This window comes from Somniosus microcephalus, chromosome 5 (assembly GCF_052327205.1).
Source record: "Somniosus microcephalus isolate GS21.2 chromosome 5, FLI_Smic_1.0, whole genome shotgun sequence".
Classification (NCBI taxonomy): Eukaryota; Metazoa; Chordata; class Chondrichthyes; order Squaliformes; family Somniosidae; genus Somniosus; species Somniosus microcephalus.
The window spans coordinates 149,207,702-149,496,059 of NC_140991.1; the positions used below are offsets into that span (position 1 = coordinate 149,207,702).

At 48.2% G+C, this 288,358-nt stretch overlaps 1 protein-coding gene across 1 annotated transcript; it reads right to left on the reverse strand.

Moving 5' to 3' along the window:
* Positions 1–3,932: 3,932 nt before the first annotated feature.
* On the reverse strand, positions 3,933–175,376 carry LOC147117396 (uncharacterized). The gene is made up of 2 exons (XM_085989362.1): positions 175,268–175,376; positions 3,933–4,864 (listed from the first exon to the last, which is right to left on the reverse strand). Exons 1-2 carry the CDS (start codon positions 175,374–175,376, stop codon positions 3,933–3,935), a joined length of 1,041 nt encoding a protein of 346 aa, XP_085845488.1.
* Between the last annotated feature and the right edge of the window lie 112,982 nt (positions 175,377–288,358).

Sequence of the window (288,358 nt, forward strand, 5' to 3'; positions counted from 1 at the left end):
ACCTGCTCAACCTCTCTTCATAAGTCAACCCCTTCATCTCAGGAATCAGCCTCGTGAACCTTCTCTGAACTGCCTCCAATGCAAGTACATCCCTCCTTAAATAAGGAGACCAAAACTGTACACAATACTCCAGGTGTGGTCTCACCAATGCCCTGTACAGTTGTAGCAGGACTTCCCTGCTTTTTTACTCCATACCCCTTGCAATAAAGGCCAACATTCTATTTGCCTTCCTGATTACTTGCTGTGCCTGCATGCTAACTTTTTGTGTTTCATGCACAAGGACACCCAGGTCCCTCTGTATTGCAGCATTTTATAATCTCTCTCCATTTAAATAATAATTTACTTTTTTATTTTTCTTACCAAAGTGGATAACCTCACACTTTCCCACATTATAGTCCATCTGCCAAATGTTTTCCCACTCACTTAGTCTATCTATAGCCCTTTGCAGACTCTTTTGGCTGGATTTTGATACTGGGGTTTGTAGGAGGTGGGACTCCCACTTTTGGGGTTGCAGTCCCGCCTCCATCGAGCTGTGGCCAACCCACGTGATTTTCACTTGATTGACCTTGTTGAGCCCGCCCAGCGGGCTCAGCAGGCCAATTAAGGGCCACCCGGCAACAAGCGATGTCACAGATTGACATTTCATCTGTCAAGAGCTTTTGACGGATGAAATATCAGCGTTTGACAGCTCTTTGAAGCTATCAAACACTGACAATCTGTACACTAAGTTAATTCCTTCCTCTCAGGCTGATTTAGAGATCTCTCCAGAACAGAAAGCTGAATGCTGCAACTTTTGACAGCTCACGGCCATTCTGCTTTCTGTGCCGGTGAGATGAGAGACTCCCGAGACCTGAAGGAAGGAAGGCTGTAAAGATAAGTAAAGGTAAGTAAAACTTATTTAAACACTTTACACACACCAAACACACTTACCTCTGCACTCATGCACCCATCACTCACTTGAACACTGACATCTCGAACCCGCCAAGACCTTCAGCCCAACGGTCCGCCTCGCTAACTTGGTGTGGTTTGGAGCCATCGGGAATCCCACACTTCAGGGATAAATATAGGGATTAGGCTAAAAACTGCCTGTTAACTACCTGTTAACAAGCAGTTAATTGGCACTAATCCCCTTCCCGCCTTGGGGAGGAGGCGGCTCCCAGCGCGGGTCGGGTATCCGCCTCCTTTGAAACTGGCATGGAGGTGGGTTGGGGTTGGGATGGGTTTGTGCCCCCCGATTTCATGATTTTAACCCCCCACATGCCTCCAATCCCGCCTCAACGGCCCAATGAAAATCGAGCCCTTTGTGTCCTCTTCACAACTTGCTTTCCTACCTATCTTTGTATCATCAGTAAATTTGTCTACATTACACTCGGTTCTTTTATCTAAGTCATTAATATAGATTGTAAATAGTTGAGGCCCTGTAGGATTCGCAAAATTGGATTTAATATTAATAAGGGTTAAATGGCAGAAGAGGCTGTGATTCTAAAGACTGTTTTAAAAGAAGCCCAGAAAAAGGGGCATACAAAATGGCCACCGTATCATGTGGCCAGCTTATTGGGACACTTTAAAATGGTTCCTGCGCAACCTCAGACAGCTATGTGGATTGAACCCTTAGTAAGTTCTGGAAGCCGTTTTCTGAGAGAACGAAACCAGACCCACAGGCATGCATATGGATTAGATGCAGATCCACTCAAGGTCGGCCTGGAGACAAAGGCCATCAAGATGCTGCCCCAGACAAAAGGGGACAATTTCATATTCATGAGAACAGCACCCAGGACTAGATAACGAGATCAGCAGGACATTCAAAACAATGAAAGCCATTTCCAACCAGAGATGGGCCTGTTACCAGCCGCTTAAAGTGATTTTAAATATAAAAACTGCCCTGCTGTGCTCAAAGCCCGCCAAAGTTAAAACAAAGACTAACCTGATTTTGGGCAGGAAGTGAGGCCTCGGGAAGAAAGGTATAACTGAAGAGACCTTTCAGCAGTTGAAGCACGGAGCGCAGCACCCCGGACACGCAGCTTGAGGAGGAAGAAACAGCTTGGAAGAAAACGCTGGAGGAAGCTTGAATCGGCAAGCTTGAACAGTCACAAGGAGAGTCGAGCTGAAAGACAGTTTACAGATGGCAGTCAGACAGTCGTTGCAGCCCCAGCAGCCTGTCCAGCTTTTGAGCTGCGCAAAGAGGAGCTGGCTTAGGGAAAGATCAGCGGACTCTGCTCCACCGTTGGAGAAATCAGAAGGACAATTCTGACTGTATAAAGAGTCATTTCGGAACCAGCGTCCCGCCCCTGGGAAGACCATCGGGAGATCATCGACCATCCCCGGGCCATAGCTGAAGGTAGAAGGGGCTACACCAGCCCAAGGCTCCTCTAACCAGGGTCGAGCCGACGATCCTCGACCCCGCTGACATCCAGGCCCGCCGGTGTCCAGCCGCCCCCAACCCCCACCTCAGGAGAGAGGTGTGGCGCAGCTCACAGGGACTCCATGATCCACGTGGAGACGAGATGCCTGAAAGGACCAAACACAGACTCGTTTTCAAAACCTTGCACTTCCTAGTGGGATTGGTGAGCATGTTTCTGGCCCTTCACAATCAGATCTAGATAGGTTTAATAAGGGGTTGGATTTAAGGGTACAATTAACATGAGTTGTTGTCCCTCGATGTTCCGTGTGTTTCCTTATTTCATGATGATCTTTGTAGAATATAAGATGCCTGTATTTGCCTTAGTTAGTATAATGTCGTATGATTTGTTTGTGTTTGTTTTTCCCTCCCATGTACCGTACTCTTATCTGTGTTGCATTTGATTTGATATATTTTTTCCATTTGCAATAAAATTTCATTTTGATTCATCAAACTTGGTCTACATGAGTTTTCTCTACATTGTAGTTCCTGCCCCTAAGTCCAGAGTATAGAATTTAAGGGGCGAGTGGGTCGAACCACTCATGGTTTACTGTGCAAGAGAGAGAGGCCTCTAGAGAGAGAAACCTCTGGGAAACCTCTCGAGGACGAAAACCCCTTACAGCCCCAGCACTGATCCCTGTGGCACCCCACTAGTTACCATTTTCCAACTGGAAAATGACCCATTTATCCCAACTGTCTGTTTTCCGTTAGTCAGCCAATCCTGTATCCATGCTAATATATTACCCCCAATCCCGTGAGCTCTTATCTTGTGAAGTAACCTTTTATGCGGCACCTTATCAAATGCCTTCTGGAAATCCAAATACACCACATCCACTGGTTCCCCTTTATCCACCCTGCTCGTTACATCCTCAAAGAACTCCAGCAAATTTGTCGAACATGATTTCCCTTTCATAAAACCATGCTGACTCTGCTTGACTGTATTATGATTTTCTAAATGACCTGCTACTGCTTCCTTAATAATGGACTCCAGCATTTTCCCAATAACTGATGTTAGGCTAACTGGTCTATAGTTTCCTGCTTTCTGTCTCCCTCCCTTCTTATATAGGGGTGTTACATTTGCGGTTTTCCAATCCGCTGGGACCTCTCCAGAATCAAGGGAATTTTGGTAGATTGCAACCAATGCATCCATTATCTCTGCAGTCACTTCTTTTAAGACCCTAGGATGCAGGCCATCAGGTCCAGGAGACTTGTCCACCTTTAGTTCCATTATTTTACCGAGTACTTTTTCTTCAATGATAGTGATTGTTTTAAGTTCCCCCCTCCCTATAGCCCCTTGATTGTGTATAATTGGGATGGTTTTAGTGTCTTCTACCATGAAGACTGATGCAAAATATTTATTCAAAGTCTCTGCCATTTCCCTTTTCCCCATTATTAATTCCTCAGGCTCATCCTCTAAGGGACCAACATTTACTTTAGCTACTCTCTTCCTTTTTATATACCTGTAGAATCTCTTACTTTGTTTTTAATTTGATACCATCCTTTACTTCCTTAGTTAGCCATGGATGGCTCTCCCTTATCTTAAATCTTTCCTTCTTACTGGAATATATTTTTGTTGAGAGTTATGAAATATTTCCTTAAATGTCTGCCATTGCTTATCAACCATCTTGCCCTTTAATCTATTTTCCCAGTCTACTTTAGCCAACTCTGCCTTCATACCTTTATAATGGCCTTTATTTAAGATCAGGACACTGGTTTGAGACTCAACTTTCTCACACTCCAACTGAATTTGAAATTCAACCATGCTATGATCACTCTTTCCTGGAGAATCCTTTACTATAAGATAATTTATTAACCCTGTCTCATTACACAGTGCCAGATCTAAGATTGCCTGCTCCCTGGTTGGTTCCACAATGTATTGTTCTAGGAAACCATCCCGGATACACTCTATGAACTCTTCCTCGAAGCTACCTTGGCCAATTTGATTTGTCCAATCAATATGAAGATTAAAATAACCCATGATTATTGCTGTAACTTTCTTACAAGCCTCCATTATTTCTTGATTTATACTCTGTCCAACAGTGTAGCTATTGTTAGGGGGCCTGTAGATTGCACCCACCAGTGACTTATTTCCATTATTATTTCTTATCTCCACCCAAACTGATTCTACATCTTGCTCTTCTGAGCCAATATCATTTCTCACCACTGCACTAATTTCATCCTTTATTAACAGAGCTACCCCACCTACTTTTCCTTTCTGTTTATCCTTCTGAAATGTCAAATACCCCTGAATATTCAGTTCCCAGCCTTGGTCACCTTGCAACCACGTCTCTGTAATGGCTATTAGATCATACCCATTTATATTTATTTGTGCCGTCAACTCATCTATTTTGTCGCAAATGCTGCATGCATTCAGATAAAGAGCTTTTAATTTTGTCTTTTTACTATTTTTCCGTGCTTTGACCCCACTTTCTGATGCACTTTTATTTTTATACGTTCTGTCCCTTCCTGTCACACACTAGTTACCATTACCCCCATTGCTACCCTGCTCTATCATCTTCTCCTTTCTCTTTGATGTTTTAAATTCCCACTCATCTGAACCTAGCCCCCCACTATTTCATTTAAAGCCCTCTCTACTGCCCTAGTTATTCAATTCGCCAGGACACTGGTCCCAGCCTGATTCAAGTGAAGCCCATCCTAACAGAACAGCTCCCTCTTATCCCAGTACTGGTGCCAGTGCCCCATGAATCAAAACCCATTTCTCCCACACCAGTCTTTGAGCCACATGATCATCTCTCTGATCTTATTTACCATATGCAAATTTGCTTATGGCTCAGGTAGTAATCCAGAAATTATTACCTTTGTAGAATTCGCAAAATTAATATTGTATTATAAGGGTCCTCTGGCAGAAGAGGCCGTGATTTTTTAAAAGACTGTTTTAAAAGAAGCCCAGAAAAGGGACACACAAAATGGCCGACAGACCCCGTGGCTGACTTATTGGGACACTTTAAAATGGTTCCTGCAGTCCCCAGATAGCCTTTGTGGATTCAACCCATAGTAAGTTCTGGAAGCCGTTTCTGAGAGAACGAAACCAGACACATACACATGCATAAAGATTGGATGCAGATCCAGTCAGATCGGCCTGTAGATAAAGGCCATCTAAATGTTTACCCAGACAAAGGGGAACAGTTCCATAGTCATAAAGAACGCATCAAGGACCCATTAAAGACATCAAGAAGACATTAAAACATTACCAGGTCATTCCAGACCAGAGATGGCCATCACCGGCCATCCTGAAAGCAGTTTAAATATAATGGCCCAGAACTTGGTGTTGGGGGCTTGCTGCGCGTGCAAGCCCCCGATGTGCACTTACCCAGCGCGCCGACATCTGAAACCTGGCCCGCAGTGGATTTCCTGTTAGTGGCCCGGCTCTGACGTCGGCGCGCTGTGCTAACCTGAGCCAACGGCGTAGTTAGTGTGATGTGCCAGCTGGGATCAGGTGAGCATTGCTCAGCCAATCAGGGGAGGGGAAACTTCATTCATAAGTTTGAGAGTAAGAACTGTCAAACTCATGAAAAGTACTGCACCCCAAAACACTACTTAAACGTTAAGTAAAATTTAAAAAAAACATCCCAATCATTAAATTAAGTATAAATAAGTTAAAAAAAATAATTTAAACAATAATTTTTTTTTTTGAAAAAAATAAATTTTTAATAAAAAGGGTCTAAAACTAAACTTACCTTATTGTAGATTCTTTAAAATAATAAACCTGTGGAATTTTTTTTTCTAAATTGCACTAAAACACCACTTACCTGTAAAAATAAATACTTACGTGTGCTTTTTACAAGCGTAAAGACCGGAGGCCTTTACACATGCGCAATTCCCCCAAAACAGAGGAAATCCAAGACGCACGCGCTGCCCCCTACAGTGCACGCGCTAGCCTCTTCACCTCTTGGGTTAGAGGAGAGGAAATGCCGGTTTTCAGCGCATGCGCTGTGCATGCTGAAAACCAGCATTTCCTCCGGCCAGACGTGTGAGTACCCCTTCCGTACTCACGCATTTGGGGAGGAATTACTGCCCCAATAACTACCCCGCTGTGCCATAAGCCCACCAAAAGTTAAACAAAGACTAACCTTGATTTGGCAGGAGATAGAGGCTTCTTCTGAGAAGTATAATTGGAGACAGCGGGGGTAGCGAGAAGAGAAGCTCCATCTTTGATATTGTGAAGAGAGAGGTTCCTTTACTTCATCATCTTCATGGGACCTTCGGTAATAGCCGTTACCTTCGATAGCAGCTGGAGTTCGGAGAAGAAGACGGTTCGAGTCGGTGTCCCGCCCCGGGGTAAAACATCGGGAGATCATCGACCAACCCCGGGCCGTTGACGAAACGGGAGGGTAGAAAAACTACCGAAGAAACCTTTATGAAAGCCGACTAGAGGCTTCCAACCATGGTCAAGCAGATGATCTCCGCCGACATCCAGGCCTGTCAGTGTCCAGCCTGTCCATGACCTTCACCTCGAGAGAAAGAGAGAGAGAGGTGTGGTGCAGCCCGCTGTGGCTCCACTGACCACGAGGAAACAGGACGCCTGAGGGGATCAAAACGCAGACCTGTTTCAAAACTCTATACTTTTCCACTGGATTGGTGAGCACGTTTCTGGCATTTCATAATCAGATCTAGATAGGTTTAAGGGGATGGGCATTTTGGGTATAATTAACATGAGTTGTTGTCCCTCGATGTTCCATGTATTTCCCCATTTCCTGATGACTTTTGTAAAGTATGATATGCCTGTATCTATTTTAGTCAGTAATGTACTGTTATGATTTGTTTTTCCCTCCCATGTACCCTCTCATTTGCTTGCATTTGATTTGTTTTTCCATATGCAATAAAATTCCATTTTGATTCATTAAACTTGGTCTATCAGAGTCTTCTCTGCATTGTAGTTCCTGCACCTAAGTCCAGTGTCTAGAATCTAAGGGGTGAGTGGGTCGAACCACTCAAGGTTTTACTGTGCAAAAGAGAGAGAGAGGCTTCTGGCAAGAGAAACCTCTGTGATCTCAGAGAGGAAAACCCCTTACAGAAAATGATGACCACGGCAGGACACTGGCAGCAGGATTGCAATGTATTAGACCCAGGTTTGAATGGTCGAAATGCAATGGATGAGAAATATTATATCCGAGTAGTAAGGCCCAATTAATTGATATAAGTGAGACTTCAGGAACTCAAAACTTTACTTTTAATTTACACAGAATAAGGAGAGAACAGAGCTCTTACAAGCTACAGGCATGCACTTGTAATTCTACTGCACGATGCATCCAAGATGGATGATCCTATGATGTCATTCTACCCATAATGCAACATTACCTTAAAACACTGGTAAATGACCCTTAGCATTTGTCTCCCTCTGGTGGATAACTTAAGCATTACATCCGAGATTACTATATCCCCCCCTCTTAAGTTACAACAATTCTTAACAACATTCTTAAAAAGTCCATAAGGAAACTCCTTTAACGATAGTCCATCCCGAACAATCTAGCAGGTCGTGATCAATCGCTGTGGTGGCTTGTGAGACCTTGCTGAACGTCTTACAGTCATGTCCCTGCTTGGTTGTGGTAGAGCCACCTGCTGCTCTTGAGCAGTACTCAGAGTATCTGACTCTGCTATAATGGTTTCCTCTTGATTAAGGGGTCTAGGTATAACTGTCTCTGTTCGTGGTGCTGGTACCACCAAGGCATTTGGATAACTGGGGACCAACTTGTCCTCCAACCTTTCCTCTGGAACCTCCAGTTCGATTTCCCTTTGTCTGGTCAGTATCTGATCCACATGTCTACATACTACCTGACCAATTCCCAACATCAAAACTCTGTCCTTTGAAGCTGCATGGATAGGTGTAACTGGTAGTGGAAGACGGCTCAAGGCATCTGCGTTCCCATGGTACTTGCCCACTTTGTAAACAATGACATACTCATATGCCCTCAACGTCACTGCCCATCTCTGGATTCGGGGTGACACCATCTGTGGTACTGCTTTCATCTCATTAAAAAGAGATAGAAGAGGTTTATGATCTGTGCATATGGTGAATTTCCTGCCATATATGTATTTGTGAAACCTCTGTAACCCAAACATCACTGCTAATCCCTCTTTATCCAACTGGGAATAGTTTTTTCCGCTGGGGTCAGGGTTCGAGACATAAACCCGATCGGTCTTTCAGTTCCATCTTCCATACAGTGTGAAAGAACTGCCCCCACCCCGTAAGGTGAAGCGTCACAAGAGAGAATGATGTCTTTCTCTGCATTGTAGTGAACCAGCACATCCGAGGACAGCATCAGTTTCTTGGACTGTTCAAATGAAACCCTCTGTTCCTCTTCCCACTGCCACTGTGTCTCCTTGTGCAGTAGTTTGTGAAGAGGTGCTAACACTGTTGACAAGTTTGGCAAAAACCTGTTATAATAGTTTAGCAGTCCCAGGTAAGCTTTTAACTCAGTCACATTGGTAGGATCTGGTGCCTCCTGCAGTGCTTTTACCTTCTCCTTGATTGGATGGAGCCCTGTGGCATCCACTCTGTGTCCCAGGAACATGGCCTCATTCCCCATGAAAGTACACTTACTCCTCTTGAGCCGTAACCCAGCCTTATCCAATCTTTGAAGTACCTCTCTCAGAGTGCTCAGATGCTCCTGGTCGGTTCTTCCCGTCACCAGAATGTCATCCAGATAGATGGAAACATGTGGAATCCTTTGCAGTACACCCTCGATTGTTCTCTGGAAGATAGCTGGACTAGATGAGACACCAAATGGCAAGCGGTTATAGGTAAACAAACCCTTGTGTGTATTTATGGTTTCATACTTCTTGGATTCCTCATCTAGTGTAATCTGCAAGTAAGCATGACTCATATCCAGCTTCGTGAATTTCTTCCCTCCAGCCAGGTTTGCAAAAAGATCCTCAGTTTTAGGAATAGGATACTGTTCTAGTTTAGACACCCTATTTACAGTCAATTTATAATCTCCACAGATTCTTACCGAATTGTCTGGTTTTAAAACAGATACAATTGGAGCTGCCTATTCTGAACATTTCATGGGTTCCAGAATGTTCTCCCGCAAAAGACGATCAAGCACAGCCTCTACCTTCGGTTTCATGGCATAAGGCACAGGTCGTTGTTTAAAAAATCTTGGCAGTGCCTCCTTGTCGACATAAATCTTAGCTGGGGGGCCATTAAATGTTCCAAGTTCTTCCTTGAACACGTTGTCATGTTCAATCAAAACTTCTTGCAAAGACAACTGTTTGCCTCTCTCCATTTGATTTATTGCTCCCCAATCCAATTTAAGTTCTTGTATCCAGCCCCGACCTAACAAATTTGGTCCAGAACCCGATACTACAACTACAGGTAGCTGTTCCACGGTGTCCCTGTGTTTCACAGTTACAATTGCTGTACCCAATATTGTCACTCGTTCACCGGTATAGGTTTTAAGCTTCATAGAGCAAGACTTTAACTCTGGAACTTTTGCATGGTTCCACAATTTTGAATATTCCTCCCTGTTCATTATGGTAACGCCACATCCAGTATCCACCTCAAAGTTGACCTTAGTGTCATTTACTATCAGTTGCAAAGTGATAGGATCCACTTTAGGAATATCCTCTACCATACTATGCATTATGAACATGTCGTCTTCTTTCTCAGCTTCTCCACTGATGTGATGTGCTCCCTGTTTTTTCACTTCTCTTACCAGGTTTTGCTTTTCTCCCCCATTAGGTTTGTATACCTCCAGGGTAGCTTTAGCTCTGCATGCACATTTTATATGTCCTTTTTTCCCACACTTGTGGCACTTTTCCTCCAGAAACCTGCATTCCCTTGCCAGGTGATCTCCATTGCATCTATAACATGCTTTTAAATGCGCACGTAGTGGTGTACGACTCATATTTAACTTATGCACCAGCGTCTGACCTGCAACTTGCTTCGTAGTAGACCAGTCTGAACCTTGTATTTCTTTCACATCACGGTTAGCTGTCTCTATGGCTTGAGCAAGTTCCAACGCTTTTTCATATGTAAGCCCAGTCTCGGACAATAATCTCCTCTGCATTCGAGCATGCATTATTCTGCAAACCAGCCTATCTCTCAGCATGTCTTTCAAGCTGTTCCCGTAATTGCAATCATGTGCCAGTTTTCTCAACACCGCTACATAATCCAACACAGATTCTCCCGGTATCCTGTTCCGTGAATTAAATTTGAAATGTTGTACAATCTCACTCGGTCTAGGATTGAAATGTTCCTTTAGCAAATCCACTAATTCAGTAGATGATTTATCTCCAGGCTTTGCAGGACTGCATAAGTTTCTCAATAAACTATATGTCAGACTTCCCACCGAAGTTAGCAAAATAGCTCTCCTTTTTCCAACATCGACAATATCATTTGCTACAAAGAAATGTTCCAATAACTCACAGTATTCGATCCAAGTTTGATTTTGAACATCAAAAGCAGAAATCTCTCCTACTCGAGTAGCCATGATTCAGATGCAGTGATCTTGTGTTTTCCCTTCTTCAAGTTGATATCTGTTAATCCTCGTCACCAAACGTTATATCCGAGTAGTAAGGTCCAATTAATTGATATAAGTGAGACTTCAGGAACTCAAAACTTTACTTTTAATTTACACAGAATAAGGAGAGAACAGAGCTCTTACAAGCTACATCGTGCAGTAGAATTGCATGCACTTGTAATTCTACTGCACGATGCATCCAAGATGGATGATCCTATGATGTCATTCTACCCACAATGCAACATTACCTTAAAACACTGGTAAATGAACCCTTAGCATTTGTCTCCCTCTGGTGGATAACTTAAGCATTACATCCGAGATTACTATAAGAGAATAGCGGATTATGTCTTTGGTAAGGTAAATCTCACTAAGCAGTGGATTTCCGATCTCTTACTGGATGGGCGTCCGGTAGACGCAGCCATCAGGTGGACAGAGAGCAAAGAGCATAAGAAGTCAGTGGAAAATTCAGTGTGGCTGATGTGCTACAAGAAACAGGTCCAGATTTTGGACCGGGTCGTTGCAGCACAGGCAGCCAAGATCACTGCCCAGGCAGCAGAGATAGAGGAAAAGGCCATGGGTGGGGAAAAACTCATCACAGCACTTCACGCACTGAATCAGGAATGCCAAGTTGTAGCCAGCCAACATCAGGCTAGAATAGAGTATCTGGAATGCCAGGTTACTGAGGCAAAGATCCATGAAGCGAGAATACGGGAGAAAAACGCCCGCCTCGCACAGCAGCTAAGAGCGCAGGAGGAGAGAGTGGTGGAAGTCAAGGCAGCTTACAAGCTATCCCTTGAACATGGGTTTGAGAGCGCAGACCATGGCCTCTGCCAAAAGACCACAGAGGACCTGAGAACGGCCCTGGTTAAGGCAAAAGGCATGGTATGCCTCGTAAGCCCAAAAGCAAGTCAGATTGACTTTTTGCAGGAATCCAAACACCCGATTCCTTGCGAAGTAATTGTAGCACCAGCCACTGAACCCTCAGCCCCACCAAGCTATAGTGAGGCTTGGCCCGAGAAAGGGGTGTTGGAAGAAAGGGTAGCCGAGATGGTACAGGAGGAGGAACAACCCCTGGTAGCACAGCTGGAGCTGGCACCAATGTTTCCGACTCGGCACCAGAGGTTCGGTCCCAACGCCGCAGACGGCACGAACAGGCCCCACGTGAACCAGATCGTGGTGCCCTATGCTGCCCCACAACTAAGATCCATGGTGAGCCACCTCCCAAGACTCACAGTAAAGGGAGATCCCTCAGTTCATTTCAGGGAGATAGAGGAGACAGCCGCCATCAATGATTGTGATGATCTTGAACAGGCAAAGATGCTGCTCTTCTCCCTGGATAGCACAATCCGTCAGTGCCTCTCAGACAAGAGTAAGAGGGGACGGAAAGGGTATACGGATCTCAGGGATGAGGTCTTGGAAGTTATGGGAGTGGACGACGGTAATCCGCTCCAATGGGTGGAAGGGACTGTGCAGCTAGCTGGAGAACCCCCGCGGGTTTTCACAGAAAGGCTGTGGCCAGTGTATCGACGCAGTTGTCCGGGCATGCCTGAACGGGTTGGAATGAGTGCCAAACAGCGGGTTCATTGGCTCTGTTGCTTGGTTGCTAACAGCTTGCCACAGATACAGACCTTAGCCAGGTCCTGGTTTGACCACCAAGGTCCCGGTGTCACGGAGGAAACGGTGCTCCGCCAGCTCACCGTGGCATACAAGAATTGTAGAGGTCAGGAGACACCTCCCTCTAAGGGAAAAGTGCATGAGGCAAAACCCGCAGCCCCAAGTAAGAAGGAGTGGCATCAGGAGGGGAACCGCCCTGCCCAAGCCAAGCTCAATTGCTACGGGTGTGGGAAGGATGGACATTGGCGCAAGGACTGTAAAAATCCGTGGAAGGATAATAAAGGGACATCTCCCGCAGCCCAAACGTAAGCCCAGACCGCTGCCCCAGCACCAGCCCAAACCCAAGCTGCAGCTCCTGTCCCAGCTAAGGGAGCCGGTGCAGCTCTGGATCCCGCTGCGATCGAATCAATTTTAGAGACAATGCGGTCCCTTATGATCGCGCAGGGGAAGATAGCTGTCACCACTGGTCTTGTCGTTCCCGAAACCCCGACCCCTGTGCCCAAATGACTAGAGCCGGCACAGCCCATTTACTTGTGTGCGCTGCAATATGATGTATGGAGGCGACCCCTCGTTGAGATGGAGGTGGAGGAGGTGAAAGGGATCTATTTGCTGGATACGGGGGCATCATGCACCGTGATCCACACAGATGACCCTGCCACCTCACCACTGTCCACCGGGGTTCCATATATTCTGTCGGGCTTCACAGGCAAGGAACAGGCTGGCGCATTTTCCATTCCCCTCTCCATTCATTTAGGACCACTCCGCACCAAGTGCAAGTGTATACTGATGAAGTGCGAGGTGGAGGGTGGAAAGAAGATCCTCGGGTCCGATTTCTTGGCAGAACACGGGATTCTCGTGGTCGTAAGAAATCATTGGCCCAGAACTTGGTGTCGGGGGCTTGCTACGCGTGCAAGCCCCCGATGTGCACTCACCCTGCGCGCCGACATCTGAAACTTGGCCCGCAGTGGATTTCCTTTCAGTGGCCAGGTTCTGATGTCGGCACGCTGAGCTAACCTGACCCAGCGGCGTAGTTAGTGCGATGTGCCGGCTGGGATCAGGTGAGCATTGTGCAGCCAATCAGGGGAGGGGAAACTTCATTCATAAGTTTGAGAGTAAGAACTGTCAAACTCATGAAAAGTACTGCACCCCAAAACACTACTTAAACCTTAAATAAAATTTTAAAAAACATCCCAATCATTAAATTAAGTATAAATAAGTTTAAAAAAATAATTTAAACAATAATTTTTTTTTTTGAAAAAATAAATTTTTAATAAAAAGTGTCTAAAACTAAACTTACCTTATTGTAGATTCTTTAAAATAATAAACCTGTGGAATTTTTTTTTCTAAATTGCACTAAAACACCACTTACCTGTAAAAATAAATACTTACGTGTGCTTTTTACAAGCGTAAAGACCGGAGGCCTTTACACATGCGCAAATCCCCCAAAACAGAGGAAATCCAAGACGCACGCGCTGCCCCCTACAGCGCACGTGCTAGCCTCTTCACCTCTTGGGTTAGAGGAGAGGAAATGCCGGTTTTCAGCGCATGCGCTGTGCATGCAGAAAACCGGCATTTCCTCCGGCCAGACGCGTGAGTACCCCTTCCGTACTCACGCGTTTGGGGAGGAATTACTGCCCCATTGTCTTTGGGGAGCGGGTAAGGGTAAACAGGGCGAAGTAGTCATCATCCCAGGTGTGGTATCTTGAGGTGGCCATAGATGGAGACAGACACCAGTTAACTCCGTAACATGGTTTACTCAACACTTGCACATAAAAGCTTCTGCCATGAGGCAGCCAAAACAAAGAGTACAACCAGTACAGATCAGACTTAACTCAGGAGAGCAATTGCCACAGCACCACCTGGTGGATCAGGTTACTCATAACCTCCCAGGTTACTACACTCCTCCCCCCTTAAGATTGCCATATGCAATTCTTAAACAATAACCCTTACTAGGTACTACGTTTTAATTAACCAGTATGCTCTAACCATGGTTAACCCCTGACTAATTTAACAGGTTTGTATAAGTCTTTCTGGTTGCTTGCGAATCCTTTGTGAACGTTTTAATTCCACTTGTGCTGGATTCTCAGATTCATTCGCACTTGAGATTGGAGCAGTCTCTGATGTTGGTTTTACTCTGTTCCGCTGTGGCCTGGCAGTACCAGTGTCCACTGGCACCTTATAAGCCGTGCTGGGTCCTGGAACAGCCTCCTCTACTGCCCTTTGTTCCATCTGAGGCAGTTCCCCCTGCTGCCAGCTGAAAAGCTGATCCACATGCTGACAAACCCCTCGACCATCCCCTAGTAACACGGAGTACGACACAGGTCCTGTAATGTCCTGGATTAGTCCTGGTATCCATTTAGGTCCATAACCGAAGTTCCGGGTGTACACAGAGTCCCCTATGGTGAAATGGCAAGCTTTAGTATGTTTGTCATGGTACGCTTTTTGGTTTGTTTGTTTTGTCTCAACCTTGCTTTTGAGATCTGGGTGTATCAGGTCTAACGTGTACCGCAACTTTCTCCCCATCATCAACTCAGCCAGAGAAAGCCCCGTGGTAGCTTGGGGTGTTATACGATAACTAAACAAGGCTCTATTGAGCTTGGTCTCCAGGGTGTCACCTGAACTCTTCCTCATGAGCTCCTTAAAAGTCTGCATGGCTCGCTCAGCTAACCCATTTGAGGCTGGGTGATATGGAGCCGAGGTGACATGTGTGATTCCATTCCTTACCATGAATTCTTTGCTCCCTTCACTAACAAAACACTGTGCATTGTCAGATACAATCATTTCTGGAATACCATGCGTGCTGAAGCTGTTCCTGAGACAATTCAGTGTGGCATCAGTCGTTGCAGAGCTCACTGGATAAACGTCGATCCACTTTGAGTGAGCGTCAACCAGCACCAAAAACATTTTGCCCATAAAAGGTCCCGCATAGTCTATGTGAATTCTCCTCCAGGGTTTGCTGGGCCACTCCCAGGGATGGAGTGGTGCCCCGGCAGGTGCTTTCCTCTGTTCCTGACATATAGTGCATGACTTTACCTTTGAATCAATTTCAGCATCCAAGTTAGGCCACCACAGGTAGCTCCTAGCCAGTCCTTTCATTCTAGTAATTCCTGTGTGCGATTGATGCAACTGTTCCATCAAAGTAGATCATCCCCGCTCTGGGACTATGATGCATGCTCCCCATAGCACACATCCATCTTGGACACTGAGCTCGTGCTGTCTCTGTCTGTACGGCGCGAACTCCGGTCCCTCACAGTGATCTGGCCAGCCTTTCAACACATACTCACGGACCCTTGACAGAACGGGGTCCTTGGCTGTCCAGCCCTGGATTTGCGCTGAAGTCATCAGGGAACTGATCTCCTGATCCAGCATCAGGACGTGCTCCTCAGGGGAAGTACTGTGAGGAGATTTTGAGAGGGGCAGGCGGCTGAGAGCATCCGCGTTCCCGTTTTCCTTGCCGGCTCTGTACGTGATCACATATTCATAGGCTCTTAGTATTACTGCCCATCTCATTATTCTCTGTGATGCCATTTGAGGCACCGCTTTCATCTCATTCAGTAAGCTAATAAGAGGCTTGTGGTCAGTACTGATTACAAACTTCCTCCCATATATGTACTTATGGAATTTCTTTACTCCAAATATAATGGCCAACCCCTCTTTATCAAGCTGTGAATAGTTCTTTTCCGCAGCTGTGAGCGTGCGTGAAACAAACCCGATGGGCCTTTCCGCTCCACCTGGCATGTGGTGGGCCAACACTGCCCCCACTCCATAGGGTGATACGTCGCAGGACATTATCAGCTCCTTCTTCTCGTCGTAATGCACCAACACTCTGCTGGACTGAAGTAGCTCCTTTGACTGCTGAAACGCTTTTGCTTGCTCTGGCCCCCAACGCCATGGCTCCTCCTTTCTCAGCAGTTTGTGCAGGGGTGCCAGCAGCATCGATTAATTTGGAAGAAACCAGTTATAATAATTCAGGAGCCCTAGATAGGCTTTCAGTTCAGTCACTGAGGTGGGTGCAGGTGCATCCTGCACTGCCCGCACTTTCCCTGGTAATGGATGGAGGCCTGTGGCATCCACCCGATGTCCCAGGAATGTAACTTCCTTCTCCATGAAACGACACTTACTCCGTTTCAGGCGTAGCCCCGCCTCTTCCAGCTGCTGTAGCACTTTGTCCAGTGTTTTTAAGTGATCCTGATCATCACTTCCTGTTAGGAGAATATCATCTAAGTACACGGCCACCTTTGGAATGCCCTGCAGAATGCCCTCCATAGTCCGTTGGAATATTGCTGGGCTAGAACTGACACCAAATGGTAACCTGGCATACGTGAACAGCCCCTTGTGCGTGTTCACCGTGACAAACTTTTTTGATTCTTCATCTAGCAATATCTGCTGATACGCATGACTCATGTCCAGTTTGCTGAATCTTTCTCCCCCAGCGAGCGATGTTAACATGTCCTCCATTCTCGGAATGGGGTACTGTTCCAATGATGATACTCTGTTCACTGTTAACTTATAGTCACCACACACCCTTACGTTACCGTCGGGCTTCAATACCGGGACTATTGGTGCCGCCCAGTCTGAAAATTTCACTGGTTCTATTACTTTGTCCCTTAGCAGGCGATCTAGTTCCGCCTCAACCTTGGTTTTCATTGCAAAAGGTACCGACCTTGGTTTAAAGAAACGGGGTGTGGCATCACTGGCTACATGAATCTTGGCTGTGGCTCCCCTTAAGGTGCACAGATCGTCCTTGAACACTAACTCATGCTTCATCAGCACTTCTTGCAGTGCCTCTGTACTGTCCTCCATTTTATTCATTGCCTGCCAGTACACACTCAACTCACTGATCCACCCTCGCCCTAAAAGGTTTGGCCCTTCTGTCCTGTCCACCTTCTGTCCTGTGTAGGTTTTGAGACTAATGGGGCATGTACCTAGCTCTGGTACTTTTGCTTCCCCCCATGGCTTGGCGCACTCAGTCTGCGACATTATGGTTACACTACATCCAGTGTCAATCTCAAACTTTACTTGACCTCCGTTCACTATCAAATACTGAGTGAGAGGGGGTACGTTGGGCCTTGAAGTGTCTATACTGTATACAGTGAAAACCTCGTCACTAGAATCTTCCTCCTCTTGTATGTAATTTGCCCGCTTTGTGTACTTCTCCCTCCCCCCTTTTGCATGCTTTGCCCCTTTAGCACTGCTTCTCTCACTCACTGCCCTTTGACAGACTTTCTTTAATTGCCCTATTTTTCCACAATTGTGGCACTTTGCCTTTGCAAACCTGCAGTCCTTTGCATAATGGCTCGTCCCGCCACATGGGTAGCAATCCCCAACCCCGACTGGTGGACTTTTCGTGCCAGCTTCCATCTTGAAAACAGCTCCTCCCACTGGTTTACTCCATTTCTCCTTGCTCATACTGTTTAAGTCCTTAATGTCCTTGTTAGCCGTCTCCATGGCTTGCGCTTTTTTAAGTGCCGTCTCAAACGTTAATCCTTCTTCTGACAGCAACCTTTGCTGTATACTGTCGTCGTTAACTCCGCATACTAGTCTGTCCCTTAACATGACTGTGAGCGCATTTCCAAAATTACAGTCCTGTGCGAGCTTCCGAAGCTCCTCCACATACTCAGTAACGCTTTCTTCCGGCCTCCTAATCCTCGAATTGAATTTCCATCTCTGTACTATTTCACTAGGTTTCGGATTGAAATGATTCTTTAGTAGACTCACCAACTCGTCAAAAGATTTTTCTCCTGGCCGCTCCGGGCTCAGCAGATTCTTCATCCATGTATAGGTTTGCGCTCCCACACAACTCAGTAAAATGGCCCTTTTCTTTTCAGCACTGTCCACCTCGTTTGCCATAAAGAAATGGCTCAGTTTTTCAATACACTCCTCCCAAGACTGCGACTTGCTGTCAAAAGGTGCCACGGAGCTTACCGTTCCTGCCATCCTTGGAGTCCGGTCACTTCAGCCAAAAAATCAAACTCCGTTTCGACTCCCGCGGCCTAGCCTCGTGCTTTTCCGACTAGTTTGCAACCAACCCGAGCACCTCTTCCGAATACTCCCTAACTCTTCCGTCCTTTATTCTCATCGCCATATGTGGTATCTTGAGGTGGCCATAGATGGAGACGGACACCGGTCAACTCCGTAACATGGTTTACTCAACACTTGCACATAAAAGCTTCTGCCATGAGGCAGCCAAAACAAAGAGTACAACCAGTACAGATCAGACTTAACTCAGGAGAGCAATTGCCACAGCACCACCTGGTGGATCAGGTTACTCATAACCTCCCAGGTTACTACACCAGGGAAAGGAGAAAGAGGGACCCTGTGCACCGGGAAGCCAAAAGAGGGCTACGACCTCGAGCTCATGGTCGCAGGTGTCCCACAAGATCTGCAGGCATTCGTGTCAGACCACCTGACTACGTTTGCCACTCACAAACACGATTGCGGGAGGGTCACCGTGTTTGAGGTCAGAGCAGACGGAGACCCCATGGCCCGACCCCAAAAACAGTACAACTTCCCCCGGGAAGTGGAGCCCGACATGGAGACGGCAATGTCTTCATTGGTGCAGCAGGGCGTGTTGAGACCGATAGTCACCCATGTAAACTCTCCTTTGTGGCCGGTGAGGAAGCCAGACGATTCCTGGAGAGCCACGGTGGACTACAGAGTCCTCAATAGCAACATCCCAGCCTGCGTGCCGACGGTAGCAGCAGTTGCCGACCTGATAGGGAGTATTCCAGCCTCCGCGACCATGTTCACGGTGCTGGATATTTCCAACGGGTTTTGGTCCATCCCTTTAAGGAGGGAGGATCAGTACAAGTTTGCCTTTACCTTTAAAGGGCAACAGTACACCTGGAACTGCTTGCCACAGGGTTTCCACAACAGCCCCAGCATTTTCCATCAATGCATGGCAGGGAGTTTAAAAGAGTTCAGCCAGCCCAATCAGCTAGTGCAGTATGTGGACGACCTGCTCCTGTTCACAGATTCCAGAGAGGAGCATGGCCCACTATTGGCCGAGTTATTGGAGCTGTTAGGCAGAAAGGGTTTCAAGGTGAACCCGAAGAAGGCACGGATCGGCCAGCAGGAAGTAAAATTCCTGGGTCTGACCATCCGCGCCGGTGAAAGAGCCATAGACAAGGCCAGACGGGAATCGGTACAAGATCTACCGATCCCCACCACCGTAACGGGTGTGAGGTCCTTTCTGGGACTGACCGGGTACTGCAGAGACATTATTGAGGACTATGCAGCCACAGCAGCCCCGCTGCTCCGAATCCTACACAAGGGAGTGGAGTGGTCCTGGGATGAGGGTTGTCAGGCGGCATTTGAAAAACTCAAGAGGGACTTGCAGACTGCGCCAGCTCTGGGGGCCATAGGTGGGGGGGAGGAGTTCTTCCTGGAGGTAGCGGCTAGCGGGGATAGCTTGAGCGCTGTATTGCTTCAAGAGCGACACGGCAAGCTAAGGCCAGTGGTTTACTCTTCCAGAGTGCTCACCAATGTGGAAAGGAGCTTTTCCAATTGCGAGCGGCATCTCTTGGCCACGCATTGAGCTGTGAATAGGTCTCTGATCTTCACAGGCACCTCTCCCATCACTCTCCTCACCCATCACACACCCACTCGGATGCTTCTGGATGGAAGGATTAAGGATGGGACATAAGCAGTGCCCGCATTGCATGCTGGACCCTCCTCCTTTCACAGATGGAGCTGAAGGTAAAGGGTCTCTGCGAGCCCAAGCTCGCGGCCAACATGGTATATCCCGGAACAGCCCATCGGTGTTCTGTAAAGGGGGTATGGGAAGTGAACGTAGGATTACGGGCCGGGATACATCCCACGGGCCGCGAGATCTACGTAGACGGTTCCAGCATGGCATCTGCTGGCGAACGACTCACAGGGTGTGGAGTTTATGACCCCGCGGCAGACATTACCCTGGCGATAAAGCTCCCCAGCACTATGAGCGCCCAGCAGGCTGAACTGTCCGCGGTAGTGTACGTCGTTACACACCCCGAAATCTTCCCCACCCCATACACGATTTGCTCGGACAGCATGTTCACATGCAACTCGTGTACGGAGTACCTAGCCATCTGGTCCCACCGCGGATATACCTCTGCGGACGGGCGACCCTTAACCGTAAAGCCATTGTTAGAAAAGATCCTGGCCGCAGTGGGGGAGGAAGGGGAAGTCTTTATCCACAAGGTGAAGGCCCATTCCTCCACGGAACCCTGCAACCAGGGCAACCAGCAAGTGGATGTACTAGCCAGAGAAAGTGCGCGCACCGGCACTTTCTGGGATCCCTATGGGTCCAAACCCATGGCAGTAATCCAGGGCAGGGATGGGACTCAGGGGGCCACAGGGGTAACACTGCCCCCAGACCTCAAGACCGTCCAAGCCCTAGATCCCGCCCTAAAACCAGTCCTCAATGCCATCACTGAGGACAAAGAAGTAGAGGGTCCGTACGGTACAGCAGCCCAATTGTAGAAGTGCCTTACTTCTTAGCTCTGGGTAATGACTCAATACACACTTGGATTCATCAGGCGGACAGGCCTTTTATTTCACTTCTTGCAAGGGGAATCAGCACCTCTACTCAAGGGGTGAGGCTACTATTCCAATGATACAGCGTAAGCGTTCCATATTTATACAGTGTAACAAAGAAGTTTGATTGACATTCCTTTGTTCCTCTATCAGGATACATTTTAGATTAATCATCAGGTAGAAATAACATATTGACAGAAGGATCCTGGACACATAAGTCAACCGTTAATCTATAACAGGGCATGAATCGTGTAACCGGAGATCCTCTTTAATCATATATTGGGAGGCTAGCTTTGCTTACGGTCACAAGTTATCAGGTCATTGGTACATCAAAGGAACTCATTATTTCACTTCTACATTCTCATTAGGTGGGCAGACATCTGTTCTTGGCTGTAGTTCGAGTACGTGCAATAGCTCTAGTTACACATCGACACTTGCCCAGTGTCAAGTCTGAAAACTTTTACCCAGCAAGCACTTGAAATTAACCCCTTATATCATGTAGATTTCCTCATTCCCCCCTTTTGTCCTTTCTAAGGACAATCTATTTCTCTAAGTTTAAGAAACTCTACATCAAAGGTCTCACCCTTAATATCCTCATATTCAGACATCATTGGTACTGGAGGAGTTGACGTTAATAAGGAAAGGACTTTTGTACACAATAATTTTAAACAACCAATCAATAAATTAATTAAAATTATTATCATCACAATTGCGATTAAGGCTTCCAAAATTTGCTTTCCTAGTGCTCCTCCCCATCCTGAAATCCAATCCCACATGGACCATGGTTCAGGTTGACGTAGTTTCTCTACAGCCTCCTTTATGTGGTTTACCAGGTTGGTGATATTTTCTGAGCTATCTGGGATATAGGTGCAACATTCGGTTTTTATGATTGCACATGTGCCCCCTTCTTTTGCCAACAAATAGTCCAGAGCCATGCGGTTTTGTAAAGCAACAGTGCGCATAGCCACCATTTCTGCGTTTACATCACTAAGAGCATCAGCAGTATCATTGGCTATTTGTTCCAACACTGCTGCCATGTTTATAGATTCTCTTGCTAGCTTCCCTGTTCCATACCAGGGAAATGCTATAGCAAAGAACCTTTCAGTTTCTGTAATGGCTCGTTTTACTCGTGTCCCAGGGTGGCTATCCAAAGATGAAATATGATGTATATAGGGCACTACATATCCCAAATAACATGACCCAGTCCAACTTTGTGGTAACCAAGGGTATGTTCTATGCCCACAGATGAAATGGGTGTTATTATAGGCTTCAAATTTGTTCCATATCTGGTGCAAATAACTCATGTATACAAAGGTATTAACATGATGATAGTTATGCTTATTTAACAGTCTTCCACCTCTCCCTCCTTGTTTCTTAGCGGTCCTATTAATTTTTCTTTTCTGAGTAATTGATGTTGAAACGAGGGGTTGAGTAAAAGGATTATCATAAAACATTGACTTAGCTATCAGGGCCAGTCCTCCTCTTGAATTACCATGGCAGATAACCCCTCCGTTCGCAGTTCTGTCACTTGGTAATACAGTATCAGGGCATGTGACCCATAGCTTATCAAGCTTCTGTCCACTATCTTCTACTATCTTATTCTGCCTAATCCTAAGACTCAGGGGTTGATACGGGGGTACCTGCATAGTGTGATCCTGAAGCTGAACCTTCATAGTCTCGTTATAGCATATAATATAAAAGAAATCACTGTTTAAAAGTACACATTCTTCTATGCATGGTTTGCCCTTCAGGGGATCTGGGTAAATCAATATGGCAGTTTCAATTATCGTTGACAAAGAGAACAGTCTTATTAAAGTCCAAATCCAGTTCATCTTGGCAGTGTATCGTCTTCAACTGATGCCTTCTTACAATGGGACGCATGTATCCATGTTGGTCGCTCCTTTACTTTTACAGCGGTGTTTGTGGTCAGGAGTACCTGGAAGGGTCTCTCAAATCTGGGTTGAAGGCTATTCTTTCGCTTGAAGATTTTTATGTAGACGTTTATCTCCTGGCTCGAAAGTATGGCACTTTCCTTCAGCGGGGTCGACCTGGGCTTCCTTCACCTGTTGATGGAAACTAGAAATGCATTTGGTTAGTGCAATGCAATAACTCAACATATCTTCCTCCATTTTATGAATGTCCATTTGTTTAGCTGTTAAAGGTGCCGAAAAGGGCAATCTTTGTGGTCTTCCCATGACGATCTCGTGAGGCGACAATCCTGTAGTTCTGTTGGTAGCAGACCGCATTGTCATTAAAGCTATGGGTAACAGATCAACCCATTTAAGTCCAGTTTCTTTACACAGTTTTGCAAGCTTGTTTTTCAGCATCCCATTATATCTTTCCACTAGTTCAGCCGACTGTGGATGATAACTGCGATGGAGGTGCTGGTTAATCTGTAAGGCTTTGCATAGTTCCTTAATCACTGTTCCCGTAAAATGGGACCCATTGTCACTTGACAGTTTTGCTGGTATCCCAAAGCGAGGTACAATGTCCTTCAATAAACATTTAGCAACAGTGGTAGCGTCATTCTTTCTACAAGGAAAAGCTTCAATCCATCTTGAAAACATATCAATAATAACTAATACATATTTAAAGCTCATACATACAGGTAGTTCAATAAAATCCATTTGCAAGTGTACAAAAGGGCCCATGGGGTTTGGGTGGGATGCGGGCTGTACCTTCTTTATTTTCCCTGCATTCATGGTCTGGCAGATAGTACAATTTTCACATATTTGTTTTGCCAACTTTGAGATTCCTGGTGCATACCAGGTCTTGAGGATATAGTCCGCCATCCCCCCTTTGCCCGCATGGGTGAATTTATGAACACATCGGGCAATTGGTGATAGTAATAATTTGGGTGCCACCATGCGGCCATCATGATGAACCCATAAGCCGTCAGTGTTTTTTAAAACAATGATTAACAACCCATTCCTTTACTTCATCAGAACTGGCCCTATCTTGATGGATCAGCACATCATCTAAGGACGGGGGCTGCGGTATCTCTGGCTTTTCCCTAACAGGGAAGGCTGAAACTTGTCGTTCAGTACTTGATATAGCTACTGACTTAGCAGCGCTATCTGCAGCAGCGTTTCCAAGCGCAACCTTGTCCGCTTGGCACTTAATAATTGCAATCTGTTTACGTCTCTGAATAGCTAGTAAAAGATTTTGCACTTCTTGTGCATTTTTAATCTGGGTTCCCGAGGAAGTCAGGTAACCGCGAATTTTCCAAATTTGTCATGCTCATGTCTGGTTATTTCTGAATAGTTCAATATCCATTGTCTACAATAGCCAGTCATTCCTAGAAAATGCTTCATTTCTCTTTTAGTTTTTGGCAACGATGTGTTGCAAACGACCTTTATTCTATCCGGCGTTAACTCCCTGTTTTAACAATGATTCCATCACTGGCTCAATTCCTTTTTCTGCTTTCTCTGACAATGGATACTGTGACCTTTTGGGTAATGGTGCAGCTGGATTAATTGTAACTTTATAGGGCTGTGCAGTCTAATAGTTAGGAGGTATTTTAAATTTAAAAACGGCTGATAATCTTGTCCTGTTTTGTCATAGCAGGCCATGCAGTGCAATTTTGAATGCCATTTCCCTAGTTTCAGGGATTCCTGGTATTGTTTTATGGAGCTTGTAACGAATCCCCACGCTCCTAACAGACTGACAAGTTTGGGACTCAAACTTGGGTCGGCAATTTCCCATGCGTAAAGAACGGGGTGTTTTATTTCTGTTACTGGGTACGCATATGCCTTATCTACTTGGATTTCTACCGTTACTCCTGATGGGGAGCAAATGATTGTAGCATTCATTTTGCACAGCAAGTCTCTTCCACATAAATTCATAGAGACATCTCCTGATAACAGAAAGGAGTGTTCTTCCTCAAATTCTTCTACTTTTACTGTGAGGGGAGTCGATTGATTCAAGCATTGTAGTATTCCAGCCAATCCAGCTATCGGGGTCTTTTTCCCATTAATAGGCATTCCTTCAGAATATCCTTTCCCTAACACCGAAAAGGTTGCTCCTGTATCTACTAAAATGACATAGGTCTCCCAGCTATTTGCATTTTAACTTCAGGTTCGCTGCGTGAATTTAAAGAAACAACCGGCATTTGGTGGTCTGTGGCGCCTGGGGCTGCTGGTGTCAGTCAGTAATTCTGATCTCTATTTCTCCTAAATCCCTGTCCGTTTGTAGGGTAACCTCCTGACTGGTCCGAAAAAGGGTTATGGACAGTGAAATTAGGACCCTTATTCTCTAACGGAGGTCCATTATTGGAGGTTTGGTTCTGACAATTTTTCGCAGGGCATTGGTTTGCCCAATGTCCGGGTTGTCCGCAATTGTAACAATTACCAGATCGTCCATACCCTCTTATTCTACCACGTCTTCCTCTATATTCCCCTCTATTCATCCTTCTATAGTTACCTTGTTATCCTACCATAATAGAGGAGAAATGTGTTTCTTCGGGGTAATTTTTTTTTTCTTCTGACTCAACAAACATAGAGGCAGTCTTTTTATCTGGCTGTTCTCTATTTCTCTCTTGTCCGTTAAACATTCCTCGAGGCAAGTAATTCTTTCTATGTTAAATGACTATCTGAGGGAAAGGGTCTAGTCTTATTTACAGTCCATTTGGACCAATTTGGTAGGTGATAATGGATGATTGACCAGTTCTTTAACATAAAGGCTGCTGGCGTGCCTTTCTCGGGTGGCTTACTGGTGCTAGCACCCAGTTTAGCAGCTTAAATGGTTCACTTAAAACAATCTAAACTCCCGTGACAATCCATGATCTGCGTTGTACGCCCCTACAGATCAGATTAATAAACTATACATACGTATAAAACTCGAGGGTTCTCAACCCTCGTGGAAGGTATTTCTAACTGGGGAAAATACTGAATCCACAATAGCTTAGTGGATCATGTAAAAGACATAACTATTTTCTCAATAATACATTCCGCCGCGGGACTCACTTCCCCGGCTTGGGTTTTTTCCAACCCCTTCTGCAGTTTTTTTTTCAGCTTAAATATTTTAGTTAAAACATACAACAATTCCGTAACACTTTATGATCTGCGTGGGATGCCTCTACAGATCAGACATGACTAAACATTAATACATATAACAATAAACAATAAACAATGCACTTGTTAAACAACAACCAAAGTGTTACTAAATCCCCAACCTATGCAGCCTTACTGGACAAAGCTGCAAAGTTGATTGATAATAACAAGTAGTTAAATACTCACTCTCATAAACATTAAACATTGACACTGTGTTTCAGACAACCGCCCACTCTTCTCTCTTTTTTTTTACCCTATTCCCTTTAGCCAAATCTTTAGCAAAAAGGGCCTTCAATTTGTCCCAGCTAACTTCAAGCTCTTCTCTCCTTCTACCCTACTCCCTTTAGCCAAATCTTTAGCAAAAAGGGCCTTCAATTTGTCCCAGCTAACTTCAAGCTCTTCTCTCCTTCTACCCTACTCCCTTTAGCCAAATCTTTAGCAAAAAGGGCCTTCAATTTGTCCCAGCTAACTTCAAGCTGGAACCTTGCTAGTTCAATTTCCAGTAAATCGCTAGCTCCTTAGTTAACCAAATTCCTGACTTAACCTTCTCTCTCAGCAAGCTGGAACCTTGCTAGTTCAATTTCCAATAAATCGCTAGCTCCTTAGTTAATCAAATTCCTGACTTAACCTTCTCTCTCTGGTATCTTTATACAGTCCTTTTCTGCACGATCCTGTTTGCGGGGCGTCAGCGCCTCATGGCTGGTCCTCTGTTCCGTTTCTGAAAGGGAAGCAGTCACAACGGCAGTTTAGCCTCCGAACCTTGTGAGTCAATTACCCGATGGCAGTACTGTCCAATGGAATAAACAGACTATGCGCAGCTATGCTTCTGGCAGGGAAAGTCCCAAAAATGTGGCAAAACACCACCTTCGGCCGATGGGATTTTCCCAACCGAGCAACGTACTCGGCGTCTGTTAACTCACCAATTGGTACAGCAAGCCATCTCGGTGGAACCTCCAAATTGTAGAAGTGCCTTACTTCTTAGCTCTGGGTAATGACTCAATACACACTTGGATTCGTCAGATGGACAGGCCTTTTATTTCACTTCTTGCAAGGGGAATCAGCACCTCTACTCAAGGGGTGAGGCTACTATTCCAATGATACAGCGTAAGCGTTCCATATTTATACAGTGTAACAAAGAAGTTTGATTGACATTCCTTTGTTCCTCTATCAGGATACATTTTAGATTAATCATCAGGTAGAAATAACATATTGACAGAAGGATCCTGGACACATAAGTCAACCGTTAATGTATAACAGGGCATGAATCGTGTAACCGGAGGTCCTCTTTAATCATATATTGGGAGGCTAGCTTTGCTTACGGTCACAAGTTATCAGGTCATTGGTACATCAAAGGAACTCATTATTTCACTTCTACATTCTCATTAGGTGGGCAGACATCTGTTCTTGGCTGTAGTTCGAGTACGTGCAATAGCTCTAGTTGCACATCGACACTTGCCCAGTGTCAAGTCTGAAAACTTTTACCCAGCAAGCACTTGAAATTAACCCCTTATATCATGTAGATTTCCTCACTCTCCATCAAGGAAGGCATGCTGTTCCAAGGGGAACAGTGGGTTGTGCCGCAGCAGCACCGGAGGGAATTCCTTCAACTGGCCCATGAGGGTCCAGGAGAAGGACACCCTGGGCCTGAGGTCACCTGGCAACGGTTAGAACAGGCGGGATGGTGGCCGGGGCTTCGGGATGATGTCCGCGAGTTCTGCGCTAATTGTCTCGTGTGCGCTGCAAACAACCCAGAGCCCCAGAAAAGGAAGGTGCCCATGGGGCACATCAGGAGAGTAGAGGGACCATGACAGTCAATACAGGTCGACTACATCGGGCCCCTGCCCACCGCCCAGGGAGGCTATAAGTATTGCCTTGCCCTGGTGGATGTGTTCACCAAGTGGGTAGAAGCCTTCCCATGTAGAACAGCCACGGCACTTAGCACCGCCAGGATCTTGGTCCGGGAGGTGTTCTCGCGGTGGGGACTACCACGATTCGTGGAGTCCGACTGAGGGAGTCATTTCACCGGCCAAGTGATGCAGAACACCCTCATGCTCTTAGGCATTGAGGGGAAGTGGCACGTGGCCCACAATCCTCAGTCATCCGGGATTGTGGAACGCATGAACCGTACCCTCAAAGAAAAACTGAGGAAAGAGACAATGGGCTCGCACCAGAAATGGGCGGAAGCCTTGCCTCTAGTCCTTATGGGGATCCGGGCTAGCCAGTCTAAAAGTACGGGATATTCCCCGCACAAATTAATGACTGGGAGAGTCACGCGAACCCCCACCTATGTACTAGCCCCGGTGCTCACTGAGGGTCAGCTCCGAGAGGTGAATCGGGACAAGTTTGCCCGGACCCTTTTGGAGCGCCTGAAACAGGTTTATGGGCAAACGGCTGGGAACATGGGAAAACAGCATCAGGGCAACCGACTGCTGCTCGAACCCCGTAAGACACAGGAGTGGGAAATTGGAGATCAGGTCATGGTGAGAAACTATGCCCAAGTGGGGAGTTTAGAACCACTGTACGTGGGGCCCTACAGCCTTGTAGACAAAGCCAGCCCCATGGTTTACGCAGTGAAGCTGCCCCAGCGCACTAAATGGTTTCACATCAATCAGTGCAAACTGTTTAAGCCGGGTGCAAAGGAGCTGACAACTGAGGCCAGGTCTGAAGGTGAAAATCCTCAGCCTGAGGCGTGCAATAAGTCACAGACCACACAGGCTGGAACCGCAGCCTGCCTGGAGGGAGAAACTGGCCCGCCCACCTGGGAGGTTTCCCCACTGGCCTGGGACTCGGACAAAGAGGAGCCCGAAGACCAAGGCCCTCCTCCTGATCTGAACGCCATCAGGGGGGAGCCTGAACAGCAAGGCCCCACCCTCGACACAATTCTGGAGGAGGTGGAGTCAGAGGACGGAGGTCACGCCCTCGACTCAAGCTTAGGGGAGGTAGAAATTGGGGGCGGGGATCCTCCACCTGTAGGGACAGGTGAGGAGGAGTCATCTAAAACAGACCCGAATCCCAAAGGGGCGGAGCCTGAGGGAAGGGAGCTGAAGCCGGCAGCCGTGGAGGTGCCACGGGCTGTGAGGGCTAAAGTCCCAACCGGAGGTCCACTCGCTAAGGGAGCCACGCCCAAAGTACCTCTTCGCAGGTCGGCTCGAATGCCTCAGCTGGTAAAACCTTGGCTCGATTCCCCCACCTTCAGTAAACGCAGACTTAGGAAATCCCTGGCACAACGCAGTCCCCAATTGACAGCAAAAGGCTGCGGGGAACCCAAGCCACAGGTCAGTGCAGTCCCGCCACAAGGAGCGGTAAGCTGCAGTCCAATCAGGGATTAGGTAAGCCGCCCGGGGACGGGCGGCGCTGTACATAAGTTAAGTTTAAGTTTAATTAAGTTTAAGGTGTGTAAATATTAAAGTGATTAGTGTTATAAGTAGTTTTGGGATCTGCCCAGTACGTGTGTTGTTTGAGATCAAGGTCGAAAGACCCGATCATGCCTTCACCTAGGCCAGAATCTCTCAGGAGCCTGGCTGTATCGTTTAATTTGTTACAGGGTCCAAAGAGATGACGAGAGGAATTCTTGTCGCGTTCGCGGTGTTCGGGTGTAGATGGGCCTATCGGGGCCGCACCAAGGACTCCACGATCTACGGGTGCTTGGGAAGCACAGCCCCCATCGCAACCGATGGGTCGGGCGCGTGGGGCGTTGAGGAGATAACCACCTATTTCCACGAAGGGAGGTGGCCAGGATGGCTGGGGTCAAACTCTACGGGATACTCCAGCCAGTCCGGGTTTGCGTACCAAGAGACTTCTTTGATGTGCCCCCGAGTGAGGGTCATCGCACCCAGAGTCAGCTTCACCGTCGGGAAGAAGATTTGCCTGGTTTGTAATGGACATGTTCCTTAGGACCGCTGGTGGTGGCTTTGGATGCTGAGTAAGACCATGAAGAACTCCACGGTCGAGTGGGAGAGACTGGGTAACAATGCCCATCGGAGAATTACGGGGACTCAAGGGGGGTTGAGTGTCTTTTGGGACAAATGGTGGGAACCAGATGAGGGGATCTATATCTGTATGTGGGGTTCAGAACACGCCTGCCCCACAGGCGTCTACATCTTTTTCCAAAGGCAGTGGCAAGATGCTGAGAAAGGGATGAGGTGGGACGTCAGCACAAGGGCGTGCGGAGTCCCATACTCTCAGATCCCAGTAAACGCCACTGAGCTCATCACCCGCCCCCCCAAGCCCCTGCCCACGATTCCGGTAGCCAAAGCCCGCAAGGAAGGGTGCCCCACCACTACCAAGGGACCCGGGAATGGATTGGTATTAGTACCCACAGGTCAGGTGCTGTACCAAGGGGTGCACTATGTGGTGGCCTCGGTGATTTTAAACCTCACCGAGGTGTAATTGCCAGAGTGTTGCCCCAAGGAAATGGAGCAATTGTACCAGGTCCTGTTAACAAACATGTTCAGGCAGTTTTACGAATTCGACTTTGCTGATGTAGACAGAGCCGAATTGTACACCACACCACATGAGGTCTTGGACAGGATAGGGAGGCAAAGAAGGGGTGCAGTAAATGATATTTTTACAGCTCTTAACACAGGGACTTCCGTCATCAACACTCTGGATGACGTGGAACTGCAGACACAGATTAATGGTTTAAAAACACAGTTACGAAAGATACTAACTGACGAGAATAAGGTAGTGGGTTCTGAGTTATATGAGGACCAGGCCATGACACTACACTTAAAAGAAATTCTTGCTGAGCTGGAGAAACACGCGAAAATGGTAAATGCTCTCATCAGGGAGGATCGGAATGCGTCCGATCAGGCGGCGCAGAACGAAGCTTGCGTGCTGTACGGGGCGTGGTTACTGGGCGAGAGCCGCAGTAATCTGGAGGATTTAAAACAAGGTTTAGTCCCCTCCTGGATCAGCAACAAGCACCTCGCAGCCCTCCACCCTTTTGAGAATGCATTAAGTCCGTGCCAGCTCAGACTAGCTTCAGAAGCCTACCCAGTCCCAGTGGACTGTGGGCGGTCTAATCATACCATTATGGGTATAGTGGTAAGAATGCTGGTGATGGGAAAGACAGCTAAACCCGCCCCGGTATACAGGGTGGAGAACATTGGAGTCATTCAGGGGGGTGCACACATTCACTATACAGTGGTCCCACCTTACGTCATTCATTGGGAGCATGCAATGACGGGTACCGACCTCTTGGGGTGCCAGAGCCGGGGAGTACAAATCATCCTGTGTCCCCAGCACTTGAATGCCTATTCAAAACCACAGTGCGGGTTCAGAACTGCTGGCGCGAAGCCTATAAATTGCACCATGGAGGCAATGGCACAAGGCCATGTGCCCCCACAGGTGGCATATATAGGAGGTGGGACATACTGTGTCACCACTGCAGTGCCCCACTACCAGCATGGACAGCACGGCTGGTGTCCAGTGAGTGACAGCAGTTTCTGCTTCAAGCCCAAGGCAGAAGTTCAAGTGGCCTAAGAGCGAATTGTCCCCATTCCTGAACCTTCCACTGTTCACATCACTGTTAAAGAGAATTTCACCGATCTGCAATGATTCGTTGCACATTTTGGATATATCATTCCCCCTCTCCCTGAACACCTCACCAAGATATTAAAAGCCGTTGTCGTTTCACAGAAATATTTTTACACACTGGAGCAGAAGATTTAGAGATAGGGGCAAACATATTGGATATAGTAACCCCACCGTGGTGGGATCTGTTCACTAATATAGAAGTCCCTTCTTGGATTAGGATAGCCACTCACATCCTTGTAGTGTGTCAGGTTTTTATTGTGGTTTATTTACTGTTTGTACACTGTAAAAAGGTCAGACTTTCGCAGAAGTATGAGAACAGAGGAGAATGGAGAGAGCATTATGTGCGGGTAGAAGAAGAGACACCCGTTTAGATTTTTGCTGCTATGTATAATGTTAAAGTTTCCCTCCCTCCTCTATGTTTATGTTTGTTCATGAGTATTCTTTGTGTGTACTTTAATTTTATTATTGAAGTTTATTAAGTGAGTTGGTATTAATAAAGATAATATGTATGGACCAGGTGGTGTAGGGGTATTAGGCCCCCCTCCATGCCTGGAAATGAGTGTGTCAGATTTTAAATCCAATGTATTGCCATCTATAGCTGCTCAATGTACACTGTAGGTTTTCTGAAATGGGAAATACATGTGGCATGGGGTCATAGATAGGTAATTACAGGGGATGGTTTAATTATGGAAAGTCAGAAAATTTTGCTCACCCAGAATTATGATACTTCAAGCAAGTTATAGTATCATCAGGGGGGACTGTAGAATTTGCAAAATTAATATGGCATTATAAGGGTCCTCTGGCAGCAGAGGCTGTGATTTTTAAAAAGACTGTTTTAAAACAAGCCCAGAAAAGGGACACACAAAATGGCCGCCAGACCCCGTGACTGACTTATTGGGACACCTTGAAATGGTTCCTGCAGTCCCCAGACAGCCTTTGTGGATTCAACCCAGAGTAAGTTCTGGAAGCCGTTTCTGAGAGAACGAAACAAGACACATACACATACATAAAGGTTGGATGCAGGTCCACTCAGATCGGACTGTAGATAAAGGCCATCTAAATGTTTACCCAGACAAAGGGGAACAGTTCCATATTCATAAAGAACGCATCAAGGACCCGTTAAAGACATCAAGAAGACATTAAAACGTTACCAGGTCATTCCAGACCAGAGATGGCCATCACCGGCCATCCCGAAAGCAGTTTAAATATAATAACTACCCCGCTGTGCCATAATCCCGCCAAAAGTTAAACAAAGACTAACCTTGATTTGGCAGGAGATAGAGGCTTCTTCTGAGAAGTATAATTGGAGACACCGGGGGTAGCGAGAAGAGAAGCTCCATCTTAGATATTGGGAAGAGAGAGGTTCCTTTTCTTCATCATCTTCGTGGGACCTTCGGTAATAGCCATTACCTTCGATAGCAGCTGGAGTTCGAAGAAGAAGACGGTTCGAGTCGGCGTCCCGCCCCGGGGTAAAACATCGGGAGATCATCGACCAACCCCGGGCCGTTGACGAAACGGGAGGGTAGAAAAACTACCAAAGAAACCTTTATGAAAGCCGGCTAGAGGCTTCCAACCATGGTCAAGCAGATGATCTCCGCCGACATCCAGGCCCGTCAGTATCCAGCCTGTCCGTGACCTTCACATTGAGAGAGAGAGAGAGAGGTGTGGCGCAGCCCGCTGTGGCTCCACTGACCACGAGGAAACAGGATGCCTGAGGGGATCAAAACGCAGACCTGTTTCAAAACTCTATACTTTTCCAACTGGATTGGTGAGCATATTTCTGGCCCTTCATAATCAGATCTAGATAGGTTTAAGGGGGTGGGCATTTTGGGTATAATTAACATGAGTTGTTGTCCCTTGATGTTCCGTGTGTTTCCCTATTTCCTGATGACTTTTGTAAAGTATAATATGCCTGTATCTATTTTAGTCAGTAATGTATTGTTATGATTTGTTTTTCCCTCCCATGTACCCTCTCATTTGCTTGCATTTGATTTGTTTTTCCATATGCAATAAAATTCCATTTTGATTCATTAAACTTGGTCTATCAGAGTCTTCCCTGCATTGTAGTTTCTGCACCTAAGTCCAGTGTCTAGAATCTAAGGGGCGAGTGGGTCGAACCACTCAAGGTTTTACTGTGCAAAAGAGAGAGAGAGGCCTTTGGCGAGAGAAACCTCTGCGATCTCGGCGAGGAAAACCCCTTACACCTTTGTGGCTCTGCTTTTTAATTTAGCCCCTAGCTGCTAATACTCCCTCAGCAGAACCTCTTTCTATGTTCTACCTATGTCATTGGTACCTACGTGGACCACAACAACTGGATCTTTCCCCTCCCACTCCAAGTTCCTCTCAAGCCCAGAGGAGATGTCCTTAAAACCCTGGCACCGGGCAGGCAACACAGCCTTCGGGACGCACGCTCTCGGCTGCAGAGAACAGTATCTATCCGCGAACTATACTGTCCCCTACCACTACTACATTTCTTTTTACTCCCCAACTTGAATGGCCCCCTGTACCAAGGTTCTGTGATCAGTTTGCTCATCCTCCCTGCAGCCCCTGCTCTCGTCCACACAGGGAGTAAGAACCTCGTACCTGTTGGACAAGTGCAAGGGCTGAGGCTCCTCCAGTGCTACCTTCTGGATCCCCATACCTGCCTCACTCGTAGTCCCACCTCCTGTCCCTGACAATGGACCAAATTTGAATTATTTAACCTAAGGGGCGTGACTGCCTCCTGGAACACAGTGTCCAGGTAACTCTCCCCCTCCCTGATGTATCGCAGTGTCCGAAGCTCGGACTCCAACCCATCAACTCTGAGCCAAAGTTCCTCAAGCCGCCAACACTTACTGCAGATGTGGTCACTGTGGATCACACTGGTGTCCACCAGCACCCACATGCAACAGCTGCAACACATCGCCTGCCCTGCCATCTCTATTATATTTTATTTAATTAATTAGGTTTTCAAGTTTTGAAATATCAATCATCTATATTTATATTTTAATCATGGCTCTGAATTTAAACCAATGCCCAAGTTTAGAAAAAAGAGAGAAATACTCACCAAAAAATCACTTACCTGCTTTCCTGTGACATCACACTTTGATTCCCCCCCCAACCTCAGGTCGGTACGCGCAGCTCCCGGCTAGCTCCTTTTATCCCTGCTGGTCTCGCTTCTCAGATCCCACTCTCACCGCTGGCCTCGGGCCTCGGGCACTGCTCCTTTTTATCCCCGCTGGTCTCGCTCCTCAAATTCTGCTCTCGCCACTGGTCTTGGGCCTCGGGCGCTGCTCCTTTTATCCCCGTTGGTCTCGCTCCTCAAATTCCGCTCTCGCCACTGGTCTTGGGCCTCGGGCGCTGCTCCTTTTATCCCCGCTGGTCTCGCTCCTCAAATCCCGCTCTCGCTGCTGGTCTCGGGCCTCGGGCGCTGCTCCTTTTATCCCCGTTGGTCTCGCTCCTCAAATCCTGCTCTCGCTGCTGGTCTCGGGCCTCGGGCGCTGCTCCTTTTATCCCCGTTGGTCTCGCTCCTCAAATCCCGCTCTCGCTGCTGGTCTTGAGCCTCGGGCGCTGCTCCTTTTATCCCCGTTGGTCTCGCGCCTCAAATCCCGCTCTCGCTGCTGGTCTCGGGCCTCGGGCGCTGCTCCTTTTATCCCCATTGGTCTCGCTCCTCAAATTCCGCTCTCGCCGCTGGTCTTGAGCCTCGGGCGCTGCTCCTTTTATCCCCACTGGTGTCGCTCCTCAAATTCCGCTCTCGCTGCTGGTCTTGGGCCTCGGGCGCTGCTCCTTTTATCCCCGCTGGTGTCGCTCCTCAAATCCCGCTCTCGCCGCTGGTCTCAGGCCTCGGGCGCTGCTCCTTTTATCCCCGCTGGTGTCGCTCCTCAAATCCCGCCCTTGCCGCTGGTCTCGGGCCTCAGGCGCTGCTCCTTTTATCCCCACTGGTCTCGCTCCTCAAATCCCGCTCTCGCCGCTGGTCTCGGGCCTCAGGCGCTGCTCCTTTTATCCCCACTGGTCTCGCTCCTCAAATCCCGCTCTCGCCACCGGTAATCTTCCAGCCCCACAAGTGTGCTCCCCATCCAGATCTGCAAGTGAATCAGTGAATAATTATGCAAGTGAACTGACCCACAGACTTTAAGTGCTATTAACGCATTACAAATCTAGCAAGAGTTGCACCAGTCCTTAACTATTTAGATTTAACTTACACTAGCAAATGCAAATTGATATGTTCTTCTAGTTTAAATAAATACTCAGGTAACAAGGTACATTTCAGTTGTCAATCAGAGAAAATGCAATAGATGCAGTGATGCACATGTTATAGTTGTATAATAATTTAAATCTACAGCAGCAAATGCCATGAACTTACTATTAATGGAATACGGGTCCATGAACCGATAGAGAAGAGACAATCTCAGGAGATATATTACAACAAACAGTAAGAATTAATATTGCATAGCGATCAGAAATTTATTTTTCTATTTCAAATTAAATCAAATTGAATTATAAAGTTGTAAGAATTTCAAATTCTAATTTTATAACACTTCATATTATTTTATCATTAGTATTGCCTGTCTTCATTTATAATTGAGAAACATTGAAAAGTACACGTTTGAGAAACAGAACTGACAGTGTGCAACACTCATTTAACTGTTTGGCATTTTGTTAAACACTGTCCCCCACCGCCCCCCTGCCCGTAATGTGTATAAAAGGAAAAATACACCATCTGATTTGTTTAAGAATTTGCCCAATATAAGACATTCTTTACAATCCTCAAATAATTTGTTAAATCAAAGTCTGAGGATTTAACAAAGAATGTAGTAGACACCTGACAATCAATCCTAATAAACTGCTCATGAAAATTAACTTATTCATCACATTTTTATAAAGGTGTTGACACTATTTTGCTTCTACATCAATCTGCCTAAATTACTGCTTTTAATGTTCAGGATATGTAATGCAATAATAGCACATTTCAATGCGTTATCAATTATTTTAAGGAAAATAATATTTAGCTAAAGAAAGTTAGCTTTTTTTTTACCAATGATATTGTTATATCAATTTTAATTGGTAAGCAAGAATCAAAGTAGTAGATGGAAAGTCATCACCTCATTCTACTTTTACTAACCTATTTACTTTCAATTGTTTCTGTGAAAAGAAATATGCAATTCGGTGGCCAATTTGAAAGAAACTGCAGGAACGCTGCTTAATTTACAGAATAGCCAATTAGCCAATGCAACTTTGGAGAGCGCATTTTCAGGAAGAAATGGAGGGTCAGTGCAGGCAACAGAAACCACAACTCACAGTTAGAAATCTGCAGGTCGTAATTGTTGGTGTGAAGACAAAGGGAACTGCTCCTTATGGTGCAGAGCGCAACCCCAACATAATTAAAGGGTCAACTTGGTGTGGGAGCCTATTGCTCTGAATGTGTGAAGAATGGAGCCTATGCTTACACAGAATCTGGAGGGGTATCTAGAAGGCGGTGTCTGACTTGAAAAGACCTAGGGATAGAAATTAGTCTGGAGCCATTTTTGCGACCAGCGGGTGCCAGAAGCAAGTGACACGATGATCGCTAAAAATTGATCCTCAGGCCTCATCAACATACTCGGTCTCCAGAGGCAGCTCGCCTGAGCGTAGGCTTAATTTAAGGCCGCCTGCCTCGCTGGCAGTGATCCACACACAGGTCCTGCGGTTGGGGGGGTGGCGGGGTGGAGCCAACCGTGGGGGTGGGTGGGCTGGAGCAGGTCACTTGCGGGAGGTGGGGGGTTGGTGGAGCAGGCCATGAAGGAGAGAGGGGGATGGAGCGGGCCATGGGTGGGGTTAGAGGGGAAGGTTGGAGCAGGCCACGGGAGAAGGGGAGTGGGGCATGGGGAGGAGGTGGGTGCCAGTTGCAACTCCTATGGAGTCAGGATGCAATCTTGCTCCTCCGGCTCCACATGGAATGTGTTTTGTAAATAAACAATTTTTCAAAACCTACCTTTGGTTGCTAGCCACTGACGATTATTGAACGAGGCAGAGCCCCGACGTCTGCCTCACTCAGAGACAAATTTATAAAAGGGGTCCTTAACAAACGTTACGCCTCTCATTTCCATATTCAAGGGGCCTCCATGCAGCGTGCCTAATAAAAGGGCCTCACGAATTTACCAGTGGGGCCAACGCCTGTGCAGGCCATCCCACTGCTATATTGGTGTGCCTGAAATCAGGCACAATGCATACAAATTCTATCCCCTAATCTGAGAAATGAGGATGATCATGAAAAAATGTAGCCTCCAATATTCAGAAACTGTCATATATCTAAATGGGAATTGATGCCAATCAAAGGAAATTACAGTTGCCAGATGAGCTTACTTGAGTACCATATTATAGTTAACCTGATTGATTCAGTAATCTGCTGAAATGGAAACACAAAGGGAAGCAATAAAGATGGTTGAGAACTAGTGCAAAAGGTCAAAAAAGGATATTCTAGTGAGATGCAATTGAGAAAGGTTGAAGTCTGATTGTAATTATTCACTCATAAGGCTGCCTGCAATGCATCCATCACTCTCAACAATTCATCAGAACATTCTATAGGCAAGCTAGTTACTATGATACAAAAGCAGAAAATGCTGGAAACACTCAGCAGGTCAGGCAGCATCTGTAGAGAGAGAAACAGAGTTAACGTTTCAGGTCGATGACCCTTTGTCAGAACAGGAAAAAGTTGGAGATGTAACAGGTTTTTAAGCAAGTGCAGGGGCAGGGAAAGGGGGGAGGGGAGGAAGGAACAGAAGGAGATGGTAATGGGACAAGTTAAGAAACAAAAGATGACTCTAGATGAAGTGTAAAAGGCAATGGCAGAATGATCGACAGCTGCCATGTAAGAGAGAGAGAGAAAAAAATGTAGGGGCCGAGGTTATGGTCTAAAATTGTTGAACTCGATGTGGAGTCCAGAAGGCTGTAAAGGGCCTAATCGAAAGATGAGGTGCTGTTCCTCAAGCTTACGTTGAGCTTCGTTGGAACAGTGTAAGAGGCCGAGGATGGAGAGGTCAGAGTGGGAGTGGAGCGGAGAATTAAAGTGACAGGCGACTGGAAGTTCGGGGTCACCCTTACGGACTGAATAGAGGTGTTCCGCAAAGCGGTCACCCAATCTTCATTTGGTCTCCCCAGTGTAGAGCAGAACGCATCGTGAGCAGAGAATACAGTATACTAAATTGCAAGAAGTACAAGTAAATCGCTGTTTCATCTGGAAGAAGTGTTTGGGGCCCTAGACAGTGGGAAGGGAGGAGGTAAAAGGGCTGGTGTTGCATCTCCTGCGCCTGCACGGGAAGGTGCCGGGCGAAGGGGAAGGAGTGTTGGGGTGATAGAGGAGTGGACCAGGGTGTCGCGGAGGGAATGGTCCCTTCGGAATGCTGAAAGGGGAGGTGAGGGGAAGATGTGTTTGGTGGTGGGATCACGCTGGTGGTGGCAGTGTAGGATTCGCAAAATTGGATTTCATATTAATAAGGGTTAAATGGCAGAAGAGGCCGTGATTTTAAAGACTGTTTTAAAAGAAGCCCAGAAAAAGGGGCATACAAAATGGCTGCCATATCATGTGATCAGCTCATTAGGACACTTTAAAATGGTTCCTGCGCAACCTCAGACAGCTATGTGGATTGAACCCACAGTAAGTTCTGGAAGCCGTTTCGGAGAGAACGAAACCAGACCCACAGGCATGCATATGGATTAGATGCAGATCCACTCAAGATCGGCTTGGAGACAGGGGCCATCTAAATGTTGACCCAGACAAAAGAGACAATGTCATATTCATGAGGACAACACCAAGGGCTCGGTAACAGGATCAGCACGAAATTAAAAACAATGAAAGCCATTTCCAACCAGAGATGGGCCTGTTACCAGCCGCTTAAAATGATTTTAAATATAATAACTGCCCCGCTGTGCTAAAAGCCCACCAAAGTTAAAACAAAGACTAACCTGATTTTGGGCGGGAAGTGAGGCCTCGGGAAGAAAGGTATATCTGGAGAGACTTTTCAGCAGTTAAAGACACGGCACAAGAAGCACGGGGAAGCAGTCGGGACAGGCAGGCCAGAGTGAGTTGGAATGCAGACAGTTGCAAGCCTGCAGCTTGAACACAGACACGCCGGGTTGGAGAGCTGGAAACATGCAGCTTGAATCCGGACACCCAGAAGAAGGAGCAGTCAATCGCAGGCGTTCCGCCCCGGGGAAGCATATTGGGAGATCATCGACCATCCCCGGGCCGTTGCCGGAACGAGAGGCCATAGACCCAGCTTGGGAGAAGAGAATAAAATAAAGGTCCCAAGCGAAGAAACCTTCCAGCCACCACGGCTCGGTAGAAGAGAGGAAAGGAACCTGAAGAAGCAACGGGAGCCAGCCCAAGGCTCCTCTAACCAGGGTCGAGCCGATGATCCTCAACCCCGCCAACATCCAGGCCTGCCGGTGTCCAGCCGCCCCGACCCCCACCTCAGGAGAGAGGTGTGGCGCAGCTCGCAGGGGCTCCATGATCCACGTGGAGACGAGACACCTGAAAGGGCCAAACACAGACTCGTTTTCAAAACCTTGCACTTCCTAGTGGGATTGGTGAGCATGTTTCTGGCCCTTCACAATCAGATCTAGATAGGTTTAATAAGGGGGTGGATTTAAGGGTACAATTAACATGAGTTGTTTTCCCTCGATGTTCCGTGTGTTTCCTTATTTCATGATGATCATTGTAGAATATAAGATGCCTGTATTTGCCTTAGTTAGTATAATGTCGTTATGATTTGGTTGTGTTTGTTTTTCCCTCCCATGTACCGTACTCTTATCTGTGTTGCATTTGATTTGACATATCTTTCCATTTGCAATAAAATTTCATTTTGATTCATCAAACTTGGTCTACATGAGTTTTTTCTACATTGTAGTTTCTGTGCCTAAGTCCAGAGTACAGAATCTAAGGGGCGAGTGGGTCAAACCACTCAAGGTTTACTGTGCAAGAGAGAGAGGCCTTTAGAGAGCGAAACCTCTGGGAAACCTCTCGAGGACGAAAACCCCTTACAGAAAATGGCGACCGCGGCAGGACTCTGGCGGCAGGATTGCAATGTAGTAGATCCAAGTTTGAATGGTCGAAATGCAATGGATGAGAGGATAGCGGATTATGCCTTTGGCAAGGTAAATCTCACTAAACAGTGTATTTCCAATCTCTTGCTGGATGTGCTTCCGGTGGACGCAGCCATCAGGTGGACAGAGAGCAAAGAGCATAAGAAGTCAGTGGAAAAGGCAGTGTCGCTGATGTGTTACAAGAAGCAGGTCCAGATCTTGGACTGGGTCATTGCAGCACAGGCAGCCAAAATCACAGCCCAGGCAGCAGAGATAGAGGAAAAGGCCATGGGTGGGGAAAAACTCATCACACCGCTTCACGCACTGAATCAGGAACGCCAAGTGGTAGCTAGCCAACATCAGGCTAGGATAGAGTACTTGGAGTGCCAGGTTACTGAGGCAAAGATTAATGAAACGAGGATACGGGAGAAAAACGCCCGCCTCGCACAACAGCTAAGAGCGCAGGAGGAGAGTGTAGTGGAGGTTAAGGCAATTTACAAGCTGGCCCTCGAGCACGGGTTTGAGAGCACAGACCACGGCCCCTGCCAAAAGACCATAGAGGACCTAAGGGCGGCCCTGGTTAAGGCAAGAGGCATGGTGTGTCTCGTCAGCCTGAAAGCCAGTCACATGGACTTTTTGAAGGAATCAGAACAGCCGATTCCAGCTGAGGTAATTGTGGTACCAGCCACCGAGCCCTCAGCACCGCCGAGCTATAGTGAGACTTGGTCGGAAAAGGAGGGGGTAGTGAAAGAGGAGGTAGCTGATGTGGAGTGTGTGGAAGAACCACTGGTAGCAAAGACGGGACCGGCACCGATGTGTCCCGCTCGACACCAGAGGTTCGGTCCCAATGCTGACGATGGCAGTGTCAGACCCCACCAGAACCAGCTCGTGGTGCCCTACGCTGGCCCACAATTAAGGTCCATGGTGATCCACCTCACACGACTCACAGTAAAGGGAGATCCCTCGATTCATTTCAGTGAGATAGGGGAAACAGCAGCCATTAACGACTGCGATGAACAGGAACAGGTCAAACTGTTGCTTTTCTCCCTGGATCCCACGATCCTTCAGTGCCTCTCAGAGGATGGCAAGAGGGGACGGAAAGGGTATACGGATCTCAGGGAGGAAGTTTTAGAGGTAATGGGAGTGGACGACGGTAGTCCGTTCAACCGTGTAGAAGGGACCGTGCAGCTATCTGGAGAACCCCCACGGGTTTTTGCAGAAAGGCTGTGGCCAGTGTATCGACGCAACTGCCCGGGTATGCCTGAACGGGCTGTAATGAGCGACGAACAGCGGGTTCATTGGCTCCGTTGCGTGGTTACCAACAGCTTGCCAGAAATACTGGCCCTAGCCAGATCATGGTTTGATCCCCAAGGTCCCGGTGTCACGGAAGAGACGGTACTCCGTCAGCTTAATGTGGCGTATAAGAACTGTAGAAGTCAGGAAACACCTCCCCAGAAAGGAAAGGTGCATGAGGCAAAACCTGCAGCCCCAAGCAAGCAGGAGTGGCGTCAGGAGGGGAATCGCCCTGTCCAGGCCAAGCTCAATTGCTACGGGTGTGGGAAGGGTGGACATTGGCGCAAGGACTGTAGAAATCCGTGGAAGGATAATAAAGGGAGATTTCCCGCAGCCCAAGCCCAAGACCAAGCCCAGACCGCTGCCCCAGCACCAGCCCAAACCCAAGTCGTAGCTCCTGCCCCAGCGCAAGGAGCTGGTGCAGTAGTGGATCCCGCTGCGATTGAATCGATTTTGCAGACGATGCGGTCTCTAATGATTTCGCAGGGGAAAGTAGCCGTTACCACCGGCCTTGTCGCTCCCGAAACTCCGATCGCTGTGCCCAAGTGATTAGAGTCGGCGCAGCCCGTCTACCTGTGTGCTCTGCGATATGATGTATGGAGACGACCCCTCGTGGAGATGGAGGTGGAGGAGGTGAAGGGAACCTATCTGTTGGATACTGGAGCATCGTGCACCGTGATCCACGCAGATAACCCCACCGCCTCGCCTCTGTCCACTGGGGTCCTATATCTTCTGTCGGGCTTCACAGGTGAAGAACAGGCTGGCGCACATTCCCTTCCCCTCTCCATTCGTTTAGGGCCACTCCGCACCACGTGGAAGTGTACCCTAATGAAGTGGGAGATGGGAGGTGGAATGGGAGTCCTGGGGTCTGATTTCTTGGTAGCCCACGGGATCCACGTGGACCTGAGAAATCATTGTCTCTGGGGAGAGGGTACGAGTGTGAAGGAGATAGAGAGTGTTAATGAAACCCGTACAAAGGCGCGGGTTGGCCGGCGAGAAGTAAAATTCTTGGGTCCAACCCTATGCGCTGGCGAGAGAACCGTAGACCAGGAGGATGAGCCGGAATCGGTGCAAAATCCGCCAGTCTACACCACTCGCACAGTGGAGGTGTCCCGACGCAACAAGTGGTTTAGTGTGAAGCGGTGTAAACTGTTCAAACCGGGTGCAAAAGCATCAGCAACCGAAGCCAGGTCTGAGGATAAAGATCCTCAGCCTGAGGCGCGCGATGAGTCAGAGACCACACCAGCTGGCGTTGTAGCCTGCTTGGAAGGAGAGGAGGTCCCACCCACCTGGGGGGAGCTTTCTCCGATGGCCTGGGACTCAGACGAGGAGGGACCTGAACAACAAGGTCCCGCCCTCGACGCGATTCTGGAAGAGGTGGAGTCGGAGAACGGAGGTCCCGCCCTCGACTCGAGCGTGGGGGAGGTAGAAATTGGGGGCAGAGATCCTCCACCTGTAGGGACAGGTGGGGAGGAGCTGTCTGCCACAGACCCAATTCCCGAAGTGGCGGAGCCTGAGGGGAGGGAGCCAAAGCCCACAGTCGTGGAAGAGCCATGGGCTGTGAGAGCTGAGGTCCCACCCGAAGGTCCATTCGCTAAGGGAGCCACGCCCAAAGTACCTTCTCGCAGGTCGACCCGAACGCCTCAGCCTGTAAAGTCTTGGCCTGAGTCACCCACTCCCAGTAGACGCTGACTTCAGAAGTCATTGAGAAAACACAGTCCCCGATTAACAGCAAAAGGCTGCGGGGAACCAGAGACACAGGTCACTGCAGCCCCGCCACAGGGAGCGGCGAGCTGCAGTCCGATCAGGGATTAGGCAAGCCGCCCGACGACGGGCGGCGCTGTACATAAGTTTAGTTTAAGTTTAAGTTTAGGGTGTGTATATATTAAAGATGATTAGAGTTTTAAGTAGTTTTAAATCTGCCCAGTGTGTGTGTTGTTTGGGATCGAGGTCGAAAGACCCGATCATGCCGTCACCTAAGCCAGAATCTCTCGGGAGCCTGGCTATATTTGTGTGGTTTGTTGCAGAAGCCAGTAAAGATGAGAGGGATCCTCATCGTGATCGCGATGGCTGGATGGAGCTGGGCCTATCGGGGCCGCACCAAGGACTCCACTGTCTATGGGTGCTCTGGAGATAGAGGCCCCATCGCGACTAATGGAACCAGCTCACGGGACGCTGAAGAGACTGCGGCCTACTTCCATGAAGGGAGATGGCCAGGCTGGCTGGGGTCGAACTCCTCTGAATACTCCAGCCAGACGGGGTTTGCATACAGAGAAACGTCTCTGATGTGCCCCAGGGAGCGGATCATTGCACCCAGGATCAGCGTCACCGTGGGCAAGAAGATTTGCCTTGTTTGCAATGGACATGTACCTTTGGACCGCTGGTGGTGGCTGCGCAAGTTGAGCAGCACCATGAAGAACTCAACTGTGGACTGGGAAAGATTGGGTAATAACACCCATCGGACAATAACGGGAAATCACAGGGGGTTGAGTGTCTGTTGGGACAAATGGTGGGAGCCAGATGAGGGGATCTACATCTGTATGTGGGGTTCAGAAAGCGCTTGCCCCACAGGCGTCTCCATCTTTTTCCAAAGACAGTAGCAGGATGCTGGGCAAGGAATGAGGTGGGACGTCAGCTCATGGGCGTGCGGAGTCCCATACTCACAGATCCCAGTGAATGCCACTGAGCTCATCACCTGACCCCGCAAACCCCTGCCCACAGTTCCGGTAGCAAAAGCCCTCAAGGAAGGGTGCCCCACCACGACAAAGGGACCCGGGAACGGATTGGTATTGGTACCCACAGAGCAGGTACTGGAGCAAGGGGTCCACTACGCGGTGGCTTCGGTGATTTTAAACCTCACCGAGGTAAGATTGCCAGCGTGGTGCCCCAAGGAAATGGAGCAATTATACCAGGTCCTGTTAACAAACATGTTTAAACAGTTTTACGAATTCGACTTTGCCGATGTCGACAGAGCAGAATTGTACACCACACCACATGAGGTCTTGGACAGAATAGGGAGACAAAGAAGGGGTGCAGTAAATGATATTTTCACAGCTTTTAATACAGGAACTTCCGTCATCAACACACTGGATGATGTGGAGCTGCAAACCCAGATTAATGGTTTGAAAACACAGCTAAGAAAGATACTTACTGATGAGAATAAGGTAGTGAGCTCTGAGTTACATGAGGACAAGGCCATGACACTACACTTAAAAGAGATAATAGCGGAGCTGGAGAAACACGCCAGAACGGTAAATGGTCTCATTAGGGAGGATCGGAATGTGTCCGATCAGGTTGCGCAGAACAAAGCTTGTGTGCTATACGGGGCGTGGTTACTGGACGAGGGCCGCAGTAATCTGGAAGATTTAAAGCAAGGCTTAGTCCCCTCCTGGATCAGCAACAAGCACCTCGCAGCCCTCCACCCTTTTGAGAATACATTGAGTCCGTGCCAGCTCAGACTAGCTTCAGAGGCCTTCCCAGTCCCAGTGGACTGTGGACGGTCTAATCACACCATTATGGGTATAGTGGTAAGAATGCCGGTGATGGGAATGACAGCAAAACCCGCCCCGGTATACAGGGTGGAGAACATTGGAGTCATTCAGGGGGGTGCGCACATTCGCTACACGCGGGTCCCACCTTACGTCATTCGATGGGAGCATGCAATGACGGGTACCGACCTCTCGGGGTGCCAGAGCCAGGGAGCACACATCATCCTGTGTCCCCAGCACTTGAATGCCCATTCAAAACCACAGTGCGGGTTCAGAACTGCTGGCGCGAAGCCGATAAAATGCACCATGGAGGCAATGGCACAAGGCCTTGTGCCCCCGCAGGTGGCATATATAGGAGGTGCGACATACTGTGTCACCACTGCAGTGCCCCACTACCAGCATTGACAACACGGTTGATGTCCGGTGAGTGACAGCAGCTTCTGTTTCAAGCCCAGGGCAGAAGTTCAAGTGGCCCAAGTGCAAATTGTCCCCATCCCTGAACCTTCCACTGTTCACCTCACTGTGAAAGAGAATTTCATGGATTTGCAGTGATTCATTGCACATTTTGGATATATCATTCCCCCTCTCCCTGAACACCTCACCAAGATATTAAAAGCCGTTGTTGTTTCACAGAAACACTTCTACACACTGGAGCAGAAGACTTTAGAGATAGGGGCGGACATATTGGATATAGTGACCCCACCGTGGTGGGACCTGTTCACTAATATAGAAGTCCCTTCCTGGATTAGGATAGCCTCCCACATTCTTGTAGTGTGCCAGGTTGTCATTGTAGTGTATTTGTTGTTTGTACACTGTAAAAAGGTCAAACATTCGCAAAAGTACGAGAATAGAGGGGAATGGAGGGAGCATTATGTACGGGTAGAAGAAGAGACACCCGTTTAGATTGATGATGCTTTGTATAAAGTTAAAGTTTTCCCTCCCTCCTCTGTATTATTTTTTGATGTGTATTCATGTGTTTTGGGATTTTCGTATGTATTTTATATTATTATTGGAGTTTAATTAGATGTGATGTCATTATTAGAAGGTAATGTGTATATACTAGGTGATGTAGGGGTATCAGGACCCCCTCCACACGTGGAAGTAACTTATAAGATTTTTATCTCCAAGGTATTGCCATCTATAGATGCTTAATGTACACTAGATTTTTCTGAAATGGGAAATGCATGTGTCATGGGGTCATAGATAGGTAAATACTGGGGATGGTTAGATTGTGGATGGACAGAAAATTTTGCTCACCCAGAATTATGATACTCCAAGCAAGTTACAGTATCATCAGGGTGGAGTGTAGGATTCGCAAAATTGGATTTCATATTAATAAGGGTTAAATGGCAGAAGAGGCCGTGATTTTAAAGACTGTTTTAAAAGAAGCCCAGAAAAAGGGGCATACAAAGTGGCTGCCATATCATGTGATCAGCTCATTGGGACACTTTAAAATGGTTCCTGCGCAACCTCAGACAGCTATGTGGATTGAACCCACAGTAAGTTCTGGAAGTCGTTTCGGAGGGAACGAAACCAGACCCACAGGCATGCATATGGATTAGATGCAGATCCACTCAAGGTCGGCTTGGAGACAGGAGCCATCTAAATGTTGACCCAGACGAAAGAGACAATGTCATATTCATGAGGACAACACCAAGGGCTCGGTAACAGGATCAGCATGAAATTAAAAACAATGAAAGCCATTTCCAACCAGAGATGGGCCTGTTACCAGCCGCTTAAAATGATTTAAAATATAATAACTGCCCCGCTGTGCTAAAAGCCCACCAAAGTTAAAACAAAGACTAACCTGATTTTGGGCGGGAAGTGAGGCCTCGGGAAGAAAGGTATATCTGGAGAGACTTTTCGGCAGTTAAAGACACGGCACAAGAAGCACTGGGAAGCAGTCGGGACAGGCAGGCCAGAGCGAGTTGGAATGCAGACAGTTGCAAGCCTGCAGCTTGAACACAGACACGCCGGGTTGGAGAGCTGGAAACACGCAGCTTGAATCCGGACACCCAGAAGAAGGAGCAGTCAATCGCAGGCGTTCCGCCCCGGGGAAGCATAGCGGGAGATCATCGACCCTCCCCGGGCCGTTGCCGGAATTGGAGCCAATGGACCCAGCTTGGGTGAAGAGAAAAAAATAAAGGTCCCAAGCGAAGAAACCTTCCAGACACCACGGCTCGGTAGAAGAGAGGAAAGGAACCTGAAGAAGCAATGGGAGCCAGCCCAAGGCTCCTCTAACCAGGGTCGAGCCGATGATCCTCGACCCCGCCGACATCCAGGCCTGCCGGTGTCCAGCCGCCCCCGACCCCCACCTCAGGAGAGAGGTGTGGCACAGCTCGCAGGGGCTCCACGATCCACGTGGAGACGAGACGCCTGAAAGGACCAAACACAGACTCGTTTTCAAAACCTTGCACTTCCTAGTGGGATTGGTGAGCATGTTTCTGGCCCTTCACAATCAGATCTAGATAGGTTTAATAAGGGGGTGGATTTAAGGGTACAATTAACATGAGTTGTTGTCCCTCGATGTTCCATGTCTTTCCTTATTTCATGATGATCTTTGTAGAATATAAGATGCCCGTATTTGCCTTAGTTAGTATAATGTCGTTATGATTTGTTTGTGTTTGTTTTTCCCTCCCATGTACCGTACTCTCATCTGTGTTGCATTTGATTTGACATATCTTTCCATTTGCAATAAAATTTCATTTTGATTCATCAAACTTGGTCTACATGAGTTTTCTCTACATTGTAGTTCCTGTGCCTAAGTCCAGAGTACAGAATCTAAGGGGCGAGTGGTTCGAACCACTCAAGGTTTACTGTGCAAGAGAGAGAGGCCTCCAGAGAGAGAAACCTCTGGGAAACCTCCCAAGGACTAAAACCCCTTACAGCAGAAATGGCGGAGGATGATCCGTTGAATGTGGAGGCTGGTGGGGTGAAAGGTGAGGGCAAGCAGAATCTAGAGTCATCTTTTGTTTCTGAACTTGTCCCATTACCATCTCCTTTTGCCTTGCACCATCATCCCTTTTGTCTCTTAATCTCTCCTGCCTTCCATCCTATCACAGACCTTCCCTTTTGTTCTTTCCTCCCCTCCCCATCTCCCTGCCCCTACACTTGCTTAAAAACCTGTTACATTTCCAGCTTTTCCCAGTTCTGACGAAGGGTCATTGACCTGAAACGTTAACTATGTTTCTCTCTCTACAGATGCTGCCTGACCTGCTGAGTAATTCCAGTATTTTCTGTTTTTACATCAGATTTCCAGCAACCGCAATATTTTGCTTTTGTAGTAGTTTACTATGATCTATACATAAGGCCATAAAACTATGCTGCACGCTATTATATACAGCATATAAAATATTCACTTATTTAACGTGTATTTGTCTTCTCCTTACAGAAAAACAATTAGCATACAACAGAAGGCACTGAGCAGGTCAAACATCTCCTGTCGCCCACTTCAAAGATGCAATAATGGAGGTCTTCAGTTAGGAGGCAGTACATAGTGTGGGTGATACACAAGATGGAGGAGAGGAGCACACTCCTGGATTGAACTACTGAAAACTCCACGGCCTAGAAATTCGGTGGGCTGTGCCACCAGTTAGCGCCTAAAGAGGGCACTCAGTGGCTTTAGCGCCACTGGCCACGCCTCCCGCAATATTTAGCTGGGGCGCTAATGGCAGCGTTAGCCTGTTGCGCTGCGCCACCACCGATGATGTAATCGGTGTGCGCAGTGCCCCGCTACCGCCCCGATCTCGATGTTCGGTAGCACCCGCCTCTGTAGCGCCTGGTTCACGGGGCCTACCTGTGGCGGCAGTGGTGCAAATTAAGGTGGAGGTGCGGGGCAGCCATTTTTTCGGCGGCCGCCTGCCAGCACCTCCGTCCCTGGCCTCCTGATCTCCCCCCGCGGCAGTGTCGGCTGTTTTCCGAGAGCCCGGCACTTCTCCTCGGTGCCGGGCTCTTTTGCCGGCACTCGCGATCTCCGATTGCGCTGGTGCAGGCCCCTCCCCCTTAAGAATAGGAGGAAGGCCTGCAGTACCGCAGCGCGCCGGGTCGCAACGTGTGGCACGTTGCGCTGCGATATTCAGTTTCAGCACCCTAAGAGGGACGCGGAGCGCCTCGAGCCTCACCCCGTGTCCCTCTTGGGGCATTCAAGCTGAATTTCCGGCGGTCGCAACTGCTCCGATCGCTGCGCTAATTCCGGCGCCCAGGCGAGCTTGGCGCCCCGTTTGCGGCTCCACCGAATTTCTCCCCCCACATTTATAATTAACGTTCGGGAGAGGTGTACAATGAATATGGAGTGCTGTGAAATGTGTCACCTATTCTCTGTGCCACTCAGCATTGAAAATTATACACAGGCAATTATCGTATGCCCTTTTCTCTTGTTACAGATATGCCAGAGCCAGAGGAGGAACAAGCCGGACCTGTTCAGCAAAGAGCCTTAGCAATGTACACATTACTAGAGGCAGGCACATGTCCACGACGTGCCACTGATTTTAAAAAAGAACAAGGTGTAACAACAGTGACTGCTCTTGAAGGCAATTCAACGATTCTAAAGTACGTTGGGACATTTAGGAGGGGTTGATGTGGCATGATAAAAAATTAAATTCCATCTTTCCTAATAAGCCCTTGAACAGCAAAAAATATTTAAAGTGGATTATGTATTAATGTATTTTTGCCAGGTGTTTTATCTTTAACACACAGAGGAATTTTGTCCATAACTTCTTTCACACAAACAGAAGTTTCACTGATTTTACATTCTGAACTAAAAATGTAAACTATTAGAGGCACCATGTTTACCATAACTCCTATTCAATAACAGCCATCTGTCACCTCAGGTTTTGTTGTCACCCACACAAGCCAACCATCTGTTCAGTCATTCTTAGATCTCAATACTCTCCTTGTTATAAAAAGTGTTTGAAAGTCCTGGAGAATTTCAGTAATCACCAACCTTACAGGAATCAGAATGCATTTTGCAGAAAAAAACAGATCAAAAGAAAATTTACAGCCAGAAATTCTCAGACATTCGAGAGAGACCACTTTTTTTTCCTGATCCAGATATTACCTTGGAGTGTGAACTGATGTATAAGGAGTACATTTTTGGCTGCACAGTCTGTAGGGATCCTTGCTCAGTAGGAACCTGGATTGAAAATTCATGTGCGCATCATGTGCCATGTGTGTCCGAATTTCCAATCAACACTTCTGGTGGAAGAAGCTCCCCCCTGAGTGCACAAACTCAGGAAATGACCCACCTGAGTTTATTTAGGGTGATTCTCTGATCCTGTAGGCCTCCCTGCAGGCTGCGTGGGTTGCAGAATCACCGCTGTGCTCCACCGTTGTGAAAGGTGCTATATAAGTGTTCGCTTGTTTTTTCTTTCTTTCTTTCCCACTGTTATTGAAGACTAAGTTTGCACTTGTATGATGGTAGAAGAGCAGAGTGAAGCCTCCGTAGAGCACCAACCACCACAGGTGTAAGATCTTTGGGCCGAAAGTTGCACTCGGAGGCGTACCTCTGGAGTACGCCTCTGACCCTCAAAAAATACAAAAGTACCTAATGGCTCCTGAGCTTCAGAGTCTTCGGGTCCTGGGCCTGCAGGTATACGCCTGCGTAAAGGCCCAATTACGCAGGTGGTTCAGAAGCGTCCCTGGGCCCATGTGGGCCAGGCCAACCAATTAGAAAGATGTATAAAAACGTTAAAAAGGATTTCTAAAAATGTTAAAAAGACAAATCTAAAGGCACTGTATCTGAATTCACGAAGCATTTGTAATAAGGTAGACGAATTAACAGCGCCAATTGATGTAAACGGATACAATATAATTGCGATTACGGAGACATGGATGCAGGATGACCAAGGCTGGGAGCTGAATATCCAAGGATATTCGCTATTTAGGAAGGACAGGCAAAAAGGAAAAGGAGGTGGGGTGGCCTTGTTAGTAAAGGATGAAATCAGAGCAATAGTAAAAAAGGAGGTTGAACAGTTTCCCGTTTGTTCTGTACATTAGCTCCACTCCATTGGGGAGCTTACTGAGGGTGAGATCGAGCATTGCAGCAAGGAAGATTAAGAAGAGCGTTGGTGCGATGACACAGCCTTGTTTGACCCCGGTTCGTACGTGAATTGGGTCTGTGGTGGAACCGATGGTCAGGATCACGGCTTGCATGTCGTCGTGAAGCAGGCGGAGGACGGTGCCAAACTTTTGAGGGCAGACGAATTTGAGGAGGACACTCCATAATCCCTCATGGTTGACAGTGTCGAAGGCCTTTGTGAGATCAAAGAAGGCCATGTACAGCGGTTGGTGCTGTTCCCTGCATTTCTCTTGCAATTGTCGTGCGGTGAAGATCATGTCCATGTGGGCGGAATCCGCATTGCGACTCTGGGAGGAGCTCTTCAGCCACTCTTCAGCCACTTCGTCACCTCCAGTCCAGATCCAAGGTCATCCCATCCTCTGTCGTCGAATTACAGTATGCAGACGACGCTTGCGTCTGCGCTCACTCGGAGATCGAACTCCAAACCATCGTCAACACCTTCACCGAAGCGTACGAGAGCATGGGCCTTATACTAAACATCTGTAAGACAAAGGTCCTCTACCAATCAGCCCCCACCACACAGTAATGCCCCCCGATTATCAAATTCCATGACAAGGCCTTGGACAACGTGTACCACTTTCCATACCTCGGGAGCCTATTGTCAACAAGGGCAGACGTCGACGACGAAGTCCAACACTGCCTTCAGTGTGCCAGTGCAACCTTCGGTCGCCTGAGGAAGAGAGTGTTTGAAGACCAGGACCTCAAACCCAGCACTAAGCTCATGGTCTACAGAGCAGCAGTGACACCCGCCCTGCTGTATGCCTCAGAGACATGGACCATGTACAGCAGACACCTCAAAGCACTGGAGAGGTACCACCAATGCTGCCTCTGCAAGATCCTGCAAATCCATTGGCAGGATAGGTGCACCAACGTCAGTGTTCTTGCTCAGGCCAACATCCCCAGCATCGAAGCTTTGACCACGCTCAATCAACTCCGATGGACGGGTCACATTGTCTGCATGACTGATACGAGACTCCCAAAACAAATGCTCTACTTGGAGCTCCGGCACGGCAAGAGAGCCCCAGGTGGGCAGAGGAAACGCTTCAAGGACACCTTCAAAGCCTCCTTGAAAAAGTGTAACATCCCCATCAACACCTGGGAATCCCTGGCCCAAGACCGCACAAAGTGGAGGGGAAGCATCCGAGAAGGCGCCGAACACCTCGAGTGTCTTCGCCGGGAGCAAGCGGAAGCCAAGCGCAGGCAGCGCAAGGAGCGCTCGTCAACCCAAGCACCCCACCCACCCGCCCCTTCAACCACCGTCTGCCCCACCTGTGACAGAGATTGTAGGTCCTGCATTGGACTCATCAGTCACCTGCGAACTCATTTTTATTGTGGAAGCAAGTCATCCTCGGTTCTGAGGGACTGCCTAAGAAGAAGAAGAAGAGAAAAATTGAGAAAGGATATTGGCTCAGAAAATCAAGATGTAGAATCAGTCTGGGTGGAGCTAAGAAGCACCAAGGGGCAGAAAACATTGGTGGAAGTTGTCTATAGGTCTCCAAACAGTAGTGGTAATGTAGGGGATGGCATCAAACAGGGAATTAGAGATGCATGTAACAGGGGTACTTTATGGGTGACATTAATCTACATATAGACTGGCCAAACCAAATTAGTAATAATATTGTGGAGGATGAATTCCTGGAGTATGTACGAGATGGTTTTTTAGACCAGTACGTTGAGGAGCCAACTAGGGAACAGGCTATCCTAGATTGGGTATTGTGCAATGAGAAGGGGTTAATTAATAATCGTGTTGTACGGTGTCCTTTAAGGAAGAGTGACCATAATATGATAGAATTCTTCATTAAAATGGAAAGTGACGAAGCCCAATCCGAAACTAGGGTCCTAAATCTAAACAAAGGAAACTACAAAGGTATGAGGAATGTGTTGGCTATGATAGATTGGGGAGCTTCATTAAAAGGCATGACAGTGGATAGGCAATGGCTAACATTTAAGGAATGAATGCATGAATTGCAACAGTTATACATTCCTTTCTGCCGCAAAAACACAAAAGGAAAAGCGACCCAACCAATGCTAACAAAAGAAATTAAGGATAGTATTAGATCCAAAGAGGAGTCATATAAAGTTGCCAGAAAAAGTAGCAAGCCTGAGGATTGGGAGCAGTTTAGAATTCAGCAAAAAAGGACCAAGAAATTAATTAAGAGGGGAAAAATAGAGCATGAGAGTAAACTTGCAAGGAACATAAAAGCGGATTGTAAAAGCTTCTACAAGTATGTAAAAAGAAAACGATTAGTGACAACAAATGTAGGTCCCTTACAGTCAGAAACGGGAGAATTTATAATGGGGAACAAGGAAATGGCAAGCAATTAAACAAATACTTTGGTTCTGTCTTCATGGAAGAGGACACAAATAACTTCACAGAAATGCTAGGGAACCAAGGCCTAGAAATTCGGTATAGCCGAGTTTGGGGCGCTAGTCCTGGCGATGTGCAAAGTTTAGCGCCAGGCGCAATTTAGCGTCACCTAGCGCGATATTGGGTTGCAGCGCCCCTAAAGGTGATTGTGGCGCTAAATCAGGTGCTGCACGCTACTCTTAAGCCGCTAACCCGGCGGCGCAACCCAATTTCGCGGTGGCGGGGCGCAGCGATGGTGCTGTCAATAATCACTTTCCCTGAGACACACTGGCGCCGGCCAGCTCTTAAAGGGGCAGGTCAATTGGCATCACCAGACACACTCACTGCCTTGTAGGCCTTCAAAGCGATGGGAGCCTACCTGTGGCGCACCAGCCTAGCAAGACATGGAAAGGGTGAGGCAGAGGGCGGAACGCCTCACTGATGGGGCATTGGATGGTTTGGTTGGCGCAGTGGAATCAAGGCCAAGGAAGATGGTCGGAATGTGATTTATGTTTTGGACAGTCTCCCGGGTGTGAGAGTCAGTTATGTGTCAGTGTATTACTTTTGCTTTCTGTTGCCATAGCTTTCTCATGTTTGAAGGAACCACATTTTGTGTAATGAAACACTTTCTTCATTTACAATGGCCATGCCTTCTATTTACATGCATCTTGCCCTTCACAGGCTTGGGGGTATCAGACCGGTTCCATTCCTGTTCTTGGAATGGCAGCAAGCATTCCGTGAGAGGGGCCTAGAAGCTACTTCTGATCAGCCTCTGATGCGCAGCCTGAGAAGAGCCGCTCGCGTAGAAGTTCAGGCCAGCAGGCATCTTCTCAACCACCGACAGAGATGTCCTGCACCTTATCTGAGGCTGCAGATCTGGCTGAAGCAGCTGGCACTGCTCAGTCACCACCTCCTTTCTAAATCGCAGCCTTCTGACACACTGCTCCTCCGGCATGTTCATGTAGGAAAACTGCTGTCGGAAAACCCTGCCAGCATAAGGTCTGCTGTGGCGACGTCTGTTGGCCCTCCTCCGTCTGGCCATGCCCGCCCCCCTCTCCCAGCATCTCAGTGCCCTTTCCAGATGATTCAGCAGCAGGATGTTCCCCTCCAATGCAGCCCCCATAATAAGTGCTCTGTTGTCAAGGCTCACCAACAGCAATGTGATGGTCAGAAGGCTGGAGATCGTCTGCCTGCGCTGGCTCAGTGGTCAAATGGCTCTCAGTGTGCAGCTCAGCAACTCTTTGTAGCTCTCGAGGAAGTTGTGCTCCAAAAATGGCTGCTGCTTTTAAACTACACCAGTCCCCTTTAAATAACGCTCCTCCAGCCCGAGAGCGATTTGGTAAGGTCCAGGTAAGCTGTCACTATTAGCGCCGGGGGGGGCGCCACTGAATTTCCGGTCCGGGGCGCCCAAAAGGCGTTGCACACTCAAATGACATCATAATCAGCATGCGCCCATGAGCGGGCGCTAAGATTTAGCACCGGCGCTAAATGCATGCTTAATATGAGGCGAGGCGCTAGGCGCCTTGCGCCCGCCCGGAAATTGGCTAGCGCCCCATTTCTCGGCCTCTTTAGGCATTAATCGGTGGCGCTAACAACCGAATTTCTCCCCCCAAGGGTCTAGTGAGAAGGAGGAATGAAAGGAAATTAGTATTAGTAAAAAAATAGTGCTGGAGAAATTAATGGGACTGAAAGCTGATAAATCCCCAGGGCCTGATAATCTGCATCCCAGAGTACTATGGAAATAGTGGATGCATTGGTTGTCATCTTCCAAAATTCTATAGATTATGGAACAGTTGCTGCAGGTTGGAGGGTGGCAAATGTAACCTCACTATTTAAAAAAGGAGGGAGAGAGAAAAAACAGGGAACTACAGAATGGTTAGCTTAACATCTGTAGTAGGGAAAATGCTAGAGTCTATTATAAAGGATGTGATAACAGGACACTTAGAAAATATCAACAGGATTAGACAAAGTCAACATGGATTTATGAAAAGGAAATTGTGTTTGACAAAACTACTGGAGTTTTTTGAGTATGTAACTGGTAGAATAGATAAGAGAGAATCAGTGGATGTGGTGTATTTGGATTTTCAGAAGGCTTTTGATAAAGTCCCACATAAGAGGTTAGTGTGCAAAATTAAAGCACATGGGATTGGGATTAATATACTGGCATGGATTGAAAATTGGTTCACAGACAGGAAATAGAGAGTAGAAATAAATGGGTCTTTTTCGGGGTGGCAGGTGGTGACTAGTGGGGTACCGTAGGAATCAGTGCTTGGGTCCCAACTTTTCACAAAATATATCAATGCTTTGGATGAGGGAACCAAACGTAATATTTCCAAGTTTGCTGATGACACAAAGCTAGGTGGGATTGTGAGTTGTGAGGAGGATGCAAAGAGTCTTCAAGGTGATTTAGACAAGTTGAGTGAGTGGGCAAAAACATGGCAGATGCAATATAACATGGATAAATGTGAAGTTATCCACTTCGGTAGGAAAAACAGAAAGGCAGAGTATTATTTAAATAGTGATACATTGGGAAATGTTGATGTACAAAGGGTCCTGGGTGTCCTTGTACACCAGTCACTGAAAGCAAACATGCAGGTGCAGTAAGCAGTTAGGAAGGCAAATGGTATGTTGGCCTTCATTGCAAGAGGATTCCAGTACAGAAGCAAGGATGTCTTACTACAGTTGTACAGGGCCTTGGTGAGACCACACCTGGAGTACTGTGTGCAGGTTTGGTCTCCTTACCTAAGAAAGGATATACTTGCCATAGAGGGAGTGCAACGAAGGTTCACCAGACTGATTCCTGGGATGGCAGGACCGTCGTATGAGGAGAGATTGGGTCGACTAGGCCTGTATTCACTAGAGTTTAGAAGAATGAGAGAGGATCCCATTGCACGGTGGCATAGTGGTTAGCACTGTTGCCTCACAGCGCCAGGGACCCGGGTTCAAATCCGGCCTCGGGTGACTGTCTGTGTGGAGTTTGCACATTCTCCCCGTGTTTGCGTGGGTTTCCTCCGGGTGCTCCGGTTTCCTCCCACAGTCCAAAGATGTGCGGGTTAGGTTGATTGGCCATGATAAAAATTGACCCTTAGTGTTAGGGGGGATTAAATATGTGGGGTTACGGGATAGGGCTTGGGTGGGATGGCTGTCGGTGTAGGGACCGGGTGCTAGGGTTTGGATGATCAGCCATGATCTCGTTGAATGGCGGAGCAGGGCCGAATGGCCTACTCCTGCTCCTATCTTCTATGTTTCTATGTTTCTATGAAACATATAAAATTTTGACAGGACTAGACAGACTGGATGCAGGGAAGATGTTTCCCCTGGCTGGGGGATCTTGAACGAGGGGTCACAGTCTCAGGATACAGGGTAGGACATTTAGGACTGAGATGAGGAGAAGTTTTTTCACTCAGAGGGTGGTGAACCTGTGGAATTCTCTACTATTATGTCCGTGTGTAATTGAGACACGGACTGCAGGAGTTGGTTATAACAGGTCTTTACTGAGTGGAGACAAATGGGAAACTAACTATGCAAAGTTACTCCACAGGCTTATATACAGGGGTGGTCACTACTGGTACTGCAGTATACAGGGGCTGCAGAATATAGTTCCTTCTTCAAAGTACATACACTACAATTCCTCCCCTTTTAGCTAAACAGTACATAACATTCGATTAATAATTAAATAACATATTTACAATTACAGTTGTCATATACATTAGCTGAAGTTAAGCAATTATAAGTTCAGTCTTTGAGGAGGCTTCCTGATTCTGTCTGGATAACGCCTCCTTGGGGTATCAGGTTCTTCTGGCAGAGTTGATTCGGAATCAACGTCGTTGTTGGGTTCGTCTGCTTCCAATATTCCCGATTCTGAGGTAGATGCAATTTGTACTTCGGTTTCATCACCAGGTGTATCAGATCGTGGTGTGGAATTGACGTTTTCCAGTGACTCTAGAATCTGGTCAGCATGGCGTCTTACAATGCTCTCTCCAACGTCCACGGTATACATTAGAGGTCCTTGCCGTGTGCAGATCGTTCCTGGCTGCCATTTCTCTGTGCGGTAGCCCCGGGCCAAAACTGGTTGACCTATCTTAAAACTCCTGGTAGGCCTTTCATTCATATTCTGAAACTGCCTGTTCTCCACATCTCTTCTGACGTTTGGCTTAACCAAATCCAAGCAGCATCATAGTCTTCGATTGAAGAATATCATGGCTGGAGTTTGGTTGGTAACCGCATGTGTCGCATTCCGGTAGGCAAACAAGAAGTTATCCACCTTGTGTTGTAGGGGTATGTCTTCATTACACATTGCCTTGATAGCCTTCTTGAATGTTTGAACAAACCTCTCATCCAATCCATTGGTGGCTGGATGATATGGGGCGGATGTGTAATGCTTAACACCATTGTTCTTTAAGAACCTCCGGAACTCTTCAGACACAAACTGTGGTCCGTTGTCAGAGCAAATCTGTTCAGGCAGCCCATTTCTGGTGAATATGGTTCGTAAGACTGTGATAGTTTTTTCTGTGGTGGTTGAGGACATTTTTATTACCTCTGGCCACGTTGAATGTGCATCCACTGCAATTAAAAACATCGAGTCCATAAATTGACCAGCAAAATCAATGTGCACCCTTTGCCATGGAGATGAGGGCCACTCCCATGGATGTAGAGGGGCTTGTGGTGGGGCGTTTTGGACCTTCTGGCATCCTGTACAGCTCTTGGTCATCTCTTTGATTTCTCTATCGATTCCCGGCCACCACACAAACGCCCTGGCTAAGTTCTTCATTTTTACCCCTCCGAGATGACCCTCATGAAGCTCATTGAGCACTCTATCCTTCAATTTGGGTGGAATTACTACTCTGGATCCACACATCAAGGTTCCTCTGCATACTGACAGCTGTTCTCTTCTCGGCGAGAATGCTGGCAACAGTGGTTCGCCATGTGCTGGCCATCCCTTCACCGTTAAATCATAGATCCAGGAGAGTGTCGGGTCATTTCGTGTTTCCTTTTCTATGTTTGCATTCGTCACAGGTAGACATTCGACTATGGTCGAGTGGAATATCTCCACTGGATCCACTGCAGGTGCTTCTTCCACTGTCGGCAATGGTAGGCGCGACAATCCATCAGCATTCCCATGCTGTTTAGTTCCTTTGTACTCGATGTCATATTGGTATGCCCCGAGGAAAAGGGACCACCTCTGTAGCCATTGTGCTGTCATTATCGGGACGCCCTTCTGAGGGTTGAAAATGGAGACAAGAGGTTGATGATCAGTTAGTAGAGTAAATTTCTGACCCGTGCAGGTAATAATTGAACTTCTTCACCCCCCACACCAGGCTGAGGGCCTCTCTGTCAATCTGGGCGTAGTTACGCTCGGCTGAAGTTAACGAGCGTGACACAAAAGCTATCGGCCTCTTTGAACCATCAAGGAATTTACGTGACAGTACCGCTCCAATGCCGTAGGGAGATGCATCACACGCCAATCTTATCGGTAGTGATGGGTTGCAGTGAGCCAATACTTCTCTTGAAGTGATTAGGTCTTTACTCTTCTGAAAGGCCCGCTTACATTCATCGATCCATTTCCATGCTACTCCAGTTTGTAGTAGGGCGTTCAGTGGGTGCAGAATTGTGGACAAATTCGGCAAAAACTTATGGTAGTAATTCACCAATCCGAGGAATGACCTCAGTTGCGACACATTTTCAGGCGCTGGAGCCTTAACTACCGCTTCAATTTTGTCAGGGGACTCATGTAACCCCTCTTCATCAATCACGTGGCCACAATACGATATCTGTTTCTTAAAAAACTCGCACTTGGGGCGATTGGCTCATAGCCCATGTTCTCTTAGTCTAGTGAGCACCTGCTCTAGGCTGGCAAGGTGTTCACTGTCATCTTCACCTGTCACTAGGATGTCGTCCAAGTAACACTGAGTCCCCGGAATCCCTTGCAGGACTTGTTCCATCGCTCTTTGCCATATCGCCGGAGCTGAAGCTATTCCGAATACCAGTTGATTATACTGGTAAAGACCTTTGTGAGTGTTTATCGTGAGATACTTCCTAGAGGATTCTTCAACCTCCATCTGCAAATATGCTTGTGCTAGGTCAATTTTTGTAAAACGCTTCCATCCAGATAGTGAGGCGAAAATATCTTCTATCCTCGGGAGAGGATATTGTACTGTGTGAAGGATTGGGTTCACCATCACCTTGAAGTCCCCACAGATGCGAACCTTCCTTGGCTCCTCAGACTTATTGTTTAACGTTTTCTTCATGACTGGAACGATGGGTGTCGCCCACTCGCTCCAGTCTACCTTAGATAACATGCCTGCATTCTCCAGATTCTCCAGCTCTGCCTCGATGGCTGGGCGAATTGCATACGGTACCGGTCTTGCTTTGAAAAACTTGGGAATTGCTTTCTCTTCTATTTTTATCGAGGCGGTTACACCTTTAAGAGTTCCCAGTTCTTGTTGAAATACCTCTTTGGCGTTAGCTAAGATTTTTGACAATCATCCAGGTGTGCCATCATCATCCTTTTTACCAGCCACCGTCAGTGCCTGAATGGAGTGCCAGTCTAAACTTATCTTTCTGATCCATTCACGTCCCAATAACGGTGGTCCACCATCTTGCAGTATGTACAGATACAATTTCTGTATTTCCTTGCCGTTGTATTCGACGGGCACCCTTATTTTCCCTGTGGGGTATACTTTTTGCCCCGTATACGTCTTCAAGACAATGGATGTGTCTTTCAAGGGTATGTGTGAGAATAGCCGCTCATAGTCTCGTCGATTCATGACGGTCAGGGCTGATCCTGTATCCAATTCCATTTTGACTTGGGACCCTGCTATCGTGAGGGTGACCCAAATGGTTCGGTGATCCTCTTTTGCGATTACGTTGTGAAGTTTGAGACAGCTTAGTCTCTTGTTCCCGGATTCACTATCGCTCATCTGGTCTTCGGAACTACTGTCCGTCATCTTTTGTACTTTCCTGTACTGTTCCTTAGTAGCCTTTTTGTTGTCGTTAGTCTTCTTCCCAGACCTGCAAACTCGTGCAATGTGTCCCATCTTTCCGCATTGCCTGCATATTTTGTCCTTGGACCAGCAGTCCTTCTGGTCATGGGTTGCTCTGCCGCAGCGATAACATTTTTCAAATCACCATGTCATTTCGTGGGTGCCGTATTCCTGTGGCTTTTGCTGTATTTCCACAGCTCCCCTTGCTGCTGCTTCGTACGATACTGCCACACTGAAAGCCTTATCTAGTGTCAGCTCTTTCTCTGAGCGTAACCTCTTCTGGGTTCCTTCACTCAGGAGTCCACAGACAAATTTGTCCCGTAGAGTATCTGTCAGTCCTGCTCCGAACTGGCAGTGCTTTGATAGCTTGCGTAGTTCCGTAAGGTAATCAGCATTGCTCTCATCTTTATGCTGATTTCTCCTGTGGAATATAAATCTTTCTGCTATCAGCAGCGGTGTAGGATTTAAGGTGATCCTGTAGGATATCAACAATTTCGTTAAAACTCTTCGCCATCGGTTTGGCTGGAGTAATCAGGTTCCGCAATAGGCCGTACGTTCTTGTGCCCATTCAGTTTAGTAGTACCGATGCCTTTTTCTCATCGGTTACATCGTTTGCCTCACAATATACCTCGACTCTTTCTACATACGTGGTCCAGCCTTCTATTGCATTATCGAAGGCAGTGATATTGCCAGTCTTCGGCATCTTGGAAATCCATGATGGTGCCTCCCGCGCTTTGTCTTCTTCCCCGATTTAACAAAATGGCGCCTCCCGCGCTTTCCGTCTTCTCCGCCGCTGCTAGCGCTGTTGCTGGCGTTTTATGCCTTGATGGCGACACCCTATGGTCTTCGCGCACTTCCCCCCGCGCTGCTGCTAACGCCGCTCTCCGCGGTTCCCGTGGCAAACTGCAGCTCCTCGCGGCTTTCTGCGCTTCTAATTTCTTTTATCTTCCCTGTCGTCGGAGCAACCCTACGGGACACTTTCCTCCCTCTTCTCGGGTCTGTACGCTGCCCGGCTTCGTAGCACCTGTGTGCTCCACCTTCTCTCTCTCTCTCCTCTTCCCGACAACGCTGCTCGGCCCCGTTGAAAAGCCACCCGATCAAGCTCTAGCCCGCCGCAGCCCAGGAAGGATCAGTGCACTACCTGCCACCAGCCCGATCAGCTGTAACACCATCGACAGGATAACCAAGCCCCGCTCTCGACAGCCTCTCCTGCAAATCTTCAACTCCGATGAATCAGAGGCGGTTGCCCACGGTCGACGCCCGTTTCTTCTGTTTGTTTTTTTTTCTTTCTTCCTTCTGGCCTCGACCTCTGGCAACTTCACTTCAGGGATGGATCCCCATGAGGTGGTGCAGACTGTAGGTAAGTTCGGATCTGCTCGTCGCCAGTATTATGTCCATGTGTAATTGAGACACGGACTGCAGGAGTTGGTTATAACAGGTCTTTACTGAGTGGAGACAAATGGGAACTAACTATGCAAAGTTACTACACAGGCTTGTATACAGGGGTGGTCACTACTGGTGCTGCAGTATACAGGGGCTGCAGAATATAGTTCCTTCTGCAAAGTACATACACTACATCTACCACAGAAGGTTGTGGAGGCCAATTGACTGAATATATTTAAGAAGGAGATAGATAGATTTCTAGACACAAAAGGCATCAAGGGGTATGGGGAGAGCGGGAATATGGTATTGAGATAGAGGATCAGCCATGATCATATTGAATGACGGAGCAGGCTCGAAGGGCCGAATGGCCTACTCCTGCTCCTTTTTTTCTATGTTTCTAAAGGGGGATTCCATTCTCCAAACAAATAAATAATTAACACAATTCTAATAAAAATAAATATTCCCATGTTCAAAATGAATTAAAAGTACCTTTGATTAAGCATTTCAAATAAAAATGTAATTTTTTGAAAAATAATAAAAACATTTTAATCCGACCCAAAATTTACGCAAACTAATTTTAAATGTTTTTGTATGTTTTAATAATTTAAAAAATGTATATTTATCATTAATTTTAACCCTTATGTTAGTATAGGCAGGCCCTATGCCTGCTTTTACCAGGCGTAAAGGTGGTGTGGGCATTTGCTGGGCAGTAGTTGCTCAAACAGCCCAACTCTGCACCAGTGGAAGTGCTTTTGGGGCGCATGCGGACAATCAAGGTGAACCTTGACAGATCCCAAGGTCTGGATTTTTGCGCATGTGCAGGTCATGCAGAAACCCAGAACTTGTGGGTGATTCTGAGGGCTTACGACGGCATACGCTGTCCATACACCGTTATCGGCCCCGCAACATCCACGCCATCAAGCCATTACTGGAAATTAAAGGCCACTAAGCCTGTGAAGCCCTTTTTTTTAATGATATTTGGAAACCTAAAGCTTACAGAGAATACCAATGGACTTTCACAAATGTTGAAGCCTCTTTGTTTTACCAATTGTATCTGTAAATGGGAAGTGGGAACGATTAAGGACATTTATAGCCGTGAATTTCCCGGGCTAATCGTCCCAACAGGAAATTCATCAGCAATTGCAAAACTGAAAAGGGTCAATTTTCACTTCTGGAGCAAGCAGACAGCGGGCGGTAGTGGATCAGTGCCTGTTCTACACCCTGAAAAATGATGCAGGCTGATGGTGAAAAAACACACAAAGCTGCCACTTTAGTTTATATATGGCATGCACAAGCCATTGAAAATCAGATTTAGTGGGGGAGATTTGCAACTTACCATCTGGCTGCAAAATTGATGTTATAGAAATGAAAATCGGGCGGTTTATATCCTGGGCAGCCGATTCACAAGGTCAGTTTTACGCATGGATGGCATGTTGCAAATCTAACCCAGTGTTTCTAATTTGTTTATTACTTCAGCAACTTCATTAAGAAAAGTTAATTAAACTGTTTGGTCTGGGGAAAGTAACTCTGCTAGTGGGGACACTGAATATTTTCTATACAACATTTAGTTGCACAGGGTGATCCATGTAGTGTTTAGTACAGACTGCCATAATGGGCTACTTCTGTTTGTTACCCAGTAAGACATTTAATTGCAACTGAACACCTTTCCATCATTCTGTTTTTTTTTTAAAGACATAATCCAATGTTCTCCCTGTTTTGGTCCACAGTTCAGATAAGGTTTTGTTTAACTGAAAAGCATTTAAAGACTCCTAAATGATTATGACTCTCAATAAAATAGTGAGAGTAGTCTAGTGCTGGAAATTGTCTAGAATTGTGAATATCAGATACATGCTGTATTTGGTGTTATATTTTGTAGTTGCTGTTATTTGAAAAAATTCTACTCTTGTCTGTATGCACTGTGTATGACTGCTCGGGTGAATTCTTTATTAACAGGAATCGCAAAGGTTTGAGGAATGTTTTGTCTTTCAACCTCGTCCTCTATTTTCTCAATTAGCAAGAAATGAATGCCAAAATGTAAATGTTTGTGTTATTTATACGAGAAAGCTTTTTTAAAAAAATAATAGTTTTCGAAGGTTCTCGGCAGTCACCTGATTATGCTTCTAGCGTGGAAAAAGTCAAAGGATTAAAGAAAGACTTTGTAATGTATTCATAATTTCATCGAGGCTGGAATGTTTGGGGCATGATTAGCTTGTAATCAGTAAAGAAGAAACTGATTATTATCTGTTTGGCACTCATCTGTCTTTAGGGAATCCATTCAGTGGCCTGATTAATCCAAGTCGTGAAATTGCTCGATGTTTTAACATTTCCATATAGAACCTTTTTATTACAACTCCTAAATTCTTTGCATAAAAATGTGATTTTTCCTTTCTAATAACATGTTTTGCATTTGTGTAACACCTCGGTTGATTAGTTTCTTGGCAAGGCTAGTTGATGTAAAGGTGACTTGAGAAAAATTAATATATATATACTGAATGTGGCAAAATAGCAAGATTTATTGAGCTTGTCTTAGTTTGGATCTAGGGAAAGGTTCTAAGTATGCAGATGTGACAAATATGAAGACCCAAATGAATATACAATTACTAAACAAATATCAAGCTACACCAGTATCTTGATGAGACTGTAGTTTATAAGTATATTAAATATCATAAAAATATTGAGGATAATGCTTCTAAAATGCTGCAAGTTATGAATTAAAGAGCATTTAGCTTGAAGTACAAGAACACAATTCACAGATTGCCAGCCTGCTGGGAACAATGGGGTAATATTTCCTCTGGGTATTCTCCTGATCGTCTACATTAACCTCGGCAGGCGATCCATGTAAAACGGGGTTTCAGTGAATCCATTACAGCAGATGTTTCCCAGGGAATTTCACCTCAATATATTGATGTACTTCCATAAACGTTGCTAGTGTGTTTCTATAATGAAACATTCCAGTGATATTTAGTTGAAGGAATGAAACACAACAACAATATATTTAAGTATACAACATAGCACTTTTCATCAGGGCCATAATTATAGGCTGAGGTGACTAAAAGACGTGGGGGTACATCTAGACTTTGTGCGATAGTGTACAACAGGTGAAAGTGAGTCAGCAGCTGGCTTTACAACTCTCATGATATTTATTTCCATTGACTTCTTTCTGCCAGGGAATTAAAATTCCCCGCTAAAGAGTCTCTGAGCGTGGTTGGTGGGGGGTGGGGGGTGGGGGAGCGGAATGGGGTGGATTTTTTACTTCAATCTGAAACGGACATGAAGTTGATGTTGGGCGGTCTGAAACATTTTTAGGTTCAAGCCTTATTTCAAGGAGTCAGTCTTGGCGCAGTGGGTGGCACTGAATCAGAAGGACATGGGTTCAAGGCCCACTCCAGAGACTTGAGCACATATTCTAGGCTGACTCCAATGCAGTACTGAGGGAGTGCTGCACTGACAGAGGTGCCATTTTTTGGATGCAACATTAAACCAAGGCTGCCCTCTCAGGTGGATGTAAAATATCCCAAGTCACTATTTCGAAGAGGAGTAGGGGAGTTCTCCCGGTGTCCTAGCCAGCATTTCTCCCTCAAGCAACATCACTAAAACAGATTATCTAGTCATTATCCCATTGCTATTTATCAGACATTGCTGTGTGCAAATTGGCTGCCTAGTTTCCTGCATTGCAACAGTGAATACACTTCAAAAGTACTTAATTGGCTGTAAAGCACTTTGGGATGTCCTGAGGTTGGGAAAGGCATTGTATACATGCAAGTCCTTCTTTCTTTTCTTTATTTGAAAGTAGCCAGCGAGTTGCAACTGCCAATTGGGAACTCTGTTGCAGCTAGCTAGATGGGGAGGGGAGCAATCAGCCAGCTCCCATGCTGAGCTGACTCATGGGTTAGGCCTGGGTGGGGAACCAATACCAGAGGGGGTTGACCATGGGCACTCCTGCTCCTTCAGGCCCCATAAAAATTCTCTCTCATCCTCTCAGCTTACCACACTAAATTTTACCTCAAGTCCATTGAAAGTTGTCCTCTTGTTTTTCGAAAGCTTTTGCATAGAAACTGCTAAAAGCTGAAGAAAAATATTCCATCAGTATGGCTGACTGAATGGTAGTGATGCTTCCTGAGAAGGTAGGTTCACTGCCCATGGTCAGACTGCGTAATCCAATTTCAGGTCACAAAGTTACAACTCTGGACAAAGCTATTAAGTTCAAGCCAAGCTTTTAGAAGAGACTGAAGCCTTTATGTAAAAACGGTAATGACATTAAAAGCCACAAAGGACAATTCAATGGGTAAATGTTCTGCTGAAATAAATGCTTTGTTTTTCATTTTTTTAATTTAAACCATATTTTGGATATTAGCAATTCTAGTTACTGAGAAAAAACAGCAATAAAAACAATTTCAGAAAGTATTTTGGGCAATTTCTGTGATTCCAGTGACAAAATTGTGAAATTACAGAGTGATATAATATTATTATAAAATAGTAGCCATTGTATACCACACAGCATGATTCATTTAACATTGAAAATATTTATCCCAGCACCTCCTAAAGAAGTAATAGGTACGGCAGGTACTTATAATGAGATGATATATTAAATCAGGAGATGTATATCTGTAATGAATGGATCTATATCTACAATGAATGAAGGAAGAATTTTTTTCTCATAATGGGTTGTTAGGGCATGCAATGCCTTACAGAAACAACGGTAGAAGCAGAATGCACAAGAGCTTTTAAAAGTGAAGTGGATAAATATTTGAAAAGAAAATGTTAAAAGGGTAGGGGAAAAGAACAGGGAAATGGGACAAAGTAGATTTCTCTTTCAGAGAACTGGCACAGGGACAATGGGCCGAATGAATTCCTTATGTATTACAGAGTTTCTATGATTCTCATGTCCTGAGGGAGGTGATCAATCACAGTAAAACACCAAAGAAGTTAAACTATGACATTTCCCTTCAAACTATGCCCAAGGGCAATCACAGAAACCCATAGCCACAATCCAACCTTGCATTCCACAGATGGTGCCTTCATGGTCCCAGTAGTGCAAGAGCCATTGTGCTCAGACTATTTGACCATCTGTCTCCATACTTATCCTTACACCATTTAATCCCATCCTTAAACAGCCATTTATTAAGCTCCTTTTTGTTGGAGTTAATTGACTTGTGCCATGTGGGAACTCCAGGATGCTTCCTGTGTCTTGGACAACCACATATGCAGGAAGTGTCGTCAGCTGGAGGAGCTCGAGCTCCGGGTTTCGGAGCTTGAGCAGCAGCTGGCGTCATTACGGTGCATCCGTGAGGTTGAGAGTTACATGGATAGCACGTTTCAGCAGGTGGTTACCCCACAGATAAAGAGTGTGCAGGCAGAAAGGGACCACCAGACACAAAAGGAGGACCAGGCAGGTAGTGCAGGAGTCCCCTGAGAGCATCTCACTCTCTAACTGATATTCAGTACTGAATACAGATGAGTGCAATGGTTCCTCTGGGGAGTATTGCCAGAGCCAAATCCACAGCACCAAGGTTGGCTCAGCTGTACAAGGTGGGAGGAGGAAGATCGGGAAAGCAATAGTGATAGGAGATTCGATAGTTAAGGGAACAGACAGGCATTTCTGCGGCCATAGACGTGACTCCATGGTATTTTGCCTCCCTGGTGCCAGAGTTAAGGATGTCACTGAGCGATTGCAGGAAATTCTGAGGGGGGAGGGTGAACAGCCAGAGGTCGTGATCCATATCGGAATCAACAAGATAGGTAAAAAGAGGGATGAAGTCCTGTAGGCAGATTTTAGGGAGCTAGGAAAGAGTTTAAAAAGCAGGACCTCAAAGGTAGTAATCTCCAGATTACTCCCAGTGCCATGAGCTAGTGAGTATAGAAATAGGAGGATAGAGCAAATGAATGCATGGCTGGGGAGATGATACAGGAGGGAGGGCTTCAGATTCCTGGGACATTGAGGTCAGTTCTGGGGGAGGTGGGACTTGTACAAGCAGACGGGTTGCGCCTCAACAGAGCCGGGACCAATATCCTTGCGGGGGGGGGGCGTGGCGTTTGGGAGAGACAGATAGCACTATAGTAAGAAATAATACAGTATTAGGCGGGGTCAGACTAAGAGTAATACAAGAAGGTCTAAGAGAGGTTTACAGTGCATGTGTGTAAACACATGAAGTGTGGTAAATAAGGTTGGTGAGCTGCAGGCGCAAATAGCCACATGGGAATATGATGTTGTGGCGATAACAGAGACCTGGCTCAAAAAAGGGCAGGATTGGGTACTAAATATTCTGGGATACAAGGTGTTCAGGAAAGATAGGGAAGGAAAGAAAGAAGGTGGGGTGACAGTATTGATTAAGTGGAATATTACAGTACTGGAGAGTGAGGATGTCCTGGAGGGGTCAAGGACAGAATCTATTTGGTTAGAGTTAAGAAACAATAGAGGTGCCATTACACTACTAGGTGTATTCTATAGGCCACCAACAAGTGGGAAGGATATAGAGAAGCAAATTTACAGGGAAATTACAGAGAGGTGCAAGAACTGTGGAGTAGTGATTATGGGGGACTTCAATTATCCTAATATAGTCTGGGATAGTAATAGTATAGACTGGGATAGTAATAGTATAAAGGGCAGAAAGGGGGAAGAATTTCTGAAGTGTGTTCAGGAGAACTTTCTTGATCAGTATGTTTCTGGCCCAATGAGGAAGGAGGCATTGCTGGATCTGGTTCTGTGGAATGAGATGGGTCAAGTGGAGCAAGTGTCAGTAGGGAAGTATTTAGGGAACAGTGATCACAGTATCAAAAGGTTTAGATTAGCTGTGGAAAAAGAAAAGGAGCAATCTAGAGTAAAAATACTCAACCGGGGCAAATTTCAGTAGGTTGAGAATGGATCTGGCCCGGGTAAATTGGAATCACAGATTGGCAGGCAAAACTGTAAGTGAACAATGAGCTGCCTTTAAAGAGGAGATGGTTCGGGTACAGTCGAGGTACATTACCACGAGGGGGAAAGGTAGAGCAACCAAAGCCAGAGCTCCCTGGATGACGAAAGAGATAGAGAGTAAGATGAAGCAGAAAAAGGGGGCGTTTGACAGATGCCAGGTTCAGAATACAAGTGAGAACCAGGCTGAATATAGAAAGTTCAGAGGGGAAGTGTAAAAGGAAATAAGAGGGGCAAAGAGAGAGTATGGGAATAGACTGGCAGCTAACATAAAAGGGAATCTAAAAGTCTTCTATAGACATATAAATAGTAAACGGATAGTAAGATGAGGGGTGGGGCCGATTAGGGACCAAAAAAGAGACCTACGCAAAGTGGTAGAGGGCATGGCTGAGGTACTAAATGAATACTTTACCAAGGAAGAAGATGTTACCAAAGCCATAGTGAAAGAGGAGGTACTTGAGGTACTGGATGGGATAATAATTGATAAAGAGGAGGTGCTAGCAAGGCTGGCTGTACTTAAAGTAGATAAATCACCAGGACCGGATGGGATGCATCCTAGGATGCTGAGGGAAGTAAGGGTGGAAACTGCGGAGGTACTGGCCATAATCTTTCAATCCTACTTAGATACGGGGGTGGTGTCAGAGGACTGGAGAATTGCAAATGTTACACCTTTGTTCAAAATGGGGTGTAAGGATAAACCCAACAACTACAGGCCAGTCAGTTTAACTTTGGCTGTGAGGAAGCTTTTAGAAATGATAATCCGGGCAAAATTAATAGCCACTTGGACAAGTGTGGATTAATTAAGGAAACCCAGCATGGATTTGTCAAATGCAAATCGTGTTTAACTAACTTGATTGAGTTCTTTGATGAGGTATCAGAGAGGGTTGATGAGGGCAATGCGGATGATGTGGTGTACATGAACTTCCAAAAGGCTTTTGATAAATTAGCTAAGTGACAGGAAACAGAGAGTAGTGGTGAACGGTTGCTTTTTGGACTGGAGGAAGGTATACAGTGGTGTTCCCCAGGGGTCAGTACTAGGACAACTGCTTTTCCTGATATATACTAATGACTTGGACTTGGGTGTACAGGGCACAATTTCAACATTTGCAGATGACACAAAACTTAGAAGTATAGTGAACTATGAGGAGGATAGTGATAGACTTCAAGATGACATAAACAGGCTGGTGGAATGGGCAGACATGTGGCAAATGAAATTTATTGCAGAAAAGTACAAAGTGATACATTTTGGTAGGAAGAACAAGGAGTGGCAATATAAACTAAAGGATACAATTCTAAAGTGGGTGCATGAACAGAGAGACCTGGGACTATGGGTTAGATTTTGTCAATGGAGGCGCATTGGGGACGGGACTGCTGGTTTTCGGGTTTCAGTCCCGCCCCCAGTGACGTCTGACCAACCCATGCTATTTTCCCTTGATTGACCTTGTTAAGCCCACTCTGTGGGCTTACCGGCCAATTAAGGGAAAGCCGGTGACAGATTACATCAGCTTATGACGCTTCATCTGTTGAAAAGTTTTTGACAGATGAATTGTCAGTGTTTGACAGCTTTGAGAAGCTGTCAAACACTGACAATCTCTGTTCTAAGGTGGGCCCTTGCCCAGAAGGCTCACCAAGGCCTCTCTCCTCAGCAGAAAGCAGATGGCTGCTGCATCTGAGAAAGCTGCAGCCATTCTGTCATCTCTGCCATTGAGATGAGGCACCTCCAGATCCTCAAAGGTTGAAGCCTGCAGGAAGAAGAAAAGGTAAGGAACCTTCTTCCAACACTTTACACTCACGCCTCATACTTACCTGTCCACAACTTGTACCCTTCACTCACCTCTACAGCTGACATTTTGAACCCTCTCACCCCCACAGACTCACTGCGCGCCTCACTGATTCTGGTGGGGTTTCCCAATATCGAGAAACCCACATCAGCAGGCATAAAATGGGGAAAAGCCTCTTAACTGCCTGTTAACTATCTGCTAACAGGCAGTTATTTGGCTATAATCCCCCTCCCACCTTGAGGAGACAGGTCCCTGCATGAGTCAGGGACCCGCCTCCTGGGAAGATGGTTCGGAGGAGGGTTGGGAGCGGTGTTGGGACCCGCTCCCAATTTTTCCCATTTTCCCACCAGTCCCACCTCCAAACCCGCCTCCTCAGGCCTGGTAAAATCCAGCCCTATATGTGCACAAATCATTGAAGGTGGCAGGGCAGTTTGAGAAAGCGGTTAAAAAGCATACAGTATCCTGGGCTTCATTAATAGAGGCATATTGTACAAAAGCAAGGAAGTTATGCTGCCAGGGATGGCCTCACCATGGCCACATTTACTTCACTTGATGCTGTACACCCTGGCTGCCACATGAGGTGCCAGGTTGGCACCACCCCACACCAACACATCAAGCATCCCTACAATGCCCAAGCCATTCCTTTCACACTCATCACCATTGTGGGGGGTACCATTTTGTTTCACCATTCACTGCAACTCACTAAGTCACTTCCAAAGGTGCACACAAATCTGTCCAAGAAAGCAAAGTGTTGAAAATAAAGATTTCAATGTTTGACAGCACATTAACAGAAACTTCACATGAACATTGGCTAAAACACACAAGTGCCTACCCTTGTGAGTTGTTAGTTGGTATGATTGCACTAGGATGAGGGTATGTGTGAGGGGTGGCTAGTGAGATGGGGAAGTGATAATGTAGATAGAGAGGGATGGGTGGAGTACAAGGTAAGTTGGTGTGAGTAAGGATGTGCAGGAGTAGGGTAGGGAAGGCAGAGTGATGGGGATGTGATGAGTGGCACAGCAGGATGAGGTTGAGTGTGGCTTGGCAGTAATGTTTCGTGATCTACTGAGATCATTGAAAGGTTTGTGCCACTGCAGCCTGGTCCTTCTGATGACACCCCTGCTTGTATCTGTTAAGTCTGTGAGTTGTTCAAGTAATTAATACTCAGACTTAATCAGTAACAATAAAACAGGTCTTTACTGGTTGGAGGTAGGGACTGCACTGAATACAAGATTACTGCACAGTGCTTATATACCGGTGTGTTCACCCCCGGTATTACGTCTACAGCAGCCTGAGAAAGTAGTACATCTCTTAAGGTGGAACAGGCTTAAGCTCTCTTAAGGTGGAACAGGTTACATACACAACACTCCTCCCTTCTTAGCTTTATAGTCATCCCCCCCATTTAACATAACGTAATAACATATATACATATATAACTTCATGTTTAACGTAACATATCACAGATTCAGTCTCTGCGGAAAACAGTTCACAGATTCAATCTCTGTGGTGTAGTCGGTTCACGTTACTCATTCAATAGTCCTTTCATGGATTTAACAGCTTGAACTTCCAAACTGATTTGGCTCCGTTCGGAGGGACCACGTGTGTGATCTGGTAGAGGTGATAATGGTTCAGATGGGTCATCTTCTGTTTTTACTTTTCCTTTTCTGCTTCTTGGAGGCTCTCTGGGCTCCATTGTCAGCTGCCACAGCTGCCAGCTGCATGCGCAGTTCCTCCTTCTCTTCCTCCTTTTTTCGTAGTAGAGCCACCTTCTCCCGATGTTCCGTAGACTTTCGGTGCTCCTCCATGATTTCTGTATGGTGGGAGTCGGAGTTACAAGTTGGGCAGGACAGGACATAGTAATATTCGGAGTCGTCCGACAGGTCAGCGAGAGGGTCGTCTATTTCCTCCATACCCAGCTTTTTCTGGGCTTTCAGCAAGTCGTTTACTAGTGACCTCATTTGTGATTTTAATACTTCAACTTCCTTTGGAGATTGATTGATCGGACTATTCAATCCCTCTACCGGAGCAGCTGTTTCAGCGGTCTGTTGTTCTACGTTGACGTGAGTCAGCGTACTTTTGGCATCCAAGGGCTGCTCTGTTGCAGTCATCTCAGTCTGTGTTGCCACCTCAGCTCTTCCAATAACCTTTGAGAGCTCCGAACCCCTTTCGTTTGAATATTGAAGTTCGTGTTCAAGTTTTTCCCATTTCAGAGTCCTGTCCTTCAGCATATGCAGGAGTTGGCTGACCGTTAACTCCTCTGACATCAGACGTTTTGTGTGCTCCTGCTCCATTTTCTCCATCAGCTGCTTCTGTTGTCTTTCCAGGTTCTCCAACTCTATATCAAAGAACTCTTTCGTTGCATTCAACTCTTGCTCAAAACGGCGAAGCATTTGTTCTAATTGCTGTTGTAGTTTGAAATGGAGTTGAGTTCGAGCCCGGTGTCCCTCAGAAATGGGCACATCAGTAGACTTGCCAGACTCAGAATCCACAGTTAAACTATGTTGTTGTTGCTCAGTGGAATTCTGTGCTGAAACTTTGTCTTTTGCACCTGAGTTGGGCTTACCATCATCCGTTCCAGAGTCTGGGCCGACTATCTTCACCGAGTTCTCACTCGTTATTGTTTGTAGGAAATGCCAGTCCATATTCATTTTCCTAATCCACTCCCGTCCTAGTAGTGGAGGACCTCCTTCAGATAGCACATATAAGTCCATTATTTGACTTCCTTCGCCCTTGTGGACCACTGCAACCTCTATTTTCCCGATGGGGTACACTCTTTGCCCCGTGTATGTTTTCAATATAATCCCCGTATCCTGTAGGGGAATATGTTGGAATAACTTTCCGTAATCTTTCTTATTTATGACCGTCAATGCCGATCCAGTGTCCAATTCCAGTTTTACTTGGACTCCTTCTATCTGAAGAGTGACCCAAATTGTCTGGAGGTCTGCACCCTTACCAGCGTTGAGTACTCTTAAGCTAGCCAGTTCATTACAGCTTAAGCTAGCCAGTTCATTACTGCTAGCGTCTGAATCGGACTCCTGTTCGGTCACCTTGTGTACCTTTGCGTATTTTCCTTGCGGTGACTTCTTGTTGCTGGTCTTCTTCCCTGACCTGCATACTCTAGCTATATGTCCAAGCCTACCACATGTTCTACATTCTTGGTTTTTAAACCACACTGGTTCTGATCATGCGTTGTCTTTCCACAACGATAACATTTGACAGAACTCCACTCCAATTTGTTTGCACTGAGCTCCGGTGACCATAGCTGCATTACTGCCGTGCCTCTCGCTGCGGCTTCATGTGCTGCTGCCATAGTGACCGCCTTCTCAAGCGTCAGCTCATTCTCCTCGAGCAGTCGCTTTTGTGTATCTTGTTTAAATAAACCACACACAAATTTGTCTCGTAGTGCATCTGTCAGTCCCGTTCCAAACTGACAATATTTCGCTAATTTACGCAATTCCAGCAAATATTCAGCATTGCTTTCATGCTGTAGCTGCCTTTTGTTGTAAAATTTAAATCGTTCCGCTAGCATCAGCGGCGTGGGGTTTAGATGATCTTTCAGGACAGTAACAATCTCATCGAACGTCTTATCCGCCGGTTCATCTGGCGATAACAGGTGTTTCAATTGCCCGTATGTCTTCGCACCCATTAAATTTAATAATGTTAGTGCTTTGTCAGCCTCACGAATTTTATTGGCCTTACAATAATTTTTAACTCGTTCAACATATATGGCCCAATCTTCGATGTCACTATCAAAGTTGCTAATATTCCCGTGTTTAGGCATTGTAGTACTTTATCAGATTTGCAATTTCTCAGATTTTTTTTTTTACTGCTATCCAAGATGGCGGCTTCCCGCTCTTGCCGTCGTCCTCCGCCCACAAAATGGCGGTTTTCCCGCGCTTGGCGGTCTTCACCCATCCCCCGACGCCGTCTCCCTTCAGCCCCGAGTGCGGCCCTTATCTCCGCCGTGATCGATGGCCCGCGCTTTTCACCGCGGCTCTCGCGCCTTCAGTGTCTGCCGACGCTGCGCCTTTCAGCCCGAGTGCGGCCCTTATCAGGGATTGCGATCGATGGCCCTTGTACCTCCAACTTCCCCCAGCCCTGTCTTTGCAGCCAACGCTGCTCGGCTTACCCACCACCGAGGTTGAAAAAGAAGCTGCAGGATGTCTTCTGTCCTCCAGTTTCCAGTCGCTGATGGAGGCTTCAGGGTCCTAATGCCTGTCGCTTCCAGTGGGGTGGTGAGATTTGAAACCTCTCTTCAACGTCCTGTCTGTGGACGAAGCCGCCGTGGAATAACTGCCGCAGGGTAAGAACCTGACTCGTCGCCAGTGTTAAGTCTGTGAGTTGTTCAAGTAATTAATACTCAGACTTAATCAGTAACAATAAAACAGGTCTTTACTGGTTGGAGGTAGGGACTACACTGAATACAAGATTACTGCACAGTGCTTATATACCGGTGTGTTCACCCCCGGTATTACGTCTACAGCAGCCTGAGAAAGTAGTACATCTCTTAAGGTGGAACAGGCTTAAGCTCTCTTAAGGTGGAACAGGTTACATACACAACAGTATCCTCCTGTGCAATGTGCAACCAAGCTGTGCTGGTCTTCTGGGGAGGTCTCTTCCGCCTATTGGAAGGGAAGAGAACCTCTCTGTGTGCTTACAGAGGGAATCATGGGAGAGCCTGGGTGGAGCCCTGCACCTTTGTGCAGTGGTTGTCAGTGTTTGCAGCACTTCAATGCTGTAGAACACTGACAGCACAAATGTCAAGATCAATTTGGACTTGGTCCCTTTAAGGAAACCAGCTGATGACGCATCATCAAATGACATCATCAGACCCGTGTAGTGATCAATAACATGTCATTCTGTGGTGGACACTAGGTGGAGCAGTAGAGCTGTATATAGCTGTATGTATAAGACTACACTACACAGCTATACATTATATTAAGACTACATTACCCATGAGGCTAGGCTACCCACAAGGTGGCAGTCAAGATGGAAGCCTCTACAAGATGCTGTACAAGTCCACATGTGCTCAATAAAAGTAGCTAGCAAAAGCTAGCTGTGTTCATAATAAGAATGTCTAGTTATTAATGAAAATAACATGGTACCAGGGTGGTGAAGATCTGCTGAAAATTGTGAAAAGCGACATGGAGAATTTGAAGCCACCAGAGCATTTGAATCTCACAGAAAAAATTGACTACAATTGGCAGACTTTTAAACAGCAATTCGAACTCAAAATTGCAGCCATCGGATTCGGTACGAAGCCAGATGCAAGGAAGATAGCGTTGCTGCTTACGGTTGCAGGCCCACAGGCGATAGAGGTATTTAATACATTTGTATTTAATCCAGAGGAGAACAGAGGAAAATTAGAAGATGTGCTAAAAAAATTTGATGCACATTGCTCTCCCAAAAAGAATGAGACCTATGAAAGATACATCTTCCGTTCTCGGACACTGCAACAAAATGAGACTTTTGATAGCTTTATAACTGATCTGAAACTGAAAGCACAGACATGTAATTTCTCTGAGCTCAAAGCATCCATGATTCGTGACCAGATTGTGTTTGGTATTCATGATAAAAAAGTCAGGGAACGTCTGTTGAGAGAAACCAAACTAAATTTGGAAAGTGCGGTGAAAATATGCCAAGCCAGCGAGCTAGCTCGAAGGCACGCGAAGGCTTTCAGTGAAATCAATAATGATGCGAATGTAATGAGTGATAATGCTGCTGTCGGTGCTGTGTCCTACAAGGGGAAGAAACGTGGGCAGAACAGAAATGAAAAGCAATCGGAGGATGAAATTTTTAATTGTAAACGCTGTGGTTACAAACACCAGTTAAGACAATGCCCAGCGTTTGGAAAAATGTGCACAAAGTGTAATGGAAAGAATCACTTTGCCAAACAATGCTTTTCAAAAGTAAAAACGACGAAAAGGCAACGAGTTAATGTGATTGAGGACACTGATTTAAGTGAGACATTTTTTGTAGGAATGGTGTCATGTGACGATATCAAAAAAGATACAGAAAATGTGCAGCCCTCAGAAATGGACAATGCTGAACATAAAGTTAATGCAGTAAAAGAGGACAAATGGATGATTCCACTGCAGGTAAATGGAGCATTAGTTACATTGAAACTGGACACTGGGGCAAAAGCAAACTTAATCAGTATGAGTGACATTAACAATATGAAAGAAAAGCCCAAAATACAGAAAAAGTCAGTACTACTGAAGGACTATAATGGACAGAAAATAGATAGCTTAGGTGTATGCAGACTCAAAGTGACAGTCAAAGACAAAGTGCATCATCTCATGTTTTCTGTTGTGGCTGAAAGACTTGATTCGATACTAGATGACAAAGCTTGTGAAGACTTAGAACTGGTCAAGAGAGTCTACCGTATAAACTGTGCCATAAGCAGACCAGATGACTCAGGTGATGAAGCAGAGAGCCCATCAAGGATGAAAAGGCCAAAGGGTATCCATGTCTTCAAAAAGCCTAGTTTCTCCAAGAAGAAAGAAAAAGACTTTAAGGTCAAAGAAAAGCACAAAGAGGAAAAACACAAGGAGAAAAAGTCCAAAGATATAACCGCAGCAGATGTTGTTTAGCAGTGGAAAGAGAAAAAGAAAAAGAAGAAGCCTGCACCAGAGCAGGAAGCAGTTCCGGTGGATACTCCTTCTTCCCTCAGGCCAATCTTTGGTGTTCCATTAGCCGAGGCTGCTGAGAGGACTATGCTGTATGATGGGATCCAGCTGCCAGCAGTTTTTCGAGAGTGCATTGACTACATTGAGAGTTATGGCATGAAGAGTGAAGGAAACACTGAAACCCTCTCCAAGCAAAGATCGCAAGGAGACCTCGATCTATACAAGAGCAGATTGATGACAATGCCGCAACTGCATCTTGTCATTCACCACCAGAACAATCTCATGAAGACACATCAGACTCACCCGTGTTGAGAAGATCCACACGTGAAGTAAAAGAGCCTGATAGACTTAATCTTTGAGTACAATGTAAAGCTTTGAAAATGTGTTGACTGTTTTGAAAATGTTTATGTTTATAGAGCACTAACAAAAGTGTTACTGATATTATCTTTATTGTTTTCTTGAAAGTTGATTGATATTGATTTTGTTAAACCTCAAAGAAAGGAGGATGTAGTGATCAATAACATGTCATTCTGTGGTGGACACTAGGTGGAGCAGTAGTGCTGTATATAGTTGTATGTATAAGACTACACTACCCAGCTATACATTATATTAAGACTATATTACCCATGAGGCTAGGCTGCCCACAAGGCGGCAGTCAAGATGGAAGCCTCTACAAGATGCTGTACAAGTCCACATGTGCTCAATAAAAGTAGCTAGCAAAAGCTAGCTGTGTTCATAATAAGAATGTCTAGTTATTAATGAACATAACAACCCGCTTCCTTTTAATTGGCCGGGAACTTCGCTAGCCGGGCTTAACAAGCCCAATCAATGGAAAATGACTTCAGCAGAGCTGGATGGAGCAGGCAGTGGGCTGGGACCGCGCTACCGACTCCGGCTGCCCCAGACCCGCCTCAGTAGGTGAAATCGCGCCATGGACTCCATATGAGGACTTACCAATAAGTTAAAATAACTTATACAAAAGCAAAATACTGCGGGTGCTGGAAATCTGAAATAAAAACAGAAAATGCTGGAAATACTCAGCAGGTCAGGCAACATCTGTGGAGAGAGAAACAGAGTTAACGGCCCAGAAATTCAGGTTGGGGGCTTCCAGCGGGTGGAAGCCCCTGACCTGCACTTACCTTGCGCGCCGGCCATTGAGCTGTGAGCCCCCATGCAATTCCGATCCTGGGCCTACTCCAACTGCCGGCATGCAGTGCTTGCGTATCCCAGGGGTGCAGTTAGTTCGATGCGTCCCCTGGGATCACGTGAGCCATGGGGAGCCAATCGGAGCAGGGCATGCTTCATTTATAAGTTTGACAGGAAGTGCTGTCAAACTTAGAAATACTATGAGCCCCAAAACATCACTAAATCTTCAAATAATTTTTTTTTTATATCACATTTTTTAAATAAACTATAAATTACATGAAATAACTATTTTAAACAATAATTTAAATTTTTCAAAAAAATAATTTTATTTTCTAATGGGGCTAAACTTACCTTGCTTTAAAGTATTTAAAAATAATAAACCTGTGGAAAAAATGTTTTAATTTTAATTAATTCACCACTTACCTTGTAAAAAGCAGGCCTTACGACTGCTTTTTGAATGTGTAACTTCTGGAGACTTACCCTCCCGGGAAAACCTGCAAAAAAAGTGCAAGTTTGATGCGCACGCGCAGCCTCTCCTGCGCACGTGTTCGAACTCTGAACCCCTTCTTTCAGGGGAACGGAAGTGCCGGTTTCCCGTGCATGCGCAGTGCATGCAGGAAACCGGCACTTCCATTGGGCCTACAGGTGAATACCCCGTGCGTACTCGCCTGTGGAGACCCGAAGTTCTGGGCCAAAGTTTCAGGTCTGACGAAGTGTCATCGACCTGAAATGTTAACTCTGTTTCTCTCTCTACAGATGCTGCCTGACCTTCTGAGTATTTCCAGCATTTTCTGTTTTTAGTTAAAATAACTTATTTGGCCTAAAATTAAATATTGTTGAGATCCATCCAAGCACTTGCCTTGTTGATAACAGTTTTACATTAATTGGATATTCTTGATAAAAGTAATAATAATCAAATCTGAATTTTTTTCACTAGTCATTTGGCTTTGGAGCTAAAGGTTGGAGTCATTAACAAATGCTATCACTAGAAGTACCCTCCCTCGCACTGTGTCTGATCAACATGGAAAGCACAGAACTCGTAACAGAACGTTGATGAGCTTCAGAGGCCACTGCCCTCTGAAAAAAAACTTAATTCATTCCGCCTAACCTCCTTCCAAGCTGGATTTCAATCTAGTTAGCCCATTTCCTATTGTACTTAAACCTTAACTGCCTTTAAAATCCTCCTGTGCCAGCTTTGTCAAATGTCTTCTGAAAATGAAGTAGATTACAATCCCCTGAATCAACCGATCTACTAATTTAGTTACCACTGTAATTTATTTTATTTTATTTTTTGAGGCATGACCCATTGCTTCTAAATTGATGCTGATGATGCCTTATGGCCTCTGTACTCTTAAAATGGGTATTAGCAGTTTCCTAACAAATGCTCTTGAACAATTTTCCCATTACCAATGTTCGGCTAACTGGTCTGTAATCGACCGTTTCATGTCTCACTCCTTTTATCAGTGCTGGAGTAATATTTCCTATCCTCATGCTTAGTTACAGCCCTTAAGACCTCCTAACAGTATAAATTAGGCATCTATTTTGTCACTTATTTTCTTGTCCGACATACAATTCTGGATGAGCAAAAATTTTCTCCAGTTAAATATTGGGAAGACCGAAGCCATTGTTTTCGGTCTCCGCCACAAACTCCGTTCCCTAGCCACTGACACCATCCCTCTCCCTAACGTCTGTTTGTGGCTGAACCACACTGTTCGCAACCTTGGTGTCATATTTGACCCTGAAATGAGCTTCCAAACACATATCCGCAGCATAACAAAGACCGCCTACTTCCACCTCCGTAACATCGCCCGTCTCCGCCCTTGCCTCAGCTCATCCGCTTCTGAAACGCTCATCCATGCCTTTGTTACCTCTAGACTTGACTATTCCAACGTACTCCTGGCTGGCCTCCCACATTCCACCCTACGTAAACTTGAGGTCATCCAAAACTCGGCTGCCCGTGTCCTAACTCTCACCAAGTCCTGTTTGCCCATCACCCCTGTGCTCACTGACCTACTTTGGCTCCCAGTTAAGCAGCACCTCGATTTCAAAATTCTCATCCTTGTTTTCAGATCCCTCCATGGCCTCACCCCTCCCTATCCCTGTAATGTCCTTCAGCCCCACAACCCCCTGAGATATCTATACTCCTCTAATTCTGCCCTCTTGATCATCCCTGATTATAATCGCTCAACCTTTGGTGCCTGTGCCTTCTGTTGCCTAGGCCCTAAGCTCTGGAATTCTCGCCTCGCTACCTCTCTTTCCTCCTTTAAGACGCTCCTTAAAACTTACCACTTTGACCAAGGTTTTGGTCATCTGCCCTAATTTATACTTATGTGGATCGGTGTCAAATTTTTTTGCCTTAGAATACTCCTGTGCAATGCATTGGGACGTTTTACTATGTTAAAGGTGCTATATAAATACACGTTGTTGTTGTTGTTAAAGATTCAAGAGCGTATCTCATAATGTGCAGGCAAATTTTTGAGTTGCTTGACAACACATACATTTCTGTAACACGTTTCTGAGGTAATTTGACTGGATTTGGTACTCGTCACACTGTCTTTGTTAGCAAAGACTGATATGAAGAATTAATGACACATCTGCCATTTCCTAATTACCCTTATTATTTCTATGTAACATTCCCTTTAAAGTACAAATCTGCTTTAATATTCATGTTAGATCTCTATATAAACTGCTTGCATCTAGCGTATGTCCATCACATTAAAAGCATCACACTTTGTTACATATGTAAAGTCACTTGTAGCTGCTTGGCTCAAATGTCATATTTGTAAAACAACAAATAACAGCTGAATAGGTAAGGAACACACCAATTAACAAGTAGCAATCCCAACATTCCACTAATCCGTAAGCCAGTTTATCGTGACTAATGTACCTGGACCCCCATATCCGTTTGCTTAACTACCTCTCCTATTACTTCCCCATTTAGACTCTATTCCTAAATACCATTTTTTTGTCCAAAGTGTTCTACCTCACTCTTTGCTGCACTAAACTGCATTTGCCATTATTGCACACACTCACTTAATCTATCTATATCTTAGACACAGGATGTTGACTGGAGTGACTTTATAATGGCCCAGATATTCCAATCGCAGGCCTCCCACGGGCAGAGGCCTGCGATCTGGAAACATCTACGCCCTTACCTGAGGGCTACCGGGATGCACACAATTCCGATGCTGGGTCTCTTCAAACTCCAAGTGCGCAGGGCCCACGTATCCCAGAGGCGCATATAGTTCGCAGCGTCCCTGGGATCATGTGGGCCATGGGGAGCCAATCACAGAAGGGAATCTCCCTTCATGTTGAATCCGTGATTCTTAAAGTATGATGTTTTCCAATAACTAGACGGAGGCTGTAAATTAACAATCAACAGGTGTTTACTGGAGGAGGGTAGTCTAAAGACTAACAGTACAGAAGCATGCTCAAGGCTTATATACAGGTGTGGTCACTGCCGGTACTACAGCATTCAGGAGCTGTAAAAGTAGTTCTCTCTTAAAGGTACATACACTACAATTCCTCCCCTTTTAGATTAACAGAACCCATAACATTCAAATAACAGTTAGCACTTTAACATGCACATTAAACTGAAATAGTCCATTTATAGATTCAGTCTTTGGGGCGGCTTCCTGATCCTTTCTGGATAGCGCCTTTCCTGAGGTCCTTGTTCTTGGTGCGGAGGCGATTCTGGCCCCCTTTTGCCGGTTAGTTCATCAGTTTCCGCCGCTACTGTTTCTGAGGTAGATGCTACCGGTATGTCGGGCTCATCCCCAGGTACGCGAGACATGGGGTTGACTCGTTCCTCTGACGCTAGGATCTGGTCGACGTGGCATCTCACAAAGTTCTCCCCGACATCCACTGTTTACATTAATGGCCCCTGCCGTGTGCATATCGTTCCGGGTTGCTATTTCTCTGCTCGGTAGTCGCGGGCCAAGACTGGTTGTCCTACATTGAAGCTCCTTGTCGGCTTCTCATTGATGTGCTGGAATTGCTTATCCTCAACATTTCTTCGCACATTTGGTCCGAGCAAATCCAGACGAGATCTCAACCTTCGGTTAAAGAACATCATGGCCGGGGTCTGGTTGGTAACTGCATGTGTCGCATTTCTGTAGGCTAACAGGAAATAGTCCATCTTATGCTGTAGTGGAGTTTCATCATCGCACATGGCCCTTATCGCCTTTTTAAAGGTTTGTACGAACCTCTCAGCCAATCCATTTGTGGCTGGATGATATGGGACGGATGTGTAATGCCTTACCCCATTCCTTCTCATAAATTTCCGAAACTCTTCGGACACAAACTGTGGTCCGTTATCAGAGGAAATCTGCTCTGGCAAGCTGTTCCTGGCAAATATGGTCCGTAGGACTGCAATCGTTTTCTCTGTAGTGGTTGAGGACATTTTGATCACCACAGGCTTTTTCGAGTGCGCATCCACTGCTATTAAGAACATTGAGTCCATGAGTGGACCAGCAAAATCAATATGCACCCGTTGCCATGGAGAGGAGGGCCACTACCATGGGTGTAGAGGGGCATGTGGTGGTGCATTTTGGACCTTCTGGCATCCTGAGCAGCTCTTTGTTAGGTCCACGATTTGTTGATCGATCCCCGGCCACCACACATAAGCCCTAGCAAGGCTTTTCATTTTCACCCCTCCCAGATGGCCTTCGTGAAGCTCATTGAGCACTCTCTCCCTTAACTTGGGTGGAATTACCACTCGGGATCCACACATCACTGTCCCCTGGCATACTGACAGCTGTTCTCTTCTGGATGAGAATGCGGGCAACAGTGAGTCGCCATGTGTTGGCCATCCCTTCACCGTCAAATCATACACCCGAGACAGTGTCGGATCATTGCGGGTCTCCTTCTCTATATCCGCGTTAGTTACTGGCAATCGTTCAATTATCGACGAATAAACTATTTCAATAGGGTCCACTGCTGGTGCTTCCTCCACAGTAGGCAGTGGCAGGCGTGATAGCCCATCAGCATTTCCATGCTGTTTCGTGCCCTTATACTCTATTTCATATTGGTTCGCCCCTAGAAAAAGGGACCATCTTTGTAGCCGTTGTGCAGTCATCACCGGAACGCCCTTCTTTGGATTAAAGATGGAGACAAGTGGTTGGTGGTCAGTCAGCAAGGTGAACTTCTGCCCATGCAGATAGTGGTTGAATTTTTTACTCCCCATACTAGGCAGAGGGCCTCCCTGTCGATCTGGGTGTAGTTGCGCTCGGCTGAGGTTAGTGAACAAGACGCAAAGGCTACTGACCTCTCCAACCCGTCTGGGAATTTGTGCGACAGCACCGCTCCAATACCATAGGGTGATGCATCACATGCCAACCGAATTGTTAGTGCTGGGTTGAAATGGGCCAACACCTCTTTTGATGTGATCAATTCTTTGCACTTCTGGAAAGCTCGTTTACATTCGTCATTCCACTTCCATGGTACCCCCGTTTGCAGTAGTGTGTTCAGTGGGTGTAATACTGTAGACAAATTTGGTAAGAACTTATGGAAGTAGTTCATCAGCCCAAGGAACAACCTCAGTTGTGACACATTTTCCGGTGCTGGAGACTTGACTACTGCCTCAATCTTTTCAGGTGACTTATGTAACCCCTCTTCATCAATAACGTGGCCACAATACGAGATCTGCTTCTGGAAAAACTCGCACTTGTGGCGATTAGCTCGTAGCCCATATTCCTTTAATCTAGTGAGCACCTTCTCCAGGTTGGCGAGGTGATCACTGTCATTTTCGCCCGTGACCAGGATGTCGTCCAAATAACACTGGGTCCCTGGAGTCCCTTGCAGGACTTGATCCATTGCCCTTTGCCAAATAGCCGGAGCCGATGCTACCCCAAACACCAGCCGGTTGTATTGGTAGAGACCGTTATGAGTGTTGATCGTGAGGTATTGTTTCGAGGCTTCTTCTACCTCCATTTGCAGGTACGCCTGGGCCAGATCAATTTTGGTGAAGCATTTACCTCCAGATAGCGAGGTGAAAATACCCTCAATCCGTGGAAGTGGATATTGTACTGTGTGAAGGACTGGGTTCACTGTCACCTTTAAATCCCCACAGATGCGGACCTTCTTTGGTTCCCCAGGCGTATTACTCAACGACCTCTTCATTACAGGAACGATGGGTGTAGCGCACTCGCTCCAGTCTACTTTGGACAGTAGTCCTGAATGTTCCAACCCTTCCAGCTCTGCTTCGACGGCTGGTCGGATCGCATAAGGCACCGGTCTGGCCTTTAAAAACTTTGGGCATGCATTTTCCTCTATTTTAATCGTCGCTGTTATTCCTTTTAGTGTTCCGAGTCCCTCCTGGAACACTTCTTGTGCGTCAGTTAGCATTTTTGACAGTTGACCAGGTGTGACGTCGTCATCCTTTTTGGCCTCAACCTTCAGTGCCTGTATGGAATGCCAATCTAATTGTATCTTCCAGATCCATTCACGTCCTAGTAGTGGTGGTCCTCCATCTGGCAATACATATAGGTCCATTTTGTGTATTTCCTGGCCTTTGTATATCACGTTCACCCTTATTTTTCCTTTGGGGTAGACTTTTTGACCCGTGTACGTCTTCAAGACAATCTCTGTAGCTTTCAAGGGTATATGTGAAAATAACCGCTTGTAGTCCCTTCGGTTTATGACTGTTAGGGCTGATCCTGTGTCCAATTCCATTTTCACTTGGACTCCGTCTATCTTGAGCGTGACCCAGATAGTCTGGTGATCCTCCATTTTGATTACCTTATGTAGTTTCAGACAACCCAGCTCCTTGCTTCCGGAGTCTGTATCACTTTTCTGTTCGTCTGAACTACTGTCCATCATCTTATGTACTTTTTGGTGCTTCTCCTGTGGAGACTTCTTGCTGCTGGTTTTCTTCCCTGATCTGCAGACTCTTGCTATGTGTCCTGCTTTTCCACACTGTCTGCACATTTGGTCCTTGAACCAACAATCCTTCTGGTCGTGTGTTGTTCTGCCGCAGCGATAACACTTCCCTGCTCCATATGACATTTCATTGGTGCCATATTCTTGCGGTCTCCGTTGTATCTCTGCGGCTGCTTCGTGTGGTACTGCCATGCTGAAAGCCTTGTCCAGCGTAAGATCCTTTTCTGATAAAAGCCGTTTCTGAGTTCCTTCACTTTGAAGCCCACACACAAACTTATCCCTTAACGTATCTGCTAGTCCCAATCCAAACTGGCAGTGTTTCGATAGCTTGCGCAGTTCCGTTAAGTACTCAGCATTACTTTCATCTTTATGCTGGTTCCTTTTGTGGAACTTAAATCTTTCTGCTATCAGCAGCAGTGTGGGGTTTAAGTGGTCCTGTAGGATTTCCACTATGCTTTCGAAATTCTTATCCACTGGCTTTTCTGGGGTTATTAGGTTTTGCAGTAAGCCATAAGTTTTTGCACCCATGGAATTCAACAAAACCAGTGCTTTCCTAGCATCTGGCACTTCATTCGCCTTGCAGTACACCTCAATGCGTTCCACATATGTCGCCCAATCTTCGACTTCATTGTTGAACGCAGTGATACTGCCACTCTTCGGCATCCCTGGGTGTGATTAAACTGTCTAAAATGGTGTCTCCCGCGCTCTCCCTTCTTCTCCGTTGGCACAAAATGGCATCTCCCGCGCTTTCCTTTCTTCCCGCGCTCGCCCTTCTTCTCCGCTGCGGCTTCTAAAATGGCGTCTCCCGCGCTCTCCCTTCTTCTCCGCGGTTCAATGGCGTCTCCCGTGCTTCCTTTCTTTCCCCGTGGATGCTGTTCAGCCCTTGAGCCCTGGCTCTGCTCTGCGCGTTCTCCTGTGCGCCTCTCTCATTGCCGCCGCTCGGTCCGGAACCCCAGCTGCTGCTTTACCCTCTCTCTCTTTTTGTTTTCCGTCAACGCCGCTCGGTTTTCAACCCCCGGCTGTGCCCTGTGCGCTTCACCCTCTCTCTTACTCCGTCGACGCTGCTCGGCCTTTTCTGTGCTGTCGGTCGGCTCCAGCCGCCGCTGTCCGGGAAGGGTTTGTGCTGTACCTGTTGCCAGTCTGTTGCTGGATCGTCGTGGCTGGAGAACCAAGCCCAGCTCTCAACAGCCTCCCCTACGATGTTCACTCTCTGCCGGATGACTGGACGGTTGCTCGTGGTCGACGCCCGTGCTTCTGGCCTCGACTTTCTTCCACTGCCCTCCCGGAGCGAATCCTTGAAAGGAAATGCAGAGTTGCAGGTAGATTCGAATCGACCTCGTCGCCACTGTTGAATCCGTGATTCTTAAAGTATGATGTTTTCCAATAACTAGACGGAGGCTGTAAATTAACAATCAACAGGTGTTTACTGGAGGAGGGTAGTCTAAAGACTAACAGTACAGAGGCATGCTCAAGGCTTATATACAGGTGTGGTCACTGCCGGTACTACAGTATACATGAGCTGTAAAAGTAGTTCTCTCTTAAAGGTGCATACACTGCACTTCATACACTTGACAGGAAGACCTGTCAAATATATGAATGGAGGTCAATGAAAAAACATAGTAAAACTTTAAATACATTTTTTTTAAAACATCACATTTTTAAAATGACTTGAAATTACAATCAATTAGCTATAATTTTATTTTTACTTTTTTGAACTCTTATCCTGGTAAAAGCAGTCCTTACGCTTTTACCAGGCGTAAGAATTGTAAGGGTTTTCTGTGGGCAGAGGGTCTCCAAAAAGCGGAACTATCCGCCCGCAGAGGCCCTTCTCCAGGGCAGCCGAAGGATCTGTCAAGAGCTTTCTTGACAGATCGGAAATGCCGGTTTCCAGCGCATGCGCAGTGCATGCCTGAAACCAGCATTTCCTATGTCCCTACGGGTGGGTACGCAGCGCGTACCCACCCATAGGAACCGGAATATCCAGCCCAATATCATTTAATGGTTTCTGTCATTTAACACCAAAAGGGCAAAACAGGCATCAGGACTTAGCAGTGTAAGGAAGAGAAGCCTTTTTTTATTGACACAATTTTCAAGCTGGACACTTAAACTTGCAAGAGCTGTAGCAAAACAGTGAATCCAGACGTGCTATCAATAAGGAAAAAGGTTTAATGACCTGGTATGCTCAGCAAAAGTGAGTATAACATCACACTTACCTTCAATTTGCTCCCCATCTCCTCCCATCACCAGCACTCATGCATTGTCAACCTAATCCTGCACATCCAACTTTACCCTTATACCCCTTGCACCCTTAACCATCCCTCTCTCCCTATGTACAGAATCACTTCACTATTCTACTATGCACTCCTCACACTCGCTATCACTGTTATGCAATGGCAACAACTAACAACGCACAGGGAGGACCCTTGGTATTGGCATCTCACTCCAACTTTGCCTCCCTCTAAACATCTATGCTATGAATTCTCTACACGCACTCCAACATTCTCACTTCAACTCCACTTGTATCCCTCATTGCAGGAAAAGAAATCCCACAATAAGAGGGAGAGGGCCAGGACAGGAGGAGGGCCACCTTCCATTGCCCAGCTGACCACTGCTAAGGAGATCATAGGAGGTGCTGAGGATCTGGAAGTGATGGACAGTCAGACGGGTGCAGTAGAGCAAACTGGTGGCAGAGTAGATTTGCAGCCCTCTCAGTTACATTGCATGAGTGACTGATATGGCATCTGATGTTCATACAGATTGAGTTCTGATCATCTGCACAATTCGATGTGCCTGCTACGTTAATATCACATGTCTAACTCATGCCTTTACTCCCCCACAGAGCCATCGAGAGCCCCCCTCCCCACTGTCCAGGAGGAAGAGCCGGAAAACTCCTCAGAGGAAGCTGCAACCTCTGAGGGTGCAGCGTCAGCAGAATTAAGCACACCCAGCACCAGAGCATGACACTCACACCTCGGTGGTCCTTCGCGAGATACTGTCGTGTTGCCACCTGCTGTATCACAGCTCACAAGTGAGCATCAGCAGATGGTGGAGACAGCGACAGCAGTGGAGAGTCCTCATCAGAGGCCACAGGGCACTCCTAGCTCTGCTCAGCTGCATGTGGACCCTGTGCCTCTGGGGCCATCCAGAAAGAGAGTGGTGCTGGAACTCCAGGAACAAGTGCAGGAGTCTCTGGCAGGTTTTGCATCCAGGGTCACTGCGAGTGTGGAGAGGATGGAGGAGTCCATCTCTAACATGAGCACTGCCTTTGTGGAGACAATGACGCATGAACGCACCACCATGGATAGGATGGCAACCTCCGTGGAAATGATGGCAACCTCCGTGGAAAGGCTGGCTACAATCATGGAGGAAATAAGTCACCAGAGTCAGGAAAACATGGTGAATGATCAGAATAGAATGATATCTCTGGAGGAGTAATGGGCAGCTATTGAGCAGAGACCAGAGCTTCATGGACTTCCTTTTGAGGAGGACTGCCAGTGCAGATATGGCTCTTCATTGTAGGATTCGCAAAATTGAACATTGTCCTATAAGGGTCTATTGGCAGAAAAGGCCTTCATTTTAAAGACTGTTTTAAAAGAAGCCCAGAAAAAGGGGCACATTAATGGCAGCAAGACCCCATGACCAGCTCTTTGGGACATTTTAAAATGGTTCCTGCAGTCCACAGACAGCTTTTGTGGATTCAGCCCACAGTAAGTTCTGGAATGCAATTTCGGAGAATGCGAAACCAGACAGAACCCCATACATATGGATTGGATGCAGATCCAATCAGATCGGCCTGTAGATAAAGGCCATCAAAATGTTTACCCAGACAAAGGGAAGCAGCTTCAAATTCAAAGGGGAACATCAAGACCCATTAAAGACAATACAAGGTCATTCCAGACCAGAGATGGCAGTTACCGGCCATCCTGAAAGTACTTTAAACACATTGGCCCAGAAATTCGGGTCGGGAGCTTCCCGCGGGTGTAAGCCCCCGACCTGCACTTAGCTTGCGCGCCGGCCGTTGAGCTGTGGGCCCCCGTGGAATTCCGATCCGGGGTCTGCTCCAGCTGCCGGCGCGCAGTGCTTGCGTATCCCAGAGGCGCAGTTAGTTCGATGCATCCCCTGGGATCACGTGGGCCATGGGGAGCCAATCGGAGCAGGGAATGCTCCATTCATAAGTCTGACAGGAAGTGCTGTCAAACTTAGAAATACTACGGGCCCCTTCTTCTTACAAAACATCACTAAATCTTCAAATACATGTTTTAAAAAATCACATTTTTTACATCTATATATATAAAGCGGCTCTTCTGTCTGTCTGTCTGTCCGCCTGGTCTCTATACGTTTGGAAGTTACAGAGCGTACCGACGCGCGCGTCGCCTCAAAAGAAAGCTTGCGATTCCGGACCGGTCATCGGCGTATTTACGTTTCGGCCGGACAAAAATCCCGCCCGCGGTATCCCAAAAACGTTCAGCGTTCCGCTCATTAGCATCTCATTAGCGACCGTGTGACGTCGAGGTCTTCCTACAGTTGAGTGTCGAGTGACTCGACGATTGACCAATCCTACGCTTCGGTGACCTGACCGGTCGACCAATCGGTGCGTGAGTGGGCGGGCCTTATCCTTCTGAACCGAGGTGAGTGGCCGCCATCTTGATTTTTCACGATTTTTTCCACCACACTTTCTCTGTGTTAGGGAACTAAGGTAAATATTTCAATTATGTGTTAGGCAATTAATTAACAATTTATTTGAGTTTTATATTGTGTTTAGCAACGCCCCCCCCTCCTCCTCACCCTCGCGCAGGGGGGACTCGGGCCTGAAGCTGAAAAAATTTCTCTCTCTCTCTCTCTCCTTCTCCTCTTCCCTCTCTCTCCTTCTCCTCTTCCCTCTCTCCTCTTCCCTCTCTCTCCTTCTCCTCTTCCCTCTCTGTCTCTCTCTACTTCCCCCTCTCAGGTGTAGCGGACGGAGCGCGGGCGCGCCGCCCGAAGTTTCCCGCTCGCTAACGGCCTTGCCGGCTCCCGCGGGCCTCTCGCACTGACCGCGCATGCGCCGCCCGCACTCACCGTGCATGCGCCACCCGCACTCACCACGCATGCGCCGCCCACCCGCACGCAGCAGCCGTCCATCAGCCGCGCGATACGCGGGGGACCTCAGCAACGGCACCGGACCTCAGGCGCTAGGCAGGGGGAGGGGCCGGAGAGGGGGCGCAGGGGAGTGGGGGAGGGGAGTGGGGGAGGGGAGGGGAGGGGGGGGAGTGGGGGAGGGGAGGGGGGAGTGGGGGAGGGGGAGGGGGGGGAGTGGGGGGAGTGGGGGAGGGGAGGGGTGGAGTGGGGGGGGGAGGGGGGGAGTGAGGGAGGGGAGGGAGGGGGGAGTGGGGGAGGGGAGGGGGTGAGTGGGGGGGGCGTGGGGGAGGGGGGGTGGGGGAGGGGGGGGCGTGGGGGAGGGGAGGGGGGAGAGGAGACAGGGGAGGGGGAGGGGAGGGAGAGAGGGAGGGGAGGGGGAGGGAGAGAGGGGAGGGGAGGGAGAGAGGGGAGGGAGGGATAGGACAGGGAGAGGACATGACAGGGAGAGGGGGGGACACCACAGGGGGCAGGGAGACCAAATGCCCCAAAATTGCCCTCGCGCCCCAAAATTGCCCTCGCAACACGGGGCTCGCTAGGCAGGGGGAGGGGCTGGAGAGAGGGACAGAGGGAGTGGGGGGAGCGGGGGAGTGGGGGACGGGTGGGGGGGGAGAGGGAGACAGGGGAGGGGAGGGAGAGAGGGGAGGGGGAGGGAGGGAGAGAGGGAGGGAGGGAGGGAGAGAGGGGAGGGAGGGAGAGAGGGGAGGGAGGGATAGGACAGGGAGAGGACATGACAGGGAGAGGGGGGACACACAGGGGCAGGGAGACCAAACGCCCCAAAATTGCCCTCGTGCCCCAAAATTGCCCTCGCAATGCGGGGCTCCCAGCTAGTATACTATAAATTACATGAAATAACTATTTTAAATAATAATTTAAATTTTTCAAAAAAATAATTTTATTTTCTAACGGGGCTAAAAATAAACTTACCTTGCTTTAAAGTATTTAAAAATAATAAACCTGTGGAAAAATGTTTTAATTTAATTAATTCACCACTTACCTTGTAAAAAGCAGGCCTTACGCCTGCTTTTTACATTTCTAACTTCTGCAGACTTACCCTCCCGGGAAAACCTGTAAAAAAAAACAAAGTTCGATGCACACGCGCAGCCTCTCCCGTTCATGTGTTCAACCTCTGAACCCCTGCTTTCAGGGGAACGGAAGTGCTGTTTCCCACGCGTACGCAGTGCATGCAGGAAACCGGCACTTCCATTGGGCCTACGGGTGAGTACCCCGTGCGTACTCACCCATGGAGACCCGAATTTCTGGGCCATGGTGAATAGCTGAGGCCCAAGCACTGATCCCTGCGGTACCACACTAGTCACCGCCTGCCACCCAAAAAAGACCCATTTATTCCTACTCTCTGTTTCCTGTCTGTTAACCAATTTTCAATCCATGCCAGTATATTACCCCCAATCCCATGTGCTTTAATTTTGCACATTAACCTCTTATGTGGGACTTTATCAAAGGCCTTCTGAAAATCCAAATACACCACATCCACTGGTTCTCCCTTATCTATTCTACCAGTTACATCCTCAAAAAACTCCAGCAGGTTTGTCAAACACAATTTCACTTTCAGAAATCCATGTTGACTTTGGCTAATCCCGTTGATATTTTCTAAGTGTCCTGTTATCACATCCTTTATAATTGACTCTAGCTTTTTCCCGACTACTGATGTTAGGTTAACCGGTCTATAGTTCCCTGTTTTCTCTCTCCCTCCCTTTTTAAATAGTGGGGTTACATTTGCCACCCTCCAATCTGCAGGAACTGTTGCATAATCTATAGAAATTTGGAAGATGACAACCAATAGATGACATCCGCTATTTCCATGGCTATCTATTTTAGTACTCTGGGATGCAGATTATCAGGCCCTGGGGATTTATCGGCTTTCAGTCCCATTAATTTCTCCAGCACTATTTTTTTACTAATACTAATTTCCTTTCATTCCTCCTTCTCACTAGACCCTTGGTGGGAAAAATTCAGTATCGCCCCGGTTGGGGCGTGATTATCGGCCGTGCGCAAAGTTTAGCGCCTGCTGCTAACTAGCGCCTCTGACTGCAAACTTGGCTTTTATCGCCCCTGGAGTTGATTGGAGAACTAAATCAGGTGCTACACACCTGTCTTAAGGTGCAAAGGCCGAGGAGCAAGGCGCTAACTCAGAGCACGGGTGCAGCGCAGGTGCTGTCAGTTAGCACTGGCCAGTTCTTAAACGGGAGGGATGATCTTGCTCTCCAGCCACACCCTGCTCATCGGAGCCTTGAATCTCGGCCTGGAGAGACCTGTGGCTAAATCTTGCAGCCAAGGACTATGGAGAGGGTGAGAGAACGAGCTCAGCACTTCAGCAAGTGGGCCTTGGAGGCTTTGATTGGCGCGGTGGAGCGCAGAAGATCAATACCTTACCCAGAGCATGGCAGGAGGCCTTTGCCATGCGAGTACAGAAGAGTGTGGGTGGAGGTGGCTCAGTGCATCTCCTCCAGAAGCATGGTGCCCAGGACCCATATACAATGTAGAAAAAAGTTCAATGACCTCACTCAGGTCGTCAGGGTGAGTGGCTTTTTTTCAATTCCTCTCCATCCCTCAATCTCAACCTCACTCTATGGCCAGAGGGTCTTAAAACCCCAAATGCCCAACACTCATCCAACACCTATGGCCCTCTCATGAAACACACATGCACATTCCACACTTTGCGATGTAAGAAAACTACTAGGCACTTGGTCTAAGCATTAAACAAGGCTTTAATCAACTGTTTTTCAACATGGAGATCTAGCTGTGTCCTTCACTAGTTCCTGTTAAAGAATGTCCTGAGCAAGCTGGGCCAATGCCCGAGTATTTATACTCTCCCTGGACAGTGCCACCAGCAGGCTGCCCAGTATCATTTCATAAGTCATTTCCACATGAATGACAAGATTCATGTCATTCTTCCCGCCTGAAAGATTAGAAGTCCGGCGGCTTCCTTCTAACGAATTAATCGGACTGAGAATAGACGCAGTCATTTGGATCTCCGTTGGAGGCCAGAAGGCACGTATCCTCGGATTGTGTTTTGGTCCCTGGGTCGCTTGGTTCATACCGGTGGGCTGGCAGTGTCCGTGTCACCTTGATCGATCTGAGGGGGACTGGGGAAATCGTGGCTCCGGGTGCGGGCCCCCACAGGCGCAGAGCTGGCTTTACCCTGCTCAGTAGTTGGTGACTGACCGGCGTCCTGGCTTCGGGTGGCCATCACGCGGGGAGCGCTCTGTTCCCCGGGATGATCCAGCGGAATAGCTGGCAGATCCCTTGACATCCTGGGTAGGGTGTCATCCTCAGAGGAGCGCAGGGTATTGAATTCATTAATACGGATCCCACTATCGATTGGGTCTGTAGGGGGTGGCGTGTTGAGTCAGCTTTGCCCCTGACTGTTTTGAGCGGTTTGAATCGCCCCCACACCCCTGGGTTCTAGACTTCAGCCTTAAGTACAGGCTGCGATACAAAATTGGAGTAGACAACTGGTTTGGTACAAGAAAACTGTTTATTAGAGACATGATAAAATTACACACTTAGATTACTGGAGTAGTTACAGATTTTCAAGAGTACACTTAATTAAGAATGGGGAACACATGGCACAATGAGGGAAAATCACATTAATAATCCCCCTACCCTTGTAGGGGGTGGCGTGTGGTGGTGTTTGGCACGTACGCCCAGTCAGTTATGCCTCTGATTGTTTATGAGCAGTTCGAATCGCTCCCACGCCCCTGGGTTCTAGACACCAGACTTAGGTACAGGCGGTGATACAGAAAAGACTTGAGTAGACAGGTGGTTTGGATGTAAGCAAAACTCAAGATTTTATTAAACAGAAAAAATAACACAGTCTTATGAAAAGTTACTAGTGTAAAATTACAGGTGAATACAAATAACTATACTTATACAGGGAATGGGGAACACATGGCACATCGAGGGAAAACAACTATCTTAACAATCCCCTTATCCTTATCCCACCCCCTATACCTAACTAGATTAAGCTATGAGGGGCCAAAATTTATGCTCACCAATCAAAGATCTGCTGAACTCAAAACAGTGGTGGGGCTTGGGGTTCGCTCTTTGTGCTCTCTGGAGCCTGCCGTCATCACGTGGTCTCCGGGTGCTGCAAGGGTGTTGTCCAGGTACGAGTACCCCAAAGTTAAAGTCTCTGCTTGGGTACTTTGCCTTGCAGGGATGATGGTTCCTCTTCCTCGGTTGACAGTTGAAGTTTGCATGAAGATAGTCACAGGTTAGCTGAGACTGAAGGCCCAATCATTCGAAGCTTGTCTTCAATTGTCTTCCCAATTCATCTTCCCAATTCATCTCGCCTCCTCGCCTCGTCGCGTCCCGCCTCGCCTGGCCTGGATTGTCCATGTCCACCCGATGCAATGTTGGGCGTTTCCTGTTGGAGTGCAGAATGGCACGGGCAGAGGCCAGGGGGTAAGCGCGGGACGGGGAAGCGCAGTAGCCATGAGGGCAAGGACCATGAAGAAGAGGCCAGAGAGAGCGATTGCTACCTGGGGCCTTCAATTATACTCCTACGGATGGCCCTTATCTGCGCGCCAAATCAGGTTAGTTCTTTGTCTTAATCTTGGTGGGCTATTTGAAATAATGGTAGCAATCTACACTAACTGTTTTTAGATGGCCGGTAATCGCACCTACTGGCCTGATAATTGAATTGTTTTGTTATTAATACACCTTGATGGGCCTGTCCAGCCTCGATGGCTTCCTTAATCTGTTCCCGATTATTTATTCAAACTGCTTGATGGCCTTAACTATAGGCCTAACTGGGTTTTGATCTGTCTCCGATTTGATCCAATACACAATTCAAAGTACTGTCTGGTTTTCAAAATGCAAAGTCTCTCTTCACAGAAACTGCAGCTTTGCTTTCGATTTCTCCACAAGCTGCCTGTGCCGCAGAGTCCAAGTTTTTAAAATCTCACAGGCTTTCTGCCACGAGGCGTGGATGCCATCTTTGGTACCCCTTTTGATTCAAATGTCCATGCAGGGTCCCTTTTACTAATAACAACCTTTGGGGAAATGTAGAAATTTTGCAAATCTGACACTCCCCCCCTGTGATACTAAAACTTGCTTGAAGTATCATACTTTTAAGGTAAGCAAAATTTTTCTGACCCTCCATAGTCAAGCTTCTCCTGTAATTACCTATCTAATATACCCACGACACATGCACTTCCCTTTCCACGGAAATATTGTGTACATAAGCATACATAGGATAAATTACATACTTTACACACATCCAAGCATGGAGTGGACCCAACATCCCTGCACCACTTGGTACACACACATCTTTATTAAACGCGTCGCAAAAAAACAACAGATAAACCTTTATTAAAAATAACAAACACATAAAAACAACAATCTTTAATCAAAAATACAGGGAAAAAGACTTAAACAGGCGTATCTCCCTCCACCTTTACATAATGTTCCTTCCAGATCCTCTGGTTTTGGAATTCTGACCACTGACCTTTTCCCTTACATTGAATGCAATCTAAATACAACACTATCCCTAACTGACAAACCACGACAATGTGGGAAGCCAGTCTGATCCACGAAGGGACCTCTATGTTATTGAAAATGTCCCACCAGGGTGGAATCACAATGTCCAATATCTTAGTCCCTATCTCTACTGTTTTCTGCTCTAGAGTGTAAAAATGTTTCTGCGAAACTATAACGGCTTTGAGTATTTTGGTAAGGTGTTCAGGGAGGGGGGGAATTTCGTAACCAAAGTGCGCTACGTACTTTTGCAAATTCGTAAAATTCTCCTTCACAGTGAGGTGAACAGTGGAGGGTTCAGGAATGGGGACAATTTGCTCCTGGGCCACTTGAACTGCCTCGGGTTTAAAACAGAAACTGCTGTCCTTAACCGGACACCAGCTATGCTGTCCATGCTGGTAGTGGGATGCGCCGGTGGTGACACAATATGTCCCACCTCCTATGTATGCTACCTACGGGGGAACATGGCCTTGTGCCATTGCCCCCATGGTACAATTTATAGGCTTCGCGCCAGCAGCTCTGAACCCACACTGCAGTTTTGAATAGGCATTCAAGTGCTGGGGACACAGGATTACGTGTGCTCCCCGGCTCCGGCAACCTGAGAGGTCAGTACCTGTCATAGCGTGCTCCCACTTTATGACGTAAGGCGGGACCGCTGTGAAACGAATGTGTGCACCCCCTTGAATGACTCCAATGTTCTGCACCCTGTATACCGGTGCGGGCCGGGCTGTCCTACCCATGACCGGCATCCTAACTACTACTCCCATGATTGTGTGGTTTGACCGCCCACAATCCACGGGGACTGGATAGGCTTCGGAGGCTAGCCGGAGTTGGCACCGGCTCAATGCATTCTCAAAAGGGTGGAGGGCTGCGAGGTGCTTGTTGCTAATCCAGGAGGGGACCAAACCCTGTTTTAAATCCTCCAGATTACTGCAGCCCTCGCCCAGTAACCACGCCCCGTATAACACGCACACCTCATTCTGCGCAGCCTGGTCAGAAGCATTTCTGTCCTCCCCTATGAGAGCATTTACCGTCTTTGCGTGCTTTTCCAACTCGGCTATGATCTCCTTTAAATGGACCGTCATAGCCTGGTCCTCATGCAACTCCGAGCCCACTACCTTTATCTCATCCAGTAATATTCTCCTTTAACTGTGTTTTTAAACTGTTTATCTGGGTCTGCAGCTCTATGTCATCTAAACTGTTGATGACAGAGGACCCAGTATTAAAAGCAGTAAAAACATCATTTCATACTCCCCTTCTTTACCTCCCTGCATTACCCAAAAGTTCTCGGTGTGTGGTGTAGAGTTCGGTCTTGTCCACGTGGGCGAATTCGAATTCGTAAAACTTCTTGAACATGACCTTTAATAGGGCCTGGTATAGCTGCTCTGTTTCTTTGGGGCACCACTTCGGTAAACGTACCTCGGTGAGATTTAAAATCATGGAGGCTACCACATAGTGTACCCCCTGGTACAGCATCTGATCGATGGGGACTAATACCAACACATTCCCTGGTCCCTTGGTGGCGGTGGGGCAACCTTCCCTGGATAACCTCGCCGCCTGCGCTGTGGGCGGGGGCTTATGGGGCGGGTTACTAGCTCAGTGGCGTTGACTGGGATCGGGGAGAATGGGACTGCACACGCCTTCAGGCTGTTGTCCCACCTCATCCCCTCCGCTGCCGGTGGAAAATAATGGATATGCCTGCGGGGCAGATCTTCTCTGACCCCCACATACAGATATAAATCCCTTGGTCCGGTTCCCACCACTTGTCCCAACACACGCTTAATCCTCCATGGTAATCGTCTGATGGGTGTTGTTCCCCAACCGTTCCCTCTCGACTTTGGGGTTCCTCATGTCCTTGCTCAACTTTTGAGCCACCACCACCTATCCAGAGGAATGTGTCCTTTACACGGTAAACATATTCGCTTTCCAACGGTGATGCTGACCCTTGTGGTAATGGCCTGTACCCTGGGGCACAGGAGGGAGGCTTCCCTGTACGTGAATCCGGTTTGGCTGGAGTACGGAGACGAATTGGACCCCAGCCATCCTGGCCACCTTCCCTCGTGGACGTAGACGGCGGTTTCCTCCGCATCCCGTTCACCGCTCCCGTCGGTCGCTATGGGCGCTCTGTCTCCCGAACACCCGTAGATGTGGGAGTCCTGGACGTCGCCCCGTCTTCCGACGCCCATCCCAATCAGGGCGAATAGGATCACAATCCCTTCCATCCTGAAAGTCTTTCTGCAAAAAGATGTAAAAACATGCAGCCAGGTCCCCAAGAGATTCTCTGGCTTGGTGAAGCATGGTCGGGTCCCACGACCTCGACCCAAATACACACTCTTAACAGATTACTTAACTTAAAACTACCCATCACCTTATTTAACTTAAATCAAAACACCCAAACTTAAGCTAAATAATTAAACTTTCCTTAAACTAAAACTTAAACTAAAACTATATACATCCGCCGCCCGTCTCCGGGTGGCCAGGCTAATCCCTGGTCGGACTGCGGCTCGCCGCTACCCCCGGCGTGACCGCACTGTCCTTCACTGTTGGTCCCTCACAGCCCGTGGCTGGTGGCTGAGGACCTTTGTCCTTGGACCTCTCCCTGGCTCGAGGGGCGGCCCTTGGTAACTGGAGGGCTGGTGACCTTGGCTTTCTCGGCTGGGGCGTCCGTGTGGACCTTCTAGGGACCTTGGCGGGTGGGGCTTTCTTGGCCAATGGGCCTTTTACTGGAACCGCTGCCCCCCCAGGCTTGACCTCTCCCGAGCCCGGGCTAGGGGCAGGTAACTCTTCGCAGCCTGCTGCTGCGAGCTGAGAGTCTCCGCCCCCAGGTCCCATGGCTGGGTGCAGGGCGGGGTTTTTGACCTCAGGTCCCTCCCTCTCTACACCTGGGTTAGGGGCGGGGTTTTCGCCCTCAGGTCCCTCCCCCTCGTCTGGTTCCCAGAAGAGTGGGGGAGTGTCCCAATCGATGGGCGTGATGGCCCCTCCTTTCAAGCAAGCCACAGCGCCTGCCTGTGCAGTCTGTGAACTCGCTCCTGCTGCAGCCTGAGGATCTTTATCCTCAGACCTTACCCCAACTGGCTGCTTTCCCCTCTCAGGTGTAAACAGCTTACACTGGTTGATATGGAACCATTTTGTACGCCGGGACATCTTCACGGCGTATACCATGGGGCTAGCTTTATCTACAATACTGTAGGGCCCCATGTACAATGGTTCCAAACTACCTACTCGGGCATAATTCCTTACCATAACCCGATCTCCTATCTCCCACTCGTGGTGCTTTCTCGGTTCGAGCAGCAATCGGTTACTCCGATGCTGCCTTCCCATGTTCCCAGCCGCCCGCTCATGGACATGCTTCAGGTGCTCAAAGAGGTTTCGGGCAAACCTGTCCCAGTTTACCTCCCTGAGCTGACCCTCCGTGAGCACCGGGGCTAGTACAAGGGTGGGGGTCTGCATAACCCTGCCAGTCATTAACTCGTACGGGGAATACCCCGTGATCTTAGACTGGCTGGCCTGGATCCCCATCAAAACCAACGGTAGGACCTCGGCCCATTTTTAGGGCGAGTCCAACGTTTCCTTTCTTAACCTTTATTTGAGGGTCCGATTCATGCGTTCCACAATCCCCGATGACTGGGGGTTGTGGGCCACGTGCCACTTCCCTTCGATGCCTAGCAGCATCACCTGTCCGGTGAAGTGACTCGCTTGGTCGGACTCCACATACTCTGGTAGTCCCCACCTCGAGAACACTTCCCGGACTAGGATCCTGGCAGTACCCAGAGCTGTGGCAGTTCTGCAGGGAAAGGCCTCTACCCATTTGGTGAACACATCCACCAGGACTAGGCAGTATTATAGTCTCCCTGGGGGGTGGGCAGGGGGCCGATGTAGTCGACATGTATCGACTGCTGTGGTCCCTCTACCCTCCTGACGTGTCCCATAGGTACCTTCCTTTTGTGGGGGTTGGGGTTAATCGCAGCGCACACAAGACAGCCTGCACAGAACTCGCGGACATTGTCCCTGAGTCCCGGCCACCATTCCGCCTGTTCCACCCGTTGCCAGGTGGTCTCAGGCCTGGGGTGTCCTGCTCCTGGACCCTCATGGGCCAGTTAAAGGAATTCCCTCCGGTGCTGCTGCGGCACAACCCACTGTTCCCCCTGGAACAGCATACACTCTTTGACGGAGAGGGTCGCTGTGCCGTACGGACCTTCTACTCCCTTTCCCTCAGCGACTGCACTAAGGACTACATTTAGGACGAAGTCTTGGGCATGGACCGTCTTAAGGTCCGGGGCTAACACTACCCCTAGGCTCCCTTGGGTCCCTTCCCTACCTCTGACCGCCGCCATGGGTCTGGACTCAAATGGGTCCCAGAAAGTGCCTGGGTGGGCACCCTCCTTGGCGACCAATCAGCCTGCTGGTTGCCTTGGCTGCGGGGTTCTGTGGAGGAATGAGCCTTCACCTTGTGAATGAAAACCTCCCCTTCCTCCCCCACTGCTGCCAGGATCTTTTCCAGCAGGGGTTTTACTGTGAGGGGTCTCCCGTCAGCGGAGGTCTATCCGCGGCGGGACCAGATGGCTAGGTACTCCATAAACGAATTGCACGTGAACATGCTGGCTGAGCAAATCATGCATGGGGTGGGGAAGATTTCGGGGTCTGTAACAACGTACACCACCGTGGACAGTTCAGCCTGCTGGGCGCTCATGATGTTGGGGAGCTTAATCGCCAGGGCAATGTTTGCCGCTGGGTCGTAAACTCCACACCCCGTGAGACGCTCGCCAGCAGATACTGTCCTGGAACCGTCTACATAGATTTCGCGGCCTGTGGGATGTATCCCGGCCCGTAAACCTATGTTTACTTCCCAAACCCCTTCAAATGGAACACCGGTGGGCTGTTCCAGGATATACCATGTTGGCTCTTGGAGCAGCACAGCACTCATGCTGTCCCCGCTGGCTGCTACCTCCAGGAAAAACTCTTTCCCCCCATCTATGGCCCCTAAAGCTGGTGCGGTCTGCAAGTCTTTCTTGAGCCTTACAAATGCTGCCTGGCAACCCTCATCCCAAAGCCACTCCACTCCCTTGTGTAGGAGTCGGAGCAGAGGGGCTGCGGTGGCTGCATAGTCCTCAATAAAGTCTCTACAATACCCGGTTAGCCCTAGAAACGACCTCTCACCCGTTACTGTGTTAGGGACCGGTAGTTCTTGTACCGCCTCCCTCCTAGCTTTATCTATGGCCCTTTCTCCAGCGTGGACGGTCAGGCCGAGGAATTTCACCTCCTGCTGGCCGATCTGCGCTTTCTTGGGATTCACTTTGAAACCCTTCTGCCCTAGCAGCTCCAGCAGTTCGGCCAATAGCAGGCCATGCTCCTCTTTCGAATCAGTGAACAGGAGCAGGTCATCCACATATTGAACCAACTGTCTGGGCTGGCTAAAATCCTTTAAACTGTTGGCCATGCACTGATGGAAAATGCTGGGGCTGTTGTGGAAGCCCTGCGGCAAACAATTCCACGTGTATTGTTGCCCTTTAAACGTAAAGGCAAACTTGTACTGATCTTCCCTCCTTACAGAGATGGACCAAAACCCATTTGAAATATCCAGCACCGTGAAAGTGGTCGCTGTTATGTTCATTAATAACTAGACATTCTTATGATGAACAGCTAGCTTCTAGCTAGACATTTATTCAGTACACGTTCGCTAGGTACAGCATCTGTAGAGATCCAGCATGTGTGCTTCTGCGTGCCGGCCGCCATCTTGACTACTGCCTTCTGGGTAGCCTAGTGCATTGTGGGTAGTGTCGTCTTAAACACATACAACTAAATATACAGCTCTATACAGCTCTATGGCTCCATCTGGTGTACCACTCCAGAATGACATGTTATTGATCATTACATCCCCCTTTCTTTGAGGTTAACAAAATCAATGGGTCAGAAATTCGCGGCCAAAGGCGTGAGTGCGCTCGGGGTACTCACGCATCTGGCCGTTGGAAATGCCGGCGTTCAGCATGAACAGTGCATGCGGGGAACGCCGGCATTTCCAGACCACGAGCGCGTGTGACTGCACAGGCAGCGCTTGCGCAGTGAACTTCGTAGATTTCATTCATGAAATCCGTGAGGGTAAGTCCTCAGAAGTTACACTTGAAAAAAGCAAGTGTAAAGTGGTTCATTGGCTGCGGAGGAAGAAACATTTTATCGTGGAGCTTCTGAAATGCAATATTTTTGTTTGGGAAAGGGAGGGAAGTTATTTTAAGAAATTTTAAGTAAGTTTTAAAGTTAAAAATTTTTTTTTTTAAAAGGGGTTTCAGAACGGTAGGTAGAAGGAGCAATTGTGGCTGTGTGAATGGAATGTGAGAATGAGTTATGTATGTATGTCCACATATATTCCTTTACGTATATGTATGTATGTTTTATATTCCTTTACTAATGTGTATGAATGTATGTTTTTAATTATGATTTTCAAATAAGTTACTTTCTCTGAAAGTCATAATTAAATAATACATTCATACATATAAGTAAAGGAATATATACATAACACGCAAAGGAATATATACAGACATACATACTTTCAGAAGCTCCACGAAAAGAAATATCTTCCTCCGCAGCCTCTGGAGCAATTGTACCCATGCTTTTTTCATGTGTAAGTTGTAAGGACTTGACCTCACTGAAAGCAGTAATGAAAGCGGCAAATTATACTGCGCACGCGCTGCCTGTGCAGTCGCACGCGTTCTGCCTCTGAACCCCTTTGTTCAGAGGACAGGAAATGCCGGTTTTCCCCAAAAGCACTGTGCATGCTGAAAACCGGCATTTCATCCGGCCAGATGCGTAAGTACCCCGACCGTACTCGCGCAGTTGGAAGGGAATTACTGGGCCAACATTTTACATGTCAATAAAATGAAAAATTTAACAATTGCACGACTTGCCCCCTCGCATCTGCGACTGAGGGCCCAAGGAGGTGCATTGCGCAAGAGGTCATCATCGGACGTATCCTCACACTGTTCCCTTTGGGGAACTGTATGAAGTGGTGGAAGGATTTATGGCCGTGATTAACGCTCATTCCGTGACCGTAACCATCTTTGAACCAGCCATTAGGGTGGTTAGTCCTATGGCGGGAGGGTTTTATGGGCTCCCACAACCCATCTGAGGGGGGGGGGCCACCAACACCCACGGACGCAAGTATCCCGCTGGATGTCCACCCAGAATTTAAAGTTGGAACTCCGACTCCACTTGCCGGGACTGTCTGGAGTGGGGTTCAAAACCTTACTCCTTCTGGCCCAGCGGCGGGGATGCTTACTGCTACGCAAAAGGCCCACTCCGCACAAAAGGTGACACCCATACATTTCCTGCGCCTTTTCCCTCCCCGTGACTGGAGCCCTATGCTGCCATTTCACGTTGCTAATCGGATTGGGCCTTTGTCATAGCGGTAGGATCCCCGCCGCTAGGCCAGATCAGGGTAGGGTTTCGAACCCCGGGATTCTTCTTTTTCATTCACCAAGTCCAGGCGTCCCTGGAGCTGATCGTCAGTAGCGCGGGGTAAGTGTAAATACGGGGCTTGCACGCGCTGCAAGCCCCGTTCTGGAATTTCTGGGCCAATATCAATCAACTTTCAAGAAAAACGATAAAGATGATATCAGTAACACTTTTGTTAGTGCTCTATAAACATAAACATTTTCACAACAGTCAATACATTTTCAATATAGTTTTTCTTTGTACTCAAAGATTAAGGCCTAAAATTCAGTTGGGTGCCGTTTGGGGCGCCAAGCTCGCCTGGGCGCCGGAATTACCGCTGCGAGCGGAGCCACTTGCGCCATCCGGATATTCAGTTTCTGCGCCCCAAATGGAAGTGGGCCACTATTCGAGGCTTCCCGCGCCCCGCTTGGGGCGCTGAAACTGAATATCGGCGCGCTAAGGGCCGCAGCGCCACACGCTGCGGCACGGCAGGCTGCAGTACTGCAGGCCTTCCTCCCACTGTTAAGGGGGAGGTGCCTGCAACAGCGCGATCCCCGCTAGCGAGTGCCGGCAAATGGGCCCGGCACCAAGGAGAAGTGCCGGGCTCTCGGGAAACAGCTGGCAATGCCGCGGGGGGGGGGGTGTGTAGGAGGCCGGGGACGGAGGTGCTGGCAGGCGGCCACCGAAAAAGCGGCCGGCCGCACCTCCACCTTAACTAGCGCCACTACCACCACAGGTAGGCCCCTGTGTACCGGTTGCTATTTGCGGCCGGCGCTGAAGAGGCGGGCGCGACCAAATATGGTCATCGGGGCGGGAGCGGGGCACTGCGCCAATGACGTCATCGGCGGCGGCGCAGCACTACAGGCTAACGCCGCCATTAGCGCCCGCTAAATTTCGCGGTAGGTGTGGCCAGTGGCGCAAAAGCCACTGAGTACCCTCTTTGGGCGCAAACTGGTGGCGCAGGCCACTGAATTTCTAGGCCTAAGTTTATCAGGCTTTTTTACTACACATGTGGGCCTTCTCAGCACGGGCAATTCTGATGTGTTTTCATGAGATTGTTCTGGTGGTGAATGACAAGATTCAGTTGCGGCATTGTCATCAATCTGCTCTTGGGTAGTTTCTTGTGCTTTCAGGAGGGAACGGCGGTTCCTCCTGAGAATCTGTCCTTCCTCAGTTATAACAGTGTATGACCTTGGTCCTACTTCCTCAAGAACTGTAGCTTTCCTGTTCCATGCATCTGGATCCTCAATCCTGACAACATCATCCCTTGTCAATGGTTTTAGAGTTTTGGATGACTTGTCATAGTATGATTTCTGTTTCAGCTTTAACAGTTGAAGTCTCTGTCTCAGTTCCTCACTTTGCTGTTCTTTTGCACAGCAGGGTAGCGTGGTGCGCAACTTGCGACCCATTAGTAGTTCAGCAGGTGAAGAACCACAGTCTAAAGGTGAGGCTCGGTAGCTCAGCAGGACGAGATAAGGGTCAGACTTGCTTTCTGTCGCTTTCTTCAGTAGCTGCTTGAGAACTTGAACACCTTTCTCTGCCTTACCATTTGACTGAGCATACAAAGGACTGGATGTGATGTGCTGAAAGTCATACTGTGCTGCAAACTGTTGCCACTCCTTACAGTTGAAGCACGGACCATTGTCGCTAACGGCAATCCTGGGAATTCCATGTCTGGCGAAGATGGATTTCACATGCATTATGACAGTGCTTGCTGATGTGCTTGAGAGCAGCGCCATCTCAGGATAGTTAGAATAGTAGTCAATCACTATTAGATATTCTTTACCATTTAAATGAAAGAGGTCCATGCAAACCTTTTGCCATGCTGCTGTTGGTAAGTCAGCTACTATCATTGGTTCCTTTGCTTGTTTGTTTTGGTGTTTCTGACATGTCTCACATTTGCCTATCATGTTCTCAATGTCCTTATATATGCCAGGCCAATAGACAGTGTCTCTTGCTCTCCTTTTGCATTTTTCAATTCCGAGGTGTCCCTCATGAATCCTTTTGAGCATGTCTTGACGTAGAGCCTGTGGAATGACTATTCTGTTCTGTTTTAGTAATAGTCCACTTGCGACACTCAATTCTGACCTTATGTGAAAGTATTTTGAACAGGAACCTTTTGGCCAACCATGATGAATGTTCTCTATTACTGTTTGTAACACTGTATCTTTTACTGTTTCTTCTGCTATTTGCTTTGATTTTGTGTCTGACACGGGCAGCGCAGCAGTGACCATACTCACATGAACATCCACGTTTTCTTCAGTAGAGCTCACTTGACTCATTGTGGGTGCTCGGGATAGTGCCTCTGCTAACACTATGTATTTGCCTGGTGTGTAGATCAGTTCATAGTCATATCTTTGCAGCTTCATCATGAGTCATTGAATCCTTGGAGACATCTCATTCAGATTTTTTTTAATGATGGCAACCAGTGGGCTGTGGTCTGTCTCAACTGTGAAGGTGGGAAGTCCATATATGTAGCCATGGAACTTTTCTAATCCAACTACCAAGCCTAGACATTCCTTTTCAATCTGGGTGTATCGACACTCAGCATCAGTCATAGACCTGGAGGCATAGGCAACAGGCTTCCAATCTTCACCCTCTGCTTGTAGCAAGACCGCGCTTAGGCCTTCCTTTGATGCATCCGTTGACACTTTGATTCTCTTTGTCGGGTCAAAGAAAATGAGTACAGGTGTGGTTGTCAGCACTGTTTTGAGGTTCATCCACTCTTGTTCATGTCTTTCTGTCCATGCGAATTCATTTGTTTTATGTAGCAGGTCTCGCAGAAAGGTTGTCTTGGCTGACAAGTTAGGAATGAACTTTCCAATGAAGTTTATCATCCCCATGATGCGTAGCATTCCTTTTTTGTCAGTGGGTCGGGGCATGTTGAGCATGGCGTTTACTTTTTCCATATCTGGCTCTATTCCTTTACCAGATAGATTATCTCCTAGGAAAGTGACTTCCTGGACGCCAAACTGACACTTGGCTTTGTTGAGCTTCAGTCCATTCCGGCGTATGCTCTGTAGCACTTTAGTCAGTCTCTCATTGTATTCTTTCAGTGTGGAGCCCCAGATGATGATGTCATCAACATAGACCCAAACTCCTTCCAGACCTTCAATTATGTGTTCCATCACTCTATGAAAGATTTCAGATGCAGATATTATCCCGAAAGGCATTCTGAGGAAACAATACCTGCCAAATGGTGTGTTGAAGGTACAGTATTTGGTGCTCTCTTCATCCAGTTTTAGTTGCCAAAATCCTTGTGAGGCATCGAGCTTTGTAAAGTATCTGGCACCTGACATTTCACTGGTGATTTCTTCTCGCTTAGGAATCTGGTAGTGTTCACGTTTTATGTTTGCATTTAAGTCCTTTGGATCCATGCATATTCTTAGATCATTGTTCTTTTTCTTTACACATACCATGGAGTTAACCCAGTCTGTTGGCTCTTTGACTTTCCTGATGACTCCTAGTGTGGTCATTCTGTCCAGTTCATTGTTGAGCCGGTCACGCAGGGGTGCTGGAACTCTTCGTGGAGCATGTACCACTGGCTGAGCATCCTCCTTTAGCTGGATCTTGTATGTGAATGGTAGAACTCCAAATCCTTTGAACACATCCTGGAAATTATTTACTACAGAATCCACTGAGTCATCTGGTCTGTTTATGGCACAGTTTATATGGTAGACTCTCTTGACCAGTTCTAAGTCTTCACAAGCTTCGTCACCCAGTAGTGAATCAAGTCCTTCAGCCACAACAGAAAACATGAGATGATGCACTTTGTCTTTGACTGTCACTTTAAGTCTGCATACACCTAAGCTGTCTATTTTCTGTCCATTATAGTTCTTCTTCAGTAGTACTGACTTTTTCTGTATTTTGGGCTTTTCTTTCATGTTTTTAATGTCACTCATACTGATTAAGTTTGCTTTTGCCCCAGTGTCTAGTTTCAATGTAACTAATGCTCCATTTACCTGCAGTGGGATCATCCATTTGTCCTCTTTTACTGCATTAATTTTATGTTCAGCATTGTCCATATCTGAGGGCTGCACATTTTCTGTATCATTTTTGACATTGTCACATGACACCGTTCGTACAAAAAATGTCTCACTTAAATCAGTGTCCTCAATCACATTAACTCGGGCTTGTTGCCCTTTCTTTGTTTTTACTTTTGAAAAGCATTGTTTGCAAAGTGATTCTTTCCATGACATTTTGTGCACATTTTTCCAAACGCTGGGCATTGTTTTAACTGGTGTTTGTAACCACAGCGTTTACAATTAAAAATTCCTTCCTCTGATTGCTTTTCATTTCTGTTCTGCCCATGTTGCTTCCCCTTGTGGAACACAGCACCGACAGCAGCACTTACTACAATCGCATCATTATTGATTTCACTGAAAGTCTTCGCATGCTGTCGAGCTAGCTCACTGGCTTGGCATATATTCACAGCATTTTCCAATGTTAGTTCAGTTTCTATGAACAGACGTTCCCTGACTTTTTTATCATGAATACCAAACACAATCTGGTCACGAATCATGGATGCTTTCAGCTCAGAGAAATTACATGTCTGTGCTTTCAGTTTCAGATCGGTCACAAAGCTATCAAAAGTCTCATTTTGCCGCTATGTCCTCGAACGGAACACGTATCTTTCATAGGTTTCATTCTTTTTGGGAGAACAATGTGTATCAAATTTCTTTAGCTCATCGTCTAAATTTTCTCTGTTCTCCTCTGGATTAAATACAAATCGCCTGTGGGCCTGCAACCGTGAGCAGCAACGCTATTTTTCTTGCGTCTGGCTTCATACCGAATCTGATGGCAGCAATGTAGAGTTTGAATTGTTGTTTGAAAGTCCGCCAATTGTAGTCGACATTTCCCGTGAGATTCAAAAACTCCGGTGGCCTCAAATTCTCCATGTCGCTTTTCACAATTTTCAGCAGATCTTCACCAATCCTGGTACCATGTTATGTTCATTAATAACTAGACATTCTTATTATGAACAGCTAGCTTGTAGCTAGACATTTATTCAGTACGCGTTCTCTAGGTACAGCATCTGTAGAGATCCAGCATGTGTGCTTCTGTGTGCCGGCCACCATCTTGACTACTGCCTTCTGGGTAGCCTAGTGCATCGTGGGTAGTGTAGTCTTACACACATACAACTAAATATACAGCTCTATACAGCTCTACGGCTCCATCTGGTGTACCACTCCAGAATGACATGTTATTGATCATTACAGTCGTGGAAGCTGGAATACTCCCGATGAGGTCGGCAACTGCTGCAACTGTGGGTGCGCATGCTGGGATGTTACTATTGAGCACCCGATAGTCCACCATGGCCCTCCAGGAATTGTCCGGCTTTCTGGCCAGCCATAACGGAGAATTCACGTGGGTAGCTATCAGTCTCAGAACTCCCTGCTGCACTAACGAGGACATGGCTGCTTCCATGTCCGGTTCTGCTTCCCTGGGGAAGTTATACTGTTTCTGTGGTCGGGCCATGGGGTTCACGTTTACGCTGACCTCAAACCCTGTGACCCTCCCGCAGTCGTGTTTGTGAGTGGCAAATGTGGCCAGGTGGGCCTGCACAAATGCCTGGAAATCCTGTGGGGTGTTGCTGACCATGAGCCCGAGGTTATAATCCTCTTTGGGCTTCATGGTGCAGAGGGTCCTGTGGTAAACCACTGTTATACCTGCCTGTGTGTGTGTTTGTATTCCACTGTGTACATGTCTGTACATGCCTCGGCTGACTCAATCCACGAGTCCAGGTATAAAGGTGACTGCTCCACAGTCCCTCTGTATTCTGGACTGGTCGACCACTCGAGGCACACCTTCATTCTCTTGTTAATAAAAGCCTGTTAGTTACTCGCTTAACCTCAGTCTTTTGAGTAATTGATAGCGCATCAATTTTATTAACAAGATTTTTTATAATGGAGAAGATCCTCACACCAGCATGCCTGGACTTAGACCATCGGGAGGCGGACGCATCCACCAAGTTTGCTCACTGGCTTAAGTGCTTTGAAAGATTCCTGATCGCCTCCGCTGCAACGGTCAAATCGAATGAGGACAAACTGGATGTCCTGACCTCCAAAGTGAACCACCGAGCGTACTCGGTCATCCAGGACGCGACCTCGTACACGGCTGCTCTCAAGCTCCTCAAGGACCAGTACACGTGCCCAGTGAATGAGGTGTACGCCAGGCACCTCCTGCGGAGTCGTAAACAACAACCAGGGAAATCGACCGAGGAATACCTTCAGGCACTGTCTGTGCTTGGCCGGGCCTGTGGTTGTAAGGATGTAAAGGCCGCCGTGTACACAGAGGAACTTATCCGGGACGCTTTTGTAGCGGGCCACAGGTCCAATTACACCCGACAGCGACTGTTGGAGCAGAGTGACCTCGACCTCAACAAGGCCTCTGAACTCGCACTATCATTGGATGCAGCCTACCGGGGCATGGATGCCTACTCCTCTGCACCGGGGATGCCGCGGGGAACGACAGCCTGGGACACGGTAGGACCGTCTCATAGCGCCGTGCCACCCCAGCCACATCCCAGCAACGGCCCAACTACCGCAGCAGTGTCCCAAGGCCAGAAATGCTACTTCTGTGGCCAGGCCAAACACCCCAGAGCGCGCTGCCCGGCGAAAAATGCGATCTGCTCAGGCTGCGGGAAGAAGGGACACTACGCCAGCATCTGCAGGGCCAAAGCCACCCCGAACCCCAGCAGTGCCGCGTGTGGGCCGTGCGGGCCGCCATCTTGGGCCTCCCCAGCCATGTGCGAACCACCGGAACAGCAGCCATTTTGGACGCCTCCAGCCACATGGGGATCATGGACGCCGCCATCTTGGATGCCAGCCGGGACGCAGCAGGCCCCCAACACCACCTCATCTGATACCCGCAGCGACACACCGACCCCTACGCTGGCCTCCGTTACGCTGGACCAAGCGAGACCGCACCAACTGGCCCGGTCCACAATGGACATTAAGGTAAATGGTCATGAAACAACCTGCCTTTTTGACTCTGGGAGCACGGAGAGCTTCATCCACCCCGACACGGTGCGGCGTTGCTCTCTCCCAGTCCTGCCTGCGCACCAGCGGGTTTCTATGGCCTCCGAGTCCCAGTCGGCGGACATTGGCGGCTACTGCGTGGTGACACTCTTAGTAGATGGGACTGTGTACAATAATTTTAAACTTCTGGTCCTGCCCCACCTCTGCGCTGCCGTTCTACTGGGGTTAGATTTTCAGTGCCACCTTAAAAGTGTTACGATGGCGTACGGTGGACCCCTCCCCCCACTCACAGTCCGCAGCCAGCAGCTTCCAAATTGGCCGCTCGCGCACCAGGTGCAACCTCTCCACACTCAGAGTCACCCCCCCCCACTGTTTGCTAACCTCACCCCCGACTGTAAGCCAATCGCCACAAAGAGCAGGCGATACAGTGCCGGGGACAGGGTTTTCATTAAAACCGAAGTGGAGCGGCTCCTGAAGGAGGGGATTATTGAGGGCAGCACCAGCCCCTGGCGAGCCCAGGTTGTGGTCGTTAAGACCGGCGAGAAGCAGCGCCTGATCATCGACTACAGCCAGACAATAAATCGCTACACCCTGCTGGACGCTTACCCACTCCCCCGCATAGCTGATATGGTCAACCAGATCGCGCAGTACCGCGTCTTCTCGACCATTGACCTGAAATCAGCGTACCACCAGCTCCCTATCCGCCCTGAGGACCGCCAGTATACTGCCATTGAGGCAAACGGCCGCCTCTATCACTTCCTTAGGGTTCCCTTTGGCGTCACCAACGGGGTCTCTGTCTTCCAAAGGGAGATGGACCGGATGGTCGATCAAAATGCGTTGCAGGCCACTTTCCCATATCTGGACAATGTGACCATCTGCGGCCATGACTTGCAGGACCATGACGCAAACCTCGAAAAATTCCTCTGCACCACCCAACTCCTGAACCTGACGTATAACAAGGAGAAGTGCATATTCCGCACAAGCTGCCTCGCCATCCTTGGCTGTGTTGTGGAACACGGAGTCATCGGTCCCGACCCCGACCGGATGCGTCCCCTTATGGAACTCCCACTGCCACACTGCCTCAAGGCCCTGAAGAGGTGCCTAGGGTTTTTCTCCTATTACGCCCAGTGGGTCCCCTACTATGCGGACAAGGCCCGTCCGCTGATCAAGTCCACCTCTTTTCCCTTGACGGCAGAGGCCCGCTTAGCCTTCCACCGTATCAAGGAAGACATTGCCAAAGCCACCATGCACGCAGTGGACGAATCCATCCCCTTCCAGGTGGAAAGCGACGCATCTGACTTTGCCCTGGCCGCTACCCTTAATTAGGCGGGGAGACCCATGGCCTTCTTTTCACAAACCGTCCAGGGCCCGGAGACCAGGCACTCCGCTGTTGAGAAGGAGGCCCAGGCTATTGTGGAGGCTGTGCGTCATTGGAGGCACTACCTGGCCGGAAAACGATTTACCCTGCTCACTGACCAGCGTTCAGTTGCTTTTATGTTTAACAACAAGCAGAGGGGCAAAATCAAAAACGACAAGATCTTGAGGTGGAGAATCGAACTTTCCACCTACAATTACGAGATCTTGTACCAGCCCGGGAAGCTCAATGAACCCCTGGATGCTCTATCGCGTGGCACCTGCGCCAGCGCACAGATCGATAGACTGCGGGTCCTCCACAATGACCTCTGCCACCCGGGGGTCACCAGGTTCTTCCACTTCATCAAGGCCTGCAACCTGCCTTACTCCATTGAGGAGGTCAGGACCATGACCAGGAACTGCCAAGTCTGCGCTGAGTGCAAACCGCACTTTTATAGACCAGACAGGGCTCACCTGATAAAAGCCACTCGCCCCTTCGAGCGCCTGAGCGTTGATTTTAAAGGGCCTCTCCCCTCCTCCGACCGCAATGTGTACTTCCTCAACATTATTGATGAGTACTCCCGTTTCCTGTTCGCCATCCCCTGCCCGGACATGACCAGTGCCACGGTCATTAAATGTCTGAACGACCTCTTCACCCTGTTCAGTTTCCCCAGCTATATCCATAGCGACCGGGGCTCATCGTTTATGAGCGACGAACTCCGTCAGTACCTGCTCGCTAGGGGTATTGCCACAAGCAGGACCACCAGTTACAACCCCCGGGGGAACGGACAGGTGGAAAGAGAGAATGCGACAGTTTGGAAGGCCGCCCTGCTAGCCTTAAAGTCTAGGGGCCTTCCGACCTCCCGCTGGCAGGATGTGCTCCCCGATGCGCTCCACTCTATTTGGTCACTGCTCTGCACTGCCACTAATGCCACCCTTCATGAGAAAATGTTTGTCTTCCAAAGGAAGTCCACATCAGGGACATCGCTACCACCATGGCTGACGTCCCCAGGGCCGGTCCTACTGAGAAGACACATGAGGACCCATAAAACAGACCCCCTGGTCGAGAGGGTCGACCTCCTCCACGCCAACCCCCAGTATGCTTACATTGCGTACCCGGACGGGCGGGAGGACACAGTCTCCATACGAGACCTCGCACCCTCGGGGGCCCCAGTAACCCACTACCCACTACCACCCCCCCCCACGATCCAATATCCAACCCCAGCAGACGGCACGCCTGGGCCCCGCGACCCGCTAGACACCCACGAGGACTACACACCAGTGCCCCAGCCTATGCGGGACTCGACGCCGGAAGCTTCACTACCCCTGCCGCCGCCACGTCGATCACAGCGGCAGACAAGACCTCCAGAGAGACTCCAATACACAAACTTTTAATACACTTCACCCCGCCGGACTCATTTTTAAACAAGGGGTGAATGTGGTAAACCACTGTTATACCTGCCTGTGTGTGTGTTTGTATTCCACTGTGTACATGTCTGTACATGCCTCGGCTGACTCAATCCACGAGTCCAGGTATAAAGGTGACTGCTCCACAGTCCCTCTGTATTCTGGACTGGTCGACCACTCGAGGCACACCTTCATTCTCTTGTTAATAAAAGCCTGTTAGTTACTCGCTTAACCTCAATCTTTTGAGGAATTGATAGCGCATCAGGTTCCCTTCCCTTCCTTTCCCGGGATTACTACGATCTCTCCATTCTTTACTTTACCTGCCCTCCAAAGGCAGTGATTCCTCAAATCCACTAGGATCCCGTGGCCTATGATAAAGTCCAGGACCCCTCTTCCACCCTCCATGTCCCATTTCATCAGGACACATGTCCACTTGGAGCGGAGCGGTCCTAACCGAATGGCGAGCGGGATGGAAAACGAGCCAGCCTGTTCCCTACCCGTGAACCCCGATAGACTGTATGGGACCCCGTTGGAGAGAGGTGAGGTGATGGGGTTAGCTGAGTAGACCATAGTGCATGATGCCCCATGTCTAACAGATAGGTCCTCGTCACCTTCTCCACCTCCATCTCCAAAAGGGGTCTTTTCCACTCATCATACCAGAGAGAACATAGATAAACAGGCTACGCTGGCTCTAGTCACGGCTATGGGTTGGATGGGGTGGACGGGGTGAGAGCACCGGTGGCGGCTGCTACTCTCCCCGGCCAGTCAATAAGGACGTCATGGCGTCAAAAAGTGACTCGACCTCTGCCGAAGGGGTCCCTGCCCCCACCTTTTGGACTGGGGCTGCGGGATGCTTTCCCTTGTTATCTTTCCAAGGGTCTTTGCACTCCTTCCAGCAGTGACCATCCATCCCACACCCGTAACAATTGGTCTTTGTGTTGGGGGTATTACTCCCTTCCTGGTGCCACTCTTTCCTACCCGGTCCGGGTTTTACCTCATGCACCTTACCCTTGGGTGGGTGTGCATCGGCTCCCCTACCGTTTTTATAGGCCAGAGTGAGCTGCCTAATTACCGTGAGTTCGGTGGTCTGGGGATCTTTGGGGCCGAACCAGACTTCTGCCTTGGCCCGGACCTGTGGCAAGCTGTTCACCACCAGGCAACGGAGCCAATGGGCCAGGGAATCCCTGTTCAGGAACGCTCGGTCCTGCATCCCCGGGCAGGCCTTCCAGTACACCGGCCACAGCCGGTCCGCAAAAGCCTGCGGGGTCTCCCCTGGGAGCTGGATCGTCTTCTCCACATGGGAGAAAGGACTTCCCTCATTCATTCCCATGGCCTCCAGAACCGCATCTCTAAGCTCCTTGTACCCGCTCTGCCCCCTTTTACACTTGTCAGAGAGGGATTGGAGGAGACTACTCTCCAGGGAGAATAGCAGCATCTTGGCCTTCTCAGCGTCATTGCAGTCGTTGACGCTGGCTGCCTGCTCTACTTCCCTGAAGTGGATCGAGGGGTCTCCCTTTTCAGAGAGCCTCGGGATATGGTTGACCATAACCCTAAGCTGTTGGGTGTTGAAGGGTAATATGAACTGGTTTTGGAGGGGTCCCTCATTGTCGCCATTGGCGGGTGGGCCGAACCTCCGATGCCGTGCTGGGCACATCGGTCCCAGCTCCGACCTCTCGGGCGGGGTATGCTCTACCTCCGCCTCCACCTCTGGCCCCACTCCCGGTTCCACCTCCCCTTGCTGCCAAACCTCGCTGAAACTTGGCGCTACGGGTGGAGGCCGTGAGGTCTCCACCCTCTCAACCGGGTCATCCCTAAGCACTACTGGTGATGTTGGAACTGTCCTCCCCTCGCTCCCCATAAAATCTGCCTGGCCTGCCTTTGGGCTTACGAGGCATACCATGCCTTTTGCCTTCCGGAGGGCCCGGCTCAGATTTTCTATCCTCTCTCTACAGGGGCCGTGGTCTGCCTCCTCAAACTCCTGTTCACTCACTAACTTGTAAGCGGCTTTTACCTCCTGCACTTTCTCTTCCTGTTCCCTAATCTGACTTGCCAAGCGGGCGTTTTTCTCCCGCAACCTTAACTCATTTCCCTTGGCCTCGGTGACTTGGCACCGTAGGTATTCCAACTGGGCCTTGTGTTCTCCTACTATATGTACTCTCTCCTGATTCAAAGCCTGCAAAGCTCCTAATAACTTCTCCCCTGTGAGAGCCTTATCCTGGTTCTCCAGGGCTGACTCCCTTAACTCGACTGCCTGTGCTGCAACGAGCCTGTCCAAAAGATGGATCTGCTTTTTAAAACACATCAGCCAAACTGCCTTCTCTAAGGACTTCTTGTGTTCCTTTCCCTCTGTCCACTTAGCTGCTGCATCTACCGGATGCCCAGCCTTTAACAGAGTAGTGATCCACTTCTTTGTGATATTCACCTTGCTAAACACATAATCAGAAATCCTTTCCTCCATCATGGTTTGCTCATCCGAACCATTGTTCACTGTATCGCAACCCTGTTGCTGGTGTCCTTCCGTGGTTGCCATTTCTGTCGGGGGTGGTGTTTGGCGCGTATGCCCAGTCAGTTATGCCTCTGACTGTTTATGAGCGGTTCGAATCGCTCCCACGCCCCTGGGTTCTAGACACCACACTTAGGTACAGGCGGCGATACAGAAAAGACTTGAGTAGACAGGTGGTTTGGATGTAAGCAAAACTCAAGATTTTATTAAACAGAAAAAATAACAGTCTTATGAGAAGTTACTAGTGTAAAATTACAGGCGAATACAAATAACTATATACTTATACAGGGAATGGGGAACACACGGCACATCGAGGGAAAACAACTATCTTAACAATCCCCTTATCCTTATCCCACCCCCTATACCTATCTAGATTAAGCTATGAGGGGCCAGAATTTATGTTCACCAATCACAGATCTGCTGAACTCAAAACAACGATGGGGCTTGGGGTTCGCTCTTTGTGCTCTCTGGAGCCTGCCGTCAACACGTGCTCTCCGTGTGCTGTAAGGGCGTTGTCCAGGTATGAGTATCCCAAAGTTAAAGTCTCTGCTTGGGTACCTTGCCTTACAGGGATGATGGTTCCTCTTCCTCGGTCGGCAGTTGAAGTTTGCATGAAGATGGTCACAGGTTAGCTCAGACTGAAGGCCTGATCAATCGAAGCTTGTCTTCAATCGCCTTCCCAATTCATCTTCCCAATTCGTCTCGCCTCCTCGCCTCCTCGCGTCCCGCCTCACCTGGCCTTGTCCGCCCGATGCAATGCCGGGTGTTTCCTGATGGATTGGGGAAAGGCACAGTGTTAAGCGTGGAACGGGGGAAGAGAAGCAGCCACGAGGGCGAGGAGCAAGAAGAAGAGGCCAGAGAGAGAGATTGCTACCTGGGGTCTTCAATTATACTCCTACGGATGGCCCTTATCTGCATGCCAAATCAGGCTAGTTCTTTGTCTTAATCTTGGCGGGCTATTTTAAATAATGGTAGCAATCGACACTAACTGTTTTTAGATGGCCGGTAATCACATGTACTGGCCTGATAATTGACTTGTTTTGTTATAAATGCACCTTGATGGGCCTGTCTAGCCTCGATGGCTTCCTTAATCTTTTCCCGATTATTTATGCAAACTGCTTGATGGCCTTAACTATAGGCCTAACTGGGTTTTGATCTGTCTCCGATTTGATCCAATACATAATTCAAAGTCCTGCCTGGTTTTCAAAATGCAAAGTCTCTCTTCACAGAAACTGCAGCTTTGGTTTCAATTTCGGTGGCATAGTGGTTAGCACTGTTGCCTCACAGCGCCAGGGACCCGGGTTCAAATCTGGCCTCGGGCGACTGTCTGTGTGGAGTTTGCACATTCTCCCTGTGTCTGCGTGGGTTTCCTCCGGGTGCTCCGGTTTCCTCCCACAGTCCAAAGATGTGCAGGTTAGGTTGATTTGGCTATGATAAATTGACCCTTAGTGTTAGGGGATTAAATACGTGGGGTTACGGGGATAGGGTGGGATATGTGTCGGTGCAGGCTCGATGGGCCGAAATGGCCTCTATCTGCACTGGTGATTCTGTGATTCTGTGCTTCTCCACGAGCTGCCTGTGCCGCAGAGTCCAAGTTTTTAAAATCTCACAGGCTTTCTGCCACGAGGCACGGAGGCCATCTTGGGTACCCCTTTTGAGTAGAATGTCCACGCAGGGTCCCTTTTATTAATAACAACATTTGGGGAAATGTAGACATTTTGCAAATCTTACACCCTTGTCCCACACCCAATATCTAACTAAATTGTACTACAAGAGCCAGTGATTATGCTTACCAATAGGGGTTTCTTGACAGTTCAAATCCTGTCAATTAAGCCGGTTGCGTTTTTGGGGTTGGCTCTTTCTGTCCTTTGGGGCCTGCCGCCGCCACGTGGTCCCAGTCTTAGAATCTGTGAAGATCCTTCAGTTGGGTGGAGTCCGCTGATGCAGTATGGGTGCAGTTGTGGATTTGTCGGGTAAGTACCCACTTTTCTTCGCTAGAAATAGGGAATAAAGTCTTTGTTGGGTACTTTAGCTTGTAGAGTGGAAAACTTCGGGTTTTGTTCCTCTGGTGGTGGTCTGGTCGTCGAGTTTTGTTGCGGTTGGGGTTCGGTTGGCAGTCTTCGGTTTTGGCTCGGTCACGGTGGCCCAGATCATTACCTGTGTAGTGGTAAAGATCTGAAGGTATGGTTTACCCAGCCCTTTGTTACTGCGGTGCTCATGGTCGGTCTTCGTGTAAGGCTGCGGTTGCGGTCTAGTCGTCTTCGGTCGAGCCTGCCCCACAGTGCCTCCTCGCCGTGATGTTCCGTGAGCCTTCCGGTTGGATGCCCCTGTGCCCTGAAAGCTTCTGCCCGAGTCTGCGAGCGCTTCTTTGTGCCCGTATGCTTTTTGGTTACCGGTGGGCCTACAATTATACTGTTTTTGAGTTTGTTATCTGCGCAACAAATCAGGGTTAGTTCTTTGTCTGAATCTTGGCGGGCTCGTTAAGATGATTATAGCCGTTCACCTTAACTGGTTTTTGGGCAGTTGTCCCATTGTTAAATGGTTTTTAATGCCTTGGTGTTTGTTATGCATAATGTAAATCGGTGCCTTCCTGGCGTGGTAGCTAGTTCGAACTGTAGGCGATTGTATATGCCTAGTCTTGATGGGCTTGAGGTTTGTCCAAGATTAAGTCTCTTCCTGAGTTGATTTGTTTTAAAGGGAAGAATGCGTGTTCTGTCTCCTTCATTTGTCTGGTTTTGAAATAACAAATCAAAGCTGTCTCCCACAGGCCCGAGCATGTCAAGTTTTGAGTTTTGAACTTGACCTGCTGCGTGCAGGGCCCTGCTTTAACCTTGCAGGTTTTGTCATAAAGTCCAAAAGCCATTGTCCTTCAGGGTTCCCTTATAGAATAACTTGTCCTTCAGGGTCCCTTATTTAATAACTTGGGAAATGTGTGAATTTTGAGAATCCTACACCCCCCCCGTGATACTGAAACTCACTTCAAGTATCATACTTACAAAGGTGAGCAAAATTCCCGCCCCTCCACAGCCAATCTTCCCCTGTAATTACCTATCTAAAATCCCATGACACACACATTCCCCATTCTTTAAGAATGTAGTGTACATAAGTATGCATGGGCAAAAATACAATTATTTACATACATCCAAGCATGGAGGGGGTCGAACAGCCCTGTACCACTTGGTACACTTACATCTTTATTAAAAATAACCCATCAAAGTCTTTATTGAAATAACAAAACACACCAAAACAACAATCTTTATTTCAGAAACACAAAAATAAAAGATTCAAACAGGTGTATCTCTCTCCACCTTAACATAATGCTTCTTCCAAGTCCTTTGGTTTCGAAATTCTAGTGTTTTGCATTTTCCCTTGCACTGAGTGCATAACAGATACAATACTATTCCCAGCTGGCAAACCACGAGGGTGTGAGAAGCCATTCTAACCCACGAAGGGACCTCTATATTTTCAAAAATGTCCCACCAGGGTGGAACTACAATATTCAATATCTTGGCCCCTATCTCTACTGTCTTCTGCTCCAACGTGTAGAAATATTTTTGTGAGATGATTACTGCTTTTAGCAACTTGGTAAGATGTTCTGGTAGAGGGGGGATTTCGTAGCCGAAATGTGCTACATATTTTTGCAGGTTGGTAAAATTTTCTGTTACAGTGAGGTGAACAGTGGAGGGTTCAGGAATGGGGACAATCCGTTCCTGGGCCACTTGAACTTCCGCCTCGGGTTTAAAGCAAAAACTGCTGTCACTTACCGGACACCAGTTATGCTGTCCAAGCTGGCAGTGGGGCGCACTGATGGTGACACAATATGTCCGACCTCCTATATATGCTACCTGTGAGGAAACATGGTCTTGTGCCATTACCTCCATGGTACAGTTTATAGGTCGTGCACCATCAGCTTTAAACCTGCACTGTGGTTTAGAATAGGCGTTCAAGTGCTGGGGACACAGGATTATGTGTGATCCCAGGCTCCGGCACCCCGAGGGGTCAATACCTGTCATAGTGTGCTCCCACTTTGTGACATAAGTTGGGACCGCTGTAAAACGGATGTGTGCACCCCCTTGAATGACTCCAATGTTCTCTACCCTGTATACCGGTGCGGGTCGGGCTGTCCCACCCATGACCAGCATCCTCACTACTATCCCCATGATAGTGCGGTTAGAGCGCCCACAATCTACTGGGACAGGGTACGCCTCAGAAGCTAGCCGGAGTTGACACGGGCTCAAAGAATTCTCAAATGGGTGGAGGGCTGTGAGGTGCTTTTTGCTAATCCAGGAGAGGACTAAACCCTGTTTTAAATCCTCCAGGTTACTGCGGCCCTTGCTTAGCAACCATGCCCCATACAGTATGCACATCTCGTTCTGTGCAGCCTGATCTGAAGCATTCCTGTCCTCTCTTATGAGGGCATTTGCAGTTTTTGCGTGCTTCTCCAGCTCAGCAATGATCTCCTTTAAATGGACCATCATAGCTTGGTCCTCGTGTAACTCTGAGCCTACTACTGTATTTTCATCCATTAAGATTTTTCATAATTGTGTTTTTAAACCATTTATCTGTGTCTGCAATTCTATGTCATCCAAGCTGTTTATGACAGAGGATCCTGTGTTATATGCAGTAAAAACGTCATTCCAGGTTCCCCTTCTTTGCCTCCCCGTGTTGCTAAAGTACTCAGTGTGTGTAGTGTATAGTTCTGTTTTGTCTACATCATCAAAATCGAACTCGTAGAATTTCCTGAACATTTCTCTTAACAGAGCCTGGTATAGCTGTTCCGTCTCTGTGGGGCACCACTCAGGTAAGTGTACCTCGGTAAGGTTCAAAATCACGGAAGCTACCGTGTAGTGTACCCCCTGGTATAGTATCTGTTCCGTCGGCACTATTACCAGTCCATTCCCTGGTCCCTTGGTGGTGGCAGGGCAGCCCTCAGACAGACTTTCTGTCTGAGTCGTGGGCAGGGGCTTTCGGGCGTGTGCCACGAGTTCAGTGGCTTTGACTGGGGCTGGGAAGTTTGGGACTATGCAAGTGTGTAGGTGGGAATCCCATTCCACCCCCTTCCCCTTACCCTGCCATGATGCGGAGAAGATGATGGATATGCCCGTGGGGCAGGCCCTTTGTGACCCCCACATGCAGACATAAATTCCCTGTTCCGATTCCCACCACTTACTCCAGCATACACTAGCTCCCCCTTGGATCCTTGTGACCATCCGGTAGGTGTCATTCCCCAGTCGTTCCCAGTCAGCTGTATGGTCCCCCATGTCTCTGCTCAGCTTCCTGAGCCACCAACACCTTCCCAGGGGAATCTGTCCTCTGCAGGTCAGGCACACGCGTTTCCCCTCAGTGACCCCGACCGTGAGGCCACAACCAGTACGCTGGGGCAGGGGAGGGAGGCCTCCCCGTAGGTGAACCCGGTCTGGCTGGAGTACCGGGTGGAGTTAGATCCCAGCCACCCTGGCCATCTTCCCTCATGGGAATAGATGGTGAGCTCCTCCACGCCTCGTTCGCCGCCCCCAGCAGTCACAGCCGGTGCTCTCTCTCCTGAGCACCCATAAATGTGGGAGTCCTCCACGTCACCTCGCTTCCCAGTGCTCACTCCTATCAGGGCGAGTAAGAGTATGCTCCCCTTCATTTCGAAATCCCTTCTGTAAAGAGCCACAAGAGCATATAGCCAGGTCCTGAGAAGATTCTCTGGCTTGGGTAAAGCATAGTCGAGTCTTGCGACCTCGACTCAACACAAACACTCTTAAAACAATAACACTTAAACTACCAATCACCTTGTTTAAAATGAAACTAAAACACCCAAACTTAACAATCCCGAATTACATTACAGAAACTATGTACATCCGCCGCCCGTCTCCGGGCGGCCAGCCTAATCCCTGTTCGGGCTGCAGCACACTACTCCCTTTGGTGTGCCTGTCTTGTCCTGTCCCTTTGGTCCCTCGCAGCCTGTGGCTGCTGGCTGGGAACCTCTGTCCTCAGATCGATCCCTGACTTGAGAGGCTGCCTATTTAAACTGGGGAACTGGTGACCACGGTTTCTTTGGCCGTGGCGTTCGTGGGGACCTTCTAGGGACTTTGGCTGGTGGGGGTTTTCTGGCTGGTGGATCGTTAACACGAGCCATTGCCCCCTCCTGTGCAGTCTGTGAACCTTCCACTACCGCTGGCTGGGGATTTTTATCCTCAGGTTTTTCCTCTCCTAAACCTGTGCTAGGGGAAGGCAACTCTACGCAGCCTGATGCTGCCAGCTGCGGGTCCTCGCCCTCACATCCCACTTCTCCTAAACCTGGGTTAGGAGCGGGCAACTCTCTGCAGCCTGATGCTGCAGGCCGAGGGTCTCCGCCCCCGGGTCCCACCTCGTCTAAGTCCCAGATGAGCGGGGGAGTGTCCCAAACAGTGGGTGGGATGGCCCCTCCCTTAAAACAAGCCACTGCACCTGCCTGTGCAGTCTGTGAGTTTGCTCCTGCTGCAGACTGGGGATTTCTATCCTCAGACTTTGCCCTAACTGGCTGTTCCCTTCTCTCGGGCTTAAACAATTTACATTGATTAATGTAACTAGCAGCCTGCCAGTAACCCTGTTTTAAAGTTTTGTCCGCTGCCTCGAACGGGCCTTCTATGGACTCCCCATTCTTTCTCCTTACTGGGACGGCCTTAAAGACGGGATCTTGGGCTTGGACCTGCTTTAGGTCCGGGACCAAAGCTACCCACTGTGTGCCTCCCTTGTCCTGGATTGCGACTACCGAACCTGTCCGATAGGTGTCCCAAGACTCTCCTTCCCTAGTCCTCTGCTTGGCCACCTCGTTGGTCTTTTGGTTACCCTCCCACGTGGTATGGAGGGATCCTAAATCTAGGGCCAAAGGTTTGGACATTTCCCCAGCCTGCTCGTTCCCTGTGAATCCCATTAGGCTAAATGGGACCTTGTTAGACCTGGGTGAATTGGTCGGGTCTTCCGAATGGACCACCATGCTGGAAGCTTCAGTGTCCACCAAATATCTCCACTGCATCATCTCCACCCGCATCGTAACACAGGGCCTGCCCCCCTCATCGTATTCAAGAGGACACAAGTCGACAGGCTGCGCTAGTTCTAGTCAGGGCTGTGGGTTGGATGGGGCGGATGGGGTCAGAGCACTGGTGGTGGCTGCTACCTTCCCTGGGCCAGTCAATAGGGACCTCATTGCATCCAAAAATGACTCGAACGTGGCGGGAGGGATTCCTGTCTCTGTCTTTTGGGCTGGGGCTGAGGAATTCTTTCCCTTGTTATCCTTTCAAGGATTTCTACACTCCTTCCTCCAGTGTCCATCCTTCCCACACCCATAACAGTTAAGCTTTGTACTGGAAGGGTTATTCCCTTCCTGATGCCACTCCTTCCTGCCCTGACTGGGTTTTATTTCATGCACCTTCCCTTTAGGTGGGTGTGCATCGGTTCCCTTACCATTCCGGTAAGCTACGGTCAATTGTCTGATCACCATCAGTTTGGTAGTCAGGGGATGCTTTGGGTCAAACCACATTTCTGCCTTGGCCCTGGCCTGTGGCAAGGTGTTTGCCATCAGGCAACGGAGCCAGTGGGCCAGCTGATCCTGGTCCAGGTTAGCCCGGTCAGGTGTCCCTGTACAGGCACTCCTATACACCGGCCACAACCTGTCCGCGAAAGCCTGAGGGGTTTCCCCTGCGAGCTGCACTGTTTTATCCACCCAGGAGAAAGGACTTCCCAGATTCATCCCCATGGCCTCAAGAACTTCCTCCCTGAGCTCCCCATACTCGCACTGACCCTTCTTACACTGGTCAGAGAGGGACTGGGGGAGCTTACTCTCCAGGGAGAATGGCAGCATTTTGGCCTGTTCGGCATCATCGCACTCGTTGATGCTGGCTGCCTGTTCCACTTCCCTGAAGTGGACCGAGGGGTCCCCATTTTCTGTGAGTTTTGATATATGGCTTACCATGGCCCTAAGCTGTTGGGTGCCGTAGGGAGCTACGAACTGGTTTTGGAGGGGTCCCTCCTCCCCGTCCTCAGCGGGTGGGCCAAACCTTCACTGCCGGGCCGGGCACATCGGCCCCGGTCCCGGCTTCTCTCGCGGGGGTTTTTCCACCTCAGCTTCTACCCCTAACTCCACCCCCCCTTGCTGCCAGACCTCGCTGAAACTTGGCGCTACGGGTGGTGGTCGTGGGGCCTCCTGCTCCTCAACCGGGTTATCCCTTGGCACTACCAGTGGTGTCTGAACCGTTCTCCCCTCGTTCCCTGTAAAGTCCACCTGGACTGCCTTCGGGCTTATGAGGCGCACCATGCCTTTTGCCTTCCTTAGGGCAATGCTCAGATTCTCTATCTGTTCCTGGCAGGGGCCATGATCTGCATCTTCAAACCCCTGTGCGCTCGCTATCTTATAGGCTGCCTTTATGTCTCTTACTTTCTCCTCCTGCTCTCTTACTTGTCTTGCTAGGCAGACATTCTTTACCCGCAACCTCAGCTCATTGCTCTTGGCCTCGGTGACCTGACACTGTAAGTATTCCTGCCTAGCCTTGTGCTCCTGCAGTAACTGCACCCTTTCCTGGTTCAGAGCCTGCAATCCTGCCAGTAACTTTTCCCCTGCTAGAGCCCTTTCTTGGGCTTCCAGGGCTGACTCCCGTATCTCGGCTGCCTGTGCTTCAACGAGTCTGTCCAAAAGCTGGATCTGTTTCTTGAAGCACATCAGCCAGACTGCCTTTTCTATGGATTTCTTATGATCCTTCTCTTCTGTCCATTTAGCTGCAGCATCTACTGGACGCCCAGCCTTTAACAGGTTGGTGATCCACTTCTTAGTGATACTCACCTTACTGAAAACATAATTTGAAATCCTCTCTTCTATTACAGTTTGCTCTTCCGAATCAGTGCCTATTGTATCGCACCCCTGTTGCCAGAGTCCTGCCACGGTCGCCATTCTGTAGGGGGTGGTGTGTTGAGTCAGCTTTGCCCCTGACAGTTTTGAGCGGTTTGAATCGCTCCCACACCCCTGGGTTCTAGGCTCCGGACTTAAGTACAGGCTGCGATACAAAATTGGAGTAGACAACTGGTTTGGTACAAGAAAACTGTGTTTATTAGAGTCACGATAAAATTACACACTTAGATTACTGGAGTAGTTACAGACATTCAAGAGTACACTTAATTAAGAATGGGGAACACACGGCACAATGAGGGAAAATCACATTAATAATCCCTCTACCCTTGTCCCACCCCCAATATCTAACTAAAGTGTACTACAAGAGCCAGGGATTATGCTCACCAATAGGGGTTTCTTGACAGTTCGAATCCTGTCAATTAAGCCGGTTGCATTTTTGGGGTTCACTCTTTGTGTCCTTTGGAGCCTGCCATCGCCACGTGGTCCCAGTCTTAGAATCTGCGAAGATCCTTCAGTTGGGTGGAGTCCGCTGATGCGGTATGGGCGCGGTTGTGGATTTGTCGGGTAAGTACCCACTTTTCTTCACTAGAAATAGGGAATAAAGACTTTGTTGGGTACTTTAGCTTGTAGAATGGAAAACATCGGGTTTTGTTCCTCTGGTGGTGGTCTGGTCGTCGAGTTTCATTGCGGTTGGGGTTCGGTTGGCGGTCTTCGGTGTTGGCTCGGTCGCGGTGGCCTAGATCATTACCTGTGTAGTGGTAATGATCTGAAGGTATGGTTTACCCGGCCCTTTGTTACCGTGGTGCTCGTGGTCGGTCTTCGTGTAAGGCTGTGGTTGCGGCCTAGTCGTCTTCGGTCGAGCCTGCCCCACCGTGCCTCCTCGCCGTGATGTTCCGTGAGCCTTCCGGTTGGATGCCCCTGTGTCCTGAAAGCTTCTGCCCAAGTCTGCAAGCGCTTCTGTGTGTCCATGTGCTTTTTGGTTACCGGTGGGCCTACAATTATACTGTTTTTGAGTTTGTTATCTGTGCGCCAAATCAGGGTTGGTTCTTTGCCTGAATCTTGGCGGGCTCGTTAAGGTGATTATAGCCGTTCACCTTAACTGGTTTTTGGGCGGTTGTCCTATTGTTAAATGGTTTTTAATGTCTTGGTGTTTGTTATGCATATTGTAAATCGGTGCCTTCCTGGCGTGGTAGCTAGTTCGAACTGTAGGCGATTATATATGCCTAGTCTTGATGGGCTTGAGGTTTGTGCAAGATTAAGTCTCTTCCTGAGTTGATTTGTTTTAAAGGGTAGAATGTGTGTTCTGTCTCCTTCATTTGTCTGGTTTTGAAATAACAAATCAAAGCTGTCTCCCACAGGCCCGAGCATGTCAAGTTTTGAGTTTTGAACTTGACCTGCTGCGTGCAGGGCCCTGCTTTAACCTTGCAGGTTTTGCCATAAAGTCCAAAAGCCATTGTCCTTCAGGGTTCCCTTATTGAATAACTTGTCCTTCAGGGTCCCTTATTTAATAACTTGGGAAATGTGGGAATTTTGAGAAACCTACAGGTCCGTGGGACCAGTTGGGCAGAGAGCCAGATCCTGAAGTGACACTGTGGATTCCCGGCCATCAGGGTACTGCACGTGCGTGTACGTGGGATTGACATCCATCAGTTACACTTCGTTGATGAGGGGATCACTCTTAGAGGATCGGACGAATCTTCGGAGCAGCATAGGACCAGGAGCTGCCAATTATGATGGTAGGGGCATCCCATGAGTGGAGCAACGCTGGAACCCAAAGAATCGTTTGTGAGGAGTAGCGTTGTTGGATGTAGAAAGAACAGACCTGATGGAATGCAATGCGTCAGGGAGCATAGTTTCCCACTGCTGGTCTGATAGGTTGTGTGACCTCAGTGCAAGACGAACAGCGTTCCAAGCGATGGTGTTGTATCTCTCAACCTGTCCGTTTCCAATAGGATGATACGGTGTTGTTTTACTTGTGGTGATACCCCGTTGGGAACGATAACTTTTGAGTTTGCTTGACATGAAGGAGGGTCCTGGATCAAAGTGGATGAAATTGGCCATACCGCAAAGGGAAAAGACCTGATCGAGGCATTTTATCACTGTGGAAGTAAGCATATTGGGATAGGGGAAAGCAAAGGGAAAGCGTGAATATTCTTCCACCATAGTAAGCAAGTAGTTGTTTCGCGCTGAGGAAGGCAATGGCCCTTTAAAGTTAATGCTGAGTCACTGCATAGGCTGTGTAGCATGTATGAGCGAGCCAACCAACAGACGGAAGAATTGAGGTTTTAATTCTGTGCAAATTCTACAAGTGGAGCATGTTCTTTTCACGTCTTCTGTAGAAAATGGGAGAATTTTAGATCGCACAAAGTGCAACATACAGGTAACGCCAGGATGGCACAAGTGAGTATGAAGATCCGTAAGAGTCGAAGTTGAAATGGAAGAGCAGAATGCACATTCTTTTTGCCGGGTCGATAATATATGGTGTAGACAAAGGCAGCTAATTCCATCCTCCAGAGCTCTATTTTGTTATTCTTGACCTTAGTGCATTTCCGTTTATCCAGCATAAAGGCCACAGAGCGCTGATCAGCTATGAATGTGAAATGGCGACGAGCGAGATATGACTCCATTTACGTACTGCTTCGATGATAGCCGTAGCCTCCTTCTCAACAAGAGGATAATGGAGCTCGCTACCCCGCAAAGTTCTGGACAGAAATGCAACGGGTCGACCGCCTTGATTCAAGGTAGCCGAGATTGCCACATCCAATGCATCGCACTCGAACACGAAAGGGAGATTTTCATCGATGGAATGAAGCGTGGCTTTTTCTTGTTGTTGCTTGAGGAAGTCAAAAGCTGAAATAGCCATCGCGTCCAACGGAAATGACTTCGCATGAAGCAGGGGTTGGATCTTGTCGGAAAAGTGGGGGATCCACTTCGCATAATAGGCAAACATGCCGAGGGTCCGACGAAGAGAGCTGAGATTCGTAGGAGGAGGGAGCTCCTGAAGCGGATGAAGTCGCTCCGGATTCAGTTTGATGACACCATTGCCCACCCAGTAGCCAAGGATGTTGACTGATGGTACTGATTTCACAGATTGGGACTCATTTAAGGTTAAGTTGCGATGACGGAGAACGTCAAGATATTTCTAGAGGTTGGCATCATGCTCCTTCTGGTCATGACCAGTAATGGTGGTATTATCCAGATATGGAAAAGTGTCTGTTAAGTTCTCCTGTTTGACTAGGCTGTCCATTGCCCGTTGAAAGATGGCCACCCCATTGGTGACCCCAAATGGAAGGTGACAAAACTGGTAAAGCCGACCATTGGCCTCAAAGGCCGTATACTTTTTGTCAGAGTCCTTTAATGGTACTTGATGGTATGCGCTCTTTAATTCAAAAGTTGAAAATGCCCAGTAGTTGGCAAAGTTATTGACCATGTCATCGATGCATGGTAGTGGGTAGGCATCCAGGTCGGTATACTGGTTAATAGTTTGCGAGTAATCGATGCAAAGGCATTTCTTGTGTTACTTCAGAGGATTTTAACAATGATGACTTGAGCCTGCCAGGAAGATAAACATGGCTCAATGATACCATCAGTTAGAAGGCGAGAGATTTCTGCCTCGATAAAGGATAGATCATCTTGGCTGAAATGTCGTGATTTAGTGACTATGGGCTTACATCGGGGGGAAAGATTGGCAAACAAGGAGGGCTCATAGAGCGAAGCCGCTGAAAGCGCACAAAACAATAGTTTGGAAATCGTAAGTTCCGGCTTTGGCCCTCCAAACTCGAAAGTGAGTCTTTTGTGTTGTTTCTGGAAATCCTGTCCCAGGAGCACATCACGGCATAGGTTTTTGAGCACCCTGGGCCGGCTAGAAAAATAAGTGTGGCCATTGAGAATAAGGTCAACAAGACAAAAGCCGGAAGAGTTAGTGGTCAGTGTCATCAGAGCCATTACAATTTCCCTGTCTGAGGGGTAAATACGCAGTTTTAACTTACTGACAACCCGGTCACTGATGAAGCTGTCAGAGCTACATGCGTCGATTAATGCACTCAAAATGTGTCCATTTACCGAAACCCTCGTGGCTGCATGGGACAGGCTTTGGGGAAAAGCAGCTGTAACACTAGTAGTGGCTCTTGGGGGAGGAGAAGTTTTATAGATAGCAGCTGCAACACTAGTAGAGGCTCTTGACCAGCATACTTTGGAAAAGTGACCTTTCTTACTGCAATGATTGCAGGTTGCATTACGAGCAGGACAAAATTTCCTATAATGGAATGCACCTCCACAGTAGAAACACTTCTTTTTAGATTGCCAAGATGCCGCTAGGGTAGGGTCGTCATCAGTGAGGGCTTCCGCATGAAGCTGACCGGGGGAGTCACTAAAAGTGGTAGCAGCAGTCCGTGCATATGGTAAAAAATAGGCATCTGAATTTTTTTGAGCTAAGTCCAGAGAATATGCCTGGTTATAGGCAGCTTGTAACCCAAGGGTTTTATTCTCCAACAGACACTGGCTTATGAGGGGAGAAGCAATTCCGTTAATAAAAGAGTGATGAATTAATTCCTCCCGGTACTACTCAGCTGAGCCAGCTTTAAGGTTACAATCTTTGCTGAGCCTGCAAAGCTCTTGAAGTAATTTGTCAAGTGATACCCTGGGTTGTTGTCAAGTTGTGGCCAGTAGGTGCTGAGGAAAAATTTTGTTTGGGGCCTTAACATATAGTTGCTGTAGTGTTTGGATAGCGGAGTCATAGTCTACACAGTCGTTGATAAAGTCAAACACATGAGGGGATACATAATTGGCAAGCATTCGTAACTCATCAGGCTGAGCAAGCTGGGCCCATGCCCGAGTATTTATACTCTCCCTGGACAGCGCCACCAGCAGGCCACCCAGTATCATTTCATAAGTCAATTCCACATGAATGACAAGATTCATGTCACTTTGCATACAGTAAGGGCTATTCACCTATGGGAGGCACATCAGGCAAGACCATGGCTTCATACAGTAGGGCTATTCACCTATGGGAGGCACATCAGGCAAGACCATGGCTGCATACAGTAAGGGCTATTCACCTATGGGAGGCACATCAGGCAAGACCATGGCTTCATACAGTAAGGGCTATTCACCTATGGGAGGCACATCAGACAAGACCATGGCTGCATACAGTAAGGGCTATTCACCTATGGGAGGCACATCAGGCAAGACCATGGCTGTATATTTACTCAGACGCCATCCTTTTTCTTGCAGGCCAAGCTATCTCATAATAGGAGACAGCAGCAATGGATGGGTGGAGGGCGGCCTCAGCTGCAACCTCTCAGCGATCTTGAGGTGTCCAGAGGATTGTGGCAAGCCGGGTGATCAGTCCCGTCGCCACTGGGGAGGCCGACTCCGTTCTAGACAGCAATGGTAAGGTCATCACCTTTTTGTCCTCTCTCTTTCCACTTGTCCCTCACAACAACAGCCTTTGACACTTTCAATCCAGCTTACTAAATCGCTGCACTCTGTAAGATTCTCAAAATTAACAGATCCCCCAAAACGAAAAGGATAACCCTGTTAAAATGACTTTGGACCCTTGGGGCTAGATTTTCAGTATAGACAGTTTTGGGGCGCTAAGCTTAGCGCCCGCCCGAAGTTATCGCCCGCCCCAAAGTAGCGCCCCGTTGCCGGAAATTCAGTGGCTTCGCCCTAAGAGGTTGGTGGAGCGCTAAAACAGGCGTTCCACTAGTATCTTTAGGCGCTAAGCCGGCGGTGGAGAGCGCAACACCCGAGCTCGGGCGCAGCGCACGGCAGACACTCTGGTGCCAGTGAGCTCTTAAAGGGGAAGGGTGCATGTGTTTTTTTCAAATGCAAAGTCTGGGATGATGATGATGATGGAGGAGGAGGAGGAGGAGGAGGAGGAGGAGGAGGAGGAGGAGGAGGAGGAGGAATGATGGGCTAGATTTTCAGTTGCTTGCGCCAGCAGTTAGCGCCTTAAGAGAAGTGATTTTCGGGCGCTATGCGTGTAGCGCCTGGGCACAGCGCAGTTTGCGCCCCGCCCCAAATTAAGTTGCCCGTTAGCGCCGGCGCAAAGTTTAGCGCCCGCCCGGATGCGCGCGCAGAAAATGACGTCACATCCTCGTGCAACGCCCTTTGGCCGCCCCGAATCCAAACTTCAGTCGGACCGCCCCATTGTGCGGCTGGCGTCCAGAGCGTTTGTAAAATGGAACGCAACACACCCTGGGGAGCGCAAATTAAAGGGCACTCGTATAAAAGGCACTCTGCATGTGTTGTGTGGAAGTAACCAGTGTGTTGTTGTGAACGGTGTATTTATGTTTCCGGCCATACATCATTCCTCCTCCTCCTCCTCCTCCTCCTCCTCCTCCTCCTCCTCCTCCTCCTCCTCCTCCATCATCATCATCATCCCAGACTTTGCATTTGAAAAAAACACATGCACCCTTCCCCTTTAAGAGCTCACTGGCACCAGAGTGTCTGCCGTGCGCTGCGCCCGAGCTCGGGTGTTGCGCTCTCCACCGCCGGCTTAGCGCCTAAAGATACTAGTGGAACGCCTGTTTTAGCGCTCCACCAACCTCTTAGGGCGAAGCCACTGAATTTCCGGCAACGGGGCGCTACTTTGGGGCGGGCGATAACTTCGGGCGGGCGCTAAGCTTAGCGCCCCAAAACTGTCTATACTGAAAATCTAGCCCGATGTATGGCCGGAAACATAAATACACCGTTCACAACAACACACTGGTTACTTCCACACAACACATGCAGAGTGCCTTTTATACGAGTGCCCTTTAATTTGCGCTCCCCAGGGTGTGTTGCGTTCCATTTTACAAACGCTCTGGACGCCAGCCGCACAATGGGGCGATCCGACTGAAGTTTGGATTCGGGGCGGCCAAAGGGCGTTGCACGAGGATGTGACGTCATTTTCTGCGCGCGCATCCGGGCGGGCGCTAAACTTTGCGCCGGCGCTAACGGGCAACTTAATTTGGGGCGGGGCGCAAACTGCGCTGCGCCCAGGCGCTACACGCATAGCGCCCGAAAATCACTTCTCTTAAGGCGCTAACTGCTGGCGCAAGCAACTGAAAATCTAGCCCTTGTTAAAAACATTAGGAGTTATAAAAGGGCATGTTGGGCCTAACGAGGAGGTTCAAGGTCAGAAACAGACTTGGCATTTTAAAAGGACGTGTTCAGGCATGTTTGGGAAAAAGGCTGCCACAAAGAAATGGGATCTACCTCTGCAGTAGACAGTTTGAGTATTCGAGATAGTCAAACTGTCTGGGGAAACTGTAAACATCACTCAGCCCCTATCAAGAAATTTACATGCTAACATGCCACGGAAGAACAGCGTCACAAAACCCATCCAAATCATGCATAAAACAAATGCTTCACCAACCTACAAAGAATCTCAGGCCCCACAGGAAACTCAAAGCTTGAGGACAATTCACTACAATTTAGATAAGAGCTCAACAGCCCATGGAACCATCCCGGAACCACTTTAAACAACTTAATTAGCAGGCCCCAATTATTATAACTAAAGGCTTGCTTTCATAGCAGTGGGAGTGCCAAGTTCGAGTTCAGTACTCTCTGCAGTTCGAAGGAGTCTCGCAGAAGTTCTGTCTCTCTGGAAGCAGTTAAAACACAAGAAGAAACCGGAGCAACAGTTTCAGTGATCATCAGACACCTTGCGGCAACAAGGGCCTTACGAAACAACCAACCGAACATTACCATTAGCCAACTGGGTAATATTGGGCCACTGCGACCGAAGAAAACCAACTCAGAAGAAAACCAAAGATTCGCAAGTTTTTCCACTCTACAAACTATTCCTGCATTTGGTGAGCATTATCCCTGGTCCTTTAGAGTCCAACTTAGCTAGTATGGTGGGATTGGGAGGGGTGAGGTATTTTTCTACTGTAATTCCCTTGTGTATGTCGAAGTGTTTCCCCATTTTATTAGTGTTAAGATTATTGTGTTGTATTTTCTTTCTCAAATAAAATTCAAAGTTCTTGCACCAAGGTCAGTTTGTCTGCTGCACTTTTATCTTCATAGCACTACCTCCATGACAAGAACATCCTTCATCAGATAAGGCGACCAAAACTGCACACAATACTCAAGGTGTGGTCTCACCAAGGCCCTGTACAACTGCAGCAAGACATCCTTGTTCTTGTACTCGAACCCTCTCGCTACGAAGGCCAACATACCATTTGCCTTCTTAACCGCCTGCTGCACCTGCATGCTTAACTTCAGCAACTGGTGCACAAGGACACCCAGGTCTCATTGCACTTCCCCTTCTCCCAATTGCCATTCAGATAATAATCTGCCTTCCTGCTTTTGACACCAAAGTGGATAACCTCACATTTATCCACATTATATTGCATCTGCCCAATCACCCAAGCTGTCCGAATCATCCTGGAGTTTCTCGGCATCCTCCTCACAGCACACACGCTCACCCATCTTTGTGTCATCTGCAAATTTGGAGATATTACATCTAGTTCCCTTGTCTAGATCATTAATATATATTGTGAATAGCTGGGGTCCAAGGACCGATCCCTGCGGTTCCCCACTAGTCACTGCCTGCCACTCGGAAAAAGACACGTTTATTCCAACTCTTTGCTTTTTGTCTGCCAACCAGTTCTCTATCCAAGTCAATACCTTGCCCCCAATCCCATGTGCCTTAACTTTACACGCTAATCTCTTATGCGGGACCTTATCTAAAGCCTTCTGAAAGTCCAAATACATCACATCCACTGGTTCTCCCTTATCTATTTTACCAGTTACATCCTCAAAAAATTCCAGTAGATTAGTCAAGCACGATTTCCCTTTTGTAAATCCTTCAGGATTCTCTCGATCTCCTCCTGGAGATCGGCAGGATGCCTGGAAAAATGGCTTCCACATTTAAAATGGTTGCTTACACTACGGGCTCGATTTTGTCAATGGGGAGCTTTTGGCGGCGGGACTCCCACTTTTTGGGTTGTAGTCCCACCTCCATCGACTTGTGGCCAACCCCGCTATTTTCCCTTGATTGGCCTTGTTAAGCCCGCCCAGCAGGCTCAGCAGGCCAATTAAGGGACATCTGATTATTGGTGACATCAGCGATTGACATTTCATCTGTCAAGAGCTTTTGACAGATGAAAAATCAGCGTTTGACAGCTCTGTGAAGCTGTCAAACACTGACAATCTGTCTTCTAACTTGAGTCCTTCTACTCTGACTCAGTTAGAGAGCTCTCCAGACCAGAGAGCAGAGGCTGCAGCTTTTGACAGTTCAGCGGCCATTCTGCTTTCTGTGCCCGTGAGCTCAGGGACTCCTGAGACCTGAAGGGAAGAAGCCTGCAGGAGAAAGTAAAGGTAAGTAAAACTTATTAAAACACTTTACACTTACCTCACACACTTACCTCTGCACACATGCACCCATCACTCACCTGCACAACGGGCATCTCGACCCCTGCAACCCCTGCAGACCGACGGCGCACCTCGCTAACTTGGCATGGCTCAGAGCCGTCGGACAGCCCACACTCCAGGGCTAAAAATAGGGATTAGGCAAAAAACTGCCTGTTATCTACCTGTTAACAGGCAGTTAATTGGCACTAATTCCCTTTCCGCCTCGGGGAGGCGGCTCCCAGCGCGGGTCGGGTACCCGCCTCCTGGGACGTTGGCATGGAGGCGGGTTGGGGGCGGGTTAGGGGCGGGATGGGTTCCTGCTCCCCGATTCTGCAATTTTCCCACCACTCCTGCCTCCAAACCCGCCTCCGCTGGGCTTGGAAAATCAAGCCCTACATCTCTGGGAAGTCAACTGATCTCCCATTTGAGAAACTCTGTGGAAATTCCAGGGATATTTCTAGCATAGTATTTGCACTTCCACCTGTTGTGGTACGAACACTGCTCACCTCGGTGAAGTTGCTGGTACTTATATCCATTTCTTTTAGTTGTTTCTGATTTGACTATTGAAATCCCTCATTATTGTTTTAATTGCAGTATCCAAGCTTCACAATTCAACTCCCTTGGAGAAGATCCTGACCTTCTTTTCATTATTGAGTTCAGACAAAGTGCCATGGTCTTTACTGAGACATTGACAACATGTTATTAATCTGTATGGCAGGCCAGATCTCAAGCTACAATCAAGCTTGACAATACACAAAATTAGACCTGCTTCAGGAGGCTTCACTCTGCATACAGCTGAACAAGAATTGAATAAATATGTCTGTTCCCAGCACGGTTACTCCTTAGCCTTTAGATTACTTGGTAGCCCAGAAAAACTGCAAGATCTGTGGGATTAGTCTGTTTTTCTGATTTTCAAGTTACACAGGTAATGCTAAAATAATACAATTAAATAATTGAAAACCAGAATATCTAACTGATAGTATAAAATATTAACATCAAACCAAAGCTATTAAAATAAACACTTAGGCCACGATTTTCCCTACCTCGGTGGGTCTGTGGCAGGTCGCGGCCTCGCTGCTGGTTCCACACCACTGTCCAAAATGATTTTCCCCTAAATGGCATTGTTAAACCTGCCCAGTGCATTTCCCAGCCAATTGAAGGAAGCGGGTATGATGATGTCATTTGATGACATGTCATCAGCCGGTTTCCTTAAAAGGACCATGTGCAAATTTACTTTGACATTTGTGCTATCAGTGTTCTACAGCATTGAGGTACTGCAAACACTGCAAACACTGACAAGCACTGCACAGAGGTGGACGGCTGGACCCAGGCTCTCCCATGACTCCCATATACTTATGGAGGGAGTCACAGCATGCAGGGAGGTCCTCTTCCCTTCCAATGGTGGAAGACACCTCCACAGAAGACCAACGCAGTCTGGTTGCACATTGAACAGGAGGGCGCAAGCAGGGATGCAATGGCGTAAACCTTTCAATGATCTCAATAGATCATGAAACATTACTGCAATCCCAAACTCAACCTCATCCTGCCACTCATCACAACCCCATCACTCTGCCTTCCCAATCCTGATTTTGCTTTCCATTGATGTCAGTAGGAAATAATTTAGGCCGGGTGTATAAAGAGCAGCCGATCCACTACCCTCCTGCTTCCTGCCACTGCCAAAAGTGACAAATCAACCCAATGCTATCTTTTCAGTTGCCTCAGACCAATCATACCGACTTGAGAGAACACATCAGCAATGTAGGAGGGGTTTAGTGATGCTCACGCAAACTTGCTGCTAACTTTAGTAGTAAAATACCACACCTCTCTGAGTCTGGCAACAATGTACTCACTTTTACAAACTAGCAATGGCGAGAAAATGACAGAGAGCAAGCGAGATCAAGAGAGCGCTGAGCACTTAACAAGCAATGGTAAATGGTAAAAAGTAAGAAGAGTGACATTTTCCAGCCTGATTCCAGTTAATGTAGATGGGCTGTTCTGTGAATTGCTACTGAAACTCTGGGGGCGATTTTGCCAGCCCTGGGTAGGCGGGTATGGAAGCGGGAGTGCCGGGAAAATGGCAGAATCTGGGGGCAGGTACCCATCCCGCCCCCAACCCACCTCTGTGCCATCTTCCCAGGAGGCGGGTACCGACCCACGTTGGGAGCCGCCTCCTCGAGGCGGGAAGGGGATTAGTGCCAATTAACTGGCTGTTAACAGAAACCTGGGGCTAGATTTTCAGTTTAGGCAGTTTTGGGGCGCTAGCTTTAGCGCCCGCCCGAAGTTAGCGCCCGCCCCAAAGTAGCGCCCCGTTGCCGGGAATTCAGTGGCTTCGCCCTAAGAGGTTGGTGGAGCGCTAAAAGAGGCGTTCCACTACTCTCTTTAGGCGCTAAGCCGGCGGTCCAGAGGGATAGCGCCCAGGCGGGGCGCAGCACGGGTGCGGTCATTTTTGCACTGACAGCAGACCCCGTGGTGCCGACCAGCTCTTAAAGGGGGAAGGGACGAATTGGTCTGCTGCCACGCCCTGCACACTGCAGCCTTGCAAAGAGGCCTCAACACTACTGCTCAGCCCCAGGGAGTCATGGCAACGCCAGAGAAGGCCCGTCAGCGTGCCCTGCGCTTCTCAGAGGGTGATCTGGACATCATGCTCACAGCTCTGGAGGTGAGGCGCAAGATCTTGTTTCCAGACAGTGGGAGGAATCCAACCCACCACGACTACACCAAAGCCTGGAAGCAGATCGCCCAGAGGGTGACGTTCACCGGCGAGGCCCCCAGGACCCACACACAATGCCGTAAGAAGTACAACGATCTGACCAGGATTGTGAGGGTGAGTAGCCTTTCCAGTCTCCTCCTCATTCTTGCATGTACACCTGACATGATGGGCAAAGGGACCTGAAAGTCCTTTTGGCCAGCCCTCAGCCAGCAGCATTGGGACAGTCATGAGCATCAAATGGCCATTCGGCACTCTACACTTTGGCCAAGCTATTCCACCATGGGAGGCAGTGCACACTACATCAGGGCTTCACTCTGTCCAAGCTATTCCACCATGGGAGGCAGTGCACACTACATCAGGGCTTCACTCTGTCCAAGCTATTCCACCATGGGAGGCAGTGCTCACTACATCAGGGCTTCACTCTGTCCAAGCTATTCCACCATGGGAGGCAGTGCACACTACATCAGGGCTTCACTGCGCACTTACAGCCCGTCCTTTCTCTTGCAGGCTAAAGTAGCGTTTAATCGCCAGGCCCGTGCCAGGGGTGGCCGCGCCAAGCTGCAGAAGCTCACTCGGCTGGAGGAGCGCGTGTGTGTGCTCATGGGAGCACGTGTGATTGTCCCCACAGCGTGCGGTGTATCCGACCCTCCACTGCCCGGCAATGGTAAGGACCTCGCCTTTTGGCCCTCTCGCGTCGCACTGGCCCATCCGAGCTACCTCCTTTGCCACTGTCCCACCAATGCGCTGAATCCCACCAGTCCTAACTCCCTCGCTGACGCCGTCTCCTCACTCTGAAGCTACTCTTGTGCATTCCTGCTTTCAGCTGGTGACGACCAGGACCCTGAGGCTGCCAGTGACAGCACCTCCAACCAGGAGGAGGAGGAGGAGCAAGCCGGACCTTCGGGGGAACAGTCACGTCCCGCAGGAGAGGAGGAAATGCTCGACACCTCCTCACTGGACGAGTGCCTGGAGGAACTGTCGCAGGGCAATGCAGCTTCTGGGACCAGTGGCGTCCAGCCACCCAGCAGCCGTGCGCGTGGCCCGCGGCCTTCCCCCCAAAGGGGGGAAGGATCAGAGGGGAGTGCTGCTGCTCGGCACACTCGCCGTCACCAACGCGGCAAGGGTCCCCTAGTTCGGCCCCCTCCTCCCCAGCGGGAGAGTCGCGACTCCAGTCCGGACACCTTCACTTCGGAGGAGGTGCGGAAGCTCGATCAGATGGCCGACGACTCGGACCGGCGCCACACGGAGCTCATGAGCGTGGTGGGGCGCATGCCTGAGGCCATCGAGTCGCTGGCGACCAGTGTGCGCGAGTTCGGGGCAGCAACTGCCGCGACTGGCCGCATGCTAACTGATGCCGTCAAGACCCTGGCGGATGTGATGCGCGCGCACACCAGGACCACAGGGCCACTCACTGCTGCCACACGCGCTGTCTCAGGCAGGCATCGCCAGGGCAGGCGCCGCGCTGGACCATCCCAGCAAGCCGGCCGTCGGCTGATTGCTGCGGATCCTGCAGTGCGGGCCCGGCCGAGTGCCACCGCGCCACAGCACCAGCCAGCGCATCCCAGACGCCAGCTGGCCCACATTGCACCATCCGTCGCCGCCATTCCCCCTCTGGGGCGTCAAGGGCAAGCGGCTGCAGCTGATGGTGGCCAGGCTCAGGCGCGCCACTCAGGAGACGGCCCCTCGAGGCCCAAACGCCGTGTAGGCCGCCCCCCAGCGGCATCTGGCGGAAGGGCATCTGAGCCTCAGGCGCCTTCCCCCAGCCTCGCAGCAGCCACTGGGCAGAGCTTGCGAAGGAGCAGCAGGCAGGGCAGGGGAGGCAAAATGCTGGCCAAGGTCTCGCCCTCGCGGGCCACTCAGTAGAGGGTGTGGCCAGCTTTCCTTTAATATGGCGGTGGCCATCTTTATTTTGCCCATGGTTGTGCTTTTGGAGGGCTTTTTTTTTGCGTTACGCCGACGTTGAGGCCCGGTTTCAATAAAGGTGGAGTGGCTCCTCCCCAGTTTGTGGGAGTGAGTCGTTTGTTGGGCTTTTTGTGGGGCCCGTTTATTGTTGTTGGGGATTCATGTGGGAAGGGCTTTCCATTTTTGTTTAATAAAAAATTATCTTTATTCATGCAGTCTCCATGGTTGTTCTTCTTAGTGTTTGTTGGCTTCGCCGGCTGAGGGCTTGCGGAGCGGCTGCATTCATCTTCCCTCATGGCCCCTGGCCATTCCCTGACAGGGGGCTTAGAAGTACCGTGTAATAAGGTGGCGTCGTGCGGCCCTTGGCCCTGGTCGCTCCCTCCTGGGAACGTACTCCTGCTCCTCCTCCTCCTCCTCCTCCTCCTCCTCATGCTCCTCCTGCTCCTCCTCCTGAGGTGCTGGTCCAACGTCAGGTGGCAGTGCCTGAGTCCTGCGGATAGCCAGGTTGTGTAGCATGCAGCAAACCACCACAAATTGGGAGACCCGGTCCGGCGAATACTGGAGAGCTCCTCCGGAGCGATCAAGGCAGCGGAACCGCTGCTTGAGGACCCCAATAGTTAGCTCGATGATGTTGCGGGTGGTTTGATGGCTCTCGTTGTAGGCCTCTTCAGCAGCGGTCCTGGGCGCGCGGAGCGGGGTCATGAGCCAGGTGCACAAAGGATAGCCTTTGTCCCCGAGTAGCCATCCTCTTGGGGGAGGCTGTGCCTGGAACATGTCATGCACAGTACTCTGCCGCAGGATAAAGGCATCGTGGCTGCTGCCTGGGAAGCTGGCATTGACTGCCATGATGCGCTGCTTGTGGTCACAGACCAGCTGCACATTCAGAGAATGGTAGCCCTTCCTGTTGCGATACTGCTCGCCATGCTCCAGAGGGGCCCGCAAAGCCACATGCGTACAGTCAATGGCGCCCTGCACCAAGGGGAATTCCCCGAGTCTGGAAAATCCCAATGCGCGCTGATGCTGGCTCTCCAGGGCCATGGGGAAGGAGATGAATTGGCTTCTCCTTCTGAACAGTGCATCGGTCACCTGGCGGATGCAGCGATGCGCGCCGTACTGGGAGATGTTTGCTATGTCCCCAGCAGCGTATTGGAAGGAGCCGGTGGCATAGAAGTTCAATGCCACTGTCACCTTCACTTCCACCGACAGAGACGTCCTGCACCTGAGCTTTGGCCGCAGATCTCGGCGAAGCAGGTGGCAGATCTCTGCAATCACCCCCTTCCGGAATCGGAGCCTTTTAACACATCGCGCGGCACTCATGTTTAGGTAGGAGTGCTGCTGGCGGTATAGCCTGACTGGGTAAGGCCTACGTGGCCGACGCCTGTAGCCCCCTCTGCCTCTAGCCAGGGCTGCCCCTCTCACAATACGTCTGCGAGCCCTACGGACATGGAGCTGCAGCTCCGCGTTGGCACCCCATGCAACCCCCATCAAATCCTGGCAAACACTCTAATTTCCAAATGGCCACTTGCAGCGCTGTTGCCTGAGTCCAAAAATACCTGGCTCTTGCTGCTTGAAACCAGTTAGCTATCCTCCTTGTTGTGTCTCCAGAAATGCGTTGCACAAGACTGTTTTCTGAAATAATGGATGGCCTTTATACTGGAGAGGACGTTCCCTTTAATTAGCGCCCCCCGGGGCCCGCGCTGGTTGTGTTGCGTTCCTTTTTCCAAACGCTCCGGCCGCCCGCCGCACAATGGGGCGGTCCGACTGAAGTTTGCAATCGGGGCGGCCAAAGGGCGTTGCACGAGGATGTGACGTCATTTTCTGCGCGCGCATCCGGGCGGGCGCTAAACTTTGCGCCGGCGCTAACGGGCAACTTAATTTGGGGCGGGGCGCAAACTGCGCTGCGCCCGGGCGCTACACGCATAGCGCCCGGAAATCACTTCTCTTAAGGCGCTAACTGCTGGCGCAAGCAACCGAAAATCTAGCCCCTAGTCTTTTATAAGGAGAACAACCCCAGCTTCTCCAGTCTATCCACGTAACTGAAGTCCCTTATCCCTGGAACCATTATTGTAAATCTTTTCTGCACCCTCTCTAAGGCTTTCACATCCTTCCTAAAGTGCGGTGCCCAGAATTGGGCACAATATTCCAGTTGAGGTCGGAGCAGTGTTTTATAGTTCAGATTTGATAGAGGTGTTCGGCCATTCGGCCCCTCCTGCCTGTTCTGCCATTTAATGAGATCATGGCTGATCATCCAAATTCAGTACACTGTCCCTGCCTTCTCCCCATATCCCTTGATCCCTTTAGCCTTAAGAAATATATCTAACTCCTTCTTGAATATATTTAATGAATTGGCATCAACTGCCATCTGTGGTAGAGAATTCCACAGGTTCATCATTCTCTGGGTGAAGAAATTCCTCCTCATCTCAGTCCTAAATGGCTTATCCCTTATCCTTAGACTGTGACCCCTGGTTCTGGACTCCCCCGCCATCGGGAACATCCTTTCTGCATCTAGTCTGTCTAGTCCTGTTAGAATTTTATAAGTTTCAATGAGATCCCCTCTCATTCTTCTCAACTCTAGCGAATATAAGCCTAATCGACGCAATCTCTCCTCATACGTCATTCCTGCCATCCCAGGTATCAGTCTGGTGAATCTTCGCTGCACTCCCTCCATGGCAAGAACATCCTTCCTCAGATAAGGCGACCAAACCTGCACACAATACTCAAGGTGTGGTCTCACCAAGGCCCTGTACAACTGCAGCAAGACATCCTTGCTCCTGTACTCGAATCCTCTTGCTACGAAGGCCAACATACCATTTGCCTTCTTAACCGCCTGCTGCACCTGCATGCTTAACTTCAGCGACTGGTGCACAAGGACACCCAGGTCTCATTGCACTTCCCCTTCTCCCAATCTATTGCCGTTCAGATAATAATCCGCCTTCCTGTTTTTGCCACCAAAGTGGATAACCTCGCATTTATCCACATTATACTGCATCTGCCATGCATCTGCCCAATCACCCACCTTGTCCAAGTCATACTGGAGTTTCTCTGCATCCTCCTCACAGCACACACACCCACCCAGCTTTGTGTTGCCCGCAAACTTGGAGCTATTGGGCAGGATTTTAACTCAGGTGTGGGATTGTGTCGTGTTATTCGCATTTCGTGTTATCCACCCGAATCTAAATGGAAGTGGGAGATTGATGCAATTTTAACTTAATTGTCCAATTGATTTCTAACGTATGGGAACCCTTGGCATATGGGTTTTTCATGACTGAAAGTCGCCTCCGATGGTGTCATCACTGCTGCTGCATTTAAGGGCTACAGCAAGCCTTGCTTCTTCTGCAGGCTGCCAAGCTTTCTCCATTTGGTGTGAGAGGGACCTGCAGGAAACATGACAAGTGGGAGGCCCAGATCAGCTCCTCGCTTTGACGAGGTGGCCTTGCAGGCATTGGTGGATGGGGCTAGGGCCAACAGGGAGGTGCTCTTCCCTTCCTCAGGGAGCAAGAGGCCTCCCAAGCAGACTAAGGCAGTGTGGTTGCAGGTGGCTGAGGAGGTCAGCTCCTTGGGAGTGACACGACGAACCTGGATTCAGTGCCGGAAAAATTTCATGACCTTCAACGCACTGGAAAAGTGAGTATGAATTTCCCATCACCCTCAGTCTGACCCACATTGCCTTTCCTCACCAGCACTCAGCTTTAGCAATCTCTTCCTCCAAATCCCACTTGACACTGACATCCATGCACCCTTACCCATTCCCTCTCTCTATACTCACATTCGCATAACTATTCGACTATGCAGCCCTCACACTCCCTATCACTGTGATGCTTTGAAAACAACTGACAACACAGAGGGAGGGCCCTTGGTCTTGCCACCTCACTCCATCTTTGTCTCCTTATAAGTATCTATGCTATGCAATCTCTACACTCACTCCTTCATTCTCACTCAACCTCCACTTGTCTCCCTCATTGCAGGAAAAGAGAGCTCACAACAAAAGAGAGTGAGCGAGGACAGGAGGAGGGACAGCCTCAAAAGTCCACCTGACCCCCTGGGAGGAGGCGGTCCTTGAAAGAGTGGGACTCGAGGATGATGCGCAAGTGGGGGATGGACAGACGGGTGCAACACAGCAAGCTGGTGACAGAAAAATTTCCCATCTCTCTCTTTGACATTGCATGAGTCGCTGATAATGATTGTGAAGCTCTAACAGATGGACTTATGAGCATCTGCAAAAAGCAATGTGCATGTAGCCTTGGCATCACATCTCTGACTATTTCCTTTACTCCCCCACAGGACCATCACAAGCATCCACCCCCCCTAGCCAGGAAGAAGAGGCTGAGCAGCCAGACTCCGCAGAAGAAGCTGCAGCCTCTGAGGGCGCAGCGTCAGCAGAATTCAGCGCACCCAGCACCAGCGCAGGCACTCACATCTCGGAGGGACCTTCGGGACATAGAGTAGTGTACCTCGTGTATCACAGCTCACAAGTGAGCATCAGCAGATTGTGGAGACAGGGACAGCAGTGGAGAGTCCTAGTCAGAGGGCACAGGACTCTGCCAGCTCGGCTCAGCAGCATGTCGACCCTCTGCCTCTGGGTCCATCCATGAGATCAGCGGTGATGGAACTCCAGGCACAGATGCAGGAGTCTCTGGCAAGTTTTGTCTCTAGGGTCGTTGCGAGTGTGGAGCGAATGGAGGAGTCCATAGCGAACATGAGCAGAGCCTTTGTGGAGTCATTGGCGCATGAACGCATCACCATGGAAAGAATGGCTACCTCCATGGAAAGGATGGCTACCATAAAGGAGAGGATGGCTATGGTAGAGGAGAGGATGGCTGCGGCCATGGAGGAGCTTTGTCGCCAGGGTATGGAAAACATGGTCATTGTTCAGAATAGAATGACATCTCTTGAGGAGCAATGGGCATCTATTGAACAGAGAAACCAGACCTTCATGGAAGTCCTTCTGAGTAGGACTGCCATTGCAGGTACGGGTCCCCATGGCCCCCCTGATGTGCAGCAAGGTGCTCTCCAGCCACTTGCAGGCGCTGAGGGGGACCTGACCCATGAGAGGGAGGTTGGTGGCAGTCCTCAAGGAAGTGGGGGCTCTTCTCCAAGCGCTCACACTTCCATGCCACTGCAGAGCCCTCGGTCAGAGCCCCACCTGTTGGGGGTGGCGTGTGCTGAGTCAGTTATGCCCCTGACTGCCTGTGAGCGGTTCGAATCGCTCTCACACGCCTGGGTTCTCGACACCGGACTTAGGTACAGGCGGCGATACAGAAAATGAGTAGACAAGTGGTTTGGTGTAAGAAAACCAAGATTTTATTAAAACAGAAATAAAAATTACAAATACTGAAAAGTCACGATGTAGATACAGCCCTATCAAAAGAATATACTCAAATGGGAATGGGGAACACACGGCCCATCGAGGGAACAACACACATTAATAAAACCCTTTAACCCTTATCCCACCTGTAATACCTAACTAGATTAAGTTAAGAGGGGCCAGGAATTCGTGCTCAACAAGTCAAAATCTGCTGAGTTATAATGGTTGTGGGGTTTGGGGTTTGCTCTTAGTGCTCTCTGGGGGCTGCCGTTGTCACGTGGGCTCAGGGCGCTGCAAGGGCATCGTCCCGGTAAAGTACCCCGAGATTAAAGTCTTTGCTTGGGTACTTTACCTCGCAGGGATGATGGTTCTTCTTCTTCGGGTGGCGGTTGAATTTTGCATGAAGATAGTCACATGTACGCTGGATTGAAGGCCCGATTATTCGAAGCATTCTTCAATCTTCTTCCAAATCACCTCGTCTCAATTCATCTCATCTCGTCTCGTCTCCTCTCGTCCGACCTGGTCTGCCCGTGTTCGCCTGGTGCTGTGCCGGGCGTCCCTGATGGATTTGGGGAAGACATGGGCAGGGGCCAGGTAGCAAGCGCAGGAGGAAGAGAGAGAGCAACATAAGAACATAAGAAATAGGAGCAGGAGTAGGCCAAATGGCCCCTCGAGCCTGCTCCGCCATTCAATAAGATCATGGCTGATCTGATCCTAACCGCCAATCTATTATCACAGAACCATCTCCTGAATCTAACAGAATTAGACACACGAAATAGGAGCAGGATCAGGCTACACGGCCCCTGGTCCCGCTCTGCTACCCACAGGGCCATGACCGATCCGAACCTAGACTCATGTCCAAATTCCTGCCCGCTCCCCGTAACCCTTAATTACCTTTACTTCTAGGAAACTGTCTATTTCTGTTTAAAATTTATGTAATGATGTAGCTTCTACAGCTTTTAGGGGCAGCATATTCCATGGACATACCACCCTCTGAGTGAAGTAGTTCCTCCTCATCTCAGTTTTGAAAGAGCAGCCCCTTATTCTAAGACTATGCCCCCTAGTTCTAGTTTGACCCATCATCGGGAACATCCTCCCCGCATCCACCCGATCCAACCCCTTCACAATCTTATATGTTTCAATAAGATCGCCTCTCATTCTTCTGAACTCCAATGAGTAGAGTCCCAATCTACTCAACCTATCCTCATATGTCCATCCCCTCATCCCCGGGATTAACCGAGTGAACCTTCTTTGTACTGACTCAAGAGCAAGTATGTCTTTTCTTAAATATGGACACCAAAACTGTATGCAGTATTCCAGGTGCGGTCTCACTGAAGCAATACCTCCCTATTTTTATATTCTATCCCCCTAGCAATGAAAGCCAACATTCCATTGGCCTTCTTAATCACTTGCTGCACCTGCATACTAACCTTTTGAGTTTCGTGCACCAGGACCCCCAGATCCCTTTGTAATTCAGTACTTTCCAGTTTCTTGCCATTAAGATAATAACTTGCTCTACGACTTTTCCTGCCAAAGTGCATAACCTCACACTTTCCAGCATTGTATTCCATCTGCCAAATCTCTGCCCACTTACTTAGCCTGTCTATGTCCCCTTGCAGGTTTTTTATGTCCTCCTCACTCACTACTTTCCCTCCCATCTTAGTATCATCTGCAAACTTTGATATGTTACACTCGGTCCCCTCCTCCAAATCGTTAATATAGATTGTAAAGAGTTGGGGACCCAGCACTGACCCCTGCAGAACACCACTAGTTACTGATTGCCAGTCTGAGAATGAACCATTTATCCCAACTCTCTGCCTTCTGTTAGATAGCCAATCCTCTATCCATGCCAGAATATTACCCCCAATCCCGTGATTTTTTATCTTAAGCAATAATCTTTTGTGTGGCACCTTGTCAAATGCCTTTTGGAAGTCTAAATACACTATGTCCACTGGTTCCCCTTTATCCACCCTATATGTTACTTCCTCAAAGAACTCCAGCAAATTTGTCAAACATGACTTCCCCTTCATAAGACCATGCTAACTTTGTCCTATTAAATTATGATTATCCAAATGTCCTGTTACTGTCCCCTTAATAATGTACTCCAAAATTTTACCTACCACAGATGTTAGGCTAACCGGTCTATAGTTTCCAGCCTTCTGTCTACTGCCCGTTTCAATTAAGGGTGTTACATTAGCAGTTTTCCAGTCTGCCGGGACCTTTGCTGAGTCCAGGGAGTTTTGGAAAATTATTACCAATGCATCCACAATCCCTACCGCCACTTCCCTCAAGACCCTAGGATGTAAGCCATCAGGTCCAGGTGATTTATCCACCTTGAGTCCCATTATTTTACCGAGTACCACTTCCTTAGTGATTTTGATCGTGTTTAGCTCCTCCCCCCCTATAGCCCTCTGTTTGTCCAGTGTTGGGATATTCTTAGTGTCTTCTACTGTAAAGACTGATGTAAAATATTCATTCAGTGTTTTTGCCATCTCCATATTTCCCACCATTAATTTCCCGGTCTCATCCTCTAAGGGACCAACATTTACTTTAGCCACCCTTTTTCTTTTTATATAACTATAAAAACTCTTACTATCTGTTTTTATATTTTTTGCTAATTTACTTTCATAATCTATCTTCCCTTTCTTAATCAATCTTTTTGTTATTTTTTGCTGTCTTTTAAAGTTTTCCCAATCCTCTATCCTCCCACTAGATTTGGCTACCTTATATGCCCTTGTTTTTAGTCGAATACTATCCTTAATTTCTTTACTTAGCCACGATGGCTGTCTTTTCTTTTACACCCTTTTCTTCTCAGTGGAATATATATTTTTTGGAAGTTGTAAAGTAACTCCTTAAATGTACACCACTGATCATGTATCGTCTTACCCTTTAATCTATTTTCCCAATCCACTCTCCTCAATTCCGCACTCATACCTTCATAGTCTCCTTTATTCAAGCTTAGCACGCTTGTTTGAGATCCAGCCATCTCACCCTCTAATTGAATATGGAATTCAACCATGTTATGGTCACTCATTCCAAGGGGATCCTTTACTCGGACATTTTTAATTAATCCTGTCTCGTTACACAGGACCAGATCTAAGGTTGCTTGCCCCCTGGTCGGTTCAGTTACATACTGCTCAAGAAACCCATCCCTAATACACTCAATGAACTCATCCTCAAGGCAGCCCTGCCCAATTTGATTTGTCCAATTAAGATGATAGTTAAAATCCCCCATAATTATAGATGTTCTCTTATTACAAGCCTCAACTATTTCCTGATTGGTACTCCGTCCAACAGAGTTGCAACTGTTTGGAGGCCTATAGACTATGCCCACTAGTGTTTTTTTCCCCTTATTATTCCTTACCTCCACCCAAACTGTTTCATTATCCTGATCTTTTGACCCAATATCATTTCTCTGTATTACAGTGATTCCTTCCTTTATTAACATAGCCACCCCACCTCCCCTTCCTTCCTGCCTGTCCTTCCTGATCATTAAATAACCTGGTATGTTTAATTCCCAGGCATTGTCACCCTGCAGCCATGTTTCTGTAATGGCCACAAGATCATACCCATATGTAGTTATTTGTGCCATTAACTCGTCTATTTTGTTACGAATGCTACGTGCATTCAGATAGAGAACTTTCAAAGATGTTTTGTGACACTTAGTTCCTGCTTTTGCCCTTTTTATTACTTTACCTTTTACTCCATACCTTCTGCCCCTTCCTGACACGCTCTGGTTTTTAATTTCCCCACTGCTACCTAAGTCTATGACCTTCTCTGTTGTCATTTTTATTATTTGCTCTCTAGGAACCTACCCCCCCACTAGTTAGTTTAAAGCCCTCTCTACAGCCCTCGTTATATGATCCGCCAGGACTCTAGTCCCAGCACTGGCCAAGTGAAGCCTGTCCCAACGGAACAGCTCCCTCCTGCCCCAGTACTGGTGCCAGTGTCCCAGGAAGCAAAACCCATTTCTCCCACACCAGTCTTTGATCCACGCATTTAACTCTCTAATTTTATTTGTCCTAGCCAAATTTGCTTGTGGCTCAGGTAATAATCCAGAGATTATTACCCTTGAGGTTCTGTTTTTTAATTTGACCCCTAGCTGCTCATACTCCTTTAACAGAACCGGCTTCCTAGTCCTATCTACGTCGTTTGTAACAACATTGACCACGACAACTGGATCCACCCCCTCCCACTGCAAGTTTCTTTCCAGCCCAGAGGAGATGTCCTTAACCCTGGCACCAGGTAGGCAACACAGCCTTCGGGACTCTCGCTCTCGGCTGCAGAGAACTCTATCTATCCCCCTAATAATACTATCCCCTACCACTACATCATTTCTATTTACTCCCCCCTCTTGAATGGCCCCCCGTTCCACGTTGCTGTGGCCAGGTTGCTCATCCTCCCTGCAGTCCCTGCTTCTGTCCCCACAGGGAGTAAGAACCTCGAATCTGTTGGACAAGAGCAAGGGCTGCGGTTCCTCCAACACTCCCTCCTGGATCCCCGTACCTGCCTCACTCGTAGTCACACCGTCCTGTCCCTGACCATGGGCTACGTCTGAATTAATTAACTTCATAGGTGTGACCACCTCCTGAAACACAGAGTCCAGGTACTTCTCCCTCTCCCTGATGTGTCGCAGTGTCTGAAGCTCAGACTCCAGCTCATCAACACGGAGCTGGAGTTCCTGTAGCAGCAGACACTTGTCACAGATGTAATCACCGTGAGCCTCAATGGGGTCCACCGGCTCCCACATCTCGCAGCAATAACACATCACCTGCTCCATTCTATGTAATTAATTAAATTTTTTATTGTTAGTTATGGACACCCTCTGCCCGATTATAGATGCTAGTATCCCCTTTAATTAATTGGATTTAAATTAAATCAATCCCTCTAATTACACCAGTTAAATGGTTTACCAACAGTCACTCAGCACCAGAAAGGCCTTATTAACTACAACCCACAGAGTTAAAGTTTGAAAAGAGCACCTAACACCCCACTTACCCTAACTCACACTTACCAAAACTCACAGCACTCTCTGCTGACGCGCACTCAGTGCTTGCTCGCACTAGCACTGGTCTTTTTATACTGTTTGTTTGTTTACAGCCAAATGAGTCACCCCTGCTCTTTGGTTAGAGAACTGTTTTCCACTGCCTGCTCTGCCAATTTACTCCTACTGCAGTGTTACCTTGTTTTACTCTTCTTAAACCAACAGAATCCCAAATATTTAACTTTTCCCCTTTACTTAAACTGCTTAAGTAATCTTATCAAGAATGATTTAAAGAGAAATAACAATTAAAGAACTCTCACACTCACCCAAACTCACAGCACTCTCTGCTGACTCGCACTCAGCGTGGCTACCAATGGGCCTACAATTATACTCCCGTTGAAAGCCCTTATCTGCGCACCAAATCAGGTCAGTCTATTGTCCAACTTTTGGTGGGCTGTTTTAAATGATTATACCAATCTTAGTTAACTGGCTTTAGATGGCTGCTTATCGCACCTGATGGCCCTGATGTCCGGGTTGCATTGTCATTAATGCATTTTAATCGACCTGTCGAGCCTTGGTGGCTCCCTTGAGCTGATTCCGATTATTTATGTGGACAAACTAATGGCCTTATGCTTAGGCCTAACTGGGCTGATCTGTTTCGATCTGACGCAATGCATATTCAATGTTTGCCTAGCTGTCTGGCTTTTCAAACACAAAGTCCTTTTCACAGAAATGGATTTTAAGTTTCAATTTCCCAAAGCTGCCTGCTTGTGCTGCAGAGCCCATGCTTTTAAAATTGCATAGGCTTTTGGTCACGAGGTGCGGACACCATCTTTTGGGTACCCTTTTTAAATTGTCCATACAGTGCCCCTTTCATTAATAACCTTGGGGGAATGGGGGAATTTTGAGAACCTTACGCTCCCCCCTGTGATATTAAACTTGCTTGAAGTGTCATCCTTACAAGGTGAGCAAAATTTCTGACCCTCCATAGTCAATCTTCACCTGTAATTACCTATCTATGATCCCACGACACATGCACTTCCCATTTCATGAAAATGTAGTGTACATAAGCAAACATCGTATAGTTACAGTCTTTTACACACATCCAAGCATGGAGGGGGTCCAACACCCCTGCACCACTTGGCACACATACATCTTTATTAACAACGCGTCGCAAAAAAAAATCTTTATTAAAAAACAACAAACACAAAAAACTACAATCTTTAATCAAAAATACAAAAAAAATCAAACAGGCGTATCTCCCTCCAACTTCAGATAATGTTCCTTCCAGATCCTCTGGTTTCAGAATTCTAGCATCTGGCCATTTCCCTTGCACTGAGTGCAGACTAGATACAACACTATCCCTAACTGGCAAACCACAAGAATATGGGAAGCCAGCCTGATTCACGAAGGGTCCTCAATGTTATTGAAAATGTCCCACCAGGGTGGAATCACAATATCCAATATCTTAGCCCCTATCTCTACTGTTTTCTGCTCTAGAGTGTAAAAATGTTTCTGTGAAACTATAATGGCTTTGAGTATTTTGGTAAGGTGTTCAGGGAGAGGGGGAATTTCGTACCAAAATCCGCTACATACATCTGCAAGTTGGTAAAATTCTCCTTCACAGTGAGGTGAACAGTGGAGGGTTAAGGAATGGGGACAATTCGCTCCTGGGCCACTTGAACTTCTGCCTCGGGTTTAAAACAGAAACTGCTGTCACTAACCGGACACCAGCTATGCTGTCCATGCTGGTAGTGGGAAGGTCCTGTGGTGACACAATATATCCCACCTCCTATATATGCTACCTGCGGGGGAACATGGCCTTGTGCCATTGCCTCCATGGTACAATTTATAGGTTTCGCGCCAGCAGCTCTGAACCCGCACTGTGGTTTTGAATAGGCATTGAAGTGCTGGGGACACAGGATTATGTGTGCTCCCCGGCTCCGGCACCCTGAGAGGTCAGTACCTGTCATAGCATGCTCCCACTTTATGACGTAAGGTGGGACCACTGTGAAACGAATGCGTGCACCCCCTTGAATGACTCCAATGTTCTCTATCCTGTATACCGGCGCGGGTCGGGCTGTCCTACCCATGACTGACATCCTAACTACTACTCCCATGATTGTGTGGTTGGACTGTCCACAATCCATGGGGAGCGGGTAGGCTTCGGAAGCTAGCCGGAGTTGGCACGGGCTTAATGCATTCTCAAATGGATGGAGGGCTGCGAGGTGTTTGTTGCTGATCCAGGAGGGGACTAAACCCTGTTTTAAATCCTCCAGATTACTGCGGCCCTCGCCCAGTAACCACGCCCCATATAGCATGCACACCTCATTCTGCACAGCCTGGTCAGAAGCATTCCTGTCCTCCCTTATGAGGGCATTTATGGTCTTTGCGTGCTTGTCCAACTCTGCTATAATCTCCTTTAAATGGACCGTCATGGCCTGGTCCTCATGCAACTCCAAGCCCACTACTTTGTTCTCATCCATTAATATCTTCCTTAACTGTGTTTTTAAACCATTTACCTGCGTCTGCAGTTCTATGTCATCCAAACTGTTGATGACAGAGGACCCAGTGTTAAACGCAGTTAAAACATCATTCCACACTCCCCTTCATTGTCTCCCTGCATTACCCAAAAAACTCACAATGTGTGGTGTACAGTTCGGTTTTGTTGACATTGGCGAAATCGAACTCATAAAAACTTCTTGAACATGTCCTTTAATAGGGCCTGGTATAGCTGCTCTGTTTCTTTGGGACACCACTCTGGTAAATGTATCTCGGTGAGATTTAAAATCACGGAGGCTACAGCGTAATGTACCCCCTGGTACAGCACCTGATCCATAGGCACTAGTACCAGCCCATTCCCTGGTCCCTTGGTGGTGGTGGGTCAACCTTCCCTGGGTAACCTCGCCGCCAGCGCCATGGGCGGGGACTTACGGGGGTGGTTTACAAGCTCAGTGGCATTGACTGGGAACGGGGAGAATGGGACCGCGCACGCCTTCAGGCTGGTATCCCACTTCATCCCCTCCCCGGCGTCTTGCCACTGCCAGTGGAAAATGATAGATATGCCTGCGGGGCAGACCCTCTCTGACCCCCACATACAGATATAAATCCCTTGATCCGGTTCCCACCACTTGTCCCAACACACACTTAATCCTCCGTGAGTCCCTGTAATCGTCTGGTGGGTATTGTTCCCCAACCGTTCCCACTCGATTGCAGGGTTTCTCATATCTTTGCTCAGCTTCCTGAGCCACCACCACCTATCCAGAGGAATGTGTCCCTTGCACGTTAAACATACACGCTTACATACGGTGACGCTGACCCTTGTGGCAATGACCCATACCCTAGGGCACAGGAGGGAGGCCTCCCCGTACGTGAACCCGGTCTGGCTGGAGTATTGAGACAAATTGGACCCCAGCCACCCTGGCCACCTTCCCCAGTGGACATAGACGGCGGTCTCCTCCATGTCCCATTCACCGCTCCTGTTGGTTGCTATAGGTGCTCTCTCCCCCGAGCACCCGTAGATGTGAGTCTTCCACATCGCCCCTCCTTCCAAGGCTCAGTCCTATCAGGCCGAGTAGGTTAATGCTCCCCTTCATCCCGAAAGTCTTTCTGCAACAGATACAAAAACATACAGCCAGGTCCCCAAGAGATTCTCTGGCTTGGGTGAAGCATAGTTGGGTCTCGCGACCTCGACTCAAATATACACACTCTTAGCAGATTACTACTTAATTAAAACTACCCATCACCTTACTTAACTTAAGCTAAAACACCCAAACTTATGCTAAATACCTAAACTTAACAATAACCAAAACTTAAGCTTACCTAAACTATGTACAACTGCTGCCCATCTCCGGGCGGCCAGGCTAATTCCTGGTTGGGCTGCTGTACACCGCTCCCTCCGGCGTGGCCGCACTGTCCTGCACTGTTGGTCCCCCGCCGCCCATGGCTGCCGGCTGGGGACCTCTGTCCTTTGACTTCCCCCTGACTCGGGAGGCTGTCCCTTTAAACTGAGGAGCTGGTGACCAGGGTTTCCTGGGTTGGGGCGTCCGTGGGGACCTTCTAGGGGCTTTGGCGGGTGGGGTTTTCTTGGCCGATGGTCCTTTAACCGGAACCGCTGTCCCCTCCGGTGCGGCCTGTGGGCTTACCACTACCACTGGCTGGGGATCTTCCCACTTAGGCTTGACCTCTCTCGGACCTGGGCTAGGGGCAGGTAACTCTTCGCAGCCTGTTGCTGTAGGCTGAGAGTCTCTGCCCCCAGGTTCCAAAACTGGGTCTGGGGCGGGGTCTTCGCCCTCAGGTCCCTCCTCCTCTATACTTGGGTTAGGGGCGGGGTCTTCACCCTCGGGTCCCTCCTCATCTGGATCCCAGAAGAGTGGGGGTGTCCCAATTGGTGGGCGGGATGGCCCCTCCCCATAAACAAGCCACAGCGCCTGCCCGTGCAGGTCTGTGAACTCGCTCCTGCTGCAGACTGAGGATTTTTATCCTCAGGCCCTACCCCAACTGGCTGTTTTCTCCTCTCAGGTAGAAACAGTTTGCACTGGTTAATATGGAACCATTTGGTACGCCGAGGCATCTTAACGGCTTATACCATGGGGCTTGCTTTGTCTACAATGCTGTAGGGCTCCATGTACGATGGTTCCAAACTTCCTACTCGGGCATAGTTCCTCACCATGACCTGATCTCCTACCTCCTACTCGTGCTGCTTACGGGGTTCAAGCAGCAATCGGTTACTCCAATGCTGTCTTCCCATGTTCCCGGCCGCCTGCTTGTGGACCTGCTTAAGGTGCTCAAACAGGTTTCGGGCGAACCTGTCCCGGTTTAGCTCCCTGAGCTGACCTTCTGTGAGCACCGGGGATAATACATGGGTGGGGGTCCGCATAACCCTGCCAGTCATCAGCTCGTACGGGGAGTACCCCGTGCTTTTCGACTGGCTGGCCCGGATCCCCATCAAAACCAACGGTAGGGCCTCGGCCCATTTACGGGGCGAGTCCACCGTCTCCTTCCTCAAGCTTTCTTTTAAGGTCCTATTCATTCTTTCCACAATCCCTGATGACTGTGGGTTGTGGGCCACGTGCCATTTCCCCTCGATGCCTAGCAGCATAAGGGTATTCTGCATCACCTGTCCGGTGAATTGGCTCCCTTGGTCGGTCTCCACATACTGTGGTAATCCCCACCGCGAGAACACTTCCCGGACCAGGATCCTGGCAGTACCCAGAGCTGTGGCTGTTCTGCAGGGGAAGGCTTCTACCCATTTGGTGAACACATCCACCAGGACTAGGCCGTGCTTATAGCCTCCCTGGGCGATGGGCAGGGGCCCGATGTAGTCGACCTGTATCGACTGCCATGGTCCCTCTACCCTCCTGATATGTCCCATAGGTACCTTCCTTTTGTGGGGGTCGGGGTTATTAGCAGCGCACACAAGACAGCCTGCACAGAACTTGCGGACATCTTCCCTGAGTCCCGGCCACCATCCCGCCTGTTCCACCCACTGCCAGGTGGTCTCAGGCCCGGGGTGTCCCACTCCTGGCCCCTCATGGGCCAGTTGAAGGAATTCCCTCCGGTGCTGCTGCTGCACAACCCACTGTTCCCCCCGGAACAGCATGCCCTCTTTGACGGAGAGGGTTGCTGTGCCGTACAGACCCTCTACCCCTTTTCCCTCAGTCACCGCACTGAAGACCGCCTTGAGGACGGGGTCTTGGGCTTGGGCCGTCTTAAGGTCTGGGCTAAAGCTATCCCTGCACTCGCTTGGGTCCTGTCCCTACCTCTGACTGCTGCCATGGGTCTGGACCCATACGGGTCCCAGAAAGTGCCTGTGCGGGCACCCTCCTTGGCGAGCAATTCAGCCTGCTGGTTGCCTTGACTGCGGGGTTCTGTGGAGGAATGGGCTTTCACCTTGTGAATGAAAACCTCCCCTTCCTCCCCCACTGCTGCTAGGATCTTTTCCAGCAGGGGTTTTACTGTGAGGGGTCTCCCGTCGGCAGAGGTGTATCCGCGGTGGGACCAGATGGCCAGGTACTCCATACACGAATTGCACGTAAACATGCTGTCCGAGCAAATCGTGTATGGGGTAGGGAAGGTTTCGGGGTGTGTAACGACGTACACTACCGCGGACAATTCAGCCTGCTGGGCGCTCATAAGTTCCACACCCCGTGAGATGCTCGGCAGCAGATACCGTGCTGGAACCGTCTACATAGATCTCGCGGCCCGTGGGATGTATCCCGGCCCGTAAACCTATGTTCACTTCCCAAACCCCTTCAATGGAACACCGGTGGGCTGTTCCAGGATATACCAGGTTGGCTGCGAGCTTTGGCTTGCAGAGACCCTTCACCCTGAGATCCATCTGTGAGAGGAGGAGGGTCCAGTGAGCAATGCGGGCACTACTCATTGTTCCATCCTTGATCCTCCCATCCAGAATCATCTGGGTGGGTGTGTGATGGGTGAGGAGGGTGATGGGAGAGGTGCCTGTGAAGATCAGTGATCTCTTCACAGCCCAATGTGTGGCCAAGAGGTGCCTCTCACAATTGGAGTAGCTCCTTTTCACATCTGGAGGAGTAGACCACTGGCCTTAGCCTGCCGTGCCGCTCTTGGAGCAGCACAGCACTCAGGCTTTCCCCGCTGGCTGCTACCTCCAGGAAAAAATCTTTCCCCCCATCTATGGCCCCTAAAGCTGGTGTGGTCTGCAAGTCTTTCTTGAGCCTGACGAATGCTGCCTGGCAACCCTCATCCCAAAGCCACTCCACTCTCTTGTGTAGGAGTCGGAGCAGAGGGGCTGCTGCGGCTGCATAGTCCTCAATAAAGTCCCTGCACTACCCGGTTAGCCCTAGAAACGACCTCACACCCATGCCTGTGTTGGGGACCGGTAACTCCTGTACCGCTTCCCTCATAGCCTTATCTATGGCCCTTTCTCCAGCGTGGACGGTCAGACCCAGGAATTTAACCTCCTGCTGGCCGAGCTGTGCTTTCTTTGGGTTTACCTTAAAACCTTTTTGCCCGAGCAGCTCCAGCAGTTCAGCCAATAGTGGGCCATGCTCCTTTCTTGAATCAGTGAACAGGAGCAGGTCATCCACATATTGGACCAACTGTCTGGGCTGGCTAAAATCCTTTAAACTGTTTGCCATGCACTGATGGAAAATGCTGGGGCTGTGTGGAAGCCCTGTGGCAAGCAGTTCCACGTGTACTGTTGCCCTTTAAATGTAAAGGCAAACTTGTACTTATCCTCCCTCCTTAAAGGGATGGTCCAAAACCCGTTGGAAATATCCAGCACTGTGAACGTGGTCGCGGACGCTGGGATACTTCCTATCAGGTTGGCAACTGCTGCTACCGTGGGTGCACAGGCTGGGATGTTACTATTGAGCACCCGATAGTCCACCGTGGCCCTCCAGGAATTGTCCGGCTTTCTAACCGGCCACAATGGAGAGTTTACGTGGGTGGCTATCGGTCTCAGAACTCCCTGCTATTCTAACGAGGACATGGTTGCTTCCATGTCTGTCTCCGCTTCCCTGGGGAAGTTATACTGTTTCTGTGGTTGGACCATGGGATCCCCGCCTACACCAACCTCAAACCCATTGACCCTCCCGCAGTCGTGTTTGTGTGTGGCAAATGTGGCTAGATGGGCACGCACAAATGCCTGGAACTCCTTTGGGGTGTTACTGGCCATAAGCTTGAGTTTACAACCCTCTTTAGGCTTCATGGTGCTTAGGGTCCCCTTCCCTTCCTTTCCTGGGGTTACTACTATCTCGCCGTCCTTTTCTTTACTTGCCCCCCATAGGCAATGGTTCCTCAAATCTACTAGGATCCCGTGGCCTACAATAAAGTCGGCTCCCAGGGCAACTCTTCCACCCTCCACTTCCCATTTCATCAGGACACAGGTCCACTTGGAGCTGAGCGGTCCTAACCGAATGGCGAGTGGGATGGATAACGAGCCAGCCTGTTCTTTGCCAGTGAACCCCTGAAATAAAGAATAGATTTGCCTTTCTAATCTAGGCTTTATTAACTTAAAAATCCTGTAGCACATCTTTCAATACCCAGTCCCAACTAAAGGCTGGAAAGAACTGAATTTAAAATGGCTACCACAAATCACATGACATCAACTACCAATGAGATCACAACATATATCCCAAGGCAGGACACAAACAACCAATCACAATACTTCTTACTAAACATAAAGAATAATCACCACATTCACCCCTCCTTTTAAAATATACTCCAACCTAAATAACCTTTACAAGTTATAATTAATTATTTACAACTAAAACTATGCACAGACAAAATAAAACTATTCAACATGACACAATACTAAGTGAGCAACAACAAATAGTAACATTGCACATAAGTATTAAATATCTCTCAACTAAAACAATATAATATAATATTTCAACAATTTTAAAACATTACTATCAATTTAAAAGTCCATTTTCAATCAGTCGACCGGATATCTTGTTCGTGTCGACCTTCTTAACCTTGGTGAAATTCCTTGCCCTCCCACACCAGGAGACACAGAAGTATCTTCTGCAGGAAGGCTATCCATATCCCGATTTTCAACAGTTTCCGGATTAGAAATCCCATCAGGAGGTAAACTGGGACGGTCATGAAAATCCATCGAAGGCTGACTAATAGAAGTATAATTATCTGCAGTCGGATTGGAAATATTCGTAGTATCTGTAACAGCATCCACATTATCTGAATCATGACTATTGTTAATATCCTCAGAAGAGGGCTGGCCACCACAAGGAGCCAAGTCTTTAATTGAAACGATACTTTCTTTCCCATCTTGGAATCGAATATGAGTATATTGGGAATTTGCCTCCAACAGCTCCACCTCCTCCACTAAAGGATCATATTTTGACAATCTAACATGGCGTCGAAGCAGCACAGGTCCCTGCATAGTAAGCCATGAAGGTACCGAATATCCCATAGTAGATCTCCGCGGATAGTTAAAGAGCCTTTCATGGGGGGTCACATTAGTAGCCGTTGAAAGCAATGGTCTAATGGAATGCAGGGCATCAGGCAGTACCATTTCCCACTGTGTATTCTTAAGGTTCCGGGATGTCAAAGCCAACATAACTGCCTTCCAGATCACCCCATTGTATCATTCGCACTGTCCATTACCCTGGGGATTACACGGGGTAGTTCTGCTAGTAGAAATTCCCCGACTCTGAAGGTATTCCTTCAACTGGGAAGACATAAAAGAACTTCCCTGATCCGAATGGATATACGCAGGCATCCCAAAGATGACAAAAAGTTGAGTCAGACATTTGATAACTGTAGCAGCTGATACATCTGCACAAGGAAAAGCAAAAGGGAACCTTGAAAACTCATCCACAACAGTAAATATATATCGGTTTTGAGTAGTTGAAGGAAGAGGCCCCTTAAAATCGACGCTCAAACATTCAAAAGGAGAAGTAGCCTTTATAAGATGAGCTCGTTGAGGCTTAAAAAAATTCAGTTTACACCGAGCACAGATAGAACATGATGAAGTCATCCACTTGACGTCTTCAACTGAAAAGGACAAATTCTTACTGCGTACGAAGTGTATCATCCTCGTAACCCCAGGATGGCATAAGGCATTGTGAAGATTAATAAGCGTATCTCCGTGAATCACAGAACAATAAGCCCTCAACAGCGCATCAGCAGCAACATTATCCTTCCCCGGACGATAAACTATATCAAAATGGTAACATGCCAACTCAATCCTCCACCTCATTATTTTATCATTCTTAATCTTTCCAAAATGTTTGACATCAAACATAAAGGACACAGACTTTTGATCAGTTACCAATGTAAAATGTCGCCCCGATAAATAATGTCTCCATTTACGCAGTGCTTCTACTATTGCATACGCCTCTTTCTCTATTGAAGAATGCCTTTTTTCACTATTGTTCAAGGTACGTGAGAAAAAGGCCACAGGTCTTCCATTTTGGTTCAGAGTAGCCCCAATTGCAAAATCAGAAGCGTCCGTCTCAATCACAAAAGGAACCTGCTCATCAATAGAATGCACAACTGCTCCAAGGATATCCTTTTTAAAATGATCAAAACACGTCCTGGCCTCCCATGATAGAGGATATGTCGTAACCCGAATAAGAGGCCGGATCTTCTGTGAAAAATTTGCAATCCAATTAGAATAGTAAGAAAACAGTCCAACAACTCGTTGCAAAGCCTTAGAATTAGTAGGACAGGGTAAATCAATCAATGGTCGCAGACGTTCTGGGTCTGGTTTAATCTTGTTTCCCGAGATAATATACCCCAGTAGATTTACCTCAGTGGTCGAAAAGGTACACTTCTCTTTATTGAAAGTTAAACTAACTTTTTCCGCAGCTTGAAGGAATCTTTCTAAATTAGAATCATGCTCCACCCTTGATTTGCCACACACCGTGATGTCATCTAAGTATGAAAAGGTGTCAGAGAGAGAGTTATCACTTATAAAAGCACCCATTGCCCGTTGAAAACAAGCAACACCATTAGTAACACCAAATGGTATTCGGCAAAACTGATACAGCTTTCCACCAGCCTCAAAGGCCGTATGTGGCTGATCCTTCTTAACAATAGGAATCTGATGATAAGCACTCTTTAGGTCAATAGTGCTAAAAACCTTATACTGAGATACTTTATTGATAAGCTCATCAATCTTAGGCAAAGGGTACGCATCTAATTGAGTATACCTATTAATAGTTTATGAATAGTCTATCACCATTCGTTTCTTATGTCTCTCGTTAGTCGTGACAACTACCTGTGCCCGCCAAGGCGAACAACTAGGTTCAATCATTCCTTCCAATAAGAGACGTTGAACTTCAGAATTAATAAATTCTCTATCCTGACTGCTATACCTTCTTGACTTGGTAGCAATTGGCTTACAATCCGGCATCAAATTGGAAAAAAGTGATAATGGAGAAATGGATAAAGAGGTTAATCCACAAATAGATAAAGGTGGCTTAGTCCCTCCAAATGAAAGATTGAGAGACTCGTGTAACTGAAGCACATCATGACCAATCAAAATATCCGCACAGAGATTAGGCAAAACAGATAGGGGTATATCAGTATACGTATTACCTAGAAGAATCAATTTCACAAGGCAACAACCAGCTACTTGTGAAGTGAGAGTCGTCTGAGCCATACACACCTGATAGGAAACAGGCGAAATTTTCAAATGCTTCTCCTTTGCAAACTGAAGACTTATAAAACTCTCGGTACTGCCCGTATCTATAAGGGCCTTCACTTCCAACCCATTAACTTGGGCCGTAACTATAGCTTTGTTTAGGCCATGAGCAAATGCAGCAGCAATTGATGCAATAAACGCCCTATCTAAAGGCTGAATAGTCACAGAGGAGGTAATTGAACCTGATGATTTACACACACGTGCGTAATGACCTCTCTTGCCGCATTTTCTACACACAGCCTCCCGAGCAGGACACTTCAGACGAGGGTGCCGGACGTTCCCACAAAAATAACACTTCTGAATCCTAGAGACAACAGCCGCTGAAGTAGAAACTGTTTCAGAATCTAGTAAAGCACTCTTATTAAGTCCACATAATTCCTTTTCATCCGGAACTGCCGAAACCACAGTCACAGGCCGATTAAAAAGAGCATAAGAATCCGAACTTCTCTGAGCCACATCCAATGTAGAAGCTTGCTCAAAAGCACTCTTAAGATCCAAAGTCTTATTTTCTAACAACCGCTGATGAATTGATCTAGAGAGTAATCCATTAATAAAAGCATCCCGTACCGATTCTTCCTTATATTCTTCAGCCGTCACGGCCTTATAATTACAGTTAACACTAAGGCACCGAAGTGCTTGTAAATAAGTATCCAAAGATTCTCCCACCTGCTGCCTACGGGCAGATAGAAGGTGACGTGCAAATACCTCATTCTTTGGTTTAACAAAAATCCTTTCCAATGTAGAAATAGCCACTTCGTAAGTTTTACAGTCCAAAATATACTTATACACATCCGGAGCAATGTAGTTGATCAGCATATTCAGCTTATTTAGAGACTCTTGATCCAACACGCCCAATAAGTTTTTAAATGTACAATACCAGTGTTTCCATTTATCATCCACTCCTGCAGAATTAGGGTCAGCATTGAATCGTTCTGGTTGAAGATATCGCTCCATTCTGACATAACGTTAATAAATTGAAATAAAGAATAGATTTGCCTTTCTAATCTAGGCTTTATTAACTTAAAAATCCTGTAGCACATCTTTCAACACCCAGTCCCAACTAAAGGCTGGAAGGAACTGAATTTAAGATGGCCACCACAAATGACATGACATCAACTACCAATGAGATTACAACATATATCCCAAGGCAGGAAACAAACAACCAATCACAATACTTCTTACTAAACATAAAGAATAATCACCACAACCCCGACAGACTGTATGGGACCCCATTAGAGAGAGGTGAGGTGGTGGGGTTATCTGAATAGACCACGTTGCATGATGCCCCCGAGTCCAACAGATAGGTCCCCTTCACCCTTTCCACCTCCATCTCCATGAGGGGTCTTTTCCATTCATTGTACCAGAGAGAACACAGGTAAACAGGCTGCGCTGGCTCTAGTCAGGGCTGTGGGTTGGATGGGGCTGATGGTGTGAGAGCACCTATAGCGGCTGCTACTTTCCTGTGGCCAGTCAATAAGGACCTCAAGGTGTCCAAAAATGACTCGACCGCTGCGGGAGGGATTCCCGCCTCTGCCCTTTGGGCTGGGGCCGTGGAATTCTTTCCCTGTTGTCTTTCCAGGGGTTTGTGCACTCCTTCCACCAATGACCATCCTTCCCACACCCGTAACAATTCGTCTTTGTGTTGGGGGGGTTATTCCCTTCCTGGTGCCACACTTTCCTACCCGGTCCGGGTTTTACCTCATGCACCTTCCCCTTGGGTGAGTGTGCATCGGTTCCCCTACCGTTTTTATAGGCTAGAGTCAACTGTCTAATCACCATAAGTTCGGTGGTCTGGGGGTTCTTGGGGTCGAACCAGACTTCTGCCTTGGCCCGGACCTGTGGAAAGCTGTTCGCCACCAGGCAACAGAGCCAATGGGCCAGGGGATCCCCGTTCAGGAACACCCGGTTCGGTGTCCCCGGACAGGCCCTCCGGTACACTGGCCATAACCGGTCCGCGAAAGCCTGTGGGGTTTCCCCTGCGAGCTGGACCGTCTTATCCACACGGGAGAAATGACTTCCTTCATTCATCCCCATAGCCTCTAGAACCCCATCCCTGAGCTACTCATACCCGCTCTGCCCCATCTTACACTCGTCAGAGAGGGTTTGGAGGAGACTACTCTCCAGGGAGAATAGCAGCATTTTGGTCTGCTCAGCATCATCACAGTCATTGACGCTGGCTGCCTGCTCTACTTCCCTGACTTGGATCGAGGGGTCTCCCTTTTTGGAGAGCTTTGGGATATGGTTCACCATAGCCCTAAGCTGTTGGGTGCTATAGGGTAATACGAACTGGTTTTGGAGGGGTCTCTCATCATCGCCATTGACGGGTGGGCCGAACCTCCGATGCCGTGCTGGGCACATCGGTCCCGGCTCCGACCTCTCTGGCGGGGGTTTCTCCACCTCCTCTTCCACCTCTGGCTCCACCGCCCCTTGCTGCCAAACCTCGCTGAAACTTGGTGCTATGGGTGGTGGTCGTGAGACCTCCTGTCCCTCAACCGGACCCGTCCCTGGGCACCACCGGTGATGTTTGAACTGTCCTCCTCTCGTTCCCCATAAAATCTGCCTGACCTGCCTTCGGGCTTATAAGGCATACCATGCCTTTTGCCTTCCTGAGGGCCCGGCTCAGACATCCTATCCTCTGCTTGCAGGGGCCGTGGTCTGCCTCCTCAAACCCCTGTTCGCTCCCTAGCTTATAAGCTGCCTTTACCTCCTGTACTTTCTCTTCCTGTTCCCTAACTTGCCTTGCCAAGCGGGCGTTCTTTTCCCGCAACCTTAACTCATTTCCCTTGGCTTCGGTGACTTGGCACTGTAGGTATTCCAACTGGGCCTTGTGTTCTCCCGTTAAATACAACCTCTTCTGATTCAAGGCCTGCAATGCTACCATTAACTTCTCCCCTGCTAGAGCCTTATCCTGGATTTCCAGGGCTGACTCCTTTAGCTCAGCTGCCTGTGCTGCAATGAGCCTGTCCAAAAGCTGGACCTGCTTTTTGAAACACATCAGCCAGGCTGCCTTCTCTAAGGACTTCTTGTGTTCCTTTCCCTCTGTCCACTTAGCTGCTGCATCTACCGGACACCCAGCACTTAACAGAGTGGTGATCCACTTCTTCGTGATATTCACCTTGCTAAACACATAATCAGAAATCCTTTCCTCCATCATGGTTTGCTCATCCGAACCATTGTCTACTGTATCGCAACCCTGTGGCCGGTGTCCTGCTGCGGTCGCCATTTTCTGTAGGGGGTGGCGTGAGCTCAGTCAGTTATGTCCCTGACTGCCTGTGAGTGGTTCGAATCACTCCCACACCCCTGGGTTCTCGACACCAGACTTAGGTACAGGCGGCGATACAGAAGACGAGTAGACAAGCGGTTTGGTGTAAGAAAACCAAGATTTTATTAAAACAGAAATAAAAATTACAAATACTGAAAAGTCACTATGTAGTTACAGGCTTATCAAAAGAATATACTCAAATGGGAATGGGGAACACACGGCACATCAAGGGAACAACACACATTAATAAAACCCTTTAACCCTTATCCCACCTATAATACCTAACTAGATTAAGCTAAGAGGGGCCAGGAATTTGTGCTCACCAAGTCAAAATCTGCTGAGTTATAACGGTTGTTGGGTTTGGGGTTCGTTCTTAGTGCTCTCTGGGGCCTGCCGTCATCACGTGGTCTCAGTGCACTGCAAGGGTGTCGTCCCGGTAAAGTGCCCTGAGATTAAAGCCTTTGCTTGGGTATTTTACCTCGCAGGGATGATGGTTCTTCTTCATCGGGTGGCGGTTGAATTTTGCATGAAGATAGTCACATATACGCTGGATTGAAGGCCCGATTATTTGAAGCGTTCTTCAATCTTCTTCCAAATCATCTCATCTCAATTCATCTCATCTCGTCTCGTCTCATCCGGCCTGGTCTGCCCGTGTTCGCCTGGTGCTGTGCCGGGCGTCCCTGATGGATTTGGGGAAGACACGGGCAGTAGCCAGGTATCAAGCGCAGGAGGAAGAGAGAGAGCAACGTGGCTACCAATAGGCCTATAATTATACTCCTGTTGAAAACCCTTATCTGCACGCCAAATCAGGTCAGTCTATTGTCCAAATTTTGGTGGGCTGTTTTAAATGATTATACCAATCTAAGTTAACTGGCTTTAGATAGCCGTTTATCACACCTGATGGCCCCGATGTCCGGGTTGTATTGTCATTAATGCATTTTAATCTGCCTGTCCAGCCTTGGTGGCTCCCTTGAGCTGTTTCCGATTATTTATGCGGACAAACTAATGGCCTTATGCTTAGGCCTAACTGGGCTGATCTGTTTCGATCTGACGCAATGCATATTCAATGTTTGCCTAGCTGTCTGGCTTTTCAAACACAAAGGCCTAGAAATTCATTGTAGCCACTTTTGGGACGTTAAAGTTGGGCGGCCGCTAAAGTTTGCGCCCGCCGCCAAATCGAGGCCACTTCTGCAATATTCATTAGCTTCGCCCTAAGAGTTTGCTCGAGCGCTAAAACTGGTGCTGGACGCCTCTCTTTAGGCGCTAAGCCAGAGGTGCTGAGCGAGAGCGCCCAGGCCAGGTGCAGCGCAGGTGCGGCCATCTCGTGATTGACAGCAGAAACCCTGGCGCCGGCCAGCTCTTAAGGGGGAAGGGTCGACTTTGTCTGCTGCCACGCCCTGGATAGTGGAGCCCTCCAGCTAGGCCTGAACACTGCTGCTGGACCCAAATAGCGCCTGAAGCCATGCAGAGGGCCCGTGAACGAGCGCAGCGCTTCTCAGAGCGTGATCTGAGTGTGCTGGTTGGTGGTGTGGAGAAGAGGCGCCATATTTTGTACCCGGACAATGGCAGGAAGGCGCCGGTCCGCGCCTACCGGAGAGCCTGGAGGCATGTCGCCAGCAAGGTGTCAGCCAACAGCGAGGTCCCCAGGACCGGTGTCCAATGCCGCAAAAAGTTTAATGACCTCACGCGGATTGTCAGGGTGAGTACCCTTTCCAGTGACCTCCTCATCCTTGCATGTGCACCTCACATTATGGGCAAAGGGACCTGAAAGCTCTAATGGCCAGCCCTCATCCAGCAGCTATGGGACAGGCATGAACATCAATTGCACATTCTGCACTTAACACACTGGCCAAGCTATTCCACCATGGGAGGCAGTGCACACAAGATCAGGGCGACACACTGGCCAGGCTATTCCACCATGGGAGGCAGTGCACACAAGATCAGGGCGACACACTGGCCAGGCTATTCCACCATGGGAGGCAGTGCACACAAGATCAGGGCGACACACTGTACTTAGAGGCCGTCCTTTCTCTTGCAGGCCAAGCTGGCCAATAACAAGAAGAGCCGCACTGCGACCGGGGGAGGCCGACCCCAGATCCAGCCGCTCACCGAGCTGCAACATCGCGTGGAGCGCATCATGGGTGCCCGGGTGATTGGCCCCGTTGCATGTGGAGATGCCGACCCTGTTCTGGGCACCAATGGTAAGGACATCAACGTTTGGACCTCTCTCGTCCCACTTGTGCATCAGATCTACATCCTTTGCCACTGTCCGACCAATGCGCTGAATGCCACCACTCATGCATCCCTCGCTGACGCCCTCTCCTCACTCTAAAGCTACTCTTGTGCCTTCCTGCTTTCAGATGGTGAGGAGGAGGTCCCTGAACTTGCCAGTGACAGCCCCTCAGAGGAGGAGGAGGAGCAAGAGGAAGGCGGCCCATCAGGGGAACCCTCAGCCGTGGCAACCCATGCCAATGTAGGGGACACGTCTTCCCTGGAGGGGAGCGTCGTGGAAGTGCCGGAGGGGAGGGGAGCTCATGGGACCTGCGGCCTGCAGAAACATGGGAGGGGGGTGCCAGCTCGGCGGCCTTCTCCCCAGAGGGGGGAAGGGTCGGAGGGGAGTCCAATTGCTGGGCCCAGTGGCCTCCAGCAATGCAGGAAGGGTCGGCCAGCTCGGCGGCCTTCTCCCCAGAGGGAGAGTCTGGCCTCCAGTCCGGAGATGGTCTTCACCGAGGAGATGGAACGCCTCGAGGACTTGTCCGCGGACTCGGAGCGCCGGCACACGGAGCTCATGGGGGTAGTGGCACGGTTGCCTGAGGCCATCGAGTCCCTCTCTCGGAGTGTCACCGACGTTGGGGCCTCACAGGCCATCAGTTTGGCGGAATTCGGGGCAGAGCAGGCAGCGAGTCGGGCGGCATTCGGGGCAGATCAGGCAGCGAGTCGTGCGGCATTCGGGGCAGCTCAGGCAGCGAGTGGGCAGCTGATCAGTGGTGCCGTGCAGTCACTGGGTGCTCTGATGAGGTCACTGAACAGATCAACACGGGCACTCACTGCTGCTACACTCGCTGTGTCAGCCAGGCATCGCCAGGGCACCCGGCGCGCTGCAGCAGCACAGCGGTCTGTCCCTCGGCAGATTGGTGCGCATGCTGCAGTGCTGGCCCGGGCGAATGCCAGTGTCTCAGGCGACCAGCGAGCGCCTGCCATCCGCCAGCTTGCCCCCATTCCTCCAGCCGCCACTGCCGCTCCCCCAGTGGAGCTGCCAGGAGCTGCTGCAGCGACTGATGCTGGCCAGCCACAGCTGCAGCATTCAACAGCCGCCCGCTCGACGGCCAGACCTCGACTAGGCCGACCCCCAAGGGCATCTGCCGTCACGACATGTGCCCCTCTGGAGCCTGCCCCCAGCCTTGCAGCAGCCAATGGCCTTACTTTGAGGAGGAGCAGCAGGGCGGGCAGGGGCCACACAAAGATGGCCAAGGCATCGCCCTAGCGGGCCAAAAAGTCGAATGTGTGGCCAGTTGTGTTTGTTTTTTGAGGCCGAGAATTGGATGTTTGTTTTTTGAGGCCGAGAATTGGATGTTTGTTTTTTGAAGGCCGAGGATGTGATGTTTGTATTTTACGAAGTCCGAGGATGACGGCCATTTTAGTTGCACTGTTTTGTTAATCCTCTCCAGGTTGTGGGAGCGAGTAATGTGTTTGAGTGTTTTTTGGGGGTTTCGTCTGTTTTTGGTTTTCATGTGGGAAGGGCCCTGAGTTTGCACAATAAAGCATTTTATTTATTAACATTGTCCATGTTTGATCTTTGAAGTGTTTGTTGCCTTAACCGGCTGAGGGCTTGCGGAGCGGCTGCAATCATGTTCTTTCATTGGCACAAGCCATTCCCTGACAGGGGGCCTAGAAGTGATGTTCAATAAGCCGCCGACGGGCGGCCCTTGGACCTTGTGCCTCCCTCCTGGGCTGGCACTCCTCGTCCTGCTCCTCCTCATGCTCCTCCTGCTCCTCCTCCTGAGGTGGTGGTCCATCGTGAGGTGGCAGTGCCTGAGTCCTGCAGATAGCCAGGTTGTGCAGCATGCAGCAAACGACGACGAATTGGGAGACTCGGTCCTGCGAATACTGGAGGGCTCCCCCGGAGCGATTGAGACAGCGGAACCGTTGCTTGAGGACGCCGATTGTTTGTTCTATGATGTTCCTAGTCGCTTGATGGCTCTCGTTGTATGCCCCTTCAGCAGGGGTCGTGGGCGCGCGGAGCGGGGTCATGAGCCAGGTACACAAAGGATAGCCTTTGTCCCCGATAAACCATCCTCTTGGGGGAGGCTGTGCCTGGAACATGTCAGCCACAGTTGTCTGTCGCAGGATAAAGGCATTGTGGCTGCTGCCTGGAAAGCGGGCATTGACAGCTAGGATGCACTGCCTGTGGTCACACACCAGCTGTACGTTGAGGGAATGGTAGCCCTTCCGGTTGTGGTAATCCTCGGCATGCTCCAGAGGTGCCCGCAAAGCCACATGCATGCAGTCAATGGCGCCCTGCACCATGGGGAAGCCCGCTATTCTTGCAAATCCCACTGCACGCTGCTGCTGCTTGTCCAGGGTCATGGGGAAGGAGATGAATTGATGTCTCCTTCTGAAAAGGGCTTCGGTCACCTGGCGGATGCAGCAATGCACGGCGAACTGGGAGATGTTAGCGATGTCCCCAGCAGCGGATTGGAAGGAGCCGGTGGCATAGAAGTTGAGAGCCACCGTCACCTTCACTGCCACCGACAGAGACGTCCTGCGCATCAGCTGTGGCTGCAGATCTCTCTGAAGCAGCTGGCAGATGTCTGCAACCACCTCCCTTCTGAATCGTAGCCTCCTTACACACATCGCGGCAGACATGGTCAGATAGGAGGACTGCTGGCGGTATACCCTGGGTGGGTAAGGCCTCAGTTGGCGACGCCTGTTGCCCCCTCTGTGTCTAGCCAGGGCTGCCACTCACTCACGGCGTCTGTAAGCCCTTCTGGCATAATGCTGAAAGTCAGCGTTGGCACCCAATGCAGCCCCCATTATATGCTGGCAAACAATGAGCTCTCAATGAAGCCAAAGATAATTGCTAAGCTCTGGCCTGAGCCAAAAATACCTGCCCTAGTGTTGGTCCAAACCAGTAAGCTCTCCTCCTTGCTCTCTCTCCAAAAAACCGTTGCACAAGAGTGAATGCTGCAAAATGGCTGGCCTTTATAGTGCAGGGTAAGTGCCCTTTAATTAGCGCTCCCCGCGGCCCGCCTCGGCTGTGTACCGTTCCACTTCACAGTCGTTAGGGCCGCCCGGCGCACAATGGGCCGGCGCGAGTGAAGTTCCGGTTCGGGGCGCACAAAGGGCGTTGCACTAGAAAATGACGTCTTGATCTGCGCGCGCAGCAGGGCGCGCGCTAAGACTTTGCGCCGGCGCTAAATGTGTACTGAAGTTGGGGCGAGGCGCAGATTGCGCTGCGCCCGGGCGCTAAGCGCCTAGCGCTCGAGATCTACTCCTCCTAAGGCGCTAACGGCTGGCGCGCCCAACTGAATTTCTAGGCCAAAGTCCTTTTCACAGAAATGCATTTTAAGTTTCAATTTCCCAAAGCTGCCTGCTTGTGCTGCAGAGTCCATGCTTTTAAAATTGCATAGGCTTTTGGTCACAAGGATTGGACGCCTTCTTTTGGCTACCCTTTTTTAAATTGTCCATACAGGGCCCCTTTTATTAATAACCTTGGGGGCATGTGGGAATTTTGAGAACCTTACAGACCAGAGTCCACACCCAAGTGAGATGGGCATCTCAACCCCTGCACAGCCGCAGGAGCAGCAGACTGTTGATGAGCCCTCACAGGCTCGCCACCCCAGAGGACGCCCGCCAAAGGTGTCGAGACAGGAGCAGCAGCAAAGTTAGCAAGGGGCATACAGATCTGCTGAAGCCAAAGAGGAGGCACCATGTAGGAGCACGTGTAAGAGGAAAATTCTGCACAAATAGTCACAAGGGTAGTCACTTGGGTGCAATTTTGTGTTTATTGTAAAAATGCCATCACTTCATTATTGTACATAAAAATTCTGATGGCAAATGTTGCAGTTGTGGCGTCTCTCATTTCGCTATTGGGACTTCCACATTGAGGGCTTAGGAATACTTGCAACTGTCAGTATGGTGGTCACAGTGATAGGAATCCTCTGGATCTTGGCCATTGTCAATGCTCTGGTAAGAAGCTGCGAGGCAAAAGTGTTTGATTGAGCAAATCTGGCCAGGATGAATGCTTTCCTTGCATCACGGGCAGGAATGTTCTCACCTAATGCTGCCGCTGGTTGATGGGCCTCTGCAGGATGTTCGTTTTCCCACTCCTCCTCCACCTCCTCTTCCTCCTGCTCCTCCTGCTCCTCCTCCTCATCTGAGGAGGATATGTGAGGAACCACTTGGTCCTCAGGAATCTGCAAGCCACGACGCTGTGCCATGTTGTGAAGTGCAGAGCAAACCACGATGATTCTGGAGACCCTGGCTGCTGAGTACTGCAGGGCTCCACCTGATCTATCCAGGCATCTGGAGCGCATCTTCAGCAAACTGATGGTTTGCTCGATTATGGCTCTGGTGGACATGTGGCTGGAGTTGTAGTTCTCCTCAGCTTCGTTGGATGGTCTCCACAACGGCGTCATTAGCCACGTCCTCAGGGGATAGCCCTTGTTACCACGTAGCCATCCGTTAAGTTGGTCTGGCGGACTGAAGAGCAGAGGCACACTAGACTGGTGCAGTATGAAGGAGTCATAGCAACTGCCAGGTTACTTGGCACAAACATGCAAAATCTTCTTCTTGTGGTCACACACCTGCTGAACGTTAAGGGAGTGGAAGCCCTTGCGGTTGACAACAATATCTGGATTGTGATGGGGTGCCTTAAGGGCCACATGTGTGCCATCAACAGCACCCTGCACCCTTGGAAAGCCTGCCAGATGAACTAATCCAACCACTCGCGCTGTGACACGTGCACAATCCTTGGTGAAATGGATGTGATTATGCGTGAGGGCAAAGAGGGCATTGGTTACCTGCATTATGCAAGTGTGTGCGGCCACCTGGGAGATGCCGCTGATGTCTGCTGCTGATCCCTGGAATGAGCCTGAGGCAAAAAAGTTGAGTGCGGTGGTGACTTTGATGGCCTCTGGTAATACTTGTCCACCTGGTCCTCTGGGCAGCAGGTGTTGCTGTAGCATTGCGCACATGTCAGTCACTACCTCTCACGAAAGTTGGAGCCGCCTTTGGCACTGCTGCTCAGACATGTTGAGATAGCTGCTCCTGTGTCTGTACACCCTGTTTGGGGGGTATGTCCTGCGCCGACGGGCTTCCAGGCGCTGGCCCCTTCTGGCCTGTGCAGCTTCAGGTGGGTGAGCAGCAGCCTGGTGCTACTGCTGCTGCTAATGTTGTTGGTGCTGCTGTTGTTCCTGGTTCTGCTGGTGCCGCGGCTGGTGCTTAAGCTCCTCTAATGCCCAGGTGGGAAGGAAATAAATGGTTCCCATGCTTCTGGTATATGCCTCAGTTGAGGAAGCGCTGAGTGAAGTTGGCGAGAGGGGTTTCCCAGGAGGTCACACTGGAGATGGGTGTCAGGCTCCAGCCTTCCACAGGTGTGGTTAAGCCTTCTAAAAGTTGCCCCAGACCTGAGACCACTAAGTCCTGCCACCTGCAAATCATGGCTGTTCAAATCTCCTCTTTAATGGTTGACCTGCAGTTGATAGTCAGCAATCCAGTAGTGCCCCCGTCAGGTTTCACCATCATGTTTCCCACCAGGCGTGTTTCACGTGGGAAAAGGGTTAAAATCCCAAGGGCCTTTCAAAATAGGATTATAGATGCCATTTAGTGCTTGTTAAGGGCCTTAACGACCAATCCCACCTGTTGGATGCGGGACGGAGTCAGGACCATCAGACACGATTGAGTTAAAATTGCTCGGAGTCGGGAACCAGGCGGTGGGGGCGGGGGGGGTGGGTCCCGCATGCCAGTTTTTGCGATTTTAACCCCCCGCACGCCTCCAAGCCCGCCTCACTGGCTCAATGAAAATCCTGCCCAATGCATCAAATTCCCTCGTCTAGATCATTAATATATATTGTGAATAACTGGGGTCCTAGCACCGATCCCTGCGGTACCCCACTAGTCACTGCCTGCCACTCAGAAAAAGACCCGTTTATTCCAAATCTTTGCTTCCTGTCTGCCAAAGAGTTCTCTATCCAAGTCAGTACCTTACCCCCAATCCCATGTGCTTTAACTTTGCATGCTAATCTCTTATGCGGGACCTTATCGAAAGCCTTCTGAAAGTCCAAATACACCACATCCACTGGTTCTCCCTTATCTATTCTACCAGTTACATCCACAAAAAATTCCAGTAGATTAGTCAAGCATGATTTACCTTTTGTAAATCCATATTGACTTTGTCCGATCCTGTCATTGTTTTCCAAGTGCTCTGCTATTACATCTTTTATAATGAACTCTAGCATTTTCCCCACTACCGATGTCAGGCTTACCAGTCTATATTTCCCCGTTTTCTCTCTATCACCTTTTTTAAATAGTAGGTTTACATTAGCTATCCTCCAATCTATGGGAACTGTTCCTTTATACTCTCTCAATTTGGTCCTCAGAATCTGACCACGATCAGCTCCAAATACCAGCATCAACAGGCACACCAGCAGCATCAACACCAACCTTCTCCACAATCACCTGATGCTGCACAGGACAGAGGGCATCAGCACCCGACAACATTGCTGCCCGGGAGGACAGGGATGGCCTCACCATGGCCACATTTACTTCACTTGATGCTGCACACCCTGGCTGCCACATGATGTGCCAGGTTGGCACCACCCCACACCAACACCATAAAGCATCCCTATAATGCCCAAGCCATTCCTTTCACACTCATCAGCATTGCAGGGGGTTCCATTATGTCTCACCATTTATGGCAACCCACTAAGCCACTTCCAAAGGTGCACACAAATCTGTCCAAGAAAATAAAGATTTCAATGTTTGACAGCACATTAACCGAAACTTCACATTGTAAGGTTCACAAAATTTCGGCAGCCCCTGAAGATTATTTGATTAAAGAAAACCTGGTTGAAATGTACTTTAAAAACCCAGGACATCAAAGATGGCTGTAGCCAGCCCTGTGGCAAAAGAGAAAGACAGCCTGTATGAATATGAAAGGGGGATCTCCCAGCACTGGCTGATGAAAGGATTGGAAAAAAAACAGCTTCTGAGTACTTAAGTACTTGAAGCTGTCAATCAACTGCGGTTAGGAAGTTTCAACACGGAACAAAGGACTCTGTTTACACAAGCCCTCAGCAGTGTTGACTCAAGGGCTTAAGTGGTTGCTGTCAATCAAGTTGCAGTTGGGCTGTAAACCACAGGACAAAGGATTGTTTACACAAGCACTCAAGTGCTGTTTACCTAGCACTCAAGAAACCAGCAGGACATTTCAAACAGGGACAGCTCCATTCACAAACCAGTTAAACGAATGGGAAATGCATTATAGCCGCATTCAAACCCATTACGGTCAATGGGGCCAGATCGGTCCCTTTTGTGTAACCCAGATACGTCCAGATTTGGGCGTTAAGATAAGGGCTCCCAATGGGGTATAAAGGCAGGCCCTCAGGAAGCCACACTCTCTCTCTCTCTACTGCCTCACCTCCAGTGCCCTGCCTCCAAGAGGATCGTCACAGCCCGCCCAAAGAAGTGGAATACCCGCAGTTACTTTTGAATTACTGGGGTATCTCTACTTCGGGCGGTGAACAATCCAAGGCAGACCGCAGGGCATGGAGCAGGCGTTTCAACATCGTAGACTGGTGAGCATAAACTTTCTGGCCCATTACAAGGCAACCTAGATAGGTATAAGGGGTGGGAACTAAAGGGGGATTTTGTTAAATTGTCATTTTAGTCAATTTTCCCTCGATGTGTCCGTCTTTTCTCCTCCCCATTAAGTAAAAGTGTGCTGTGTTCATAATTATTTTCACTGTATAGCGATTTATTCTTTATTTCAATAAAACATTGGTTTTCTTTGCACCAAACCACTGGTCTCGTTTTGTCTATATCGCTACTGAAATAGATCCGGCGGTCAGAACCAAAGGGGAAGTGATTCGAACTGCATGGGGCTGGAACAGCTCAGACACACGGCTGACTGACCAGGCAAAAACCCCAAACCAGAACCCCTTACAACATGAACATTGGCTATATAACACAAGTGCCTACCCTTGTGTGTTGTTAGTTGGTATGATTGCACTAGGATGAGGGTGAGTGTGAGGGGTGTTAGTGAGATGGGGAAGTGATAATATAGATAGAGGGGGATGGGTGGAGGTGCAAGGTAAATTGGTGTGAGTAAGGATGTGCAGGAGTAGGGTAGGGAAGGCAGAGTGATGGGGATGTGATGAGTGGCACAGCAGGATGAGGTTGAGTGTGGCTTGGGAGTAATGTTTTGTGATCTACTGAAATCATTGAAAGGTTTGTGCCACTGCAGCCTGGTCCTCCTGACAACATTCCTGCTTGTGCCCTCCTATTCAATGTGCAACCAGGCTGCGTGGATCTCCTGGGGAGGTCTCTTCCGCCCATCGGCAGGGAAGAGAACCTCCCTGCATGCTGAGACTCCCTCCATAAGCATATGGAGAGAGTCATGAGAGAGCCAGGGTGCAGCCGTGCACCTCTGTGCAGTGCTTGTCAGTGTTTGCAGCACCTCAATGCTGTAGAACACTGATAGCACAAATGTCAAAGTAAATTTGCGCATGGTCCCTTTAAAGAAACCAGCTGATGACACCTCATAAATGACGCCATCAGACCCACTTCTTTCAATTGGCCAGGAAACTTGCTGGGTGGGCTTAATAAACCCAATCGGGGAACGTCATGCCGGAAGCCGGGATGGAGCCAGCAGCAGGGCTGAGAGCCGCCACCGACGCCGCCCGCTGAGGTAGGGAAATTTGCAGCCGTAATTCTTAATATTACTCTCAAAGTAGTGTTCAGATTTTGTAATGCTAAGAATGAGTTGTTTACTCTCCCCTCACTGGGTGAGCCAGACATGGACAAGAGATCCAAAAGTATCAATACCCACACATGTTCCAAGACATGCTTTAAAAGCAAATACCAATTTTGAAGAAATTCAAGTTGAACCAAAATGCACACGACAATGCAAAATCGTCAAGCAGAAACTGATAGCCAAGTTCCGCACTCATGAGGATGGCCTCAACCGCGATCTTGGGTTCATGTCACGCTACATGTAACCCCACCTGACGTAGGGTCACCCAGACTCGAGCCATCGTTGGCTTGTTCTCTATACACAGATGCGGCCGGACCTGCTGTGATTTCCAGCAAAAAAAAAATAATGTTTTTTTGTCTGTTTTTTGTTTTTCATACAGACCCCAGCATCTGCAACACTTGAACTCTTGTGACCCCACCTCATTGTACGTTGATGTAATGTTTTCCTGACTAACCTGTTTAGACACCATTCACACCTTTGATCGCTGTGATTATCTCTCTGCCGAGGTGTGATAAATGGCAGTTAGAAAGATTACCTGTAATCATCTGGCATTATTCTCTGACTATATAAGCTGTGTCTTTATGCATCTCTCCACTTCACCTGATGAAGGAGCAGCGCTCCGAAAGCTTGTGATTTCAAATAAAACTGTTGGACTATAACCTGGTGTTGTGCGACAGCTTTCAATTCAGTCACCCGTGATATATCTCTCCCAATTGTCATATCCTTTGACTCCATGGAAAATACGGCAGAGGCTGAAAACAGGTATACCAAGGTGCATGCTTCAAACACCATAATCATAAAGCACACCATTGGCCTATTGATGCAGTGCTTCAGATGCTTGGACAGCCCTCTAGGTGTCCTGTGGTGCAGCCTGGCTAAGCTGTCAAAGATTGTGCTATAATCTTCTGCTCAAAGTACAACTTTACCTTGCAAAGAAGCATCTTCATGGAAGCTGCAGAGGAGGATGAAACTCAGCTGCAGCATATGCAGCTGCAGCAAGAGGACCAGAAGGTAGAGGAAGCTGTAAAGCACCATTTTTCAAAATCCCATAGAGAAGGTAAATGCAGAACCAACATTACCACCAGAAGCTTCATGTTCATGTTAAAGGGGGAAAGAGGTACTTTGATTTTTCAGTTCCAATGGATATTCTGTGTTTTGTTGCAGCATTCATAGACTTCCTTCCTTGATGGTGTGTCCCTTTCACTGCTTCTATTTTAATTAGGCAGAGGAGTGATCGAGCATGGTTAAAATGAACTTCCATCTCTCACTGAAGTGACTAAACTGAGTTGATAACACTGAAGAAATCAAACAAACAGATTCACAACATTTTTCTAGCAAAACAAGAGGGTGAACTTCTGTGGGGGTTCTCCTGATGGTTGCTGTAACTTTAGTGGAATAGCCACGGAAATCCCATAAAAATGTCATAAACACTGTCAATGCAATTTTTACTGCAGTTTACACAGGTTTTCTGCTGAAGTTACGGCAGTTGGCTGATCTGTGACCTCAACTCCACTTTCCCGCTTGATCTCCATATCCCTTAATTCCCTTAGAGTCCAAAAATCTCTCTACCTCAGCCTTGAATATACTCAACGATTGAGCATCTACAGCCCTTGGGGGTAGAGAATTCCAAAGATTCACAACCCTCTGAGTGAAGAAATTTCTCTTCATCTCAGTCCTAAATGGCTGAGCCCTTATCCTGAGACTATGACCCCTAGTTCTAGACTCTCCAGCCAGGGGAAACAGCCTCTCAGCATCTACCCTATCAAGCCCTTTCAGAATCTTATATGTTTCAATGAGATCATCTCTCATTTTTCTAAACTCCAGAGTATAGACCTAATCTACTCAATCTCTCCGCATAGGACAACCCTCTCATCCCAGGAATCAATCGAGTGAACCTTCATTGCACCCCCTCTAAGGCAAGTATATATCATCCTCACTGTTTACTACATTTCCAAGTTTCGTGTGATCTGCAAACTTTGAAATTATGATCTGCATACCCAAGTCCAGGTCATTAATATGTATCAAAAAGAGCAGTGGTTCTAATACCGACCCCTGGGAGACACAACTGTCAGAGAAACAACCGTTCACCACTACTCTCTGCTTTCTCTCTCTTAGCCAATTTTGTATCCACGCAGCCAGTGCCCCATTTTTCCCCAGGGTTTCAATTTTGCTAACAGGTCTATTATGTGGTACTTTAATCGAAGCTTCTGCCATATTTTCCAGCATGCCTAGGCTAGTAGACACTCTAGATGTACCACGAGTGACACTGAGGCCGCCAGGATTATTTAAGTGAACAAGCCTTCCCTTGACGCTGGAAAGTCTGGCAGAGTCGGCCCATTGGTGGATCAATCCTGTCACTGAAGCTGGTGTTGGCACTAAATGTCGCACTTTATAAGCAGATTTCCCTTCCTTGCTTGAATGATGGTACAGTCTATACAGGATTTCCCTCCTTTGTGTTAACCCTTTCTCTACTGTTGATGTTCTTTTGTATTGCATGTATTGAAACACATGAATGAAGGAGATATAACACCCCCAATCACTCAGAATATATTACAAAATAAACAAGCAATGTAAAAATTAAACTGCAACATTTTGCTTGTCATACACGCTGCATTGGAATGAACTCAATCAAGCAGGGAAAAAGCTTTGCCATCTGGGTTCCATCTATTTACCCTGGACTTTTAAAAACCTTGCCTCTGAATAAAAATTTCAGCTGATGCCTTTGTTCCAAGTGAAGGAGATGAAGGGGTTTCCCCTTTCAAACACTGCTTGATGAATCTCAGACAGCTAATTTGGCAGATGTCCCCTCCAGGGGCTTGGAAGGATCCGTGGCTATTCTCAATGATGTGGTTATTTTAACAGGTATGGGAGGAGCCATCCTTGTAAACGTTGTTGTTGGATCCGTGGTTCAGTGGATAAATAATCACACGGATGCTGTACATTAACAAATAACAGGTCTTTACTGGAGAAGGGTAGTTTCTAGACTGGGGGTACAGAGGCATGCGCAAAGCTTATATACCAGTGTGGTCACTGCCGGTACTACAGTATACAGGAGCTGTAAAAGTAGTTCTGACTTAAAGGCACATACACTACAATTCCTCCCCTTTTAGATTAGTAATACCCCTAATATTCAAATAACAATTAACATTTCAACATGTACATTAAACAACAAAGATCCATTTATAGATTCAGTCTTTGGGGCGGCTTCCTGACCCTTTTGGGATAGCGCCTTTCCAGAGGTTCTTGTTCTTGGTGCAGAGGCGATTCTGACCCCTTTTCATTGGGTAGTTCATCGGGTTCCACTGCTATTGGGTCTGAAGTAGATGCTACCGGTATGTTGGGTTCATCCCCAGGTACTCGAGACATGGGGTTGACGCGTTCCTGTGATGCTAAGATCTGATCGACGTGGTGTCTCACAATGTTCTCCCCGACATCCACTGTGTACATTAATGGCCCCTGCCTTGTACATATCGTTCCGGGTTGCCACTTCTCTGTTCGATAGTCACGGGCCAAGACTGGTTGCCCTACATTGAAGCTCCTTGTCAGCTTCTCATTGATGTGCTGGAATTGTTTGTCCTCAACATTTCTTCGCACATCTGGTCTGAGCAAGTCCAGACGAGATCTCAACCTTCGGTTAAAGAACATCATGGCTGGGGTCTGGTTGGTAACTGCATGTGTTGCGTTTCGGTAGGCTAATAAGAAATTGTCCATCTTATGCTGTAGTGGAATTTCATCGTCGCACATGGCCTTTATCGCCTTCTGAAAGGTTTGTATGAACCTCTCAGCCAATCCATTTGTGGCTGGATGATACGGGGCGGATGTGTAATGCCTTACCCCATTCCTTTTCATGAATTTTTGGAACTCGTCGGACACAAACTGTGGTCCATTATCAGAGCAAATCTGCTCTGGCAAACCGTTTCTGGCAAATATGGTCTGTAGGACTGCAATCGTTTTCTCTGTAGTGGTTGAAGACATTTTTATCACCTCAGGCCACATTGAATGAGCATCCACTGCTATTAAGAACATTGAGTCCATGAATGGACCAGCAAAATCAATATGCACCCGTTGCCATGGAGAGGAGGGCCACTCCCATGGGTGTAGAGGGGCATGTGGTGGTGCATTTTGGACCTTCTGGCATCCTAAGCAGCTCTTAGTTAGGTCTTCGATTTGTTGATAGATTCCCGGCCACCACACATAAGCCCTAGCAAGGCTTTTCATTTTCACTCCCCCCCAGATGACCTTCATGTAGCTCATTTAGCACTCTCTCCCTTAACTTGGGTGGAATCACCACTCTGGATCCACACATCACTGTCCCCTGGCATACTGACAGCTGTTCTCTTCTGGATGAGAATGCTGGCAACAGTGAGTCACCATGTGTTGGCCATCCCCTCACCGTCAATTCATATACCCGTGACAGCGTCGGATCATTGCGGGCCTCCTTCTCTATATCCGCATTTGTTACTGGCAATCGTTCAATAATTGATGAATAAAATATCTCGATAGGGTCCACTGCTGGTGCTTCCTCCACAGTAGGCAGTGGCAGGCGCGATAGCCCATCAGCGTTCCCATGCTGTTTCGTGCCTTTATATACTATTTCATATTGATTCGCCCCTAGAAACAGGGACCATCTTTGTAACCGCTGTGCAGTCATCACTGGAATGCCCTTCTTAGGATTAAAGATGGAGACAAGTGGTTGGTGGTCAGTCAGCAAAGTGAACTTCTGCCCATGCAGATAGTGGTTGAATTTTTTTACTCCCCATACTAGGCTGAGGGCCTCCCTGTCAATCTGGGTGTAGTTGCGCTCGGCTGAGGTTAGTGACCGAGACGCAAAAGCTACTGGCCTCTCCAACCCATCTGGGAATTTGTGCGACAGCACCGCTCCAATACCATAGGGTGATGCATCACATGCCAAACGAATTGGTAGTGCTGGGTTGAAATGGGCCAACACCTCTTTTGATGTGATCAATTCCTTACACTTCTGGAAAGCTCGCCTATGTTCGTCATCCCACTTCCATGGTACCCCTGTTTGCAGTAGGGTGTTCAGCGGGTGTAATACCGTAGACAAATTTGGTAAGAACTTGTGGTAGTAGTTTACCAGCCCGAGGAACGACCTCAGTTGTGACACATTTTCCGGTGCTGGAGCCTTGACTACTGCCTCAATCTTGTCAGGGGACTTATGTAACCCCTCTTCATCGATGACGTGGCCACAATACGAGATCTGTTTCTGGAAAAACTCGCAGTTGTGACGATTAGCTAGTAGCCCATACTCCTTTAATCTGGTGAGCACCTTCTCCAAGTTGGCGAGGTGATCACCGTCATTTTCGCCCGTGACCAAGATGTCGTCCAAATAACACTGGGTCCCTGGAATCCCTTGCAGGACCTGATCCATTGCCCTTTGCCAGATAGCCGGAGCCGAGGCTACTCCAAACACCAGCCGATTGTATTGATAGAGACATTTATGAGTGTTGATCGTAAAGTTATGTTTCGAAGCTTCTTCTACCTCCATTTGCAAGTACGCCTGGGCTAGATCAATTTTGGTGAAGCATTTACCTCCAGATAGCGAGGCGAAAATATCCTCAATCCGTGGAAGCGGATATTGCACCGTGTGAAGGACTGGGTTCACTGTCACCTTAAAATCCCCACAGATGCGGACCTTCTTTGGTTCCCCAGGCGTATTACTCAACGACCTCTTCATTACAGGAACGATGGGTGTAGCCCACTCGCTCCAGTCCACTTTGGACAGTACTCCAGAATGTTCCAACCCTTCCAGCTCTGCTTCAACAGCTGGTCTGATCGCATAAGGCACTGGTCTGGCCTTCAGAAACTTTGGGCTTGCATTTTCCTCTATATTAATCGTTGCTGTTATTCCTTTTAGTGTTCCTAGTCCCTCCTGGAACACTTTTTTGTGTCAGTTAGCATTTTTGACAGTCGTCCAGGTGTGACGTCGTCATCCTTTTTGGCCTCAACCTTCAGTGCCTGTATGGAATGCCAATCTAATTGTATCTTCCATAGAGTCATAGAGTCATAGAGTTATACAGCACGGATAGAGGCCCTTCAGCCCATCGTGTCCGCGCCGGCCATCACGCCCTGTCTAATCTAATCCCATATTCAAGCATTTGGTCTGTAGCCTTGTATGCTATGGCATTTCAAGTGCTCATCCAAATGCTTCTTGAATGTTGTGAGGGTTCCAGCCTCCACAACCCTTTCGGGCAGTGAGTTCCAGACTCCAACCACCCTCTGGGTGAAAAAGTTCTTTCTCAAATCCCCTCTATACCTCCCGCCCTTTACCTTGAATCTATGCCCCCTAGTTATTGACCCTTCTACTAAGGGAAAAAGCTCCTTAGTATCCATCCTATCTATGCCCCTCATAATTTTGTACACCTCAATCATGTCCCCCCTCAGCCTCCTCTGCTCCAAGGAAAACAAACCCAATCTGCGCAGTCTCTCTTCATAGCTGAAGCGTTCCAGCCCTGGTAGCATCCTGGTGAATCTCCTCTGCACCCTCTCCAAAGCTATCACATCCTTCCTGTAGTGTGGCGACCAGAACTGCACACAGTATTCCAGCTGTGGCCAACCAGTGTTTTATACAGCTCCATCATAACCTCCTTGCTCTTATATTCTATGCCTCGGCTAATGAAGGCAAGTATCCCATATGCCTTTTTTACCACCTTATCCACCTGTTCCACCGCCTTCAGGGATCTGTGTACTTGCACACCCAGATCCCTCTGACCCTCCATCTTGCCTAGGGTCTTACCATTCATTGTGTATTCCCTTGCCTTGTTAGTCCCCCCAAAGTGCATCACCTCGCACTTTTCCGGGTTAAATTCCATTTGCCACTGTTCCGCCCATCTGACCAACCCATCGATATCGTCCTGCAGACTGAGACTACCCTCCTCGCTATTTACCACCCTACCAATTTTTGTATCATCCGCGAACTTACTGATCATACCTTTTACATTCATATCCAAGTCATTAATATAGACCACAAACAGCAAGGGACCCAGCACCGATCCCTGTGGTACCCCACTGGCCACAGGCTTCCAGTCACAAAAACAACCTTCGACCATCACCCTCTGCCTTCTGCCACTAAGCCAGTTTTTTATCCAACATGCCAAGGCACCCTGGATTCCATGGGCTCTTACCTTCTTGACCAGTCTCCTGTGCGGGACTTTATCGAAGGCCTTACTGAAATCCATGTATACCACATCCACTGGGTTGCCCTCATCCACACACCTAGTCACCCCCTCAAAAAATTCAATCAAATTAGTCAGACATGATCTTCCCTTGACAAAGCCATGTTGACTATCCCTGATTAATCCTTGCCTCTCCAAGTGGAGACTGATTTTGTCCCTCAGAATTTTTTCCAATAATTTTCCCACCACTGATGTTAGGCTCACTGGCCTGTAGTTCCCCGGTTTTTCCCTACTCCCCTTCTTGAATAATGGAACTACATTAGCGGTTCTCCAGTCCTCTGGCACATCCCCTGTGGCCAGAGAGGTTCTGAATATGTGTGTTAGAGCCCCCGCAATCTCTTCCTTTGCCTCACACAGCAGCCTGGGATACATTTCGTCCGGGCCTGGGGATTTATCCATTTTTAGGCCTGCTAAAACCGCCAATACCTCCTCCCTCTCAATGTTAATGTGTTCGAGCATATCACAGTCCCCCCGCCCTATTTCTATGTCTACATCGTCCCTCTCCATAGTGAAAACAGATGCAAAAAATTCATTTAGAACTCCTCCTACATCTTCCGGCTCCACACACAGATTGCCACTTTTGTCCCTAATGGGCCCTATTTTTTCCCTAGTTATCCTCTTACCCTTAATATACTTATAAAACATCTTAGGATTTTCCTTTATTTTGCTTGCCAGTGTTATTTCATGGCCTCTCCTTGATCTCCTAATTTCCGGATCCATTCATGTCCTAGCAGCGGTGGTGCTCCATTTGGCAATACATATATATCCAATTTAGGTATTTCCTTGCCTTTATATGTCACTTTTACCCTTATTTTTCCTTTGGGGTCGACTTTTTGCCCCGTATATGTCTTCAAGACAATCTCTGTAGCTTTCAAGGGTATGTGTGAAAATAGCCGCTTGTAGTCTCTTTGATTTATGACTGTTAGAGCTGACCCTGTGTTCAATTCCATTTCCACTTGGACTCCGTCTATCTTGAGTGTAACCCAGATAGTCGGGTGATCCTCCATTTTGGTTACCATATGTAGTTTCAGACAACCCAGCTCCTTGCTTCCGGAGTCTGTCACTTTTCTGTTCATCTGAACCACTGTCCATTACCTGGTGTACCTTTTTGTACTGCTCCTGTGAAGATTTCTTACTGTTGGTTTTCTTCCCAGACCTGCAGACTCTTGCTATGTGTCCTGCTTTCCCACACTGTCTGCACACTTGGTCCTTGAACCAACAATCTTTCTGGTCATGGGTTGTTCTGCCGCAGCGATAGCACTTCCCTGTTCCATAGGACATTTCATTGGTGCCATATTCTTGCGGTCTCCGTTGTATCTCTGCAGCGCCCCTTGCGGCTGCTTCGTGTGATACTGCCATACTGAAAGCTTTGTCCAGCGCAAGGTCCTTTTCTGATAGAAGCCGTTTCTGGGTTCCTTCACTTTGTAGCCCACACACAAACTTGTCCCTTAACGTGTCTGCTAGTCCCGCTCCAAACTGGCAGTGTTTCAATAGCTTGCGCAGTTCCGTTAGGTACTCAGCATTGCTTTCGGTTTTGTGTTGGTTCCTTTTATGGAACTTAAATCGTTGTGCTATCAGCAGCGGTGTGGGGTTTAAGTGGTCCTGTAGGATTTCTACTATGCTTTCAAAATTCTTGTTTACCGGCTTCTCTGGGGTTATTAGATTTCGCAGTAACCCATAAGTTTTTGCACCCATGGAATTTAACAGAACCAGTGCTTTATTAGCATCTGGCACTTCATTCGCCCTGCAGTACACCTCAATACATTCCACATATGTCGCCCAATCTTCGACTTCATTGTCGAACGTAGAGATACTGCCACTCTTCGGCATCCTTGGGTGTGAGTTAACTATCACAAATGGTGCCTCCCGCGCTTCCCCTTCTTCTCTGCTGGCACAAAATGGCGTCTCCCGCGCTTTCCTTCCTTCCCGCGCTCGCCCTTCTTCTCCGCTGCGGCTTCTAAAAATGGTGCCTCCCGCGCTCTTCCTTCTTCTCTGCGGCTCAATGGCATCTCCCCTTTCTTCGCCCCGCGGACCCTGTTCAGCCCGTGAGCACTGGCTGTGCTCTGCGCTTTCTTCTTTTTATATTTTTTGACGCCGCTCAGTCTAGAACCCGGCTGTTTCTTACCCTCTCTCTCTCCGGTTTGTTTTATTTTTCTCGACGCCGCTCGGTGTTCAACCCCCGGCTACGCCCTGCGCTCTTCACCCTCTGTCTTACCCCGTCGACGCTGCTCAGCTTTCTCTCCGCCGTCGGTCGGCTCCAGCCGCCGCTGCTCGGGAAGGGTCTGCGCTGGACCTGTCGTCGGTCTCTTGCTGCTCGTCGTGGCTGGGGAACCAAGCCCGGCTCTCCACAGCCTCCCCTGCGAAGTTGGATCTCTGCCTGACTGCTGGGCGGCTGCTCGTGGTCGACGCCCGTGTTCCTGGCCTCGACTGTTTTTTTAAATTTTTTATTATGTTGCAGGTAGATTCGAATCGACACTTGTTGCCACTGTTGGGTCCGTGGTTCAGTGGATAAATAATCACACGGATGCTGTACATTAACAAATAACAGGTCTTTACTGGAGGAGGGTAGTTTCTAGACTGGGGGTACAGAGGCATGCGCAAAGCTTATATACCGGTGTGGTCACTGCCGGTACTACAGTATACAGGAGCTGTAAAAGTAGTTCTGACTTAAAGGCACATACACTACAGTTGTCTGCAGGTTAACCAGCAGCAGATGGTGTAGCTCTATGACACCCTCCCTGGGAAAGTGAATGCAGTAATGACACATCTCTTTTGATATGTCCAGGTAGGAGTGTAAATGCAGAAATGGAGATAATGGCCAATATGGACATAATGCTTCAGGTGTCATTGAATCTCTGTTTGGTATCCCCTCACCAACTCATTTCCCTTCATCTCATCTAACAGGAACCCCAAAGAAATTCCCACCCTCAGCACTTTATTTGCTGCAACATCAACTACAGTTGCAAGTAACAATACTGAGGATAAGTTTTGTAAAACAGTATAAAATTGGCACTCTGCACAGCAACAGAAATTAATATAGGGAGAAAATTTCAACTAAACGCCAATGTTTTTTGAGATTACTGTATTCTCTTCAACCCTGAGTTTTGCATCTAATCCCTTATCCTATCCAGCAGTAAGCCACCTAATTCAACCCTTGCAACATGGCTTACCTAGGCCTTGACTTCAAACTCCTGGCACTAAAACACTTCCATACCTAATGTGCTCCTGACCAGCTTTCTGAGCTGTACCCTACATAAACTCCAACTCATCCAGAACTCTGTTGCCTACATTCTCTCCCACACTACGTCCTTTTCCCCAATCACGCCTGTCCTCACTGAGCTCCAAAGGACCCCTGTCCCCCTCGTGCAAGAAATTCAAAATCATTGCTTACAAATCCTTCTAAATGCCTCATTCTACTTACATAGAAACATAGAAACATAGAAGATAGGAGCAGGAGTAGGCCATTTGGCCCCCTCGAGCCTGCTCCGCCATTCAATGCGATCATGGCTGATCATCCAAATTCAGTACCCGGTCCCTGCTTTCTCCCCATACCCCTTGATCTCTTTAGCCTTAAGAAATATATCCAACTCCTTCTTGAATATATTTAATGTATTGGCCTCTACCGCCCTCTGTGGTAGAGAATTCCACAGGTTCACCACTCTCTGGGTGAAGAAATTCCTCCTCATTTCTGTCCTAAATGGCCTACCCCTTACCCCTAGACTGTGACCCCTGGCTCTGGACTCCCCGACCATCAGGAACATCCTTCCTGCATCTAGTCTATCCAGTCCTGTCAGAATTTTATAAGTTTCAATGAGATCCCCTCTCATTCTTCTAAACTCCAGCGAGTACAAGCCCAATCTACCCAATCTCTCCTCATACGTCATTCCTGCCATCCCAGGTATCAGCCTGGTGAATCTTCGCTGAACTCCTTCCATGGCAAGAACATCCTTCCTCAAATAAGGTGACCAAAACTGCACACAATACTCAAGATGTGGTCTCACCAAGGCCCTGTATAACTGCAGCAAGACATCCTTGTTCCTGTACTCAAACCCTCTCGCTACGAAGGCCAACATGCCATTTGCCTTCTTAACCGCCTGCTGCACCTGCATGCTTACCTTCAGCGACTGGTGCACAAGGACACCCAGGTTTCGTTGCACTTCCCCTTCTCCCAATCTATTGCCATTCAGATAATAATCTGCCTTCCTGTTTTTGCCACCAAAGTGGATAACCTCACATTTATCCACGTTATATTGCATCTGCCATGCATCTGCCCAATCACCCAACCTGTCCAAAGCATACTGGAGTTTCTCAGCATCCTCCTCACAGCACACATCCCCACCCAGCTTTGTGTCGTCTGCAAATTTGGAGATATTACATCTAGTTCCCTTGCCTAGATCATTAATATATATTGTGAATAGCTGGGGTCCAAGGACCGATCCCTGCGGTACCCCACTAATCACTGCCTGCCACTCAGAAAAAGACCCGTTTATTCCAACTCTTTGCTTTCTGTCTGCCAACCAGTTCTCTATCCAAGTCAATACCTTGCCCCCAATCCCATGTGCCTTAACTTTACATGCTAATCTCTTATGCGGGACCTTATTGAAAACCTTCTGAAAGTCCAATTACACCACATCCACTGGTTCTCCCTTATCTATTTTACCAGTTACATCCTCAAAAAATTCCAGTAGATTAGTCAAGCACGATTTGCCTTTTGTAAATCCATGTTGACTTTGTCCGATCCTGTCACTGTTTTCCAAGTGCTCTGTAATTACATCTTTTATAATGGGCTCTAGCATTTTCCCCACTACCGATGTCAGGCTTACTGGTCTGTAATTCCCCGTTTTCTCTCTAGCACCTTTTTTGAATATTCGGGTATCATTAGCTACCCTCCAATCCATAGGTACTGTTCCAGATTCCATCGAATGCTGGAAGATGATCAGTAATGCATCTACTATTTCTAGGGCCACTTCCTTAAGTACCCTAGGATGTCGATTATCAGGCCCTGGGGATTTATCGGCCTTCAATCCCATCAATTTCCCTAACACCATTTCCCTACAAATACTGATTTCTTTCAGTTCCTCCCTTTCATCAGACCCTATGTTCCCCGACATCTCTGGGAGGTTATTTGTGTCCTCCTTTGTGAAAACAGAACCAAAATATGTATTACATAATGTCCTTCAGACCTACACCCCAGCCACTGCCCTATGGAACTCTCTGCTTCTGGCCTCCTTTCCAACATCAGGCTGATGTTGAATAAGGTTACATTTTTTATTTGTTTTGTCAAAACATTCTGATTTAGTATGTAAGGCTCATTTTACACATGATAGCTGCAATATTCTCTTATGATAAATAGCTTAATTCTGGAGAGAACGTTAAGATGGGTATGAGACATCCTATTCAAATAGATTTATATGTATATTTTATCTTTCAATTGTTATTAAAACTTTCAATCAAATCCAGTTATACTGCCATGTGAGAAATCATCTGTGAATTACTTTGTAACTATCAAGTAAATAATATATCTGAAACTATAAATTCTAATGAATCTGTGTACCGTCAGTTTCAAAGACACTGTCAAAATCAATGATATGTTCAATGTATCTGATGAAAATGCTGGCTTTCAGCTAGAATACAAACTATGAAAATTTAATAACAGTATTTAGCTACTAAATGTCTGCCAAAAAGGCAGCTATTGGTCTCATAAGAGGAATAATATTCAATCACTTGAAAGGTCCCTGTGAAACCATTTTAACAGCTGTATTGATTTTTTTCCCTGTAGTAGGTGGTATTTAATTCAAACAACTCCCAAGGAGTTCACAGGCAACTTATCAAGTACTCAGGCCTTCTTAGACCACACTGATACCATTACCAGATCAAAAGAGAGGAATAATTACTGCATTGATTAGCTTCCTGGAGCTGACAAGGGGTGACAGAATGCTGTGAATCAGCAGCAGGCAATAAAGACATTCATTTTGAGGAGGGAAAGGCTCATCTGTGCAAATACTTACACAGCTCGGTTGTGACTGCCTGCCTTCTGGATTTTTCACAGTCCTCTGAATGTTCAATTTAAATGTATTGAAGGGATCACATTCTGATTAATTGTTTGTAAATTGAACCATGTCTTCTTCGTTTTATGCTTGTCTTCACAACAAATGTGCTCTGGGTCTGCAGGAGTTTGAACACTCGTCTGTTTAGTACAGGAGTGTGAAGATGCTGAATTGCTTCTCCTTGTGAGCTAAACAAGTATACAGGAATGTTTTCAGCTGATTCTCATCAGTATGCGGAAAGAATCCCAGCCTCAAAAGAGGACTCATCCCACCACAGCTGCTAATATCAATCTTCTAACACTGGTGATTTACTTTGATATTTCTTGCTTATTTCCACTTAAAGGAACCCTATAGCTGTCTCACTCTGCCATGTCCTGGTTCCACTATGAGATTAGGTGACTGAACTGCATAATTTCACCTCATCTTCTGTCAATGTGTTGCACTGTTTGACCAATAGGTGATGTAAATGTTTAGGGTGCGACTGGTGCTGCTAGTTTTCCAACTGCCTGAGATGGATCTTTTTGGTGCTGCACTGTGATCTATCTCACAGCCAAGATGAGTTAGTTGAGAACTCATTCAACAAAGACATGTGAGTTTAAATATCACTCAAGGCCATATTCTAACTCATGAATTGACTAACCAGAAGGCCAATGAACTGCCACTATAACTATTGGCTGCCCTTTGTGGCTCACTTTGCAAACCAAACCATTAATTAAAAAAAAAATTTGTTTATGCATCAGGGCGTCGCTGGCAATGCCAGCATTTATTGCCTATCCCTAGTTGCCCTTGAGAAGGTGGTGGTGAGCTGCCTTCTTGAACCACTGCAGTCCCTGAGGTGATGGTACTCCCACAGTGCTGTTAGGTAGGGAGTTCCAGGATTTTGACCCAGCGACGATGAAGGATCGGTGATGTACTTCTAAGTCAGGATGGTGTGTGACTTGGAGGGGAACTTGGGTGGTGGTGTTCCCATGCGCCTGCTGCCCTTGTCCTTCTAGGTGGAAGAGGTCGCGGGTTTGGGAGGTGCTGTCGAAGAAGCCTTGGCAAGTTGCTGCAGTGCATCTTGTAGATGGTACACACTGCAGCCACGGTACGCCAGTAGTGGAGGGAGTGAATGTTTAAGGTGGTGGATGGGGTACCAATCAAGCGGGCTGCTTTGTCTTGGATGGTGTCGAGCTTCTTGAGTGAAGTTGGAGCTGCACTCATCCAAGCAAGTGGAGAGTATTCTATCACACTCCTTACTTGTGCCTTGTAGATGGTGAAAAGGCTTTGGGGAGTCAGGAGGTGAGACACTCACCACAGAACACCTAGCCTCTGATCTGCTCCTGTTACCACAGTATTTATTTGGCTGGTCCAGCTAATTTTCTGGTTAATGGTGACCCCCAGGATGTTAATAGTGGGGGATTCGGCGATGGTAATGCCATTGAATGTCAATGTTAGACTCTCGCTTGTTGGAGATAGTCATTGCCTGGCACTTCTGTGGCACAAATGTTACCTGCCACTTAACAGCCCAAGCCTGAATGTCATCCAGGTCTTGTTGCATGCAGGCATGGACTGCTTCATTATTTGTGGAGTTGTGAATGGCACTGAACACTGTGCAGTCATCAGCGAACATCCCCATTTCTGACCTTATGTTGGAGGGAAGGTCATTGATGAAGCAGCTGAAGAATGTTCAAAGAAAAAGGAAAATTAATTAATTGTTGAAAAAATAATGAGGATGGAGCATAAATTTGAGCATTTCTAATTGCCACTAAATGATATATCTAAGGGCTGGATTTTGACAGCCCTGGGGAGGTGGGTTTGGAGGCAGGACTGCCGGGGAAATGGCAGAATTTGGGGGCGGGTGCCCAACCCGCCATCTTGCCAGGAGGTGGGTATCCGTCCCGCGCCGGGTCCCGTCTACTTGGAGGCGGGAAGGGATTACAGCCATTTAACTGCCTGGGTCTGCGGGGTTCAAAAGTGTGCTGTGGAGGTAAGTGATGGGTGCAAGAGTGGAGAGGTGAGTATCTGAGGTAAGTGGAAAGTGTTAGCAAAAGTGTACTTACCTTTGTTTCTTCCTGCAGGCTTCAATCGGTGTGTATGCAGAGAGTCTCACACCTCCGCGGCAAAGATGACAGATGGCCATTGCATTCTCCAATGCAACAACCATCTAATTTCTGCAAAAGAAAGAGGGTTGATGAAGCCTTGAATTCAAGAACTCATCAAACTACAGAGAATGTCAGTGTTTGACAGCTTCACAGAGCTGTCAAATGAAGACAATTCATCTGTCAAAAATTTTTGACAGATGAAACGTCATACATTGACATACTCTGTAACCGGCTTTCCCCTAATTAGCCTGCTAAACTTGCTGGGCGGGCTTAATAAGGTCAATCAAGGGAAAATAGCGTGGGTTGGCCAGAATTTAATGGAGGCGGGACTGTAACCCGACAAGTGGGAGTCCTGCCTCCAAAAGCTCCCCATTTGCAAAATCCAGCCCTAATTCTTATTTTCAGTCATGCTTGAGATAATAGCCCAAAGCTGATTGTTAAAAGCTCTTTGCCAGATAGCCGGAGCTGATGCCACTCCGAAAACCAGTCGATTGTACTGGTACAGGCCTTTGTGTGTGTTTATCGTGAGATACTTTTTAGAGGCCTCCTCAACCTCCATCTGTAGATATGCCTGTGCTAAGTCAATTTTGGTGAAACGTTTCCCTCCGGATAGTGAGGCGAAAATATCTTCTATCCTCGGAAGAGGATACTGTACCGTGTGAAGAACCGGGTTTACAGTCACCTTGAAGTCCCCACAGATGCGAACTTTTCTCTGTTCTTCAGATTTATCATTATTCAACGTTTTCTTCATGACTGGGACGATGGGTGTTGCCTACTCGCTCCAATCTACCTTGGATAACACGCCTGCTTTTTCCAAATTCTCCAGCTCTGCCTCGACGGCTGGACGAATTGCGTATGGCACCGGCCTTGCCTTAAATAACTTGGGAATTGCCGCATCTCCACTTTTGTTGAGGCGGTGGCGCCTTTCAGGGTTCCTAGTTCCTGTTGAAACACTTCTTTGGCATTAGCCAAGATTTCTTTTAATCGTCCAGGTATGATGTCATCATCGGTTTTTTTCTTACTGGTCACCGTCAGTGCCTGAATGGAGTGCCAGTCTAAATGTATCTTTCTGATCCATTCACGTCCCAACAACGGTGGACCACCATCTGGCAGAACGTATAAATACAACTTGTATTTCCTTGCCGTTGTATACAACAGGCACCCTTATTTTCCCTCTGGGGTATACTTTCTGCCCCGTATATGTCTTCAAGACAATGGATGTGTCTTTCAAAGTTATATGCGGAAATAGCCGCTCGTAATCCCGTCGACTCATGACGGTCAGAGCTGATCCTGTATCTAGCTCCATTTTGACTGGGGACCCCGCTATCGTGAGGGTAACCCAAATGGTCTGGTAGTCTTCTTTGGCAATTACATTATGTAATTTGAGACAGCTTAGTCTCTTGTTTCCGGAGTCGCTATCGCTCTTCTGGTCTTCGGAGCCACTGTCCATCATCATTTGTACCTTTCTGTACTTTTCCTTATTGACCTTTTTACTGTCAGCGGATTTCTTTCCAGATCTGCATACACGTGCAATGTGTCCCATCTTTCCGCATTGCCTGCATGCTTTGTCCTTGAACCAGCAGTCCTTCTGGTCATGGGTGGATCTGCCGCAGCGATAACATCTCTCGAAACCCCGTGTCATTTCATGGGTGCCGAAGTCCTGTGGCTTTTGCTGTATCTCTGCAGCGCCTCTTGCTGCTGCTTCGTATGATACAGCCACACTGAAAGCCTTGTCCAGTGTCAAATCTTTCTCAGAAAGTAGTCTTTTCTGTGTTCCTTCGCTTAGGAGACCGCAGACGAATTTGTCTCGTAGAGAATCTGCCAGTCCTGCCCCGAATTGGCAGTGCTTTGACAGCTTTCGTAATTCGGTGAGGTAATCAGCGTTACTTTCATTCTTGTGCTGATTCCTCCTGAAGAATTTGAATCATTCCACTATCAGCATTGGTGTTGGGTTTAAGTGCTCCTGTAAGGTATCAACAATCTCATTAAAATTCTTGTCCATCGGTTTGGCTGGAGTGATCAAGTTTTGTAACAGCCCGTATGTCCTTGCGCCCATCAGATTTAGAAGTACCGATGCCTTTTTATCATCCGTTACTTCATTCGCCTTGCAATATACCTCCACTCTTTCCACATATGTGGTCCAATCTTCTATATCACTATCGAAAGCAGTAATATTGCCAGTCTTCGGCAACTTGAAAATCTAAAATGGCGCTTCCCGCGCTTTTCTTTCTTCCCCGCCGAGTTAAGATGGCACCTCCCGCACTTTCCCGCCACTGCCGCTGCTGCCAATGCTGTTCTCCGCGGTTCCCGTTGCGACCTGCAGCTTTTCGCGGTATTTCTATTTTTTTTATATATCGCTTCAATATTCTCTCCGTAATTGAAGAACCGTTCCCGTCGTGGAGCGGACCCTCTGGGACTTTCCCCTCCCTCTGCTCAGTCCGAACGCCAACCTGCTTCGCAGCACCGGCCGCGTCCTGAGTGCTCCACCCTCTCTCTCTCTTTGATTCTGCTTCCCGACTCGCTGCCCGGCCCCGTTGCAGAGCCACCCGATCGAGCTCTAGCCCGCCGCAGCCCAGGAAGGATCAGTGCACTACCTGCCACCAGCCCGGTTAGCTGGGGAAACCACAGACTGGAGACCAAGCCTGGCCCTCGTTTTCGAGTTTCTTCGAGTTATTTTTTATTTATTTATTTATTTATTTTGCTTCTGGCTTCGACCTTCGTCTGAGGAATCAATCCCCTTGAGGTGCTGCCGAATTGCAGGTAAGTTCGTTTCTAACTCGTCGCCACTGTTAGATCCGTGTGTTAATGGAGACATGGCATGCAGGAGTTGATTTAACAAGTGTTTACTGAACAAAGTCTGGAGGTGAACTAACTACACAAGACGCTACACAGGCTTATATACCCGAGTGGTCACTACTGGTACTACAGTATACAGGGGCTTCAAAAACATAGTTCCTCTTAAAGGTACATACACTATAATTGTCAAGATGCAATACAGAATAAACACTTACAACATTCAAATTTTCAAAGAGCTTCAGGTTGGACAAATGGCAGCTTTCTGTCACTCCCTGTGCTTTGGGAAATGCACCAATGCTGAGAAGGGAGATAAAAATGCTGGCGATTCTGACCAAAGCCTTAATCACCTTTTTGATGCATTTGTGGGTAGCACAAGACCTGGGAATGAGCCGTAGACATAACAATAGGAGGCAGTGGTGGTCTCGCCAATAACTGATTGTGCCGCCTCCATGTTTCAAATTTGCAGCAGTTGTGTCTTGCTGCACATGGCAAAGTTCTGAGCTATTGACCTGGAGCCAGCAGAGGTTGTTGTACTGAGGTTATGCACTTTGGCAGGAAAAATCGTAGAGCAAGTTATTATCTTAATGGCAAGAAACTGGAAAGTACTGAAGTATAAAGGGATCTGGGGGTCCTGGTGCACGAAACTCAAAAGGTTAGTATGCAGGTGCAGCAAGTGATTAAGAAGGCCAATGGAATGTTGGCTTTCATTGCTAGGGGGATAGAATATAAAAATAGGGAGGTATTGCTTCAGTTGTACAAGGTATTGGTGAGACCGCACCTGGAATATTGCGTACAGTTTTGGTGTCCATACTTAAGAAAGGACATACTTGCTCTCGAGTCAGTACAAAGAAGGTTCACTCGGTTAATCCCGGGGATGAGGGGATGGACATATGAGGAGAGGTTGAGTAGATTGGGACTCTACTCATTGGAGTTCAGAAGAATGAGAGGCGATCTTATTGAAACATATAAGATTGTGAAGGGGTTGGATCGGGTGGATGCAGGGAAGATGTTCCCGATGATGGGTGAAACTAGAACTAGGGGGCATAGTCTTAGAATAAGGGGCTGCTCTTTCAAAACTGAGATGAGGAGTGTAAAGTCTGTGGGTTGTTTAGTTAATTAATACACAGACTACCAGAGTAACTTAAAACAGGACTTTACTATTCGAAGGTCAGGGCGAATCTGCCCAAAAATCCTGACACAACACTTATATACTGGTGTGGTCACCGTCGGTATTACAGTATACAGAAGCCAAACAAAGTAGTGCCACACCTAAAATAGTTCTCTTAAAGGTGAACGGTTACATACAATAGTTCTCTTAAAGGTAGACGGGTACATACACTACAATCCTCCCTTTTTAGCTTACAACATACTTATTCCCCATTAAACATAACATATAATCAACTTCATGTAAAACAATTCACGGATATAGTCTCCGCGGGAAACAGTTCACAGATTCAGTTTCTGCGGGAACAGTTCACAGATTCAGTCTCTGGTCTTGACTCAGTCCGAACAACATCTCTGTGGTGTAGCCGGTTCACATTTCTAGCGTGACTCATCTAATAGTCTTTCCCTTGGCTTAACAGCTTGAACTTCCATCCTGCTGAACCAGTAGTGCTGACTTTTACAAACAGCTGGACTGCCTTGGTAATTTTTCCTACTTTCCAACTGATTTGGCCCCCTTCGTAGGGCCCACGTGCATGATCTGATAGAAGTGATAATGATTTAGATGGTTATCGTCTTCTGCTTCGTCTTTTTCTTTTCTGCTTCTTGGAGACTCTCGGGGCTCCCTTATCCGCTGCCAGCTGTAGCACCACCATCTCCCTATGTTCCTTAGACTTTAAGTGCTTCATCCTGATTTCTACACTTTGGGAGTTTTCATCACAAGCTGGGCAGACCAAGTCATCGTAATATTCCGTGTCACTCAACAGGTCATGGTAATATTCGGTGTCGTCCTGAGCTAGTCTAGCGAGAGGGCCTGCTACTTCTTCCTTACCCAACTGGACGTTAGCCGACTGTTGTTCCCTCCCTAGACATCTTTCCTGAAGAGACTTCTTCATGCGTTCATATTCATCCCGCTCTTCCTGGGTTTCCTGCCAATCCTTCACTAATGACCTCCCTAGACATCTTTCCTGAAGAGACTTCTTCATGCGTTCATATTCATCCCACTCTTCCTGGGTTTCCTGCCAATCCTTCACTAATGACCTCATTTGTGATTCCAATACTTCCCCTTCCATCGGGGATTGATTGATCGGGCTATTCAATCCTTCTACTGGAGCAGCTGTTTCAACATTCTGTAGTTCACATTGACGTGATTCAGCGTACTTTCGGCAGCCCCGTAAAATCTGTGTTGCAACCTCAACTATTCCCCAAACTTTTGAGAGCTCCGAACCCCTTCCCTTTGAAGATTGAAGCTCGTGTTCAAATGGTTCCCATTGCAGAGTCTTGTCTCTCAGCATATGAAGGAGTTGGCTGACCGTTAACTCTTCCACGGGGACCCTGTGGATCAGAGTCTTCTCCATTTCATCCACCTTTTCCTCCAATGCTTTCACCTTTTTTTCCTCTTGTACTTTGGCTTTAAGCGCTCGGAGGAGTTGCGCCTTGATGCTCTCTAGCTCATGTTCAGGGGCCGTTCTTACAGTCTCTGTGTTTCTTACAGTTGCCTTTTCTTTCACTGAAAGAATTCCCAGTTGAATCTGTTCTTCAAGTTGTTGAACCTCGGTCATTGCCGCCTCATATTTGTCTTGGGTTTCCTTCAATATTTTTATGAGTTCTTGGACATCTTGACTTTCATGTTCTGCCATGTCTTTCACCTCTAATTTCTCATCTATGGATGGAACTTCTACCGATGAGTCTGTCTTGGCCTTGAGCTCATCAAGAATTTCCTGCAGCCTTTGGACTTCTTGCTCATGTTCAACCTTTAGTTGCTCATAAGCTTCCACTGAAACTAGCTTTTCGGAGGTTGCCGAGTTAACCCCCTCCAGGATTGTAGCCTGGGCCTGTTCATACTGTTCCTTCAACTTCTCAAACTCTGCTTGTAAGGAGTCGTAGAGAAGAACTGGAATAAAATCCTGGCTTCCTGAAGATTCCTCTTCATTTGCTTCTTTCTGCAAATATTCTAACTCCTGAACATCATAAGGGAGATGTGATTGGTGATTGGTCACGATGGCTCTATGGTCGCTCTCTGCTTGAGCTAGCTGCTCCTGTTGTCTTTCCAGATTCTCCCATTCGGTGTCATAGAACTTTTTCATTGTTTTCATCTCTTGTACGAGATGGTAACTCAATTGTTCTAATTGTTGTCGTAATTTGAAATAAAGTTGAGTCCGAGCTCGGTGTTCTTCCGTCATGGATATGTCCTTAAACTGAACAGACTCAGAATTCTCTGTCAAACTATGTTGTCATTGTTCGGTGGAGATCTGTTCTGAAACTTTGTTCTTCTCTGGAGCATAAGCCTTTCTGCATGCCTTCGTTTTTCCAACCTTAGTCGGCAAGTCCATTTTAGCCTTGTCTTTCACATTTGGGTTGGTCTTATCGTCATCCGATTCAGAATCTGAGCTGATTGTCTGCACCGAGTCCTCACTCGTTATGGCTTTTAGATAGTGCCATTCCATGTCTATTTTCTTGATCCACTCCCGTCCTAGAAGTGGTGGTCCTCCCTCAGGTAGTACGTATAAGTTCATTCTTGGGTGTTCTTTACCCCTATCTCTCACCTTGACTCTTATCTTTCCCATGGGGTATACTTTATGCCCCGTGTATGTCTGCAATACGAACTTGGTATCTCTTAAGGGTATATGTGAGAATAGCTGGTGGTAATCCCTTCGATTTATGACTGATAGAGCTGATCCAGTGTCCAACTCCATTTTCACTTGGACTCCAGCTATTTTTAGCATGACCCAGATAGTTTGTAGGTCAGCTTCCTTACTCACATTGTGAATTCTCAGACTACCCAGCTCCTGGCCGTTTGGGTCTGAGTCCGAATTCTATTCGTCTGAACTCTTCTCAGCCACCTTGTGTACCTTGTTGTGCTTTTCCTGTGATGGCTTCCTTTGGTTGTTGGTCCTTTGGTTGTTGGTCTTCTTCCCTGACCGGCATACCTTAGCTATGTGACCCAGTTTGCCACATTTCCTACATTCCTGGTTCTTAAACCAGCATTGGTTCTGGTCGTGTGTTGTCTTCCCACAACGATAACATTTTGTTGTTGTCGAGGTAATTTGATCCACACTGAGTGCCGCTGTCTTTAGCTGCATTTCCGCAGTTCCCTTCGCTGCGGCTTCGTGCGATGCTGCAATAAGGACAGCCCTGTCAAGTGTAAGGTCGTTCTCTTCGAGTAGTCGCTTTTGCGTTCCTTCCTTTGCCAATCCGCACACGAACTTGTCTCGCAATGCCTCTGTCAGATTCCCTCCAAACTGGCAGTATTTTGCTAGTCTACGCAGTTCGACCAAGTATTCTGCGTTGCTTTCGTCTTTCCGTTGCGTTCGCGCATAGAATTTGAATCGTTTCGCCAACATCAACGGTGTGGGGTTCAAGTGATCCTTCAGAACAGCCACAATATCATCGAAAGTCTGATCCGTCGGTTTAGCTGGTGATAGTAGATGCTTCAAGAGCCCGTATGTCTTCGCGCCCATCGAGTTTAGCAAGGTTATAGCTTTGTCATCTTCTTCTATTTTATTGGCCTCACAATAGATCTCAATGCGTTCCACATACATGGCCCAGTCTTCTACCTCGGAATTAAAATCGTTGATGTTACCACGCTTAGGCATCTTCCTCTCTTCCTGATAAACACCACGAATTATTTCTTTAAAATTTTTTTTTTTTTCCAGATGGCGGTTCCCGCGAAAATGGCGGTTTCCCGCGCTTATCTTCTCTCCCCGCCCACTTCAATGGCGGTTTCCCGCTTCTGTTTTCTTCCCTGCCTAATGGCGGCTTCCCGCGTTTCTTCCCTGGCGGGAGGGGTACACTTTCCCCACGGGCGACGGCCGCTGGCTTTCAGGTTCACAGCCTGCGCGTCGGCTTCAGTGCTTTCCCTTTTCTCGGCAGGGCAACCGGCGCTGGGTACACCCCGTTGACGGCGAACAGTTTCAGCCGCTGGGCTGGATCTCGCTCAGTTCCCCTTGCTCGGGCTCTGTCTCTCTCCCGCTCGCTCGGCTCTACCGGCGCTGGGTACACCCCGTTGACGGAGAACAGTTTCAGCCGCTGGACTGGCTCTCGCTCAGTCTCCCTTGCTCGGGCTCTGTCTCTCTCCCGCTCGCTCGGCTCTACCGGCGCTGGGTACACCCCGTTGATGGAGAACAGTTTCAGCCGCTGGACTGGCTCTCGCTCAGTCTCCCTTGGTCGGCTCTGCCTCTCCCGCTCGCTCGGCTCCCAATCGCACCTCCCAGCCCTCTCGCAGTCCGGTGCTTCCCTCCCCGGCTGCGGCTGAGTTTATCTCTTCCCGCGCCTACGTTCCCGGTCGCAGCGCTTCGTGGCTTCGGTCGCTGCCCGGCCTTTTTCGCCGGTCGCGGTCTAGCTATCTCACGACGCCGTTGCGTCCCCCAGCCTGTCTGTACCGCGGCTTCCTTGCTCCACGCTGCCCCAGTCTCAGCGCCTCTGGACCCGACTTCTGTCCGGCTCCTTTCCCCCTCGACCGTGGTCGAGTGCACCGCCCTTATCCTCCGGTTATTCTTTTTACTTTTCCCTTACTCACAGTCACCGTGGCCGGCTTGCTTCTCGTGCTGATCGGCTCACTCCTCACCGTGGCAGAAGGGACAGTCAGTGCCTGTTGCTGATGGAAGTCTTTGTCTCTGAATTCTTCCTCCTTTCCAGCTCTGCAGGCTCGAGTTTTCTCCCAGCAGAATGACGAAGGCGGTTGCCTCTTCTCGACGCTCGTTAACTGCTTCGGAAGTATTGTTGCCGCAGGGTACGATCGGACTCGTCGCCACTGTAAAGTCTGTGGGTTGTTTAGTTAATTAATACGCAGACTACCAGAGTAACTTAAAACAGGACTTTACTATTCGAAGGTCAGGGCGAATCTGCCCAATAAATCCTGACACAACACTTATATACTGGTGTGGTCACCGTTGGTATTACAGTATACAGAAGCCAAACAAAGTAGTGCCACACCTAAAATAGTTCTCTTAAAGGTGAACGGTTACATACAATAGTTCTCTTAAAGGTAGACGGGTACATACACTACAAGGAGGAACTACTTCACTCAGAGGGTGGTAGGTCCATGGAATATGCTGCCCCAAAAAACTGTAGAAGCTACATCATTACATAAATTTAAAACAGAAATAGACAGTTTCCTAGAAGTAAAGGGAATTAAGGGTTACGGGGAGCGGGCAGGAATTTGGACATGAGTCTAGGTTCGGATCGGTCATGGCCCTGTGGGTAGCGGAGCGGGTCCAGGGGCCGTGTAGCCTGATCCTGCTCCTATTTCGTGTGTCTAATTCTGTTAGATGCAGGAGATGGTTCTGTGATAGTGGATTGGCAGTTAGGATCAGATCAGCCATGATCTTATTGAATGGCGGAGCAGGCTCGAGGGGCCGATTGGCCTACTCCTGCTCCTATTTCTTATGTTCTTATGTTCTTATGTTCTTATGATTAATTGGCAGTAAATGTGCCAAGGGCTGTAGCATGGTCTGGGGCTCCCTGGCATGCCTTCTTTCAACTTTTACCACCTCTACCATGAAACTGAGATGCATTAGAAGCAAACTTACACTAAGGATTGAGGAAAAAATGGTGGCCATTTATTTTCCCCAAATTAATAGTTACATTAAAAATTGTAAAAAAAAAGGAAAAATGTCTCACCAGGAATACTGCATTAAAACTGTACTGTAAACTTTACAAAAAAAACCTTGCAAAAGCTTGTTAAGAGCCTGCACCCACTTAGCTTCCCTTGCATCCATTCTAAATGGATACACACAACCTGGAACAAATATTGAGCAATTATGAGTGGTGTTCATTTACATTTATTTGCATTCAATCTGGAGCCGGAATGAGGCTCACACATGAAATGGCCACACATCAGCTCATCATTAGTATAACAATGGGAAACTGCAGCCTAGATAGGAATTGGTGAAGTGCTTCCTCTCCCAATTCCCCACTCCCTTTGCTCCTATTCTCTCAGAGAACAGGATGTTGTTGTCAGCCCTGAGGTATCATCCCTAATATGTGTTGATTAATCTCGCAGCAGCAACAATAGTGGGGCTACTTTCATTGGCCTCACTGCCTCTGGGCTGGAATGGGATGGGATGGGGAAAGAATTCAGGCGCAGTTTCTACTCCTGATCACCTCAGGAAGTCCTGCAGGAATCAGCACATCTGTGCAGATGTCAGCAGGACAAGATCAAGCTCAGCTATGATTTCTCCCCTCTGTCACCTTCATTATCAAAAGTCCACTGACACTAACTGTCATGCAGATGCTGGGTGGGGTGCTTCAGAAAAGATGGGGAGAAAAATATTTTTTAAAGCAAAAGCAGCTGAGTGTTTAATAACATTTTAAAACAAAACAAGAAAGGAGAATTGAGTACAAAAGTAGAGAAGTTATAATGAACCTTTATAAAGCACTGGTTAGGCCACAACTGGAGTATTCCATCCAATACTGGTCACCACACTTTAGGAAGGATGTGAAGGCACTTGAGAGGGTGCAGAGGAGATTTACCAGAATGGTTCCGGGGATGGGGGATCTTAGTTACAAGGACAGGTTGGAGAAGCTGGATTTGTTTTCATTGGAGCAAAGGAGGTTGCGGGGTGATTTGATAGAGGTGTACAAGATTATGACGGGTTTGGATCGGCTAGATGGGGAAAGGCTGTTCCCACTAGTTGATGGTACAAGGACTAGGGGACACAGATTTAAGGTTTTGGGCAAGAGATACAGGGGGGATGTGAGGAAAAACTTTTTTATGCAGCAAGTGGTGAGGACCTGGAACTCGCTGCCGACGGAAGTGGTGGAAGCGGACACACTCAATGTTTTCAAGGGGAGACTCGATAGGCACTTGAGGGAAATAAACTTACAGGGCTACGGGGATAGAGCGGGGCAATGGGACTGACTGGATTGCTCTACAGAGAGCTGGCATGGACTCGATGGGCTGAATGGCCTCCTTCTGTGCCGTTATGACTATAAGACTCTATGGGGGGGAAATTCGGTATCGCCCCATTTGGGGCGCAATTATCGGCCGGGCGCAAAGATTAGCGCCTGGCGCTAATTATCACCTCCGACTGCAAACTTGGCTTTTATCGCACCTGGAGGTGATTGGAGCGCTAAATCAGGTGCTACATACCTGTCTTAAGGCACAAAGGCCGAGGAGCGAGGCGCTACATCAGAGCGCTGGCGAAGCTCATGTGATGTCAGTCAGCAATGGAACACAGACAGGCTGGCGCCGGCCAGTTCTTAAAGGGGAGGGTCGATCTTGCTCTCCATCCACACCCTGCTCATTGCAGCTTTGAATCTAGGCCTCGAGAGACCTGTACATCAAATCTGTTGGAAAGAACAAAGGAGAGGCCCAGGGAAAGAGCTCAGAATGCAGCCTCCATATCCTCTTTTAAATCGATGCAAGGAAGATCAAAAAAGATTGGGTGATTGGGCAGAAGCATGGCAGATGCAATATAACGTGGATAAATTTGAGGTTATCCACTTTGGTGGCAAAAACAGGAAGGCAGATTATTATCTGAATGGCAATAGATTGGGAGAAGGGGAAGTGCAGCGAGACCTGGGTGTCCTTGTGCACCAGTCGCTGAAGGTAAGCATGCAGGTGCAGCAGGCGGTTAAGAAGGCAAATGGTATGTTGGCCTTCGTAGCAAGAGGTTTTGAGTACAGGAACAAGGATGTTTTGCTGCAGTTGTACAGGGCCATGGTGAGACCACATCTTGAATATTGTGTGCAGTTTTGGTCGCCTTATCTGAGGAAGGATGTTCTTGCCATGGAAGGAGTTCAGCGAAGATTCACCAGGCTGATACCTGGGATGGCAGGAATAACGTATGAGGAGAGATTGGGTCGATTGGGCTTATACTCGCTGGAGTTTAGAAGAATGAGAGGGGATCTCATTGAAACTTATAAAATTCTGACAAGACTGGACAGACTAGATGCAGGAAGGATGTTCCCGATGGTCGGGGAGTCCAGAACTAGGGGTCACAGTCTAAGGATAAAGGGTAAGCCATTTAAGACAGAAATGAGGAGGAATTTCTTCACCCAGAGAGTGGTGAACCTGTGGAATTCTCTACCACAGAAGGCAGTAGAGGCCAATTTATTAAATATATTCAAGAAGGAGTTGGATATATTTCTTAAGGCTAAAGGGATCAAGGGGTATGGGGAGAAAGCAGGGACCGGGTACTAAATTTGGATGATCAGCCATGATCGTATTGAATGGCAGAGCAGGCTTGAGGGGCCGAATGGCCTACTCCTGCTCCTATCTTCTATGTCTATGTCTATCAGAAAGTACCTGCAAAGTGGTGCTCAGTACCCAGAACTCCTCAACACAGCTTTGAATATCTCCTGCAGTCTCTCTCTCTCACTCGGAATGTGTGGTGCAAAAATTTCGCCGATAAAAAAGGCAGGAAGCGATTGCCTTTAAATAGCAGTCCCCCAGTCCCTTCCCGACTGCAAAATGCTCCCCTCAACCTGTCATTGCTAGCGGCAGGCAGTAAGACAGGGGGCGCCACACAATACCTGGTCCGGGGCCCTGCCGGTGTGTTGCACACTCGACTGACATCACGATCTGCCAGTGCAGGAGATCGTGGTGGTAGTATTTAGCGCTGCCGCAAAATGCCTAGTTAATTTCATGAGCAGCGCAAACATCGCCGTGCACAAGCGCTAGTTGCTTTGCGCCCCATTAGCGCCCTCTTAAGGCGCTAACAGGAGGCACAAACGAACCGAATTTTTCTCCCTATGACTCTATAACACAAGCAGGATAAAGTGTTCCTTTGTTGGCCATGGACGGAGAAAATTCCAGCCACAGATCTTTATATTATGATTGAAAATCAATATAAATTTATTGTGCAAAATGTTTGAAGCAGTTGAAAAATGTATAGGTTCAACCTCTGGTGTCGTATTGCATAATGCTTCACCTTAATTCAGCAAGATGCACATTATTTTTTAAATGATGCCGGTTTGTTAGCAGGATTTTCAATTGCACACCAAATTCAGCTTGCTATCGGGTTGCAACTAGGAATTAAGATGGCAGCATTATGCAGCATCGATACTTTATGCTTATGGCTCATATCTCAAAATTAAACAGCTTTTGTGTTTTACCTCCTTAACCTGGATTATAAACTAATTACTGCACCAAATCATTATTTACACTTGTGCCATATTTCCTATTGTCCTGATTTTTTCAACAGAATTGAGGTAATTTAGGACAAAGCCTTTATTGTAATTTACAAAAACATAATTGACTGAGCTAGTACCATGTTTTGCTAGCACGCTGCACTTGATTATATGGCTTCACCTACAATAACATTCAAGTTTGACTTACAGACAAATTTCTAAATTGAAGCCTGCAAAAAGTCTTTTTTCCAAATCTTCCATTTGAAAAGCTGACTGTTGACAGGATAAAGTTAAAGCTGCTTCCTGTAAATTTTTAGAGAAGCACATTCTTTCGAGGATGACAGTTAAGAAATTGTCTTTAAATTAAAATGTTATATTTCTGTGAATTTTGTCTTGCACCTTTCTACTGTTGATTATTTTATAATTAGTCTCCTTTGACTCAAAATTTTGGAATTATTGATTTTTTAAAAGTTTTTGAATTCAGTAGAAATGAAAATTTCCATTTTACACTATGACAGAAAGTCAAAATTACCCTGCCTCCCAGTGTTTTACCAGTTCTTCAGGAATATCAGCTTTCTCTTCTGAGATTTTCAAACTGCGTTTTTGTTTCTCTGAGATCAAAACTGCCCCTTTGATTTTTCAACTGCTGGCCTCATAGAAATTTCAAACTGCGATATGAATTGGCAAAAAGAGTGCTACTGGCACATCCTGAAATTTTGAATAACTGGACTTACGAATTGAAAAATGAACAGTTAGCTATGGCTCAGTGCTAGCACTCTCGCCTCTGAGTCAGAAGTTTGTGGATTCAAAATCTATGCTGACACCTCAGTGCAGTACTGAGGGAGTACTGCACTGTCAGAGGCACCGCCTTTTGGATTAGACATTAAACCGAGGCCCCGTCTGCCCTCTAAGGTTGATTGTAAAAGATCCTATGGCACTATATCGAATAAGAACAGAGGAGTTCTCCCTAATGTCCCTGGCCAATATTTATCCCTGAACCAACATCACTAAGAAACAAATTAGTTGGTCATTATCACAGAGCTGTTTGTGGCACCTTGCTGTGCACAAATTGGCTGCCGTTTCCTACATTACAACATGGACTACACTTTAAAAGTACTTAATTGGCTGTGAAGCATTTTGGGATGCCTTGAGGTTCTTAAAGGCGCTTTATAAGTTTTCATTTCTTGCAATTACAAATTAAAGCAATCACAAAGTCTATTTATATTTGAAAATTGTGTTAAACTGTCTCTCCTGAGTGACCCAAGGGAATGGTTCCCAGCAATTAGTGGGTGGAGGGGATTCCCTTGCATCATGGTGGGATCCGGGGACAGGGGTTTCCTTGGGTCCAAAGATGGGGGATGCTGTGTCTAAGGATTCCCCAAAGATCGAGGGGATGCTGGGGTTGGGGAGGCCCAAGGACTCTGTGAGGAGCCTGGGGGGAGCACTCTTGCTCCTCCTGGCCCACAAGGAGTTTAAAGAGAGGGAAAGTTTTAAGACTTACCTGGTCCTTTGCTGGCCAGTTGCCTCCTCCCACCACGTTTCTGTTGCCGGGACATCAGACAGTGCAGGACTTTCTCTGCATGGACCTTTAAATTACGTTGTGGCCCCAATGACATATTCAGGTCAAGAATTTTGAATCTTAAGAAGGCCTCTGGCTGCCTTTAATGCGAGCCTTGTCCAAGGCCTGAATCAGTGCCGTAAATATTACGGTATGCGGGAACGCGCTGGTTAGAGGCAGGATCTCGATTTTCAGGATTTTAACCCCTCGCCCGATCCTTTCCTACTGTTGCTGGGGGGGGGGGGGGTGTTAAAATCGAGACCTATTTCTTTGATCTCAATTTCCTATTGTAGCCCTAATTCTCTAACCCACAATCCCTGTGAATGTGCTTTATTGCTGGGACCATAGTGATGTGCCTCAATAATCCCGAGACTCGATGTTAGCGGAACAAAACAAGGCTTTTATTAACTTAGAAGATAACACGCAGTGGAGAGAGGTATCTTCGATCTGGAGCTCTGCAGTACTGGATATGAGGCCAGACTGAGCTGGCTTACATAGAGGCCAGGTATGGGCGGAGCCCTACACACAACACATTCCATACATTCCAATATACAATACAATGGTGAGGAGAAACCTGAAACCAACCACAGTCACAGGCAATACAATGGTGAGGGGAAACCTGAAACCAACCACAGTCACAGGCAGCGATGAATGGAATATTTCATCACATTCACCCCTTCTATAAATTTAGTCTGTTCGGGGGTTTGGTAGTCCTCTGCAACCGACGTGGCTGTTGTGGTGTCGCGGGTGTCGGCTGGGTGTCCCCGGTGGCCTCCTGGGTCTCTGCCGGGGGTGCCGCCAGGGTTGTTGAAGGGGTAGTTGGTGGGGGTGCCGTTGGTCGATGTTCTTCCGGGGGTGATGAAAGAGTAGTGGGTGGGTAAGAGTTGCTGTGGTCGTTGTTGCTGCTATTGCCGTGGTTGTTGTCGTTACCGGCTGGGGCGACGTCTTTTATTGACACGGTGTCCTCCCTTCCGTCGGCGTGCCGGACATACGCGTATTGGGGGTTGGCGTGGAGTAGGTGCACTGACTCCACGAGAGGGTCCGTCTTATGGCCCCTCACATGCCTTCGCACGAATACCGGACCTGGGGTGGAGAGCCATGACTGCATGGATACGCCTGAGGTGGATTTCCGGGGAAAGCTAAACATTCGTTCATGAGGTGTGGCATTAGTGGCAGTACACAATAGCGACCGTATCAAATGGAGCACATCTGAGAGGACTTCCTGCCAGCGGGAGATAGGGAGGCCCTTGCTCCTTAGAGTTAGAGTGACTGCTTTCCATACTGTCCCGTTCTCTCGCTCCACTTGACCGTTACCCCGGGGGTTGTAGCTGGTGGTACGGCTCGTGGCGATACCCCTGGACAGCATGTACTGGCGTAGCTCTTCACTCATGAAGGACGCCCCCCTATCCGTGTGGATGTAGCTCGGCATACCGAACAGGCAGAACAGGCTGTTGAGACATTTAATGACCGTGGCGCTGGTCATGTCTGGGCAGGGGAAGGCGAATGGGAACCGGGAGTATTCATCCACAATGTTCAGGAAGTAAACATTGCGGTTGACGGACGGGAGGGGGCCCTTGAAATCTAAGCTGAGCCGCTCAAAGGGCCGTGTAGCTTTGATTAAGTGGGCTCTATCAGGGTGGTAGAACCGAGGCTTGCACTCAGCGCAAGTGCGGCAGTTCCTGGTCAGAGACCGAACTTCCTCAATCGAGTAGGGTAAGTTGCGGGACTTTATGAAGTGGAACAGCCGCGTGACCCCTGGGTGGCAGAGGTCGTTGTGGAGGGTCTGTAGCCGATCCCCGGTGGCGCTGGCACACATCCCTCGTGAGAGGGCATCTGGGGATTCGTTAAGGGCCCCTGGCCGGTAAATGATGTCATACTCGAAGGTGGAGAGCTCGATCCGCCACCTAAGAATCTTATCATTTTTGATCTTCCCCCTCTGTTTATTATTGAACATAAACGCTACCGACCGCTGGTCGGTAAGTAGGGTGAAGCGTTTGCCGGCTAGGTAGTGGCGCCAGTGGCGCACTGCCTCCACGATGGCTTGGGCCTCCTTTTCCACGGAGGAGTGTCTGATCTCGGGCCCTTGGAGGGTCCTCGAGAAGAAAGCTATGGGCCGCCCCGCCTGGTTGAGGGTGGCCGCCAAGGCAAAGTCAGACGCATCACTTTCCACTTGAAATGGAGTGTTCTCGTCCACTGCCTGTAGCGTGGCCCGCTCAATATCCTGCTTAATGCTTTTGAAGGCGGCGTGGGCCTCAGCAGAGAGCGGAAAAGAGGATGCTTTCAAGAGGGGGCGGGCTTTGTCGGAGTAGTTGGGGACCCATTGGGAATAATAAGAAAATAACCCCAGGCACCTTTTCAGGGCTTTGGGAGTGTTGGGCAGGGGCAGCTCCCGTAGGGGGCGCAATCGGTCGGGGTCTGGTCCGATTTCCCCATTCTCCACCACGCTGCCTAGTATGCAGAGGCGCGTGGTGTTGAAAACACACTTGTCCTCGTTGTAGGTGAGGTTGAGTTTTTGTGCGGTTTTCAGGAACCTCTCGAGGTTCGAGCCGTGATCCTGCTGGTTGTGACCGCAGATGGTGACGTTGTCGAGGTAGGGGAAGGTTGCCTGCAAGTGGTGGTCATCGACCATGCGATCCATCTCCCTCTGGAAGACCGAGACCCCATTCGTCACCCCAAAGGGGACTCTGAGGAATTGGTAGAGGCGTCCGTTCGCCTCGAAGGCGGTGTACGGGCGGTCCTCTGGTCTGATAGGGAGCTGGTGGTACGCTGACTTGAGGTCGATGGTGGAGAACACCCGGTATTGGGCGATTTGGTTCACCATTTCTGATATGCGGGGTAGCGGGTAGGCGTCTAGTTGGGTGTACCTGTTGATCGTTTGGCTATAGTCGATCACCATCCGTTTCTTCTCGCTACCCCTTACCACCACCACTTGGGCGCGCCACGGGCTATTGCTGCATTCAATAATGCGCTCTTTCAGGAGCCTGTCTACCTCGGTCGCGATAAACCGCCTGTCCTCCCAGCTGTACCTCCTGCTTTTGGTCGCTATTGGCCGGCAGCTGGGGTAAGGTTCGCGAATAGCGAAGGCGGCTTTACCTTCAGGGTAGCCAGGCCGCACACTGTGAGGGGCGGCTGGGACCCACCGTACTTGAGCGTGATGCTTTGGTGGTTGCACTGGAAATCCAGGCCCAAGATCACGCTCGCGCATAGATTCTTCATGATTAATACTTTAAAATTATCGTATACAGTCCCGTTAACGGACAATTGTACCGTGCAGTAACCCAGAATGGTCGATGTCTGGGTTTTATCAGCCATAGAGATGGTACCCCGAGTAGGGACCACCTTTAGGGAGAGTTGTTGTGCCAGTTCAGGGTGGATAAAACTCTCCGTGCTTCTGCTGTCAATTAAACATTTAACCCGGCACCCGTTTACCTCGATGTCCACCATTGATTTGGATAGCAGGTGGGGCCTGGTCTGGTCCACTGTGACCGATGCCACTGTAGGGCCCTGATCGAGACAAGATGGCGTCCACGCTGTCTGCTCACAAGGTGGCGGACCCCACGAGGTCGGGCAAGATGGTGTCCAAGATGGCCGCTCCCACGGCGCACATGCGGCGGTGGCGGGTTTTGGTTTTCCGGCGGGGTTCCCTCTGCACACCTTCCCGAAGTGCCCCTTCTTACCGCACTTAAAGCAGGTGGTGCCTTTCGCCGGGCACAGGTTTCTGGTGTGCTTTGGCTGCCCGCAGAAGTAGCAGTTGGGTCCCCGACGCGTCGCGGCTGTCATAGGGCTTCTGGGGGGAGAGCGGGGCCCCGACGGTGTCGGGCCGCCGGGCGGGGAAGATGCCTTCCAAGATGGCGGCGCCCTTGGTGCACACGTGGCGGCGTGGACGGCGCGGGCTGAAGAGTAGGCGTCTGAGTTTCTCTGGGCCACATCCAGGGATCGCGCGGTGTCCGCAGCCTATTTCAGGTCCAATCCCGTTTCTTCCAGCAGTCTTTGCCGGATGTAAGTGGAGCTGAGGCCTGTGATAAAGGCATCGCGAACAAGCTCGTCGGTGTACACTGCGGCTTTTACATCTCGGCACTTGCAGTCTTTGCCAAGCATTTTCAGGGTGCCTAGGAACTCCTCCACCGATTCCCCAGGTCGCTGTGAGCGAGTGGCGAGCAGATGCCTAGCATACACCTCATTCGTAGGCTGCTGGTAATGCGCCTTTAAGATGTCACAGGCGGCCAGGTACGTGTCGGCGTCTTGGATGAGGGGGTAAACCCGGTGGCTTACCCAATTCCGCAGAATTCCGAGTTTCATACTCGCAGCGTCCGTAGCGTCTTTGACGGCTGCGGAATTGTCCAGGAAGAATTCCATACACATAAACCAGTGTCCGAAGTGTGCTGATGCATCCGGAGCATGCTGATCCAAATCCAAACGTTCGGGTTTCAGGAGTTGATCCATTGTGTTGAAAAATAAGTTAATAAAATTGATGTGCCTCAATAATCCCGAGACTCGATGTTAGCGGAACAAAACAAGGCTTTTATTAACTTAGAAGATAACACGCAGCGGAGAGAGGTATCTTCCATCTGGAGCTCTGCAGTACTGGATATGAGGCCAGACTGAGCTGGCTTACATAGAGGCCAGGTATGGGTGGAGCCCTACACACAACACATTCCATACATTCCAATATACAATACAATGGTGAGGGGAAACCTGAAACCAACCACAGTCACAGGCAGTGATGAATGGAATATTTCATCACACATAGGATCATGGAATTACTTCTCAAATGCTAGACTTTCTTTGTGTTGATATAGATTCTGAATTAAAAGTGGCCCAAAGGCATTAAAAATGTAGAATACATTGGCTAGGAAATTTGGATTACTTAGTAAGGTCTGTAACTATCACACTTGGTGATACTGAAAAAGTTAAAGAAACCATAAAACTTAACATTGAAAATTGATTATTTGTTTGGCCACAGGTCCCTAAAACTGTCCTATCATTTTGGTAGTGGTAATAACATGGAGAGAGAGGTACATTGCAAAAACTTCACTTATGACAATTAATCAGCAGTTCTTTTAGTTGTCTATCTTCCAAGTTACACATTGGTCTAATACATGTCTAATGTACTATATTGTGCATGGTGACTCTTGTGGAGAATTTATCAAAGATTTTAAGTGTCTTTAAGTAAGTGCCATCAGAAAGCAACTGGAAGTGCATTTATCAACCAAAGACATTTTTTAAGGTCATTACCACATAATGATGACTTATCCTGGAATGGATTACCACAGGCTGTGAAATCAGATTCTACTGTAAAGCATTTTGAGAAACTCTTAGATCTTATTTGCTTGAAGTATTTGCACTATTCTTAATTGGTGTGTAAACCTGCAGGCATGGGCCAGCCTCTTGATGCTGCCTTTGTAAATAGTTAACCTTTTCATTGCCACACATTAAGCCAACTCCATCCGAAAGTGCCACAAAAATTATTTTAATAAATGTGATCTGAAACCTCATCATTAGCAACAGTGGTTACAAAATTGACAAGCTATCTCATTAATGTTAAAAATAAATGTACTTCATATTGCTCTTTGCAAATAGACTACTAGCATCCCAATACCATTGCTCATGTGTGGTCTGGAGTCTGGTTAGCTGCTAACCTGCCCTATGCCCTTAAGGCCACAGTTCTAGATAATGAAATTTAGGTAATTGTAACTCTGTACAAACTGCTGAAGTAAATCAGCTGTTGGTGATAACTGCTGGTAAATTTCAGGCTCTAGGTAAGCTCCAAGCCTAGAATGTGTAACCTTGGTGCACTGCTTGACTCCAAGCTCAACTTCCCCACAGTTCATCCATCACCAAGCTTGCTTTCTTTGAACTCTGAGCCATTGCTCACAAGCTACAACTCATTCAAAAAGCCACACCCTGCATCCTCATTTTCAGCAAGATTGTCCATCATCAGTCTTGTCCTTGCTAAGTTACCACTGGCTACCCCAACCCCCCTCCCTCCCCAGTGAATTGACATTAAGATCTGTTAGATCCGTGATTTTAGAGTATGATGTTTTCCAATAACTACACGGAGGCTGTAACTTAACAATCAACAGGTGTTTACTGAAGTAGGGTAGTCTCAAGACTGGCAGTACAGAGGCATGCTCAAGGCTTATATACAAGGGTGGTCACTGTCGGTACTACTGTATACAGGAGCTGTAAAAGTAGTTCTCTCTTAAAGGTACATACACTACAATTCCTCCCCGTTTAGATTAGCAGTACCCATAATATTCAAATAACAATTAACACTTTAACATGCACATTAAACAGAAATAGTCCATTTATAGATTCAGTCTTTGGGGCGGCTTCCTGATCCTTTCTGGATAGCGCCTTTCCTGAGGTTCTTGTTCTTGGTCCGGAGGCGATTCTGGCCCCCTTTCGTCGGTTAGTTCATCAGTTTCCACTGCTAATGTTTCTGAGGTAGATGCTACCGGTATGTCGGGTTCATCCCCAGGTACGCGAGATGTGGGGTTGACTCGTTCCTGTGACGCTAAGATCTGATCGACGTGGCGTCTCACAATGTTCTCCCCGACATCCATTAATGGCCCCTGCTGTGTGCATATTGTTCCGGGTTGCCATTTCTCTGTTCGGTAGTCATGGGCCAAGACTGGTTGTCCTACATTGAAGCTCCTTGTCGGCTTCTCATTGATGTGCTGGAATTGTTTATCCTCAACATTTCTTCGCACATTTGGTCTGAGCAAATCCAGACGAGATCTCAACCTTCGGTTAAAGAACATCATGGCCGGGGTCTGGTTGGTAACTGCATGTGTCGCATTTCTGTAGGCTAACAGGAAATTGTCCACCTTATGCTGTAGTGGAATTTCATCATCGCACATGGCCTTTATCACCTTTTTAAAGGTTTGTACGAACCTCTCAGCCAATCCATTTGTGGCTGGATGATACGGGGCGGATGTGTAGTGCCTTACCCCATTCCTTCTCATAAATTTCCGAAACTCTTCGGACACAAACTGTGGTCCATTATCAGAGCAAATCTGCTCTGGCAAGCCGTTCCTGGCAAATATGGTCCGTAGGACTGCAATCGTTTTCTCTGTAGTGGTTGAGGACATTTTTATCACCTCAGGCCATTTCGAGTGAGCATCCACTGATATTAAGAACATTGAGTCCATGAATGGACCAGCAAAATCAATATGCACCCGTTGCCATGGAGAGGAGGGCCACTCTCATGGGTGTAGAGGGGCATGTGGTGGTGCATTTTGGACCTTCTGACATCCTGAGCAGCTCTTGGTTAGGTCCTCGATTTGTTGATCGATCCCCGGCCACCACACATAAGCCCTAGCAAGGCTTTTCATTTTCACCCCTCCCAGATGACCTTCGTGAAGCTCATTTAGCACTCCCTCCCTTAACTTGGGTGAAATTACCACTCGGGATCCACACATCACTGTCCCCTGGCATACTGACAGCTGTTCTCTTCTGGATGAGAATGCTGGCAACAGTGAGTCGCCATGTGTTGGCCATCCCCTCACCGTCAAATCATATACCCGAGACAGTGTCGGATCATTTCGGGTCTCCTTCTCTATATCCGCGTTAGTTACTGGCAATCGTTCAATTATTGACGAATAAAATATCTCGATAGGGTCCACTGCTGGTGCTTCCTCCACAGTAGGCAGTGGCAGGCGTGATAGCCCATATTCCTTTAATCTAGTGAGCACCTTCTCCAGGTTGGCGAGGTGATCACTGTCATTTTCGCCCGTGACCAGGATGTCGTCCAAATAACACTGGGTCCCTGGAATCCCTTGCAGGACTTGATTCACTGCCCTTTGCCGGATAGCCAGAGCCGATGCTATCCAGAACACCAGCCGGTTGTATTGGTAGAGACCTTTATGAGTGTTGATCGTGAGGTATTGTTTCGAGGCTTCTTCTACCTCCATTTGCAAGTACGCCTGGGCTACATCAATTTTGGTGAAGCGTTTACCTCCAGATAGTGAGGCAAAAATATCCTCAATCCGTGGTAGCGGATATTGTACCATGTGAAGGACTGGGTTCACTGTCACCTTAAAATCCCCAAAGATGCGGGCCTTCTTTGGTTCCCCAGGCGTATTACTCAACGACCTCTTCATTACAGGAACGATTGGTGTAGCCCACTCGCTCCAGTCTACTTTGGACAGTACTCCTGAACATTCCAGCCCTTCCAGCTCTGCTTCGACGGCTGGTCGGATCGCATAAGGCACTTGTCTGGCCTTAAGAAACTTTGGGCTTGCATTTTCCTCTATTTTAATCGTTGCTGTGATGCCTTTTAGTGTTCCGAGTCCCTCCTGGAGCACTTCTTTTGCCTCAGTTAGCATTTTTGACAGTCGTCCAGGTGTGACGTCATCATCCTTTTTGGCCTCAACCTTCAGTGCCTGTATGGAATGCCAATCTAATTGTATCTTCCGGATCCATTCACGTCCTAGTAGTGGTGGTCCTCCATCTGGCAATACATATATGTCCATTTTAGGGATTTCCTGGCCTTTGTATATCACTTTCACCCTTATTTTTCCTTTGGGGTAGACTTTTTGCCCCGTGTACGTCTTCAAGACAATCTCTGTAGCTTTCAAGGGTATATGTGAAAATAGCCGCTTGTAGTCCCTTTGGTTTATGACTGTTAGGGCTGATCCTGTGTCCAATTCCATTTTCACTTGGACTCCGTCTATCTTGAGTGTGACCCAGATAGTCTGGTGATCCTCCATTTTGGTTACCTTCTGTAGTTTCAGACAACCCAGCTCCTTGCTTCTGGAGTCTGTATCACTTTTCTGTTCGTCTGAACTACTGTCCATCACCTTATGTACCTTTTTGCACTTCTCCTGTGGAGATTTCTTGCTGTTGGTTTTCTTCCCTGACCTGCAGACTCTTGCTATGTGTCCTGCTTTTCCACACTGTCTGCACACTTGGTCCTTGAACCAACAATCCTTCTGGTCGTGTGTTGTTCTGCCACAGCGATAACACTTCCCTGGTCCATATGACATTTCATTGGTGCCATATTCTTGCGGTCTCCGTTGTATCTCTGCAGCGCCCCTTGCGGCTGCTTCGTGTGATAATGCCATGCTGAAAGCCTTGTCCAGCGTAAGATCCTTTTCTGATAGAAGCCATTTCTGGGTTCCTTCACTTTGAAGCTCACACACAAACTTGTCCCTTAACGTATCTGCTAGTCCAACTCCAAACTGGCAGTGTTTCGATAGTTTGCGCAGTTCCGTTAAGTACTCAGCATTACTTACGTCTTGATGCTGGTACCTTTTGTGGAACTTAAATCTTTCTGCTATCAGCAGTGGTATGGGGTTTAAGTGGTCCTGTAGGATTTCTACTATGCTTTCAAAATTTTTTATCCACGGGCTTCTCTGGGGTTATTAGCTTTCGCAGTAAGCCATAAGTTTTTGCACCCATGGAATTTAACAAAACCAGTGCTTTCCTAGCATCTGGCACTTCATTCACCCTGCAGTACACCTCAATGCGTTCCACATATGTCGCCCAATCTTCGACTTCATTGTCAAATGCAGAGATACTGCCACTCTTCGGCATCCCTGGGTGTGATTTAACTGTCAAAAATGGCGTCTCCCGTGCTCTCCCTTCTTCTCCGCTGGCACAAAATGGCGTCTCCCGTGCTTTCCTTTCTTCCCGCGCTCGCCCTTCTTCTCCGCTGTGGCTTCTAAAAATGGCGTCTCCCGCGCTCTCCCTTCTTCTCTGCGGCTGAATGGCGTCTCCCATGCTCTCCCTTCTTCTCCCCACGGACGCTGTTCAGCCCTTGAGCCCGGGCTGTGTTCTGCGCGTTCTCCTGTGCGCCTTTCCCGTTTCCGCCGCTCGGTCCTGAACCCAGCTGCTGCTTTACCCTCTCTCTCTCTGTTTTGTTTTTCCTCGACGCCGCTCGGTTTTCAACCCCCGACTGCGCCCTGTGCGCTTCACCCTCTCTCTTACCCCATCGACGCTGCTCGGCTTTTTCTCTGCCATCGGTCGGCTCCAGCCGCCGCTGTCCGGGAAGGGTCTGCGCTGTACCTGTTGCCAGTATGTTGCTGGATCGTCGTGGCTGGGGAACCAAGCCCGGCTCTCAACAGCCTCCCCTGCGATGTTCACTCTCTGCCGGATGACTGGGCGGTTGCTCGTGGTCGACGCCCGTGCTTCGGGCCTCGACTTTCTTCCACCGCCCTCCCGGAGCGAATCCTCGAAGGGAAATGCAGAGTTGCAGGTAGATTCGAATCGACCTCATCGCCACTGTTAGATCCGTGATTTTAGAGTATGATGTTTTCCAATAACTACACGGAGGCTGTAATTTAACAATCAACAGGTGGATACTGAAGTAGGGTAGTCTCAAGACTGGCAGTGCAGAGGCATGCTCAAGGCTTATATACAAGGGTGGTCACTGCCGGTACTACAGTATACAGGAGCTGTAAAAGTAGTTCTCTCTTAAAGGTACATACATTATAAGATCCTTATCCTTGCCTTCAAGTATCCTCCCCGGCATCACCTCCACCCTCCCTCAACTTCCTCTTCCAGCCATCCTTCACTCCCCATTCCCTCCACTTTCTTAACAATGGTTGCACCTGAAAGCATTATGTCCCCACCATCTGGAGCTCTTTTCCCCAGCACCTCAACCATGTTATCTTCAAAGGCCTCCTTAACACTCAACCGTGCTTTCACTGCACCTGTAAACTTTACTTTTTTGCTTCACCCTTCTGCTCAGTATCTATTCTTTGTCTACTGTACTGTAAAATGTTTTGACATGTTCTCCCTGCATGTGAACATTTCTGTGGAAATCCAAATTGTTGGTTGTTGATATCAATAACTTGCTTTCCTTTTCGTTGTTTAAAAGATCATTTTGCATTTGTAACAATGTGTAAGATCTGGGGGGGGGTGATTTTTAACTTGCCAACAGCTCGTAAAACTGGCATTGTGGATCGGCCGGCAATTGTAGAAACCACCCATTTAATTTCAATGTAAATGAAAATTAGGTGTTTCCTATAACGATTCGCAATGCCAGCTTTACGACTGGGTGGTGTTGATAATCTACCCTCTGGTGTGTGATATCTGGGGGATAATTTTCCTCTGCCTAACTCCCACAAACACCTATTTCCTGGGAATTAGGTAGAGGAAAACGGGCAGATACTCATGGTTTGCCCCATTTGTATTTGGTGCGCATTTTTGACTGTGGATCTGAGTGGGGCAGCAAGATCATGCCTGAACTAAGAGTTGAGATTTGAATAACTTGCACACGTCACAGGAATGTCATCAATTCGCCTTCAATTTTCTCCCTAACGCCGGTTGCAGGTAATGTGCTAAACTGCCCACATAAACTGAGTGTTCTCAGTTGCTAGGCTGCATGTGCACTTGTGCTACTTGAAGGAAGAGGAAGAGGATGACAAGGGAAAGCGTTTGGATGTCAGAGGAAATAGCAGGAGAAGAACTCCTTCCTACTGTTACCCCGTCAACAGAATAGGTCAGCCACAAAGTGTAAAGTCTGTGGGTTGTACAGTTAATAACGACACAGACTTCAGGAGTAACAAACAAACAGGTCTTTACTATTCAGAGGTCAGGGCGAATCTGCCCCAGTTATCCTGCCACAACACTTATATACTGGTGTGGTCACTGTCGGCATTACAGTTTACAGAAGCCAAACAAATAGTGCCACACCTAAAGTAGTTCTCTTAAAGGTGAACGGTTACATTCAATAGTTCCCTTAAAGGTAGACGGGTACATACACTACAATCCTCCCTTTTTAGCTTATTACTTACAGAGTCCCCATTAAACATACATATCTTCAACTTCATATAAAACAATTTACAGATATAATCTCGGTGGGAACAGTTCATAGATTCAGTCTCTGATCTTGACTCGTTCCGAACAGCATCTCTTTGGTGTAGCCGGTTCACATGGCTAGCGTGACTCCTCCATAGCCTTTTTCTTGACGTAACAGCTTGAACTTTCGTCCTGTTGAACCAGCAGTGCGGACTTTTACAACCAACTGGCTGCCTTGATAATTTCCGGTTTTTCAACTAATTTAGCTCCTTTCGTAGTGTCCCGCCTGAGATGGTAGAAATGATAATATTTTAGACGGTTATTATCTTCTGCTTCTTCTTTTTCTTTTCTGCCTTTTTGAAACTCTCGGAGCTCCTTTCTCGGCTGCCAGCTGTAGCGCCACCAACTCTCTATGTTCCTTAGACCTTAAGTGCTTCATCCGGATTTCAGCACTTTGGGAGTTTTCATCACAAACTGAGCAGACCAGATCCTCGTAATATTCAGTGTCACTCAACAGGTCATGGTAATATTCGGGGTTGTCCTGAGTTAGGCCAGTGAGAGGCCCTTCTACTTCCTTCTTATCCATCTGGACGTTAGCCGACGGTGGTTCCTTCCCTAACCATCTTTCTTGAAAAGACTTCTTCAAACATTCATATTCATCCCGCTCTTCCTGGGTTGTCTGCCATTCCTTCACTACTGACCTCATTTGTGAGTTCAATACCTTCCCTTCCATCGGGGATTGCGTTATCAGGCTATTTAATCCTTCTACTGAAGCAGCTGTTTCAACATTCTTCTGTTCACATTGACGTGATTCAATGAACTCTTCATAGAGTAAACTGTAATACAAAATCTGTGTTGCCACCTCAGTTATTTCCGTAACTTTTGGGAGCTTCGAATTCCTTCCCTTTGAAGATTGAAGCTCGTGTTCCCATTGTGGAGTCTTGTCTCTCAGCATGTGAAGGAGTTGGCTGACCGTTAACTCTTCCACGGGGACTCTGTGGATCAGAGTCTTCTCCATTTCATCCACCTTTCCCTCCAATGCTTTCACCTTCCTTTCCTCTTGTACTTTGGTTTCAAGCGCTCGAAGAAGTTGCGCCTTGATGCTCCCTAGCTCATGTTCAGGGCCCATTCTTACAGTCTCTGTGTTTCTTACAGTTTCCTTTCCTTCCACTGAAAGGATTCCCAGTTGAATTTGTTCTTCAAGTCGTTGAACCTCGGTCATTGCCGCCTCATATTTGACTTGGGTTTCCTTCAATATTTTTATGAGTTCTTGGACATCTTGTCTTTCATGTTCTGCCATGTCTTTCACCTCTAAATTCTCATCTATGGATGGAACTTCTACCAATGAGTCTGTCTTGGCCTTGAGCTCATCAAGAATTTCCTGCAGCCTTTGGACTTCTTGCTCATGTTCAACCTTTAGTTGTTCATATGCTTCTACTGAAACTAGCTTTTCGGAGGTTGCCGAGTTAATCCCCTCCAGAATTGTAGCCTGGGCCTGTTCATACTGTTCTTTCAACTTCTCACACTCTGCTTGTAAGGAGTCGTAGAGAAGAACTGGAATAAAATCCTGGCTTCCTGAAGATTCCTCTTCATTTGCTTCTTTCGCAATTTCCTGTTGGAGTTCAGCCAAGGCTGCTATGCTATCTGCCTCTTGAAGTCTCACTGCCATCAAATCTTCTTTATTCTTGCAGTCTATCTCAGCCATTTTCCATTTACTTTCATTTAACTGAGTGAGTAGACCCTTATTCTGGGCTGAGAGATATTGCATCTTCTAATGTAGACCGTAGCACTCCTTTTCTGCTCGACATAGCTGGTTACTGTTGATTTGGTTCTGTGTTTCAAGTTCCAACATCCTTTGCTTAGCTTCTTTCAGTTTCGCCCCTATAAGCTCCTCTTGCAACATGGCCACATTATTCACATCAGGTAAAGAAGCGTTTCTCTTTTCCATGTCCAAGATTTTTTTCTGCATCTCTTTAAGTGCACACTGCGATTCAGCTTCTCTTAACCTTGCCTGCACTAGCTCCGTCTCCAATTGCAGAACAAAATCCTCAGTGTAGCGTGGTTTGCCTTTATGCTGTATCTCTAGATCATGCAAATATTCTAACTCCTGAACATCATAAGGGAGATGTGATCGGTAATTGGTCACGATGGCTCTATGGTCGCTCTCTGCTTGAGCCAGCAGGTTCTGTTGTCTTTCCAGACTCTCCCATTCGGTGTCATAGAACTTTTTCATTGTTTTCATCTCTTGTACGAGACGGTAACTTAATTGTTCTAATTGTTGTCGTACTTTGAAATAACGTTGAGTTCGAGCCCGGTGTTCCTCCGTAATGCATATGTCTGTAACTTGAACAGACTCAGAATTCTCTGTCTTTATGCACGCCATCGTTTTTCCAACCTTAGTCAGTGAGTTCATGTTAACCTTGTTTTTCATACGTGGGCTGGACTTATCGTCTTCCGGCTCAGAGTCTGAGCTGCTTGTCTGCACCGAGTCCTCACTCGTCATTGCTTGTAGGTAGTGCCATTCCATGTCTATTTTCTTGATCCACTCCCGTCCTAGAAGTGGTGGTCCTCCCTCAGGTAGTACGTACAAGTTCATTCTTGGGTGTACTTTACCCCTATCTCTCACCTTGACTCTTATTTTTCCCATGGGGTATACTTTATGCCCCGTGTATGTCTGCAATACGAACTTGGTATCTCTTAAGGGTATGTGTGGGAATAGCCGGTGGTAATCCCTTCGATTTATGACTGATACAGCTGATCCAGTGTCCAACTCCATTTTCACTTGGACTCCAGCTATTTTTAGCATGACCCAGATAGTTTGTAGGTCAGCTTCCTTACTCACATGGTGGATACTCAGACTACCCAGCTCCTGGCCGTTTGGATCTGAGTCTGGATTCTATTCGTCTGAACTCTTCTCAGCCCCCTTGTATACCTTGTTGTACTTTTCTTGTAATGGCTTCCTTTGGTTGTTGGTCTTCTTCCCTGACCGGCATACCTTAGCGATGTGACCCAGTTTGCCACATTTCCTACATTCTTGGTTCTTAAACCAGCATTGATTCTGGTCGTGTGTTGTCTTCCCACAACGATAGCATTTTGTTGTACTCGAGGTAATTTGGTCCACCCCGAGTGCCGCCGCCTTTAGTTGCATTTCCGCCGTTCCTTTCGCTGCGGCTTTGTGTGATGCGGCTATAAGGACAGCCCTGTCAAGTGTAAGGTCGTTCTCTTCGAGTAGGCGCTTTTGCGTCCCTTCCTTGGACAATCCGCCTACGAACTTGTCTCGCAGTGCCTCTGTCAGATTCCCTCCGAACTGGCAGTATTTCGATAGCCTACGCAGTTCGACCAAGTATTCTGCATTGCTTTCATCTTTCCGTTGTGTTCTTGCATAGAATTTGAATCGTTCAGCCAACATCAACGGTGTGGGGTTCAAGTGGTCCTTCAGAACAGCCACAATCTCTTCGAAAGACTGATCCGCCGGTTTAGCTGGTGCTAGTAAATCCTTCAAGAGCCCGTATGTCTTTGCGCCCATCGAGTTTAACAATGTTATCGCCTTGTCGTCTTCCTCTATTTTGTTGGCTTCACAATAGATCTCGATGCATTCCACGTACGTGGCCCAGTCTTCTATCTCAGAATTAAAATCGTTAATATTCCCTCGCTTAGGCATCTTCCTTTCCTTGGAGCAGCACAGTATTTCTTTAAGTATTATTTATTATCTGTTTATTTCTAAAATGGCGGTTTTCCCGCGAAAATGGCGGTTTCCCGCTCTTTCCTTCTCTCCCCGCCCACTTCAATGGCGGTATGTCCGTTAAGATGGCGGTTTTCCCACGAAAATGTCGGTTTCCCGCTCTTCCTTTCTCTCCCCGCCCACTTCAATGGCGGTTGCCTGCTTCTGTCGTCTCCTCCGCCTAATGGCGGCTTCCCGCGTTTCTTCCTGGTGGAAGGGGTACGCTTTCCCCACAGCGGACACGTTCAGCCACTGGGCTGGCTCTCGCACAGCTCCCCTTACTCGGCTCTGTCTTTTCCTCCCGCCCGCACGGCTCTACCGGCGCTAGGTACACCCCGTTAACGGAGGACAGTTCAGCCGCTGGACTGGCTCTCGCGCAGTCTCTCTCTCCGTACCCGGCTCTGTCGCTCTCTCTCCCGCACGTTCGGTTCTACCGGCCCTGGGTACCCCATTGGTGGAGAACAGTTCAGCCGCTGGACTGGCTCTCGCACAGTCTCTCTCCCCTTGCTCGGCTCTGTCTCTCCCTCTCCCGCACGTTCGGTTCTACCGGCTCTGGGTACCCCGTTGGTGGAGAACAGCTCAGCCGCTGGACTGGCTCTCACGCAGTCTCTCTTGCTCGGCTCTGCCTCTCCCACACGCTCGGTTTCAGCGCTCCGCGGCTTCGTCGCCGCCCGGATCTTTCCCGCCGATCGCGGTCCGGCTGTCACCCGACGCCGTTGGACCCGACTTCTGACCGGCTCAGCTCCCCCTCGACCGAGGTCGAGTGCTCTGCCCTTATCCTCCAGATACTTCTACACCTTCCCCTACTCACAGTCTCTTCGGCCGCCTTGTTCCCTGCTGATCGGCTCACTCCGTACCGTGGTAGAAGGGTAGTCAGTGCCTGTTGCAGACGGAAGCTTTTATTGCTAAAGTCTTCCACCTTTCTCCTGCTGCAGCCTCGTGTTTTCTCCCAGCAGAACGACGAGGGCGGTTGCCTCTCTTCGACGCTCTTCTTGCTTTGGTAGTCTTGCCGCAGGGTATGATCGGACTCGTCGCCATTGTAAAGTCTGTGGGTTGTACAGTTAATAACGACACAGACTTCAGGAGTAACAAACAAACAGGTCTTTACTATTCAGAGGTCAGGGCGAATCTGCCCCAGTTATCCTGCCACAACACTTATATACTGGTGTGGTCACTGTCGGTATTACAGTATACAGAAGCCAAACAAATAGTGCCACACCTAAAGTAGTTCTCTTAAAGGTGAACGGTTACATTCAATAGTTCCCTTAAAGGTAGACGGGTACATACACTACACAAAGGAATTATCTGGGTCTGACGAAGGAACAATCCCGTTGGAGCCTCCAAATCATTGGATTAGTTGTACAATATACTACAGGTGGAGCTGCAGTTCAACTCCAGGGAGGTCACAGCATTGCTAATGGCGGTAAAGGTCACAGCTGCCTTGAGCCTTTTTGACTCAGACCATCGGTAACTTCAATCAGTCTGCAGAACATCACTACGTAAAACAAGTGACTGATGCATTGTTTGTCAGAGCAAGCAGTTACATCACTTTCCCCATGGACAACAGAGAGCAACAGTACAGTCTCTGTGGTTTTTTTTCAAATGGCAGGATTCCCAAAAGTTCAGGTCTCATTGCTGGCACCCTTATCGCCCTATGTGCACCCAGACATAGGGGTGGCCCATGCGTGAAACACAACAGCTTCCATCATTCGTCAGTTTGTGCATGACCATTTTTGATGAATACTGCAGGTGAATGTTCAATTCCCCATCAGCAATCATGCTGCATTCAGTCTAGTCCATCAACCCACCATTATTTGCATGTAATGCTACGTTTAACATGCAATCTCTTTAGAATTATAGATAGAATTGGGGAGGAATTCAACTTACAACCGCCCATTTTGTGCATGGAAAATGGATGTCCAGCAGTTAAAAATTTGGAGGGGGCACCTCGGCTGCCCATTTTATGCCCAAGGCCCACCTGATGCAATATTCAGGCAGGCTTGTAATGAGCAAGTAGCCCACCTGCCTGAAATGTACAATATCTGCTGATGCACAGAGCAGTCTACACAGTGTGATCTTAAACAGAGTGCTTCTAAACCGAGTGTTAAACTTGGGAATTTGGAGAGAGTGGGAATTCAGAGCAGAGGGGGAAGGAGCTGTCTCTTTTTGTCTCCAATACTTGGAGTGCTTTGTGTTATAGGTAAATATTTAATTTCATCTACCTAGAACTTAAACTAGATCTAGTAATTAGTTAAAAACTAAACTAAAAGCTAAGTTAATTAAATATATAAATTTTAATTAACTAAATAAATAAAGCAAAATTATAAAGGGATGGCAGTGCAGGTGGTGTACCGCAACTGCAGCATGTCAGAGTTTGTGGAGAGCATCGCGATCCCAGATGACCATGTCTGCGGTAAGTGAATACATCTCAAGGAACTTCAGCTCAGAGTTGCTGAGCTGGAGTCCAAGGTGCAGACATTATGGGGCATCAGGAAGGGGGAGAGCTATCTGGACAATTTGATCCAGGAGGCAGACACACCCCTTAGGTTAGGTAGTGGGGCAGGTCTGGTTAGTGGTCAGGGACAGGAGGGTGTGACTGCAACTCAGGTGCCAGTGTGGATGAGGGAAAAGTCTGCAGGGTGGATGAGCAAACTGACCACAGCACCATGGTACAGGAGGCCATTCAAGTGGGGGAAGTGAAAAGGAATGTTGTAGTGGTAGGGGACAGTATAGTCAGGGGGATAGATACTGTTCTTTGCACCCACGGCCAGGAGTTCAGATGGCTATGTTGCATGCCCGGTGTCAGGATTAAGGATATCTCCTTGTGGCTGGAGAAGAATTTGTAGTGGGAGGGGGAGGAACCAGTTGTTGTGGCCCACATAGGAAGCAACAACATTGGTAGAATTAGGAATCAGGTTCTGCTGAGAGAGTTTGAGGAGCTAGGGTCCAAATTAAAAAGCAAAACCTCAAAGGTAATAATCTCTGGATTGTTACCTGAGCCATGTGCAAATTGGCATAGAGATAAGCAGATCAGAGAGTTAAATGCATGGCTCAAAGAGCGGTGTAGGACGAAGGGGTTTCAATTCATGGTGCACTGGCACCAGTACTGGGGAAAGAGGGAGCTGTTCCGTTGGAACAGTTTCCACTTAAACCGGGCTATGACCAGTGTTCTGGCGAATCGAATAACTAGGGCTGTAGATAGGGCTTTAGATGAAAAAGGGGTGTAATGATATCAGCAAATAGAGATGGTATTTGCCTGTTCAATTATGATGCCTTAACAGCATGTTTGCATGTATTGATTGCTTATGCCTGACCAGCAGAGGTCATGTGAGAGACAAGCAGTTTGGTTTCAGTTTCGTTCTAGATGCATCACAAGCATCGTGTCTCCTGTGAAAGTTGTATAAAAGAGTTGAACAAGCTTTAGATTAAAAGTCATTCTCTTTCATAAATGTCTCGTCATTGAACCCACAAAGAAATCAATACAAGGGGGAGAAGGGTTAGGTGAAGGGAAATTTAGAAATCTAAAGAGAAAAGTCAAGACAATGGAGCAGTGTAGCGATTTGGGTACAGATAAACAGAGTGTAACAGGAAGGGACAGAAAGTTTAACGGTAATAGTGCATCAGCTAATAAGGTGAAAGCAGGGATTGATAGTAAAAAGTTAAAATTAAAGGCTCTTTATCTGAATGCATGAAGCATTCATAACAAGATAGATTAATTAATGGCAGAAATAGAGATAAATGGCTTTGATCTAATAACCATTACAGATACGTCGTTGCAAGGTGACCAAGGTTGAGAACTAAATATTCCAGGGTACTTGACATTTAGAAAAGACAGGCAGAATGGACTAGAAGGGGGTAGCCCTGATAATAAAGAATGACATAAGGACAGTAGTGAGAAAGGATCTTGGCTCGGAAGATCAGGAAGTAGAATCAGTATGGATGGAGATAAGAAATAACAAGGGGCAGAAAACACTGGTGGGAGTAGTTTATAGATCCCCAAACAGTAGCTATACCATTGCACAGAGTAATAATCAACAAATAATAGGAGATTGTAACAAAGGTAATACAATAATCATGGGGGACTTTAATCTTCATATAGACTGGGCAACTCAAATTGGCAAAGGTAGTCTGGAGAACCAGTTCATGGAATGGATTTGAGACAGTTTCTTAGAACAATACATCAGGGGACCAACCAGGGGACAGTCTATTTTAGATCTTATATTGTGTAATGAGACAGGGTTAATTAGTAAACTCATAGTAAAGGATCCTCTGGGGAAGAGTGATCACAATATGATAAAATTTCACATTGAGTTTGATAGTGAAATACTGCAATCGGAAATGAGAGTCTTAAACTTAAATGAAGCCAATTACATAGGTATGAGGGGCGAGTTAGCTAAGGTAGATTGGGAAATTAGATTAAAAGGTATGACGGTAGATATGCAGAGGCAAACAGTTCAGAAATATTCTAATATACTCAATGAATATACATTCCATTGAGAAATAAAAGGTTCCCTGGGAAAAGTGTTCCATCTGTGGCTAGCTAAAGAAGTTAAGGATGGTATTAAATTAAAAGAAGAGGCTTATAATGTTGCAAAGAATAATAGTAAGCCTAATCATTGGGAGAGCTTTAGAAACCAGCAAGGTAAAGGCTCCTGAGGTTGGGGGTGATATATTACCATGGATAGAGGATTGGTTAACGGACAGAAAACAGAAAGTAGGGACAAACGGGTCATTTTCCGGTTGGCAGGCTATAAATAGTGGGGTGCTGCAATAATCAGTGCTTGGGCCACAGCTATTTACAGTCTATGTTAATGACATAGATGAAGGGACCAATTGCATTGTATCCAAGTTTGCAAATGATACAAAGCTGGGTGGGAAAGTAAGCTGTGAGGAGGACACAAAGAGCCTACAAAGGGATATAGACAGGTTAAGTGAATGGGCAATAAGGTGGCAGATGGAATATAATGTGAGGAAATGTGAGGTAATTCACTTTGGTAGGAAAAATAGACAGAATATTTTTAAATGGTGAGAAACTATTAAATGTTGGTGTTCAGAGAGATTTAGGTGATCTCGTACAGGAAACACAAAAAGTTAGCATGCAGGTAAAGCAAGCAATTAGAAAGGCAAATGGCATGTTGGCCTTAAATGCAAGGGGGTTGGAGTACAATAGTAAGGAAGTCTTACTACAATTGTACAGGGCTTTGGTAAGACCACACCTGGAGTACTGTGCACAGTTTTGGTTTCCTAATCTGAGAAAGGACATACATGCCTTAGAGGTGGTGCAACAAAGGTTCACTAGGTTGATTCCTGGGATGAGAGGGTTGTTCTATGAGGAGAGATTGAGTAGATTAGACCTATACTCTCTGGAGTTTAGAAGAATGAGAGGTGATGTCATTGAAACATAAAAGATTCTGAAGGGGATTGACAGGGTAGATGCTGAGAGGTTGTTTTCCCTGGCTGGAATGTCTAGAACTAGGGGCACAGTCTCAGGATAAGGGGACGGCCATTTAAAACTGAGATGAGGAATTTCTTCACTCAGATGGTTGTGAATCTTTGGAATTCTCTGCCCAAAAGGGCTGTGGATGCTGAGTCGTTGAGTATATTCAAAGGCGGAGATAGATAGATTTTTGGACTCTAGGGGAATCAAGGGATATGGAGATCGGGCGGGAAAGTGGAATTGAGGTCAAAGATCAGCCATGATCTTATTGAATGGCAGAGCAGGCTTGAGGGGCTGTGTGGCATACTCCTGTTCATATTTCTTGTGTTCTTATCTTATGTTCTTATAAGGCTACTTAAATATGCATATCGCAGTCCTATACCGGTGGTAAGGCCCGAATTGCAAAATTCAGGTACAATGGGCGGCGTGTGAGTGACACGCTCTTCCCAGTTATGCCAGGCATTGAGCAGCCAAACTAGCAGTCCTTAAAGAGGAGGACACTCACAAAACAGGCCAGGTAATTTTGAGTTTTTAATTTTGTAGGCCCAGAAGAAATGGGAGTGTTTGTTCCTTCTGGCACCACAAAAAGACTCCGGCCCACAGCTGGCCCGTTTGAAGCCCTCCCCCAGTCTCCTTCTACAATTACAAAATCTAACTATGCTCCATATAAAGAATGTTTTTCTAAATTTATCTTAAACCCTTTTCATACTTGGGTCGATTTTAACCCTACCGTCTGATGGAAACCAGGTAAATGTGAATTTAAAAACGAGCAGGTCACTTACTCGCTCATATCCCGACCTTCTCGTGCTATTTTGCATTTTAACCCACAAAGTTCTACAGGTGGATGAGTTGCCCACCTAAAGCAAACTTCATGAATTTATGCAAATTGGTGTCCTTTCACATAAATGGGACATCAATTGCATTTTAACTGGGCCCTGAGCAGGGAAGCCTCCGCAGCTGTCCAGTCAGGCTGAAGCATGTCTGCAGGAATGCTCCTCTGGGCCCCACATGGAAAATCACGATCTTCCCTTCCCCCGACTGCTCACCTTCCCCCCCCCCCCGCCACCCCGCGAGACCCTCCCGAAAACCCTCTCCCTGCTTACTGGCCTGCCGGCCACCTTGGCTGGGCAGCTGACCAGCGGCCTATAGATGAGACCCTGGAGTTAAAATACTCTGGGTCTCCAATTTAGGTCAGTAAATGCGATTCACACGTGCCCTGCCTCCTGCCCACCTGAAACCCGCTGAGGTTTAAATTCAATCCCATTATTTGTAATATGTGCCCTCTTATTACTGCCTTGCTGACCAGTGAAATTAATCTATCACTATTGACATTATCATAACCATTCATTATCTTGGTGACTGTTATCAGGTCACCCCGCAACCTTCTCAGTTCCAGTGAAAACAGCTTTCACTTTTCCAGTCTCTTCATAACTGTAGCCCCTGATCCCGAGTATCATCCCAGTTAATCCACTAATTCTGTTGCATTGCTTCTCCCTGACTATGCAGATTCTGTTACTGAGCACTGTAGAGAAATTATTTTGAATTTATAGTTCTCCATTCAAATATAAGCTTTCTGAAGCGAATTATAATGAGATCATTTTCAGGCATTTCCCAAACATTGATGTAATGGTTTAGAAAACGGAACAAATGCTAAGATTGCACAGCTGTACGCAAAGTGTTTTTGTTCTTATCTCTGTGTACAAATGGAGCCTGGCAAGATATTTCTAATTATATGTTGGATTTGACTCCAGCATACTGTACTGATTGAAAAACTATTTTTAGTGTCCCAGCGCACTGCTGTTGTTTCATCCGTCTATGTCTGACACTCGATCTGAACATGGAAGTGGAAATGGGCCTAGGGTCCACCCCGAGAGCTGGGCTGTGAGGTGCAGGGGATTTGCATCCTGTGCTATCAGTGTGCCACCCATCATATTGGATCGTGGTCCTCCAAGGTGTACGCCGCAACTGTTCATTTCATATGCTTATTGTAATATTAAAATATGCTGAGTCAAACATTCGGCGTGTTTAAAAATAGGGGATGACTAGGTTTACAGACCTCACAAAATCAGTCAAGTTCTGACTACCAACCGTGTTATTAATTAGCTGTGGCCCATGATTTTCTGACCTACATTCCCTGTGTCTGCTGCTCCCCGCTGGGAGTAACTGATCACAGAATCAGCTTTTGTAAACCCACCTGACAATTTTAATCTCATCTCATCTACTCTGTCTGCAGGAGCAGCCTGCACATAACAGGCTGAATTTTGCCAGCACTCAGAGGACGGGTTCGGAGGCGGGTCCACTGTCAAAATCAAAAAGATTGACAGTGGGCCAGTATATCCCGCTCTGAACCCGCCTCCTTGTGAGTTTCCCTAGTGCCGGTTCTGCCTGCGCTTTGCAGACCTAGCACTAAGCGGCGGGTCATTCAATTCTGCTTGTTAGGAGGGTGATTAAAGGAATTAAATCCCCTTTTTCCCAGCTCCAAAGTATTTTGCCAAGTTTTCCACAAGGTTCCCATTGCTCAGGGATCACGCCAGGTAAGTATGTCGGGTTCTGAACAACTCTCCATTTCTTTCAATAGGTGACAGCTGCAAAAGTGGTTTAAAACCTGCCATCTCAACCTCACCTGCCACCTATTCCATCAGCATTGGTGCCCTTGAAAAAATCTCACCATTGTCCTCAGAATCCCAACAACAACATCAACAGGCACACTAGCATCACCGGACACACCAGCAGCACCAACAACAACACCAACCTTCTCCACAATCAACTGATGCTGCGCAGGACACAGGGCATCATCACCTGTGGACATTGCTGCCCGGGACACCAGCGGTGGCCTCACCATATCCAGATTAGCTTCACTTAACACTGTACACCCTGGCTGCCACATGATGCACCAGATCTGTCGTGACTTCCTCCCTAATTGGCCTGCTGAGCCCACAGGGTGGGCTTAACAAGCTCAATCAGAGGAAAATCCCTTTGGTTGGTCAGGCGAGGATGGAGGCGGGACATTGACACGACAAGCAGCAGTCCCGCCTCCAACTCGCCTCCATTCACAAAATCCAGCCCAAAGTGTCAGCATGGATTTGTGAAGGATAGGTCATATCTGACTAACTTAGTTGAATCAGTTCCAGAAGCTAACACCACCATCCCAGGGAAGGAAGAAGATTGACTGAACCACACCGCTCATAAGGACAAGTTTGTATAAGCTCTGGAAGCATTGCTAATCACCTGCACATAGACTCTAATCTATCCAATAGACTAGGGTGACCATATTTTCTAAACCAAATTCGGCGACACACAGGGTGGGAGCACCGCAAAATATCTAGGACAGAAAATATAGGTTGCACAGCACAGCCAATATTTTAACAGTTGTTCGTCTACACTACAAATGCAAAATAAATGTATATATAATTACCACGGATGTGACATCACACTATTGAAACACATTCAGGCACCATTTATAAATAATACAGCAGCAGCGACGGCAGTGCGGACGTGGGAGGAGCGGCAAGGTGGCGGTGGCAGTATAAAGTGAGCCTGAAGCGCAGGTAGGCACCGCAGCAGCAGCAGCAGCGGTGGCAGTGCGGACCTGGGAGGAGCGGGGAGGCGGCGGCGGTGGTACCAACTCAGCACCGGCAGAATTTTCAAAGAGTGGCGTCAGAAGTCAAAAGTGACGTCAGCACAAGGGGAGGGAGCTGATTGAGGCTGGTGTCGGGAGGAGCAGAGAGCGGCGGTACAGTGAGTACTTAAACTCATTTTGCGGGTTTTTTTACAGAGGCCAATGTCAGGAGGAGCAGAGAGCGGAGGTACAGTGAGTACTTAAACACACTTTCGCAGGCCTTTTTACAGAGGCCAGTGTCGGGAGGAGCAGAGAGCGGCGGTATAGTGAGTACTTAAACTCACTTTCGCGGGCTTTTTTACAGAGGCTTACCAATCTCACAGACCGGCGGCGGCGTTCCGGAGCCACATCACGATTCAAAAAGTGATGCGGGCAAGAGGAAGCAGCTCATTGCCAGGTGAGTATTTATACTACTCTATAGTTTGACAGTTAAGATAAATAGTTATAAAATTTAGATGGCCTTAATTTTTGTGGTTATAGTTTCTGAGGTCTCTGTTGTGTATCAGGGGGAGCTAGTAACCAAGGCCCTTGAGTATATCGTTTAATTGTAGTGTAATTAGTGGTATTGATTTGATTTAATTTAATTAATTAAAGGGTAAGTCATGGCAGGACAGATCGGCCCCGTGGCATGCTCCTCCTGTGCTATGTGGGAAATGAGGGACACTTCCTGTTTCCCTGACGACCATGTATGCGGGAAGTGTATCCAGCTGCAGCTACTGACAGACCGCATTGCGGCACTGGAGCTGCGAATGGATACATACTGGAGCATTTGCAATGCGGAGGACATCGTGGATAGCACTTTTAGGGAGTTGGTCACACCGCAGGTAAAGGCTGCACAGGTGGGAAGTGAATGGGTAACCACCAGGCAGAGTAGTAGGTGCAGGCAGGTAGTGCATCGGTCCTCTGTGGCCACCACCTCTCAAACAGATATACCACTTTGGATATTGCTGAGGGAGATGGCTTATTGGGGGAAGGCAGCAGCAGCCAAATTCCTGGCACCATGGGTGGTTCTGCTGCACAGGATGGGAGGAAAAAGACTGGGTGAGCTATAGAGATAGGGGATTCTATTGTAAGGGGAATAGATAGGCATTTCTGCGGCTGCAAACGAGACTCCAGGATGGTATCTTGCCTCCCTGGTGCAAGAGTCAAGGATGTCTTGGGGCGTCTGCAGGGCATTCTGGAGGGGGAGGGTGAACAACCAGTTGCCGTGGTGCATATAGGTACCATCAATATAGGTAAAAAACGGGATGAGGTTCTAAAAGCTGAATATAGGGAATTAGATGGTAAATTAAAAAATAGGACCTCAAAGGTAGTAATCTCAGGTAGCTACCAGTGCAACGTGCTAGTCAGCGTAGAAATATTTCAGATGAATACGTGGCTAGAGGAATGGTGCAAGAGGGAGGGATTCAAATTCCTGGCACATTGGAACTGGTTCTGGGGGAGGTGGGACCAGTAAAAACTGGACGGTTTGCACCTGGGCAGGATTGGGACCGATGTCCTGGGTGGAGTGTTTGGTAGTGCTGTTCGGGAGGGTTTAAACTAAAATGGCAGGGGGTTGGGAACCTGTGCAGGGGGACAGAGGAAAGGGAAGCAAGGATAGAAATAAAACACAGGAAGGAGAAAAGCAAAAGTGGAAGGCAGAGAAATCAAGGGTGTAAATCAAACAGGGCTACAGTAAATAATAATTCTAAAAGAACTGAGCGTGTTATGAAAAAACAAGCCTGAAGGCTTTGTGTCTTAATGCGAGGAGCATTCATAATGGCCCAGAACTTGGTGTTGGGGGCTTGCCGCGCGTGCAAGCCCCCGATGTGCACTCACCCTGCGTGCCGACATCTGAAACCTGGCCCGCAGTGGATTTCCTGTCAGTGGCCAGGTTCTGATGTCGGCGCGCTGTGCTAACCTGACCCAACGGCGTAGTTAGTGCGATGTCCCGGCTGGGATCAGGTGAGCACTGTTCAGCCAATCAGGGGAGGGGAAACTTCATTCATAAGTTTGAGAGTAAGAACTGTCAAACTCATGAGAAGTACTGCACCCCAAAACACTACTTAAACTTTAAATACAATTTTAAAAAACATCCCAATCATTAAATTAAGTATAAATAAGTTTTAAAAAAAAATTTAAACAACAATTTTTTTTTTGAAAAAAATACATTTTTAATTAAAAGGATCTAAAACTAAACTTACCTTATTGTAGATTCTTTAAAATAATAAACCTGTGGAAAAAAAATTCTAAATAGCACTAAAACACCACTTACCTGTAAAAATAAATACTTACGTGTGCTTTTTACAAGCGTAAAGACCGGAGGCCTTTACACATGCGCAAATCCCCCAAAACAGAGGAAATCCAAGACGCACGCGCTGCCCCCTACAGTGCACGCACTAGCCTCTTCAACTCTTGGGTTAGAGGAGAAGAAATGCCGGTTTTCAGCGCATGCGCTGTGCATGCTGAAAACCGGCATTTCCTCCGGCCAGACGCGTGAGTACCCCTTCCGTACTCACGCGTTTGGGGAGGAATTACTGCCCCATTAAGGTGGATGAATTAGCTGCGCAAATAGATGTAAATGGATATGATGTAATTGGAATTACGGTAACATGGCTCCAGGGTGACCAAGGCTGGGAATTCAACATCCAGTGGTATTCAATATTCAGGAAGGACAGGCAAAATGGAAAAGGAGGCAGGGTAGCATTGCTGGTTAAAGAGGAGATTAACACAATAGTAAGGAAGGATATTAGCTCTGATGATGTGCAATCTGTATGGGTAGAGCTGAGAAATACCAAGGGGCAGAAAACATTAGTGGGAGTTGTATACAGACCCCCAAACAGTAATGCTGAGGTTATTAGAGATGCGTGCAATAAGGGCACAGCAGTTATCATGGGTGACTTTAATTTACATATAGATTGGGCTAACCAAATTAGTAACAATACTGTGGAGGAGGAATTCCTAGAGTGTATACGGGATGGTTTCCTGGACCAATATGTCAAGGAACCAACTAGAGATCAGGCCATCTTAGACTGGGTATTATGTAATGAGAAAGGATTAATTAGCAATGTTGTTGTGCGAGGCCCCTTGGGGAGGAGCGATCATAATATGATAGAATTTTCATTAAGATGGAGAGTGAAGTAGTTGACACAGAGACTAGGGTCCTGAATTTAAATAAAGCAAACTATGATGGTATGAGGCGCGAGCTGGCTAGGATGGATTGGGGAATGTCACTTAAAGGGTTGATGGTGGATAGTCAATGGCAAATATTTAAAGATCGCATGGATGAACTATAGAATTTGTTCATCCCTGTTTGGCATAAAAATAAAACAAAAAAGGTGACTCAACCGTGGCTAAAAAGGGAAATTAGGGATAGCATAAGATCCAAGGAGAGGAAACATAGAAACATAGAAGATAGGAGCAGTAGTAGGCCATTCGGCCCCTCGAGCCTGCTTCGCCATTCAATGAGATCATGGCTGATCGCCCAAATTCAGTACCCTGTCCCTGCCTCCTCTCCATATCCCTTGATTGTAAGGGGTGGCGGCGGTGGCGGTGGTGTCGTCTGGCGCGTGCGTGCGCTCAGTCAGTTATGCCTCTGACTGTTTTGTGAGCAGTTCGAATCGCTCCCACGCTGCTGGGTCCTAGACACCGGACTTAGGTACAAGGCAGTGGTACAGAGAAGACTCGAGTAGACAGGTGTTTGGATGCAAAGCAAAACCAAGATTTTATTGAAGAGGAAAACTTGATACAATCTTATGGAAAAATTACTAGTGTACAATTCTACAGGCAAAAATTACAAGAGAATCATAATAAAACTTATACTTATACAGGGAATGGGGAACACACGGCACATCGAGGGAAAACAACTATCTTAACAATCCCCTTATCCTTATCCCACCCCCTATACCTAACTAGATTAAGCTAAGAGGGGTCAGAACTTCATGCTCACCAATCAAAAGAGTTTTGAAGGCCCGATGATTCGAAGCCTACCCTCAGTTGGTCTTCCTCGGTTGGTCTTCCCTCCTGTCCATGTCCGCTCGATGCAACGCCGGGGCCGATGGAATGGCAACAGGCACGGGCAAAGGCCGGGGGTAAGCGCTGGACGGGGAAAGAGCGGCAGCCACGAGGGCGGGCAGAGGGAGAAGAGTACCAGCACTCACAGAGAGCGATTGCTACCCGGGGGCCTTCAATTATACCTTCATCAAAAACCCTTATCTGCGTGCCAAATCAGGTTAGTTCTTTGTTTTAATTTTGGTGGGCTAGTTTAAAATAATGGTAGCAATTCTTACTAACTGGTTTTTAGATGGGCGGTAATCACATCTACCGGCCCGATAATTGACTTATATTGTCCTGAACGTTCCTTGATGGGCCTGTCCAGCCTCGATGGCTATGTTAATCTGTTTCCAATAATATATGCAAACTGTTGATGGCCTTGACTATAGGCCTAACTGAATTTAGATTTTGTCTCCAATTCAGTCTGATGCATAATTCAGAGTCCTGTCTGGTTCCAAAACACAAATGCTTCTCTTCACTGAAAAGCCTGCAGCCTTAGTTTTGATTTCTCCCAAGCTGTCTGCGTTGCAGAATCCATTTTGGAATCCCACAGGCTTTCTGCCACGAGGCACGGATGCCATCTTGGGTACCCTTTTTAATTTAAAATGTCCATGCAGGGACCCGTTTATTAATAACAGCGTTCGGGGAAATGCAGAAATTTTGCAAACCTTACAATCCCCCCTGTGATATTAAACTTGTTTGAAGTATCATACATCCAAAGTGAGCAAAATTTTCTGGCCCTCCACAGTCAATCTTTGATGTGCCTCAATAATCCCGAGACTCGATGTTAGCGAAACAAAACAAGGCTTTTATTAACTTAGAAGATAACACGCAGTGGAGAGAGGTATCTTCCCTGGAGGTCTGCAGTACTGGCTGTGAGGCCAGACTGAGCTGGCTTACATAGAGGCCAGGTATGGGCGGAGCCCTACACACAACACATTCCATACATTCCAATACACAATACAATGGTGAGGAGAAACCTGAAACCAACCACAGTCACAGGCAATACAATGGTAAGGGGGAACCTGAAACCAACCACAGTCACAGGCAGTGATGAATGGAATATTTCATCACAACCTTCCCCTGTAATTTTCTATCAAATACATCCACGACACATGCACTTCCCACTCCACAAAAATGTAGTGTACATCAGCATACAGAGAGTAAAATTACAGACTTTACACACACATCCAAGCATGGAGGGGGTCTAACACCCCTGTACCACTTGGTACACATATCTTTATTAAACCGTGTCGCAACAAAGACAACAAAAGAAAAACCTTTAATTAAAATAACAAACACAAAGAAACCACAATTCTTTAATCAAAATACAGGGAAAAGACTTAAACCGGCGTATCTTCCTCCGCCTTTACATAGTGTTCTTTCCAAAACTTCTGGTTCGGAATTCTGACCACCGACGTTTTCCCTTACACTGAACACAAACTAAATACAACACTATCCTGAACTGGCACACCACAAGAATGTGGGAAGCCAGTCTGATCCACGAAGGGACCTCTATATTACTGAAAATGTTCCACCAGGGAGGAGTCACAATATCCAGTATCTTCGTTCCTATCTCTACTGTTTTCTGTTCGAGTGTATAAAAATGTTTCTGCGAAACTATAATGGCTTTGAGTATTTTGGTCAAATGTTCAGGGAGAGGGGGAATTTCGTAGCCAAAGTGCGCTACGTACTTTTGCAAGTTCGTAAAATTCTCCTTCACAGTGAGGTGAACAGGGGAGGGTTCAGGAATGGGGACAATTCGCTCCTGGGCCACTTGAACTTCTGCTTTGGGTTTAAAACAGAAACTGCTGTCACTGACCGGACACCAGCTATGCTGTCCATGCTGGTAGTGGGACGCTCCGGTGGTGACACAATATGTCCCACCTCCTATATATGCCACCTGCGGGGGAACATGGCCTTGTGCCATTGCCTCCATGGTACAATTTATAGGCTTCACATCAGCAGCTCTGAACCCACACTGCGGCTTTGAAAAGGCATTCAAGTGCTGGGGACACAGGATTATGTGTGCTCCCCGGCTCCGGCACCCCGAGAGGTCAGTACCTGTCACAGCGTGTTCCCACTTAATGACGTAAGGCGGGACCGCTGTGAAACGAATGTGTGCACCCCCTTGAATGACTCCAATGTTCTCAACCCTGTATACCGGTGCGGGCCGGGCTGTCCTACCCATGACCGGCATTCTAACTACTACTCCCATGATTGTGTGGTTAGACTGCCCACAATCCACGGGGACTGGCTAGGCTTCGGAGGCTAGCCGGAGTTGGCACAGGCTCAATGCATTCTCAAAAGGGCGGAGGGCTGCGAGGTGCTTGTTGCTAATCCAAGACGGGACTAAACCTTGTTTTAAATCCTTCAGATTACTGTGGCCCTCGCCCAGTAACCATGCCCCATATAACACGCACACCTCATTCTGCACAGCTTGGTCAGAAGCATTTCTGTCTTCCCTTATGAGAGCATTTACCGTCTTTGCGTGCTTTTCCAACTCAGCTATGATCTCCTTTAAATGGACCGTCATGGCCTGGTCCTCATGCAACTCCGAGCCCACTACCTTGTTCTCATCTAGCAATATCCCTTTTAACTGTGTTTTTAAACCGTTTATCTGTGTCTGCAGCTTTATGTCATTCAAGCTGTTGATGACAGAGGACCCAGTATTAAACGCAGTAAAAACATCATTCCATACTCCCCTTCTTTGTCTCCCTGGGTTACCCAAAAATTCTCGGTGTGTGGTGTAGAGTTCGGTCTTGTCCACTTGGGGGAAATCGAACTCATAGAACTTTCTGAACATGTCCTTTAATAGGGCCTGGTATAATTGCTCTGTTTCTGTGGGGCACCACTCCGGTAAATGTACCTCCGTGAGGTTTAAAATCACGGAGGCCACCGCGTAGTGTACCCCCTGGTACAGCATCTGATCGGTGGGGACTAATACCAACCCATTCCCTGGTCCCTTGGTGGTGGTGGGGCAATCTTTCCTGGATAACCTCGCCGCTGCGCCGTGGGCAGTGGCTTACGGGGGCGGGTTACCAGCTCAGTGGCGTTGACTGGGATCTGGGAGTATGGGACCGCACACAACTTTCGGCTGGCATCCCACCTTATCCCCTTCCCGGTTTCGTGCCACTGCCGGTGGAACATGATGGATATGCCTGCGGGGCAGACCTTCTCTGACCCCCACATACAGATGTAAATCCCTTGATCCGGCTCCCACCATTTGTCCCAACACACGCTTAGTCCTCCATGAGTCCAGGCTAATCCCTGGTCGGACTGCGGCTCGCTGCTACCTCCGGCGTGACCGCACCATCCTTCACTGTTGGTCCCTCGCAGCCCGAGGCTGCTGGCTGAGGACCTCTGTCTTTGGACCTCTCCCTGGCTCGAGGGGCGGCCCTTGGTAATTGGAGGGCTGGTGACCATGGCTTTCTCGGCTGGGGCGTCCGTGGGGACCTTCTGGGGGCTTTGGCGGGTGGGGCTGTTTTGGCCGCTGGGCCTTTTACCCGAACCGCTGCTCCCCCAGGCTTGACCCATCCCGAACCTGGGCTGGAGGCAGGCAACTTTTCACAGCCTGCTGCTGCGAGCTGAGAGTCTCCGCCCCCAGGTCCCATGGCTGGGTCCAGGGCGGGGTTTTCGACCTCAGGTCCCTCCCTCTCTACACCTGGGTTAGGGGCGGGGTTTTCGCCCTCAGGTCCCTCTCCCTCGTCTGGATCCCAGAAAAGTGGGGAAGTGTCCCAACCGAGGGGCGGGATGGCCCCTCCCTTCAAGCAAGCCACAGCGTCTGCCTGTGCAGTCTGTGAACTTGCTCCTGCTGCAGGCTGAGGATCTTTATCCTCAGACCTTTTCCTAGCTGGCTGCTTTCCCCTTTCAGGTGTAAACAGCTTACACTGGTTGATGTAACCAGCGGCCTGTTTTAAAACCTGTGCTGAAGGCTTGCCCGCTGCCCCGAACGGACCTTCTGGGGGCTTCCCTTTCTATTTCCTCACTGGGACGGTCTTACAGACGGGATCGTGGGCCCGGACCCGCTTTGGGTCCGGGGCCAAAACTACCCCCCGTGTGCCTCCCTTGTCCTGGACTGCGGTTTCCGGACCTGCCCGATAGGGTTCCCAGGACTCTCCTTCTCCAGCCTTATCTATGGCCCTTCCTCCAGCGCGCACGGCCAGACCGAGGAATTTCACCTCCTGCCGGCCGATCTGTGCCTTCTTGGGATTTACCTTGAAACCCTTCTGTCCTAACAGCTCCAGCAGTTCAGCCAATAGCGGGCCATGCTCCTCTTTCGAATCAGTGAACAGGAGCAGGTCATCCACATATTGAACCAACTGTCTGGGCTGGCTAAATTCCTTCAAACTGTCGGCCATGCACTGATGGAAAATGCTGGGGCTGTTGTGGAAGCCCTTTGGCAAACAGTTCCACGTGTACTGTTGCCCTTTAAACGTAAAGGCAATCTTTTACTGATCCTCCCTCCTTACCTGGATGGACCAAAACCCATTTGAAATATGCAGCACTGTGAAAGTGGTCGTGGATGCTGGAATACTCCCGATGAGGTCGGCAACTGCTGCTACTGTGGGTGCGCAGGCTGGGATGTTGCTATTGAGCACCCGATAGTCCACCGTGGCCCTCCAGGAATTGTCCGGCTTTCTGACCGGCCATAACGGAGAATTCACATGAATCGCTATCGGTCTCAGAACTCCCTGCTGCACTAACGAGGACATGGCTGCTTCCATGTCCGGCTCTGCTTCCCTGGGGAAGTTATACTGTTTCTGTGGTCGGGCCATGGGGTCCCCGTCTATGCTGACCTCAAACTCTGTGACCCTCCCGCAGTCATGTTTGTGAGTGGCAAATGTGGCCAGGTGGGGCTGCACAAATGCCTGGAACTCGGGTGGGGTGTTGCTGACCATGAGCCTGAGGTTGTAATCCTCTTTGGGCTTCATGGTGCAAAGGGTCCCCTTCCCTTCCTTTCCCGGGATAACTACGATCTCACCGTTCTTTACTTTTCCTGCCCCCCAAAGGCAGTGATTACTCAAATCCACCAGGATCCCGTGACCTACAATAAAGTCGGCCCCCAGGACCCCTCTCCCATACACCATGTCCCATTTCATCAGGACACACGTCCACTTGGAGCGGAGCGGTCCTATCCGAATAGCGAGCGGGATGGAAACCGAGCCAGCCTGCTCCCTACCCGTGAGCCCCGATAGACTGTATGGGACCCCACTGGAGAGAGGTGAGTTGATGGGGTTAGCTGAGTAGATCACGGTGCGCGATGCCCCCGTGTCCAATAGATAGGTCCCTGCCACCTTTTCCACTTCCATCTCCAAAATGGGTCTCCTCCACTCATCATATTGGAGCGAACACAGATATACAGGCTGCGCCGGCTCTAGCCACGGCTGACGGGGTGAGAGCAATGGTGGCGGCTGCGACTCTCCCCTGGCTAGTCAGTAAGGACCTCATGGCGTCCAGAAGTGATGCGACCTCTGCGGAAGGGGTCCCTACCCCCGCCTTTTGGGCTGGGGCTGTGGGATGCTTTCCCTTGTTATCCTTCCAGGGGTTCTTACACTCCTTCCGCCAGTGACCATCCTTCCCACATCCATAAAAATTGGTCTTGGTGTTGGGGGGGTTACTCCCTTCCTGGTGCCATTCCTTTCTATTCTGCACTCCTGGTTTTACCTCATGCACCTGCCCCTTGGGTGGGTATGCATCGGTACCCCTGCCGTTTTTGTAGGCTAGTGTTAGCTGCCTGATTACCGTGAGCTCTGTGGTCTGGGGATCTTTAGGGTCGAACCAGGCTTCTTAAGCTGTTCACTGTTGTGTATGTAACCTGTTCCACCTTAAGAGAGCTTAAGCCTGTTCCACCTTAAGAGATGTACTACTTTCTCAGGCTGCTGTAGACGTAATACCGGGGGTGAACACACCGGTATATAAGCACTGTGCAGTAATCTTGTATTCAGTATAGTCCCTACCTCCAACCAGTAAAGACCTGTTTTTATTGTTACTCATTAGTCTGTGTCTTAATTAACTAAATAATTCACAGACTTAACACTGGCGACGAGTCAGGTTCTTACCCTGCGGCAGTTATTCCAAGGCGGCTTCGTCCACAGACAGGACGTTGAAGAGAGGTTTCAAACCGCACCACCCCACTGGAAGCGACAGGCATTAGGACCCTGAAGCCTCCATCAGCGACTGAAAACTGGAGGACAGAAGACATCCTGCAGCTTCTTTTTCAACCTCGGTGGTGGGTAAGCAGAGCAGCGTCGGCTGCAAAGACAGGGCTGGGGGAAGTCGGAGGAACAAGGGCGATCGCAATCGGGAGATAAGGGCCTTCGATCGCAATCCCTGATAAGGGCCGCACTCGGGCTGAAAGGCGCAGCGTCGGCAGACACTGAAGGCGCGAGAGCCGCGGTGAAAAGCGCGGGCCATCGATCGCGGCGGAGATAAGGGCCGCACTCGGGGCTGAAGGGAGACGGCGTCGGGGGACGGGTGAAGACCGCCAAGCGCGGGAAAACCGCCATTTTGTGGGCGGAGGACGACGGCAAGAGCGGGAAGCCGCCATCTTTGATAACAAGTAAAGAAAATAAAATCTCAGAAATTGCAAATCTACAATGCCTAAACACGGGAATATTAGCACCTTTGACAGTGACCTCGAAGATTGGGCCATATATGTTGAAAGAGTAAAAAAATTATTGTAAGGCCAATAAAATTCGTGACCAAGATAAAGCTCTAACATTATTAAATTTAATGGGTGCGAAGACATACGGGCAATTGAAACACCTGTTTTCACCAGATGAACCGGCGGATAAGATGTTCGATGAGATTGTTACTGTCCTGAAAGATCATCTAAACCCCACGCCACTGATGCTAGCGGAACGATTTAAATTTTACGACAGAAGGCAGCTACAGCATGAAAGCAATGCTGAATATTTGCTGGAATTGCGTAAATTAGCGAAATATTGTCAGTTTGGAACGAGACTGACAGATGCACTACGAGACAAATTTGTGTGTGGTTTATTTAAACAAGATACACAAAAGCGACTGCTCGAGGAGAATGAGCTGACGCTTGAGAAGGCGGTCACTATGGCAGCAGCACACGAAGCCGCAGCGAGAGGCATGGCAGTAATGCAGCTACGGTCACCGGAGCTCAGTGCACACAAATTGGGTGTGAGTTCTGCCAAATGTTATCGTTGTGGAAAGACAACGCATGATCAGAACCAGTGTTGGTTTAAAAACCAAGAATGTAGAACTTGTGGTAGGCTTGGACATATAGCTAGAGTATGCAGGTCAGGGAAGAAGACCAGCAACAAGAAGTCACCGCAAGGGAAATACGCAAAGGTACACAAGGTGGCCGAACAGGAGTCCGATTCAGACGCAAGCAGTATTGAACTGGCTAGCTTAAGGGTACTCAACGTTGGTAAGGGTGCAGACCTCCAGACAATTTGGGTTACTCTTCAGATAGAAGGAGTCCAAGTAAAAATGGAATTGGACACTGGATCGGCATTGTCGGTCATGAATAAGAAAGATTACAGAAGGTTATTCCAACATATTCCCCTACAGGATACGGAGATTATATTGACAACCTACACGGGGCAGAGAGTGTACCCCATCGGGACAATAAAGGTTGCAGTGGCCAACAAGGGCGAAGGAAGTCAAATAATGGACTTATATGTGCTACCGGAGGGAGGTCCACCACTACTAGGCCGGGAGTGGTTTAGAAACATAAATATGGACTGGCATTCGCTAAAAGCCATAAAGAGTGAGAACTCGGTGCAGATAATCAGCCCAGACTCTAGAACTGATGATGGTAAGACCAACCCATGTGCAAAAGACAAAGTTTCAGCACAGAATTCCACTGAGCAACAACAACATAGTTTAACAGAGAATTCTGAGTCTGTCAAGTCTACTGATATGCACATTTTTGAGGGACACTGCGCTCGAACTCAACTCCATTTCAAACTACAACAGCAATTAGAACAAATGATTCGCCGTTTTGAGCAAGAGATGAATGAAATAAAAAAGTTCTTTGTTACAGAGTGGGAGAATCTGGAAAGTCAACAGAAGCAACTGATGGAGAAAATGGAGCAGGAGCACTCCAACCATCTGCGCGAGGAGGCCGAACGAATCAAAGCTGATTCAGGTTCTGAAGGTGCGTGCCATAATCTGGTGTCAGAAGAGTTAACGGTCAGCCAACTCCTTCATATGCTGAGGGACAAGACTCTGAAATGGGAAAAACTTGAACACGAGCTGCGATCTTCAAAGGAAAAGGGTTCGGAGCTCTCAAAAGTCATTGAGATGGCTGATGTGATGACACAGACTGAAACGACTGCAACAGAGCAGCCATTGGATGCCAAAAGTACGCTGACTCACGTCAATGTAGAACAACAGACCGCTGAAACAGCTGCTCCGGTAGAGGGATTGCATAGTCCGATCAATCAATCTCCAAAGGAAGTTGAAGTATTAAAATCACAAATGTGGTCATTAGTAAACAACTTGCTGAAAGCCCAGAAAAAGTTAGAGGAAGCGGAACACGTGAAGAAGTCTCTTCAGGAAAGATGTCTGGATTTGGAACAAAAGCTGGCTGACGTCCAGCTGGGTAGGGAGGACATAGAAGACCCTCTCGCTGACCTGTCAGACGACTCCGAATATTACTATGTCCTGTCCTGCCCAACTTGTAACTTCGACTCCCACCATACAGAAATCATGGAGGAGCACTGAAAGTCTACGGAACATCGGGAGAAGGTGGCTCTACTACGGAAAAAGGAGGAAGAGAAGGAGGAACTGCGCATGCAGCTGGCAGCTGACAGTGGAGCCCAGAGAGTCTCCAAGAAGCAGAAAAGGAAAAGTCGAAACAGAAGATGACCCATCTGAACCATTATTACCTCTACCAGATCACACACGTGGTCCCTCCGAACGGAGCCAATTCAGTTCGGAAGTTCAAACTGTTAAATCCATGGAAGGACTATTGAATGAGTCACTCCAGCAATGTGAACCGACTACACCACAGAGACTGAATCTATGAACTGTTTTCCACAGAGACTGAATCTGTGAACTGTTTTCCGCAGAGACTGAATCTGTGATATGTTACGTTAAACATGAAGTTATATATGTATATATGTTATTACGTTATGTTTAATGGGGGGGATGACTATAAAGCTAAGAAGGGAGGAGTGTTGTGTATGTAACCTGTTCCACCTTAAGAGAGCTTAAGCCTGTTCCACCTTAAGAGATGTACTACTTTCTCAGGCTGCTGTAGACGTAATACCGGGGGTGAACACACCGGTATATAAGCACTGTGCAGTAATCTTGTATTCAGTATAGTCCCTACCTCCAACCAGTAAAGTCCTGTTTTCATTGTTACTCATTAGCCTGTGTCTTAATTAACTAAATAATTCACAGACTTAACATTCACCACCAGGCAACAGAGCCAATGCGTCAGGGAGTCCCCGTTCAGGAACGTCCGGCCGGGCATCCCCGGGCAAGCCTTCCAGTACACCGGCCACAGCCGGTCCGCAAAAGCCTGCGGGGTTTCCTCAGAAAGCTGGATCGTCTTCTCCACGCGGGAGAAGGGACTTCCCTCATCCATCCCCATGGCCTCTAGAACTCCATCTCTAAGCTCCTCATACCCGCTCTGCCCCCTTTTACACTTGTCAGAGAGGGATTGGAGGAGATTACTCTCCAGGGAGTGTAGCAGCCTTTTGGCCTTCTCAGCGTCATCACAGTCGTTGACGCTGGTGGTCTGCTTTATTTCCCTGAAGTGGATCAAGGGGTCTCCCCTTGCAGAAAGCTTCGGGATATGGTTGACCATAACCTTGAACTGTTGGGTGTTAAAGGGTAATACGAACTGGTTTTGGAGGGGTCCCGCATTGTCGCCATCGGCGGGTGGGCCGAATCTCCGATACCGTGCTGGGCACATTGGTCCCGGCTCTGGCCTCTCGGGTGGGGGTTGCTCTACCTCCGCCTCCACCTCTGGCTCCACTTCGGGCTCCACCACTGGTTCCACCCCCCCTTGCTGCCAAACCTCACTGAAACTTGGCGCTACGGGTGGTGGCCGTGAGGTCTCCTCTCTCTCAACCGGGTCGTCCCTGGGCACCACCGGTGATGTTGGAACTGTCCTCCCCTCATTCCCCATAAAATCTGCCTGGCCTGCCTTTGGGCTTATGAGGCATACCATGCCTTTTGCCCTCCGGAGGGCCCGGCTCAGATTTTCTATCCTCTCTTTACAGGGGCCGTGGTCTGCCTCCTCAAAACCCTGTTCATTAGCTAGCTTATAAGCGGCTTTTACCTCCTGTACTCTCTCTTCCTGTTCCCTGATCTGTCTTGCCAAGCGGGCGTTCTTCTCCCGCAACCTTAACTCATTTCCCTTGGCCTCGGTGACTTGGCACCGTAGGTATTCCAACTGGGCCTTGTGTTCTCCTACTAAATGTACTCTCTCTTGGTTTAAAGCCTGCAAAACCGCTAATAGCTTTTCCGCTGCTAGAGCCTTATTCCGGATCTCCAGGGCTGACTCCCTTAACTCGACTGCCTGTGCTGCAATGAGCCCGTCCAAGAGCTGGACCTGCTTTTTAAAGCACATCAGCCAAACTGCCTTCTCTAAGGACTTCTTGTGTTCCTTTCCCTCTGTCCACTTAGCTGCTGCGTCTATCGGACACCCAGCCCTTAACAGAGTGGTGATCCACTTCTTTGTGATATTCACCTTGCTAAACACATAATCAGAAATCCTTTCCTCCATCACAGTTCGCTCATCCGAACCACTGCCTACTGTATCGCAACCTTGTTGCTGGTGTCCTGCCACGGTTGCCATTTCTGTAGGGGGTTGCGCTGGTGTCGCCTGGCGCGTGCGTGCGCCCAGTCAGTTATGCCTCTGACTGTTTTGTGAGTGGTTCGAATCACTCCCACGCCCCTAGGTTCTAGACACCGGACTTAGGTACAAGGCGGCGGTACAGAGTAGACTCGAGTAGACAGGTGGTTGGATGTAAAGCAAAACCAAGATTTTATTGAAGAGGAAAACTTGATACAATCTTATGGAAAAATTACTAGTGTACACTTCTACAGGCAAAAATTACAAGAGAATCATAATAATACTTATATACTTATACAGGGAATGGGGAACACATGGCACATCGAGGGAAAGCAACTATCTTAACAATCCCCTTATCCTTATCCCACCCCCTAAACCTAACTAGATTAAGCTATGAGGAGTCAGAACTTCATGCTCACCAATCAAAAGGGTTTGTTAGACTCAAAACAATGGTGGGGTTCGGGGTTCACTCTTGGTGCTCTCTGGAGCCAGCCATCGTCACGTGGGCTCCGGGCGCTGCAAGGGCGTTGTCCAGGTTCAAGTACCCCAAAGTTAAAGTCTCTGCTTGGGTACTTTACCTTGCAGGGATTGTTCTTCGTCGACAGCCGACAGCTTGAGTTTGCATGAAGATGGTCGCAGGTTGGCTGAGGCTGAAGGCCCGATGATTCGAAGCCTACCCTCAGTTGGTCTTCCTTGGTTGGTCTTCCCTCCTCCCCTCGTCGCATCCCGCCTCGCCTGGCCTGAATTTGTCCATGTCCGCTCGATGCAACGCCGGGGCTGATGGAATGGCAACAGGCACGGACAAAGGCCAGGGGGTAAGCGCGGGACGGGGAAAGAGCGGCAGCCATGAGGGCGGGCAGAGGGAGAAGAGTACCAGCACAAACAGAGAGCGATTGCTACCCGGGGGCCTTCAATTATACATTCGTCGAAAACCCTTATCTGCGCGCCAAATCAGGTTAGCTGTTTGTTTTAATTTTGGCGGGCTAGTTTAAAATAATGGCAGCAATTCATATTAACTGGTTTTTAGATGGCCGGTAATCACATCTACCGGTCCGATAATTGACTTATATTGTCCTGAACGTTCCTTGATGGGCCTGTCCAGCCTCAATGGCTGTGTTAATCTGTTTTCGATAATATATGCAAACTGTTGATGGCCTTGACTATAGGCCTAACTGAATTTAGATTTTGTCTCCAATTCGGTCTAATGCATAATTCAGAATCCTGTCTGGTTCCAAAACACAAATGCTTCTCTTCACAGAAAAACCTACAGCCTAAGTTTTGATTTCTCCCAAGCTGTCTGCTTTGCAGAATCCATTTTGGAATCCCACAGGCTTTCTGCCACGAGGCACGGACGCCATCTTGGGTACCCTTTTTAATTTAAAATGTCCATGCAGGGTCCCGTTTATTAATAACAGCGTTCAGGGAAATGCAGACATTTTGCAAACCTTACATGATCCCTTTAGCCTTAAGAAATATATCCAACTCCTTCTTGAATATATTTAATGAACTGGCCTCCACCGCCCTCTGTGGTAGAGAATTCCACAGGTTCACCACTCTCTGGGTGAAGAAATTCCTCCTCATTTCAGTCCCAAATGGCTTACCCCTTATCCTTAGATTGTGACCCCTGGTTCTGGACTCCCCGACTGTTGTGTATGTAACCTGTTCCACCTTAAGAGGTTACATACACAACACCGACCATCGGGTACATCCTTCCAGCATATAGTCCGTCTAGTCCTGTTAGAATTTTGTAAGTTTCGATGAGACCCCCTCTCATTCTTCTAAACTCCAGTGAGTACAAGCCCAATCGACTCAATCTCTCCTCATACATCATTCCTGCCATCCCAGGTATCAGCCTGGTGAATCTTCACTGCACTCCTTCCATGGCAAGAACATCCTTCCTCAGATAAGGCGATCAAAACTGCACGCAATACTCCAGATGTTGTCTCACCAAGGCCCTGTACAACTGCAGCAATACATCCTTGTTCCTGTACTCAAACACTCCCCCTAGGACATCGGTCCCAGCCCTGCCCAGGTGCAAACCGTCCGTTTTGTACTGGTCCCACCTCCCCCAGAACAGGTTCCAATGTCCCAGGAATTTGAATCCCTCCCCCTTGCACCAGTCCTCTAGCCACGTATTCATCTGAAATATCTTTCTCTTTCTACTCTGACTAGCATGTGGCACTGGTAGCAATTCTGAGATTACTACCTTTGAGGTCCTATTTTTAAATTTACCTCCTAACTCCCTATATTCAGCTTTTAGGACCTCATCATGGTTTTTACCTATATTGTTGGTACCTATATGCACCACGACAACTGGCTGTTCACCCTCCCCTTCCAAAATGTTCTGCAGCCGCTCTGAGACATCCTTGACCCTTGCACCCAGGAGGCAACACACCATCCTGGAGTCTCGTTTGCAGCCGCAGAAATGCCTATCTATTCCCCTTACAATAGAATCCCCTATCACTATAGCTCTCCCAGTCTTTTTCCTCCTGTCCTGTGCCAGGAAGTTGGCTGCTCCTACCTTCCCCTGGTAAGCCATCCTTCCCATCAGTATCCAAAGCGGTATACCTGTTTGAGAGGGGGATGGCCACAGGGGATCCCTGCACTACCTGCCTGCGCCTACTACTCTGCCTGTTGGTCACCCGTTCCCTCTCTGCCTGTGCCACCTTTACCTGCGGTGTGACCAACTGATTAAACGTGCTATTCATGAAGTCCTCAGCACCGTGAATGGTCCAGGATGTATCCAATCGCTGCTCCAGCACCGTAATGCGATCTGCCAGTAGCTGCAGCTGGACACACTTCCTGCACACATGGAGGACATATAAATTGGCCAGAAAAAGCAGCAAAACTGAGGATTGGGTACAGTTTAGGATTCAGCAAAGGAGGACAAAGGGATTAATTAAGAGGCGGACACTAGAATATGAGAGTAAGCTTGCAGGGAACATAAACATTGACTGTAAAAGCTTCTATAGATATGTGAAGAGAAAAAGATTGATGAAGTCAAGCGTAAGTCCCTTGCAGTCAGAATCAGGGGAATTTATAATGGGGAACAAAGAAATGGCCTCCAATTAAATACATACTTTGGTTCTGTCTTCACAAAGGAGGACACAAATAACCTTCCAGAGATTTCGGGGTACATAGGGTCTAATGAGAGGGAGGAATTGAATGAAATCAGTATTTGTAAGGAAATGGTGTTAGGGAAATTGACGGGATTGAAGGCCGATAAATCCCCAGGGCCTGATAATCTATATCCCAGCGTAGTTAAGGAAGTGGCCCTAGAAATAGTAGATGCATTGCTGGTCATCTTCTAAAATTCCATAGACTCTGGAATAGTTCCCATGGATTGGAGGGTAGCTAATGTAACCTCACTATTTAAGGAAGGTGGTAGAGAGAAAACGGGGAATTATAGATCGGTAAGCCTGACATCGGTAGTGGGGAAAATTCTAGAGTCCATTATAAAAGCTGTAATAGCAGAGCACCTGGAAAACAGTGACAGGGTCGGACAAAGTCAACATGGATTTATAAATGTTAAATCATGCTTGACTAATCTACTGGAATTTGTTGAGTATGTAACTGGTAGAATAGATAAGGGAGAAACAGTGGATGTGGTGTATTTGGACTTTCAGAAGGCTTTCGATAAGGTCCCACAAAAGAGATTGGAGTGCAAAGTTAAAGCACATGGGATTGGGGGTAAGGTACTGAATTGGATAGAGAACTGGTTGGCAGACAGGAAGCAAAGAGTTGGAATAAACGAGTCTTTTTCCAAGTGGCAGGCAGTGACTAGTGGGGTACTGCAGGGATTGGTGCTAGGACCCCAGCTATTCACATATATATCAATGATCTAGACGAGGGAACTAGATGTAATATTTACAAGTTTGCAGACAACACAAAGCTGGGTGGGCGTGTGTGCTGTGAGGAGGATGCAGAGAAACTCCAGTATGATTTGGACAGGTTGGGTGATTGGGCAGATGCATGGCAGATGCAGTATAATGTGGATAAATGTGAGGTTATCCACTTTGGTGGCAAAAATAGAAGACAGATTATTATGTGAACAGCAATAGATTGGGAAAAGGGGAAGTGCAACGAGACCTGGGTGTCCTTGTGCACCAGTCGCTGAAGGTAAGCATGCAGGTGCAGCAGGCGGTTAAGAAGGCAAATGGTATGTTGGCCTTCATAGCGAGAGGATTCGAATACAGGAGCAAGGATGTCTTGCTGCAGTTGTACAGGGCCTTGGTGAGACCACACCTTGAGTATTGTGTGCAGTTTTGGTCGCATTATCTGAGGAAGGATGTTCTTGCCATGGAGGGAGTTCAGCGAAGATTCACCAGACTAATACCTGGGATGACAGGAATGATGTATGAAGAGAGATTGAGTTGATTAGGCTTATATTCTCTGGAGTTTAGAAGAATGAGAGGGGATCTCATTGAAACTTATAAAATTCTAACAGGACTAGACAGACTAGATGCAGGAACAATGTTCCCGATGGCGGGGAAATCCAGAACCAGGGGTCACAGTCTAAGGATAAGGGGTAAGCCATTTACGACTGAGATGAGGAGGAATTTCTTCACCCAGAAAGTGGTGAACCTGTGGAATTCCCTACCACAGAAGGCAGTTGAGACCAACTTATTAAATATATTCAAGAAGGAGTTAGATATATTTCTTAAGGCTAAAGGGATCAAGGGATATGGGGAGAAAGGAAAGACAGAGTACTGAATTTGGATGATCAGCCATGATCACATTAAATGGCGGAACAGGCTGAAGGGGCCGAATGGCCTACTCCTGCTCCTATCTTCTATGTTTCTATGTTTCTAATAACACAGTGCAGGAACATCAGTTTTTCATCCCCACTGTCTATATGGCCTATTCAGAAAAACTCTTTCTTCACATCACTGCCCAAGTCATTTATTTTTCACAGATTTATTAATGATTGTTGTGCTATATCCACCTTTCAAGAAAAGTTTAGCGAGGAGTGAGTCACCCTGGCACCAACAGATTAGTGGCGAGTGGATCATCCTGGCACAGTGAGGGAAAAGGGCCCTCCTGTCACAAACAGACTAGGGAAGAGGGGGGTCACCCTGGCACAGAGACGGTTGAGGGCGGGGGTTACAATGCTGCTTGCCTATGGTATTATTATAATGTACATGGCTTGCAGCAGTTCTGCTATCCTCAGACATAAAGACTGCCCCTTCTATAATCACATACACACAGAGCCATATTTAGCCTCAGATTGGAACTGTTCTCATAGGACTGAGTGAGACTGAGGTACCGAGCCCAGTCTCTGAGTACAGAGGTAGACACTAAAGCGGAAAAATTCGATGGTGCCCCCTTTGTGGCGCTAATGTCACTGGGTCACTAATTTTAGCACCCCGAGTAAGGTAGCACCCCTGTGCCGTAAATAGCAGTAGCACCCCAAGCAGAAGGCGGGGCGCTACTGGAAGCACTCCCCCTCCTTCTTGGGGCGCTACCAGTGAATTTTGCGGTGCTACGTGCAACAGCGCCATATGCATCGGCACGTAGCACCGCATCATTGCAGGCCTCCCACCACTGATTAAAGGGGAGGGGCCAAGTGCTGCGTGCACCAGGGCCCTGCTGGACCACCGGGATGTAGGTTGCCAGGAAAACAGCCTGGCACTCAAGAGGAATACCAGGATGAGCGATCACGCTGGCACCCCGCCTAAAAAAGGGAAAAGGGGCAGGTGCTGGTCATTGGTCATAAAAATGGCAGCCTGACATCTGTCCTTTAAGTAGCACCGCCGCTGCTGCAGAAATGCCAACCTGACCCTGTCGGACATATCGTCCGGTGATAGTTCAGGGGGTGCAACCTAAGGTTGCGTCCGGGGCGCGAGCGGGGTGATGCGCATTGCGATGACATCATCGCTGGAGGTGCAGCGCTATGGGGCGCTTCCGGCTACCACTGCCGCTAACCTCCCGCTGAAATTTGCGGGAGGCGTCAGTGGTGCCATGCCCGGGTGCTAGGGGATTTGTGCCCCCCCTGGGGTGCTAACGGGAGGCACGAAGCAACCCAATTTTTACCTCTAAAACCTTTCCACTCTGCGCATTAACGCATCCTCAGTGGTACCCGTCTCCGGGCTCCAGTTCAAACAGACAACATAGCCTTCACCCCTCCTGCACAAACAAAGCTGCCCCATTGGCCAGCACTTACCCCCCACTCTGACCTTTTATTGGTCAAAACCAAAGCCAATTCGGTCAAAGCCAAACTGTCGTCACAAACCGTGATCCGCCCTTCCATTGGTCCGTCGCTGCCAATGGGCTGAGAATCTGTCAATCAACAGTGGGCCCTGTTGACTGGTCCATCTCTATATCCCTGAGTGTGGGCACGGATTTACTCGAACTGCAATTAGGATGAATGGAGCTCATTCAAATAAAATGGCAGCTAGCGTATTCGGGGACAAGTTTTGTTAACCGGGGTCTCTTCCGGGAACATTGTTTGCCTGTGGACACAGTACCTCATCCAGGGACTGTCCCCGAAAACAGGGATGTAGTGTCACTCGACAATAGATTGGCTATCCAACACTGTTAATTTATTATCTATCTAAGGAGTTTACTCCTAAAGCAGTCACAACAACTCGCAGCCGTCTCAGACACTAATCTCAACTCTAATTTAAAATTCAGCAATCCAGTTAATATTTAATTACAGTGATACACTGAGCTGCTTTTACAACCTCTGTTGTTCATTTTGTTAACTAACACTGGCCCAGCTTTTCCTGCCAAAATAATGACGAATTTAATGCGTACGCTGTTATTAATGTGGAAATCGTCCAACTTGTGGCGAGGAAGAGACACCCTGATAGAATTGTGAATCTCCAGAATGTGCTGGATGATATGCGCCACTCCATTGTTAGCCTCGCGAAAACAAGACCTCGCCCTCGACCTCCCCGTGAGTTTCATGAAGTTTCTGTATTTGCACATTAATTGCCAATTAAGCTTGTCGTAGAAAGTTAGGGATTCTACTTAACAGCTGTAAGTTGCAGGGTTCTCAAAATTCCCGCACTCCACGAGTTATGAATCAAGGGACCCTGTTTTGGACAAGTTATTTAAGAGCAGGGTACCCAAAATGGCTTCTGTAAACCTCGTGACCAAAATTGACAGGACTTTTAAAAGCAAGACTCTGCAGACAAGCAGGCTCAGGGACGATATTTAAAATGCAGGAATCTGTGAACAGGGACTCTTTAGAGCCTGCCAGACAGAGTAAACACAGAATACGCATTTATTCGACTTGAGTCAAATCAAATTAGAATGGGCCTATAAGCGTGGCCATTAGCTTTCTGCATGTTTAATCGATAACAGCTCACAGTAGGCATCAAGGTAGGATGGGGACAATTAAGTTTTATCCATGACAAAGCAACCAGGACATTGGGGCCATTAGACCCGGAGACAACCACTCCTAAAATCTTTAAAACAAATGGTTGTAATCATTTAAACCAAGCCCGCCAAAAGTTAAACAATGGACTGACCTGATTTGGCGCGCAGATAAGGAGTGGAAGAATGGGTATAACTGTAGGCCCATCAGTAGCAATCGCTCTCTGGTCTCTTGTCTCTTGACTCTGCCCTCTTGTTTGGCCTTGGCCTGCTGCCTCTCATACTCGTGCCCTGGCCTCGTGGTGGGTTCTCTTCTCGCTCCCCACACCGCTCAACAACCAAGGATGCCCGTTACACCGGGACCAAACGCGGGAGGAGAACGAGACCCGAGTTCAAAGTCACACAGGACACACAGGCCACGAACGGGCAGATTTGACGAGACGAGACGAAGACGAAGGTAACACCGACAAGAGCAGAGAAGGGCAGCAAAAGACGCATCGGTAAAAACCAAATGCCTAGTTATAAGCTGGCGTTTGGGGAAGAAATTAGCAGTGTATGTATGAGAATAAGTTGGCATTTGAACACTGCGAATAAGCAGACGTTAGACATGAGTGTCCACACCTGCGACGAATATGCTGGCGTTCAAAGGATGGGTAGTAAAATCAAATAGGCAGTGAAAACTGCCAACCGACCCACAACCTCAACATTACTGCCGACGACCGCCCGAGGGAGAAGAAGAAGAAAACCCATCGCGACGAGACGACGATGGTAGCTGAGGAGAGGGAAGGTGTGTCGCATCAGCAACTCCAGCGCCGCGCCCTGAGACCACGTGGTGATGGGGTACCCCAAAGGACAGAAGACCAAACCTTAAAACTCACAACCGTTAAAGCAACAGGTTTTGGATTGGTGAGCATGAATTCCTGGCCCCTCATAGCTTAATCTAGTTAGGTATAGGGGGTGGGATAAGGAAAAGGGGTTTGTTAATGTAGTTGTTTTTCCCTTGATGCGCCATGTGTTCCCCATTCCCTGAATAAGTGTAATTGTTTATGCTTGTATTTTATACCATTAATTCTCATAAGACTGTGTTTTATTCTGTTTTAATAAAATCTTAGTTTTCTTACACCAAACCACTTGTCTACTCGATTTTTCTGTATCGCCGCCTGTACCTAAGTCCGGTGTCTAGAACCCAGGGTGTGGGAGTGTAGGGGTTTCGCAAAATTCCCCTAATTTCCCTGAAGACAAAAGAAACATTGGTCCACATCGTGGATGAAGATGTATGTGTTTTGAATTGCCTCTGGTTTAGATCAATGCTTTAAAGCATACTCAGAACCACAAAAGACTGCTGAGCTGGGCTGTGCTGAACTACAATGGAATCGAGGAAATTTGTGGAAATATTCACACACATTGAGACAATACATCTTGATTAAATTTTGTGCTTTTGAGCCCGGTCAATCACAAGGGTTTTAAAATGGCCATCAGCAAAAAGCATGGCAGAAGCAGCTAGGCAGCTTGTAATGTGTCTGTGTGAAAGATCTGTCAATCAAACCAGGGAGGTCAGGAGTCGCCCACTTGACCCGAGGCCGCAGAGACAGGTTATTATGGCTGGCTATGTTTAAACAAGCAATTCAGCAACCAATCACAGTCCTTTTATTTGTGTACTGGAACTTTAGGCGGGAATTTTCCAGACAGAACGGCAGGAGCACACAGGTATAAAGATAACTGCTGAGAAGCTATCTTTCTCTTTTTTTTACTTTGCTGGACCACAGGTGAGCAGGGTGTTCTGACTCCTCAACAAGACAACCTAGCAAGGAGTTTGGGGTGGTGATTTAAGGGAATTGCTAAGATTGTTTAAATAACATTGTAGCCATTGTATCCCTCATTTTCACCGTCTGTACGCCCCCCCGCTGTTATACACTTTTACAGAATTTACTGTGTTCGTGTGGTATAGTTTATATTTGATTATGGTTTCTTTAGTTCAATAAATTTTGACTTTCTCACATCCAAACCAATTGTCCGCTTTAATATCATTAATTGTAAGTCCTCCAGTCAGAACTGAAAGGTGGGGTAGCGATTTGGAACCGCTGTTAAAATTGGTTTACAGTGCAGCAGGCAAAAAGGCTGCTGGCCAGGTATGTTACCATAAACCAGTTAATAGATGCCCCACTACAAAATGGCGACCCAGATGGGACTTGTTGGATCCGTGGTTCAGTGGATATGCTGTTATTAAATAATCACACGGATGCTGAACATTAACAATAAACAGGTCTTTACTGGAGGAGGGTAGTCTCAAGACTGGGGGTACAGAGGCATGCGCAAAGCTTATATACAGGTGTGGTCACTGCCGGTACTACAGTATACAGGAGCTGTAAAATTAGTTCTGACTTAAAGGCACATACACTACAATTCCTCCACTTTTAGATTAGTAGTACCCCTAATATTCAAATAACAATTAACATTTCAACATGTACATTAAACAACAAAAGTCCATTTATAGATTCAGTCTTTGGGGCGGCTTCCTGACCCTTTCGGGATAGCGCCTTTCCGGAGGTTCTTGTTCTTGGTGCAGAGGCGATTCTGACCCCTTTTCATCGGGTAGTTCATCGGGTTCCACTGCTACTGGGTCTGAGGTAGATGCTACCGGTATGTCGGGTTCATCCCCAGGTACTCGAGACACGGGGTTCACGCGTTCCTGTGACGCTAAGATCTGATCGACGTGGCGTCTCACAATGTTCTCCCCGACATCCACTGTGTACATTAATGGCCCCTGCCTTGTAGATATCGGTCTGGGTTGCCATTTCTCTGTTCGATAGTCACGGGCCAAGACTGGTTGCCCTACATTGCAGCTCTTTGTCGGCTTCTCATTGATGTGCTGGAATTGTTTGTCCTCAACATTTCTTCGCACATTTGGTCTGAGCAAGTCCAGACGAGATCTCAACCTTCGGTTAAAGAACATCATGGCCGGGGTCCGGTTGGTAACTGAAGTGTCGCGTTACGGTAGGCTAATAAGAAATTGTCTATCTTATGCTGTAGTGGAATTTCATCGTCGCACATGGCCTTTATCGCCTTCTTAAAGGTTTGTACGAACCTCTCAGCCAATCCATTTGTGGCTGGATGATACGGGGCGGATGTGTAATGCCTTACCCCATTCCTTCTCATAAATTTTTGGAACTCGTTGGACACAAACTGTGGTCCATTATCAGAGCAAATCTGCTCTGGCAAACCGTTTCTGGCAAATATGGTCCGTAGGACTGCAATCGTTTTCTCTGTAGTGGTTGAAGACATTTTTATCACCTCAGGCCACTTTGAATGAGCATCCACTGCTATTAAGAACATTGAGTCCATGAATGGACCAGCGAAATCAATATGCACCCGTTGCCATGGAGAGGAGTGCCACTCCCATGGGTGTAGAGGGGCATGTGGTGGTGCATTTTGGACCTTCTGGCATCCTAAGCAGCTCTTAGTTACGTCTTCAATTTGTTGATCGATTCCCGGCCACCACACATAAGCCCTAGCAAGGCTTTTCATTTTCACTCCCCCAAGATGACATTCATGTAGCTCATTTAGCACTCTCTCCCTTAAAATGGGTGAAATCACCACTCTGGATCCACACATCACTGTCCCCTGGCATACTGAGAGCTGTTCTCTTCTGGATGAGAATGCTGGCAACAGTGAGTCGCCATGAGTTGGCCATCCCCTCACCGTCAATTCATATACCCGAGACAGCGTCGGATCATTGCGGGTCGCCTTCTCTATATCCGCGTTCGTTACTGGCAATCGTTCAATAATTGACGAATAAAACATCTCGATAGGGTCCACTGCTGGTGCTTCCTCCACAGTAGGCAGTGGCAGGCGCGATAGCCCATCAGCGTTCCCATGCTGTTTCGTGCCTTTATATTCTATTTCATATTGATTTGCCCCTAGAAACAGGGACCATCTTTGTAAGCGCTGTGCAGTCATCACTGGAACGCTCTTCTTAGGATTAAAGATGGAGACAAGTGGTTGGTGGTCAGTCAGCAAGGTGAACTTCTGCCCATGCAGATAGTGGTTGAATTTTTTTACTCCCCATGCTAGGCTGAGGGCCTCCCTGTCAATCTGGGTGTAGTTGCGCTCGGCTGAGGTTAGTGATCGTGACGCAAAAACTATTGGCCTCTCTGAGCCGTCCGAGAATTTGTGCGACAGCACTGCTCCAATGCCGTAGGGTGACGCATCACATGCCAACCGAATTGGTAATGCCGGGTTGTAATGGGCCAATACCTCTTTCGATGTGATTAGTGTTTTGCTGTTCTGGAAAGCTCGTCTACATTCGTCACTCCACTTCCATGGCACCCCAGTTTGCAGCAGGGTGCTCAGTGGGTGTAGTATTGTAGACAAATTTGGCAAGAACTTATGGTAGTAGATTACCAGTCCGAGGAACGACCTCAGTTGTGACACATTTTCCGGTGCTGGAGCCTTGACTACTGCCTCAATCTTCTCTGGGGACTTATGTAACCCCTCTTTATTGATAACGTGGCCACAATACGAGATCTGTTTTCTAAAAGACTTGCATTTGGGGTGGTTAGCTCGGAGCCCATATTCCTGCAATCTAGTGAGCACCTGCTCCAGGTTGGCAAGGTGATCACTGTCATTTTCGCCCGTGACCTGGATGTCGTCCAAATAACACTGGGTCCCTGGGATCCCTTGCAGGACTTGTTCCATTGCCCTCTGCCAAATAGCCGGAGCTGATGCTACCCCGAATACCAGCCGGTTGTATTGGTAGAGACCTTTATGGGTGTTGATTGTGAGGTATTTTTTTGATGCTTCTTCTACCTCCATTTGCAGATACGCCTGGGCCAGATCAATCTTAGTGAAGTGTTTCCCTCCAGATAGCGAGGCGAAAATATCTTCAATCCGCGGAAGTGGATATTGTACGGTGTGAAGGAGCGGGTTCACTGTTACCTTAAAGTCCCCACAGATGCGAACCTTCCTTGGTTCCCTAGGCGTGCTGCTCAATTACTTTTTCATCACAGGGATGATGGGTGTAGTCCACTCGCTCCAGTCTACCTTGGACAGTACACCTAAACGTTCCAGACTCTCCAGCTCTGCTTCGACGGCTGGGCGGATCGCATAAGGTACTGGTCTGGCCTTAAAAAATTTTGGGCTTGCGTATTCTTCAATTTTAATCATCACTGTCATGCCTTTTAGTGTTCCAAGTCCTTGCTGGAACACTTCTTTCGCATCAGTTAGGATCTTTGACAGTCGCCCAGGTGTGACGTCGTCATCCTTTTCATCAGCCACAGTCAGTGCCTGTATGGAATGCCAATCCAGTTGTATTTTCCGGATCCATTCACATCCCAGTAATGGTGGTCCTCCATCTTGCAATACATACAGGTCTAGTTTTGGTGTTTCCTTACCGTTATATATAACGGTCACCCTTATTTTTCCTTTGGGGTAGACTTTTTGCCCCGTGTACGTCGTCAAAATAATTTTTGTGTCTCTCAAGAGTATGTGTGAGAATAGCCGCTCGTAGTCCCGTCAGTTTATGACTGTTAGGGCTGATCCTGTGTCCAATTCCATCTTTACCTGGACTCCTGCTAACTTGAGAGTGACCCAAATGGTTCGTTGATCCTCCGTTGTGATCACATTATGTAGTTTCAGACAACTCAGTTCCCTGCTTTCGGAGTCGTTATCACTCTTTTGTTTGTTTGAACTATTCTCCGTCATCTTATGTACCTTCTTGTACTTTCCTTTGGTAGGTTTCTTATTGCTGGTTTTTTTTCCCGACCTGCAGACTCATGCTATGTGTCCTACTTTTCCACACTGTCTGCACACTTTGTCTTTGAACCAGCAATCATTCTGGTCGTGTGTTGTTCTGCCGCAGCGATAGCACTTCTCTGTTACATATGACATTTCGTTTGTGCCATATTCACAAATCACAAATCACAAAAACCCCACATTGCAGATAGAGGCCATTTCAGCCCATCGAGCCTGCACCGACACATATCCCACCCGATTCTTGCGGTCTCTGTTGTATCTCTGCAGTGCCCCGTGCTGCTGCTTCATATGATACCGCAATGCTGAAAGCCTTTTCCAGCGTAAGGTCCTTTTCAGATAAAAGCCTTTTCTGGGTTCCTTCACTTTGAAGCCCACACACAAACTTGTCCCTTAAGGTATCCGCCAGTCCCGCTCCAAACTGGCAATGTTTCGAAAGTTTGCGCAGTTCTGTTAAATAATCAGTATTGCTTTCATCCTTATGCTGGTTCCGTTTGTGAAACTTGAATCTTTCTGCTATCAGCAGCAGTGTGGGGTTTAAATGTTCCTTTAGTATCGTTGCTATATCTTCAAAACTCTTTTCCATTGGCTTCATTGGGGTTACTAGATTTCGTAATAAACCATACGTCTTTGCACCCATTAAATTTAACAATACCAACGCCTTCTTGTCATCTGACACCTCATTTGCCTTGCAGTACACCTCTATTCGTTCGACATATGTAGTCCAATCTTTGACTTCATTGTCAAATGCGGTGATACTGCCACTCTTCGGCATTTTGGGTGTGGTTTAAAATGGCGTCTCCCAATGGCTTAAAATGGCGTCTCCCCCGCTTTCCTTCCTCCCCCGCTGCTGCCAACGCCGCTCCCGGTGGTCCTCGTGGCAATGGCGGCGCCTCGCGGGTTTCTGCGCATCTCTCTCTCCTTCTCTCCGACGCTGCTCGGCCCCTGAACACCGGCTGTGCCCTGTGCGCTCTGCCCTCTCTCTCTCTCCCCCGTCGACGCTGCTCGGCCCTTTGCTGTGCCGCTCGGTCGGGCGCTAGCCCGCCGCTGTCCGGGAAGGGTCTGCGCACTCCCTGTTGCCAGCCCGTTTCGCTGGACCACCTCGACTGGAAAGCCAAGCCTGGCTCTCGACAGCCTCCCCTGCAATTCTCGAGTCTCTGCTGGATGACTGGGCAGTTGCCCGTGGTCGACGCCTGAGTCTCTGGCTTGACCTCCAATCCACTGATCTCCAGGAACGAATCCCCGGGAGGTGATGCAGAGTTACAGGTAGGTTCGAACCTGCCTCGTCGCCAATGTTGCGTCCGTGTATAATAAGACACAGACTGCGGAGAACGGTACAACAGGTGTTTACTCAACGTGGCTCAGACTGCAACTGATCTGTACAGATTACTACTCAGTGCTATATACACGTGTGGTCACTGCCGGTACTGCAGTATACATGAGCTGTAAAACGTAGTTCCCCCCTTAAAGGTATATACATTACACCGTCCAGGGATGCTGTCAGGTCCAGCAGCCTTACGTGTGTTCACTCCGCATAGAGCACCCCTTACGTCGGAGGTGGACAGAGTGAGCACCTGGTCTTTGGTAGCCGGCTCCCAGCCTGTGTACCCACGCTGGCAGCAGTTGCCGACCTGATAGGAAGTATTCCAGCATCCTCTACCGTTTTTACGGTGCTGGATATTTCTAACGGGTTTTGGTCCATCCCTTTAAGGAGGGAGGATCAGTACAAGTTTGCTTTTACCTTTAAGGGGCAACAGTTCACGTGGAACTGCTTGCCACAAGGTTTTCATAACAGCCCCAGCATCTTCCACCAGTGTATGGCAGATAGTTTAAAAGATTTCAGCCAGCCCACACAGTTGGTTCAATATGTGGATGACCTGCTCCTGTTCACTGATTCAGGAGAGGAGCACAGTCCACTATTGGCCGAACTGCTGGAGCTGCTTAGGAAAAGGGGTTTCAAGGTAAACCCAAAGAAAATGCAGATCGGCCAGCAGCAGGTCAAATTCCTGGGTCTGACCATCCGTGCTGGAGAAAGGGCCATAGATAAGGCAAGGAGGGAAGCAGTCCAGGAGTTACCGATTCCAATTCAGTAAGAGGGGTGAGGTCATTCCTGGGATTGACGGGGTAATGCAGGGATTTTATAGAGGACTATACAGCCACAGCGGCCCCTCTGCTCCGTCTCCTACACAAGGGGGTGGAATGGTCCTGGGATGAGGGATGCCAGGCGGCATTTGTTAAGTTAAAGGGAGACCTGCAGACCGCACCAGCCCTAGGAGCGATAGATGGGAAAAGGGAGTTCTTCTTGGAGGTAGCGGCCAGCGGGGATAGTCTCAGTGCTGTGCTGCTCCAGAGTCCTCACAGATGTGGAGAGGAGCTACTCCAACTGTGAACGGCACCTTTTGGCCACACATTGGGCTGTGAAAAATCTTTGATTTTCACAGGCACCTCTCCCATCACCCTCCTCACACATCACACACCCACCTAGATGCTTCTGGATGGGAGGATTAAAGATGGGACAGTGAGCAGTGCCCGCATTGCACGCTGGACCCTCCTCCTCTTGCAGATGGATCTGAGGGTAAGGGGCCTTTGCGAGCCAAAGCTCGCGGCCAATATGGTATATCCTGGAACAGCCCATCGGTGTTCCATAGAAGGGGTATGGGAGGTGGACATAGGTTTAAGGGCCGGGATACATCCCTCAGGCCGTGAGATCTATGTAGACGGTTCCAGCATGGTATCCGCTGGAGTACGACTCACGGGTTGCGGGATCTTTGACCCAACGGCAGACGTTGCCTTGGCAATCAAGCTCCCTAATACCATGAGTGCCCAGCAGGCTGAACTGTCCGCGGTGATGTACGTGGTCACACACCCCGACATTTTCCCTACCCCGTATACGATTTGCTCTGACAGTATGTTCACTTGCAACTCGTGTACGGAGTACCTAGCCATTTGGTCCCGTCATGGGTATACCTCCGCTGACGGGAAGCCCTTGACAGTAAAGCCCCTGCTGGAGAAATCCTGGCCGCTGTGGGGGAGGAAGGTGCTGTTTTCAGCCATAAGGTGAAAGCCCATTCCTCCACAGAACCCCGCAGCCAGGGCAACCAGCAAGCCGATATGCTGGCCAAGGAGGGTGCACACACTGGCACTTTCTGGGACCCGTATGAGTCTGGGCCCGTGGCGTCAGCTAGAGGTAGGGATGGGGCCCAGGGGAGCTCAGGGGTCGTGTTAGCCCCAGATCTCAAGACGATCCAAGCCCAGGACCCAGTCCTGAAGGTTGTCATGAGTACAGTGATGGAGGGCAGGAAGTTAGAAGGCCCTTACGGCGCAGCCCCCCTCTCCATAAGGGAAGGCATGCTGTTCAGAGGGGAACAGTGGGTAGTACCCCAGCAGCACCGGAGGGAATTCCATTCCTTCAGCTGGCCCATGAGGGGCCGGGAGCGGGACATCCTGGGCCGGAGACCACCTGGCAACGGGTGGAACAGGCGGGATGGTGGCCAGGACTCCGGGATGATGTCCGCGAGTTCTGTGCTAGCTGTCTTGTGTGTGCAGCAAATAATCCCGATCCCCACAAAAGGAAGGTGCCCATGGGACACATTAGGAGGGTCGAGGGACCATGGCAGTCGATCCAGATCGACTATATAGGGCCCTTGCCCACCACCCAGGGGGGCTACAAATACTGCCTCGTCCTGGTGGATGTGTTTTCCAAGTGGGTGGAAGCTTTCCCCTGCAGGACAGCCACAGCAATGGGGACTGCAAGGATCTTGGTGAAGGAGTTGTTCTCGCGGTGGAGGCTGCCCCGGTTCGTGGAGTCCGACCGGGGAAGCCACTTCACTGGCCAAGTCATGCAGAACACCCTCAGGCTGCTTGGTATTCAGGGGAAGTGGCATGTCGCTCACAATCCCCAGTCCTCAGGGATTGTGGAGCGCATGAACCGGACCCTTAAGGAAAGGCTGAGGAAGGAGACAGTGGGGTCGCCCCAAAAATGGGCAGAGACCCTACCTCTAGTCCTCATGGGGATCCGGGCCAGCCAGTCCAAAAGTACAGGGCATTCACCACATGAGCTCATGACTGGCAGAGTTATGAGGACCCCCACTCATGTCCTTGCCCCAGTCCTCACTGAAGGACAACTGCAGGAAATAAACCAGGATAAATTCGCCTGGACCCTCCTAGAACACCTCAAACGCATTTATTGGCAGGCAGCAGACAGCATGGGGAAGCAGCATCGGAATAACTGGCTGCTGCTCGAGCCTAGTAAGAGCCACCAGTGGGAGATAGGAGACTTAGTGATGGTAAGGAACTATGCCCGGGTGGGAAGTTTAGAGCCACTCTACATGGGACCCTACAGTATAGTGGATAGGGCCAGCCCCATGGTCTATGCAGTAAAACTACCCCGGTGCACAAAGTGATTCCATGCCAACCAATGCAAATTGTACAAATCTGAGAAGTCAAGTTCAAGTTCACAGCCTGTAAAAACAGGCACTGTGACTTGTTTCCAGGGAAACGTTGTCCAGCCCACCAATTGGAACACTTCCCTACCCCAGTGGGACCCTAGTTTTGTCCAAAGTTCAAATTTAAAAGGATTATGTGGCTCAGAAATGAAGAAACAGCAGCCTGGGATTAGAAATCAGCAGGCTGCTGCCCATTCATTCACAGAAGATCGCTTGGTGACTGCCCGCGCATGCGCAGTCACTGGTCTGGAGACAGGAATTCCCCAGTCTTCTGAACACTGGGTTCAGGCAGGCACAACCGCCTGTGTGAAGACAGAGGCTTCACAGCCTCTGCCGTGGGACTCCGGGGAGGAGATTCGCGCAGGTGCACTCGCTTGTTTAAAGGGACCAGTTTCTCAGCCAGCCTCTAGAATGGTTCCCCCTATGATGTGGGACCCTGGGGGGGCAGGGATAGCAATCCCTCTTGCAGGAGACATAGGGAGGGAGCTGACACCAGGTTTTGGATCAGGAGCGAGAGATTTGTACCGGCAGGCTGCCAGATATATTATACAGTGCAGGCTATTTGGACATGGGGGAGAAGGTTCCCAGCCAGCTAGGGCTGTGACCCAAGCTCAGGGTCCGCCAGCCAAAGTTTCCCCCACAGAGGCGCCCCTCAGAAGGTCTCTTCGGGTGCCCCAGCCCAAGAAAGCATGGTCACCCACTTTACAGTGGAGTAGGGCGGCCTCCCGAACCAGGGAGAAGCCAAAGAACAGAGGTCCCAAACCAGCAGCCAGAAGCTGCAAGGGACCCGCAGCAGGAGGCAATCCAGCTTCACTGCAGCCAGCAGAAATCTGCGACGGGGCCAGAGATTAGCCTGGCCGCCCGGAGACAGGCGACATTTGTATTATAGTTTTGTATTGATTGCGTTTTGATCGTAGCGTGCTTTTAAGATGTATTTTAAGTTTAGAATGTTTTCAAATGTTTTGAGTTTAAGTGTAAGTTTAAGTTTACAAGTGTGCCGAATGTTTGTGTTTTGGTCTGAGGTTGAGGGACCTGACAACGCCTCCACATAATGCAACAGGTCAGGGAGAGACCTGGCTGCATGTCCTTTTATGTTTTGCAGGAGAATGGACGAAAACCAAGGAGCAGCCCTGTTCGCCCGGCCCGAGCTGGGCATCGAATGAAGATATGGAGACAGAGTGTTGGGGATCACCTCGCCACTGGACGAATCCAGGAGACCCCACAGCGATCTTCGGGAAAAACTGGACAGGGTCTGGAGGAACTTGCCTACTCCTCCTACGGGGAGGAGATGGCCCCAGCTGGGTGGGGCACGGCCCCCAACCCAGCACCATCCTGACTGAAGTTCACTTGCGGGAGACCTCGCTGTTGAGGAGTCATGGTGGGGAAGTGCGGGCGCCTGGTCAGATAAGGACGCGTTCCCTGGGAGTGGGTGGTGATGGCCCGGGAAAGATTGGATAGGGGAGGGGGAGACCCAAGTGTCACGTGGGTGCGTTCGGGGGAGGGAGGAACTCACCCGGGGGCCCATGGGCAAAGTTAGAGTGTAAGTGTGGCTGGGGAGGATGAGTGGGTGTCCGGATCTGGGATCCAAGGTTGAGTGTGGGGCCAGGGAGAGCCGCTACACAGGCACCCATCATTTTCTACAGCCAGTCGAGGGTAGATGGGAGGGGGAAAGACTGGGAGTCGAGATCCCATGCTCCCCGGTCTCGGTCTGTGCTAAGATATATATTTTAAACATGAGGGGTACCCAGTCCACAAAGGCTCGGGGCTGGTGGAGCGGACTGTTCGGGAAAATCCATTCTGTCTGTTTTTAAATTTTAAGACCATTAAAGGGGGGGGGAGTGGAAGGAATATTTACTGCCCGGGTGGGAGGAGCATTACCCACTCATGTTTCGCGACCCATCATTGGCACGGGATGGTCGTGGTTCTATTTCAGCATTTTGTTTAAAATGTTTAATGGCGTTGTTTTTTTTGTATTTTGTGTTACAGCCCCAAGTTGTGCAGAGGCGTAGGACCCTCTCCTTGCTTGGGATCATCTTTATTATAGCAACATTTTGTAATAAGTTGTAATGTAACCAGCGATTGTAAATTTTGATTGATAATGTAACAAATGATGCAGGGGTATGAGATACCTTATTGTAAATTGATGTATCTGTAAGATGCCTACCGTACGACGGTTTTGTTTTTCTCGAATTTTGAGGGGAATAGACGGGACGGGGATCAGTGGCAGATAGCTATTAGGTAAATACAGGGGATGGTTGTTTGTGAGGGGGTCAGAGAATTTTGCTCACTCCTTCGAGTCGATACTACAATCAAGTTTGAAGTATCAAAAGGGAGGAATGTAGGGGTTTTGCAAAATTCCCCTACTTTCCCTGAAGATAAAAGAAACATTGGTCCACATCGTGGATGAAGATGTATGTGTTTTGAATTGCCTCTGGGTCAGATCAATGTTTTAAAGCATACTCAGAACCACAAAAGACTGCTGAGCTGGGCTGAGCTGGACTACAATGGAATCGAGGAAATTCGTGGAAATATTCGCACACATTGAGACAGTACATCTTGATTAAAATTTGTGCTTTTGAGCCCGGTCAATCACAAAGGTTTTAAAATGGCCATCAGCAAAAAGCATGGCAGAAGCAGCTAGGCAGCTTGTAATGTGTCTGTGTGAAAGACCTGTCAATCAAACCAGGGAGGTCAGGAGTGGTCCACTTGACCCGAGGCCACAGAGACAGGTTATTATGGCTGGCTATGTTTAAACAAGCAATTCAGCAACCAATCACAGTCCTTTTTTTTGTGTACTGGAACTTTAGGCGGGAATTTTCCAGACAGAACGGCAGGAGCACACAGGTATAAAGATAGCTGCTGAGAAGCTATCTTTCTCTTTTTTTTACTTCGCTGGACCACAGGTGAGCAGGGTGTTCTGACTCCTCAACAAGACAACCTAGCAAGGAGTTTGGGGTGGTGATTTAAGGGAATTGCTAAGATTGTTTAAATAACATTGTAGCCATTGTATCCCTTGTTTTCGCCGTCTGTACCCCCGCCCCCGTTATACACTTTTACTGCATTTACTGTGTTCGTGTGGTATAGTTTATATTTGATTATGGTTTCTTTAGTTTAATAAATTTTGACTTTCTCACATCCAAACCAATTGTCCGCTTTAACATCATTAATTATAAGTCCTCCAGTCAGAACTGAAAGGTGGGGTAGCAATTCAGAACCGCTGTTAAAATTGGTTTACAGTGCAGCAGGCAAAAAGGCTGCTGGCCAGGTATGTTACCATAAACCAGTTAATAGATGCCCCCCTACATGAGCGATTCAAACCGCTCCAGGGACAGTCAGAGGCGAAGCTGACTGGGCACCACGACACAACCCCCTACAGAAAATGGCAACAACGGCAGGACTCCGGCAATAGGGTTGCAATACAGTAGACAATGGTTCGGATGAGCAAACCATGATGGAGGAAAGGATTTCTGATTGTGTGTTTAGCAAGGTGAATATCACAAAGAAGTGGATCACCACTCTGTTAAGGGCTGGGCATCTGGTAGATGCAGCAGCTAAGTGGACAGAGGGGAAGGAACACAAGAAATCCTTAGAGAAGGCAGTTTGGCTGATGTGTTTCAAAAAGCAGGTCAGCTTTTGGACAGGCTCATTGCAGCACAGGCAGCCGAGTTAAAGGAGTCAGCCCTGGAGATCCAGGATATGGCTCTAGCAGGGGAGAAGTTAATGGTAGCATTGCAGGCCCTGAATCAGGAGAGGTTGTATTTAATGGGAGAACACAAGGCCAAGTTGTATTACCTACAGTGCCAAGTCAACAAAGCTAAGGGTAATGAGTTAAGGTTGCGGGAAAAGAACACCCGCCTAGCAAGGCAAGTTAGATTGCAGGAGGAGAAAGTACAGGAGGTAAAGGCAGCCTATAAGCTAGCGAGCGAACAGGGGTTTGAAGATGCAGATCATGGCCCCTGCAAGGAATGGATAGAAAGTCTGAGCCTGGCACTGAGGATGGCAAAAGGCATGGTGTGTCTCATAAGCCCAAAGGCAGGCCAGGCGGATTTTATAGGGAACGAGGGGAGTACGGTTCAAACATCACTGGTAGTGCCCAGGGACAACCCGGTTGAGGAACAGGAGGTCTCACGACCACCACCCATAGTGCCAGCTTTTAGCGAGGTCTGGCAGCAAGGGGGGGTGGAGCCAGAGGTGGGAGCAGAGGTGGAGCAACCCCCGCCAGAGAGGTCGGAGCTGGGACCGAAGTGCCCAGCCCGGCATCGGAGGTTCGGCCCACCCGTCAATAGCGACGATGAGGGACCCCTCCAAAACCAGTTCGTATTACCCTATAGCAACCAACAGCTTAGGGCTATGGTCAACCATATCCCGAAGCTCTCCGAAAAGGGAGACCCCTCGATCCACTTCAGGGAAGTAGAGCAGGCAGCCAGCGTCAACGACTGCGATGGCGCTGAGCAGGCCAAAATGCTGCTATTCTCCCTGGAGAGTAGGCTCCTCCAATCCCTCTCTGACGAGTGTAAGAAGGGGCAGAGCGGGTATGAGGCGCTCAGGGATGAAGTTCTGGAGGCCATGGGGATGAATGAGGGAAGTCCTTTCTCCCGTGTGGAGAAGACGGTCCAGCTCACAGGGGAAAACCCGCAGGCTTTCGCGGACCAGTTATGGCCGGTGTACCGGAGTGCCTGTCCGGGGACGCCGAACCGGGCATTCCTGAACGGGGATCCCCTGGCCCATTGGCTCCGTTGCCTGGTGGCAAACAGCTTGCCACAGGTCCGGGCCAAGGCGGAAGTCTGGTTCGACCCCAAGAATCCCCAGACCACTGAGCTCACGGTGATCCGACAGTTGACTCTAGCCTACAAAAACGGTAGGGGAACCAATGCACACCCACCCAAGGGGAAGGTGCGTGAGGTAAAACCCGGACTGGGTAGGAAAGAGTGGCACCAGGAAGGGAATAACACCCCCAACACAAAGACGAATTGTTACGGGTGTGGAAAGGATGGTCATTAGCGGAAGGAGTGCAAAAACCCTTGGAAAGACAACAAGGGAAAGAATTCCACAACCCCAGCCCAAAAGGCAGAGGCGGGAATCCCTCCCGCAGCGGTCGAATCATTCTTGGACACCATGAGGTCCTTATTGACTGGCCACGGGAAAGTAGCAGCCGCTACCGGTGCTCTGACCCCGTCAGCCCCATCCAACCCACTGCCCTGACTAGAGCCAGTGCAGCCTATTTACCTGTGTTCTCTCCAGTACGATGAATGGAAAAGACCCCTCATGGAGATGAAGGTAGAAGTCCAAAGATGTGCGGGTTAGGTTGATTGGCTATGATTAATTGACCCTTAGTGTTAGGGGGATTAAATACGTGTGGTTACGGGGATAGGGTGGGATATGTGTTGGTGTAGGGGTTACGGGGATCGGGTGGGATATGTGTCGGTGCAGGCTCGATGGGCCGAAATGGCCTCTATCTGCACTGTGGGGTTTCTGTGATTCTGTGATTCTGTGAAAAGGTGAAGGGGACCTATCTGTTGGACACGGGGGCATCATGCACCGTGGTCCATTCAGATAACTCCACCAACTCACCTGTATCTAACGGGGTACCATACAGTCTGTCGGGGTTCACAGGCAAAGAGCAGGCCGGCTCGTTTTCCATCCCGTTCGCCATTCGGTTAAGACCGCTCCGCTCCAAGTGGACCTGTGTCCTGATGAAGTGGGAAGTGGAGGGTGGAAGAGGGGTCCTGGGAGCCGACTTTATTGTAGTCCACGGGATCCTAGTAGATTTGAGAAATCATTGCCTATGGGGGGCAAGTAAAGGAAAGGACGGCGAGATAGTAGTAATCCCAGGAAAGGAAGGGAAGGGGACCTTATGCACCATGAAGCCCAAAGAGGGTTATAACCTCGAGCTCATGGTCATTAACACCCCACAGGAGTTCCAGGCATTTGTGCAGGCCCGCCTAGCCACATTTGCCACACACAAACATGACTGCGGGAGGGTCAATGGGGTTGAGGTCAGCGTAGACGGGGACCCCATGGCCCGACCACAGAAACAGTATAATTTCCACAGGGAAGCAGAGCCAGACATGGAAGCAGCCATGTCCTTGTTAGTACAGCAGGGAGTTCTGAGACCGAAAGCCACCCACGTAAACTCTCCATTGTGGCCGGTCAGAAAGCCGGACAATTCCTGGAGGGCCACGGTGGACTATCGGGTGCTCAATAGTAACATCCCAGCCTGTGCACCCACGGTAGCAGCAGTTGCCGAACTGATAGGAAGTCTCCCAGCATCCATGACCACGTTCACAGTGCTGGACATTTCCAACAGGTTTTGGTCCATCCCTTTAAGGAGGGAGGATCAGTACAAGTTTGCCTTTATGTTTAAAGGGCAACAGTACACGTGGAACTGCTTGCCACAGGGCTTCCACAACAGCCCCAGCATTTTCCATCAGTGCATGGCAAACAGTTTAAGGGATTTCAGTCAGCCCAGACAGTTGGTACAATATGTGGATGACCTGCTCCTGTTCACTGATTCGAAAGAGGAGCATGGCCCACTATTGGCCGAACTGCTGGAGCTGCTCGAGCAGAAGGGTTTCAAAGTAAACCCCAAGAAAGCGCAGGTCGGCCAGCAGGATAAGAAATTCCTAGGCCTGACCGTGCGCGCTGGAGAAAGGGCCATAGATAAGGCTAGGAGGGAGGCGGTACAAGAGTTACCGGTCCTGTTGAATCTGTGATTCTTAAAGTATGATGTTTTCCAATAACTAGACGGAGACTGTAACTTAACAATCAACAGGTGTTTACTGGAGGAGGGTAGTCTAAAGACTAACAGTACAGAGGCATGCTCAAGGCTTATATACAGGTGTGGTCACTGCCGGTACTACAGTATACAGGAGCTGTAAAAGTAGTTCTCTCTTAAAGGTACATACACTACAATTCCTCCCCTTTTAGATAAACAATACCCATAACATTCAAATAACAGTTAACACTTTAACATGCACATTAAACTGAAATAGTCCATTTATAGATTCAGTCTTTGGGGCGGCTTCCTGATCCTTTCTGGATAGCGACTTTCCTGAGGTTCTTGTTCTTGGTGCGGAGGCGATTCTGGCCCCCTTTCGTCGGTTAGTTCATCAGTTTCCACTGCTACTGTTTCTGAGGTAGATGCTACCGGTATGTCGGGTTCATCCCCAGGTACGCGAGACATGGGGTTGACTCGTTCCTGTGACGCTAGGATCTGGTCGACGTGGCGTCTCACAATGTTCTCCCCGACATCCACTGTGTACATTAATGGCCCCTGCCGCGTGCATATCGTTCCGGGTTGCCATTTCTCTGTTCGGTAGTCGCGGGCCAAGACTGGTTGTCCTACATTGAAGCTCCTTGTTGGCTTCTCATTGATGTGCTGGAATTGCTTATCCTCAACATTTCTTCGCACATTTGGTCTGAGCAAATCCAGACGAGATCTCAACCTTCGGTTAAAGAACATCATGGCCGGGGTCTGGTTGGGAACTGCATGTGTCACATTTCTGTAGGCTAATAGGAAATTGTCCACCTTATGCTGCAGTGGAATGTCATCATCGCACATAAGCTTTATCGCCTTTTTAAAGCTTTGTACGAACCTCTCAGCCAATCCATTTGTGGCTGGATGATACGGGGCGGATGTGTAATGCCTTCCCCATTCCTTCTCATAAATTTCCGAAACTCTTCGGACACAAACTGTGGTCCGTTATCAGAGCAAATCTGCTCTGGCAAGCCGTTCCTGGCAAATATGGTTCGTAGGACTGCAATCGTTTTCTCTGTAGTGGTTGAGGACATTTTGATCACCTCAGGCCATTTCGAGTGCGCATCCACTGCTACTAAGAACATTGAGTCCATGAATGGACCAGCAAAATCAATATGCACCCATTGCCATGGAGAGGAGGGCCACTCCCATGGGTGTAGAGGGGCATGTGCTGGTGCATTTTGGCCCTTCTGGCATCCTGAGCAGCTCTTTGTTAGGTCCTCAATTTGTTAATCGATCCCCAGCCACCACACATAAGCCCTAGCAAGGCTTTTCTTTTTCACCCCTCCCAGATGGCCTTCGTGAAGCTCATTGAGCACTCTCTCCCTTAACTTGGGTAGAATTACCACTCGGGATCCACACATCACTGTCCGCTGGCATACTGACAGCTGTTCTCTTCTGGATGAGAATGCTGGCAACAGTGAGTCGCCATGTGTTGGCCATCCCTTCACCGTCAAATCATATACCCGAGACAGTGTCGGATCATTGCGGGTCTCCTTCTCTATATCCGTGTTGGTTACTGGCAATCGTTCAATTATCGACGAATAAAATATTTCGATAGGGTCCACTGCTGGTGCTTCCTCCACAGTAGGCAGTGGCAGGCATGATAGCCCATCAGCGTTTCCATGCTGTTTCGTGCCCTTATACTCTATTTCATATTGGTTCGCCCCTAGAAAAAGGGACCATCTTTGTAGCCATTGTGCAGTCATCACCGGAACGCCCTTCTTTTTTGATTAAAGATGGAGACAAGTGGTTGGTGGTCAGTCAGCAAGGTGAACTTCTGACCATGCAGAAAGTGGTTGAACTTTTTTACTCCCCATACTAGGCTGAGGGCCTCCCTGTCGATCTGGGCGTAGTTGCGCTCGGCTGAGGTTAGTGACCGAGACGCAAAGGCTACTGGCCTCTCCAACCCGTCTGGGAATTTGTGCGACAGCACCGCTCCAATACCATAGGCGATGCATCACATGCCAACCGAATTGGTAGTGCTGGGTTGAAATGGGCCAACACCTCTTTTGATGTGATCAATTCTTTGCACTTCTGGAAAGCTCGTTTACATTCGTCATTCCACTTCCATGGTAGCCCCGTTTGCAATAGGGTGTTCAGTGTAACGTCCATGTGTAATTGAGACATGGACTGCAGGAGTTGGTGATAACAGGTGTTTACTGAACGGAGACAAAACTGGAACTACTATGCAGGCTTATATACAGGGGTGGTCACTACTGGTACTGCAGTATACAGGGGCTGCAGAATATAGTTCCTTCTTCAGGTTATATACACTACAATTCCTCCCGTTTTAGCTGAACAGTACATAACATTCGATTAATAATTAAATGACATATTTACAATTACAGTTGCCATATACATTAGCTGAAGGTAATCAATTATAAATTCAGTCTTTGAGGAGACTTCCTGATTCTGTCCGGAAAACGCGTCTTTGGGGTATCAGGTTCTTCTGGCAAAGTTGATTCGGGATCAACGTCGTTGTTTGGTTCGTCTACTTCAAATATCACCGATTCTGAGGTAGATGCAATTGGTACTTCGGTTTCATCACCAGGTGTATAGGATCGCGGTGTAGATTTGACGTTTTCCAGTGACTCCAGAATCTGGTCAGCATGGCGTCTTACAATGCTCTCACCAACGTCCACGGTATACATTAGAGGTCCTTGCTGTGTGCAGATCGTTCCTGGCTGCCATTTCTCTGTGCGGTAGTCCCGGGCCGAAACTGGTAGACCTATCTTGAAACTCCTGGTTGGCCTTTCATTCATATTCTGAAACTGCCTGTTCTCCACATCTCTTCTGATGTTTGGCTGAACCAAATCCAAGCGGCATCTTAGTCTTCGATTGAAGAACATCATGGCTGGAGTTTGGTTGGTAACTGCATGTGTCGCATTCCGGTAGGCAAACAAGAAGTTATCCACCTTGTGTTGTAGGGGTATGTCTTCATTACACATTGCCTTGATAGCCTTCTTGAATGTTTGAACGAACCTCTCAGCCAATCCATTGGTGGCTGGATGATATGGGGCGGATGTGTAATGCTTAACACCATTGTTCTTTAAGAACCTCCGGGACTCTTCAGACACAAACTGTGGCCCATTGTCAGAGCAAATCTGTTCAGGCAGCCCATTTCTGGCGAATATGGTTCGTAAGACTGTGATAGTTTTTTCTGTGGTGGTTGAGGACATTTTTATTACCTCTGGCCACTTTAAATGTGCATCCACCACAATTAAAACATCGAGTCCATAAATGGACCAGCAAAATCAATGTGCACCCTTTGCCATGGAGATGAGGGCCACTCCCATGGATGTAGAGGGGCTTGTGGTGGGAAGTTTTGGACCTTCTGGCATCCTGTACTGCTCTTGGCCATCTCTTCGATTTCTCTATTGATTCCCGGCCACCACACAAACGCTCTGGCTAAGTTTTTCATTTTTACCCCTCCCAGATGACCCTCATGAAACTCATTGAGCACTCTATCCTTCAATTTGGGTGGAATTACTACTCTGGATCCACACATCAAGGTTCCTCGGCACACTGACAGCTGTTCTCTTCTCGGCGAGAATGCTGGCAACAGTGGTTCGCCATGTGCTGGCCATCCCTTCACCGTTAAATCATAGACCCTGGAGAGTGTCGGGTCATTTTGTGTTTCCTTTTCTATGTTTGCATTCGTCACAGGTAGACATTCGACTATGGTCGAGTGGAATATCTCCACAGGATCCACTGCAGGTGCTTCTTCCACCGTCGGCAACGGTAGGCGCGACAATCCATCAGCATTCCCATGCTGTTTAGTTCCTTTGTACTCGATGTCATATTGGTGTGCCCCTAGGAAAAGGGACCACCTCTGTAGCCGTTCTGCTGTCATTATCGGGATGCCCTGCTGAGGGTTGAAAATGGAGACAAGAGGTTGATGATCAGTTTCTAGAGTAAATTTCTGTCCGTGCAGGTAGTGATTGAACTTCTTCACCCCCCACACCAGGCTGAGGGCCTCTCTGTCAATCTGGGCGTAGTTACGCTCGGCTGAAGTTAACGAGCATGACGCAAAAGCTATAGGCCTCTCTGAACCATCAAGGAATTTATGTGACTGTACCGCTCCAGTGCTGTAGGGAGACGCTTCACATGCCAGTCTTATCGGTAGTGAGGGGTTGTAGTGAGCCAATACTTCTCTTGAAGTGATCAGGTGTTTACACTTCTGAAAGGCCCGCTTACATTCATCGCTCCATTTCCATGCTACTCCAGTTTGTAGTAGGGCGTTCAGTGGGTGCAGAATTGTGGACAAATTCGGCAAAAACTTATTGTAGTAATTCACCAATCCCAGGAATGACCTCAGTTGCGACACATTTTCAGGCGCTGGAGCCTTAACTACCGCTTCAATTTTGTCAGGGGACTTATGTAACCCCTCTTCATCAATCACATGGCCACAATACGATATCTGTTTCTTAAAAAACTCGCACTTGGGGCGATTGGCTCGTAGCCCATGTTCTCGTAGTCTAGTGAGCACCTGCTCTAGGTTGGCAAGGTGTTCACTGTCATTTTCACCTGTCACTAGGATGTCGTCCAAGTAACAGAGTCCCCGGAATCCCTTGTAGGACTTGTTCCATCGCTCTTTGCCATATCGCCGGAGCTGATGCTACTCCGAATACCAGTCGATTATACTGGTAAAGACCTTTGTGAGTGTTTATCGTGAGATATTTCCTAGACGATTCTTCAACCTCCATCTGCAAATATGCTTGTGCTAGGTCAATTTTTGTAAAACGCTTCCCTCCAGATAGTGAGGCGAAAATATCTTCTATCCTCGGAAGAGGATACTGTACTGTGTGAAGGACTGGGTTCACAGTCACCTTGAAGTCCCCACAGATGCGAACCTTCCTTGGCTCCTCAGACTTATTGTTTAACGTTTTCTTCATGACAGGAACAATGGGTGTTGCCCACTCGCTCCATTCTACCTTAGGTAACAAGCCTGCATTCTTCAGATTCTCCAGCTCTGCCTCGACGGCTGGGCGAATTGCATACGGTACCGGTCTTGCTTTGAAAAACTTGGGAATTGCATTCTCTTCTATTTTTATCGAGGCGGTTACGCCTTTAAGAGTTCCCAGTCCTTGTTGAAATACCTCTTTAGCGTTAGCTAAGATTTTTGACAATCATCCAGGTGTGACGTCATCATCCTTTTTACCAGCCACAGTCAGTGCCTGAATGGAGTGCCAGTCTAAACTTATCTTTCTGATCCATTCACATCCCAATAACGGTGGTCCACCATCTTGCAGTATGTACAGATACAATTTCTGTATTTCCTTGCCGTTGTATTCGACAGGCACCCTTATTTTCCCTCTGGGGTATACTTTCTGCCCCCTACACATCTTCAAGACAATGGATGTGTCTTTCAAGGGTATGTGTGAGAATAGCCGCTCGTAGTCTCGTCGATTCATGACGGTCAGGGCTGATCCTGTATCCAATTCCATTTTGACTTGGGACCCTGCTATCGTGAGGGTGACCCAAATGGTTCGGTGATCCTCTTTTGCGATTAGATTGTGTAGTTTGAGACAGCTTAGCCTCTTGTTCCCGGATTCACTATCACTCATCTGGTCTTCGGAACAACTGTCTGTCATCTTTTGTACTTTCCTGTACTGTTCCTTAGTAGCCTTTTTGTTGTCGTTAATCTTCTTCCCAGGCCTGCAAACTCGTGCAATGTGTCCCATCTTTCCGCATTGCCTGCATGCTTTGTCCTTGGACCAGCAGTCCTTCTGGTCATGGGTTGATCTGCCGCAGCGATAACATTTTTCAAATCCCCGTGTCATTTCATGGGAGCTGTATTCCTATGGCTTTTGCTGTATTTCCACAGCTTCCCTTGCTGCTGCTTCGTATGATACTGCCATGCTGAAAGCCTTATCTAGCATCAGCTCTTTCTCTGAGAGTAACCTCTTCTGGGTGCCTTCACTCAGGAGTCCACAGACAAATTTGTCCCGTAGGATATCTGCCAGTCCTGCTCCGAACTGGCAGTGCTTAGATAGCCCACGTAGTTCCGTAAGGTAAGCAGCATTGCTATCATCTTTATGCTGATTTCTCTTGTGGAATTTAAATCTTTCTGCTATCAGCAGCGGTGCAGGATTTAGGTGTTCCTGTAGGATATCAACAATTTCATTAAAACTCTTCGCCATCGGTTTGACTGGAGTAATCAGGTTCCGCAATAGGCCATACGTTCTTGCACCCATTAAGTTTAGTAGTGCCGATGCCTTTTTCTCATCGGCTACTTCATTTGCCTCGCAATATACTTCGACTCTTTCCACATACGTGGTCCAGTCTTCTATTGCATTATCGAAGGCAGTGATATTGCCAGTGTTCGGCATCTTGGAGATCTAAGATGGCGCCTCCCGCATTTTGCCTTCTTCCCCGATTGAACAAAATGGCGCCTCCCGCGCTTTGCCTTCTTCCCCGCTGGATTAAGATGGCGCCTCCCGTGCTTTCTGCCTTCCCGCTGCTGCTAGCGCTGTTGCTGGTGTTTTTATGCCTTGATGGCGATGCCATATGGTCTTCGCGCGCTTCCCCCCGCGCTGCTGCCAACGCCGCTCTCCGCGGTCCCCGTGGCAAACTGCAGCTCCTCGCGGCTTTCTGCGCTTCTAATTTCTTTTATTTTAATTACTGTTCCCGTCGTCAGAGCAGACCCTATAGGACACTTCCCTCCCTCTTCTTGGGTCTGTACGCTGCCCGGCTTCGTAGCTCCGACCGCGCCCTGTGTGCTCCACCCTCTCTCTCCCTCTCCTCTTCCCGACAACGCTGCTCGGCCCCATTGAAAAGCCACCCGATCGAGCTCCAGCCCGCCGCAGCCCTGGAAGGATCAGTGTACTACCTGCCACCAGCCCGATTAGCTGGAACACCATAGACTGGATAACCAAGCCCCGCTCTCGACAGCCTCTCCTGCAAATCTTCTAATTTGATGAATCAGAGGGCGGTTGCCCACGGTCGACGCCCGTTTCTGCTGTTTTTTTTTTTCTTTTTGAATTTCTTCCTTCTGGCCTCGACCTCCAATAACTTCGCTTCAGGGATGGATCCCCGTGAGGTGGTGCAGAACTGTAGGTAAGTTCGGATCTGTTCATCGCCAGTGTAACGTCCGTGTGTAATTGAGACACGGACTGCAGAAGTTGGTGATAACAGGTGTTTACTGAACGGAGACAAAACTGGAACTACTATGCAAGGTTACTGCACAGGCTTATATACAGGGGTGGTCACTACTGGTACTGCAGTATACAGGGGCTGCAGAATATAGTTCCTTCTTCAGGTTACATACACTACATTCAGTGGGTGTAATGCTGTAGACAAATTTGGTAAGAACTTATGGTAGTAGTTCACCAGCCCGAGGAACGACCTCAGTTGTGACACATTTTCTGCTGCTGGAGCCTTGACTACTGCCTCAATCTTTTCAGGGGACTTATGTAACACCTCTTCATCAATAATATGGCCACAATACGAGATCTGCTTCGGGAAAAACTCGCACTTGTGGCGATTAGCTCGTAGCTCATATTCCTTTAATCTAGTGAGCACCTTCTCCAGGTTGGCAAGGTGATCACTGTCATTTTCGCCCGTGACCAGGATGTCGTCCAAATAACACTGGGTCCCTGGAATCCCTTACAGGACTTGATCCATTGCTGTAGGGGGTTTCTCTTGCTCGTTCTAGTCTCCTGCCAGGCTTCGTGCAATAATTACCCTTGAGTGGTTCGACCCACTCCCCCTACGGTTCTAGACCTTGGACTTAGATGCAGAGAACAGTAGTGCAGAGAAAGGACTCAATAGACCAGGTTGAATAGCACGAAATGGATGCTTTTATTTTTAAACAGTTTGAAGCATTACAAAATACATGTCATAGGCACAGATTAAAGGAACTACAATCATGCACAAATTTATGAACTTGACTCTATGGAAATGGGGAACACACGGCACATCGTAAAAGGGAAAACACATTACGATTACCCTTAACTCCCTCCCCTATACCTAAACTAAGTTTCGACCTGGGGAACTTGGGATCATGCTCACCGCTCTCGAAATCGCGAAAAGGGGGTTCGCAGCCTTTTGGCACCGCTTTCCTATCGTCACGTGGATTTGGAAACTTCTGACGCAGTCGATATTCTCTCTCTCTCTCGAGGCGGCGGGGTAGACACAGCCTCGATGAGCGCTCGTCAAGGTTGAAGATCAGCTACAAGCAGTTGAAGAACTGCAGACAAATGGGAGAATCTGAAGGTCTCTGGCCGAATGGTATGCCGAGGATCTTTCTCGCTCCCGCCTGGTTCGGTGGCTTTCCAGAGGGTTTCTTTTCCTTCCGGCCTGGGTCGTCGATGATCTCCCGACCCCAGTACCCGGGCCACCCTCGTCGTCTTCCCGTCGTCACCGAGCCTTGTCTGGCTGAACACAGACCACGTTGTCTTTTCACCGAAATTGTCCGTCCGAAGCGTCTTTAAAAAGACGAAGCGTCTTCATCGATTCCGAGTCTACCGAGGTGGAAGAGGCGCCGATCCTGGCACCGTCCGTCCTTCGTTCGTCCATCCGTTCCGTCGATCACTCCGATAACGTCGATCGTGTTTCCTCCGAATGTTCCTTGTAGAAGAAGCTCTGCTTTTCCGAGTGTCTTTGATGGACTTTCAATCCATAGTTATACTCTTTTGGGACAGTCTTATCTCCCGCCAAATCATAGTCCTGTCTTTGTATTAATTTTGGCGGGCAGAAATCTCTGCAGGGGCGCTTTGTCTTGTAACGGGAGCCGGTGATAACTTAACTGGCCTTCCTGGCCGATAATGTCTTTTAATGTCTTTTGCATTGTCATCGCGACTCGGTTCACATATTGATCGGTCCGGAGATTTTCCTTGATGGCTGTTAAACGGTTTCTCCTTTGTACAATAAATGGGTATAAGTGTTTTTGCATTGTCCGCCCATATCTTGATGGGCCCCATCCTGTACTTAGAATCCATTGAATATGTATGCTGTTTCCCTGAGTTTCGGTTCCCAGATACTGGCTTTCGCGGGCTTACTGTCTTCAATCCACAAGCCTGTCTGGCTTGCAGTAACAGGAATAAAATGGTCCAGAAAACTGATCACGGGGCCCGGCGGCCATTTTGTATGCCCTTTTATCAAAGGTTTTTCTGTGCAAGCTTACTTTGGTCAATAAACAGTCTTATTTTATCCGGTTTTCTTGCGTGATTATTGCTGAAAATTTTGAATCTTACATTGCCCTTTGCCAAATAGCCAGAGCCGATGCTACCCCGAACACCAGCCGGTTGTATTGGTAGAGACCTTTATGAGTGTTGATCGTGAGGTATTGTTTTGAGGCTTCTTCTACCCCCACTTGCTGGTACGCATGGGCCAGATCAATTTTGGTGAAGCGTTTACCTCCAGATAGCGAGGCGAAAATATCCTCAATCCGTGGAAGTGGATATTGTACCGTTTGAAGGACTGGATTCACTGTCACCTTAAAATCCCCACAGATGCGGACCTTCTTTGGTTCCCCAGGCGTATTACTCAATGACCTCTTCATTACAGGAACGATGGGTGTAGCCCACTCGCTCCAGTCTACTTTGGACAGTACTCCTGAATGTTCCAACCCTTCCAGCTCTGCTTCGACGGCTGGTCGGATCGCATAAGGCACCGGTCTGGCCTTAAAAAACTTTGGGCTTGCATTTTCCTCTATTTTAATCATCGCTGTTATGCCTTTTAGTGTTCCGAGTCCCTCCTGGAACACTTCTTGTGCGTCAGTTAGCATTTTTGACAGTCACCCAGGTGTGACGTCGTCATCCTTTTTGGCCTCAACCTTCAGTGCCTGTATGGACTGCCAATCTAATTGTATCTTCCGGATCCATTCACGTCCTAGTAGTGGTGGTCCTCCATCTGGCAATACATATAGGTCCATTTTGGGTATTTCCTGGCCTTTGTATATCACGTTCACCCTTATTTTTCCTTTGGTGTAGACTTTTTGCCCCGTGTACGTCTTCAAGACAATCTCTGTAGCTTTCAAGGGTATATGTGAAAATAGCCGCTTGTAGTCCCTTTCGTTTATGACTGTTAGGGCTGATCCTGTGTCCAATTCCATTTTCACTTGGACTCCGTCTATCTTGAGCGTGACCCAGATAGTCTGGTGATCCTCCATTTTGATTACCTTATGTAGTTTCAGACAACCCAGCTCCTTGCTTCCGGAGTCTGTATCACTTTTCTGTTCGTCTGAACTACTGTCCATCACCTTATGTACCTTTTTGTACTTCTCCTGTGGAGATTTCTTGCTGCTGGTTTTCTTCCCTGACCTGCAGACTCTTGCTATGTGTCCTACTTTTCCACACTGTCTGCACACTTGGTCCTTGAACCAACAATCCTTCTGGTCATGTGTTGTTCTGCCGCAGCGATAACACTTCCCTGCTCCATATAACATTTCATTGGTGCCATATTCTTGCGGTCTCCGTTGTGTCTCTGCAGCGCCCCGTGCGGCTGCTTCATGTGATACTGCCATGCTGAAAGCCTTGTCCAGTGTAAGATCCTTTTCTGATAGAAGCCGTTTCTGGGTTCCTTCACTTTGAAGCCCACACACAAACTTGTCCCTTAACGTATCTGCTAGTCCCAATCCAAACTGGCAGTGTTTCGATAGCTTGCGCAGTTCCGTTAAGTACTCAGCATTACTTTTGTCTTTATGCTGGTTCCTTTTGTGGAACTTAAATCTTTCTGCTATCAGCAGTGGTGTGGGGTTTAAGTGGTCCTGTAGGATTTCCACTATGCTTTCAAAATTCTTATCCACTGGCTTCTCTGGGGTTATTAGGTTTCGCAGTAAGCCATAAGTTTTTTCACCCATGGAATTTAACAAAACCAGTGCTTTCCTAGCATCTGGCACTTCATTCGCCTTGCAGTACACCACAATGCGTTCCACATATGTTGCCCAACCTTCGACTTCATTGTCGAATGCAGTGATACTGCCACTCTTCGGCATCCCTGGGTGTGATTAAACTGTCTAAAATTGCGTCTCCCGTGCTCTCCCTTCTTCTCCGCTGGCACAAAATGGTGTCTCACACGCTTTCCTTTCTTCCTGCGCTCGCCCTTCTTCTCCGCTGCGGCTTCTAAAATGGCGTCTCCCGCGCTCTCCTTTCTTCTCCATGGCTCAATGGTGTCTCCCGCGCTTCCTTTTTTTCCCCCGCGGATGCTGTTCAGCCCTTGAGCCCGGGCTGTGCTCTGCGCATTCTCCCGTGCGCCTCTCTCATTGCCGCCGCTCGGTCCTGAACCCGGCTGCTGCTTTACCCTCTCTCTCTTTTTGTTTTCCATCGACGCCGCTCGGTTTTCAACCACCGGCTCCGCCCTGTGCGCTTCACCCCCTCTCTTATCCCGTCGACGCTGCTCGGCCTTTTCTGTGCCGTCGGTCGGCTCTAGCCGTCGCTGTCCGGGAAGGGTCTGCGCTGTACCTGTTGCCAGCCTGTTGCTGGATCGTCGTGGCTGGAGAACCAAGCCCAGCTCACAACAGCCTCCCCTGCGATGTTCACTCTCTGCTGGATGACTGGGCGGTTGCTCGTGGTCGACGCCCGTGCTTCTGGCCTCGACTTTCTTCCACCATCCTCCTGGAGCGAATCCTTGAAAGGAAATGCAGAGTTTCAGGTAGATTCGAATCGACCTCGTCGCCACTGTTGAATCCGTGATTCTTAAAGTATGATGTTTTCCAATAACTAGACGGAGGCTGTAACTTAACAATCAACAGGTGTTTACTGGAGGAGGGTAGTCTAAAGACTAACAGTACAGAGGCATGCTCAAGGCTTATATACAGGTGTGGTCACTGCTGGTACTACAGTATACAGGAGCTGTAAAAGTAGCTCTCTCTTAAAGGTACATACACTACAGGTCCCCAACACAGTAATGGGTATGAGGTCATTTCCAGGGCTAACCGGGTACTGCAGAGACTTTATTGAGGACTATGCAGCCGCCGCAGCCCCTCTGCTCCTACTCCTACACAAGGGAGTGGAGTGGCTTTGGGATGAGGGTTGCCAGGCAGCATTTGTCAGGCTCAAGAAAGACTTGCAGACCGCACCAGCTCTAGGGGCCATAGATGGTCCTGGATGCTTCTGGATGGGAGGATCAAGGATGGAACAGTGAGCAGTGCCCGCATTGCCCGCTGGACCCTGCTCCTCTCACAGATGGATCTTAAGGTGAAGGGTCTCTGCGAGCCAAAGCTCGCAGCCAACCTGGTATATCCTGGAACAGCCCACCGGTGCTCCATTGAAGGGGTTTGGGAAGTGAATATAGGTTTACGGGCCGGGATACATCCCACGGGTCGCAAGATCTATGTAGACGGTTCCAACACGGTATCTGCTGGCGAGCGTCTCACGGGGTGTGGAGTTTATGACCCAGCGGCAAACATTGCCCTGGCGATTAAGCTCCCCAGCACCATGAGCGCCCAGCAGGCTGAACTGTCCGCGGTAGTGTACATCGTTACACAACCCGAAATCTTCCCTACCCCATACACGATTTGCTCGGACAGCATGTTTACATGCAATTCGTGTACGGAGTACCTGGCCATCTGGTCCCACCGCGGATACACCTCTGCCGACGGGAGACCCCTCACAGTAAAACCCCTGCTGGAAAAGATCCGAGCCGCAATGGGGGAGGAAGGGGAGATTTTCATCCACAAGGTGAAAGCCCATTCCTCCACAGAACCCTGCAGCCAGGGCAACCAGCAGGCTGATTGCTCGCCAAGGAGGGTGCCCACACCGGCACTTTCTGGGACCCATGTGGGTCCAGACCCATGGCAGCAGTCAGAGGTAGGGACGGGACACAAGGGAGTGCAGGGTTAGCTTTAGCCCTGGACCTTAAGACGGTCCAAGCCCAAGACCCCGTCCTCAAGGTGGTCCTCAGTGCAGTGACTGAGGGAAAAAGGGTAGAGGGTCCTTACGGCACAGCAACCCTCTCCATCAAAGAGGGCATGCTGTTCTGGGGGGAACAGTGGGTTGTGCCGCAATAGCACCGGAGGGAATTCCTTCAACTGGCTCATGAGGGTCAAGGTGCAGGACACCCCGGGCCTGAGACCCCCTGGCAGCGGGTGGAACAGGCGGGATGGTGGCCGGGACTCAGGGAAGATGTCCGCGAGTTCTGTGCCGGCTGTCTTGTGTGCGCTGCTAATAACCCTGACCCCCACAAAAGGAAGTTACCTATGGGACACATCAGGAGGGTAGAGGGACCATGGCAGTCGATACAGGTTGACTACATCAGGCCCCTGCCCACCGCCTAGGGAGGCTATAACTATTGCCTAGTCCTGGTGGATGTGTTCACCAAATGGTTAAAGGCCTTCCCCTGCAGAACAGCCACAGCTCTGGGTACTGCCAGGATCCTGGTCCGGGAGGTGTTCTCACGGTGGGGGCTACCACAGTATGTGGAGTCCGACCAAGGGAGTCACTTCACCGGACAGGTGATGCAGAATACCCTTATGCTGCTAGACATCGAGGGGAAGTGCCTTGTGGCCCACAACCCACAGTCATCAGGGATTGTGGAAAGAATGAACAGGACCTTAAAAGAAAGGTTGAGGAAGGAGACAGTGGACTCGCCCCGTAAATGGGCCGAAGTCCTACCGTTTGTTCTGATGGGGATCCGGGCCAGCCAGTCGGAAAGCACGGGGTACTCCCCATACAAGCTGATGACTGGCAGGGTTATGCAGACCCCCACCCATGTACTAGCCCCAGTGCTCACAGAAGGTCAGCTCAGAGAGGTAAACCGGGACAGGTTCGCCCGAAACCTCTTCGAGCACCTTAAGCTGGTCCATGAGCAGGCGGCTTGGAACATGGGAAGGCAGCATCGGAGCAACCGATTGCTGCTCGAACCCCGAAAACACCACGAGTGGGAGGTAGGGGATCAGGTCATGGTGAGGAACTATGCCCGAGTAGGGAGTCTGAAACCATTATACATGGGGCCCTACAGCATTGTAGACAATGCCAGCCCCATGGTATACGCCATTAAGATGCCTCGGCGCGCAAAATAGTTTCACATTAATCAGTGCAAACTGTTTAAACCCGAAAGGAGAAAACAACCAGTTGGGGTATGGCCTGAGGATAGAGATCCTCAGCCTGCAGCAGGAGCGAGTTCACAGACTGCACAGGCAGGCGCTATGGCTTGTTTAAGGGGAGGGGCCATACCGCCCACCGATTGGGACACTCCCCCACTCTTCTGGGATCTAGAGGAGAAGGGACCCGAGGGCGAAGTCCCCGCCCCTAACCCAAGTTTAGAGGAGGAGGGACCTGAGGTCGAAGACCCCGCCCTGGACCCAGATTCGGGAACTGGGGGCGGAGACTCGCAGCCTGTAGCAACAGGCTGCGAAGAGTTACCTGCCCCGGGCCCAGGTTCGGGAGAGGTAAAGCCTGAGGACGAGGATCCCCAACCAGCGGCAGTGGTGAGCCCACAGGCTGCGCAGAGAGGGCAGCGGTTCGGGTTAAAGGCCCATCAGCCAAGAAAACCACACCCACCAAGGTCCCTAGAAGGTCCTCACGGATGCCCCAGCCAAAGAAACCCTGGTCACCGGCTCCCCAGTTTAAAGGAACAGCCTCCCAAGTTAGAGGTAAGTCCAAGGACAGAGGTCCCCAGTCGGAAGCCACGGGCGGCAGGGGACCAACAGTGCAGGATAGTGCGGTCACGCCGGAGGAAGCGGTGGGCCGCAGTTCTAACAGGGATTAGGCTGGCTGCCCGGAGACGGGCGGCGGATGTACATAGTTTAGGTAATTTTAAGTTTAAGTATTTAGCTTAAGTTTGGGTGTTTTAGCTTAAGTTTAAGTAAGGTGATAGGTAGTTTTAATTAAGTAGTGGTCTGCTAAGAGTGTGCATATTTGAGTCGAGGTCGCAAGGCTCGACTATGCTTCACCCAAGCCAGTGAATCTCTTGGGGACCTGGCTGTATGTTTTGTATCTTTTGCAGAAGGACTTTTAGAATGAAGGGGAGTGTAATCCTACTCGCCCTGATAGGACTGAGCCTTGGAAAAAGAGGCGACGTGGAGGACTGTCACATCTACGGGTGCTCGGGGGAGAGAGCACCTATAGCAACTGACGGAAACGGCGAACGGGATGTGGAGGAGACCGCCGTCTACGTCCACGAGGGAAGGTGGCCAGGGTGGCTGGGGTCCAATTCGCCTCAGTACTCCAGCCAGACCGGGTTCACATACGGGGAGGCCTGCCTCCTGTGCCCCAGGGTACGGGTCGTTACCACAAGGGTCAGCGTCACCGTAGGGAAACGTGTATGTTTAACGTACAAGGGACACAGTCCTCTGGATAGGTGGTGGTGGCTCAGAAAGCTGAGCAAAGATATGAGAAATCCCACAGTCGAGTGGGAACAGTTGGGGAACAATACCCACCAGACGATTACAGGGACTCACGGAGGATTAAGTGTGTGTTGGGACAAGTGGTGGGAACCGGACCAGGGGATTTATATCTGTATGTGAGGGTCAGAGAGGGTCTGCCCCGCAGGCATATCTATCATTTTCCACCGGCAGTGGCAAGACGCCGGGGAGGGGATGAAGTGGGATACCAGCCTGAAGGTGTGTGCGGTCCCATACTCCCCGATACCAGTCAATGCCACTGAGCTTGTGCCCCGCCCACGATGCAGGCAGCGAGGATACACAGGGAAGGGTGCCCCGCCAGCACCAAGGGACCAGGTAATGGGCTGGTACTAGTGCCTACGGATCAGGTACTATACCAGGGGGTACACTACGCGGTAGCCTCCGTGATTTTAAATCTCACCGAGGTACATTTACTGGAGTGGTGCCCCAAAGAAACAGAGCAGCTATACCAGGCCCTATTAAAGGAGATGTTCAAGAAGTTTTATGAGTTCGATTTCGTCAATGTCGACAAAACCGAACTGCCCACCACACCCCATGAGTTTTTGGGTAATGCAGGGAGACAAAGAAGGGGAGTATGGAATGATGTTTTTACTGCGTTTAATACTGCGTCCGCTGCCATCAACAGTCTGGATGACATATGTTGTGTCGGTACCTTTCTACCTAGACACAATTTAGGACTCAGAACTCAGAGATTCAAACATGAAGTGCTTTATTGGAAGGAAAGGAAGTTCTGGCAAGTTCCGAACAAAGAGAGCTAAACTTAACAGAGAACACCCAACCATTTATCTCCTGTGACAGCACCACCACAGGTGGGAGGAGAACACACAATAGAACACACAATACATGACATTTCCTCCCCTCTTAAATGGAAGGTCCACATTATTCCTCAACAGGTAAGTTACTTTCAATGCACTCAACGAACCTAGGGTAGAGGTAGACTGCCTCAAACCCTGACTTTACCCTGGGGTTTATTCTGCCCCAGTCTTGTGGGTAAGTCGCTAAGCCTACAGATCCAAGCGTCTTGGAGGCCGCCGCTCTCTGACAGGATACCGGCGGTCATCGCTGGCTTCCACAGCAGTAGGCATTGAAACAGGCCTGGATGGAGAAGGTGCCTGTGTCACTCGAAAGTCAGGAGTTTGCACAGGTGGAACAGTCTCTTTGACTTCCTGTGTTGGAGAAGAGCACTGTGGCAAAGGATGCTGGTTTGCGGTATCATCCGGAAACAGTTCAGGCCAACCAGCCGTTGGAGCCTCTGTGGCTATCTCTGCTCCTAGCAACAGTTGATCTGTGTGTCTTCTCCAGACGACGTCCTCAGCAGTCTCAACCGTGCAAGACACAGGGCCCGTCTGCGCGATCACCGTAGCAGGAACCCATTTCGGTCCAGTGTTGTAGTTTCGAGCTAGGACGTGCTCTCCAGGGTGAAACCGTCTCTCCTTGGCTCTTTTCTCTCTCTTTTCAACTTGAGCTTGTTGTTGACAATGGACAACCTGTTCTGCCCTTGGAGGTTTGAGTAAGTCAAAACTTGTCCGCAACTGTCTCTTCATCATGAGCGAAGCGGGGGAAGTTTTGGTTGTGGCTTGCGGCTCGTTCCTGTAGGACAACAGGAAGCTGTTCAGACGTTGGTGGATTGAGCCCTGACCTTGCGATGCCTTCAAGGCGTGCTTCAAAGTTTGCACAAAACTTTCTGCCTGGCTGTTAGTAGAGGGATGATAGGGCGCAGACCTGATGTGTTGGACACCATTCACATGGAGGAAGGTTGCAAACTCCTGTGATACAAATTGTGGACCGTTGTCACTTACGAGTTGTTCCGGTGAGCCATAACGGCTGAACATCTCACCAAGTTTCTCAATTGTTTTCTCTGCCATGGTAGACCTCATCACAGCGACCTCCGGCCACTTGCTACGAGCGTCCACAACCACCATAAACATCTTCTCTTCAAAAGGACTGGCGAAGTCCACATGTACTCGCTGCCACACTTCTGCAGGCCAATCCCAGGGGTGTAGGGTTGCCAGCTGTGGAACATTCCGGACCCTTTGACATTGGGAACATGTTTTGGCTTTCTCCTCAATATTCCCATCGAGACCTGGCCACCAGAAGTAGCTTCTTGCCATTTCCTTCATCCGAACCATCCCACTGTGGCCTGTATGAAGTTGTTGCAGTATAGGTTCCCTCAGAGGTGGCGGAATGATGACACGGCGTCCCCAAAGAAGACAACCTGCCTGGACGGAGAGCTCATTTCTTTTTGAAACGTAAGGTTTCAAACTAGGAGAATCTCCTATAGCTCTCCCTCGAATGACATCGTCCATTACCTCAGATAGGACTGGATCGTTGTGGGTGTACCTTCGCACCTGAACTGCAGTGACAGGTGCTCCCTCCACTTGTCTAAAGTAGAAGATGTCTATCTGACGAGGCTCTGGGGGAGTAACAAGCAAGGGTAGCCTTGAGAGACCGTCTGCGTTGCCATGCAAGTCTGATTTGCAATATTTGATGTCGTATGTGTGTCCTGACAACAGTAAAGCCCACCTTTGCATCCTGCTTGCAGCGAGAGACGGAATTCCGGTGTGGGGCCCGAAGATTGAAGTCAATGGACGGTGGTCCGTCAGGAGTGTGAACCTTCTCCCAAACAGCTACTGATGAAATTTTCGAATTCCAAAAACGATTCCCAAGGCCTCGCGCTCGATCTGCGCATAGTTACTCTCGGCCTTGTTCAAGGTGCGTGATGCGAAGGCGATAGGTTTCTCTTCACCCGAAGGCATGATGTGGGATATGACTGCTTGTAGGGGGTTTCTCTTGCTCTTTCTGGTCTCCTGCCAGGCTTCGTGCAATAATTACCCTTGAGTGGTTCGACCCACTCCCCCCTACGGTTCTAGACCTTGGACTTAGGTGCAGAGAACAGTAGTGCAGAGAAAGAACTCAATAGACCAGGTTGAATAGCACGAAATGGATGCTTTTATTTTTAAACAGTTTGAAGCATTACAAAATACATGTCATAGGCACAGATTAAAGTTACTACAATCATGCACAAATTTATGAACTTGACTCTATGGAAAAGGGGAACACACGGCACATCGAAAAAGGGGAAACACATTACGATTTCCCTTAACTCCCTCCCCTATACCTAAACTAAGTTTCGACCTGGGGAACTTGGGATCATGCTCACCACTCTCGAAATCGCGAGAAAGGGGGGGTTCGCAGCCTTTTTGGCACCGCTTTCCGTCGTCACGTGGATTTGGAAACTTCTGGCGCAGTCGATATTCTCTCCTCCCTCGAGGCGGTGGGGTAGACCCAGCCTCGATGAGCGCTCGTTAAGGTTGAGATCCACTAAGTCAATTTGGGTTCATGGAGCAGACCCAGATGCAGGCTATGCACTTGGGAGAATCTTGTGGCATCGATCGCCGGTTCTCCAGAGGGTTTCTTCTCCGTCGGCCTGGGTCGTCGATGATCTCCCGACCCCAGTACCTGGGCCACCCTCGTCGTCTTCTCGTCGTGGCCGAGCCTTGTTTGGCTGAACACCGACCACGTTGTCCTTTTACCGAAACCGTCCGTCTTTAAAAAGACGAAAACGTTTTCATCGATCTGCCGAAGTGGAAGAGGCGCCGATCCGGGCACCGTCCGCCCTTCTTTCGTTCCTCGTAGAAGAAAGTTCTTGAAGAAATGGAAGCCTGAAGTCGCCCAACAAGAAGCCGTGGCAGTGAAGAAGAAGTTGTTCAAGTAACCCGAAGTCCAAAGTTACTTAGATGGACTTTCAATCCATAGTTATACTCTTTTGGGACAGTCTTATCTCCCGCCAAATCATAGTCCTGTCTTTGTATTAATTTTGGCGGGCAGAAATCTCTGCAGGGGCGCTTTGTCTTGTAACGGAGCCGGTGATAACTTAAACTGGCCTTCCTGGCCGATAATGTCTTTCAATGTCTTTTGCATTGTCACCGTGGCTCGGTTCGCATATTGATCGGTCCGGACATTTTCCTTGATGGCTGCTAAACGGTTTTTCCTTTGTACGATAAATGGGTATAAGTGTTTTTACATTGTCCGCCCATATCTTGATGGGCCCCATCCTGTACTTATAATCCATTGAATATGTATGCTGTTGCTCTGAGTTTCGGTTCCCAGAGACTGGCTTTCGTGGGCTCACTGTCTTCAATCCACAAGCCTGTCTGGCTTGCAGTAACAGAAATAAAATGGTTCATAAACTGATCACGGGGCCTGGCGGCCATTTTGTATGCCCTTTTATCAAAGGTTTTTCTGTGCAAGCTTACTTTGGTCAATAAACAGTCTTATTTTATCCAGTTTTCTTGCGTGATTTTTGCTGAAAATTGCGAATCTTACAGGCCCCCCTGTGATACTGATAGCTTGCTTAAAGTATCAATAATCCTTGATGAGCAAATTTTCCCTGATTCCCCACATCCAAACATTCCTGGCACTTAACTATCTATGCCCCTCACGACACATGCAGTTCCCATTTCCGGAGAAAAATGAAAATTACCTCATGCACATTTGGAATCATAGACAGCAAATCTTAAACTATAACACCTTCACCTGTCAGATGGGCAGGGGTTGATACCCTTTTGCGCCATCTGCATGCATCTTTTATTAATCCAAAAAAACTTAAGAACAACTAATAACATGACAATACTTATTTCCTTATAACCCAAAACAATCAAAAATTTTTTTTAAATGGAGGGACGCTTAATCTTATACTAGCAGCTTAGAGTGGGGTATCTGCTTCCCCCATCCGCACATAGCGTTCTCTCCATTCTCCTGTGTTCTCGTGCCTCTGGAGGCGTTTGCCTCTTTTGCAATGCACGAAGAGCAAAAATATCACAATCAAAACCTGACATACTACTAGGATATGGGATGCTATTCTAATCCAGGCGGGGACCTCTATGTTGGTGAACAAGTCCCACCATGATGGGATGGTTATGTCCAATATGTCTTTTCCTATCTCTAAAGTCTTCTGCTCCAGTGTATAGAAATGTTTCTGCGAAACTATAACGGCTTTTAAAACCTTGGTGAGGTGTTCGGGAAGAGGGGGAATGACATAACCAAAATGCGCGACAAATCGTTGTAAGTCTGTGAAATTCTCTTTGATAGTGATGTGTACAGTGGAGGGCGCAGGAATGGGAACAATTAGTTGTTGTGCCACTTGAACCTCGGCCCTGGGTTTGAAACAGAAACTG

Excerpts from the sequence above, each read along its gene's own strand:
- LOC147117396 (XM_085989362.1), bottom strand. The coding sequence starts at position 175,376 with ATGGTGCTTTACAGCTTCCTCTACCTTCTGGTCCTCTTGCTGCAGCTG. Across the intron at positions 4,865-175,267 it reads TGAAGATGCTTCTTTGCAAG|GAAGGGACAGAACGTATAAA; the intron begins GTAAAGTTGTAC and ends AGTGTGTGACAG.